This window comes from Oryx dammah, unplaced genomic scaffold (assembly GCF_014754425.2).
Source record: "Oryx dammah isolate SB20612 unplaced genomic scaffold, SCBI_Odam_1.1 HiC_scaffold_20, whole genome shotgun sequence".
In the NCBI taxonomy this organism is placed as follows: domain Eukaryota; kingdom Metazoa; phylum Chordata; class Mammalia; order Artiodactyla; family Bovidae; genus Oryx; species Oryx dammah.
The window spans coordinates 14537967-14826324 of record NW_024070204.1 but is presented as its reverse complement, the minus strand read 5'-3'; the positions used below and the strand labels follow the sequence as shown (position 1 = coordinate 14826324).

The 288358-nt window shown below is 41.2% G+C and overlaps 1 protein-coding gene across 2 annotated transcripts; it reads left to right on the top strand.

Moving 5' to 3' along the window:
* Window positions 1–70590: 70590 nt before the first annotated feature.
* On the top strand, window positions 70591–183853 carry MARCHF11 (membrane associated ring-CH-type finger 11). Of its 2 annotated transcripts, XM_040262475.1 has the most exons (4): window positions 70591–71121; window positions 72305–72460; window positions 157281–157473; window positions 182802–183853. In XM_040262475.1, exons 1-4 carry the CDS (start codon window positions 70591–70593, stop codon window positions 183122–183124), a joined length of 1203 nt encoding a protein of 400 aa, XP_040118409.1. In that variant the 3' UTR covers window positions 183125–183853. The 2 variants fall into 2 exon arrangements, 1 of the variants encoding a protein (XP_040118409.1); XR_005724794.1 differs by lacking the exons at window positions 70591–71121; window positions 157281–157473 and having other exon boundaries at window positions 72388–72460; window positions 182802–182841.
* The last annotated feature ends 104505 nt before the right edge of the window (window positions 183854–288358 follow it).

The window sequence follows — 288358 nt, the reverse complement described above, 5'->3', positions numbered from 1 at the left end:
CAGCACTGCACATGGATTCTTTACCACTGAGCCACCAGGGAAACCGTATGCTGCTGCTGCTGCTGCTAAGTCGCTTCAGTCGTGCCCCACTCTGTGCAACCCCATAGACGGCAGCCCACCAGGCTCCGCTGTCCCTGCATCCCCCAAATTTGGACAGTGATAATTTTATTATCATCCATTTGATGATGTGTTCTAAAGTTTTCCTTGAACCATGGATGAAGACATGGCTTTCTTAATTTCCAAATATTTGGGAATCTTCTGATGTTTATATTTTGATCTTTTGTAATTTAATTTATTTGTTGTTAAGAATGTATCCTGTATGATTTCAATTCTATAAGTTTTCTTATAGTTTGTTTTGTGACTTAGTATATGGTCTTTATTGATGGATTCTCCATGATCACTCTGGAAAAAATATGTGTTCTGTTTGTTGTGTTATTGATCGTGCTATTCAAGTCTTCTATATCCACACAGAGCATTTTGTATACTTATTCTATCATTGAGAAAGGAGTACTGATATCTAAAACTTTAGTTATAGAATTTCCTATTTCTCCTTTCTGTTACATTAGTTTATTTCTTTGTGCATTTTGAATTTCTCTGATTAGGTATATACACATATATGGTTTTAATGTCTTCTTGATGACCATGTTTTTTATTATAGCATGTCCTTCTTTATCTCTAAAAATATTTTTGTCCTGAAGTATAATTTGTTTGACATTAATATAGCCTGCTCAACATTCATTTGATGAAAATTTAAGAGATATACCTTCTTCTGTGCTTTTCTCTCTTATAAACCACATATTGATTTTAAAAAATTCAGTCTGATAATCCTTTACTTTTAATTAGAGTCCAGGGTCAATTCATGGAATTACCAAATAATCAGTTGTGTTTAAATATGTCATCTTGTATTTGCCATGTTTTTGTCCCATTCGATCTTTGCCCTTTTGTCCCTCCTTTCTTGCTTTCTTTTGGATTAAGAATTTTTAAGGACTCCATTTTATGTCTTCTACTGTTTTGTCAGCTCTGCCTCTTTCCTTCTCTTTTCTTTCATATATAAAATTACAAATATTTACATATAAATACTTATAACAGTATACTTCCATTTTTCTCCGAAATTAAGCAAAAAGAGAAAATAATTTATATTTTTTTACATATTTAGCTTTTTTTTGGCACTCTCCCTTCTTTGTGTAGACCAAATTTCCATCTGGAATCATTTTTCATTTAGTCTGAAGAACTTCTCTTAATATATCTTGTAGTGTTTGCCTGCTGGTGACAGATTCTTTCAGTATTTGTTTGCCTAAAAATGTCTTTATTTTTCCTTCGTGTTTGGGGGATATTTTTACAAGATTTTAGGTTTAGCTTTTCCTTTCAGTACTTTAAAGATGTCAATCTAATGTGCTCTGACATACATTGCTTCTAATGAGGTTAACAATGGCTCTTTTCTTTTTTTCTGATTTCTTTAATTTTTTCTTTTTATGCCATTATCTATTTTGGAAAAGGCTTTTTCAAACACTCAAAGATTTATGAGATTTATATCATGTTGCTAAAAATAAACAATTTACGTTTCTGGTAACTGACTTTTCTTTTGGTTCTGCATCATATTTTGCTGTTTCTTCACAATATCTAGTAATATTTTGTTATATACTGAATACTGTGGGTGTTATGTTGCTAAAGGGCTGGCTTTTACACTCTTCCTTAGTAAAATATTGAATTTTGTTCCAGCAGACAGATAATTAATTTTCTTAATCCTTACTCATTCAAGGACAATTTTTATGCTTTGTTAAGGACCAGTGAACCAGTGAAGTTGCTCAGTCATGTCCGACTCTTCTCTAATCCATGGACTGTAGCCCACCAGGCTCCTCCATCCATGGAATTTTCCAGGCAAGAGTACTGGAGTGGGGTGCCATTTCCTTCTCCAGGGGATCTTCCTGACCTGGAGATCTAACCCAGGTCTCCCCCATTGCATATAGACTCTTCACCATCTGAGCTTCCAGGGAAGCCCTTGTTGAGGACACCTTACAATAGTTTCTGCTGTGAAATGAGATTAACATGACCTTCTCTGGGTATCCACTGAATGTAAGGGATATGTAATGAGATGTCTCTACTCTGATTGTCAGTACTCAAGTGTATCCCAGACTAGGTGAGGTCTAATAGTTTTTCAACTCAAATTTCCTCAGTAACTTCTCTTTCTTCGATAGCTGTTTTTTACTCTGCCTTAAGGATTCTGCCCTATGCATACGCAGTTTTGTATTGCATCCAAGAGTAAAGGGAACCACACACAGCATTCTGGAGCTTTATTTCTGTATGACTCTCTTCTCTTCTTTCCTGCCCCATAATTTCCAACCACCTCTTAAGCCCAGAGCTATGATATCTTCCTTTTCCACCCAGTGAGACCCTTGCACTCTATTGCGACTCCCTGCTTCCAAATGCCTCCAAGGAGACAGCTGGTATTAATTATGATGCTTAGCTGAAGACTCCCTGACTCCCCTGGGGGACCAGTAGATCTACGTTGCCTATTGTCTAACATCTAAAAATAATCACTTCCTATATTTTGTTCGGTTTTATAGTTTTCTATGATGAGAAGATTCATCTGGTACAAGTTACTTTGTTCTGGCCACAAGCAGGAGACCTCTAACATGTTTTGAAATATCACTTATGAGGTTATAGCTCAGCCAGCTTTGCAAGTTTTAAAAATTCATCTGTCTTATGAATATTCCATGAAGAAAAGTCTTTTTTTTTTTCGATGTTAACAATATAGACTAGACTTTCCCAAGTCCTGAGGAGTAACATTTTCACTGTATAAACCTTAGATAGCCTTCCAAGGCTTGCCATTTCAAAACTGAAATGGCAAAAAAAAAAAAAAAAAAAGAAATGATCAAAAGTATACAAGCAATTTTATACTCTGTACATCCCAGTGCAATCTTTTTTTAATTTATCTTTGACTGTGTTGGGTCCTCATTGCTGCTTGGGCTTTTCTCTAGTTGCAGTGAGTCTGGGGGCTCCTCTTTGTTATGGAACTCAGGGTCTAGGGTTCACGAGCTTCAGCAGTTGTGGTTCCCAGGCTCTAGAGCACAGGCTTAATAGTTGTGGTGCAAGGGCTTAATTGCTCCAAGGAATGTGGGATCTTCCTGACCCAGGAACTAAACCCATGGCTCCTGCATTATCAGGTGGATTCTTTACCACTGAGCCACCAGGAAACCCCCCCCCACCAGTGCAATCTTAATGCTGTTTTATAAAAGGCAGAGGGAGGTTTATTTTTTGAGCTTAAAAAATGGTTGCCAGGTTTCAAAGAGCAGTAGACTACATATCAGAAGATATTGAATCTCCTCCTGGTTTTATCACTTTCTAATCATGTGATCTTGGTAAAGGTGACAGTTTTCTCATCTGTGAAATTATTTCTGGTTTATCTGCCTCATGAGATTAACATGTAGCTTAAATGTAATTAAATAGATCAGAAAGGACATTGCAGATGGTAAAACATCATATAAATAAGGTGCATTCCTCCTCATACCTTGAGAAAGGTGAGATAAATTTATGGGTAAAGATAATTTCAAGTGCAAAACTTTCAAAGCAAGAAGGAGGTCAATAATGGAATGAAAATAAGAACTTAGAGGGGATTACTTATTCATTTTTTATTTGCAGTAATTTCATTGAAAGTTGTGTGTTCTTAGAAGCAGAGCAAATTTCACTCAACTCAGTCAAAATGAGTTTAAATGTGATATTGTAAACAAAAGTGCTGTCCATCTGCTTGCTGCTCAAAAGCCAATGAAGAGGCAAGGATGGGGGAAAGGAAAGTTTGCTCTATCTCTAATGCCAGCAACCTGGGGCAGAGGTTAGGGAACAGACTTCTGTCCAAAGGCTGACTCCTCTTCCCACTGACAATCAGTGGGCAAGAGATTTTATGGACAGAGGAAGGGGGCTACATGCAGAAACATCACAGTCAGCTCTAGCAGTCATCTTGAAATGGGTCATCTTGAAAGTGGATGTTGATTAGACTAAACCAATCCCCCCTTTGCCTGTGGTGATCCATAAGGATGTGAGGCAGTTTGGGGCAGGAAGAAATGAAAGGAGTCCGAGGGCTGCTATTATTTTTCTTTATCCTAAGAAATGGACCTGGTGTATCAGTTGGCCTGGTTTCCGCCTCTCAAGGAAAACCTCTCAGGATGTAGCATCCATCTTGGGATTCTGAAGCAACAGGTGTGAAAGTTAATGCCAGCAACTCAGTAAGGGCCACAGAGGGGAGAGAGCAAGATGCCCAGGTCACAAGCCAGCCTGGAACTGTGAGCCACTGTCTGCTTTTCATGCCACAGATTATGCCTGCCATGGACTGAATTATGTCTCCTCTCCAAATGCATTTGTTGACGCTCTAATTTTCAGTGTGACTATTTTCGGAGATAAGATCTTTGGAGAAAATTAAGGTTACATGAGTTCATAAAGGTGGGACCCTAATCTGATAGACTGTTGGTCTTATAACAGGAGGAGGAGAGAGAGATCTCTTATTTACTCTATCACATGCACAGAGGAATTTCATGTGAAGACATAGTGAGAAGATGGCCATAATCAAGCCAGAAGGAGAAACTTCACCAGGAACTGAGTTAGCTGGCACCTTGATCTGGGACTGCTAGCCTCCAGAAATTTTAGAAAATAAATTTCTAAGTGACTCGATCTAAAATATTTTCTTATGGCAGCCCAAGTTGACTAATACAAGACCCTATATATTGAGCAAGAGAGAGAGGGATGGAGAAAAGACAAACATGAAGGAAGGAAGGAAGGAAGGAAGGAGGGAATGAAGGCAGGGAAGACAAGTCAAAATTAGAAAAGAGTAATGTGGAAAACAGGGAAGCTAGGTGATGTTCAAAGGATGAAATGGCTGAGAATCTCTAAATACTTACAAAGAACAAGTTCTATAAGGCTTGAAATAATTTCAGAAGATCATTGGTGACCCCAACAACTCAAATGATGTGGATAATATTAAGATGGTGCTAGAACAAGGAATGAGTAGGAATTGAGCAAGGGAAATCAAATATTGACAACATTTTCTAGAAGGTTGATTGAAAAGGGAAGGTATCTAAAGGGATAAAAGGGCAAGGAAGAGTTAATCTTTAGAATGGGAAAGCCTTTTTAAAATTTTGTAGGCAGAGGGTCAAGAGTCGGGAAAGAGGAAGAGATGGAAGATATAGAAAAGAGAGAACTATTTCTGGAGAATGTCTCTGAGAAGATGGGGAAGTGGTAGGCTGAAGAAGAAAGATGAGAAGATTTTGATTTGAAGTAGAGAATACACAGTATTCTGAGATCATGGGAGGAGAGAAGATGTGAGGAGCATGCTTATACAAATTAGAGGAAGGAATGGACAGCAGTAGCCAGAGAGGTGATACTATTCTTTGCCCTTAAGTGGGAGAGAATTTTGTTTGCAGAGAATGAAGGGGGTGGATGTTGGCATGGAATCAGGAGTGGCCACATTCTACATCCTCAGACACGCTCAAGCAGCTGCCTCATGGCTGACTGAAGAGTGGAATTAGCCCAGGAATGTGACCCTGTTAAGTCATGCATTTCTTCACATCCAAGTGAAGGATAGGTTGTTGGAATTGCTGCTATAATTAGGTTAAAGTAAGTGCCATGGGGCCTTATCAAGATTTGCCGTGATCCCGGGAGATACGTGACAGCATCAGTTACAAAAGTAAAAAATGAATTAATACATTTGGGATAAAAAGACAATTTTTGCAAAATAAAAAATGCATTACATCTCTAGGGTTTAGTGTTTTGTGATATCTTGTGGCTTGATTCTATCAGCCTAGTACCTGTGGAGTAATGAGCAATGTTTTGTTTGTTTGTTTTTAAATTAAATACATGGATGGTCATTTGAGCATGATGTGTATGTTCCCAGGCTTCTGGCTCACGTAGACCATTTGCCTTGGAGAAAGCAGGATCTTGTCAATCTTGGTAGCACATTTAGGAAAGGCAGGCAACATGGTGGTCATTAAAGAAATTTTGGACCAATTTATTGAAATATTAAAAAGTGAACATAAGAGCTAGGCATGATATTATTAACTATTATTTTCTACTGATTTAAGGGTGGTTTCCCTGATGGCTCAGTTGGTAAAGAATACACCTGCAATGCAGGAGATCCCGGTTCAATTCCTGGGTTGGGAAGATCTGCTGGAGAAGGGATAAGCTCCCCACTCCAGCATTCTAGCCTGGAGAATTCCATGGACTCTATGAGGTCGCAAAGAGTCAGACACAACTGAGTGACTTTCACTCTCATTCTACTGATTTAAGGAGCAACAACACCCCAGCTGGACCTTTCTTTTTGTACATCTCGTACTTAATTGGTCATCTGTTGCCAAGTAAGGAATCACATCAAGAAAATAAAAATCACTTTATTATTTTCTCTCATTGTTTTGGGTGTTGACTGGGCTCAGTTAAGCAGTGTTTGCCTGGGATTGGGGGACTCCTTATGCTGTTGTAGCAGGTGATGTTTGGGGCTAGAGTTACTCTGTGAGACAGCTACTCACATATCAGGAGGTTGATGCTGGCTACTGGCTGGGACCTCAATAGGAGCTTTAGCCAGACAGATATACCTGGCTTCAGTGTGGTCTTGCCGTTTCCTCATAGCAAGGTGGCTAAGTTCCAGAACAAGTGTCCCAGGAGGGCCAAGTGAAATCCATATAGACTTTCATGTCCTAACCTTGGAAGTTTCATAGCATCAATTCAGGTTCAAGGGGAGAAAAATAAACCCATACCTCTCTACTAGGAGAGACAGCATGCCACAGGAAGAAGAATGGGTTGGGAGCTCTTGTTGCAGCCATCTTGGAAAGATTAATCTGCATAGTGCTTGACTGACAGCGCGGCGCTCTGTCCAGACTACAGCTCAAGGTGAACGCCTTACATCTCTTCCAACCCCACTCTCCCTTTTGGAAATGTTGTCTTTGGGGGCTTACTAAGGGTGCCTTCTAGGGCCATAAATGGTACTTACATATGTCATCTGACAAGTTAAATCTGGGATTATTTCTTGTCAGAGACTTTTTAAAGTAGAATTTAAGTTTTAGGGCAGTTTCAGGTTCACAGTAAAATTGAGTAGAGATTTCTCATGTAACCTCTGCCCTGACACAAGTACAGTCTCCCCTTATTATCAAATTCTGCATTAGAGTGATACATTTGTTACAACGGGTGAGTATACATGGATGCACAGTCACCCAAAATCCATAGTTTGCATTGGGATCACTCTAGGTGTTGTATATTCTATGGGTATGACATGTTTCCCACATTATAATACCACACAGAATAGTTTCACTGCTTATTCTTTCTTCCCTTCCTCCAACCCTTGCCAACCACTCAGACTTTTTTATTAAAATGCACTGGTCTTCACTGTACATTGTTAGCAGAATTACATTTTCTTTAAAAGATTCTGAACACATTGTTCTCCTGATAACAATCTCCAGTGGATTTTCCCACTGTGTGTAGACTAAGTTGAAATGATTCATTTTATTTTTGGATCCCATGTTAAATAGTTAAATTAAAAGAAAATAAGTGGTTTGACAAAGAGTGGACACTCAAAAGCAAGATTTGAGGATTACAAAATGTAGTAAAATGATATTTTTCTTCATTTTCCATCTTTCCTCTTCTGGCTGACCTCCTTCTGAGAATATATTGTACATTTAGTTTCATTCTCAGGTCCTAGCTCAAAGGAGCTATATTAGCAGAAAGATGCCTTTGGTAAAACTAAAAATGAGAGACACTTCAAACAATAACACCCTACAGTTGTGCTAAAAGATTTGTCTTCTAGATCCTTCATCTTGAAACTCAGACAAGAAAAGATCATTATTTCTATCATTGCCTCCAAAATTTGGTCCTGCCTCAGATTTACCAAGACTGGAAATCTGATTATTTCAAATACCTAACAGTTTTGACTGAAGACAGAGAGTAGAAAAACTAAGATTCTTTAGGGGAGACAAAGAAATTGAGGGACCTAGAACATGGGTCCATAAACTACAACCAGTGGTCCAAATCTAGCCTGCCATCTGCTTTTAAAATAAAGTTTTATTGGAACACAGTGACACCATTCACCCACTTATTGCTTATGAGTGCTTTCATGTTATAACAGCAATGCTGAGTAGCTGTGATAAAGAATGTTTGACATGTGAAACTTAAAATATTTACCATGTGTCCTTTTTCAGAAAATGTTTGCTGGTCCCTGATCCAGAAAATCATAGTGAAGAGAAAAGGTACCAGTAGCTAAAGAGGAGAGACTGACTTGGGACCCCCTGAGATAGACTCGTTGAAGGATGAAGCATTGTCAAGGGAAATACATGAACTGTTTGGCATTGTTTTCTGGATTCTGGATAGTGTCATGGCAGTATGACACATTCTGGAAAGGGAATATATATTTATGTACTTCCAATAGTGACAAAAGAAATTACAGAAAGATAAGTCATCCCACCTTTTTATAGTTTTATCTCCCACTTCCTCCCATCACATCTTCTGCACATCCCTCATGGTAGCCTTTCTAGAATGAAATCTGAGCCCTCATGTTGCTGGGACTTGGTGCAAGTTCCTTCTTGGGTCTGTAACACTCTCTTACTTTGTTGGAGACCTTGGAGTCTCAGCTGAATGGTCACCATTCAGAAGGCTTTCCCAGGTACCCACATCCCTACTACCCTCAAAGAGTTTGAGCTTCCTTTGCACCACTTCACAGAACTCAGTTTGTACCAGATTATTAGAACATGTCATTGTCTCTTCAACAAGATATCGGCAACTGGAAGGCAGAAATAGGACTTTTAGTTTGCTTTCAGTGTTCAGTTTGATCTTACCAACTCTTCTAATCCCAGTCTTCTCATTAGTACAGTGCTTTATAGATTTTCAGTATTTATTGAGTTGAACATGAGGGCTTTGAAAACAGAAACTTTGTAGTTTCATTACTTTTCTTGTAAAAACCTAAAGTTATTGTACTTTGGCTCAATAATATTTTGTGTAGCTGTTACAGAAATTAGAAAAAATTTACTGTCTTGAACATGAGAGTTTTGAAAACAAAACTTTGTAGAAATCTAAAGAAATTCCCCTTCTTGTAGAAATCTAAAGAAAGAGTAATTTGGCTCAAGATTATTTCATGTTTTCTTGAAAACCAGAACTCCTTCTCTTACAAGTACTCCAGAGACCTAAAGTTTGTCATTTAATGAAGAAAAGGAATCCATGTTCTCAAAGCAGTGGGCTAAATGGAGATTACATCTGGAGGAGGAAGCCACTGGAAAAGTAAATGCAACTGCCCTCCCATCTTCTAAACCAAGAGGAGATCAGACCATCCTCCTCATCTGCTCTGTGAGTCTCTCCTTCAGCCAAGACTAAGCCAGATAGAAGGCTGAGTCCAGGAAACCTGAACGGGATTTTTCTATCCCAGCAAGTACATTTTGTGCTAAGAGGAGAGAGAGGACTAACTTTGTGCATTGAAAAAGAAAAAAGGATGCCATTCAGATATAAACTAATTTCTCTCTTCAGTGGTGGCTGCTGTCTTTCCCAGACTGATGTCATCATTATGGTCCCTCTGGGATTTTAACTGGCGCAGGAGAAAGTGACTAAAGCAACCGTATCAAAATGTTTTTTAAAAACATCATTTTAGACCGGGACAAATGATAGAAAATTTAAATCCAAGAATATTTTTTCTTAATAAGATTACAGAAAAATGAAATAAGGAAATTATGTCACAAAATGTGTTTCTACTGACCTGTAGGGTCTTTGTTGTTCTACATGTCACATATGTATGCCTGTGTGTGCTCAGTTGTGTCTGACTCTGCGACCCCACGGACTGCAGCCCTCCAGGCTCCTCTGTCCATGGGATTCTTTCTCCAGGAAAGAATACTGGAGTGGGTTGCCATTTCCTTCTCTAGGGGATCTTCCCAACTCAGTGATCAAACCCATACCTTTTTTGTCTCCTGCATTGGCAGACAAATTCTTTACCACTGTGCCATTTGGGAAACCCTATATGCCATACAGTTTATTGTTATTTCTAGAGTTTAAGTTAATACTGGATCAGTCAGTGAGGACTAAAATGAGACGAGAACTTAGAAGGTTGGATATTCGAAGGACCTTCTTGACAAAAGTAGTTGTGGTAGCAACACCAAGGTCACTCTGCATTGTTCTTTATTTTTTTGGGAAAAGTGAGCAAATAGATTTTACTTTATAAAGGTTTAATATGTAATTTAAATTTACTTATAATGCTTGGGAGAATGTTTCTTTAATAAAAAATATTTTTTTAAGAGTCTGCTATTTTAATATTGCTTATTCCCATCACAATGAGTCTGATTGAGTCTTAGAATATCCTCTATTATTTCTCCAAAAATTATAATGCTTATTTGGCTTATAAATAAGCCAAAAATTATAATGCTTATTTGATGTATAGAAAAAAGAGAAGAGAGCATGCTGTATGCAAAAATAAGGCCCCAAGTAGTACTCAATTGAAGGACATCATATTGATGTATAAATCAGAGTTCCTGGCTTGGCTCAGTGAAGGTAAAGCTCAGTATCTGGGTCACAGCCAAATACTCTTTGGGAGCCAGGGAGCACAGGCACTAAATTTCCCTTTACTCAAATACAAACCTGCTGCCCAACGTTAAGCAATCTTCACTGAATTGATGTTCTTCCTCTCAACTTATTTTACTTAATCATATTTATTAGGGAAGCTTAGCACATCAAAAGCACATTTGAAAATAAGCCCATGATTAACCTTAGGGCAAAAAGTTAATGCAATGTATATTGCCAAGTTCATTAACTATCTTCTTGATGGGCTAACAGCTGTGTGATGAAGACAGTAGCCATCAATTAAATGAACAGTAATCTTGAGACAAGAGTTTTCAGCAGGGAAGTCAGCTAGGTTATGGGCATTGAGAGGCAACCACTGAATGGGCATATTTCCAAATGTTTTATGCCTTATGAGTTAGTGTTTGTGAAAAGCCTATGCAAACTGGTCCATTGGGAAAGTCAAAAGACATTTACATGGTTTGGGTGGATTTTAATAAAAACTGATTTTAAGAATAGCATGAAGCATATCATATAATTACAGACTCACATTCAAAAGTTGTTATTTATTTAAGGTATAAGCAGATGTACATAATAAAACATAAAACATTGAGTTTGCAATTATCCTGACCCCTTTATATAACAGAAAGATGCCATTAAACAGAAATGCAATTTTAATAGAGACAGATAAAACTCATATAAAATTAGTATGTCTTGATGAAGTAGTTAGACACTATTTTGGGGACAAGAGTTGACAAACACTTCAAAGTAAGAAAGAAATGCTCTTGAGTCATACCTTTAACTAAGTAAGGTGTATTATAGCATTGTTTCTCTAGCATAGGGGTTGTTGTTGTTCAGTCATTAAGTTGTGTCCAACTCTTTGCAACCCCATGGACTGCAGCGCACCAGGCCTTCTTATCCCTCACCATCTCCCGGAGTTTGCCCAAGTTCATGTCCACTGAAATGGTGATGCTATCTAACCATCTCATCTTTTGCCACCCCCTTCCTTTGCCGTCAGTCTTTCCCAGCATCAGGGTCTTTTCCAATGAGTCAGCTGCTCACATCAGTTCAGTTCAGTTGCTCAGTCGTGTCCGGCTCTTTGCCACTCCATGAATCGCAGCACCCCAGGCCTCCCTGTCCATCACCATCTCCCGGAGTTCACTCAGACTCACGTCCATCGAGTCTGTGATGCCATCCAACCATCTCATCCTCTGTCGTCCCCTTCTCCTTCTGCCCCCAATCCCTCCCAGCATCAGAGTCTTTTCCAATGAGTCAACTCTTCGCATGAGGTGGCCAAAGTACTGGAGCTTCAGCTTTAGCATCATTCCTTCCAAAGAAATCCCAGGGTTGATCTCCTTCAGAATGGACTGGGTGGATCTCCTTGCAGTCCAAGGGACTCTCAAGAGTCTTCTCCAACACCACAGTTCAACAGCATCAATTCTTCGGCACTCAGCCTTCTTCACAGTCCAACTCTCACATCCATACATGACCACAGGAAAAACCATAGCCTTGACTAGACGGACCTTAGTTGGCAAGGTAATTTCTCTGCTTTTGAATATACTATCTAGGTTGCTCATAACTTTTCTTCCAAGGAGTAAGCGTCTTTTAATTTCATGGCTGCAATCACTATCTGCAGTGATTTTGGAGCCCAAAAAAATAAAGTCTGACACTGTTTCCACTGTTTCCCCATCTATTTCCCATGAAGTGATGGGACCAGATGCCATGATCTTCATTTTCTGAACATTCAGAAAACTTTTAAGCCAACTTTTTCGCTCTCCTCTTTCACTTTCATCAAGAGGCTTTTTAGCTCCTCTTCACTTTCTGCCATAAGGGTGGTGTCATCTGCATGTCTAAGGTTATTGATATTTCTCCCGGCAATCTTGATTCCAGCTTGTGTTTCTTCCAGTCCAGCGTTTCTCATGATGTACTCTGCATAGAAGTTAAATAAGCAGGGTGACAATATATAGCCTTGACATACTCCTTTTCCTATTTGGAACCAGTATGTCGCTCCATGTCCAGTTCTAACTGTTGCTTCCTGATCTGCATACAGATTTCTCAAGAGGCAGGTTCAGGTGGTCTGGTATTCCCATCTCTTTCAGAATTTTCCACAGTTTATTGTGATCCACACAGTCAAAGGCTTTGGCATAGGCAATAAAGCAGAAATAGATGTTTTTCTGGAACTCTCTTGCTTTTTCCATGATCCAGCGGATGTTGGCAATTTGATCTCTGGTTCCTCTGCCTTTTCTAAAACCAGCTCGAACATCAGGGAGTTCATGGTTCACATATTGCTGAAGCCTGGCTTGGAGAATTTTGAGCATTACTTTACTAGCATGTGAGATGAGTGCAATTGTGCGGTAGTTTGAGCATTATTTTGCATTGCCTTTCTTTGGGGTTGGAATGAAAACGGACCTTTTCCAGTCCTGTGGCCACTGCTGAGTTTTCCAAATTTGCTGGCATATTGAGTGCAGCACTTTCACAGCATCATCTTTCAGGATTTGAAACAGCTCAACTGGAATTCCATTACCTCCACTAGTTTTGTTCGTAGTGATGCTTTCTAAGGCCCACTTGACTTCACATTCCAAGATGTCTGGCCCTAGATTAGTGATCACATCATCATGATTATCTGGGTTGTGAAGATCTTTTTTGTACAGTTCTTCCATGTATTCTTGCCACCTCTTCTTAATATCTTCTGCTTCTGTTAGGTCCAGACCATTTCTGTCCTTTATCGAGTCCATCTTTGCATGAAATGTTCCCTTGATATCTCTAATTTTCTTGAAAAGATCTCTAGTCTTTCCCATTCTCTTGTTTTCCTCTATTTCTTTGCATTGATCACTGAAGAAGGCTTTCTTATCTCTTCTTGCAATTCTTTGGAACTCTGCATTCAGATGCTTATATCTTTCCGTTTCTCCTTTGCTTTTCACTTCTCTTCTTTTCACAGCTATTTGTAAGGCCTCCCCAGACAGCCATTTTGCTTTTTTGCATTTCTTTTCCATGGGGATGGTCTTGATCCCTGTTTCCTCTACAATGTCATGAACCTCATCCCATAGTTCATCAGGCACTCTATCTATCAGATCTAGGCCCTTAAATCTATTTCTCACTTCCACTGTATAATCATAAGGGATTTGATTTAGGTCATACCTGAATGGTCTATCAGTTTTCCCTACTTTCTTCAATTTGAGTCTGAATTTGATAATAAGGATTTCATGATCTGAGCCACAGCCAGCTCCTGGTCTTGTTTTTGTTGACTGTATAGAGCTTCTATCAGTTGGCCCAAATATTAGAGCTTCAGCTTCAGCATCAGTCCTTCCAATGAGTATTGAGGGTTGATTTCCCTTAGAATTGACCGGTTTTATCTTCTTGCTGTGCTAGGGACTCTCATGAGTCTTCTCCAGCACCACAGTTCGAAAGCATCAGTTCTTTGGTGCTCAGCCTTCTTTATGGTCCAGCTCTCACATCTGTACATGGCTACTGGAAAAACCATAGCTTTGACTATAGGGACTTTTGTCCTCAAAGTGATGTCTCTGCTTTTTAACATGTTGTCTAGGTTTGTCATAACCTTCCTTCCAAGAAGTGAGTGTCTTCTAATTTCATGGCCGCAGTCACAATCCACAGTGGTTTTGGAGCCCGAGAAGAGAAAATCTGTCACTGCTTCTACTTTTTCCCCATCTATTTGCCATGAAGTGATGGAACTGAATGCCATCACCTTTGTTTTTTTGAATGAGGAGTTTTAAAACAGCTTTTTCACTCTCTTCCTTCACCCTCATCAAGAGGCTTTTTAGTTCCTCCTTGCTTTCTGCCATTAGAATGGTATCTATCATCTGCATATCTGATGCTGTTGATATTTCTCCTGCCAATCTTTATTCCAGCTTGAGATTCATCCAGCCCAACATTTCACACGATGCACTCTGTGTAGAAGTTAAATGAGCAGGGTGACGATATACAGCCTTGGCGTACACCTTTCCCAATTCGGAACCAGTCCGTTGTTCCATGTCTAGTTCTAACTGTTGCTGCTTGACCTGCATACACATTTCTTGGGAGACAAGTAAGATGGTCTGGTATTTCCATCTCTAAGAGTTTTCCACAATTTTTTGTGATCTACACAGTCAAAGGCTTTGGCATAGTCAATGAAGCAGAAGTAGATGTTTTTCTGGAATTCCCTTTCTTTCTCTATGATCCACCAAAGGTTGGCAGTTTGATTTCTGGTTCCTCTGCCTTTTCTAAACCCAGCTTGTACATATGAAATTTCTTGTTTCACATACTGTTAAGGCCTAGCTTAGAGAATTTTGAGCATTGCTTTGTTAGCGTGAGAAATGAGTGTAAGTGTGCGGCAGTAGTTTGAACATTCTTTGGCATTACCTTTCTTTGGGATTGGAATGAAAACTGACTTTTTCCAGTCCTGTGGCCACTGCTGAGTTTTCCAAATGTGCTGGCATATTGAGTGAAGCACTTTCACAGCATCATTTTTAGGATTTGAAATAGCTCAGCTGGAATTCCATCTCTCCACTGGCATTATTGGTAGTCATACTTCCTAAGGCCCACTTGACTTCATACTCCATATGTCTGGCTCGAGATGAATGAGCACACCATCGTGGTTATCTGGGTTATCTAGTCCTTTTTTTGTACTGTTCTTCTGTATATTCTTGCCACCTCTTCTTAATCTCTTCCACCTCTGTTAAGTCTTTACCATTTCTGTTCTTTATCATGCTCATCCTTGCATGAAATGTTCCTGTGATATCTCCAATTTTCTTGAAGAGAATCTCTAGTCTTTCCTATTCTATTGTTTTCCTCTATGTCTTTTCATCGTTTACTGAAGAAGGCCTTATGTCTCCTTGCTATTCTCTGGGACTCTGCATTTAGTTGGGTATATCTTCAGTTGGGTAGGTGTTGCTACTGCTGCTGCTGCTGCTGCTGCTGCTAAGTCAATTCAGTCATGTCTGACTCTGTGTGACCCCATAGACGGCAGCCCACCAGTCTCCCCAGTCCCTGGGATTCTCCAGGCAAGAACACTGGATTGGGTTTCAATTTTCTCCTCTAATGAATGAAAGTGAAAAGTGAAAGGGAAGTCACTCAGTTGTAGGTGTAACCACTCTTAAAATGTATAAAACCAAAAATAAACAAGGGAGACCTCATAACTTATAACTTTTGCACAGCAAAGGAAACCATTGACAAAATGAAAAGACAACCACTAAATAGGAAAAAATATTTGCAAATGATATGATTAATAAAGGATTAATATCCAGCCTATATAAACTACTCATACAACTTAACATCAAAAGAGAAAACAATGCAATTAAAAAGTGGGCAGAATAACTAAACAAACATTTTTCCAAAGCAGAAATGCAGATGGCCAGGAGGCACATGAAAAGAAGCTCAACATCACTAATCATCAGGGAAATGCAGATCAAAACCACAATTTGATACCATCTTACACCCATCAGAATGACTATCACTGAAAAGAACACAAATATTGGCAAGAATATGCAGAAATAGGAACTCTCATACACAGTTGGTAAGATATAAATTGGCGAAACCTCTGTGGAAAACAATATGGAGGTTTCTCAAAAAACTAAAAGCAGAACTACTTACCTCCCCAGCAATTCCACTCCTGGGTATATATCTGAAAAAAGCAAAAACATGAATTCAAAAAGATACATACACTCCAATGTTATAGCAACATTATTTATAAATGCCAAGATACGGAACCAACCTACGTGTTTATCAGCAGATGAATAGACATGGGAAATACAGCCAATATTTTATAATAACTATAAGTGGGATTATAGCCAATATTTTATAACTATACAGTTATTTTAAAGTTATCTTAAAATAACTTTAAAAACTGAATCACTATATTTTATGCCTGCAACACATAATATTATACAGCAACTATGCTGTAATAAAAAAGTAATATATCAAAGTACCTCTGTCTTATAGAGTTTGCAGAGAATTTATTCAAATGGTGATAGTATTTGTTAACAGCATGTTCCTGAAGCTTATAGACACCTGCCACAAAGACAGCAGAAGACCTTTTCAGTCAGTATGTTAGAAAACCCAAGAGTTGGTTTGTGTGATGCACTCAGCACAGTTCCTGGAAAAAAGCAAGTGCTCAGGATATTTAGCTATTATCCTAATAAAAATAATGGCATAATAACTGTAGGTTTCCACCCTAAGGAATGGCCCCATAATGATGTTGATTTACTACAACATGAAAATATTATGAGAAGGAAAATCAAAGAGGTAACATTAATATTTTCCTTTGACTTTGCCCAGGGAAAATAAAATTCTGTTTAGCCATTTATTGAAATTAAGAAGTTGTATTAAACCTGAGGTCATTTTATCCAGAAGAAATCCAAAGTGTTATTGGAGTCAGAATACTGATTTTATATCAAACTTTGAGAAATTTTCTCTACTGTTCCAGAAATTTAAAAAAAACTGTTCTAAAATGCTACTCCCCCAGGAAATCTTGGATAGATATAAAGATATTTGCATCCATCAACCACTGTTATTGAGAGCTGGCTTTGAACATGGTAGAGCTGAGCTAGGTGTTAATTTATTCACAAAGAGTTAGTGAGTCCTTTCTCTTTTTCAGATGATGAAAAGACTGTGAGAATAAGGAAGCCAAGCTCTTCTCTTTCTGGGAGCTTTTATTTTGATGGGGAGTGGGAGGTTAAGAAGAGACAATATATTAATACAAATAAATAAACAATATCTAGTAAACAATGGCAATATACAATAAACAAAAACAACGAAATGAAATGAAGGTAAATGCAGAGTGACTGTAGGTTTATGTGAAATGAATAGAGTTGGTAATGATCTTGATGATGAAAATCAGTGATGACATTTGCATGCGTGCATGCTCAGTAGTGGGCTTCCCCGGTAGTGCTAGTGCTAAAGAACCCCGCGTCAATGCAGGAAACACTCAAGAGACATAAGAGACTTGGGTTTGATTCCTAGGTGGGAAGATCCCCTGGAGGAGGGCATGGAAATTCACTCCAGGATTCTTGCTTGGAGGATCCTATGGACAGAGGAGCCTGGTGGGCTATAGTCCATGGGGTCACAAAGAGTCCAACAAGACTGAAACAACGTAGCATGTACACACATGATCAGTTGTGTCTGACTCTTTGAGACCCCATGGCCTTTAGCCAGCTAGGCTCCCCCATCCATGGAATTTTCCAGGCAAGAATACTGAGGTGAGATGCCATTTCTTACTCCAGGGGATCCTTGCAACCCAGGGATCAAACCTATGGCCCTCTGTCTCTTGCATTGGCAAGTGGATTCTTTTACTGCTGAGCCACCTGGGCAGCCTGAACATTTGAGCTGAGACCTGAATGCTGAGAAGGAAGCCAGTGACCATGTTAAGATCTTTGGAAATAATATTCCAGGAGAGAGGTCAGTATGAGGAACAGTCTCCAGAGATGGCTTATGTCAATTCCTTCACTTCCTATGGGCAAGCCCCTAGTACTATCCAGAGGCAATCTTCGTTTCCTTCACTGGTGGATGCAAAGACGTGCCCATTCCAGGTGGCACTAGTAGTAAAGAGTCCACCTGCCAATGCAAGAGATGCGAGTTTGCTCCCTGGGTCAGGAAGATCCTCTGGAGAAGGAAATGGCAACCCTCTCCAGTATTCTTGCCTGGAGAATCCCATGGACAGAGGAGCCTGGTGGGCTACCGCCCTTTGGGTCTCCCATTCCAAGCCTATTTTTCAATAAGCTTTGTAGCTTTGGCTTTCCCTCTTTGAAGCCAGCTACTTTTTACAAAGTTCAACTACTCTGAACCTGCCATGGTGTCTGGAGGTAGCCTACAAAGAAGGGCTACCCTGAGCACCATCTGGATGAAGACTTCATCAGCTTTCCAGCCCAACCCAGTTGAATGCAACCAAGTGAATATGGACACAATTGACACAGAAGAGAAGAACCACCTAGCTGAGGTCAGTTAGCCCATAGAATTGCAAAAATGAATAACATGCTGCTATAAGTTACCACTTTGGGGGAAAGTTTGTTATCAACAAATGGATAACAAAAGCAATCAGAACAGAATAGCCTCGGGTTTTCTTTATAGCGTGACTAAATTCTCAAAGCTCAGAGTAGTGGGTGATAACATCTCCTTGGGTTCTAAAGTCAGATACTAGAAAATCCCCCACTATATTTGCTAGGAGGTGCATGAGTCACTCATACAAGCAGCTTGTATGAGAAATTGCTCAAGTCGTTGAGTGCAGCAGGCTCTGAAGTGCTATTTGCAGGGAAGAAAAAGCAGTGGCACTTCCTTTCTCTTTCTCTGTGGTTAAAAGGGAATCATCTGGTCCTTCCTCTAAGTCACATGCAAGAGGCAGCAACTGAAGATTTTTTGTGAGGGTAGAGTGGGGACAGGGGTGTTTGCAAGCAAGGAAAACTGAAATTGTATTCCCTCTTTCAGAACTTGCTTATGGAAGTGCAGAGACCAGCTTCCCATCAAAGAAAAGTAACGGAAGTTCCTGGAGAATCTGGGATTCGGGTGGTGAAGAATGGATTGCCCAAGTTTTGGCTGGAAAAGTTTGAAGATAGGAAGCTGGCTAGGGAAGAAACTGACCTTGGCAGAGTCAAAGGAGAGGGAGCAGGGCGACCCGGGGCAGCTGAGTGTGGTACCAGGGTGGGACAGGTCTGGGAGGACCTCCACCCAGAGGCTGCCTGCATGCCTGCCTGTGACAGGAAGGATCCCAAGGGGGTGCCTGGGATCAGGGAGCGGGGGACACAGGTCTGAATAGCCACTCCAAGAATGCATGGCTTGTGGACACAGCGAGGGAAGGAGAGGGTAGGAAAGTTGGAAAGCAGCATTGACATACACACGCTGTCATGAGTAAAATAGATAACTGGCAGGAGCTGCTGCACATCACAGGGAGCCCAACCTGGTGCTCTGTGATGACCTAGAGGGGTAGGGTTGAGGAGAGGGTAGATTCAAGAGGGAAGGGCTACATATATATATATATATATACGCACACATATATATATAATTATGACTGATCTGCTTTGTGGTACTGCAGAGACTGCACAGCATTGTAAAGCAATTATCCTCCAATTTAAAAAAGAGAGAAAGAATAAAAAAAGACAACAACCAAAAAGGAATGCATGGCTCACATCAGGGAGCAGTGCTGTAAGGAGGTCCCTGTGGTGGGCAGGGATGGGGGTGTCTCTGAAGAATGTATGTTGAGCTTGCAAGGAAGAGTGAACACTTGAGTGTCAGCCTTGACGGAGGGTATTTGAAAGCCAGAGACAAATCAAGCTAGGACAACACAGGTCTGTAAACCAGTCATCGCATCCTTCCCGCAAATTCCTCCCCACTGTCCCCAACCAGAGAGGCCAGATGCCGCTGCAGGGGAGGAGATGAAATGAAGTTGGGATGGCGGAGTGGTGAATGAAGGGGAAGGGCTGATTTCTGCAGAGGAACAGAGGACTAAGCAGTGTGAACACTGCCAGTGAGAACACATTCTTTATTTGGAAAATGGCTTTCCTGGTGGCTCAATGGTAAAGCATCCGCCCACCAGTGCAGGAGACACGTTCCCATTGGTTTGATCCCTGGGCTGGGAAGAGCCTCTGGAGGAGGAAATGGCAACCCACTCCAGTATCTTGCCTGGGAAATCTTGTGGACAGAGGAGTCTGGCGTGCTGCAGTCCATGGGATCACAAAGAGTCGGACACAACTCAGTGACTGAACAACAGAAAGCTAAGAGCTCTGTCTGGCATTGTTTTAACGTGAAGGGAAGAGCAGATTTCAGCGCAGTATCTGGAGAAGAGTACAGCTCTTTTTTGACTGTACTCTCCCTCTCAAGTTTAGAGCACTCAGTGACAGGCTCAAAAGTCCCTGGGGAGAAATAGGTTTCCTGGGGTTGTGAAAGAAGGCATCTGTGGTGGGAAAATGATGAGCAAAAATTAAGGGGAGAATGGTGTGAAATGAGGCTGGAGCGGGGAGGTGGGCAGAGGTTTTGTCCTGTGTTCTTTGGAGACGTATCTGGATCTTGTTCTCAGTGTTTCAGGAAGCTACCGGAGGGGTCTAAGTAGGGAAGTAAGAGGATCTCATTTTTATTTTTCAAAAAAACTTCTGGGTGTTCTTTGGGGAATTGGGAGGGAAGAGGCTGTCCGAGGCATGGAAGGGAGGCATGAAGGATGCTGAGTTCTCTCTCATGTTTTATGACAGAGTTTTGCCCTTCACAGCACTGGGAGAGGTAAGGGAGAGAGATATTAGGTTGCGTTATTTGTGGAACTAAAGGCCATCCAGACAGGCGGGGGTTGGCCTGGTGTTACTTTTCAGCGCTCTAGACTGAACATATAAGCAGCTCTCAGGCCCCATCGTGTATATGAATCGCGTGGGAAGTGACGGATATGCAAATTTCTGAGTCTCTGAGCTTTTCTGAGTCAGCAGGCCAGCTGGGGCCCTGGACCCTGTAGGTTCTCAGGCAGGTGGTTTAGGGACCCTGAAAATCCCCGCATCCTTGCCCTGAAAGGGTCTCCACTTCCCTGCAATTTTGTTTTCCTCAAATGTCCATTTCACTCCGCGTGTCAACATGCATTAAACATTTTATTTCACTGAGCTCTATTTTGCCACCTTTTTTTAATTTTTTCCTCACCCTTGGAGCTTTAAACACTTCTCAGACTAGCTTTTTTCCTTTCCTCTTTCTTTGTCTCTCTTTTTAATTTTCCTCCTCAAAGAACAGAATTCCAGGTGCCTAAATCCTTTTCAACCGTCTGTGAAGCAATGCCGTAATTATCATGCAAACCATGAAAAGGACAATGCATCTATTACAAGCAGAACAATTTAGAGATGGAAGTGGGTCAGTGATATAAATAAAGGACTCGTTTGCTTTAGGAAACAACAGAGACAGAGCAGCCAACGTTCCCCTCCCATAACCAAAGACATTTTAGGAGAAGAGAGTTCTGAGTCATCGGCAATAAATGGTAAATGAAAACATACAAGTGTCTTTATCAGGCATTTTCATTTAAAAAGTGAGAAACACCCCTAAAGCAACAGATATTTAATGCTGTGCTGTAGAACCTGATTGTAGGATAGCTTGCTTTTTTACTTACAATGAAGTGGAATTTTCTCCAGGTGTCTGGATAACCTTGATGTAGCATGAAACGTACGATTCAGTCATACCGGTAATAATAGCTCAGATGGTAAAGAATTCGCCTGCAATGTGGGAGAGCTGGCTTCAATCCCTGGGTCAGGAAGATCCCCTGGAGAAGGGAATGGCAAGCCACTCCAGTATTCTTGCCTGGAGAAAGCCACGGACAGAGGAGCCCGGGGCTACCGTCCATGGGGTCGCTAAGAATTGGACACAACTGAAGTGACTGCATGAATGCAAACAGCTTTTTGTTTTTGTTTTTCCACAAAACCAAGTCCAAAAGACACGGGAAGAACAAAATATTTTTCTAACCAAATGAACGTAAAAAAATAAAAATAAAAAAAATTAGTTCTATCTGCTCAAAGCACTTGATTAAAAAAGAAACATGAACCTCAGAAAAGTACCATGTATGAGTAAAAAACAAAGTTTTCTTCTCTGGATGATTGCTTTCCTAGACCCAAAGACACTGCTAGTCAGTGCAGACAAGTTCCCAAAGGAAACGTGTTCATTCATACTGAGACGAGATTGACTTTAAACCGCTCACCAAAAATACGGTGCTTGCCACACTTGGAGAGCTGGTGGGGTACGTTGTAAAACCATCTGAGGTACCCAGTCTTTTGTTCCACACCGCTGTGCCTCAGACAGGGAGACGTGTGAACTGCATGTCTTAAGCTGAAAAGAATTCAATATGCCTTGTGTAACTGCTTCTTTGATTGCTACACATAGCATACAAGTGGAAAGCAAGTGGGCATTCTGTCATTTCTGTTTCAATAAGCTGGAATAATACCCATCTCAAACAGAACTAAAACAAGTCGCCTCTCAGTTGTGGGCCAAAAGCTGGAGGGTTCACGGATACACATCTGGAATACATTAGCAAGTTTAGCGCACGTGCTCAGGCTTAGACGCTCCGTGGCATGTGGGATCTTAGCTCCCTCATCAGGGATGGAACCCACACCTCCTGCATTGCAAGGCAGATTCTTAATCATTGGACCACCAGGGAAGTCCTTATATTAGCAAATTTTATATGGGGAAAAATACTTCCCCAAGTAAGAAATCCCTCTTAATGTGACTGAATTCCAAAGTAGAATATGGAATGTTTTAATGTTTATATCTTCAGAAAAGGGGATTACTACTGCCCTTTCTTGAGGAAGGCATTTCTTTAAGGCAAAAAAATGGATGTCTGATAAAAAGTTTTATTACTGTGAAAACATTGTTGTCTCAGATGTTACATGGAGATACAGTGTTAAGGGAAGAAGGAAGACATTTGATGAGCTAATCAAGTGAGAAAAAATTCCAAATTTCTTAATTTGTTGTTATTTAGTCACTAAGTCATATCTGACTCTTTTGTGACCCTGTGAACCGTAGTCTGCCAGGATCCTCTGACCATTGTATTTCCCCAGCAAGAATACTGGGGTGGGTTGCCATTTCCCTCTCCAGGGAATCTTCCCTACCTGGGGATCAAACCTGAGTCTCTGGCATTGGTGGATAGATTCTTTACCACTGAGCCACCAGGAAAGCGCAAACTTCTTAATAATTATTTATAAAAGATAGTTTGGTGACTCAGTGGAAATAGCCTAAAGGCCTACATTATTTCAATGGCATTAAAATCCAAGGTGACTCAAAAAAGACTAAGATGATTGATCTATTATCTCAAAGTAATGTCTCTGCTACAATTTGCTTGATAGTTTTTACAAAATCCTAGAAAAGTGTGCAATTTGGAAAAAAAGAAAGTGACATGTCTGGATGTGGTGTAGAAACATTATGTCATTCATTTCTTTCTCAGAAGAAAATCTTTGGGACCATAATGGTTTTTAGTTTAGTGGTATCAGATTGATCGAGTCATTGGAGGACAAATTTTCAATTGAAAAAGGAATCTCTTGAGTCTGGTTAATTAATACACTAGGCTCTAGATTACAAAGGGGCAAAACAGGCTCTAACATCAGAAAAGGGCCTCTCTGGGAACACACTTCATTACCTTCATGTCTATGGAATGCTTGCGAAACGGCACAGAAACTTCAGCAAGGAGGAAATTCTTTGACTTGATCATTTATATCATTTTCTTTGGGGGAGGGAGGTAATCACACTTTGTCCATCTCTGTTTCCTTTAGTGTACATGAAATTCCCTTCAAATATTCACCTTTTTAAAGATATCTGTTTGCCCTTCAGCTTAAAAATCACATAAAAGACAGGCAATAGAAAGCAACCATACAACGACTGAGACTTTAAAATGACACACCCAAAATACACTCTTTCTTTCATATCCCATGGTTTAAAATGATATGTGGTATCTGATGAGTGGATAGAAATTTTGTGTCATCTAAAAAAGTTCAAGGACTTATCTTGCCAGGGAAGCCAGTGGATAAAAGAGAGAAACGACTGTTTAATTTTGTTTGTTTTTGTAGCTAAATAAAGTGGTTGTCCTAGATATGTTCAAATTTACCATCTGGCTCTCACTCCAAATTCTCTTGGTTTAAAAAATCGCTGGATCCAGGACTGCCTATTAGGCTATTCTGATTAAGAAGATACGGGAGGACAGATGGTAGAATTATGTAGTGGAGGAAGTGATGGGGGACAGTGAACTACTTAAAATATCCTCTGCGGGCATAGGGCCTGTCACATTGTTGGTGGAGACTCACGTCTAGAAAAATTCCAGTGCAAAAATCATCACTAACAGAAGGTAAAAATGTTTGACAAAGATGTAAGTAATTAAAAAATTAAAAAACCTAATTATGTATGGATCATCATTATTATTATCATTTGTTATGGTTAGTACTTTATGAGAATGTATGCATTGAAAGTGAAGTCGCTCAATTGCGCCTGACTCTTTGTGACTGTTGCCTGCCAGGCTCCTCCATCCATGGGATTTTCCAGGCAAGAATACTGGAGTGGGTAGCCATTTCCTTCTCCAGGAGATCTTCCTGACCCAGGTATGGAACCTGGGTCTCCTGCACTGTAGGCAGACTTTACCGTCTGAGCCACCAAGAAAGTCCAAAGTGAAAGTCACTCAGTTGTGTTCAACTCTTTGTGACCCCATGGACTATATAGTTCATGAAATTCTTCAGGCCAGAATACTGGAGTGGGTAGCCATTCCTTTCTCTAGGGGATCTTCCCAACCCAGGGATCGAACCTAGGTCTCTTGCATTATAGGCGGATTCATTACCAGCTGAGCCACCAGGGAAACCCAATGTCTGCATTGGGATTGCACTAATTCCTTTTTAAATTTTTTTATCTATTTTTATTGGGGTATGGTTGCTTTATAATGTTGTGTTAGTTTCCACTGTGTACATATGTCCCCTCCCTCTTGACCCTTCCACTGCCACTCCCAGCATCCCACCCAACTAGGTCCTCACAGAGTCCAGGATTGCACTAATTTCTGACATGCACTTCTTTATTCATCTTTCAAAAAACCCTAAGAATCGAGTGTACCTGCTACTTCGTTTTCAGACCAAAAAATGGAGACTCTAGAGTTCTGCATCTTGTCCAAGGTCAAACAACTTATAAGAGGCTGAATGGAAGACATGAAACCATTCTGATTTTGAAGCTGTTATGGTCTAAGCAGACTGCTTTCTGTAACTTTGAATAATTGGGAATGCAGCCAGTTTGTATTTATCTGTTTTGCTCCTCCATTCAATTTGCTTTCCCAATGTCAGTCCTCTCCTTCCATTCTTCCTTTGATCCATGCCTTCAGCTTATCTGTGTTAGAGGGAGTTCCAAGTGATAAAACATCCAATACAATATCAAATGTTAACTTCAAACTGGCACTTGCCATCTACTCTATAAAGATTAAATCACGTGCTGCTGCGGCTGCTGATTTTCAATACCACTTGAAAGGGGTTCAGGCTGGAGAGCAGAATCAAGGCAATCTGTGCTGGGTAGGGGGCCAACTGGCAGAACAGGTTTTCAGAAATTAGTAGTTAGATATTTTCAGGAAACAATTTTATGAGCCCAATTCCTTTATCTCCTCCTATCTAGTTCAGTTCAGTCACTCATTCATGTCCGACTCTTTGCGACCCCATGGACTGCATCACACCAGGCCTCCCTGTCCATCACCAACTTCCAGAGCTTGCTCAAACTCATGTCCATCGAGTCAGTGATGCCATCCAAGCATCTCATCCTCTGTCGTCCCCTTCTCCTCCCGCCTTCAATCTTTCCCAGTATCAGGGTCTTTTCTAGTGAGTCGGCTCTTCGCATCAGGTGGCCAAAGTATTGGAGCTTCAGTTTCATCATCAGTTCTTCCAATGAATATTCAGGATTGATTTCCTTTAGGGTTGATGGGTAGAAAAGCACTACAATCATCCATGGTGACTACTGCCCTATGTGAGTATCAGAAACCTTCTGCAAAAGATATGTGCCTGACTGCATGCCCTCCTCATCCACCAAAAGCACCTATACACTGATCTCCCCTCTGCCTCTTTGGAGCACTTTCTCAGAGCTATCTGAAATGCTGTTTCCTGATCTACAGTCCTCATTTTGCCCCTAATAAAACTTAACTTACAACTCTCAGGTTGGGCATTTCTTTTCAGTTGACAAAATTCCAGATGCTGTCTCACCAGTCCTCTACACGTCCCTTCCCTACGCCATCTCCTTACTTGCTGTAAACAGCATTGATCATTTTCTAGCCCATCTCAGTTCTAACACGCATGATTAACTTTGCCATTACCCGTAGGTCTTTTAGGACGTTAATATTTGACTGACTTCACTCATCCTTTGACAGTTCACGTTTTGAATTATTTTTCAGTTCTCAGTTATATTAGATGGTAGTTTGCTAAGTTGAATTTCAGGTACTCTGTGGTTTTTCTCCTCAATTTACTCCTCTGTCATTGCTTCAACTCCCAATTTAAAATCACATTTCATTACTGTGGTATTTTTGCATTCTTCTAGGTTGTCAACAAAGATGTTAAACCAGCAGACCTTCAAAGTGACCGCTTGGTTCCTGTTTATATACTCATTCAGGGAACCCACCCAGGAGGAGCTTAGAGTGAATACAAACTGTGAAATCTTATTGCAAGCAGCTTCTTAACTTGCTATCAAGGGTCAAAATAATTCTGTATGTAGTTATCAAATGGAAAACGGCTTGGACTGGAACAAGGAATAAGAAGTAGAAAACTTAAAGAGGATGAAATAATTTTAGTTCTAGTTGCTAGAGATGACATAGGAGAAATCTATAGTGTCTAGAATAATACAGTCACACCAGAGGTTAAGTCCTCAACATATGAGTTTTGGGGACATAATTCAAGCCATAATACCTCCAAAGCTGAGATCTGATCTGCTATAAATGTGCTGCTGTTTACCTCTCTCTAATGCAGGGGATCACGAGAGTCAGACACGACTTAGTGACTAAACCATCATCATCACCAATGCTGTAGTCACAATATCATCCCATTTTAAAGGGCTAAGAGGTAGAGATTCCATGTGCGGAACACTCTCTACCACCTCTTTGCAAAAACACCGGATTTCAGAAGACAATGAGGTAGTTCTTAGCCTCAGGAGCCTAGCGAGACACCTCTATCTGAGCCTGTGCTGCCTGACTGTTTACTCAAGAGAGCACAGTCTGAAGTTCAGTTCAGTTCAGTCGCTCAGTCGTGTCCGACTCTTTGCGACCCCATGAATCGCAGCATGCCAGGCCTCCCTGTCCGTCACCAACGCCCGGAGCTCACTCAGACTCACGTCCATCGAGTCAGTGATGCCATCCAGCCATCTCATCCTCGGTCGTCCTCTTCTCCTCCTGCCCCCAATCCCTCCCAGCATCAGAGTCTTTTCCAATGAGTCAACTCTTCGCATGAGGTGGCCAAAGTACTGGAGTTTCAGCTTTAGCATCATTCCTTCCAAAGAAATCCCAGGGTTGATCTCCTTCAGAATGGACTGGGTGGATCTCCTTGCAGTCCAAGGGACTCTCAAGAGTCTTCTCCAACACCACAGTTCAAAAGCATCAATTCTTCGGTGCTCAGCCTTCTTCACAGTCCAACTCTCACATCCATACATGACCATAGGAAAAACCATAGCCTTGACTAGATGGACCTTAGTCGGCAAAGTAATGTCTCTGCTTTTGAATATACTATCTAGGTTGCTCATAACCTTTCTTCCAAGGAGTAAGTGTCTTAATTTCATGGCTGCAATCACCATCTGCAGTGATTTTGGAGCCCCCCAAAATAAAGTCTGACACTGTTTCCACTGTTTCCCCATCTATTTCCCATGAAGTGATGGGACTGGATGCCATGATCTTTGTTTTCTGAATGTTGAGCTTTAAGCCAACTTTTTCACTCTTTTTTTACTTTCATCAAGAGGCTTTTTAGTTCTTCTTCACCTTCTGCCCTAAGGGTGGTGTCATCTGCATATCGAGGTTATTGATATTTCTCCCGGCAATCTTGATTCCAGCTTGTGTTTCTTCCAGTCCAGTGTTTCTCATGATGTACTCTGCATATAAGTTAAATAAGCAGGGTGACAATATATAGCCTTGACATATTCCTTTTCCTATTTGGAACCAGTCTGTTGTTCCATGTCCAGTTCCAACTGTTGCTTCCTGGCCTGCATACAGATTTCTCAAGAGGCAGGTCAGGTGGTCTGGTTTTCCCATCTCTCTCAGAATTTTCCACAGTTTATTGTGATCCACACAGTCAAAGGCTTTGGCATAGTCAATAAAGCAGAAATAGATGTTTTTCTGGAACTCTCTTGCTTTTTCCATGATCCAGCAGATGTTGGCAATTTGATCTCTGGTTCCTCTGCCTTTTCTAAAACCAGCTTGAACATCTGGAAGTTCATGGTTCACGTATTGCTGAAGTCTGGCTTGGAGAATTTTGAGCATGACTTTACTAGCGTGTGAGATGAGTGCAATTGTGCAGTAGTTTGAGCATTCTTTGGCATTGCCTTTCTTAGGGATTAGAATGAAAACGGACCTTTTCCAGTCCTGTGTGACTGCTGCGTTTTCCAAACTTGCTGGCGTATTGAGGGCAGCACTTTCACAGCATCATCGTTCAGAGCCAAGCAGATCCCTTAGCCACAGTGCCGGGTTGTGTAGTGTTCCTTAAATTCTTGTCCATCCATAGGAACCTGTTCTTGAAGGTACAGCCAAGTTAAGGTGAGGCATTCCTGGATTAGGGTGGGCCCTTAGTCCCATAACTGATGCCATCATAAGGAGAGGGAGACGCAGACATACAGAGAGTGAAGACAAGCTTGTGAAAGTGCTTGTAGAGAAAGTAGAAGGGAGAAAGTAGAGCGATGCTGCTGCAAGCCAAGGAATGCCAAGGAGTGCTCGCAGCCCTCTGCAGAAAAAGTGATGACTTCTTTTTGCCCTCCTCATGTTCCTATCCAATTTGCAAGCAACTCTCATCAAGGGTCCTCCTAAGATATGACCTAGACCCACCCAGCCATTTCTTGCTGTTTCTATTCCTGTTGACCTCATCTAAGCCATTATCAGCTTTCATTGAAGCTGTTGTGATGGTTTCTTAATTTATATCTCTGTTTTCACTCGATAACTTGTGATTCATCCTCTGCACAGTGACCTGTGGGATTTTTAAAAATTTAAAGCTGATCTCGTTTCCCTTCTTAAGATCCTACATAGGGTTCCTATTGTAATAGGACAAAACCCAGTCTCTTTTCCTGCTCAGGAAGCCCACTTTCTACGAGCTGTTCTCAGCTCACACTTCCACTGTCACTTCATGCCCTACCTGCTCACCCCCCACATTCCAGTCATATCTGCCTCCTTCCACACTAAGGGCTTCCCTGGTGGTGCAGAGGTTAAAGCGTCTGCCTGGGAGACCTGGGTTTGATCCCTGGGTCAGGAAGATCCCCTGGAGAAGGAAATGGCAACCCACTCCAGTATTCTTGCCTGGAGAATCCCACGGATGGAGGAGCTTGGTGGGCTACAGTCCATGGGCCGCAAAGAGTCGGACACGACTGAGCGACTTCATTTTCACTTTCACTTTCCTCACTAAAATACCTGTTTCCTCTGCTGGGAGTGTTCTTTCTCCCAGGTCTTCACTTGCCTGCTTTCTATTGTCATGCATACTTGCTTAATTTAAATATCACATTCTTGGAGAAATCTCCTCTGATCACACAATTTTAGAAGTAATGTATATGTATACACACTTATATACACAAATATCACAGTGGAATATTACTCAACCATAAAAAAGAATGAAATGCTGCCATTTGCAGCAACATTGTTAGACCTTGAGATTATCATACTAAGTGAAGTAAATCAGACAGAGAAAGACAAACATCATATGATATCACTTATATGTGGAATCTCAAAAAAATACAAATAAACATCTTCAAAACAGAAATACTCATAGACAGAAAACAAACTCATGGTTACCAAAGGGAAAGAGGGGCAGGGATAAATTAGGCATATGGGATTAAGGGACACTCTAGTATATATAAAGTATGTAAATAATAAGGCACTTCTCTGATAGCTCAGTTGGTAAAGAATCCACCTGCAATGCAGGAGACCCTGGTTTGATTCCTGGGTTGGGAAGATCTGCTGGAGAAGGGATAGGCTACCCACTCCAGTATTCTGAGAATTCCATGGACTGTATAGTCCATGGGATTGCAAAGAGTCAGACATGACTGAGCGACTTTCACTTTCAAACAATAAGGATTTACTGCATAGCACAGGGAACCATATTCAATATCTTGTGCTAAACGATAATGGAAAAGAATCTGAAAAAGATTTATATATATATATATATATATATATATATATAACTGAATCACCTTGATGTACATCTGAAACTATCACAATACTGTAAATCAATTATAATTCAATTGAAAAAAGTAGTCACCATCTTGACCCATCACATAAGGTATTTCAAGAGTACTTTGTCACTGTCTGACATCTTTTTTTATGTATTTGTTTTCTTGTTTTCCTGCTTTACCTGTAATGTAAGATCCATGTGAACCGGTAAGATTTCTGTTCATACAAACAATATGAACGTGATGTGACACAGAGTAGCTGTTAAGTAAATATTTCTTGCATGAGTGAATGAATGTAGGGTGAAGAAATTGTCATGATTGTATTCATGGAAGTTGCCAAGATCATTCAAACTTCCATTCACATCTGCTTGATTACAAAAAGCATGGGGCATGTAAACTAGTAACACATAAGAAAACTGTGGTAAGATGGTAATGACTACCTTCTTTCTTTGGTTGAGAAGATCTCCTATAGCCAGCTCTCAGCTTTGCCAGCGACCATTAAATTATCCAGTTTTGCAGCCTGCTTATTCTTTCACCACCCTGAATGGTTCATGTATTCAGCCCTAATAAGCTATCAGCCTTGCCAAGTTATACAGTTTTGCCTGCCTCAAGGGCTAAAAGATAATTAAAAATATGTAAAATACACAACTGATAGTATGTGATAGATTCCACAGGGCTCGGCAAAACACTTTCCTTGACTGCTCAATGATGCTTGAATTTCCTTTACCCAAGAAAAGCTTTGCATTTGAAATCAGAGATAAACTTTCCAGATAAAAGACTCAGGAGGAGGCTCTGTGGGCAAGCACTTCTGTGGTATCTAAAGTGGGGGGTGGGGGAAACCACTTTTCAGGGCAGAAGTTGAAGGAGATCAGTTTCTGCCTCTGGCTTTCTTTGCAGTTCTGGTAAAGAGGTGTAAATGTGGGTCACCAGAGCTCTATAATTCTGAATTGTTGGCAAATAAACATAAAATACTCCGTTAAGTATCCTAACTCTCTGTGTGTCCCTTCCTCTCCTGGTTTTAGTCAAATTTCCTTCTTCCTTTGCCTCGATAGAATCTGTTTATCATTTTCTCTAGATCTTGATATTCCCTGTAGCTATATAAACTTTATTAGGCTGTTTCTTATGTATGAAAAATATATTTCTCTTAAGCTTTTTCTTAGCAAAATCCTTTTGCAAATTTGTTTTCAGGATAATGTTTCACCAAATCTGTTGAATCTGATCCCCTAGTAAAATTCTCCTGCTTGGAGAAGAAGAGATGGGAGACGGCTCAGGAAAGAAGAGAAATGAGACCCAATGTCAGTAATAGCTCATCTGCGAAGCCTGCCTTCCTCCCTAGACATGTTTCTGACTTGCTTATTTGGTGGATTTTCTGTTTTGTCCTTCAACCAAAATCCCAGTGGACAAAGGCTGTCCCTTCTTTTGTGTTCTCAAAAGCACCCTATAAATAACAACTACACCTGTTTTGTAGCCGTTTTCTAATGTTATCTGAATTGCTTACCTTACACAAATATTTTTGTAATGATAAATATCCACAATGTCCTGTTCGACATCTATTTTCAGTGAGGGACACGGAGTTGATATTAATTCAAGTGTTCAGAACACAGAGCACAAAACCCAAGATATGGATCTAAATGTTGGAGTTGTGTGTCCTTATTCTGCCTCGAAATTGAAGTTCAGACCATATTTTATCTGAGAAGCTCTGTTTTATAATAAGCAAAGGAAAAAGGCAAGGTGAGAGTTGTGTTGGGACTCAAAAATAAAAATAGATGTTCATAGAATTGAATAAGATAAAGGATATAGATTCACTTTGTAAAATATATTCGTATATAAATATACAGTAATAATATATTACTGACAGCTGATTTTTTTCACTTTCAGTCTAAATGATTGTTATAATCTTTTAGAGAAAAATTCTTTTAAATTCCCACCAAGTAAAAGATGGGGAAAGGAAGTAAAAGTAAAAATAAGCAAACTTACGATTCTCCTTCTATGATTGCTATTGGGGGTTGTTGTAATTTGCTAAACAAAACAAGTGGAGAATTCACTCACTTATTTTCATAATACGTTTGAGTATTATTTTATTATGTTTATTTCCTCAAGTTATAAATAAATTAGTCAAGATTGAATATGTCCAGCCTATGTCCTATTCTCAGAAAGTATTTATTCCTTAACATGTCATTAATAAGCAAAGTTATTAATTAAAATGTATTATTCAATTTAAATTATTTATTATCAAAATTTACTGAATATTGGAACAGTTTAAAATTTGTTTTCTTTTTTTTCTTTACCTTGTTGAATCTTAATGACATCTCCAAGAAGAAAGAAAAGTAGAAGTGTTATTTGTATCTATTTTGTTATTGTTCAGTCACTAAGTCACATCTGCCTCTTTGCAACCCCATGGACTGTAGCATGCCAGGCTTCGCTGTCCTTCACTATCTCTCGGAACTTGCTCAAGCTCATGTCCATCGAGTCAGTGATGCCATCCGACCATCTCATCCTCTGTCACCCCCTTCTCCTGCCCTCAGTCTTTCCCAGCATCAAGGTCTTTTCCAGTGAGTCAGCTCTTTGCTTCAGGTGGCCCAGGTATTGGAGCTTCAGCTTCAGCATCAGTCCTTCCAATGAATATTCAAGGTTGATTTCGTTTGGGATTGACGGGTTTGATCTCCTGGCAGTCCTATATTTACTTTAGAGATGGGCAAACTGAGGGCCAGGGAAATTTACAAGTAGGATTACCATCAGTGGTGTACTCTTAGATGTTTAAACAGCAGCTTTCCTGGGGAGAGGGGAGGGAACCCCAAGTCCCTGAACTGTAGCATTTGTCAGTTCTTGTGGTGTAAACACTCCCACCATGGCTGACCCAAGCTACCCAAAGGAAGTCACTGACATGAAGTTGGGAAGAAATAGACATGGCTGCTTCTTGCAACAGCAGCTCCATACCCTACTGCTTCATAGCACCTGACTACAGCATCTTTAGTAAGGGTGCTTTTCACTCTTTTAGGTTATTTTGAGTGAAATTAAAATAACCGAGAGCCAGTAGAAGCCAAAAGACCAAAAAGCAACAAAAAAAGGAAGAACTCACAGGATGCATGTGGTGTATGGGGTGGGGATGTCTCAAGGAACACAAACAAGAGCTGACCACTGGACCTCTCAATGTGTGAGGACGATGGTGGCTCTAAGTGCCTCTGCAGTGAACTGTGAGGGTCTTCAATGCTGCCATTTGTTTGCTTTGGTTACTGATAACTCCTAATTCTCTCATCTGAGATCAAAGTCCAAACTTCAAGCGGAGATGATCTGATTGGTCCAGCTTGAGCCTATTGTCCAGAGCCAGGGGAATCCATGGCCAGGATGTGGCTGTTGGGGCCTCACTGTCATGACAGATGCAGCTTCTAGAGAAGCAGGAATAAGTGTGGCCTTGAAGCTCCTCTTCAGTGGGGAATTAGGTATCTGATGTGTTATTGCCGGATCCTCCAGCAGCCACGCAACTGTCTTTTTTCAGACAACGCTGTGTCAATGTGTCCTCCGTATTTGAAGTCACGCTTCTCGGGAAACTGCTTTGTTAGCCTCAATTGTGAATATAATCATTGCGAGCAACCCCTGTGTACAATCATCGGGGAAGAGGAGAAAAAAGAAAGAGAACTTCTATTTAAAAAGAGGGAAGGAAATAAAACAGACAGACATTCAGTTAAACATGTAGATTTGATTACCTATTGTACAAACAGTTCTGCCCTTGCAAAACCTCACTAACAGGATGATGAGAGAGGCAAAAGCTCATAGGAGGAAAGAATAGAAGTAAAGAGCATAGCAACATAATTTTGAAAGCTAGAAAGGAAAACAAGCAAGTGGTAACTGAATTAGCACTGTAGAGGAAATTGAAATATAAGTTGGAGAGGGAAAGCCAGGTCAAGTTTTATGTCAGAAGTCCAGAAATGGACATTTTTGGAAATAGAAAATACTTCTGAAAATGGGGTTTTCAGGATGGGGCTGAAGACAGATTGTCTACAAATGTTTATAAGCAGTTACCCCCTCCCCCACCTCCAGATCCCCTTCTTTCTTCCTTTTCAATTCTGATTCCAGCTCTTTTTACCTGGCAGAAGACTTGGGAATTATTCTATGAAAAATCTGAAACAAAAAATCCAAATTCCTGGCTGAGGATGCAGACACTGAAAACAAGGGCATTAAATGAAACCCTAGACACTCTGCATGGACGATTAGACCTCCCGACTCTCTTTCAATACTGGGCTCTAGAATTTTTGCAGCTAGATGGGTCAGTCTGAGGAAGAAAGAAACATCCCTTTGCAACTGAGAATCAGCTAACTGAAGGGATGGTGAGAAGCCAGGGCAGGTTGCACAGTGTGTGGTCAGAGCGGTCACACCAGACCCAACACACAGACAGACCTCTTGCTTGGGGTGTTTCCTGCTCTGCCATTGCTGTATTGAAATTCTTGCTCTGCCATTGCTGTATTGAAATTCTTAATTAATTTGAATTCATGCTCTGTAAGTGAAGTCTATAGTACAAGGACGCATGAGCCATGGGCTTGGAAGCAGGTGTGGACTTGATCTCGGATGACCTCAGCTTGCAGCAACTTGGAGTGAGGCCCGGGTTCTCAACCAGAGGCAGGGCTGGGTCACAGCGGTGAAAGCACCAGATCCTTGCCACTAGACCAGTGATCAGTGACAAGGGCTCTGGCCCTTCAGCTTTGCAGAAGAGAATGCCCCAAAACACCAGCAAGTATTTATTAGGAGGAAAAAGAGTACTGTACCTGTGGACAGACACATGGGCAGACGGAAAGCTCCTGAGCTGCGCCCACATGGCAGTTTAAATCACTTACATGGGGCATTTCTTCTGAGTTTCCTTTGGCCAATCATTGTGATTTGCCTGGTTCACAGTCCCTATTTGGTGTATCTCAGGATCCTCCTATGTGTGCACATGCATCTCTTAGCCAAGATGAATCCTACCAAAAAGGTGTCTGGGTAGCACATCCCTTGACATGACTCCCCTTTGGCCTTCAAGGACCCTTTTCTGCATATGTGGGGTCAGGGAGGTCTCCTGACTTTGGGAACAAGAAACATGTGGTCTGTGCAGGGTCCAGCCTCCTCCCTTAATTGCCTTGCTTTCTTGTCTTGGAATTTCGGTCAATAGAGAATGACTCTCCAATTGCTTTACCCTGGGGGTACTCATCTGCCTCCTGCCTGAGACCCACCTTCTGACAGGTTTCCCACCTGCCTCCCCAAAACAAGTTGTTCTGAGTCTCCATGTCTGACTCAGCCTGCCTTTCCATGTCTCTACCCTGTGTGTACTGCTGACCTCTGCCTGGGACTGAATTCCATGGATGAGCTCGGGGAGGCTGCCCTCCAGGCCAACAGAGGCCTGGGCACAGGGAGGTGAGGGTCACCTTCAGGCAAGTTCCCCTGGTAGGCAGTGCCAAGGAGAGTTTGATGGGTGGCTTTGAAGAATCCCTTATTCCCTATTCAGGTGCAACCAGCATAGATGTGCAATCATTTGGAGGGACTGGAAGAGCAAAGAGTGAGGGCATGACTCTGGAGGCCATGCCTTATTTTCTTATTTAGAGATTTAAGAAAATGCATAAACTTTCCTCTATGTGCATTAAAATATGGAAGAAATAGACAAAGCCAACTTGTTTTTATGTCGGTGACCACAGTAAAAGTTCAGAACTGCAGAGCAGAAATCAGACTTGCAAGATCAGATATGGAAAACTATGGGGACAGATGGTATGGGGACAGACACGCTCTTAGTTTCAGTTGAGTTTGTAATAAGCTATTGAGAACAATTAAGAAAGCATTTAAAATAGACACTGAATATGTGCAGTGAACTTCTATAAATTAACTTAGAGAGAGAGAGAGGGAGAGACACAGACGACAGCAGATTTGCCCTATATTTCACCAAAGAGCACGGACTCTAAGTGAAAATGAAATGGGAGGTGACTCTGATCTTGATTCCAGGAGCTTCTGGTAGCGTGATCATGTCACACTACTGAAGATAATTCTTGTTTAGATATATGCTGCTGCTGCTGCTGCTGCTAAGTCGCTTCAGTCGTGTCCAACTCTGTGCGACCCCATAGATGGCAGCCCATTAGGTTCCCCCATCCCTGGGATTCTCCAGGCAAGAACACTGGAGTGGGTTGCTATTTCCTTCTCCAATGCATGAAAGTGAAAAGTGAAAGTGAAATCACTCAGTCATGTCCGACTCTTAGTGACCCCAAGGACTGCAGCCTACCAGGCTCCTCCATCCATGGGACTTTCCAGGATTCTAGGCACACTAAATGACCCTTAAATGCAAGCCAGCAATTTCATTTGGTGAGGAAGTAATGAAGCACCTCTCCATGGTGATATGAGATTGAACAGCATTGGACATGGGAGAGAAAGAAGGTCTGCCTTTGTGTGGCAGGTGGGTCATTTTTTTACACATGATTTTTGACAAACAGGCTGATTTTAGATCTAATTTGATGCAACTCTACTGTGATTAAAATTTGTATTCTCAAAATAACTGATGTTAGCACTTGTATTCATAAAGGCAAACATGTTTTCACGTACAGTGGAAACTAAAAGATTAAACTTAATTTGGATAAAATTAACCAATATCTGAAGCAATCTATCCTCAGAATCATGAACACCCTCTTTTCCTCCCAAATCTTGATCTAGCTGTAAGGGTATTTATCAAATACTAGGGAAATTAAGTTACAGCTACTATAAAATAAATGTGGATACATCTCATTGCAGCAGGTCAGGAGAAATGTTTTTAAAAATTTCACAAGAAGAGATTTAGAATGAGGATTTTTCGGAGCTCAGTAAACACTGTCCAGGAGGTAGACCAGGAAAATTTCTACTTCTTATCACCCAACAGATAAATAATGCTTGGGCTTGGTGAGCTCACAATGGGGACAAAGGGAGTTGAACTGCTCTGCAGGCTATATCATCCAGGCTGTGGTAGATTGGACACTCTGGCTATAGAAATTATCCACCTAGGAGGTCCTAATTGAAGATAGCGGGAAACTCAGTACAAAATCCTAACAGAAAGCGTGCAAACTATTAAGCAGAGACTAGATGCCAAAGGTTCTACAGCAAATTGTTGTTTGAAAGGATGTATTCCACATAATTATGAGTCACAACTAACCATCTGTTTCCATATTCTGGCATCATGTTGGTCAGCATTGGAAAAATGGACGTCTCGTTGTTTTTGATGAGCTCCGTTTAGGTTTATCTGAACATATGAAACACTAATGGTAATTTAATTCAGCATTTATTGTATGTCTAGGATGTGAACAGCATGGTAATAGACAGTGGGAGAATTTCTAGAAAAAAAAAAAAAAAGCTCCAATTCTCAAAAGTGTTTGTGGGCCAGAGAGATTGAAGGCAGAAGGAGAAGGAGACAACAGAGGATGAGATGGTTGGATGGCATCACCAACTCAGTGGACATGAGTTTGAGCAAGCTCCGGGAGATGGTGAAGGACAGTGAAGCCTGGCGTGCTGCAGTCCGTGGGGTTGCTAAGAGTCGCACACAACTGAGCCCTGAACGGTACCAACAACAACAGCAAAGGAGATGAAGAATGGATGCAGAGTGTAGTCATAGAAAGTGCAGCGGGTTAGTTACTTCAGACATTTATTGAATGTGAACTGAATGCCGGTACTGTGCTTGAAGCTTCAGGTACAGCATCTGCCTGCCAAGTAGGAGACGCGCATTCCGTCCCAGTGTTGGGAAGATTCCCTAGAGGAGGAAATGGTAAACCACTCGAGTATTCTTGCCTGGAAAATCCCATGGACAGAGGAGCCTGGCGGGCTACAGTCCATAGGGTTGCGAAGAGTGGGACGTGACTGAAGTGGTTAAACTACAACACAGGCACAAGAGACAGAGTTCCTGCTGTGGGACTGTGGGAAGAGACGGCATACTGACCGTTACATATACGGTTCTAAGCGCACACGGGGAAAGTCCCGTGGCACCACCCGAAAGGTGATCTATCCTCCCTTGAGAGGATCAGGAAAGTCTACCCAAAGAGTTGACAACTGAGTGGGGCCTTTGAAGACTGAGCACTTATTCACTTTCTCATTGGACACCTATGGCTTGAGGTCTGCTCTCTTCTGGGCCTATGGGACCTACTGCAACAACACAGCTGAGAGCCCTGGCTTCAGCGAGTGTATTTTCCAGGGCAGGGTGGGAGAGGTGTAGAGAGAATAAGGGAGTAGATAAAACTACTTTGAAATTGAAGTTCTATGGGGACAAAACTGAGAAATGTATTTTAATACTGAGTCATCTTAAAAGCTGAAAAACTGCTGCTGCTGCTAAGTCGTGTCAGTCGTGTCCGACTCTGTGCAACCCCATAAATCCTGATAGTTTCATTGCTTGCTGAGTTATAAACACATCTTCTCCATATAGTAAAGATCTGTTAATTGTTGGCTTATCTAATTCATCGAATTAGATTAACCAATGAAGAAAGGGGTGAGATGGGGGAAGGATATACCAGAAACATGAAGAAAAAAATAATAGAGCAAAAAGTCACATTAGCAAGTCTTAGACATGCTGGAGTATGATGTAATCTGGGGAAATGCAGACACCCTTAGTGTGACCAGCATATGGGGAATGATGCAGCAAGTGGTGGAGTTGGAAAGGTGAAGAGGGACCAGATCACGAAGGCCCACCTGCCAGACTGAGGACCTGGACTACTTTCTCCAGAAAGATTTTCTAATCATGTCACCAAGATCACCAAATGTTTATTTTAGAAAGATAAACATTGCAGGGGAGTGGAGAACACTTGGGGGTAGGACAAAAGTGGAGATGGGGGTTCATTAAAAGGCTGCTGCAATAATCCAGGGGAGAGATGATGAAGGTCTGAGCTAAGGCTGAGTCAGTGTGGATGGACCTGAACTAAATGAAGGGAGGCAGAATCCTTAAGATCTGGTAATTGTTAGATATGGAGGCTCTGTCAGATACTTTCAGGAGAACAGTGCTAGTCCCCAGGGTGGAGATCTTTTGTTGTTATTGTTGTTTAGTTGCTCAGTCTTGTCCAACTCTTTGTGACCCCATGGGCTGTAGCCTGCTAGGCAACTCTAACCAGGCAAGATTGCTGGAGTGGGTTGCCATTTCCTTCTCCAGGGGATCTTCCAAACCCAGGGATAGAATCCAAGACTCCTGCATTGCAGATGGATTCTTTTCACTAAGGCTTCCCTTGTGGCTCAGCTGGTAAAGAATATGCCTGTAATGTGGCAGACCTGGGTTCAATCCCTGGGTTGGGAAGATCCCCTGGAGAAAGGAAAGGCTACCCACTCCAGTATTCTGACCTGGAGAATTCCATGGACTATCTAAAGTCCACGGGGTTGCAAAGAGTCGGACATGACTGAATGACTTTCACTTCTTTATCACTAAGCTTCCTGGGAAGCCTGGAGATCTTAGCAGGGACATATTTAAACAGGCAGATCATGAGTTTGATCTTGAACTTGGAGCCTTTGAGATATCTCAGGGACAAGTAAGTGAGTTTCTTTAACAGACTACTGAACCTATGAGTTTAGAGTGCAGAAGCATGATTGGGACTGGGAAGCATTGAATTGGTAGCTGTTTGGGTGATTGAAGCTAAGAGAATGAGAATACTGAGGTGACCCCGTGAGAAGGACTGAAGCAAGAATATTCTCTTGTCTTGTGAGAAAAGGCTTACACATGTGCAGAGAGAGAAAAGAGACCACCTTCTCCCCACTCAGAAATAAAACAACTGAAGACTGAGAAGGATTTGCAAAGGTGAAGAGAGAATGGTGTCCTCCTGTCAGCAGGAGGAGATGGGCAACTGTCAATGATAACAAAACACTGTGATATGGAGACTGAAAGTTGTCTGCTGTTTAGTGACAATGAAGTGAGTGGCCACCTTCCCCAAAAGTTTTAATAGAATGAGTGTGGGATGGGAGATGGGGCTAAGGGCTATGTATCAGGATGTGTGTGTGTGCTAAGTGGCTTCAGTCCTGTCCAAACATTTGCAACCCTAAGGACTATAGCCTGTCAGGCTCCTCTGTCCATGGGATTCTCCAGGCAAGAATACTGGAGTGGGTTGCCATGCCCTGCTCCAGGGGATCATTCCCTACCCAGTGATCCAACCCAGGTCTCCTGCATTGGCAGGTGGGTACTTTACCACTAGCGCCACCTGGGAAGAAGTAGGAAATTTATACATAAGATTAAAGAGTAAATGAGGGATTCAAAGTGGAGAGAGTAATTGGAAAGAACTCTTGTGATAGGATTGAAGCCGGTCCCCCTGCATTGGGAGTGCAGAGTCTTAGCCATTGGACCATCAGGGAAGTCCCAGGTTATTTTAAGCTGAAGTTGATGAGAGAGAAAGAGTGGGAATGGAAATTTTGGAGGAAAAGGGACTCTGGCTTCCAAAGATCAGGGATTGTGGATCCATAGCAGAGATGGTGTGACTTTCAATTGAAGACAGCAAGTTGTTTTACAAAAATGGAATTAAAGAGATATGATGGTTAATTTCTTGTATCAACCTGATGGGGCTCAGGGATGCCCAGAGAGCTAGTAAAGTGGATGTGGCTGTGAGAGTATCTCAGGAAGAGCTGGATGTTTATCATAGACTGAGGACCGAAGATGGTCTTCAGCAAGGCAGGTTGGCATCGCCTAATTGTTGAGGCTCCTACTAGAACAAAAAGGCCAAAGAAAGAATCCCCTCTCTTTGAACTGAAACATCCATCTTCTTCTGCCCTCAGACATTGATTCTGCTTGTTCTCAGGCCTTCTGAATAGATCTAAGGCTTAAACCTACCCTGTTCTCAGAGCTTCAGATGGGGATTGAATTATATCATTGGTTTTCCTGATTCTCCAGGACAGGTCAGGGGCTATCTCACCCTCCATTACTGTGTGAATCAATTCCAACAATAAATCCCTATCTATCTATCCATCACGTCTCTTCAGCTGGTTCTGTTTCTCTGGAGAACCCTTAGTCAAGGTTGCTTGTATCACAGATGAGAATGTGTGGATTGGGAAGCTGCAAGCCAACAGAACTCAATGCTCGTGGGTTCCATTTCTCTATGAAGTAGATGGAAAGGCCAGATGCTGAGTAAGGATGATAATACGCAATGTTAAGCTTAAGAGAGGAGGAGAAAAAAGTGAAAGTCAAAAGAAGGGCTGAAAGTAATTGTCTAATGGATAGGATAAAGTTTTGTGAAGAAGGTAGTATTGGATTTGGCCCTAATGTGGACAAGATTTAGTAAGATGGAGAAGGAGAAGTAAGTTCCAGGGAGAAGACTGGCATGAATGGATGCCAAAAAAAAAAGAAAAAAAAAACCCTAGAAGATTGAAGGTCGTGTCAAGGTCACCAACTCACAAAAGTGAGAATGTTGGTGTGATAAGAGGTTACACAAAAGGAATTACACACACACACACAATGACTGAATAGTATCATATTTGTCTAGCATCTCTGAGATCCAGCATGACTCCTGGCAGCAACGTGGGCCTTCAATGGATTTGTGTAACATCCATTGTAACACAAGCGAGACCAACTTCATTTGCTCCACAGAAAATTATGAAAATGAAAATAAACATCCAAAGACAAGCTTGAATACTAATTTCATTAAAAAAAACAGCAAAACATCATTACTTCTCATTTTCATCTACGTAGGTGCTTCATAACATACTCTTAAGTGTTAATTGCTCAGTCATGTTCGACTCTTTGCAACCCCAAAGACTGTAGCCTGCCAGGTTCCTCTTGACTGGGATTTTCCAGGCAAGAATACTGGAGAGGGTTTCCATTTTCTTCTCCAGGGGGTGTTCCCTTACCCGGGGATCAAATTCTGGTTTCCTGCATTGCAGGCAGATTATTTACTGTCTGAGCCACCAGGGAAGCCCGTCGGTGCTCCATAACATACTAGCGCTACATAACAAACTATCCTGAAACTTAATGGATTAAAAAAAAAGCAGTCTTTTTAAAAATTTAATGTCACAGACTGTGTAGGCAAGGAATTCAGGCAGAGCTCGGCTGGGTCCTTCTTCTGCTGCTAGTGACGTTGACTGAGATGGCTCAGTGGTACTCAGCCGGCAGCTGGACCACTCTGAGGGTCTAGAATGACTCCGCTCACAAACCTAGCACCTTGGTGAGGGTGGCTGGCAAGCTGGGCTCCCGCCAGGACTGTGCACTGGAGGGCCTACACTTGATGTCTCCAGCACGGTGGTCTTGAGTAGTCAAGCTTCTTCAGTGTCGGCTAGCTTCCCATAGAACAGAGTTTCTCAGCAGGAGGTGAGCTTGCCTTCCCAGGGGACAGTTGACAGTGTTCTGGAGCTGGTAGTGGTTGTCACAACTGGGGAGAAGGTACTGCTGTCATCTAATGGGTAAGACCAGGGAAGGTGCTAAACGTCCTCAGTGAGCAGGACAACTCTTACCCACTCCTCCCAACAAATAACTATTCAGCCCAGGATGCCAATAGTGCTGATGTTGAGAAATTTTCCAGTAGACCCAGGGAAGCGAGAGATATAGACAGCAGCTGCAAAGCTTTCCTTAAGTCCTGAACAGTCACTTCTCTCCATTGCATTTGTGACAAGAGATTGAAAAAACCCAGTCTGGATGCAAAGCGGAAGGGAGCAGACTCCCTTGGCTGGCAAAATCACATAGTGTTAGAGCATGTGGATGGCACAGCTTTGAAAAAATATAATTTATTGCAACAGAGATGGAAGCATAAACAGATATCTGGGGTTGAGTGTACAGCAGAGGGGGTGGTTTAGCAGTTCATGCTTTTAAAGGTCAGAGTCCTGAATATACATCAGATCAGATGGGAAAAAGGAATGGACCCAGTGAACATGCTTCAGGGGAAAAGCTTCCTCCCAACAGGAAGGCTGAGAAGGTCACTCTTCCATCTCTGTTCCAACTGACAAGCAACAAATCAGTGAAAAGTGGACCTGTCAGAAAGAGTTAGATTCTGCTCCTGCTGATTCCTTGGAACACCAAGGCCAAGCGTCCTTATTGATGCTGAGAGCACTGAGCTGGGGCCACCAATGTCTTCATGAGAGATACTCACTCCCTGACTCTTGGTGCCCGTGGAGGTTATGGAGAACAGTTTGTTTGCTTGTATTCAATCTTGTATTGTCCTTCCCTTAGGGGGACTCCTGTGAGGCCTTTGGTGCTGGGCTGAGAATAATCTGAGTGAAAGACTCAGTGCTGTGCTCAGAATCAGCCTTTCTACCTGGGCCTTTTGTCCTTTCACCAAATCTCTGAGCCTTCACTCTGCCCTCCATCAGTACGAGTTCTTTTCCAAGAGTCTCCTTGATCCCTTAAGGTCACCAACTACCCATGTTGGATTTTTAGTTGTATTTCACTTTATTTTTTAAAATTTATTTATAGAGTATTAAAAAAAATAATTGAACAAGTTGTCAGCATCCAAAAACTAGGAAATTTCACATTAAAAAAAAAAACCCTTCTGCTTGTTTTGAATCCCTAGAAGATCTGGAAATATTGAAGCTACAGTCTTGATGCAACAACTCTCTAGAGGTGGGTAGCATCTACTTTGTGGTCCAAAAAAAGCCTGTGAAATATTTCAAGATAATTTTCCCATTTGGGGGATTCTCAGTGCATGGTAGCATGTCTAACTCCCTGAGAAGCCCTGAATAATACTGATATTAAAATAATGATAATAATAACTGCTTAAAGTTATTTAAGGCAGGATTTTCCAATGGGCAATATATATATATATATATATATATATATATATATATATATATATATATACACACATACTTTGAAGCAAAATGTAAGGAGGACCTCATGGTAGCCAGTGTTCCAGACCTGCATGCAAATGCCTGAATCTGAGATCCTTGGTACATGACATACAAGCGATATATATAGATATATATATATATCTATATGGGCAAAAATGGTTGCAATAATTTCCCTTTCTTAGTCTATGCCCTTGTTTAGTCACTCTCCATGATAACTATGGCCTTGGCCTAGTCATCTGTTTGGCTAATAGAGCAAGAACAAATATGACACACAAAAATTCCTTGTGTATTAGGTCTTGCCTTCCCTTGCTGGGCTTAGAATTCTGAAAGCATTAAAGGAATAAGCCAGAGTTAGTCTTCTGGAGGGACCATGTAGTGGAGAAGTGATGTGTCCCGGCAACCCAAGCCCACTGTGAGCATACAGGCAATTTCCATCTAACTACAAATATATACGTGAACCAGCTGATAATTTCTGGTGCGGATAAATCTTCCCAGCTGAGCTCTGCCCTCACAGCCAATGCACAGAATCATGAACAAATAAGTGGGTGTCATTTAAGTTACTAAATTTGGGAATTGTACACTAATGGGAGACAGACACCCATCACTATCTAAAATTAGTACACTTGTGTATTTGTTGCTCTTCCTTCTAGCATCTAAGCCTTGTAAAGCCAACAAATTAGTTTTGTTTACCCTGTGGTCATTGAGCCTAGAGTCTGAGAGCCACCCACGGAAGTGTGAAAGTCAGTCAGTCATGTCTGACACTTTGCGACCCCGTGGACTTACAGTCCGTGGAATTCTCCAGGCCAGAATACTGGGGTGGATAGTCTTTCTCTTCTCCAGAGGATCTTCCCAACCCAGGGATCGAACCAGGATCTCCTGCATTGCAGGTGGATTGTTTACCAGCTAAGTCACATGGGAAGCCCAAGAATACTGGAGTGGGTAGCCTATCCCTTTCTCCAGAAGCTCTTCCCAACCTAAGAATCAAACTGGGATCTCCTGCATTGCAGGCAGATTCTTTACCAACTGAGCTATCAGGGAAGCCCACTCACAGAAACCTGCAGGAAATACTTGTTGAATGAATGAACCATCTCTTATGGAGATGCTCCTCCTTTTTAGGGAAGATCAGGGAGGACAGAGAAGAGAAGGAGGCGAAGTTAAGAGAAGTGAGCGGATTATAAACCTAGGTGACTGGAGTCAACAATGCTAGAAATTTTAAGACTGGAACAAAACCTATACAAAAATTAGAGAAACTGATTTAATAAACTCCTTTTGAATTCCCACTTCAGTAATTATTGTTCATTTATTTTGAGCAAAAATATTTCTGAACTATGTGATCAAGCCAGCACCATTAGATACAAAGTGTTGTGTCTTTTCAACTCAACTGATTCTTAGTCTCTTAGAAAAATTAATTGAAGTCCTTTAATACAATATTACAAATGAAGCAGCCAATCTTACTCATAAAACTCCAATCTTTTAAAAATCTTGGCATATTATCTTAAAGACTGCTATAGATTAACTGCACATTATGAACTCAGTCCAGCAGTCTTAATAAAGAGAAATGTCCACTTGATGAAAAAATGCAATAAATTCAACTGGTAAAAAGGAAGAAATGAAAGAAAATGAGAGATTAAGACCAAGTTTTTTAAAATATATGAAATCAACATAAGTGAAATTATTTCAGAGCAAAGGTCAAAGACCTGATAGTTTGCAAAGAAGCTAAAGAATGTACCATGTTTGTACTGGGCATCTACACATATGTAGGTGTGTGGACCTACACACTGGATTGGGCAGGTATTTTAAATGTCATTTTCTCAAGTTCTAAATTAATGTTAGTGCCAAAAGACCAACATTTGAGTATTGGCTCTTAGTCTTAAAAGCTATTTTACTTTCTAATGAATTTATTGCCAAGATACCTCTGGAAATAATTTTGGCTTTGTTATTTTTTTTAACCTTTATATGGTTTATAAAATTACCTAAGAATCATAGGATCAAATATAAAAGTCATGATTATTCCTGCCTCAAATTTTTTAATAAAAAAAATTGGAGGATAGTTGCTTTGTGATGTTGTCTTAGTCTCCACTGTACAACAGAGTAAATTAGCTATAAGTGTACCTGTATCTCTTCCCTCTTGAGCCTCACACCCACCCCGTACCCCACCACTGTAGATCATCACAGAGCACCAAGCTGAACTCCCTGTGCTACACAACAGCTTCCCACTGTCTATTTTACACATGGTAGAATCCCAGGGATGGGGGAGCCTGGTGGGCTGCCATCTATGGGGTTGCACAGAGTCGGACACGACTGAAGCGACTTAGCAGCAGCAGCAGCAGCAGTGTGTATATGTCCGGAGAAGGCAAGGGCAACCCACTCCAGTACTCTTGCCTTGAAAATCCCATTGGACGGAGGAGCCTGGTGGGCTGGAGTCCATGGGGTTGCACAGAGTCGGACACAACCGAAGTGACTTAGCAGCAGCAGCAGTGTGTATATGTCAGTGTGTATATGTATACCCTCTGCCTCTTATTTTTACCAGTAAAATACACAAGCAAAACAGCTGAAACACTTGTATATAAAAAACAACCTGGACAACTATATTATGCACTTTCATTAAGACTTTGATTGCTGTATTTTTGAAATCATGTTTATGGTCAAATATCAAATGTTATAGAGGGTGCAGAGTAAAAAGTAATTCTATCTACCATCCTTGCCCACCTGCCTCACAATGCTTTTGCTAAGGGTTAACAATATGACTTGTTTTGTGTATCCTTTTATAATTAATCCACACACCAGCATGCAGGTGGGTGCTTCCTTTCTATTTCTCTGAGGTGATAACAGATATAAAAACTCTCCAGGACACTGTTTTCTTTTCTACTATCTCCAATACATCTTAACAATTATTCTATGTTTGAATGACCAGAGTTATGTCAGTGTTTTCAGTGTTGATATTCCATCATATAATGTACGATTTATTTTATTTTATTATGCTCCTATTGGTGCAAATTTAAGTTGTTTTAATCTCTTGATGTACACACTGGGTATCAAAGAGGCAGAGGAACCAGAGATCAAATTGCCAACATTCCTTGGATCATGGAGAAAACAAAGGAGTTCCAGAAAAATATCTATTTCTGCCTGACTACATGAAAGCCCTTGACCGTGTGAATCACAACAAACTGTGGAAAGTCCTTAAAGAGATGGGAGGAACAGACCACCTTACCTGCCTTCTGAGAAAGCTGTATGCAAGTCAAGAAGTAACAGTTAGAACTGAAACAACAGACTGGTTCAAAATTGGGAAAGGAGTACGACAAGGCTGTATATGATCACCTTGCTGATTTAACTTCTATGCAGAGTAAGCCAGGCTGGGTGAATCACAAGCTGGAATCAAGACTGTGTGGAGAAATATCAACAATCTCATATATGTAGATGATACCACTCTAATGGCAGAAAGTGAAGAGGAACTAAAGAGTCTCTTGATGAGGGTGAAGGGGGAGAGTGAAAAAGCTGGCTTAAAACTCAACATTCAAAAAACGAAGATCATTGCATCTGGTCCCATCACTCCATAGCAAATAAAATGGAAAAAAGTGGAAATGGTTACAGGTTTTATTTTCTTGGACCGCAAAATCACTGTGGACAGTGACTATAGCCAAGATATTAAAAGATGATTGCTCTTTGGAAGGAAGCTATGACAAACCTAGACAGCATATTAAAAAGCAGGAACATCATTTTGCTGACAAAGGTCCATATAGTCAAAGCTACATTTTTTTCCAGTAACCATGAACAGATGTGAGAGTGGACCATAAAGAAGGCTTATCATCAAAGAATTGATACTTTTGAATTGTGGTGCTGGAGAAGACTCTTAAGAGCCCTTTGGACTGCAAGGAGATCAAATGAGTCAATCTTAAAGGAAATCAATGCTGAATATTCATTGAAAGGACTACTGCTGAAGCTGAAGCTCCACCTGATGTGAAGAGCGAACTCACTGGAAGAGACCTTGATGCTGGGAAAGACTGAAGGCAAAAAAGAAGAGGAGGGAACAGAGGATGAGATGGTTAGGTAGCATCACTGACTCAGTGACATGAATTTGAGGAAACTCTGGGAGATATTAGAGGAATGAGGAGTCTGGTGTTTCGCAGTCCGTGGGGTTGCAGAGTTGGAACAAGCAGCAGTGATTGAACAACAATAACAGCAACAATAGGTAAGAAATGCAACCACATTGTATTTCATTTGAAATTCTCTTATTTTGAGGTAAATATATTTCTCATAAATGTAATATATTTACATTTCCCTTTCTGTGAATTATCTATTCATGACATTTGCCATGTCTATAAGATTATTAATTTTTCTTATCAATATAATAAATCCATAATATTTATAGTAGTCATTGCATATATGTTTCTGGCATTAAAGACATTAATCTCTACATGAATATTGCTATATGTCTTGCAGTTTGCTATTTGTCAGTTTACTTTGATCATTTTGTGGTGTAATTTTTTTAATATGTTAACCTATTTTATAAGCAACATATCCTATGTTTGAAGTTTTCTGTCTGGGAATCAACACTATAAAAAATATACTGAATTTGTTCTGTGCACTAGGATTTAATCTAATTTTTTTTTAAAAGAGTTTGCTAGGGCCATGCAGATCATCATGCTTTCTAGGTGAAGTCTGAGAAGATTCTAGCAGCAACCAGGTGGACCGTTAGTTCCCTGAAGTAGAATTTATTCTTACAAGAAGAGATCTATGAAAAAATTCTGCACTTTAGATGTCAGGAACATAGCACTTAAGATATACAGGAAAAGAGTCTGCATTTTAAAATTTACTATGAAAAACTAGGGCTTCCCTGGTGGCTCAGATGGCAAAGAATCTGCCTGCAGTGCATGAGACCTGGGTTCAATCCCTGGGCCAGAAAGATCCCTTGGAGAAGGAAATGGCTACCCACTCCACTATTTTTGCTTGCAGAATTTCATGGACAGAGGAGACTGGCAGACTATAGACTATAGGGTTGCAAAGAGCCAGACATGGCTGGGCAACTAACACTTTCAATTTCATGGAAAACGAAGATTAATTTGGGGAAGCATTTGCTTCATGCTCCATAAAATTTAAGTGTAGATAAATTATGGAAATAGGATATTGCTGAGATGAAAATCCTAGTCTACCATGAATAGGATTACACCTGAGAGGCAGTTGGAAACAAGAAGTAACTGATTGTGAAGGGGAGGGATGAAAACAAGAGAAGGATAAAATTATAGAAGATAAGTTGTCATTTAAAGACCAATGGATACTGCTAAAAGACAAATCATCAGGTGAAAGACACACACACATATATCTTAGAATACACTGGGAAAGGACAAAAATACAGGATGAGCCCCAGAAACAAAGGAAAAAGGAGTGAAAATGGAGGATGAAAAGCAGAAATGGAGAGCTGCTGATCTTGACAAAGATGCTAGAAGGAATGGAATACCATGATGACGAGGGCATTTGAGCACTCAGCTCTCTATGCTGGACGCTAAAGAAAATCATTCTTGATAATTTAACAAAAAAAAATTTACTTAAAAATATTGCTTAGCTTACAGTATCTCCAAGGTGGTTCCAGAATCAGACTTGAAGTCTAGGTAACCAGGCAATAGGCAGATAATCAGGCAAAGACAGTACAGCTTGGACAGCAGAGGTATTGAGTGCTGGATCTGAAACACTTCCACCTCACTGCTGTGCTGGGCACTTGAATGCAGCTGCCCCTCCGATGCCACCCTGTTTCTTCTTGTAAGATGCTTTAATTTCAGTGTCTGCAAGGTTACCTCGCAGTGAACAAGCGTAGATCATGTACCTGTAGGAGCTTCCCAGGTGGTGCAATAGTAAAGAATCTACCTGCCAATGCACAAGATGCAAGAGACTCAGGTTTGATGCCTGATCTGGGCAGATGCCCTGGAAGAGGGAATGGCATGCACTCCAGTATTCTTGTCTGGGAAATCCCATGGACAGAGGAGCCTGGTGGACTACAGTCCATGGGATTGCAAAGAGCTGGACACGACTGAGCAAGCACTCACTCATGTACCTGTATGCCATCCACCAGGAAGGCAGTGAATACGTGGCGTCTGACATTTTCACTTTCTGTAGAGGTTTTTTGTGTGTGTGAGAGTGGTCAGTTGCTTCAGTCAGTTTGCAGTCTTTTCCAAATACAATGAGAGATTCTTCAAACATAGAAAAAGCCTTTATTAAGAGGTACAAACCTCTATGTGTAAAGTAAATAAGTTACAAGGATATACTGTAAGGCACAGGGAACAGAGTCAATATTTTATAACTTTAAATGGCATATAATCCATAAAAATATCAAATCACTGTTGTACACCCAAAACTAATATAGTAGAGTAAATCAATCATACTTCAATAAAAAGACAGAAAGAAAAAAACCCAGAGTGTGGGCTGGACCCAGGGATTTGCTTGTAACAAACAGAAGACAATAACATGGATTGGATATTACTTTCCAGAGTAGGCTACAAAAGACTGATTTCCCTCTTGCTGAATTCTCTCTCTCTGGCTCTTCTCACTGGCTCGGTTGATGCAGCAAGGTGCCCTGTTGAGCTGCCACCCAGCAAGGAACTGAAGACCCCTCAGAGCAGCAGCAGGAAGAACTGAGGCCCTCATTTCAATATCCTTTGGAAAAATGGAATTCTGCCAACACTGCCATGAGTGAGCTTGCCGGCAAGTCCTTCTCCCATGGAACCTAGAGGTAAATTAGTCTTGGATGACACCTTGCTTGCAGTGTGGGGCAGTCCTTAGCCAGAAGCACTCTGCTGAGTCCTACCTAGGATCCTGAACCACAGAAATGCTGAGATAATTTATGTTGTAGGTTGAACCCCTAAGTTTCAGAGCACCAGCAATGAAAACTAACAAAAACAAAATCCAACATACTTTCTAAAGATTCTTAGCTCAAGAGTTAATTAAAATTAAAACTCTTCATTATTTATGGGAAATAGCAATGAAAAACCTTCACAAATCAAAACAAACAGGTATATTTTCACATCTGACCTCAATGGTATGGTTTGCAGTAGACCCATGCCTCTGTGCAGGCTTCCCTGGTGGTTCAGATGGTAAAGAATCTACCTGCAATGCTGGAGACCCAGGTTCTATCCCTGGTCAGGAAGATCCCCTGGAGAAGGGAATGGCCACCTACTCCAGTATTCTTGCCTGGAGACTCCCAAGGACAGAGGAGCCTGGAGGGCTACAGTCCATGGGGTTGCAAAGAGTCAGACACAACTGAGAGACTAAAATAAAACATCATCTGTGCCACACGCTTCTTTGAGAACCAGAAAAGATGAATAAATTGAAAAAGAGATTCTGTTTGAAGGCCTCCAAGACAGCTGAAGCAGCTTGGACTTGAGGGACCAAGTTTCCACACAGACAGGAGCTTATTGGGTTGGATTTCTGCCAAGGCTGGGAACTGAGGAGCTAATATCACAGAGAGAAAAAGAAGTTATATCTGGAATCTAAAAAGAAATGATACAAATGAACTTAAACAGAAAGAGACTCACACACTTAGAAAAGGAACTTATGGTGCTAGGGGTTGGGGAGGGAAGGGATACTTCAGGACTTTGGGAGGGTCGTGTACACACTGCTATATTTAAAGTGGATAATCAAGAAAAATCTATTGTATAGCGTATGGAACTCTGCTCAATGTTACATGGCAGCCTGGATGGGAGGGGGGTTTGGGGGAATGGATCCATGTATATGTATGGCTGAGTCTCTTCGCTGTTCACCTGAAATTATCACAACATAGTTTATCAGCTATACCCCAATGCAAAATGTTTTTGATGTTAAAAAAAATAAAAATTAAATAAATTTAAAAAAAGATGGAAACTGGTATCTTCCCTTCTTCACCAAACAATGTGCTATTCTCCTCTCCTCCCACTGCTCCCCCTGCCAAAGAGTGTCCATAGGAGCTGCAGTCGACACAGCTCCTTAGGGTGAGCCCTGGGCTTGGAGTGAACACACCTACAGGCATCCATCTACAAACACATGCTCACAAGGACGTTCCCATCTCTCCCGTTCACTCCCCCTGAGCCTCATTCCTGCTCCTGGGAATGGTAATTCCTAATAAAGTAATAGCTCATAAACCCTCTGCCTGAGGCTTTGTTCAGCATATTGAAACTAAATTCAAAAGAAATGAACAGAAACTAAAACATTTTTAAGATGCCAGTGATGGCTAATGAGGAAACATAACAGCATAAGCACCCCATAAGTTTTATTAGGTTCTGTTTTCATTATCAGTTTAAAATATTTTCTAATTTCCAGTGTGGTTTCTTTTTCTGAAACATAGATTAATATATGTGAAGTGACTAAAAGGTATATAGTAAGCATATATAAGTGCTAATTTTTATTATGGAAACTCATAAAGATATGTACATGCTCCTATATCTATGTACAAACAAACATACAGTATTACAAGTAAAAGACAACTTTTACAATATATATGACAGACATAATAACAGCTAGCTTTTATGGAGTGTCCTGAACAAGCTGTCTATATGGCAACTCCTTGCCCTACTATCCACATGCTCACAAGGAAACAGGCACGGTGACTTGTCTAGGTCGTACAGCAGGTAAGCGATGGAGCCTCATTTTGAACATAGGAGAAGGAAATGGCAACCCACTCCAGAATTCTTGCCTGGAGAATTCCATAGACAGAGGAGCCTGGTGGGCTACAGTCCATGGGGTCTCAAAGAGTCGGATACGACTGAGTGCCTAACTTTCACTTTCTTTCAATCTTATTCCATAAAGAACTTCTGAATTCTGGTCCAGTTTACATAATGAGAGGCAGAGTTATTACTTGCCTTTCTCAAATTCTATTAAAATAAGAAATATCTAAGTAAATCCATGAGATATTGAAAAGCCAGTGGGGGTGCCAGTGGCTTCATAAAACCAAAAATTCTGTAACATACAAAGCAGTTGGTGATCAATTAATAGTAAATGCTAACAGCACTGAGAAACTACAACCTTACCACACTGTAACTTGAGTTTGCTGCTGCTGCTGCTAAGTCGCTTCAGTCATGTCCGACTCTGTGCAACCACATAGACGGCAGACCACCAGGCTCCCCCGTCCCTGGGATTCTCCAGGCAAGAACACTGGAGTGGTACAGAGCCACAAAAAAAAAAAAAAGAGCAGAACTGGGAGAAAATATGGGTACAGCTGGTATGCCAGATATCGAAAAGTCCACAGCTGAGAAAGAATTGTTGTTCCCCCACCCCTCTCCAATTCTATCCCTAGAGAGAGGCTGCTTCTGAAATAAATTCTCAGGTCACTGACTCTGCAACTGTGAAGGAGGGGCTCTGACATGGGAGGTCTTGGGAATGGGCCCTGGGCTGGAGGATTCCAAGATGCAATGTTCCTAATATGCCAGGTCCCTGAGGGCATGACAAGGGATGTGGAATCTCACGCCCACAAACATGGAATATAGACCATATTTTTATAATAACTTTAAATGGAGTATAATCTGAAAAATATTGAACCACTATGATGTGCACCTGAAATTAGTATTGTAAATCAATTCTACTTCAACAAAAAGAAAGAAAAAGCCTAAAGGGGAGGCTGGATTCACACTTGCTTTTAACAAACAGAATACAACCAAAGTGATGGGATATCACTTCAAAGAGTAGGTTTCAAAAGATTGATTTCCTCCTTGGCTGGATTATCTCTCTCTGGTTCTTTTAATTTTCACTGTTGATGAAGCAAGCTGCCATATTGAGCTGTTCCACATGGATCCGACTTTCGATACCTACAAAGCTTGGGAGAAAGCCAAGGTGAAGGACCTATATCAACAAGCACAGCCAGCAACTGTTGAGAATCTCAAAGTTCACAGCAGAACCATCTGGGACATTCAAGAAAAATTCAGTCTCTTCTTGCACAGGAGGAGAGAAAAGAGGAGGAAGTTAATGAAACAGATGTGAACTTGAAGGACATGATGGACCTGGTCAGGTCACAAGCAAATGCTTTAAGAGCCAAGGCAGTCTGCTGTCTTCCAGGATAGCAATAATGACATCATAAATGCTACTATGAATTAACAAGGTAACCATCTGGAAGCGAGGACTCAGTTATTTTGGTGTTTCTAAAAAGTAATTGTAGCTTGGTTTTACATTTGTACTATTTCCATTGGTAATACCATTGTGGCCTCAATTTTATACTGCTTGGCTCATGGATTCTACTTTAGTGATTTTTTTTCAGGATATAATCAGAAAATACAAAAAAAAAATTCTTCACTGATGCCAATACAAACATTATTGATAATAACTCTTGCCTCCCCTTCTTCCATAAAAAACAAAAGACAAAACCCAAAAACAAACAAACAAAAACAGAAAAAAGAGAAAAGAATACCCTAGGAGAAAACAAATAAATGAGATATCCATGAAATATATGGTATCACCTCTCCAATAAAAAGTATATTTTAGAAGGATATGAAATAAAGGATCAAAATACTCTCTGTAGAGTAGACCCTTAGCCGAGCCATAATATTTGGAAGGACTAGAGAAGGCAATGACAGCCCACTCCAGTACTCTTGCCTGGAAAATCCCATGGACGGAGGAGACTGGTGGGCTCTAGTCCATGGGGTTGCTAAGAGTCGGACACAACTGAGCGACTTCAATTTCCGTTTTCACTTTCATGCATTGGAGAAGGAAATGGCAACCCACTCTAGTGTTCTTGCCTGGAGAATCCTGGGGACGGCAGAGCCTGATGGGCTGCCGTCTATGGGGTCGCACAGAGTCGGACACGACTGAAGTGACTTAGCAGCAGCAGAGGGCTTCCTAGGTTATTCTAGTGGTAAAGATTCTGCCTGCCAGTGCAAGAGACTTAAGACAGTCATGTTTGATCCCTGGGTCTGGAAGATCCCCTGGAGGAGTAAATGACAGCCCACTCCAGTACTCTTGCCTGGAAAATCCCATGGATAGAGGAGCCTGGCAGGCTACAGTCCATAGCGTCACAAAGAGCTGGACAGGACTGAAAGACTAAACAATAACAAAAAAATACCTCTTGTGTACATTTAAGATATCCAAGAAAACTGAGTAACTTCTTGAAATGGCCCCAACCCCCCACCTTAAATACCGTCTTCAACTAAAGACAAAAGATAGATGTATGTGGGTGGGGCAAGGTACAGTTATGGGAAAAGCATAGTGAACAGGGTAAATTTGTTTTACAGATTTTGGTCATCACCTTCTTCACTGACAAGAGTTTCTAGAGATTTAGAATCCTTCTTCTCTTCTTACTACAGGGAAGGAAAAGTGAAAATATTAGTTGCTCAGTTGTGGCTGATTCTTCGCAACCCCATGAATTGTAGCCCGTCAGGCTCCTCTGTCCATGGAATTCTCTAGGCAAGAATACTGGAGAGGGTTGCCCTTCTTCCCAACCTAGGAATCGAACCTGGGTCTCCTGCACTGTAGGCAGATTCTTTACCAGGGCAGCCCCTAGGGAAGAGGAGCCACTAGGAAGCCCACAGAGAGGGAAACACATTTAAATATGATTTCCCTTATGAATGTAAATGTACCTTACAAAGAACAACTTGGTTTTCGGAGTTTTTCCTGAGTCTGCTGTTTCTTAAAAATAACCAGCTCAAGATCATCCGTATGCCAAAAAAAAAACAACACATATTTTGGGGTGGCATATTTTGATCCTCTTCATGCACAAATGATAGAATTTGAAAAAAACCAACTTATATCATATTAAATATTTTCTTTTTGTCTAAAAACTACTAATATGACCTTTTTAATGACTGAGGGCTTTTTTTTTTTTTTGTCTGTGTGTTCCTGGTTTTAAACTAATTTTATTAGGATAACACTTTCCTATCCTAGTCAGATTTTTTTTTTAAATCATCACAAACACCTCTGCTAAAAATATGGGAATAGGTATCATTCCCATGAAGTGAAGTGAAAGTTGCTCTGCCGCGTCTGACTCTTTGTGACCCCCTGCACGGTGAGAGTGGAGTCTTACCCACTGCGCCACCAGGGAAGTCTCCCTATCAATAACTTTTAACAAATAAATGGTCGTTTTGAGCTAAAGTTTCTGTTAATCTTGACTTATTTGTTGTTGTTTAGTTGCTAAGCTGTGTCCGACTCTTTTGAACCCCATGGACTGTAGCCTGCTAGGCTCCTCTGACCATGGAATTTCCGAGGCAAGAATACTGGAGTGGGTAGCCATTTCCTTGACCAGGGATCAAACTCGGGTCTCCTGCATTGCAGGCAGATTCTTTACTGAGTAACCACGGAAGCCCCATCATTCCCGTAACTATCACCAAAATGTTTACTGTTGTCTACCAGCGGTTGGCTCAGCGGTAAGGAATCCACCTGCCAATGTAGGAGATGTGGGTTCGATCACTGGGTCGGGAAGATCCCCTGGAGGAGAAAATGGTAACCTGCTCCAGTATTCTTGCCTGGAGAATCCCGTGGGCTGAGGAGTCTGGCAGGCTAAAATCCATGGGGGTCACAAAGAGTCAGACACAACTTAGTGAATGAGCACTGCACTGCACGTGTTGTTTAGTAGCATGTTCTTTTATTTAAAGAATTTCAAAATCTACAGGACCAGGAGTTAATGATTTTTAAAGACTAATTTTTAGCTTCCATAAAGCTAATTTTTAGCTTCCATAAAGCAAAACCAAAATATTCTTTGAAATCAGTGGGAAGTCTGTTCACTGAGCATTGGAAAAGATGAAAATAAGTTGAAAGGAAGTAATTCTCACCAGTTTCTTCTGAGTTACCTCATGCACACACATTACTTTAATCTATTTTAAATTAGCATTTTATTTTAAGCATATGCTCTTGTATTATGCATGGCCTGTTCAATTAGTCTTTGGACATTGTCCTTTTCCCCTAATTGTCTCTACTTCTTTCAATATTTAAAAAACTCTAATTTTAACCTTTTTTTAATTCTAAAATTTTTTTAGAGTATCCTCTTTTGTATAATTTATCATTTCCTTTTTAGAGTTACTTTAAAATTTTTAATTGTTTTTAACTCAGGTCTTGGAGGAAATTCTGCTATTTTTAGGGTGGGGATTCTCTGTCTTGGTACTATTAAAATTTGAGGCTAGATAATTATTTGTCACAGGGGCTGTTCTGTGTTCATTTCAGTACAGTCACTCGGTCATGTCTGACTCTCTGCGACCCCATGGACTGCAGCACACCAGGCTTCCCTGTCCATCACCAACTCCCAGGGCTTACTCAAACTCGTGTCCATCGAGTTGGTGATGCCATCTAACCATCTCATCCTCTGTCTTCCCCTTCTCCCTCTATCTTCGATCTTTCCCAGCATCAGAGTCTTTTCTAAGGAGTCAGTTCTTCGCATCAGGTGGCCAAAGTATGGAGTTTCAGCTTCAGCATCAGTGAGTATCAATGAGTATTCAAGACTGGTTTCCTTTAGGATGGACTGGTTGGATCTCCTTGCAGTCCAAGGAACTCTCAAGAGTCTTCTCCAACACCACAGTGTACTGTAGGATATTCAGCTGCATCTCTGGCCCTTGCCAAGAGCAGTACCCACGAGTTGTGACAACCAAAAATACCTTCAGTCATGAACAAGTATCTTACTTGGAGGTGGGGGCAAAGTTGCTCCCTGTTGAGGAAACACAGAGATGGGGTTAAGTTTTAGGCTTCTGTCTCTGTTTTAAATCATGCCTTATGAATGAATTATTCTCTGAAACATGACAATGAATAGATCTTTTACAGCAGAATTTTTATTTTTTCCAGAAAGTACACAGAGAAAGATTGTGGAAATCAATAAAAGGAAACCTCCTTAAAATGAAGTCAGGAGACCAGAAGGGAGAATCCTGCAGGTAAGCTGTAGGTACCTGCTAGTGCGGTAAGTCACTTCAGTCGTGTCTGACTGTTTTGAGGACTTAAGGACTGTAACCTGACAAGCTCCTCTCTCCACGGGATTCTCCAGGCGAGAATACTGGAGTGGGTTGCCACTTACTACTCCAGAGGATCTTTCCAACCCAGCATCTCTTATGTCTCCTGCCTTGACAAGCGGGTTTTTCTTTCTTTCTTTCTTTTTTTTTTTTTTTAACCACTGGCGCCACCTGGGAAGCCCATCATGCAGGTACCACTGGACATCATTATAGATGCCAATAGGAAAAGAGACATCTTGCATCTCTGGCAAGAAGTGACACTACTTTACAACTGCCATCAAGAGGAAGAAAGATTTTCTCCTTGCCTGGCAACAGCTTAGCCAATCAGAGACTATCTCAGCTCAGCCAATGAAAACCCACCATATTTCAAAATCCCAGTTTCCTCCAATGCACTTTTCGTTTATAACAGCCCCGCCCAAATTCCTTTTCTCCTGTATAAAAATCTTCCTTTTCCTTTGCTTTACCAGTCTTGCAAGTGGTTGGCCATTGTTGCACCTTCTGAATGGCATTTCTTTGCTGCCCCTGGAGTAAAGGCTGGTGAGATAACTATCTGTTTGGTGAGATAACTGTCTGTTTTTATTGTTTAAGGTCAGGGTTACAGCAGGAAATGCCATACTTACTCAACTCAATGCCCCTCCACTGCTGTTATTTTCTCTCTGCCAATAGGATCAAGAAACAGTTTAAAGAGTATAGTTATGATACTTCATGCTATCAATCTCAAAAGGTCTGGCATATAACACCCCCCAGGCCCTAACTTTCCTTGCTACTCAGGAGCAAAAATGTGGAAATGTAGATGACAGTCAAGTGTACCTCTGTTCAAAAAACAAGACAGCAGGAACAAGATGAAGTTACTTATGCTGAAGTCCAGCATCACCAATGGAGATTTAACTCAGTGTCACCAAGCTGAGACTTCATTACAGTTTCAGCTCTTCCAAAAATGAAAATTTAAACCAGGCAATCAAAAGTAATCAGGTTAGTAATAGTTGGGTAATCTGCCTGATAGCCTCCTGCTATTCCCTACAGAAAAGTAATCTTGCAATAACCCTCCTCCCCGCTTTTAACCTGACATAACTTCCTAGTTCTTATTTCCTTCTGCTTATAAAAAGTCTTTCATTTTGTACAGATCCTTCCTTTTTATATGCCAGACTGGATGTTAAATCAATTTTCACTCCAACTCTTAAAATTTTTTATATGCCTCAGTTTATCTTATAACTCTACTCTCACGTCCATTGCAACATTATTCACAATAGCCCAAATATGGAAGCTACTGAAGTGCCCATCAATGGAAAAATGGATAAAGAAAATGTTGTCTAAATATACAGTGGTATATAAGAAATCTTGCCAATTGTAAAAACATGGATGTACCTTGAGAGCATTTGTTAAATAAAAAAAGAAAGAGAAAGATGGATTAGGTGTGATCTCACATATATATAAAATCTAAAAAAAGTGAACTTACAAAAACAGAGGTAGAAAAGTAACTTAAAAACAGAGTTGTATTTTTTGTTGTTGTTGTTCAAACTGATGAATCTACATCAATGATGTTATCCACCTCTAGCAGCCACAAGTTTTTTTTTTTGGGGGGGGTCTGCAATAAATTAGATAACACAGAAGGCAAATACCTGAGCTGTGAAGGGCATAGGTGTAGAAGCCAGACTGCCAGGGTGTGAAGGCAACTTCTGTTTCTCACTAACTGCCTAAATGATCACAGGTGGATTTCCCTGGTCTCCCTGTCCTCATCAGTGTAACTCGGGTAATAGTACCTGCTTCACAGACTGTGCTGAGGATTAAACAAATGAACACATGTGAAGTGCTTGGACCAATGCCTGACCTGGTAAATGATCAATCAGTTCTACTTATCACTGGTAAGTGCAAAAGTATTGTTCATGTAATTGGAAGCTCATTCATTTTAAACATAAATCTTCTTTAAACGTGTTGCTGCTGCTGCTAAGTCGCTTCAGTCGTGTCCGACTCTGTGTGACCCCAGAAACAGCAGCCCACCAGGCTTCCCCGTCCCTGGGATTCTCCAGGCAAGAACACTGGAGTGGGTTGCCATTTCCTTCTCCAATGCATGAAAATGAAAAGTGAAAGTGAAGTCGCTCAGTCGTGTCTGACTCAGCGACCCCATGGACTGCAGCCCACCAGGCTCCTCCATCCATGGGATTTTCCAGGCAACAGTACTGGAGTGGGGTGCCATTGCCTTCTCCGTGTTACAGAAGCCTCATTTTTCTCTTATTCCTCATATAAAACTTTTTGGAATAACCATTATGTATGAATGCATTTGTACGAAGCCCTGGGAACAATCTATAAACTTTATATGTATATTGTATATATGTGATCTGGTCTCAAGTAACTTGTGATCTTCCAGTAGGGAGAGTAAGTGGGCGCGGGTGATACTGGTTCACAAGGGCACAGTGCGACGGGGGGGACACAGTACAGCCTGGCTTTGAAGGTGGAAGGAGGCACAGGGGGCTGCCCAGAGGAGGATAAGGAAACTTTTTAATCTGGTTATTTCAAGTGGTGGTTCATAGTTCACCGTATTGAAAGGGAGTCTTAAGAACACGTCTCATCATGCTTTACAGATTAATCAACATACATGGCCCAGGCTGTAAACTGTTCTCAGATAGTCACAACCTTCATTAATATTACCAGTGATTGTGCAAGTCAATCCCCGTGGACAAAGGAGCATGACGGGCTATATCGAAAAGAGTTGGACATGACTGAGCAACTGAGCACACACACAAAAAGTAGAAAGACCTCCAGGGGGTTACTACATTGCCTATACAGCTGTGTGCTTTTATTTTTTAAAATTATTTTTTGATTACACTGGGTCTTCACGGCTGCACGCTGGCTTTCTCTAGTTGCAGAGAATGGGCTTCTCATTGCACTGGCTTCTCTTGTGGGGGAGCACAGGCTCAAAAGTTGTGGCACAGGGCTTAGCTGCTCTGCAGCATGGGTGACCTTCCCTGGCCAGGGATCGAACCTGTGTCCCCTGAATTGCCAGGCAGATTCTAATCCACTGTACCACCAGGGAAGTCCCAAGCTGTTTGCTTTGAAATAAACTCTTACTTCAGAGATTTAAAAATTAAATTAATTTAAAAATTACTGGGTCTGCTTCTTCATGAGGATGATTAGCTGTTATTTCCTGAAAGTACTCTTCTGCTGACGCTTCTGAGATTGTTATCTGTGATTTGCTGTGGACAGAGAAGTAGGTAAGTTTGTTTTTTAGGACTATATTCAAAATCAGATATAACAGATCTAGTAGTCTCACCTGACAGGAAAGTGGAAGCATTTGTAAATGGATTTTTATGCACTGGTTTTTGGAGGCTGATTTGCTAATTTCCCAGTTCTTGGGTGATTCTGGTTGCATTTGATGGAACAGTGACTTCCTGGTAATTAAATGATTTAAGGGGCTTCCCTGGTGGCTCTGTCGGTAAAGAATCCACCTGCACTGAAGGAGACCTGGGTTCAACCCCTGGGTCAGGAAGCTACCCTGGAGGAGGAAATGGCAACCCACTCCAGTATTCTTGTCTGGGAAATCCCATGGATGAGGAGCCTGGTGGGCTGCAGTCCATGGGGTCTCAAGAGTCAGACATGACTTAGTGACTAAAGTACCAAGTGATCTAAAGTCTAGATATAGTGACATTTTTCCTAGAAGATGTGCTTCTCTTCTAGTATTTCAGTATCTAGAGGTCTGCTTTTATCCTTCTCATCACCATCTTCATTTTTATGAACTTGAATCATATCCTATCTTACCTTTCTTTGTTTCTATAGTCCTCACACTTGAGTCCAAGATTCACATCAGTTTCTCTAACCTCTTAAGTTAGCTGCTGATATGGAGCACATCTCGCACACTCCTATCTAGCCTTCAAAGCCCAGCTCAAATGACCCACTCAGAGAAACTTTTTCTTAGGATGAATAATCTTTTGCACGCAGACTTGTCTATATCTGTACTTCCATAACACTTTTAATCCTCCTATATGACTTTTAATCCATGTAACATCTTTATACATACATGCCTATCTTCTTAGTTGGATTAGGGCTTTTTTGAGGTCAGGTCCATCCACCTCTCAAAGTTCATTACCAAAAATTATCACTTGCTGGCTATTGATTGCACAAAAAGATGGTGTTTTATGGTTTGCACTCACTTTCTTTCTGATGATACCCATCACTTGTGAGATCCCCTTCCCAGTCATCCACTTATCCCCTCACCACACAGACATGTGGGCACGTACACAACACACACACACACACACACACACACACCAGCATGCTGAACTCATGCTCATGATATCAAGTTATTTTCTTTAACTGTATTGAGTTTCCACTTATTTAAAACTTCCTGCATTTAAGAACCCTTGCTTATAGCTGCAGTTTATCACTCAGTTGTGCATTTCTGTATCATTTGGCTTGTAGTCTGGTGTTGCTGGTTTAGCTGTGGAGGGTCTAAGTTCAGGAGCTCAGCTGGACAGGAGGAAGGAACTCACAAGTACTGTAACTATATGGGCTAGGCATCAAATTCCAATGTGGGGGGAGTTGGCATCTGGTAGTGTCTGCCAAGCAGCCATTCCCCTGAGAGCAACATTGCTCTTCTTTTGAGGAGTTGCTGTTTACCCATAACCACCTAATTCTGTTGAAGGTGCTTCAGTGACTAGTCAAAAGCTCCTTGTCAAGACAGTCGGTCATGGTCCTTTCCTGAAAACCTTAGTGTCTGGAAAAGGGGTGGACTGAAGTTGAATTGGGGATGAAATTGGTGACCTGGTATAAACATGGAGCTGCCTGCCCTTCTTTTCAGAACACGGACTTGTCTAAGACACAGGGAAACAGACCAGTGATCCCATTCTAGGCAGAGGCACTGTGGAAAAAATAGAGACCCTAGGATTCCATGAGCAGAGAAACCAGGATTCAGGTCAGCAATGCTTCAGCAGGAAGGACTGAAGCCAGGCTGCGGTGCAGCATCCTTGCATGTTTCCTCTTGCTGCATGTGGGATACAGTTCCCAGACCACACATTGAACCTGGGCCCCCTGCATGGGGAGGGTGGAGTCTTACCCACTGCGCCACCAGGGAAGTCTCCCTATCAATAACTTTTAACAAGTAAATGGTCCTTTTTTTGACCCAAAGTTTCTGTTAATATTTACTAATTTGTTGTTTAGTCGCTAAGTTGTATCTGACTCTTTTGCAACCCCATGGACTGTAGCCTGCCAGGCTCCTTTGTCCATGGGATTTCCCAGGCAAGAATACTGGAGTGGGTTGCCATTTCCTTCTCCAGGGGATCTTCCTGACCCAGGGATCAAATATTTGTCTTCTGCATTGAAGGTGGATTCTTTACAGCTGAGCCACCAGGGAAGCCCGTTTACTTATTGAGTACACATTTATTGAACTACTGTGGCTCAGCTGGTAAAGAATCCGCCTGCAATGTGGGAGACCTGGGTTCGATCCCTAGATTGGGAAGATTCCCCTAGAGAAGGGAAAGGCTACCCACTCCAGTATTCTGGCCTGGAGAATTCCAGACTGAGTGACTTTCACTTTCACGTCAGTGTCAGGGGTCATAGTATATGCAGATGAAAGATTCGTTTAAAGAGGCTCAAACTATAAGTAGGTTACAATCTAGCATAAGAAAAAATAGATGCAGATAAGTTGCATGCCTAATCTCAAGGCAAGGTATAATATAATAGAAGTCATAAAAATCATATTTAATATGTGAGTTTGGTTGAAAACCAGATGATTTTCAGCAGAGGGGAATCAGAGCTGATTTTATTCAAGGTCCTTGTAAAGCTTGGGTAGCTCTGTCAGGTCATGCTGATTCAATTGCGTTCCAGATGTCAGTCAGGTTTAGAATTTCCAGTGTGCACAGTGATGGAACATATTTCTATGTCTCCAACCTGTCAGGTAAAAAGCCCTTCTGTATTTCCAAGTTTCAAGGTAAGGAGTCCAAGGGAGAAAATAATGCTTGGTTATTTTTGAAACTGTAAAAAATTCAATATGATCCTTTACAAATCAAACATGCCTTTAAGATGTTATTTTATTGTTTTGAAGTTCTCAAAGCTATGCTTTTTCAAAGCTAAGTTCTCTAGTCAAAGCTATGGTTTTTTTAGTAGTCATGTATGGATGTGAGAGTTGGACCATAAAGAAAGCTGAGTGTCGAAGAATTGGTGCTTTTGAACTGTGGTGTTGGAGAAGACTCCTGAGAGTCCCTTTGACTGCAAGGAGATCCAACCAGTCCATCCTAAAGGAAACCAGTCCTGAATATTCATTGGAAGGACTGATGCTGAAAATGAAACTCCAATCCTTTGGCCACCTGATGTGACTCCTTAGAAAAGACCCTGATGCTGAGAAAGACTGAAGGCAGGAGAAGGGGATGACAGAGGATGAGATATTTGGATGGCATCACTGACTTGATGGACATGAGTTTGGGTAAGCTCTGGGAGTTGGTGATGGACAGGTAAACCTGGTGTGCTGCAGTCCATGGGGTTGCAAAGAGTCGGACATGACTAAATGACCAAGCAAAGCACAGGAAGCTAATATAGCTTTGAGAGCTCTTGTATACAGAGTTTAAATATTGGTGAGCTTTCAGAGAAGATGCCAACTTCTTGGAGAAATGCCTGGTCAAAGGAAGCTGGTGAGGATCAAGGCATCTAGTAAGGGTAGAGAGGGGACTGGCCGGTCAGCTTGGATATGGAAGCCTTTATGAGTAGAAGAGCCAGCAGGGACAGAGAACAGGGGAGAGATGCAAGAGGCAAAGACAGAAGGATTGAAAGAAAGTATGGTATGAAAGCTACAGGCTGAATCAACATATGTTAGAATGCAGTGTAGTATAAAATCAAAAGAGGAGCATGATGGATGATCAATGAAATTGCTCAGACATGGATACCATCCATCCATATGCTTTCACTTTCCCTTAAGACCAACGGTGTGTGTTTTTAAATTTCTGATATCTTCGTATCAGGTCAACCAAGAGTTTGACTTAATATGCCTAGTAGCAAATGACAAATTAGGCAGCAAATAAAAAATTTCTAAGGAAAAGAATAATTTTAGGTAATTTGGCTAAGAAATGAGAAAAAAATGGTATCACATTGAATGCACCAAAATTCTGTGACTGCGTCCTTCCTTGACCTACAGATTTCATTCCCACCTGGAAACTGTGGTTTAGCCAGCTGCACAGTGCCTTAAACAAGAAAGCTGATTAATAGTCACCTGCTCAGTTGCCTGTGAGTGAAACTGCGAGTGAGTGAAAGTCGCTCAGTCTTGTCTGACTCTTTGTGACCCCATGGACTGTAGCCTCCCAGGTTCCTCTGTCCATGGAATTTTCCCAACAAGAATACTGGAGTGGGTTGCCATGCCCTCCTCCAGGGGATCTTCCCGACCCAGGGATCAAACCTGAATCTCCTGCACTGCAGGCAGATTCTCTACTGTCTGAGCCACCACAGAAGCCCCAAATTCTCCATATACTTGTTCTGTAAGATTGACTGAACACTCCTCTGACCAGGCACTGTTCTAGGCACTGAGGATAGAGCAGCAAACAAAATAGTCTTCAACAGAGCAAGTGTTCCAGTGGGACAGTGACACAGAAGTCTGGAATTCAATAGTGGGAAACTGTTCCAGTGATTGGAGAAGGAAATGGCAACCCACTCCAATGTTCTTGCCTGGAGAATCCCAGGGACGGGGGAGCCTGGTGGGCTGCCGTCTATGGGGTCGCACAGAGTCGGACACCACTGAAGCGACTTAGCAGCAGCAGCAGCAGCATTCCAGTGATCCAGATATTAGATAAGAAAAAAAAAAGCAAGCGAAATACGCGCACATTATGTAAATATATACATAGCAGTAAGTCAACTTAGGAAAGTATAAAATTGGGCAAAGGTTAGAGTTAAAATGGGAGTGGAGGGTTCTATTTCAGTTCAGAAGGTTGAGGAAGGTCTTTCTGTTGAGGTGAGCACAGATCTGAGTGAGGGAGTGAGCCATTATAACTGGATGAAGTGTGAAAAGGGAATCAACTTGGGGCGTAGCAAGGAGGCCAGCATGGCAGGAATGAATAACAAGGACCAGGAGAGGGTGGTGGAGAAAATATAGAGATAGATGTCTTTAGAGATGTAGCCAGGAGCTACACTGAGTATTTGTGGGGCATGCTAAGATTTTTGACATTTGCACCAAGAGGGATGGGAAGCCATTCGTGGGTACCGAGCAGGGGGATAACGTGATTGGACTTTCATTTGAATTGGATCATCCAGGCTGCTGTAGGTGACAGACTCCAGAATAAGAAGCAGGTGAGAGGAGACTGTTTTGATAAACCTGGCTTATCATGGTGGTTTGAACTGGGTTGGTGGGAATGGAGGTGAAAAGCAGTGAACTTTGAACTATAAAAAAAGTACATGTGAGAGAATTTTTTGCCACACTGACTGTATGAGCCAAAGGATGACTCCAAGGATTTTGGCTTAAGTACCCGGATGAGTGAAGAATTGGTTTACTGGTTATGATGAAGATCGGGAGACGGGCAGGTTTAGGGTTGTTTGCTTTTGGACTGGGTTAGTTTGGAATACTCTTAGGTATATATGTAGAGCAGTCATAGTGGCAATTTGACACAGAAGTTTGGAATTCAGTAAAGAGGTTAGAATATGGGATATAAGTTGTGGACTTTTCTGTACATGGCATTGTGTGGTATGGTGCTGACTCTGCTTCGTTTCTAGCATAAAATGAAGCTGTTCTCTGCCCCAAGTACTTGCAACCTACAGGTTGCACTTGACTCTCCTCATTAAAATTACCCTCCCACTCACACAACATAACCTCGTTGCTCTATAATATACTGAGTTCTCAACTACTTTTCTCTCAGATATTTGAAGACAATTGAGAATTCTCTCTACTGTACTCGATGACCACAGAGATAAATAAATATACCCCAAAGATGCCAAGTCAACAATTTTGGAACATCTCTAAAAGTTAAACTTAATTGAAAGGCAACTTTTAAATATTTTTCATTAAAGTATACTTGATTTACAATGTTCCAGGTGTACAGCAAAGTGATTCAGATATATTACGTATGTATATTCAGATATATAGGCATCATCATATATGTATATATGCATATACATACATATATATTTTTTCAGCTTCTTTTCTACTATTATAAGATACTGAATATATTAATAGTTCCCTGTGATATACAGTAAGTATTTGTTGTTTATGCATTTATATACAGTCTTTTGTATCTGTTAACCCTGGATTCTTAATTTGTTCCTTCCCTCCCCCCATCAGCTTCCCCTGTGGTAACCATAAGTTTGTTTTCTATGTCTGTGAGCCTATATTCTGTTTTGTAAATAAGTTCATTTGTATCTTTTTTAGATTCCACATATAAGTGATGTCATATATTTATCTCTGTCTAGTATGATAATCTCCAGGTCCATCAGAAAGGCAGTTTTAAAGAGCTCTTCAGGCTAACTCTATTGGAGGACAGATCAAGGTCATTACACCTAGTGTAGCTTCAAAGTCATTCCTGAAACAACTCTGACCTAGTGTAGCTTGAACTGTTTTCTGCCTAATATCCTGAGGTGACTTCAGGGGACACCTTCAAGATGTGGTCACAGGGAAGTTCAAGGAGAAAATTGTACAGATATCCATTAATATCACCAAAGAAATTTTTGGGACATACTTGGCCTGGGGCCCTTCCATCTCTCTTCCATCCTCGGATTCAACTCAAGAGACTCCTGATGTCTAAAGAGTTTGCATGTTCATAATGAAAGACCTCCTTTGGTAAAGATAAGTGTAACTCTGCACGTATGGGTGGGTAGGGTAGGCAAAAACATGAGGATGGAGACTTTTCAAGCATTACCTGTATTACTTAGATCTTTCTCTTCATTTGTATAGGTTGGATGTGCCTTTCTCTGTTTGCTCAGGTTGGCAGAATTGCCTCTCCCTTCATCCATTTCTTAGTTGGTGGATGCACATCAGCCATTGGATGGCTGTTGGTGGCTGTGGGTGCCCTGTGGTTCTTTATGTGATGTCTGTGTCTCTCCGTCAGCTCTCCTACTTGGGTGCCAGCAGCTGAGAGTGGTTTATCCTTTCAGTACACTCCACTGTTTTTATATATTTATGGCAGAGGATGCAGTCAAGGTTACAAAGGTGTTTTTTTTCCTTGATCCATTGAAGACTCACTGAGTTAACTGAAGATTACAAACAAGTTTCCCTTTGTTCAGGTTAGCTTTGGAGATTGCTGCTGCTGCTGCTGCTAAGTCACTTCAGTCATGTCCGACTCTGTGCGACCCCATAGACAGCAGCCCACCAGGCAGATGCTAGCAAATAATATTTTTACATGGCTACTCATCATCATAAGGAAAGTTAATTTTCTCTTATTAAGTTATTTTTCAACAATCAACTGAAAGAACACATCTAGCATTGTGGCCAGTTTACTCTTTTATCCATGTTACTTTGTTGCCTGAGTCATTGCACACTGTTTATCCAGAACTCACAGCTTTTATATCCTGTTCTTCAAACAATGATGGACTGTATCATATTTGGGAGAAATGTATTAGTTGTAAACTGAATTACTTAGGGGGATTAAAAAACAATTTAGACACCTTTTAATTCAAGAATTTAGGATTAGGGCTTATGATCATATTATGACTTGTGGCAGTCTACAGTCTTGTGCAATGTCATTTTGACAGGTGAAGACAGAAAATGAAAGCATTATCTACAACCATATTTCTTCAGTGTGATAAGTTCCTAGGGCATTCAAGGATTATTACTATTATTTAAATGTGCTTGCTGCTTGCCATTCTGCTACCGAAAACAAGCTAGTTGGAGGAGGCTAAGTGTTAGAGGACATCTCTGGGAACTCTCATCTGGAATCACTTGCGACAAAGCATTCTTGACTTCTTTTTCACTACTTTCTTCTCTGCTTTCCAACCAAACCAATTTCTGTTGAAAGAGCTGGATTATTTTTTTTAAACCAAATATACTTCTTACTGCCAAATGTATAGTGGAAAAATTAAATTAGGCTGTTAGTTTATCTTAATCATTCAAGAACATCTAGCTATTAATAGAAGTCAGTGCCACCAAACATGCCATGTATTATTAATACAATATTGTTTTAGGAGGCAGGAAACAGAATTGGGGGAAAAATCATTCGGTGTTTGAGTCAGAAAATCTGTGGAGTCAGGGAGCTCAAAAGTTCTTTGTTAATAGTTCTGTGACCTTGAACAAGTAACTTTGCCTGTCTGATCCTGGCTCTACAGCTATGAAATGCAGCCAAAAACGACTGCCTGGAGAGCAAGTCAGTTGTGTCAAAGACATCAAAGTGTTACACTAGTGAAAAGAACCGATGCTTTGAATAGACACATTGCAGTATATAAATCTATTGCTTTGTGATTTTACACTGTACGAATTTGGAAACTAGGCATGTGCACCGTTCCCCGCCCCCCGCCCCCGAGTCTAGTTCCCTGCAGGTAAGGTAGTTTATTTTCAGAAAAGAACTGAGCTTGTTGCCCTGCAGGAAGAGGAGGCTTTTTGGAGGGGAGTTCCAGAGAAACTGGCTGGCTTCCGGGTGCATAAAATCGAGATCCACGGGTGCAGCAACTTCTGCAGGAGAGGTGTCATTTGAGTCCTTTCTATGGCAAGGGTGAAAGAGACCACCCGCCACAGAAACGTGGCATCAGGGTTCACTAGGAGGAACCACTCTAGGACATGATATTTACAGTGTCACCAGGATATTTTCAAATAAACCAGGATACTCACTGCAGGAGGGAGAGGGCGAGGAGGGGCTGAGAAGGAAGATGCAGGTTTTAGTGACTTTTGTTTTGGAGGCTCCGAAGGGTCAGTGAGTGTGCCCTTCCCTTGAGGGAGAGGGCTCAGGGAGCTGGAAGCGGTCTAGGGGAAGCATCCGTTAGTCCCCAGGGCCCCGTGCGCCCTTTCCTTGGCCCCCTGCTTAGGGGGCGGCTGGGGCGCGCTAGGGGCAGCAGTGTCGCGAGCCCTCCGCTCCCCCTCCATTCCCACGCGGGTCTCGGGTTCGATCGCCCCGTCCCGCCCCGCGGGCATCCCCCCGGCCCGGCCGGTAACGGTTTCTGGACCCGGTGGCCTCCGACCCCCCCCCCCAACCCCCACTCCCGCAACCCACCGGAGCCGCAGTGCTGCGCGGTTCCAAGACGGGTAATCCGCCCCAGAACAGACGTGAGCGGCCCCGGGGCGGGGTCGCGGGAGGCGGCCCAGGGATTCCCCCACCCGCCTCCCCCTAATTCCATCCCGCCCGCCGTCTCCGCACCTTACCGGAGGTTTGCGCTCGCCCCCTACGCCCGCCCCTTCCCCATCCCCCGGAACGACCCCCGGCACGACCCCCGGCTCCTCCCCACCTACCGCCGGGCGCCGGCTCCCGCCGAATACCTCCTCCTGGGCCCATCCCCTCCGCGGCGCGGCTCCTCCCCCTCCCCTGGTTGCCGGGTCCCCCGCCCTCGCTCCCCCCGACCCCCCTCCCCCCGGGGCCCCGCCGCTCTCTCGAGCTGCCGAATCGGGCACCGCCTCCATCAGAGCCGAGCCCGCGGCTCCGCGGAGCAGCAGCCGCCGCCGCCGCCGCCGCCGGACCCTCCGCGTCCCCTCCCTGTCCCGCCCCTCAGTCCCAGGCGCCCGGGCCCCCTGTCACCACCCTCCTCCCGCCCCCTCATCCTTCCCTCCCTCCTCCCTTCTCCGTTAGCCCGCAGCCCGAGCCGGGCCCGCTCGCCAGGCTGGCAGGAGGGCGGCGGCGGCTCCACCATGAGCTTTGAGGGCGGCCACAGCGGCGGCCGGCGCCGCGAGGCGGAGAGCGGGGACGCCGAGCCACCCCCGTCGCCTGCCCCGCCGCCTCCCCCGCCGCCGCTGCCGGGAGAGCCGGCTTCGGGCCCCGCGACCCCTCGCTACCCGCCGGCGCCGCCCGCGTCCCCTGAGCGCCGCGCGGGGCCCGACGAGCCGCCAGCGGAGGTGGTCTCGCGGCACCGGGGCGCCGAGGAGCTGCCGCCGCCGCCGGCAGGGCAGGAGGTGTCGGCGGCCGGCGACTCCGGCGAAGGTCCGAGGCGCCTTCCGGAGGCGACGGTCCCCGAGGCGGCGGCAGGGAAGGGCGGCCCCGGGGAGCCCGAGGCCGGCGCGGGTGGGGAGGGCGAGCGGCGGGGCGCAGGCGACCAGCCCGAGACGCGCTCGGTGTGTAGCAGCCGCAGCAGCAGCAGCGGCGGCGGCGGCGACCAGCGCGCCGGGCACCAGCATCAGCACCACCAGCCCATCTGCAAGATCTGCTTCCAGGGCGCCGAGCAGGTGAGCCCCGGCGGTACGCTGGGGCAGAGGGAGGTGGGCTCGGGCAGGGCTGGGCTGGCTCCGGATGGCCGACTTTCAGCACCACGGACAGCGCCCGCTTCTGGGTTCCTGGGTTGAGCGGTTGCGTGGCGGCTACCCAGGGTCCCTTTCTTGCAAAGGCAAATAACCTTGTCCCGGTGGCGAATAGTGCTTGATCTGGTCTACACTTTTTTTTTTTTTTCCCTACCTGGTTTTGCAGTTACACACTCCTCAGGTGTTTTAGTGGTAATGCTATAAGTATCTCTTTTGTGAATTACTAAATGGATTTGGTTTATACATAGAAACCAACCTATATTCCTTTATCTACAAGTGTATCGTGAGGCAGATAGCCTTAGAGCACAAACAGGGAGTGAGTCATTTCAAAACCAAAAAGGGCAGAGTCTTTCCTTATTGCAAATTTTGGTGACTCAGTCTCACTGATGTGAAAAGCATGTTAGAGTTTTTAATAGGACAAATAAAAATGGAGTTTGATCTTGTGAAAGAAAGCCTATTTAGCCAACAATGTACTTGATTAGAAACACAATTCTAAAATTATTAACTCCGTTAGAGGTGCTTGCAAACTTATAAGCAAGTAATCTCGGGGTAAACAGGATATACATCTCTCTTATGAAATGTGTGGTCTCAGAAAACATTAGGTTTAATATTTTTATAAGTAAGGAAATTGCATAAGAACATGTAAGCTTTCAGGAATATAGTGCCCTAAGTCAATATTTATGATGCTACATTTAGAAAAAAATAAAAGCATAATGCTATTGCAAGCTACTTTCTGGGATGGCATGCATTTCTTCTTTAGCAATGATTAAGAATAACTGCAGAGGAAATGCATCTGACCATCCACTTAAAAGTTATTAAAGAGATTTAATAGTACAGCTTTCCCCCAAGGGTATTGAGAGCTATATCTTGCAGACATTTTGTATGTTGGTAGAACATTTATGTCATGACTCTAAGTAATATCTTTGAAATAGTTTTAAGACTTTAGTTTCATTCCCACCAGAGATATAAAATTTTAATTTCATTTTCTAGGATGGAGTTCGATGCTTGTATCCTTCTGAGTAAATTGCTTTGCAAGAAAAGAAAGCAAGTGTTGGGTTTTTAAAACAAAAACACAAACATAAAGATTCATGCTGAGTTGTTTTCTTTTCAGGGGGAGCTGTTGAACCCCTGCCGATGTGATGGGTCCGTTCGGTATACACATCAGCTGTGCTTGCTAAAATGGATCAGTGAGAGGGGTTCCTGGACCTGCGAACTCTGCTGTTACAGATACCACGTCACAGCCATTAAAATGAAGCAACCCTGCCAGGTAAACTGTTGTGAAATTTCCTTCCCTTGAAGTCATTTTGCTACTAAGCATGAGGATATCTGCATATGCTACTTAAGATATTCTGTACAAATCACTCTAAAACCAAGATTTAGAATTTGTAGAGATGTGCTTTGAGAAGTCTGTAACATTTTTATCTGAGAAACTCCAAAGCCATTTTTATTCAAATGGCTTCCTTTATTAATTGGTTGTTTATGGATGAAATTATACTCATCCTAGTTTGTAAATGGGCAAGTAGGTAAAAAAATGTCTTATACTTCAGTTAATTCAATTTTATTAATTAGAAATGTTACACAAATTATTTTAGTAGTATTTTGTTAATTTAAGCATTGAAACTCTAAATGGGCTCCATTTACAGGAGATAGATGCAAGTAAAGCAAAAGTTTACTAATCTGGAAACTTTGGTGGGATCCATTATTTCTAATCTGAGCCATTTTTACACTTAACCAGACTTTCTTTTTCATATGAGTATTTTTTCACAGTTTTATTTTGGCTACTTTCATTCATTGCTCTGTTCAACTACACAGTGGATGCAGAAGTATTCCCAACATTTACTCTCAATAATATTACTGAAATTTTATATATTCTTAGAACTTTTAGTGCATAATCACACGATCACATAATGCTGATAACCAGACAAAAATTCTTGGAGAGATAAGCTTTTTCTTTTTTTTTTTTTAAATGATGGAACAGATTCAGGTTCTTGGAATAGACTGGTGGGATGTAAAATAATACTAAGAAAGACATCTTAGACTAAAGCAGAATAGTGTGTAATTGACAAGGTCTTACAGTGACATGGGATTGAAGTTTAGCTGATATGAAAGAGTAGGTTCAAAACAGAAATGAAGGAGGTAATGGAAGGAAAAGGAAGAGGAACTGAAAGTTAGGAGGGTGAGAAAGTAATAAAGTCCCATGTTCCCTGTTTCACTTTAAATTACCAAATTTAGTTTGCATTGAGCAATATAAAATAGATGGAATTGTTAGCGATGGCAGTAGGAATATGGAAGCTGAATTCAGTTCAGTTCTGTTCAGTCGCTCAGTCGTGTCCAACTGACTCTTTGCGACCCCATGAACTGCAGCACACCAGGCCTCCCTGTCCATCACCAACTCCCGGAGTTTAACCAAACTCATATGCATCGAGTTGGTGATGCCATCCAGCCATCTCATCCTCTATCATCCCCTTCCCCTTTTGCCCCCAATCCCTCCCAGCATCAGGGTCTTTTCCAATGAGTCAACTCTTCGCATGAGGTGGCCAAAGTATTGGAGTTTCAGCTTCAGCATCAGTCTTTACAATGAACACTCAGGACTGATCTCCTTTAGGATGGACTGGGTGGATCTTCTTGCAGTCCAAGGGACTCTCAGGAGTCTTCTCCAACACCACAGTTCAAAAGCATCAATTCTTCGGCACTCAGCTTTCTTCACAGTCCAACTCTCACATCCATACATGTCCACTGGAAAAACCATAGCCTTGACTAGATGGACCTTTGTTGGCAAAGTAATGTCTCTGCTTAATATGTTGTCTAGGTTGGTCATAACTTTCCTTCCAAAGAGTGTCTTTTAATTTGCAATTAATTTGTATTTCTGATACTCATTTAAGGCATGATTAGCTGGCATGAAATAAAAGTATGGATTTTCTCAAGCTGACCTAAGGCTGGTAAATAATTTGGAAAGAAGATGAATAACTAATGTGAATGAATGATGATGATGGTAAAGATAGGCACAAACCTGACATTTTTTCTCAGAACCACTAACTGATTGACCTACTTGGGTATCGATTTATAGATCTGTCATAATTGTCTTGAAAAGCAGAGGGAACCATGCCCAAATAACAGGATATGAGTAGTATAATTGAATCTATAATAATTTTATGAATAGAATGTGTGGAGATGAGAAATGGAGAGCCTTGAGGCTCCAGTGAAAAGTCCCATGAGAAGTGCTATGGTCAGATGTTCCAGAGCTGATATAGATTGCTAAGTATTTAAAAAACTTCAACTTATGCCACAATGTATTAATTCGCTTGGTGTGGTTAATTCTAAAGTAAATATAAATAGGCACTTGATGTAATTTTAAAATAGAAGAGACAGAGAGTTGGGGCAAAATGATATTTACTAATTCTAAACCTATAGCAGTATAGATTATTACTGTATTTTGTTTCATTTAAAAAATCAGTAGTTTTGCTTCATTTTAAAAATCAGTAGTTATTTTAATAAAAACAAGTCCACAAAGTGTGTATGTAATATGACTGAAAAATCAAGAGGAAACAAAAGCAACCAAAAACCAAAAGCTAACCTAGTATTACTAATACATTTAAGATTAATTTTATTATGACGTGTGCAAATATTTTCATAATCTGTGGCCTGACCTGTTTGTTCCAGTGAACTACAAAATAATATTTAGAAACAAAATTGATATGAGCTCATGACGATGACAGTTCAGATCATGCCTGGAAACACAACTTTCCAGGACTGCCTTACGTGCTTAGAAAGCTCAGTACTCTTAATGAACAGAACTCAGTTATAAGGTTCCCATAGCATAGATTGCCATACGTAGGAGCAGATTATCCTCGGATAAAATTTGAATGATTGACTGACATATCTGTTATTGATGACCCACACACCGAGCATTTACTCTGAGTTTTGGTTTCCTCTGGTGTGAAGTTAATCAAATTTAGCATTTGTCACACTCATATTTTTATGACATGGCAGAGATCCACCTCCTCATGGTATAGGATCAAACGGGAACCATGTCGTGTCCTTCCCTTGCACTTTCTGAACCCCTTCATTTTAAGTAGAGAACCCTCCCATAGCTGGGAGTGGGTAGTTCCTTGGATGTAGAAGGGAAAAAGATTAAGTAATACTAGTAAGAGAAAGCATTACTGAACACTTACTTTGTGCCAGGCACTGTTCTAAGTGCTTTACATATTCTATTATTGATGTTTAATCTTCAAAATAAACCTATGAGGTAGAGAATATTATCTCTATTTTATACAAAAGGAAACTGAGGTACAGCATAGTTGAGTACCTTTTACTATGCTCATATCTAGTAAAAGACAAAGCCAAGATTCAAACAGTCTGAGGCTCTGAGGTCCATACCCTTAGCCACTGTGCCCTGGTTGGAAAGTGTTCTTCTCAACTTCATCATAGCCATCCTGATGTTTCTGGGTTCATCACGACTTATCCTGTGTTATGCTGAGTCAAGCAGGCACTGGTTTCATCCTGAGTCTCGATGATGGTCTGGAAAGGCTTTATCTATTGCTGTTTAACAAACTACCTCACACACTTAGTGGTTTAAACAACATCCATCATTTATTATCTCTTAAGAGTCTGTGGGTTGACTGAGATCAGTTGGGAGGTTCCTCTCCATATATGGCATCATTCTAGAGCTGTGAGGTTTGACTGGATGGGAACATCCAAGAGGGGTAACTTTATTTGACTTGACTGACCCAATGGACACGAGTTTGAGTAAACTCCGGGAGCTAGTGATGGACAAGGAGGCCTGGCGTGCTGCAGTCCATGGGGTCGCAAAGAGTCGGACATGACTGAGCGACTGAACCGAACTGAACTGACTTGTGCTGGTTGTTGGTTGGAAGCTCAGTTGGGGCTGTCAGCTGGTGCTTCACTCCTTTCTGTGTGTGATTTGGGTGTGATGATTGGATTCCAGGAGCATAAAAGTAAAAGTTACAGGTCTGTTATGACCCAGCCTTGGAAGTGACATGGTTTTATGTCTGCTGCATTCCCTTGATTGAAGCAAATCAGAGGACCAACCAGATTCAAGAGAAGAAAAAATAGGCTCCACCTCTGGAGCCTGCCCTTCTTTAAAAAGAGTGGACATCTTTAATCCCCTGTGGAGGTAGCTTCCAAAATGGTGCCATCTACCTACCCTGGTGTTTACATTTGGCCCTCATCAGGTCCAGATTGGTCAACATGTACCACCATAACTCCCCTTTCAGGGATCAGAAATAAAGAAAGTTAAAAGATGGATGGGAGTTGGACTCCATCGGCAGTGCTTGATGTATCCACTAAAGCACTTTCAGAAGTGACTGTTGCCATGATGCTCCTCTTGGTGCCCAGAGAGATGTGGGGACAGAGAAGGAAAGGAACAGCTAACCAAGAAGCACGAGTGTGTGCAGGAAACATGTTGCAATGAGTCTAAAACCTTAGTTCTACTTGTTTTTCTCACTGAGATTAGAATTCTTTGAGAATTTGGGTGTAAACCTCCCCATTTTGTGAGCTTTTAGTGATGCTCATCAACATGACCCAACAGAAATCTGATGTAGCCTGTAGAATATATTTAAATCTTAATTACTGTATCATTAGCAGTAGGAGCTAATTAAGACATTAGAAGTAATTAACATGCATTTACGTTCCTACTACCTCCTTGCAGAATCTTTTATTGATTACCATATTCAAGATGATGCATTAATGATAATTTTAAGAGTAAAAGCTAATTCTGTTTTGAATCTCATACTGTGGTATAAAATTAGTGCAATCTAAGAACATATAAGATCAAATTTGAGATGTTGGTGATATTTTAAATTAATTAAGCAAGTATATTTAGCTTTATGAATGCTTTCAGTACTTTTTCAAGAACTAGAGATGTTTGAAGAGAGAATATTTACTAGATGAAGCATTGTATGGGAAACTTTAAACATGCTATAAGACATGGATTATATGGCAACCCACTCCAGTACTCTTGCCTGGAAAATCCCATGGATGGAGGAGCCTGGTGGGCTGCAGTCCATGGGGTCGTGACTGAGCGACTTCACTTTCACTTTCACTTTCCACTTTCATCTATTCGAGAAGGAAATGGCAACCCACCCCAGTGTTCTTGCCTGGAGAATCCCAGGGACGGCAGAGCCTGGTAAGCTGCCATCTATGGGGTCGCACAGAGTCAGACACGACTGAAGCGACTTAGCAGCAGCAGCAGCAGCAGCATAATGCCTAAACATAGAAGAATAAAATGTTAATGGAAGGCAGTAGCTATGTTACCTTGGCTGAGTTAACTATTTATGCCTCAGTTAACTCATATTTAAAAGATAATAAAGACACCTATTTTATACATTTTTTGAGGATTAAATATGTATATACCTGTAAAATGCTTGGAATAATGCCAGCACATAGTAGGTGCCATTTTAATGTCGACTCCGATGACATTTACTTGTTCAGTCGGCTGAGAGAGGGGGACCCTCACTTGCTCCCAGCAACAGTTCCTGTTGTTTCCTTCAGTCTCTTGTCACTGAAATAAAGTTATTGACTCTTCTTTCCATATCATTCTTTATCCCTGCATGTTTACTCTCTGCTTTTTCTAGGAGAGCCCGCCTAGGTTTCCAACCAGATTGGTTATTATAAATAAAGAAGGAATCAGGGTTTTACAAAATCAGATGTAGTGAGATATAAAATGATCTCAGCCCGTGGGCGCATATTTACTCTCCAGCTGTTCCTCCCCATGAGTCTTTATTGGAGTCTGCTTATAATTGGAGAGATGCTTTTTCATGGCCAAGCACAGGGAAGTACCCTCCAGTATCACTGAGTAGCATTGCGTGTGTATGCTCTGGAGTTTGGGTGTGTGTGATAAGCAGGAGGTCGAAGAAGCTCCAGAGATCCTGGGGGCGGGGGTGTAGTCACAGAGGGCACAGGCAGGTGGCCCAGCATCAGTCACGGTGAATCTGGTATCCATCAGCTTTCCTTCCTCCTCTGTTACTTGGGGCACCAACGATTGGCGAAGGGCTTGTGGGGTAGGGTCGGAGACTGCTACGTGGGCTGCCTGCTTATAGATAACAGGGCCCTGGCCATCTTTACCAGCCAATAACATTTCTGTTCGTCTGCCCTGATGCTTTTCCTTGAAGCTCTTACAATGGGCTATCAGCAACAAGTCTTCTTCCAGCAGTGAGACTGATTGGAGCAACTCCTTGGAATGAGAGTATTTTTCACTTTTATCCTTGTTCTTTTCCTGGTGGGATTCATTGTGATAGTTTTGAATTAGAGATAAAGTTGACACGAGGTAGCTTCACCTTGGCTACCGTTCTATTGTACAGCTTCTGGACTACATGTGTACAAAGCGTTTATAGACCTTTAATGAGCTTCTCGAGGGCCCTGTGATCATTATTTTGCTAAATAGGGCTCTGTCGTAAAAAGGGTATTTCCTCCTTCAGAGGTGATTTAAGTTGTTCTCATGATGTAGCTGATGAAGTAAGAGAAGCTGACAAACTATCATTGAAAATTGACTGTGATTTTGGAAATATATTAGGAAAACATCAGAACATGAACTTTATCAGCGTTGCTGTCTGTTGAAATACTCAAGGAGTTTGCATTTAATGGATTAAGAATGTCTGCATACGTTCAACATGGCTGAAGTGATGAAGCCACCACTTTTACTTTTTCTCTGTTGCTCTTGTTGGCATCTCTGTAGGTTTCACAGCAAATGACACGTAGAGGGGAGGCTTTTTATTACCATGCCTGAATATCTGAGAAACAGTGCTGAAACGTTAATATTTAAATACATGTACTGATGTCTATAATAGGTAATTAAAAATATCAAAATAAACAAAGAACACATCATGAGGCATCTCCCTGGCCTTTGAAGTAATTTTTGTTTCATTTGCTTACTAATTCTCAAAGCACTTAGATCTGCATTTTACTGCAGTTAAACACTGCACAGTTAAATCTGCATGAGAACAGATTAATAATCCTCTAGTGAATAAAACATGTAAATTAGACTGCATCTACTACTATAGCCATCTTACTTACTGTATGGGCTGTGTGTACAGTAATTTTACAATCTGTTTCAAAGCCAGATGGTTCCAAGATGATAGTAAAAAAAAAAGATGGAGACCCTTCAGGGTACCGTGGACTGGTGCTTGCTTTTATCCTTTACGGAGAGAGGACCAGGAATGATGCGGTCCTGATGGATGACACTCTCCAGAACTTTCCTTCCCACATGTGTCTGCTTTTCTAGATTCATTCTAGCTCTTTTCAAGTATATCTTCCTTTTGACACCTTTCTCTTCTTTGCTCTCTTGGCCTCTCCACTCAGCTGCTTGTAGAGGAAGAATCTGTCCCTAAAAATCTGTGGGACAGATTTTAGAAAAAAATGAGGTAACACAGATAAGGTAGCTTGGCAGTCACTTTCTTGGTCAGTTCGTGGGCATTCAGTGAATATTTGTAGCAGGCATGAATGAATGAGCACATGAGCAAGAAAGATAGAGAAGATCATGGGGGTCGTGTTCATATTTCTGTGGTGAGAATATGATTTAAGGAAATTAAGTTGCATTTACTGCTCACCCATTAGCTGTCTACAGTTAATTTTCAACTCCTTCTTAAATTGACCTCATACTCCTATTCTGAATCTGCCTGGGAAAATATGTTCGGTTCTGCAGACCATAGGGAAAAAAAAATCTTAAAAGTAGGGTCTATTTTTAAAAACCTAGAATTAAAAAAAAAAAAAGTTTCCAGTGAGACAGATCTGCTCTTTTCAAAAACTAAAATGTCATGAAAAAGACTCTGTGAATGTGAAATTACCCATGTGTGACACACTTGGTTTCTTGAGGTTGTCACTGGTTGAAGGATTTCATCTAGCATTTGTTCAGAGAAATTGAATAATTTGTTGGAAATTTTACTGTATGATCGCGGGTGTAGATGAACTGCTAAGAATGTCTACTGGGTAGTTTTCTTGGTGTGAAATCTGCCACCTGGCTGAAAACTAGGTGATGGATTTTTTTAATTTTTTAATGAGCAATTTGTACAGTTGTAACATAACTTCCAAAATGATTTTCCACTGGTGAGTACAATACCCCAACGCAGGGCGATGCGGCAAGGGAACAGACCACGTCTCCCTTACTCATTTCCTGCTTTGTCTTGGCGTGTGGCTTTGCCGTGATGTGACTGATGTTTGCTGAAGGGATTGGAACAAAGGAAACTCAGCTTCCTTCTATTTTTGGACCTTCTAAGAGTAGGATGGGATGACTCTGAGGGTGAAGCTACAGCGCTTCCGACCCTTCAGAGCAGCGGGGAACGGACAAGATAACCGCCTACAATTACAAGTAAATGCATAGCGGACACTGAGGACGTGGCCAGGAAAAACTGCACCGTGGCTTGTGCTTTTTGTATCCTTGGATATTTGACAGCATCTTCCCTGTGCCCATAACTTATAATTCAACAACTGTTCTTGTGACTTAGCCAAATGAAGTCCCACATAGGAGAGGTGGTCTGGAAGCAGTCCCGTGGGAAGACGTGACAAAAACGGTGCTGTGTAAAGTCAGTGAGAACTTATTGGGGAGATATTTCAGTCCCTCCTTTTAGGTATATATGCTCTGAAAGCGACTCTAAAAACCTTTTTCCGCCCCCACCCCCCGTTTTCATCTCTTCAACGAAGCTGATTTTGAATAATGACACCTGCGCAATGCATGCGTCCTTTACATGGTAACAGGGTTCCGTTGCCCTAATATGTTTTCCAGTTTTCTTTCTCATTTTGGTATGCTAATTATGTGCAAGTGGCCAAGGCTTAATCTAGGCACAGGGGCCCTCCTGGTATGAATGGAGCATCCAGCTCTTATTTCAGGAACCCTCTGGGCACTCCTTTGTTATATATGGACCTGCAGTTGTGCCCTGACACTTACATGTCATAACTCCAGGGTACAAAATAGTTCAGATAAACAAGGAACTATTTCAAGAAATGTATACAAGCTTGCCTTGGTTTGTTCAGCCTGTTAAAAAAAAAGTCTTTAAGAAGGATAATATCTCTCACAAATATTAGTGGATTTTATTTATATTCCTGTGACAGAATATTCCAGAAGCCACAAGAAATACTTTTTCTCTTTTCTTCCCACCCCAGTGTTAACTTCTTTTCTGTGTTACATTTGCAGATTTTAATATAAGTATGTATGTAAGCATCCTCGCTATCAGTTTTTAAAAGAAAGTAAGAAAATCAAGGGCTTCCCAGGTGGTACTAATGGTAAAGAATCCACCTGCCAATGCAAGAGATGCAAGAGACTCAAGTTCAATCCATGGGTCAGGAAGATCCCCTGGAGTAGGAAGTGGCAACCCACTCCAGTTTTCTTGCTGGAGAATTCCATGAACAGAGGAGCCTGGAGGGCTACAGTCCATGGGGCTGCAAAGAGTCAGACATGACTGAGCAACTGAGCACAAAGAAATTTAAAACTTTACCAAATTTTGGTAAAATTAGTTGTAATCTTAAGAGTAGAATAATAATAAAGAGCACAGGATTTTCCAGGCATATACTGAGCATTCTGTAAATATTTCTCTTATCCTCCTTCCATCTTTTTCTTCCTTTTCTTGACAACATCTTATCCTTCTCTTTGTACTGAAGATAACTAGATGGGAGGTTTCCAGGGGAGCCTCCAGTTCTTCAGAGAGAAAAGACACAGTGAACAGGGTGACAGCCCTTGTCCACGTTGTATTCTCTAGGGTCAACAGGCAAGCCTTAGGGCAAACCTGGAAGTGGAAAGAAAATTTTGAATGCAGAATCCCTTTCAGTCCCCTCTCAAACTGTCTTCCTTTTACCTTTCATATACAAAAGCTTCTATGAAAGACATTTTCAGAACTGGACAAAGCTTTTCAATAATTTGAGAAATAATAGAAAGAAGAAAAATGCTAAGTCAACAAAATTAGAACTAATTGTACCAAAATTTGTCAGGTAGCTTTGAGTGACACGTGGTCCCTAGACTTGGTGGAAAAGACCTCCTTGAGTAGTTTGGTGAAGCATAAGGATGGATGAGGAATGTCCTTACCTCCGGTCTGCCTCTTCTGTCTGACCTACACCCTACTAAGACTGAAGTAGTATACGTTGCATAGAAGGAAATCTGAGATAGAAATGTGTTACTTTCATTTTGGGCATAATTAAGCTCCACTATAGTAAACTTTAGGGGAAAATTCTCAAGCATTCCTTGAAATGCTTTTGGGGAAACTTTCAACTCCTAGTGATGGTGAATGCACAGTGATTATTGATATAACAGGGCATAGAGTTGGATTAATATCTGTTTATTTTTCATTTAGAAGATGATCTTACTCATGTCAAGGGTTAGGCTCAAAATATTTCATCTTTTTTTCTACTATGAATTAGTTGATGACTTTTATTGACTCTTTTTTCACTCATCAGTACATTGACCACTCCCAAGTTGCAGGCGCTCTTCTCCATTCTAGAGCTATGGAATTTGTTGAAACAGGCCTCTGCTTCTAAATTTAAATTCTTGATGATGAAGGACAAACAATAAACAATAAGTAAGCAAACTAGGTAATTTTAGATTAAGTTAATAATTTCAGTAGGAAAAATCTGGATGACTTAAAAAATGATTAAAAAATGATTTAAAAAATGCAATGAACCATATGATACTGGGTTAGAGTTGGAAACATCAGTGTAAACTCATGTTTTGCTTAATATGGATACAAATGGTTACATATGGAAATATTTATAGATATGTGCTTGTGTATGAGTTAGTATACACACACCCATTTCTTCTCTCTGTCTCTTGAGAAGGCCTAATAGTAAAACCCCAGTTACAGTTTACCTAGCACCAGATCTTAGTTTCCAATATCATCCTCCAGTAAAAGGAACCAGTCTTATACAAGACGTTATTCTCTGAGGTTGGAGTATGTTGTTCCAGAAAAGAAAATGCTCAAAAAAACAATGATGGGACTCAGGAAAAGGATACATGAGCCAGCCCGGAAGAGTCCCCAATGGCTAAATTTGGAACAATTTGAGCAATAAAATAAATAATGTAGTATTGGATTATAATGTAAACTGTAATATGAACTTCCATGTATGCATATTATTATAAATAAATGACTGCATGAATAAGCAAATGGAGGAAAAGAGACAAATCTCCCACAGAGGAATTCTAAATTATATATTTATATACTGTCCTCTCCAGGAAGTGGAGCCCGGCTCCCCTTGGCTCTTGAGTGTGGGCTGTACTTAGTGGCTTGTTTCCGAAGAATAGACTGGTTACAGGATAGAATGTGGGGAGAGGGATTAACTTAACAGTAGAGAAGTCTGGCAAATGCTGCCCAAGCCTTGTGGCCATGTTTAACATTACCAGTGCTAAGCCATGTTGCTAATATGTGCCCTTGATACGATGTGATGAGACTACCTCCCTTACCTTTGTAGTCTTCCTCCTAAAAACCCATAACTCTCACTGAACCATGAGAAAAACAGCAGACCAAACCAAATTGGGGTACAGGCTACAAAATACCTGGCCAGTACTCTTCAACACTGTGAAGAAAAAACAAGAAAAGTCCAAGAAGCTGTCACAAGCCAGAGAAAGCTAAGGCTATGTGGCGTGCATGCCCCTCTGTCCATGGGGTTCTCCAGGCAAGAATACTGGAGTGGGGTTGCCAGGCCCTCCTCCAGGGCACCTTCCCAACCCAAGGATCAAACCGAGGTCTTCTGTATTGCAGGCGGATTCTTTACCGCCTGAGCTACCAGGGAAGCCACCAGGAGATGCGATAACAAACGTAATGTGGTGTCCTGGATGGCATTCTGGAAATAGAAAAAGGTCATTAGAGGAGAACTAGTAAAATCCTAGTGAAGTGTGCTGGTGGTTTCATTTCTAAGTCGTGTCCGACTCTTGCGACCCCATGGACTGTAGCCCGCCAGGCTCCTCTGTCCATGGAATTCTCCAGGCAAAAATACTGGAGTGGGTCACCATTTCCTTTTTCAGGGGATCTTTCCAACCCAGGGATCAAACCCAGGTCTCCTGCACTGCAGGCAGATTCTTCACCAACTAAGCTACCAGAGAAGCTTAGTAAAGCTTAGTAAAATGTGGAGCTTAGTCAATAGTAACGTGCCAGTGTTGATCTACTAAGTTGTGACAAACGTACCTTAGTAATGTTAGATGCTGATGGTAGGAGAAACTGTGTGTGTCATATATGGGAACTCTTTGTACTTGTCTTTGCAACTTTTATGTACATCTAAAGCCACTCTTGGAGAAGGCAATGGCAACCCACTGCAGTACTCCTGCCTGGAAAATCCCGTGGACGGAGGAGCCTGAGAGTCTACCATCCATGGGGTCACAAAGAGTCAGACACGACTGAGCGACTAAAAAACAAAAAAAAAAAGCCACTCTAAAAGTCAATTTTTTTTTAAAGGTATGGGAAATACTAAGTGTATCTAGATAGAAGGGGTAAGGAAAGTCTTTCTGAGGCGATGGTAGTCAAGTTTAAACCTGAAGATTGATGATAATCACCCTGAAAGGAGGAGCAGCTAGATCAAAGACTCGAAATAATGAAGAGCTTGTTGTATTGGGCGGAATAAAAGGGGATCCATGCGTGAGGAAGAGTAGGAGGTGTTGGGGAAGTAGGGATGCACCTTACCACACAGGCCACTTGTGATAGATTTGTGTTTCATTCTAAGAGCCACGGGGCATCATTGTAGAGTTTCAGGCAGAGGAGTAAAATAGTAAAAGTAACACATACCTTTGGCTGGTTTGTAAAGCCTGGATTGGAAGGAACCTGGGCTGAGAACAGGAATGCTGCTAGAATGCTCCCTGATGGATAGGAAGGAGGTAACAGGGGTTCCTATTTGGATGATGGCAGCAGAGATGAAGAGAAGTGTATCCAAAATGCTTTGAAAGTAGAAGCAATAGTTAACAATTTTTTGTGTAATTTATTTCATGACAAAACACCTGGACTGAGTTGAAGCTGTTTATAGTCTTTTTCTAAGGTAGGGTCAGTTTTCATATATTTTGCTGTAGAAATATTGTGAGCAATTACAGGATATTGACCTAGACCCTGCTGAGCAGGATATTATATAATACAATAAAAATGCAACATACTTTAAAAATATGGACAATTTGAAATTCTGAAACACATATGGTCTGAAGTGTTTTGGGTAAGGGATTTTGCTCTAACATATGGTCTATTCTGGAGAGTATTCCATGTGCTCTTAAGAAGAGTATATATTCTGCTCTTGTTGAGTGATGTATTCTATAAAGGTCTGTTTGGTGTAGTTAGTTTATTTCCTTGTTGATCTTCCGTCTAGTTGAAAGTGAGGTATTGAAGTTTCCAAATGCTATTTTTAAATTGTCTATTTCTCTCTTCAATTCTCCCAGTTTTTTCTGTATGTATTTTGGGGCTCTGTTATTAAGTGCAGATACATTCATAAGTGTTACATCTTGATGGACTGACTTTTTTTTTTTAATGACAAAATGCTCTTGGTCCCTAGTAACAATTTTTATCTGTAAGATACTAGTATAGCTACTCCAGCTGTCTTTTGGATATGTCTGTGTGATTTATCTTCATTCTTTTTATTTTCAACCTATTTGTTTCTTGAATCTAAATTGTGTCTCTTGCAGACAACACATCATTGGATTATTGGGTAAAAGAGTTTGGACCTGTATGTAGTTATTCCTGTAATAGTGTCTAATGAAAATCAACAAATGTTGTTAATATTGCTTGAAAGGAACTATATCACCAGAGGCTTGATGTGAGTAATTGAGTATTTGTGGAACCCTAGGCTTTTCTATGGAGAAGGCAATGGCAACCCACTCTAGAACTCTTGCCTGGAAAATCCCATGGACGGAGCAGCCTGGTAGGCTGCAGTCCATGGGATTGCTGAGGGTCAGACATGACTGAGCGACTTCACTTTCACTTTTCACTTTCATGCATTGGAGAAGGAAATGGCAACCCACTCCAGTGTTCTTGCCTGGAGAATCCCAGGGATGGGGGAGCCTGGTGGGCTGCTGTCTCTGGGGTTGCACAGAGTTGGACATGACTGAAGCGACTTAGCAGCAGCAGCAGCAGGCTTTTCTAATAAATAGGATATTCTTATAGCCATTCATAAATACCCAACTGTTCCTTCTAAGTCTCCAAAGCCCCCTGAGTATGAGTATTTTGACACAATTAACCTTTGTAATTTTAGATCACCCTTTTATACACTTGTTACACATCTTCTAAAGGAGCTGAGATTATATGTAGGTCAGTGGGATATAATGGACAAAACATAGACTTTAGCAACATGCAGACCAGGGTCTAAATTTTAGCTCAGCTACTTGCTAAGTTGTGTGACCCACAGTGATACCGTAAGTATTCATTCCTTAGTGTTGTTGGAAAGTTAAATCAGGTAACATTTTCAAAGTTCTTGGCGTGTAACTGTTTTATTAGTTCTGTTAGAACAAGAGTTGGAACACATCAAATTCTGCTAGGTTTTGGATTTGTTGCTTATTCATTTACATTCATCCATTTAATCCAACAAATATTTATTAATTACTTACTAGGCCAGGCACTGTTCTAAGGGTTGGAGATAAACAGAAGAGTAAGCAAAAGAAATAAAATTCCTGCCCTCAGAGGGCATATACTCCAGAGAGGGAGATTGATAATAAACAAATAAAAATTCCAAATAAAAAAATTAGTAAATTAATTCATTGTAAGTGCTAAGGAAAAAACTTTGGCCAAAAAGAGGGGTATGAAAAGCTGAGAGAGGTGGCTAAAATTTTAGATAAAATAGTTAGGAAAGTCTACCCATGCATGAGATTTGACATTGACAGAAATTTTCCATATGTGGCTTTCTAGAGATAGGAAATAGGATATACTCATGAATATTTAGGGGCTTCTCCAATAGCTCAGTGGGTAAAAAATCCACGTGCAATGCAGGAGACACAGGCTAGGAAGATCCCTGGTTTGAGAAGATCCTCTGGAGCAGGAAGTGGCGATCCACTCCAGTATCTTGCCAGGAGAATCCCAGGGACAGAGGAACCTGGCAGGCTACAGTCCAAAGGGTCACAAAGAGTCAGACATGACTAAGCATGACAGGGATGTTTCCCATGGTTAGTTTTCCTACTAAAGTACATTCCATTCTCAGTTTTAGTTTTCCATGAGTAGACTGTTGGGGTCCATGTTTTACCACCTATAGTTTTCAAGTTTACATACGTATATTAAAAACCTTGGTGAAAGTTGAAAGTGAAGTCGCTGTTATGTCCAACTCTTTGCGACCCCATGGACTGTAGCCTGCCAGGCTCTTCCATCCCTGGGATTCTCCAGGCAAGAGTACTGGAGTGGGTTGCCATTTCCCTCTCCAGGGGATATTCTCAACCCAGGGATCGAACCCAGGTCTCCCGCATTGTAGGCAGACGCTTTACCATCTGAGCCACCAGGGAAATCCTTGGTAGTGGCCCTATTTCCTTGACCTGTTGTATATCTTGGATATTATGGTGAATGTTCAGACATTGGTTTTAAAAGCAAGGAAAAAGACTATACTGTCATATATATATTAAGAGAAAAAGAAGTTAAAAGTGTATTTTGGATTCAAAGAATCACAGATGCTCAATTTGTACTTCCTGAATTATTTAAAACATTTGTGTTGCCACATTCACTGTTCAATCTATAGAATTATCAAGGGGTTAGGAGAATCCCAGGGACGGGAGAGCCTGGTGGGCTGTCGTCTGTGGGATCTCACAGAGTCGGACACGACTGAAGTGACTTAGCAGCAGTAGCAGCAGGATCTTAAATAACAAACTATCATATATGAGAAACGTGAGAAATTCAGCCTGTTTGGATTATAATTCTTTTTAACACTGATTATTATAAGTACAATATATTTTATAAATATAGTGATAATAAAACACTTTTCTAGGACAAACACATTTTTTTTTTCTGTTGAGAAACACACATTTTCTGAGATGGATTGTTGTGAAGGGATGCTCCATCATCTCCTGGAATGCCATCCAAGAAATTTGATTATCTGGAGAATGAATGTGTGAGGCTGTAATTTTCAACGTACTGTAATTAGGAGCTTTTGACATGGCATGTACATGACTTGGCCACTCTGAAAGTCTTGCAGGGGCTGAAAGTGGAGAAGTGGCTTTCTATGTTGCTCCTGGAGCTACAGAAATTGATACTTGGGTTTCCAAAATCCACGTGACATAAACGGCTTCCATTTATCAGTGCAGTGGAATGCAGGGTACCCATCTTTTTTGAGTCTCAGCCATTGACAGAGAATGACCACAAAGGAGCTCTGAAGGTTGAGCACTTCTTCTTCCTCCTCAGAAAACTTTTAATAATATGGAGACATTTTGTCTCAGCTTATGGTACTTAGCTCACCAAAATGGGATAATCAGTTCCTCAGATTTGACAGGAAATGTCATCTGTAACTTAAAATCCCTGGGTTTCAAAGGCATGAGCATAAGTGGGTTATTAACAATCTTTTATTCAGGAGAAAAGTGATGGTTCCTTCATGGGGAGTGACGTGTTATAAACATGTGCAGGAAGGGAGATAGATGTTCTTACAGCAAATATTCTCCATAGAACTCCAGTCTGGGTGTCCCGTGTTTGACTGTAGTGAACTAGTTTAGATCTTCTGTTAAAAATCTAAAGCCTTTCAAGATAACTCAGTATCTTGAGAGTTTGTAATAAGGGCAAGCATCTGATGACTGATATCCCCTTCCCCAGTGAGATGGCAGAAAAACTTCACCGTGCAACTCCGCCCTCTAGTGTTTCCTGGTAACTACAGTCAGGGTCTCAAAATCGGACCCATGGTGCCCAGAATTTCACTAGGTTAGAGATATTTCTATATATTTCACATCTTGTTTGAAAATAAATTTGGCCCAGGTTCCATTTGTGTAAAAGGCTTTGACGTCTGTTTTTGTTTACCTAATTTGTTTTAGAAAAGGTGTTCCCCCCATTTGATTAGATTTTGATTAAATCAAACTTGTTTTCTTTATTCCACTTTGCAAATATGGAGGATTAAATTTTAGTCTGTTGAGAGACTTTGGAATAACTATGTCTTAAATAGTTTAAGAATATAAATCATGTGAGCTCAAGAAGAATGTTAAATCCATTTAAAGTTATTTTAGGGAGCACATTCACATGTTGATTCCCCACTGACTATCTAGGTGCAACAAGTTTACATAGAAGATGATTATGACATCTAGCATGCCTGTCGGGAGAAGGCAACGGCACCCCACTCCAGTATTCTTGCCTGGAGAATCCCATGGAGGAGCCTGGTAGGCTACAGTCCATGGGGTCACTAAGAGTTGGACACGACTGAGCAACTTCACTTTCACTTTTCACTTTCATGCATTGGAGAAGGAAATGGTAACCCACTCCAGTGTTCTTGCCTGGAGACTCCCAGGGACAGAGGAGCCTGTTGGGCTGCCATCTATGGGGTCGCACAGAGTCAGACACAACTGACATGACTTAGCAGCATCCCTGTCAAAGCTGTGGTTTTTCTAGAAGTCATATATGGATGTGAGAGCTGGACCATAAAGAAAGCTAAGTGCTGAAGAATTGATGCCTTTGAACTGTGGTGCTGGAGAAGACTCTTGAGTCCCTTGGACAGCAAGGAGGTCAAACTAGTCTATCCTAAAGGTAATCAGTCCTGAATATTCATTGGAAGGGCTGATGCTGAAGCTGAAGTTCCAATATTTGGCCACCTGATGTGAAGAACTGACTCACTGGAAAAGACCCTGATGCTGGGAAAGATTGAAGGCAGGAGAAGGGGATGCCTGAGGATGAGATTGTTGGATGGCATCACCGACTTGATGGACATGAGTTAGAGCAAGCTCTGGGAGTTGGTGATGGACAGGGAAGCCTGGTGTGCTGCAGTCCATGGGGTCGCAAAGAGTCAGACATGACTGAGCAATTGAACTACACTGAACTGAACACTTTTGTCAAAATATTTGCAATACGTTGATGATCAAGTATTTTAGATATTTTGCAAATTAGACAAAAATATCCTTAGTATTAGGATTAATGTATTTAAGAGAAACTGCTGCTGCTGTCATTCAGTCACTAAGTCATGTCCAGCTCTCTGCAACCTCATGAACTGCAGCAAGTCAATTCTCCTTGTCCTTGACCATCTCCCGGAGTTTATTCAAACTCATGTCCATTGAGTCAGTGATGCTGCCTCGTCTCTGCCTCATCACATCCTCTGCCTCCCGCTTCTCCTCTTGTCCTCAATTTTTCCCAGCATCAGGGTCTTTTCCATGAGTCAGTTCTTTGCATCGGGTGGCCAAACAATTGAAGCTTCAGCTTCAGCATCAGTCCTTCCAATGAATATTTAGGGTTGATTTCCTTTAGGATTGACTGATTTCCTTTCAGTCCAACGGACTCTCAAGAGTCTTTTCCAGCATCACAAATTTTAAGCATCAATTCTTAAGAGAAACTATTGATTGAATATTGGGGTGGTTTTGTTATTTGAAAGAGAGACTGATCACATTTCAGCTTCTTTTGTTCAGCTTCAGATTTTTCAAAGAGGCCCTTTTATCTTGCTGCAGGCAACATTTTTAAAAGGAGAATTAGATGAGAAGCAATTTTCATGATGTAAAACTTATGAACTATATGTGAAAATGAGGTTTTTAATTACTGCTGATTGTTTTACTAATGGTGAGCCACCTTGCTTGAGGGAGAAAATTTTTCCAGGAGGCTTAAGCTCTTAGTTAACAACCAGAGGAACCTTAATTAAGCAGTTACTATTGAGGTCCCAGCCACCTCCTGAGGTTTATCACTGTGGGGAGGGATGGTGGAGAGAGTGTTTCTGTCTGGTTTGAGTACCCTCAAAATACCTAGAGTAAATGAAAAGAAATAATAGCAGAAGGAAAAGGAATGAAAAGTAGAGTTTTATTTTTATAAGTGGGGAATATAATTTTATTTTAGAGACACAAAGGTTTCTAAGAATATTAATAGGGGTATTAGACAAACTTAGTTGTCTTGAACAGTGTTAATATCCTTCCAAGTCAATGAGGCCATAGGTACTCTTGGTTCCATACTCAGAAACTAAGGCCTATTAGTTATTATGTGTGTGTGTTTGTGTGTGTGTGTGTTAAACTTGTGGTTTATTTTGCAAGTAGTCTTGGTAATGTGGTTATATAAAATTGCCCGTGGTTAGAAAACTCCGATGTTTTTAAACTTTATATTTTATATTGGAGTATAGCCGTTAACAACATTGTGATAGTTTCAGGTTTTCGGCAGAGTGACTCTAGCCATACATACGCAAATATTCATTTTATCCCACACTCCCTCCCAGCCAGGCTGCCACACTAGCATGGAGCAGAGTTCCCTGTACTGTATAGTAGGACCTGTTAGTTATTGAAAATGAATAATACGTAACTATCAATAGGTCAAAGAGCTCAGTTTGTGATACTGTCCCTGCCCTCTTGGCTGAGTAACTCAATTATCAAGAAGTACAAGAAAGCATGGTAAAGGTGGAAGGAACGTTACACTCTGTTGGGGAAAACGATTTCAGCACTGTCGTGTCTAGCCTCATAGGTGGGGCAGGGGGCTTGTACAAAGCTTCTGATAGACACTTATGTGGGCATAACATTCATTAAATATATTTTAAATAGGGATAATGTGAGGGGGATTTTAAGTGGACAGATAAACATTTAAAAGAAATACACTGTCTCTTCCGTAAGGATGCACGGGTAGTTCTTTCGCCTTATCAAAAATTAAAAAGTATTTTGAGGCCCACGTGGATTTCAGAGAAGATTTTAAAAAGTTGAACATGATCATAATTGCATAAATTAGCATGATAAATTTACAGTTGACTATCTTGGTTGTGTATAAGTTTTAGTTTCGACAGCTGGAAAAATGTTCTTCATCACATTTTCATACGGTGAGAAAAAAGGCTTACATTACTAAGTAAATGCCTTTTTTCTCTCTGAGTAGCAAACCATAGGTGCTAAATGAAATAAACACAGAATAAATTAAAATTATTTTGCAAGGGTGATAACATGCTTTCAGTGGTTAAATCTTACAGCAAAATGAAAACATACTCATTTTTACGATGTTATTGCAATGGAGAGTTAATAGCAAATTGGGACAATTTTCAATGAAATAGCATAATGTTTCATTAAGAGTAAGGAGAGAAATTCTTATATTAATCATGTATATGCATTACACGTTCTGTGTGAAAACATATTCGTTTAACCATTTCCCAGCAGCTTCACATCAATATAAGACTAGTATTTCCATAAAGAACTACGAGAATAATGGCCATCATTGAAGGCAGTTTTAGTTTATAGTTTGAAGACAAGGCCCTAACTTTAAATAAGGTGCTAATTATATATAGATGACAGTTCTGTGATATGAAAAGAAAACACAGAACTCCTTATCAACTGTGAGTCAGAATTTGGCCAGCACATTAGAAGTAAAGAGAAGCTCATTTCTCATATGGTATCAGAATCCAGTGATGGAATTTCTTTTAGATATCTGGTCAAAACCAGACAGTGTCAGCAAAGTGACTTTACAATGATTAAATTATACAATTACTATCTTTTAAGTATCTAATAAATCCACTCAGAACTCAGTACAAAATTATATTGCTTTATCTACTTAGAGATATTTATGGATTAAAATGAACTTGATTGCACAGTGAGCAGCAGTGCAAAGTGACGAAGATTAGACAAGCGTTTAAGCAAATCCCAATATGTCATTTCCAGGACTGAAAATATTTCTGAAGTATGGTTGAGAGCTATCTGCTATAGGAGGATTAGAGTATGTTTGAGCATCTCCCCTTGGACACGCTTTCTCTGCAGCAGAGCCTTTGAAGAGCTCGGAAAATGAGCGTGTTTATTGTAAAGTTTGTGTCGCACTACAAGACACTTGTGGAGATTCTTACTGATAATAATACCAGCTGTTGTTTATTGAGCTCGTAGGTGCTTAAGAGGCATTGCGTCATTTAATTCTCAAAAATACTGTAAGAATGAACATTTGGAAAAATGTATCTTACTTGGAGGTGCTTCAGTTTAAGTTTGTGTCTACATTTACAGAAGCAACCAAACTCTCTGGAATTCAGTGACGTTTAAATCAGTTTGGGAAAATGGAAAAACCCTTTCCAATCAGTTAAGGAGACTGAATGCTAGTTTATGAGTCACCACATATAGTGACTCAATGGTGAAGAATCTGCCTGTAATGTGGGAGACACAGGGTTGAGCCCTGATCCAGGAAGACCCCCTGGAGAAGGAAATGGCAACCCACTCCAGTATTCTTGCTTGGAGAACCCCATGGACAGAGGAGCCTGGCGGGCTACAGTCCACAGCGTCACAGAGTTTCAGAGACAATTTAGTGACTGAACAAGTACAACAACAACAACAACATGTCACTCTGAGATTTGGGATAAATTTAATAATTTACTGAACTGTTTTTACACAGATAACTCAGGAAAACATAGTATTGTCAAAGAGTATGTTAAAATTGTAATAATTAAGATAATATAGAGACCAGTAAAAAATGAATAATCTCTCTCTTTATTGACTCTCAAGGCCCCACCCCACTCTGGGTAATCACTGTTAAAACATTGGTCTGTATACCTCAAGTTCTTTTTGAAGAATGCATTTACATATATATAAATATATGTTTGTGCAATTATAGTATTTTTTCCTCACTTCATGCCTTATTCTTTAGTTTCTTTTACTTGATAGTATGTATTACATGACTGTTATTTTTTTAATTAATGCATTAATTATATTGTTCAGACTGAATCTAACAGTTTATTGAAGAGTTTTTCTGTTGAAGGACACTCAGGTTATAATTTTTCACTGTTATAAAAGTGCTGCAGATAACCCTAGACACATGTTGGGAACATAACGGTAGGGTGGAGCCAGACATGGAAATGTTGGGGTATAGGGTATGTGCCATAAACTTTTGAAAGACAAAGTCACTTCCCAATTGACCACCATCTCCACCGTCTTAATATGACGCTCCATCAGCAGTATAGGTGAGCATTTTCTGTATCTTCACCAATACTGGCAATCATCAATTATTAATAGTTAGTAAACTAAATTATTAATGTTTTATAAAAATGATACTTTGTTATTTTAAATTTTATTTCTTTAATTGTCAGTGAGCTGGAACACTCGTTTTTTTGTTTACTGACCACTGGCATTTCTCTGTGTGTGCAGATTACATGCTCATACCCTTGGTTTGTTTTTGATTGAGACCAAGTTTATCAGTTTTAAAAATTTATGTTCATGTCTTTACAAATTTCCCCCTTTTCTTGACCAGCTTGATCTGTCAGTTTCTCTTATATAACTTAGAATCTATTGGGATATAGACATTGACAAGTTATCATGCAGTTAATTTTTAAATGTATAAGGATTATCTTTGTGTTACTGATTTTTAATTGAATAGCCTTGTGATTAGAAAACATACTTGATAAGAATTCAGTGTTTCAACATTTGCTGAAACTTGAATTTTGGCCAACTGTATGGGTAATTTCTGCAGATATGTAATGTGTGCTTGAAAAGAATGTGTTTTCTTCAGTTATTGGGTGCAGTTTCTCAAGTCTGATTGTATCGTCCAGTATGGCTTGTCTCACCCCTTACAGCATTCTTGAGTTCCTAAGGTGAAGTTAACAGATTTGCTGGATGTGTGACTGCAAAAACCCTCTTGCATCACTTTCTCAACCGTGTCAGATAGGATTTGGTTTAGATGCCAGTGGTGAATATCCAAAATACCCAAAGCTCAGAAAAGATAAGAATTTCTTTCTCTCTTTCATAAAAATGTCAGGTAAGATGCTCCGGTCCTGTGCCGGTGCTCCATGTGTCAGAGCCCAAGTTCTTCCTCTTATTGTCCTGATACATGAGACCCTCATCTCACGGTCACCTTATTGCCAATGTTGGCTGCTTCAGCTCCAGACATTACACCTACATTCCAGCATGAAGGGGAAAAGAAGGGAAAGATCCCTCCTCAAGAGATGTGTGGAAATGTCTAGAGGCTACTTCCCAGAAGTGTGCACAGCACTTCAGACTATGTCCCATGGTCCGCAATTTAGTCTTATGACCTTATCCAGCTACAGGGCAAGTTAAGAAGGGTTTGGTCTTTATTCTGTGACCAGCCTAATCTGGGGAATTCTTTAACAAAAGCGATGAATAGGTATTGAGCAGCAATTAACCATCTCTGCCATAACCAGTTTCCATCAATATGTACATATATCAATTAATACTCAATTTATTGAATGCAAATGTCTTGAAATGTAAAGAATACTGCTTTAATTTTGTGTGCCATCTTTGTTAAAATACTTAGAACTCCACCTTTTCTACATCTTAAACATAACTCTGAGCATCTGTATCCCTTCTTAAGAGCTTTTTCAGCAACTACCAGTTGCCTACTGAGTCACATTCTTGCTCTCTAGCATGGTGGTCAAGTTCTTAATTGACCTTGTCATAGCTTAAGTTACCGATATATGTCTGCTTCCTGGGCTTCTTCTTGCAAACCTGGTAAAGAGTTATTTTTATTTTCCCAACACAAACCAAGAATCCTGCCTTAGTTCCTATGCTCCTTTGTCATCTAGGAAGTGCGCTTTCTCTATTTTCTACATGGAGAAATCTCTTGCTTTCCAAGTCTAATCCGAAAGCTGCTTGTCCATTGAGCCGTCTCTGATCACTCCAGAATGTGCGTTATCTTCCTGTTGGGACCACTATGACGCTTTATCTTTTCTGTAATTGTGTACACATTTTGTCTCTCTGTTACACTGGGAGGCTTGTGAGGGCCAGTCTAGTGCCTGAGTTACTTTCCATCCTCTGCCTAGCCATGTGTATAATATTGGGCAATAATACATCAATAAAGGGGTAAATAAAGTGAATGATTGATTGCTTATAAAATGTGTGTATTTAGTGCCATAATATTTATTTTATACAAATCTATAGTATTAAATTACATTCATATAATTCTTTTTCTGTGTGGTCCAGATGATATAGTTGGTTCTTGATCACAGTAATAAGCAGAGATGCTTTCAGTTCAAAGATAACATGACCAGCTGCAGGTGGTGAGAGAAACAAGATCCTACTTACTGGCATATCTTAATATTTTAACAGATTTACTCTTAGCCAAACAGAGGAAGCAGAATTTAGAAACAATGCCGGTTCCTGAAATTGGATTCATCAGGGGGCACTTTATTTCATAAACTTTGGGAAAGAGTGATGAAACATCTCGGGTTCCATTTGTGTCTCTGATGGAGGGTAAGAAATGGATGTCTGGTTTTGCTGTGAAAGCTGTTTGTAGGTAATCTTATCCTGTGGTTTTATATCTATCTGGTCTCAAGCAGGATTTCTTTACATCAGACTAGATCTTGCCAAAATTTGGTTTAGTGTCTCTAAGATGAATTAATAAAAAAGGCTTGATTTGGTTTGTGACACAGATCTTGATTATACTGTTATTACTCTTACATTGTACATATACTCAGAACATGTGCTTTAACTCTATTTTTGCAAGTTGGTACAGAAACTTGGAACAAATCTCATGTTTGGACAGAAACTGAAAAAAAGGTCTTTGTTAGACAGATGGGTAGGCAGGTAGAAACTGTCTGGTTCATATCACACTCACCATGAGTATCTCAGTCAGTGTGTATTCATCTTGATAGATACACAAAAGCTTCATTTGGAAAAAGTCATTTAATCATAATGGAACTGTGAGAGAAATATAAATAAAAATATAAAACTCAACTAAAAAGTGTCTTGTGCTTGATAACTGAGATACTGGAAATATAACTGCTAATGTCAGGTCAGAACACAAGTACCGCTGTCATCTCAGCTGTTTGAAAAATTTCTGGAAGTGCAAGTTAACGCAATTTGGAAAGAGATCCAAAAAAATGGACATATGTTTCTTTCCCTGACACTTGCCTCAAGAGAGAATATTACTCTTTGCCTTCGCCTCCAAATGACAGCAACAAGAAAACAAAACCCAAATAGTCATTATTATTTTATTTGCATTCTTTTGGTTAGTGGGAGTTTGGATATCTTTTCATATGTTTATTGGCGAAGTTAAGAGTGAGTGTTGAAATGTTTACTTGTGGCAATAACTAGAGACATGGAAGGGAGAATTCTGATTGACATCACTTTTCGATAGCTCCAATCTCTCTCTCTCATACGCGCACGCGCGCGCACACACACACACACACACACACAAGCACGTGTGCTCTTAAGGCAAAGTAAATAACTAAGCTGCCAGGTTTTTGTCTTTCTAAGAGAAGGCAATGGCACCCCACTCTAGTACTCTTGCCTGGAAAAATCCCATGAATGGAAGAGCCTGGTAGGCTGCAGTCCATGGGGTCGCTAACACTTTCACTTTGCACTTTCGTGCATTGGAGAAGGAAAGGGCAACCCACTCCAGTGTTCTTGCCTGGAGAATCCCAGGGACGGGGGAGCCTGGTGGGCTGCCGTTTATGGGATCACACAGAGTCGGACACAACTGAAGCGACTTAGCAGCAGCAGCAGCAGGAGACAAAGTAATTAATCAGTCTCCAAGAGTGGGATGTGTTGGGGAGTGGTTCTGGGAAATGGATTTGGGTCCTATAAACTGATACTCTGTTTTACGAAAGTAATCTGGGAATGTTTATACAGATATAAAATCTTCGACTCTTTGACTTGGCAATCACACCTTGAGATTTACTCTAAGAATATAATTATACAAGTCTGAAATGGTGTATGTATTAGGATATTGACTTCTGTCTTGTTTGTGATAGAAAAATATTGGAAAAGATTTAAATGCTCATCCATCAAGGCATTGTACACCATGCAGTAGTACGAAACCAGTGAAATGTATGGACTTGGGAGAATTTCTGCATCCTTATTTTGAAAACAAAGTGGAGGTTCCTGAGTACATGTATGTTCTAATTCTACTTTGTAGTTGAATAGACAGGTAGATTCATATCTATATATCTAAACATATCTATGAATGTAAAGAGATAGAAAAAACATTTGCTAAAATATTGACATTGATAATTAAAAATCTAACTGGGAAGATGAGCTGGTAAAGATTCCACCTGCAGTGCAGGAGACCTGGATTCAATCCCTGGGTTGGGAGGAGAAGGGAATGGCTACCCTCTCCAGTTTACTGGCCTGGAGAATTCCTTGGACTGTATATATTCCATGGGGTCGCAAACAGTCAGAAACGACTGAGCAACTTTCACTTTCAACTGGGCAGATACATGCAGATTCAAAGCTGATGGGGAGTAATGAGAGATACAGTGAATTCTTAGGGTCTCAGGGTTTCAGAAGAGGAGAAACTTTGTGTAGCAAGAAAGGTCAGAGGGTCTCACATAGTAGGAAGCACTTGGATTGATTCATTTATCCAGGGTAGGGTTTGAGCGGCTAGAGAGGCGGGAACAGCATCTTAGGTGGGAGTAAAGCATTCATCTGCCTCATTGGTATGAAGCAGTGAGGGCAGGCACCAAGAATCACATACAAGTTATGGCCTGCAGACTGAAGGAGCTTATAGTCTAGTGGAGAATAAAAGCACCTAAGTTACAATCCAGTGTGGAACATGCTTCTATAAAACTGTGCCCAGGGCACTGTGAGAATACTGAAGATGGGTACTTACCTAAGTCTAGAAGGTGGTGAATGAGGAGGAGGAGAGACGGAGAGGGGCTCTATGGGGGAAGTTTCCAGGAGTGGTGAGTGTGAGCTGAAACTCAGAGGGTGAGTTAGCTATGTGGGGAGTGAGTAATGCTAGAAATAAATGTGAATGTTTACCTCAGTTTTGATGGTTACATGGATAGAAGAGGCTGCCTCCAACCTACCATCAGGGGATGAATGCACTGATGAAAATGAAAGAGGAGAGTGAAAAAGTCGGCTTAAAACTCAACATTCAGAAAACTAAGATCATGGCATCCAGTCCCGTCACTTCATGGCAAATAGATGGGGAAACAATGGAAACAGTGACAGACTGTATTTTGGGGGGCTCCAAAAGAACTGCAGATGGTGACTGCAGCCATGAAATTCAAAGACACTTTCTCCTTGGAAGAAAAGTTATGACCAACCTAGACAGCATATTAAAAAGCAGAGGCATTACTTTGCCAACAAAGGTTCATCTAGTCAAAGCTATGATTTTTCCAGTAGTCTGTATGGATGTGAGAGTTGGGCTATAAAGAAAGCTGAGCACCAAAGAATTGATTTTGAACTGTGGTGTTGAAGAAGACTCTTGGGAGTCCCTTGGACTGCAAGGAGATCCAACCAGTCCATCCTAAAGGAGATCAGTCCTGAATATTCTTTGGAAGGAATGATGCTGAAGCTGAAACTCCAATCCTTTGGCCACCTGATGCAAAGAACTGACTCATTTGAAAAGATCCTGAGGCTGGAAAAATTGAAGGCGGGAGGAGAAGGGGATGACAGAGGATGAGATGGTTGGATGGCATCGCCAACTCAATTGACATGAGTTTGAGTAAACTCTGGGAGTTGGTGATGGACAGGGAGGCCTGGTGTGCTGCAGTCCATGGGGTTGCAAAGAGTTGGACACGACTGAGCGACTGAACTGAACTGATCTTATGTGGGTGTGATACCCTCCTTCTCTTCTCTGTCCCCTGCTAGGAGTACAGGTCCCTACAGGACTGTGTCTTCTCCTTTCCTACCAGACTCTTTGTGGATCTTTCTTTACTGCTTTGCCTGTAGAAAAGTCCTTTCACCAGCCTCCTGATCGTCTTCAGTAAGAGGTGCTCCTCATGTGGTTGTATTTTTGACGTGTTCCTGGCGGGAGATGAGCTCAGCATCTGCTTACCTGACCATCTCCAGCTCTACCACCTCGTAGGGAGCATACTGGTATACACACACCCAGTCTTCCTCATGATTAACATCTTACATTAGTTACTATGGTGCACTTGTCAGAGCTAAGGAGGAAATACTGGCACATTATGATTGACCAAGCTTCATTAAAATTTCACTATTCTCCCTACCCCCAATAAATTTTGTCTGGCTCAGAATCCTCTCCAGGGCAGCTCATGGTGTTCAGTTATTGTGTCTCCTTAGGCTCCTCCGGGCTGTGACATCTTCGAAACTTTCTTTGTTTTTGATGACCTTGACAGATTTGAGGAGAATTGGTCAGGTGTCTTCTAGAATGTTCCTCAGTGTGGGTTTGGTGATGTTTTTCTCTCTTAGGCAGACTGGGATTATGATTATGGTTTTCAGGGAGAGGTGAAGTGTCATTCTTAACACATTGTATTAAGGATACCTGCTACCACTAGGAATTGTAACCACTGATGTTAACCTAGATCACCCAGCTTGAGATAATATTTAGCAGGTTTCTCTACTGTAATGTTCCTCTTCCTACTTACTCCCATAATTTCATAATTTACTCTTTTGAAAACAAGTTAGTAAATGCAGGTTTCCTTGGTGTTTCAGATGGTAAAGAATCTGCCTGCAATGCAGGAGACTCATGTTTGATCCCTGGGTCAGGAAGATCCCCTGGAGAAGGGGATGGCCACCCACTCCAATATTCTTGTCTGAAGAGTTCCATGCACAGAGGAGCCTGGCGGGCTACAGTCCACGAGATCACAAAAGAGTCAGATAAGACTGAGAGACTAACATGTCCAGTATTCAAAGGGTTGAAGATCTTTGACTTTATTAAACAAGTGTGTTGAACTCTTTTCTATTACCCTAAACTGTTAAAGTGAGTCCCAATTCTCATCCTTATCTAATGGGAAGTTTTTTACAAAAACATTACTGAAATACAGTTGATTTACAATGTTAGTTTCAGGTGTACAGCAAAGAGATTTAGTTATACATATATATACCTGGAGAAAGAAATGGCAACCCACTCCAGTATTCTTGCCTGGAGAATCCCACGGACAGAGGAGCCTGGTGGGCTACAGTCCATGGGGCCACAAAGAGTCAGACACAGCTGAGGGTTTAATGTTATTTTTGTTTAGCTTCTTTTCCATTATAGGTTATTAAAAGACACTGAGTTTAGTTGCCTGTGCTACACAGCAAGTCGCTGTTGATACTACTTTATATGTAATAATGTATATATTTTAATTCCAAACACCTAATTCATCCCTCTCCTCTTTCTCTCTCTGGTAACCATATGCTTGTTTTCTATGTCTGTGAGTCTATTTCTGTTTTTTAAATAAGTTCATTCATATCATTTTTAAAAAGATTCCACAGATAAGCAATATTTGTCTTTCTCTGTCTGACTTCATTTGGAATAATAACCTCTAGGTCCATTCATGTAGCTGCAAATGACATTTCATTCTTCTTTATGGCCAAGTACTCCGTTGTGTTTATTTGTACCACATCGTCTTTATCCATTCCTCTGTTGATGGACACTTAGGTTGCTTCCATGCCCTGGCTATTGTAAATAGCGCCGCTGTGAACACTGGGGTGCATGTAATGGGAAGAATTTTCTCTTGTGATTTTCCTGCAAGCTCCATATATTCTCTTCTTGTCATTTCTGTCAGCTGTCATTCTTAACTTTGCCCCTTTTTTTTTTCTGTTGTGTGCACATGGCATTTAAAATCCAGATTAAGACTGAAAATTTTAGTCAGCTATCCTCCTGTTTCCACTTAATTTAAATGTTTGCCTAATAGCCTAAAAATTCAGATAATAAACTGAAAATTGTTTTTCAATTACAGATTTTGGCACTGTGGGGTGATATACTTACTTTGGCACCGTGAATTTCTCACTTTGTTATTAAATTATATATAATTTCAAGGGATGTGAAGCCACATGACTCATATTTGAGCATTCCTCTGTGGGCTTGATAAACAGATTGCAATATGTTGCTTTGATTAAGAATCAGCGGGCTGCATGCTTTAACTAAAAGTGAAAACCCCTAAATCAATCATGTGGGCTGGTGGAAAAACAAGTAAGGTTAGGGGATAGAGAGGAGAAGGTCAGTGAGCACACGTTTAATAGTTAGTGCTGGAGAACAAAGAGAGAGAATAGGACTGTAAGCGATGCTGTTAGGAAGTGTTCCATTATGGAGAGGGCTGAGAAGATCTGCTGATGGTGGCAGATGATGGAGATGATAACACACTGGGAGAGCATGTATGGTCTAGGCAACTCGGAGCAATTGGATAAGTTTTATTTTAAAGGGCACAAGTCATCTCAGTGAGTATTTAAAGAGTATTCAAGAATGCAGCTATGGGCTTCCCTTGTAGTCGGTAAAGCATCTGCCTGCAATGCGGGAGAGACCTGGGTTCAATTCCTGAGTGGGAAAGTTCCTCTGGAGAAAGAGATGACAACCCATTCCAGTAGTCTTGCCTGGAGAATCCCATGGACAGAAGAGCCTGGCAGGCTACAGTTCATGGGATCCTAAGAGTCAGACACGACTTAGTGCTATCTTTCTTTCAAGAACGCATTCTTGACTTTTTTCTTTACTAAACTCGTTTTACAGTGTTAATTCTGAGTTTCTCTGAGAAACAGTAAATTAACATTTTATTCTTGTTTTTCCATGCATAAGGTGCTTTCACATTCATTCACTGAATTATCCCATATGAATATATATGATGTTAATTTTTTTCTTAGTCCCATTTTACAGATGGGTCTTTCGAGGCTCGGGGAGGTTAAGCAACTTATTCTGGCTCACCTGCTCAGAGATAAGCAGGAATTTCTATTAGTTTCAGTTGACTGGCTTCAGCGAACATAAGTGAGTAACCTTCAATGAATGAGAGTGAGTGATACACCTGGGTCTCCATACAGCTGCTCTCTACGCTGGAGTCCACTGCAGTCTATTTAAATCAGAATTCTAAAGTCCTGCCAGTGTTTGGAGGAGATTTTACTATCAGAATGTCTAAGCCAAGTTTCTGTTTTGGGAGGTGTCACCCTGAGGAACCTGGCAGGCTACAGTCCACGGGGTCACAAAGAGTTGGATATGACTAAGCCACTAACACACACATACACACACACACGCACACAAACACCCAGACTCAGGCTTATGACCACCCCTCCTACTCCGTGCCCACACTCCACTAGACTCAGGCAAGATTCTCTCCAATGCCTGCCTCCCTCTCTCTGACCTTGCCCTAGTCACCCTGGTTTAGGTATAAAGTGTAGATTAGTGTTAGAGGAAAAATCCCCTTTTTCTTGCAACATTTCTTAGGGCTTGGCTCTTGCTTAGGACAGTTCTCTTTCTTGAACATATTCTTGTTGAGTGACATTCAGGTTAGCTCCCTGAGAGATCACAGGGAGTCTAAAGACAGGGTCACCTCAGAAGGGCAGAGGGTCCACATTCAGTGGCACAGTGAACTCGCTTTGGGGAGTCAGCGAGGAGGAGCAGACTGGCCAGGGGGGCCCAGGAGACCTGGCATTAAGGTGTTAGAGTGGCAGGGAATGACTGCACAAGAGGAGCAGTGTGTCCCATCAACTGTCCTCGCCAGCCCCCTGTCTGCCTCCCCAGCCCCCTGTCTGCCTCCCCAGCTGCAGCACGTTCACAGCGCTCTCTTACTTCCCACCTCCCTGTGCTGCTTTAGAAAGAGGACGCTGCTGCTGTTTAGTTGCTATGTCTTGTCTGACTCTTTTGTGACCCAGGCTCCTCCGTCCATGGAATTTCCCAGGCAAGAATACTAGAGTGGGTCACCATTTCCTTCTCCAGGGGCTCTTTCTGACCCAGGAATCGAACCCGGGTCTCCTGCTTGGCAGGCAGATTCTTCCCCAGTCTGAGCCACCTGGGAAGCCCCAGAAATAGGGACGGAACAAAGCTATCAGCTAGAAGAACTTCAAATAGAGTGGAGAGCCAAGGACAGGTGAAACTGAGAAACAGAAAGCAGAGGGAGGAGATATGGGCACAGGGGTTTTGTCTCTTTTAAGGTCTGATACGATTTGCATTTATACATTAGAAGGTGATATGCCTGCGTCCCTATGCCTGTCCTGCAAATAGGTTCATCTGTACCATTTTTCTAGATTCCATCATGTATGTGTTACTATATATGATATTTGGTGTTCTGTTAGGATGGACATGCAGATACTGGAGGGGAATGGGAGAGGGGGACGAATTGGGAAGGTAGCACTGATATATATGCTACCGTGTGTAAAGTAGCTAGCTAGTGGCAAGCTGCTGCATAGCACAGGGAGCGGTGGAATGGTGGAGCAGGAGGGAGGCGACTCATGTTGTACAGCAGAAACTAACACAACATTGTGAAGTAATGATGCTCCAATATAAAAATTAAAAAAAAAATTTAATGAACATTTTTTAAGTATTTTTGAAAGAAGCTAAAATACACAAAGTACAAACAGGGCTTTCCCTCTGAGCGGACTAACAGAGGAGAGGAAGGCAGGGGTAATGGAAGCTGTGGTGTGATGACCTCGGCCTGGTCCACCAGGTGGCACAGCACCCTGTGCTCCACCAAAATGGCGGCTTCCGGAACTTGTCGGCAGTTTGAATCCTCAGGGCAAAGCCAGGCTGCGTTTTACGGTACTTCCTCTAGGGTATATATATTTTTAATCTGATTGCCTTAAGAGCCATCCACTTGGCGGGAGACACTGTTGGACTCAGAAGAGGAATATTTGAAGTCTGTCCCAGTGGTCCTGGAGCGGAATTACTCTTCCTGGTGTTATTTTAACAAGGAAAGTGAGTGTGAGCGGAGGAGATGATGAAGGTACCAGGTCCGCCCGGAAGACTGTGTTCTGGTTGTCGTTCTTGGATGCTGTTGCCTCTTAAACATCTCACCTCAGAAACGACTTGCCTTTGTCAAACAGAGCACCGTTTAATAGCTTCCCCCTTCATTTTAACTACTTGTTGGGAACTGTTTTGGTTTTGGAAACCACAGTGCCAGCTCTTCAGTGGGGTTTTTAGTCATGTTGGCCTGAGTTGATACTCTGTGAATAAGATAGAATCTGCTATTTTTCCTTTGAAAAAATGGTCACAAGACTGGGCTCCTAAATTTCTGGCAGTGACTCATGTGGAAACCACGGGGAGGCTCTGACTTGCCTTTTAAAAATCTCTGTGTTAAAAGTAATTTGCCAGGAAAAAGGGAAAGAAGTCTCTTAATAATCCAGCAACATCCTGGTCGCGGAGGGCCTTGAGGGGGTTCCTGTACTGTGAGGTAATGACCATGAAGTGCCCAGATCCTGGAAAGTACCCTTGACAGGGCAGAGGGTTTGTAGGCAACACCACGCTTACCTCCTCAGGGTCACAGTATATTGTTCTCATGTGCTTCTTGGCTCTTGAGCGTCAATCTACATTTTCAAGGTGAATGGAAGGAAAATTTTATTGGTTTTTTAAAATGTCCTTTTCCTTCAAAATGTTAAAGTGAACCTGCTGTGCAGATGAGGGTGTCCTAAGCCACTGTTTAACTTCTGATGGGTGTGTTTCTTTCCTATTTCTGTTTCTGAGTTTCCAAAGACACCGCTTTCTTTTATTTTGCTGATAGGATATGACAGGGTAGTCATGGTTCCTGGTGACACTTGGCCTGCACATCCCATGGGCGCCTTGAGAAGGACCACGGTTTTGATTTCATTTAATCTAGTGCCTGAGGTTTGGGGAGTGTTTGCTAATAATAAATAGGATTCGCACTACTAAGTGCTTCCTGTGTTTAGATTTAGGACCAGAATGCAAGACAGATGAGGACAGTTTATTCTCCTGGTAAATCTCCAGCACCTAGAACCGTATCCAGCACCCTGCAGGCATTCAATAAATATTTGCATGTTCCACGAGCGTGTCTGCTATCTGATGAGGTATGCATTGGCTGTTGGGTAAAGCAGAGCACTTGCTACACGGTCCCTGTCTAGAGGGTCCAACGGACTCTGGGAGGTAGGTTTATAGATGTATCTTCTTCTGCTTTAGCAACCAGATGATTCCTGCAACTTTCAGAATAAATCAAGGGTCCTACCAGGTGGGCCCTGCTTCCTTGCTTCCTCTGTTCCCATTGCCCTTGTGTTACTTTCAGAAAAGAAATAAAGAGAGTCTGAATAAGTACACATCCAACTAAAACACCACGTAGTAAACTCTTTATGAATATTAGTTGTTATTATGATGTTACTGAAGTCATCATGTTCTTCTGTTTTATTGAGTTTTTAAAAAATCAAGTGAATAAATTTTAAATTTTATCAAATTTTGTCCAATTAATTTTTAATGAAAAACATTTCTTTTTATTTATTATTACAACAAAAAGTTATGTCAACATTATTCTCTAATGTTGAACAGTCCAAAATTTTATTGGATTATGGTTGATTTATGGGTTTCCCAGATGGCTTAGTGATAAAGAATCTGCCTGGGTTTGGACGAGCCCCTTGAGTAGGAAATGGCAACCCACTCCAGTATGTCTTGCCTGAAAAATCCCAGGGACAGAGGAGCGTGGCAGGCTATAGGGGTTGCAAAGAGTTGGACATGACTGAGAGGCTGCCCATGCATGTATAGTTGACTTACAATGTTGTATTAGTTTCCGGTATACAACCAAATGAGTCAGTTATACATATAAACACTCTTTATTTTTAGATTCTTTTCCCTTATAGGTCACCGTGGAGTATGGAGTAGAGTTGCCTGTGCTATACTGCAGGTCCTCAGTTCAGTTCAGTCGCTCAGTCGTGTCCAACTCTTTGTGACCCCATGAGTCGCAGCGTGCCAGGCCTCCCTGTCCATCACCAGCTCCCGGAGTTCACTCAGACTCACGTCCATCGAGTCCATGATGCCATCCAGCCATCTCATCCTCGGTCGTCCCCTTCTCTTCCTGCCCCTAATCCCTCCCAGCATCAGAGTCTTTTCCAATGAGTCAACTCTTTGCATGAGGTGGCCAAAGTACTGGAGCTTCAGCTTTAGCATCATTCCTTCCAAAGAAATCCCAGGGTTGATCTCCCTCAGAATGGACTGGTTGGATCTTCTTGCAGTGCAAGGGACTCTCAAGAGTCTTCTCCAACACCACAGTTCAAAAGCATCAATTCTTCGGTGCTCAGCCTTCTTCACAGTCCAACTGTCACATCCATACATGACCACAGGAAAAACCATAGCCTTGACTAGACGGACCTTAGTCGGCAAAGTAATGTCTCTACTTTTGAATATACTATCTAGGTTGGTCATAAATTTTCTTCCAAGGAGTAAGCATCTTTTAATTTCATGGCTGCAGTCACCATCTGCAGTGATTTTGGAGCCCCCCAAAATAAAGTCTGACACTGTTTCTACTGTTTCCCCATCTATTTGCCATGAAGTGATGGGACCAGATGCCATGATCTTCGTTTTCTGAATGTTGAGCTTTAAGCCAACTTTTTCGCTCTCCTCTTTCACTTTCATCAAGAGGCTTTTTAGCTCCTCTTCACTTTCTGCCTAGTTTTTATTTATTTACTATTTTTTGGCCATACCATGTGGCCTGCAGGATCTTAGTTCCCCAGCCAGGGATCAAACCCATTCCCCCTGCAGAGGAAGTGCAGAGTCCTAACCCTGGACTGCCAGGGAAGCCCTTAACATTGAACAGTCATTGAATGCCTCTTGTGAGCCCCAGTGAGCTGCATAATTTGGCTTACGTTAATTTAGGACTTTTGCATTGAGAACATAAGTGAAATTTGTCTGTAGTTTTGTATCCTGTGGGTGTGCCGTCTGCAGATGTTGGTGTTGATTTTATGCTGGTTTTGTCGAAAGAGTTGAAAGCTTCTCTTCGTTTTCCATGTGCATTGTAAGTAGCGGTGAAATCTGATCCTTTAAGGATTTGTAGAATCCACAAGTGTGAAATTGATTAAGTCTGGTGCCTTTGGGGAGGGGTTATTCTTTTAAAAATGTGCTACAGTTTCATTTATGGTAATTGGTAATGTACAAAAATCATTCATTCATTTAGGATTTTACATTTATTATAACATTTTTCAGCCAAGTAGTTTTTATGATGCTCATATTCTATGAACAATTTGTAGTTATTTCTATAGTCTCACTTCTGTTTCTTTTTCTTTATTTTGGTTTATCAAAGGTTTATCTTATTTATTGGCCTTAGAGTTCTTAAAAAGAAGACTCTTTTATTTATATATATATATATATATATATATATATATATATATATAAAAAGTAGTTTAGACTGTGAATTTTCCTTTGAGCACATCATAGCTGTATCCCAGAGATTTTATTATATTCTGCATATTCTGTATTCTTGGTTTTGATTTCATTTTTGACACAAAGTTTATCTTGGAGAATTAAAAATTTTTCAGATGGTAGGATCTTTTGATTTTTTGCTTTTGTTATAGATTATTATTTTACTGTGAACATAAATTATTTTTATCTCATTTTAACTTTTGTAAGTGATTGAGGCTTTATTTTTGACCTAATAAATACTCAAAATGGAGTATTTGTAAAGAAGCTGTATTCTCTGTTCTAAGATATGGAATTCCATTTATATATAAATTAGAACAGTTTTGTGTCTTATTATTTCTTATTCATGTGATCATTTTTCAGCAGGAATAAATTGTCATCTGTATTTCTTATAGTTCTGTGCTTCAGATAATTTTTGTTATATAAATGATGATGGCATATCTATAAATGCTTATTGTGGATTGTACTCTCTGCAGGTTTAAAGTACCCTCTTCCCTTGTAGCTAAGTTGGTAAAGAATTTGCCTCCAATGCAGGAGACGTGGGTTTGATCCCTGGGTCAGGAAGATCCTCTGGAGAAGCAAATGGCAACCCACTCCAGTATTCCTGCCTGGAGAATCCCATGGACAGAGGAGCCTGGCAGGCTATAGTCCATGGGGTCACAAGAGTTGGACACAACTTAGCATCTAAACCAAAACTTCTTATTGGATACTCTTTGCTTTGAATTCAATGTGCCTGATACTAAGATTAAGATTTCTGGTTTTTTGTTGGTACTTGCCTGGCATGCCTTTACCCAAACTTTTGTTTTCAATTTTTCTGAGTCATTTTATCTTAGATGTTTCTGACATAGAGCATACAATTTTTTTTTTTTTAACTTTGAGAACCAGTTTGGGGTCTTTTTGTTTTGATTTTTGAATATAATGCACGTATGTTTCTTTATAATAGATATGTTCAGCCTTAATTCTATAATTATGCTATTCTTTGCTTTATTACTTCACTTTTTATTATATGGTCTCAGTTTAATTGTTTGTTTTTCTCCTGTTATTTGGAAAGTTCTTGCCCACCATGCCATAACTGTTTTAGTGATAACCTTTACAACAATAGCTTCAGTTAATTATAATCTGTTAACCAGTGTCTATCTATGCCTCCTAAGACTCATGAAGAAATGAGTATAATTCTACTTATTTCTACATTTCATTCCTTCCTTCTACCATCTAGTTTTAGTTGATTATACTATATATTTTTAGTTATTCTATTTCCTTTTATATTTTTACTTCACTTAAATTTCCTTTCCTTTACCAGATTTGAATTTTATGTTTTTACCCTGGCAATAAAAGATGAGTCAACCAGTGCATTCCACACGTCTTGACTTCACTTTCTCTGTGCCCCATTTTTGTTCTGTTCTATAACCACAGTTCCCATGGTGGCTTTAATCCCCATTCCTTCATTAAATGCAGTCAGTGCTCAGTACTAGGCATTTTGCTGAAGGTTTTTTTTTTTTTTTTTTAATCATCTCTTGGTTTACCTTGCCTGAGGACTTCTTGCCTGAGGTCTTCTACCATGTCTTAATATTGAATGTTTCTGGGGGAGAAGCCAAAGTTAGCTCATGTCTTTTCCTTCAAGATAAAGTCATCTCTTTATCTTATCTGGATGCCCAAGGAATTTTCTTTATTATTTGAAGTCCACTAGCTTCCTGTTGGTTGTTACTTAGCAGTTTTTCCCCTTGGTATCCAAGACTGCACTTTCAGTCTGCTTTGAATCTTTACTTTCTTATATTTTCTTGTATTACTTACCTGTTGTATGTACATATGTATGTATATATATATTTATCTATCTTGTTTTTCCTTTTTTTTCTGCAGCATTTATACAAATATAGCGTCTCTTTGTTTAATTGCTATCACTTTCTCCCTTTCATTCCTTCCTATTGTCTTTGATATCTTTCCCCACATCTTTTCACTGAGGAACACGTTCTAAATAAAAATGTGGCTGTAACAATGTGTGTCATTGGAAGCAGTGGTGGAAGAGAAGGAGCTGGCATGAAGGTCATATTGCTTACTCATACTGTTTTGGAGCCATTTCCTTCAGTAGACATGGAGACCTCAGTTACTTTTCATGTACCCTAAGACTTCTAAACTTTTCAATAGTGTCCTCTTTGGGCTATGTGATCTTGTTTCTGAAAAGGTACTGTGATATATGATGTTTTCCTTTAAGCCTTTCTTTCTAAACGTTGGATCAAAAACTATAGGTGATATTCATTAAAGACTGAACATGGTCAGTGGGATGGGAAGGAATTCAGCTCACGTTTTTGTTAGTCAGTGTAGATTTCCATAAGGCACTTGATTTTATACACAGCTTTTTAATTCATGTTCATTCAGTTCCTGGTCCACTAACTCCTAGATCCATTCTAGACATGCCTGCACTCCCTCTCTGTATTGCCTAGTGTAATTAATGCATGTATTTACAGAGGATGAGATACAATATGCATGTTCTGTAAATGACCCAGCAGACATCTCTTTTGGATCTCATCCTATTTATTTCTGATTACTTCAGTGTTTAACAATGTCATTCTGAATTCATAAAGTCTTCTGGTTTGGTAAAAGATCCAAAGCTATTACGTTTATATACTGCGCCACTGTGTAGTGACCAATGAAAAGATTATAAAAGGTACTGAGCCAGGAATTGACTTCAAAAATTCATCCAAAGGTATACTAATTACTTTTTTCTTCCAGTTTTACTGAAATATATTTGACATACAGCATTGTAGGAGTTTAAGGTGTAGAGCATAATGATTTGACTTACATGCATCGTGAACAGATGACTACAGTGAGGCTGGTGAACATCTGTCATCTCACATCGATACAAAGCTTGAAAAATAGAAAAAATATTTTCACCTTGTGATAAGAACCCTTAGGCTTAACAACTTTCCTACATAACATGCAGCCATGTTAATTATATTTATCATGTTGTATTAATACATCATATCTCTAGTACTTATGATTGGAAGTTTGTATTTTTTGACTGTCTTCTTCTAATTCTCCCTCCTCTCACCCTGTCTCCTTACCCATTAATTTATTGATTGACACTCAGGTTGCTATATAACTTATTCCTTAAAAAGTGAATTTACTGGTTGTATTTATAACATTAATGTATGCTTCCTGTACGGCATTTGAAAACTGTGTGTGTGTGTAATGTTACATAAGCGTACTCCTGCAGGCACAATGATTACTTAGCATGCTTTGTGTTTCCTTCTGGTCTTTATATACACACACGCTTTTATTAAATTTTAGTCATGCTTAAATATATAAAATTTAGTATTGTTTTTCTCTTTGTATTGCTATGTTATCTCATTTTGGTAAATAGTCTTTATTTATGGTTTCTGTAATGGCTACATAATTTTAAATAAGGCTACACCAAATTTTAGTCACTCCCTTATTATTAAGCCTCTTGTATATCAGATTTTGTCCATATTTGTATCTGTTTTATTAAGACAATGTCTGAGTGTAGAATTAATAAGCGAAATATCATGATTTTTTTCAGTGCCATTTATTTGTTTTCTGTTTCATTGTGAAGTACTACATGTATAGAAATGTAACATAAGCATGAGCCTTTTCCAGACTCAAAATATGAGACTTGTCATAAGAATGGCTTGTCATTTTTACCTTCTCACCAAGAATGTGTGTGAGTGGTTGCCGTCCCATGCCACACTCAACATTTAGCCTTGTGAGTTTTAAATTTTATTGTCAATTTAGCATGGAAAAATGGCACTTTTTTTGATTAATTTTTGTATCTTTCATCTATGGAGTTGTGTGGACTGACTGTGATATTTATTATCCATTTGTATTTTTTTCTGTAAATTGTCTAAAGAAGTTCTTTACCCAATTGTCTGTTGGTGTGTAGAGTTTTGCTTATTTCCTTCAAAAGCATTTCAAATATTTCAACATTTTTCATATACTTATATGTATGCATATGTGGGTGCGAGTGTATGCATGTTACAATATTTTTGTTCCTATTTAGGTAAATTAGTTAGCTGGTGCTGTGTAACAAAAAAATTATGAAACTCAGTGTCTTACAATTACCCTTTATCATTGTTCGTTAGTCTTTGGGCAGTCTTTCTATGGGTTTTTGATCCTGACTGCAGTGTCTAATGTCTCTGCTGTCAGCTATGGGGTAGGGAGATGTTTCTGCTGATCTTAGTCAAGGCATTTTAGGCAATGAGAGGCTGGCTGAATCCTGATGACCTAAGCTAGGGCAACTGAGTTCTTTCTTCTTCAGGAGGCTAGAATGGCTTGTTCAAATGGTAGGATTTCAAAAAAGCTTGGAACTGGTACACAGCTATTTTTCGTACATTTATTGGCAAAAACCAGAACCAAAGTCACAGAACCAACCCAGGTTCAAGAAATGGAGAAACAGACTCCATCTCTCAGTGGGAGGAACTGCAAAATGCATTGCAAAGACACAGATAAAGGGAGGAGGGGATAGTTGTGAACACTCTTATTTTCCACAGTAGCTAACTAGTTTGGTTTTTGTTTTTCATTGAATCCTTTTAGAATATTTCCTCACCCTTTGTTTCAAAGATTTGTCTAGGACATATCTAAAAGACATTTTAAAATTTAATTTTACTTTTCTTTAAGTGCAAGATTTTCTCAAGTATGTCTTTGATTATTGCATCTATTCCTGCTTATGTGCATGCTAAGTCGCTTCAGTTGTGTCTGACTCTGCGATGCTATGGATTGTAGCCCACCAGGCTCCTCTGTCCATGGAATGCTCCAGGCAAGAATACTAGGTGGGTTGCCGTGCTCTCCTCCAGGGGATCTTCCTGACTCAGGGTTCAAACCTACGTCTCTCTTACCTCTTCTACATTGGCAGATGGGTTCTTCACCACTAACACCACCTGGAAAGCCTCCATGTATTCCAATTGCCTGTGTTAATGTCAGTTGCTTACTCCAATGTGAATTTTGTCTTACCTGTTATGTTTTATTATTTCCTTGCAATTATTTGTCTCTGTTGTGACAAGTTGTGTTTCTATCTGTTCCTGTTAACTTTTCATCTGAGGGTTTTCTGTCCTTGTAATTTTCTGCTTTTAGCTCTTATAAGGCATTGCTTCTTTTATTCTTGAGGCTTCCAAGAAGTCTTTAAGATGTTCTTTGGGTTTCTTTAATAAAACATCAGCTGTCTTATTTTTGGCCTCCAGACGAACACTCCACACTGTCTTTTTCTCTGACACTTTAAATATAAATCAGCCATATCCAAATGCAACCCTTGATTTGCCTGTTTCTGAACCTTTTTCCATATTTTAGTACCTTGCTTATAAAGAGCTCTCCTTATACAGCTAAATTTCCATGTCCTGTTGAACCTTGAACAACATGGATTTGAACTGCATACATCCACTTACACATGGATTTTTTCATAAATGTTACAGTACTACACATCTGTTGGTTGAGTGAACAGATACAGAACCTCAGATACAAAGGGCTGCCTATGGGACTCAACAGTTCACAGATTTTGGTCCTGGAACCTATCCCTTGCAGGTACCAGGGACAGCTGTACACACTTTTCACCATTAAGCATCCTTGGTTCTTGCAGTCCAGACACTCTAGGGAGTTTATGAGGGTCATGTTAGGGAGGAAGAAGCCAAAGATGGATGCAAAGTGTAAGCTCCTATACTAGCAAGGAATGGAGCCCTGAGATGGGTACTAAGTTAGACTGGTACGATACACATGACTGGCCTGAGGCTGATAAGATCAGACCAAAAGGAACATATTCAAAACAGGGCCCATTATTCTCTTTATCATCACCTTTTCAGACGTATTAGTTCCTTTCTGCTTTTAAGCCATTCATACAACTTGAGAATAAGCCACATTATGCTTGGTTCTGACCATAGCAACAGCTCCTGCCTCACTCTCCTGCATCACTTGGGCAGCCTCTCCAGCCACAGCTGGGGATGCTTTGAGCTCTTGTCCTGAGGGCATGGATCAGGAATGAAAGGAATCCTTTGTAGCAGACTCTGGGCTACACTCTGGGGCCTAAGTCCTTGACCTTGTCTCTGCTTTTCCTTTCTGTTTTTTTATGTGGGTGAACCTTACCCTACCTCAGAGCATCTGTGACTTTATCGTTGCGTCTCCCTTTTAAATGCTGCCATATCACTACTATTTAATATTTTGCTTCAGAAGTTGGCAGAAGATAGAACTGAGTAGGTATTTAGATACAAAAGGACATATATTCCAGTTCCAAGCACAAAGTAAAATGATCTTTCTATTTAAGTTGTTCTTTGTGAAATGGCAACGTTCCCAGGTTATTTGAGCTGAAAAGGATCTAAGAGATCATCAGCTGTACCTGGAAGAAGATGAGCCCCAGAGGGGTAAGGATGATTCATTCATGATTCCAAAATTGGAATTCAGATCCAGGTCCCATCAATCCATTGCTTTTTTATTTTTAACTTTCCCTCTGGTTCTTCACACTACTTTGCTGATAACATATTTTATTTTAGATTGTGATTTTTTTCTTTTCTCTCTACTGTACTTAGTCGTATCTGACACTTTGCGACCCCCATGGACTGCAGCCCACCAGGCTCCTCTGTCCGTGGGAATTCTCCAGGCAAGTATACTGGAGTGGGTTGCCATCCCCTCCTCCAGGGGATCTTCCCAACCCAGGGATCGAACCCAGGTCTCCTGCATTACAGGTGGATTCTTTACTGCCTGAGCCATCAGGGAAACCCAAGAATATGGAGTGGGTAGCCTGTCCCATCTCCAGGGGATCTTCCTGATCCAGGAATCAAACCGGCAAATCCTGCATTGCAGGCGGATTCTTTACCAGCTGAGCTACCAGGGTTGAAATCTTTTTCACCTTTGTTCTATTTTGTATACTTTCTGTATTTCACAATTGAAAATATATTCAGAATCTAATAGAAAGTCCTAAGTAAGAAATTGTAACTTACTATTTTCTGCTTTCCTTTCTCCATAGTAGGTAATTCTAACGGCATTATGTTGCTGCTTATGAACTAGAGTACATTACTGCCCGCTATTTCTTTCATAATGATTGTTTGGTTTCTTCCTTACAAATTAATGAGGAGTTACTGCAATTAGGATTAGAGTGTTGAACTTAAAAAAAAAAAAAGCATTATGTTGAACTGTTTTATTAACAAGCGCTGCCTTAAGTTGCATGTGCATCCTGGTGAGCTGAGCCTGGCCGAATTCCCCAGGCTGTCCCCTATTAAATGGAATAGTCAAGCTACTGCTGGCTTTAAAGTGTGTGTCTAAATGCATTTGTAAGTATTCACCATTATTTCATCTATTTAAAATGAAATATCAATCCCATCAGATCTCATTTGCCTGGTAAATTAACATGAGCCTTCAGACGTGTTGTTTAGTCACTAAGTCATGTCCAACTCTTTGAGACCCCATGAACTGCAGCACATCAGGCTTCCCTGTCCTTCACTGTCTCCTGGAATTTGCTGAAACTCATGTCCATTGAGTCAGTGATGCCATCCAACCATCTCATCCCCTGCTGCTCCCTTCTCCTCCTGCCTTCAATTCTTTCCCAGCATCAGGGTCTTTTCTGATAAGTTGGCTCTTCCCATCAGGAGACTAAAGGATTGGAGCTTCAGCTTCAGCATCAGTCCTTCCAATGAATAGTCAGGGTCTATTTCCTTTAGGATTGACTGGTTTAATCTCTTTCTAGTCAAAGGAACTCTCGAGAGTCTTCTCTAGCTCCACAGTTCAAAAACATCAGTTCTTCAGTGCTCAGCCTTCTTTATGGTCCAACTCTCACATCTGTACATGACTACTGGAAAAACCATAGGCTTGACTATTCAGACATTTGTGGGCAAAGTAATGTCTCTCCTTTTTAATATGCTGTCTAGATTTGTCATAGCTTTCCTTCCAGGGAGCAAGTGTCTTTTAATTTGTGGCTGCAGTCACTGTCTGCAATGATTTTGGAGCCCAAGAAAACAAAATCTGTTACTGTTTCCACATCTATTTACCATGAAGTGATGGTACTGGAAGCCACGATCTATAGGCCACAATAAATTTTGTCAGGTGGAAAAAGATTTAGGAAGTGAACTAATTTCACTAAGAATGGAAAGTGTTGTCTACTATAGAAACATATCTGGAGTTAGACTGTCAGCTTACAGTTGGATCTCTGGCAGTGTTACTGGGTTGATTTGTTGGTGACACGATTGTCTTCTGCCTCAATAATGACAAATTAGGGTATATTTTGAGCACTCTGACTTTGTTTAATAATGCTGTCTCAGTTGTCTTCACCTATAAAATTATTACTGCCTTTTGCCCTTTTGCGTCTATCCCTTTATGTATATCACCATCAGACTTTTTTTTTTTTTAATCAGAATCGAGGATGTTTTATTTTCCTTCGTTGAGTAGCACCCTGCACAGATTTTGTTCTGTAGTATCCTACAACTCTACAGAAGTCTGAAAGACAGTAAAACTATCTTTATAATGCCCAAATGTCATGGGCACAGCATTTTGTATCACAATTTCCTAATTTTGAGTGTGTTTAGCATAACAGAGGTCTTCAAGTTCAAGGTTTGTAAACAGTTTATCTTATCAAATAGCTCACGATCTTCATTGATTGGAAACATTAACCAATGTTTAACAAATAGTTAGTAGAAATATGAATACACCTATTGTATATGTGTGTTTATCACCTAGAATTGATGGTACTTCCATCAGCACAGCAATTAATATGAACTGTTAGCTGAGAGGTGGACCAAATTTCCAAAATTAAATCTGGATTTAATTATTGAGTTTATTAAAGTGAGATTTTACTTATATTTACATAATTCAGTTAGAATCTTAAGGGCAACAAATAACTATCTCATTTTCTCTGTAACTGATGTAATATTTTGTCTTTATTAATTTACTAGGAAATTTTCACATCTTGAAATGCTAAGAAAAGGAAAATATGGAAATTTCATCATCCTTGCATTTACTAGCACACATTTTTAATTTCATAGCACAAATGCATAGCATTGCATTCTCTTTTTAAAATTTTGATTTAGTTTTCTTTTGGTCCTTGATCACTGATAGGAATTCCTCACTCTGATAACAGTCCCAGTGCCATGTAAGGACAAAAATAAGTTGGGACAAGTGGCATACAATGACCTCAAATGAAAGAATTGTGTAACTTATTGGGATGAATGTCAACTGGAAATTACTCTTTCTCTATTGAAACACCTGAAAACAAACTCAAAAATGATATTAGTGGTATCTTACTCAATCCTACAGCTAATTTTTATAAAGTCTTTTTTGGAGCTCTGAAACTCAGTATAGAAATAAAGTATTGCTCAGCCAGCAAGTTGCTTGAAAAATAATTTACTTAAGGTATAACGGGAATGTAAAATAACCCTAAAATAAGTATTATAAATATCTTTATTTGGACATCTTTATGAAGGGCTTTCCAGGTGGCTAGTGGTAAAGAATCCATCTGCCAACGCAGGAGTCACAGGAAATGCAGGTTCAATCCCTGGGTAGAGAAGATACCCTGGAGGAGGAGAGGACAACCCACTCCAGTATTTTTGCTGGAAAATCCCACGGACAGAGGAGCCTGGTGGGCTACAGTCCATAGGATTGCCAAGAGTTGGACACAACTAACATAACTAATAGTTGCCTTAAAGATAAGGCATTTTTTCCATCTTAAACTGTGATTTTAAAAATTATTATAGTGTATTGCTTCATAGAAGAAAATGAAGGGCACCAACTGGATGCTAGAAAAATGTTTCTTGAGCAATGCCAAGAAAATATACTCAATAAACACTGATAAATAGTATGAAGATGATAGAAAACATTTCCAGGCATTCCACAACTTTAAATACCTATAAATGTCTTTGGATGGTTTGACATAATACTGTTTTATTTGTACAGCATCTGGCTTTTCAGAAATGAGAGAAAGGATTGTGCCAGGGTAAGCAGCAGCATAGCAGCTCATGTCAGTTGTATGTCAGTTGCCCCAATTGCATGAACTATGATGAACAGTTGAGAGATTCAGGGTTGCCACGTGAAGGGCTGAATGATGTATGGCAAAACCAATACAGTATTGTAAAGTAAAAAAGTAAAAAAAAAAAAAAAAAGAAATAGAGACATTCATCTGTAAGATGAGCTTTTAATCAGCCCTTACTAATCAAGGGTTCATAGGACTTGTTTGCATAAGCATAATGTTGGAAGGGAGTGGTTTTGTATACAAAATAATAGAGACACTTTGGAAAATGAAACCAGCTTAGCACCGAAGGGCAGAGTAAGTGAAAGTCTAAGGTTTAAATATCCATCTGGAATTGGTGTTTTATAAGTTACTTGCATGAACAGATGGTCAAGCTTGCTTACATTTCTTCCCCTGAATTTTGGAATATTGGATCAGTTTTCCTATGAACTTTGAAAGACTCATTTGAAGTGGTGTTTTTACACACACACACACACACACACACACACACACACACACACACACACACACCAAAGTTTAGTATATGACTTGTAAATTCATTCCAAGGAAGTCATTTCTTTTGTTAGGGCACGTGCTATTACTCAGAGACTTTTCTGACACCTCAGTCTGGAATTACACAGGGACTGACAGCAAGAGCATTAAATTTCTGGTTCTCTCGTTCTTGCCTCTCCTTTCTAGGGAGGAACCCTGTACAGCTTCAGACCATTTCCAGATACTCCTGGGCTTACCCAGTGGCCATTGCAGTGGGCTTGAATACACCTTGGCAGTTAGTAGTTGTTCCGCAGTGGTCAAAGCCGCATGGAAAGAGCCAGCCACGGCCTCTTGAGCCCGTACTCGAGCTGTCTGCAGACTGTCACAGTCCTTGCAGGTCCCTCTACCCAACAGGTGTGAGGGTGTGACTCACTTACTAGGGCCCTGAGGTGCCCGTGGGTCTCCGGGAGTCTGCATATAGCCCAGCTGCGCCTGGCCTCGAGTCAGGACAGGAACACCTCACTTTCTCTGTTCAGCTGTATTTCACCTGATGAGGCCACTTTGTGTCTTGGTGTCTTACCATTATTTCAGGAAACATAGTTTTTAGCCTTTTAAATTACACGTAGCCTGAATACAGCCCTGATAGGAAACACAAAGATCTCTAGATGTGTCTTGTGGATGCTGTGAGCAGGGTGTATGCATGCTCAGTCACTTCCATTGTGTCTAACTCTTTGCGACTCCCTGGACTGCAGCCCTCCAGGCTCCTCTGTCCATGGGGATTCTCCAGGCAAGAATCCTGGAGTGGGTTGCCATGCCCTCCTCCAGGGGATCTTCCCGACCCAGGGATCGAACCTGTGTCTCTTACATCTCCTGCACTGGCAAGCAGGTTCTTGACCACTTTTACCACTAGGACCACTTGTGAGAGGGGTAAAGAGAACCAACAAGACAGCTAGGATGTGAAGGGATGGGGGAGGGTTCTTGGAGATTGTTCAGAGCTGTGCTGTGGGAGAGGAGGTGAGCTGAGGTTAGAAGAATGTAGCCACTGCTGTGTTCGTGTCAGGTAAGGAGGAAGCAGGGGGAGCAGACACCCCACCTTCACTCTGCTCCTTCCCCTTGACCTTCTGCAGGCTCTTCCCATCCAACCAGAATCCCGAGGGTTGGGGAGCTGATGTGACGGTTTCATAAAGAAGAGAGCAGACAGAATGGAGATGCTTGGCACTAACAGTGCCAAACTAACAGTGCTTGGCACACCGACTTCCCCTCCCCCCACCATTGCCTCTCCTGTCCTGCAGTAGATGGGGTTCTGGGAGCTGGGTCTGAGTAGAACTCTGCAAAGCAGGTGGCTTATCACTCTCAGAAGAGTCCCTCTTTGCAGAGCAGTGACAGATCGTAACTGTGGTGCTTGAGTTCACGTGCAGAAGGCTGGCTACTCAGGCAAATGCACTCCTGTGTTGACCCAGGTGCTTCTCCAGACTTGCCCAGACATGCCTCATATTGGTCAGAGGAGTTAGGCTGCAGTGTGGATCAGACTGCAAAATCCCGGAGAGTTTACCCACTTAACCCAAAGAGAACTGCTCACTCATGTTCTAGTCCAGGACAGGTCAAGTGCTTTCTGTCTTGGAGATAAACCATCTACACATGGGGTCTCCAGAATTCACAGAAGGAAGAGAAAGGGAAGATTACAAAAGATAATTTTATGGCCAGGCCTGGTGGGGCTGACATCTGGCCACTCGCAATCTCTTGACCTCTTAGTTACATGGTTCCACACTGCATGCAAAGAAAGGCAGGACTTGGAAGAGTTTTGACAGTCTCTATTGTGTGCCTGAAGCCCAGCAATGAATGTAACGTAGAGTGAGTGGAGCTTCTTGTTCATTGAATGCTCAGCCCCCACCGTGTGGGTTCTCAGTCACTCAGTCGTATCCAGTTCCTCATGATCTGGTGGACTGTAGCCCACCAGGCTCTGGGAGAAAGCCCATGGAATTTTTTTCAGGCAAGAGTACCGGTATTGTCCTCCTCCAGGGGATCTTCCCAAACCCAGGGATCCAACCTGAGTTCTCCCAAGTCTCCTGCATCACCGGGGACCCTTTACCACTGAGTCACAGGGGAAGCCTCCACAATTGTACATATCCATTAATTCTTGTTATCCTGGGGATTTCCAGCATAGCCTGTGAAACCTGAATGTTTTACTAGTTACTCTAAATCTTTAATTATCCAATTAATTAATTTTATGTAACTTTAATTATTTCCACAATTCATGTTTGGAAGAACCATTGTGGGGGGTGCTTTTTACTTATTGATTTTTTGATTGAGTTGAGATGATTGCAAGTAGGTAGATTTATGTTGTTATTAGAGATTTTACGACCCTTCAAATATATTTCCCCAATTTTTAGTACCTTAATCAAGTTATTAATTTGTCTCTTTATAAAGCATCCATGCCCATTAAAAGTAGATGCTTATCAAAGCAAGACTTTTAGAGATATCATATCTTAAGGTTAGAACAAACAGTATTATGGTGGGCAGTTACTATGGTGAATTGATTTAATGTCAGTACTTATTAGAATTTTAACTCCACAACTGAATCTTAATTCAATATGTCCCATTACATGAGCACCTTAAAATATTTGAAACCAAATATTTAGGACTAAAGAGAGGTCCAAAGGGAGAATATGTCATTGAGCTTTTCTTGCCTTAAGAAATACAACACCATCATATAATGCTAATATTTTTCATTCTTATAAGCACTTTAAAAATATCTCTGCAGGGCATTAAAAAAGTAGCTGTTGTAAAAATAAGAACAATATAGAAAGCCTTTGCAATTAAAGACTTAAGCTGAATTCCAGCTGCAAAGTGTTATAATTTGAAATAGGGTACAAAATAATTCATGTGTTAAAAATTGGTCTATCTGCCAACGTTTTTTTGTAAAAGATTTAGTTGTTAATTCGAGGCATTTATATGGCACATTCTTAGCATGTGACTTCATGGAAGCACTGTGCAGATGAGAAACGGATTCATCTTAATTCTTGATTCTCCTTTATTTAGATGTCAAGTGATCCATATGAACCCCTTACACCCACCACCCCAACTTTAAACCATCCATGGTTTATGTTAAAACGATGGCTCCTTTTTTCCTTCGTTAACAATTTCTCCTTGACTGCACCAGGTTGCAGTGCTTAATTTGCACAATAACTGTTAGCTGGAGTGATGTTATTTAAGAAACACAAACTCAACTGAAGCAGTTAAGGGATTCATCTGAATTCTTTATGGTGAACACTTTCTAAAGACTTGCCAGCAAGAAGTTATGTTCACAAATCAGAATGAGGACATTCTCATCACACTGACTTGGTATTAATATATAAGGGTTTTAGGGCCCACGTGTCTTTGTTCTCACACATTCTGGATTTATTGACATGGATCCCTTTGATAGTATAATGAAGCAGAAGTCAACAAGAACTTACAGACTGCCAGGGTTCCCCTGCCGAGAGAAGTCCATGGATGAAGCAGTCCTAAGGTCCTGGGTACTTTTACAAGCTCCAAATCCATCCTGAGATGCCCGCCTTGGGGCTAGATTCTTCGCAGCAGGCCAGGTATTTCTGGGAAGTTATTCCATACTTTAAAAGCCACATGGCAAGTGGCCATTTTGGAGACCAAACAGTACTGAGAGCTCAAAGATAATAGGATTTATTGCACTTGAACCACATGCCATCCAAGTCATAGGACAGTTACATGTATTTTCCTCAGTCTGGGTTTCCAGGTGACTCAGTAGTAAAGAATCCACTTGCCAATGCAAGAGACACAGTTTGAATCCCTGGGTCAGAAGGAACCCCTGGAGGAGGAAATGGCAACCCACTCCAGTATTCTTGCCTGAGAAATCCCATTGACAGAGGAGCCTGGCAGGCTGTAGTCCCTGGGGTTGCAGAGTTGGACACAACTTAGCAACTAAACAGCAACAGCAGCATCCTTAGTCGACACAGCAGCAGCCTTACTGATATTTAATATACGAGTTGGCTTTTGTGCCAGTATTCAGTTCAAACGTCAGATGGTCATGAATATGCTATCAGCAATGTTCCAAAGAAGGAACCTTGGCAGTGTCATCCTCATTGGGATTGCATTTCAGCTTAATGTGACATATCCCGTTATCAGGACCCCATGGGATAGATATTGCAGATTACAGTACTTGGTTTAAACTCCACTTTACCATCACACAACTGACAAGAGGTTAAAAAACATTCTGGTAAAGAAAGCTTGGCTGAAAGGCAGTTATAACAATGCACACCTAATCAAACAATAAGAACACAGTTCAGCTGCCTCGTAGCAGTGCAAATCTAGACATCTGACAAAACAGTTGGCCCACAACTTAGAAAAGATTAACAGATTAGTAGAAATTGAAAGATGTAGATTTGCATCTTCTATTCTTAATTATGAGTCTTGCCCATAAGTGTAATGTTGTGTTTGAGATATAAACTAATGATTTTATAAGTCTCTGGCTTGGAAATTTATGCCTGGAAACTTCCAGGGGCACCACTGGATACTGTCACTTTTCAAAGAAAATATGGCACCATCTGTCTGGAAATGGGTGAATTGCTAGCTCAGGGTAGTTCGTTGTTTCAGGTTTCCGCTTCCTTTTGATAGTCTAAGTTTGTAAAGTCAGATTTTCAGGATTGCTGGGATATGATGAAAGTGCCCCATGAAGATAGAGCTGAAGCAGGGAATGGAGGAGGCAGTCTCCTCTCAGCTGAAAACTTGAGAAGCCGATCGGGGTCCAGCAGGGACACATGTTATGTTACAAGTAATTGTGGTCATTGAATAATGACAATTATTATTATTCTTTCAAGTGGCTACTAAGTTGTTTAGAAAGGTACTTATTTAATTGTCTGGATCTGACTACTTCATAAACAAACAGGACTTTAAGCTATTTTGTTTGGCTTAGGGGCAATGTGAGAAAATTTATTGTGATGGTAGGGGCCCTGTGAAACATTTAGGATTCTTGCCTGTAAATCCGTCATTACCAAGACCTTTTCAAAAATTAATAGGCAAAAAGGAACAAATCTATTACATCATTTCTCTAAAGATAGTTTCAAATCACATTTTAACAAAGCAGATCATTTTTACTCGTGTGCCTAGAATCTTTATGAATGTCTTATGAAACCTGCTAGTTCTCACCGTGTCTGCAAATTTTTATTAGGCTGACCTCAGCTCTTATCTTGAGGCATTGTTCACCCTGAATTGGTGACTGAATTTCCAAGAACCATGGCTTTTCATTTCATTATGCAGCTGAGATGATGCGGGCTGAGGATGCAACCCAAACACCTATAGCTGTCACTGACATGAACAGATATGAGGTTCCTTAGCAGGGGAGCATGTTCCAGCCTTCCCTATGGACAGTAGTGATCGGTATTAATAGAACATATAGGGAAGGAGGCCATGCCCTCGTTTTGTCTTCGTTTCTAGGGAACATGCTTTTGTATTCCCTGCACATCTCTTTTCAATCCATTTTGCTGACCTCCAGCCCTAGCTATCCGTCTTGTGTAGAAGTATGGTCCCCAACTCATGGTTCTGTCCTCGCATGGATTAATGAATAAGAGAGGTCATAATTTCTGAATTACTGAGTCTCACTTTTGAATTCCAGGTTGAATTAGTCCTTGTTATCCCTGCCACATTCTAACAATACCAGGCAACCAACTCAGCCTCAAAATAAAACCCTCAGTGTTCAGTGACAAGGCAGCACAGGACATATCCTAAGGCCTTTTACTGTGTATGAGTTGCTACGGCTGCAGTAATAGAGTGCTGCTGCACATTGGCCGTCATGGACCACAGAAATTTCTAGTCTTACAGTTCTCAGGCTGAAAGTCCGGATCAAGGTGTCAGCAGAGTGGTTCCTTCTCCGAGCCGTGAGGGAAAGGTCTGTTCCTGGCTTCTGTCCATGTCTTGGAGATGGCTGTTTTCTCCTGTGTGTTCATGTGGTCTTCCCTGTATATGTGTCTTTGTGTTTAAGTTCCTGCTTCTTACAAACACACCTATTTTACTGGATCAGGGACCAACTTAATGACCTTATTTTATCTCAGGTACCTGGTGTTATGAATGGAATGTAAGTTATACCTCTCAAATTCATATATTGAAATCCAGTCTCCAGTGTGATTATATTAGGAGATGGGACCTTTGGGAGCGATTAGGTCATGAGGGTGGAGCCCAGTGATGGGATTAGTCCCCTTACAAGAAGAAGGCCAGAGAGATGCCGAGCTGTCTTTCTTCCATGTAAGGATATAAGAAGGCAGTCTTATGGTATCCCTGGGCAGACTCAAGGAGGCATCTTCACTGGAACCAATTAAGCTGGCAGCTCTGTGGGCTTCCCCAGTGGCTCAGCGGTAAAGATTCTGCATGAACTGCAGGAGACATAAGGGACATGGGTTCAATCTCTGGATCAGGAAGCTCCCCGGAGAAGGGAATGGCAACCCATGCTAGTATTTTTGGGTTGCAAAGAGTCAGACACGACTGACTGACTAGTGCACACACACATATCATTTTATAGATTCCACATATAAGTGTTATCATATGATACTTATCTTTCTCTGACTTCACTTAGTATGAAGTCTCTAGGTCCATCCTGTTGCTGCAGTATAGCAGCAAAAGTCTTTTATGTTACATTGGAACATGGTTGATTAACAATGTTGTGTTAGTTTCAGGTGTACAGCAAAGTGATTCAGTTATATCCCTGTATCTATTCTTTTCAAATTCTTTTTGCAGAATATTGAGCAGAGTTCCTGTACTACACAGTAGGGTCTTGTTTGTTATCTATTTTAAACATATCCATGTGTACATGTTCATCCAAAATTCCAATTTTTTCCCTACACTAACCAATTATGTTGGTACCCTTATCTCTTGATCACCATAAATTTGTTTTCTACGTCTGTGAGTTAGTTTCTCTTTGTAAATAAGTTCCTTTGCATCATTTTTTTTTAGATTCTATATATAAGTGATATTATATGATACTTATCTTTGTCTGACTTACTACACTCAGAATGATCATCACCAGGTACATCCATTTTGCTGCAAAAGGCATTATTTTATTATTTTTGTGACTGAGTAATATTCCTTTTTATATGTGTACCACTTCTTATTTATCCATTCATCTGCTGATGGACATTTAGGTTGCTTCCGTGTCCAGGCTATTGTAAACAGTACTGTAATGAACACTGGAGTACATATATCCTTCCAAACCATGATTTTCTCTGGATATATACCCAGGAGTAGGATTGCCCCAATTGCTTGTGTTTAAATCCAGTACTACTGATTCAGTTCAGTTCAGTCACTCAGTGGTGTCTGACTCTTTGCGACCCCATGGACTGCAGCAGTATGCCAGGCTTTGTTGTCCATCACCAACTCCCGAAGCTTACTCAGACTCATGTCCATTGAGTCAGTGATGCCATCGAGCTACTGCTTAGCACATACCTAAATTCTCTGTCTCCTAGTTTCTGTCTGTACAATGAAGATAATAATTTTCAGTTCAGTTCAGCCGCTCAGTTGTGTCCCACTCTTTGCAACCCCATGAATCGCAGCACGCCAGGCCTCCCTGTCCATCACCAACTCCCGGAGTTCACTCAGACTCACGTCCATCGAGTCAGTGATGCCATCCAGCCATCTCATCCTCTGTTGTCCCCTTCTCCTCCTGCCCCCAATCCCTCCCAGCATCAGAGTCTTTTCCAATGAGTCAACTCTTCACATGAGGTGGCCAAAGGACTGGAGTTTCAGCTTTAGCATCATTCCTTCCAAAGAACACCCAGGACTGGTCACCTTCAGGATGGACTGGTTGGATCTCCTTGCAGTCCAAGGGACTCTCAAGAGTCTTCTCCAACACCACAGTTCAAAAGCATCAATTCTTCGGCACTCAGCCTTCTTCACAGTCCAACTCTCACATCCATACATGACCACAGGAAAAACCACAACCTTGACTAGACGGACCTTAGTTGGCAAAGTAATGTCTCTGCTTTTGAATATGCTATCTAGGTTGGTCATAACTTTTCTTCCAAGGAATAAGCGTCTTTTAATTTCATGGCTACAATCACCAATGAGTTAAAATGCATAGTGTACCATAGACAGTACCTGGAGCAGTACAGTCACTTGAAAAGATTCATATTGCGATTATTGTTACCTATGACAGGGGAGCTATAATGATATTGATGGCATAATTGATAGGAGAGGTCATGAAAGACTACCTACTTCAGGACGGGTACAAAGCTCTAGCCTTCCTTTTTGGATCTGTCGGTGGACACTGACCCTCGGCAGTTATAGTGTATTCAGCCATGATCAGAAACAATGGCATTATTGGTGTGACACTTACATGCAAACTGGAGTTTATTCAGGTGTTCACGCAAATGTCACTACCTCAGCAATTCCTTCTGTCACCACCAAATCTGAAGGAGACACCAGTACACCTCCTATCTCATCATCCTATTTTAAATTTTTTTATACTAGTTATTACTATCTTGTGCTTCCTGGTTTGTTTCATTCACTCATTTGCTTACTCATTTCCTACCGTGTGCTAGGCATTGTATCAGTTACAGGAAACATAAGGATGATGAAACAAGAAAAAGTCCTGGTCCTTGTGGGACTTATATTCTAATGGACAAGGTAGATTAAAAATAAATAAATACATAAAAGTATGGTAAATATCATATATTAGATGATGAGAAACCTCATGCAGAGACACAAAAAAAGTGCTGGGCTGCAGTAGGTAGGTAAGTTTGCACTACTATATACTGTGTGCATTTCAGACTCTTGTTGACTGTGAGGGCTACTCCATTTCTTCTAAGGGATTCTTGCCCATAGAAGTAAATATCATGGTCATCTGAATTAAATTCGCCCATTCTGGTCCATTTTAGTTCACTGTTTCCTGAAATGTCGATGTTCACTCTTGCCATCTCCTGTTTGACCACTTCCAATTCACCTTGATTCATGGACCTAACATTCCAGATTCCTATGCAGTATTGTTCTTTACAGCATCAGACTTTACTTTCACCACCAGACTCATTCACAACTGGGTGCTGTTTACTACGTTTGCTCAGCCTCTTCATTCCTTCCAGAGCTATTTCTCTGTTCTTCTCTAGTAGTATATTGGGCACCTACAGACCTGGGCAGTTCATCTTTCAGTGTCAAAATTTTTTGCCTTTTCATACTGTTCATGGGGTTCTCAAGGCAAGAATGCTGAAAGAAGAACCAATTCCAAAGAAGGGCAATGCCAAGAATGTTCAAACTACTGCACAATTTCACTCACCACCAACTCAATGGACATGAGTTTGAGCAAGCTCTGGGAGATGGTGAAGGACAGGGAAGCCTGGTGTTCTGCAGTCCATGGGGTCATGAAGAGTCAGACACATGACTGAACAATACTGTGTGCAAGGAATGTCTCATTAAAGGCTCACAGTTGGGCAGAGATCTGAAGAGTCTGATATATGTGGATATCTGGTTGAGGAGTGCTGTAAAGTATTGGGAATAGCAACTGAAAAGGGTGGGAGGTACACAGTTTAGCTGTATTCATGTGACAGGAAGTGGGTGTGGCGAGGATGAAATGAGTGAGGGGAGATGCATCAGTTAGCTTTTGTTGTGTAATAAGCCACCTCAAAGCCTAGTGGTTTAAAACAGTGACCATTCATTTAGCTTAGTAACCCATTTGTGGGCAGTTTAGCTGGACAGTCTTCTGTTGAACTTGATGGAGCTCAGTCACATATCTCTGGCAGCTATCAGAAGCTGAGCACTGATTGGCCTTGGGGACCACAGACAGGATGGCTTATCTCTGGTCCGCATCCTCTAACAAGTTATTGGAGGCTTGTTCATATGGCAGGTCACTTCTCCCACATTCTATCGGTCAAAGCAAGTCTCATGGCCAATCCCAGGTTCAAGGCCTGGAGAATTTGACTGTTGTTGGGACAAATGGCCAAACACTGTGTCCATTTTTTGCAGTGTGCCCTAAGGAGAATGGCAGGGCATGAGGTCAGAGAGGATTTCAGCCTTGCAAGTTGTAAATGTGAGTTGATATTTTATTCATAATGTAAGTTGTAAATGTAAGCTGGAAAGCCATCCAAAGGTTTGGAGCAGAGCTTTGACATGGTCTGAATTAATAATTGAAAAGTGTTTCTTTGGCTGCTCCGTGGAGAAGGGACCATAAAGGGACAAAGTGGAAGTTGAATATCCGGTTAGGAGGCTGTTGCAGTAATCTTAAGTGAGGTTTGATGGCAACCTGAACTGGGGTGGAAGCAGTGAAAGAGGTGAGAATTGACCACATTCTCCATATGTTGAAAGTCATCCCTGGCTTATTCTCACTCTCTGTCATTTTGAATGAAAACTCCTTGTGGGCAAGGAATAGTTTATTTCCCACAATTTTCTCAGCTCCTAGGACCGTGGCTGCCACATAGTAGATGTTCAAAGCATATATGTTGAATGAGCAAATGAGTAAATGAATCTGCTGGACTTTAGATTTCCAAGGTGAACTTGTGGAAAGAGATAGAGCCCCATTCTCAGAAACTCCTCCCAGGATCCAGTGGCTCTGGGCTGCTCATGGACGCTGCAGAACAGCAGGTGCAGGCCCTGCTTGCTGTCCTTGGACCATCTGCTGGGAGAGGAGTGTCCTTGAGTTAAACACTTAGCAGTGTAAGTAAGTATGGGCATAAAGCCTAGGGGAAATCCATTTGTGAAGGGTTATTTAGTACACAGTGCATTTTAAGCTAGTTCATTTTACTTCATTTCATTCTGCATGTTTATTTGAATCTGTGGGTTGAGTTTTTATTACCATAAATAGAAGTAATAAAACACTGAGCCTTGGGTTTTTTTTTTTTTGCCTTAGAGGAATAATTGGTGGAATAAACTCAAAATTGGAGGATTCTTAAAAGGTATTGTCAGCAAGTCAGTAAACATAATTGTTCTGTTGGCTGATTGGACTTGAGCATCACCAAACAGAGTCTTCATGGGCAGGCAGCTTTTAACATTTTAAAATCCCAAAGCTTCCAATCTTCATGGCTCTGGGAATTTGGATTAAAATCAAGTTTTCCTCAAGCCGTGTGTATAATGTCAGTGATGCTTCTGGCGTGATCTCTACCCAGCTTGGACCAGAGAGGGAAGAGCAGCCTCTTCAGAGCTCATAACTCTTCTCTTGCTCCAGACCTCAGCCCTCCCTCCGTACCACCAACAGCTCAAGTCTTTTGTTCCTTGGTTGTTTCTTCTCTTTCTTGACTCTTCAATTGGATTATTTCCAAGAGTCGTGGTACAGAGTTCTATAGTCTCCCCTCATTCTAAGAAACAGAACTGAAAAAGCAAAAAGCTAACAAATAAACCTACCTTTGACCTACTCAGCTACTATTGCCTTTTTCTTTCCCAGCCACACTCCTTAAAAGTATTCCCCATGATTAACTGTTTCTACCTCTTTGCTTCCCAGCCATTCTTCAACAGAAGAATCTAAGCAGGATTCTTCTGTTATGTTCCTGAAACTGTTCTGGTAAAACCAGTCATGGCCTGGAAGAGGGGTCTTCAGACATTCCAGAATACGATATAGTGGGTGATGCCCTCCTTTTCTGCTATTGCTCTTGATTTCCCTGACCTGGGCTCTTATCTTCTCTCTGACTGCTCTGGCTTTTTTGTTTGTCTGTTTGAATTTTTATCCTGGTTCTTCCTTCTCTATATAGTGTGGTAATTCTTTCATGCTCAGAAATCCAACAACTACCATCCTAAAATGAATTTTCTACTTCTACTCAGATCCATTCTCTATCTATACATCACCTCTTGTGTTAAAATCCTTCAGTGGTTTGTTTCCCTGTGAGCTTGGAAAAAAATTTCGGTCCTTAAAAATGACTCACAAGTTCTGCCTGACCCGGGCCATGCCTACATCTTCAAGCTCCTTTCGTGTTGCTTGCATTCTCAACCTGCCACTTTGCATCTCTGGTTCTATATGTTCCTCAGAGTCCCCCTAGGTGTTCAGTGCTCTTCCCCTTGCTGTGCACACCTATCCCCAAGCTCTTCTCCTGATGAACTCTTGCCTATCCCTCAGGTCTCGGGATAAAAGAATCTTTTGGTTGAAGGGGCTTTCCTGAACCCTTAAACCCATATCCTTCCTTCCTCCTTCAGGGCAGCCTGTGCTGTCTCATAGCAGTTGTCACAGTTTATAGTTACGTGCCAGCTTCCTTTGTGCCATTTTGGGTCTAATTTCTGCATCTTCTGCTGGCCGGTAAGCATCATGTGGGCAGGAACTTGCCTGTCTTTTCACCAACACAGGTCCTACATCAGGCACGTGGTAAGCACTAAGTTATAGGATGAATGAGTGACTTTTATGTCTGAGTTTATTGGGGAAGAAAGCCGTCATCAATTTCCTTGGGCCTGTGGCCTTCCTGAGGGACCAAGTCCACCAGTGGGTGTGGCTTGGCTCTGTTGCTTTGTGTAGAGTACTTCCTACATGCATGTTATTTTTTTCCCGGATGTATAAATGGATGTGAGTTCAGGACTGTGAAGAAAGAAGCTGGCCCTGAAATGTGTTTATGCAAATGAATCAATTTAAGCAAAGAAAATCTGATAAAGTCAATTTTTATCAGATGGCTTTAAAAGGTTAGTAAGTCAACATGTTGAATGGGTCCACAGTCAGGAATAAATAATTCACAGCATCCAAAATGAGTCCTATTACAGCACAGCTGATTCAGTCATGTTTTATTTATCTCTGGATTGAAGAAAATCAGTTTGAGGAGATTTTCAGGGCGATCCCGGTATCCTGGTACTTACCTGGTGTGGATAAGCAGGCAAGCACCAGAATACCAGGTAGTTTAAGTTAGAGGGTTCTTTTCAAGTGAAACAGCTGCACAACTTTCTCCTGCTCTTTCTGCCTCTCTGATAAGATCTCCACTGCAGGTATTCAACACCACTGCAGTTTTTGCACATTTGTCCTTCTCAGTACACTTCTGACTTGTAATTTAAATGATGGCTCTGGGGTTCTAATAGTCAGAATGACATTTACGTCAGAGTTTAGTTCTTCTCCTTTATCCATGTCTTCCCTAAACGTCCTAGCTGGACAATGTCAGATCTTCTCCTTGAGCTTTCATTCCTGTGCCCGAGAAAGTCTTAGCACTTCCTAGTGCCTGACCCTTCATGAGGTGATAGGACTCTGAGAAAGCAACTTCTGTTATAAGGGTGCTTTGGGGGAATTTTACCCAAATTTGATTGCTTAAACATTTGTCCCTCGATTTAGATAGCTCTTTATTTAGATGCATGAGTGTGTCTGTGTGATCAGTCATGTCCGACTCTTTGCCACCCCTGGACTGCGGCCCGCCAGGCTCCTCTGTCCATGGGACTCTTCAGGCAAGAATATTGGAGTGGATTGCCATTCCCTTCTCCTTCACGAGCTTGGAGAAGCAGGCAATCCCAGCTCCCTGCTAGGCAGGCACACATCATGAAGGTAGCGTAGTGGGTGAAGTATATTTTCTGGTGAGAAGGATTCAGTTCCTGGCTCCAGGCATTGAAGTGTGGTCAGTTTGATTTCTTAGTGTGAGATTCAATTTTGTGGTTGTTGACAGACAGAAAAGACTGAGGACAGTAACGTCAAGAATGCTGTTCATTGACTTTGAAATACTCAAGCATAAAGAGAGTGGTTTTCTTTGTTGTCTGCAGGGTCTCTCTTGATGGTCATTAAGAAGTACACGCCTATTTCAAAGGCGAGAATCAAGTCACTAAACTTTGCCATCTCTCTCTCAGTGATGCTCAGCCTCACAAAAGGCATGGCAATGTGGGTTTCCAAGAGTATCTAGTTCCCACAGAGAAACTCGCAAAGCCAATCTCAACACAAGTGTTCATACTGAAATGTTCCTGGAAAAAAAGATGAGTTTTAGAAAAGTAAGCAAGCTCCAAGTTTTCAGTTTAACTGATAAAATTTTCACATCAGTCTTTTTATTCTATCCTGCTTACCCAATTTTTTAAAAATTGTAGGTGACTCCTAACTTACATGCTTCCTCTAAATGCTTTTTAAAAAATTTATTTGTAAATGCTTTTTTTAAGAAAAAAAATTCTCTTCGCATGTCATTGCTTCTGTCTTCTCTTCTACCTTCCAGGGGTCTTGATTCAAATTTAGTGATATGATCCTGTAATTCTACTCCTGGGCATATATTTGGAGAAAAACATGGTCCAAAAGGATGCATGCACCCCAGTGTTCATTGCAGCACTGTTTGCAATAACCAAGACATGGAAGCAACCTAAATGCCCATAGACAAATGAATAAAGAAGATGTGGTTCATATATACTGGGAAATATTACTCAGCCATTAAAAAGAATGAAATAATGCCTTTTGCAGGAACATGGATGGACCTAGAGATTATCATACTGAGTGAAGTAAGTCAGGCAGAAAAAGTCAAGTATCATCACTTACATGCAGAATCTTAAAAAAAAGTGATACAAATGAATTTATTTATAAAATAGAAACAGACTCACATACTTAGAGAACAAACTCATCCTTACCAAAGGGGCAGGGTGGTGGAGGGAGGGAGAGTTAAGGAGTTTGGGACTGACATGTACACACTGCTATCTTTAAAATGGATAACCAACAAGGACCTACTCTATAGCACAGGGAGCCCTGCTCAATATTATATAACAAGCTAAATGGGAAAAGATTTGAAAAAGGTTACATGTATATGAATAATTGAATCACTTTGCTGTACATCTGAAACTAACATAACATTGTTAATGAACTATACTCCAGTATAAAAATTAAAAATTAAAAATGGATTTTGTGATGAGTTCATTCTTCTCTCCTAAACTCTTGAGGCTGTGGCATCAAGCTGCACCTGATGGTTTTCCTCAGCCGAGGAGAAAGCCAGAAACTCACAACATGCACTGCAGGGAAGCACAGGAAGCGGACCTGAGTGCGTATCGAATGCAAGTGATACGAAGGAAATGGATGAATTAAGGAATGAGAGGGCACTCAGTACAAAATAATGGCTTAAATTAGATTTGCAGATTTTATCTTAAGAAGCCGACTGACGAAATATTTCAAGTTATGCTCACTGCAAGATGCCCTTTACAAAGTCCCACCTTAGCCTCCATTAGAAAGGTTACTGCAGAGTCAAGACTCAAAATCTTATTTATGACCTTCACCGATGACAGGAATTTATTCACTGCAGAAGGATAAAGTAATCGCAAGAGGGTGAGCCATGTTGTGCAGCTGCTGCTGCTGCTGCTGCTAAGTCGCTTCAGTCGTGTCTGATTCTGTGCGACCCCATAGATGGCAGCCCACCAGGCTCCCCGGTCTCTGGGATTCTCCAGGCAAAAACACTGGAGTGGGTTGCCATTTCTTTCTCCAATGCATGAAAGTGAAAAGTGAAAGTGAAGTCGCTCAGTCGTGTCTGACTCTTAGCGACCCCATGGACTGCAGCCTACCAGGCTCCTCTGTCCATGGGATTTTCCAGGCAAGAGTACTGGAGTGGGGAGCCATTGCCTTCTCGGAAGGTGTGCAGCTAAATTCTGTAAATACTGTCAACTAGAAGAGCTTAGACTAATGGCTTTTGATTCCACAACACAGTTTTGTTCTTCTTTTAATTCTTAAAAGACCAAGCCCAGTAATAAAAGTAGATTTAATTAAGGGAAAATATGAGAGCACATCACATTTCTTTTTCATATCATTAATTAAGGCAGCCATGTCTTCCAGATAACAAAAGACTTCCAATAATGTCTGCCCTGTATATGTGCCACAAGCTCCTCCTCACCTACTGGTCCCACAGTGTGACACTTCTGGACCAAAAGGGAGATTGCCGCTCAAGAATAATGATGCTTCTTGGGAAACAGACAAGCTGGAAATAGGAAAAAAGGGCATGTTGACAACTGACCTGCAAGCCTAATCAGTTCACAAATGAAACACCAGAAATCTTTTTTTGGATTTTGGCTTCCTTCTGTATTTTTTCTTGAGGTGCATAAATCTCAGTTTGTATATTATAACCAAAGTTTGTGTTAATTTTTAAAATTCTTATACTATAAACCAGCTCTGTGAAAAACTAAGATAATAACCTTTCTTTGAAAAAAAAATATGCTCTTGATATAAAGTATTGGTATTAGGAGGGAGGATTGTATTGTGAAAATTTTTTCAAACACACTGTGGTGTTGAGATTTGTTTAAATTGAAGTATAGTTGATGTGCAATATTGTATAAGTTTCAGGTGTATGATGTAGTATTTTAAAGGTTATGCTCCATTTATAGTTACTATAAAATATTGCATATATTCCTTGTGCTATACATTACATCCTGTATCTTATTTATTTTATACATGATCATTTTTGCATCTTAATTTCCTACCCCGTCACTGCTCCTAATCACCTTCTGTATCCCCATTGGCTGCTACTTGTTTGTTATCTATATCTGGGAGTCTGGTTCTGTTTTGTTATATTCACTATTTTATTGTGTGTTTTATAGTTCACATATAACTGTTATCATATGGTATTTATCTTTCTCTGTCTGACTGATTTCACTTAGCATAATACTCTTTAAGTCCACCCATGTTGTTTCAAATGGCACAATTTCATTCTCTTTTTATGGCTGAGTTAAGATAGGCACAATAAAGGACAGAAATGGTATGGACATAACAGCAGCAGAAGATATTAAGAAGAGGTGGCAAGAATACACAGAACTGTACAAAAAAGATCTTCACAACCAGACAATCACCATGGTGTGATAACTCACCTAGAGCCAGACATCCTGGAATACAAAGTCAAGTGGGCCTTAGGAAGCATCAGTACCAACAAAGCTAGTGGAGGTGATGGCATTCCAGTTGAGCTATTCCAAGTCCTAAAAGATGATGCTGTGAAAGTGCTGCACTCAATATGCCAGCAAATTTGGAAAACCCAGCAGTGGCCACAGGACTAGAAAAGGTCACTTTTCATTCCAATCCCAAAGAAAGGAAATGCCAAAAAATGTTCAAACTACTGCACAATTGCATTCATCTCACATGCTAGTAAAGTAATGCTTAAAGTTCTCTTAGCCAGGCTTCAACAGTACATGAACCGTGAATGTCCAGATGTTCAAGCTGGATTTAGACAAAGCAGAGGAACCAGAGATGAAATTGCCAAAATCCATTGGCTCATTGAAAAAGCAAGAGAGTTCCAGAAAAACATCTGCTTATTCTTTATTGACTACACCAAAGCCTTGTTGGGTGGATCACAACAACTGTGGAAAATTCTTAAAGAGATGGGAATACCAGATCACCTGACCTGCCTCCTGAGAAATCTGTATGCAGGTCAAGAAGGAACAGTTAGAACTGAACATGGAACAACAGACTGGTTCCAAATAGGAAAAGGAGTACATCGAGGCTTTATATTGTCATCCTGCTTATTTAACTTATATACAAAGTACATCATGTAAAATGCTGGGCTGGATGAAGCACAAGCTGGAATCAAGATTGCTGGGAGAAATATCAATAACCTCAGATATGCAGATGACATTACCCTTATGGCAGAAAGTGAAGAAGAAACTAAAGAGCCTCTTCACGAAAGTGAAAGAGGGCAGTGAAAAAGTTGGCTTAAAACTCAACTTTCAGAAAACTAAGATCATGGCATCTGGTCCCATCACTGCATGGCAAATAGATGGGGAAACAGTGGAAATGGTGAGAAACTATTTTTCAGGGCTCCAAAATCACTGCAGATGGTGAATGCAGCCAGACATGGAATTAAAAGATGCTTGCTCCTTGGAAGAAAAGCTGTGACCAACCTAGACAGCATATTAAAAAGCAGGGACATTACTTTGCCAACAAAGGTCTGAATAGTCAAACCTGTGGTTTTTCCTATAGTCATGTATGGATGTGAGAATTGGATTACAAAGAAAGCTGAGTGCCAAAGAATTGATGCTTTTGAACTGTGGTGTTGGATAAGACTTTTGAGAGTTCCTTGGACTGCAAGGAGATCCAACCAGTCTATCCTAGAGAAAATAAGTCCTGAATATTCATTGGAAGGACTGTAGTTTAAGCTTTTCCAATACTCTGGCCACCTGATGCAAAGAACTGACTCATTTGAAAAGACCCTGATGCTGGGAAAGATTGAGGGCGGGAGGAAAAGGGGATGACAGAGGAGGAGGTGGTTGCATGTCATCACTGTCTCAATGGACATGAGTTTGAGTGAGTTAGTGATGGACAGGAAAGCCTGGTGTGCTGCAGTCCATGGGTCACAAAGAGTTGGAGATGACTGAACAATTGAACTCTACTAATATTCCATTTTATGTGTATATGTATATGTATATAGTGCTTCCCTGGTGACTTAGATAGTAAAAAAATCTGCTTTGTATGTATATATATTCACATCTTTGTCCATGCATCTGTGAATAGACACTTAGGTTGCAGTCATATATTGGCAATTGTAAATAATGCTTCTATAAACACTGGGGGACATGTATCTTTTTGAAATAGTGTTTTCATTCTTTTAAGATATCTACCCAGGAGTGGAATTGCTGGATCCTATGGTCGTTCTGTTGTTAGTTTTTTTGAGGAAGCTTCATATGATTTTCGACAGTGGCTGCACAAATTTTCATCACCACCAACTGTGTACCAGGCTTCTCTTTTTTCCACATCCTCACCAATATTTGTCATCTGTGTTCTTTTTGATCATAGCCATTCTGATATGTATGAGATGCTTTCTCATTGTGGTTTTAATTTGTATCTCCCTGATGATTAGTGATGTTGAGCATTTTTTCATGTGCCTACTGGCCATTTGTCTGTCCTTTTGGGAAAATGTCTATTCAGGTCTTCTGCTCATTTTTTAATCAAATTATTTTTTTGATGTTTTGTTGTATGATCTGTTTATACATATTAGATATGAACTCCTTATTGGTCATATTATTTGCAAATATTTTCTCCCATTCAATAGGTTGTGTGTGTTTTTAAAAATTTTTTTTTTTGTATTCTCAGTGATTTCCTTTGCTGTGCAAAACTTTTAAATTTAATTAGGTACCCCTTGCTTATTTTTGCTTTTATTTCTTTTGCTTTAGGAGTGGGATCCAAAAAAATATTGCTGAGATTTGTGTCAAAGAGGGTTCTGCCTATATTTTCCTCTAAGAGTTTTATGGTCTCTGGTCTTACATTTAGGTCTTTAATCCATTTTGATTTTATCTTTTTAGGTGGTGTGAGAAAATGTTCTAATTCCATTCTTTTTCTGGTAGCTGTCCAGTTTTCCTAGCACCACTTACTAAAGAAACTCTATTTTCTCCATTGCATATTCTTGCTTCATTTGTTGTAGATTAATTGACCATAAGTATGTGAGTGTATTTTCAAGCTCTCTATTTGCTTCATTGACCTGGGCCAATCCATGCTGTTTCGATTACTGTAGCTTTGTAGTATAGTGTGAAGTCAGGGAGCATGATACCTACAGCTTTGTTCTTTTTTCTCAAGATTGCTTTGGGAATTCAGGGTCTTTTTGTGGTTCAATATAAATTTTAGGATTATTTGTTCTGTTTCTGTGAAAAATATCATGGGTATTTTGATAAGGATTGTGTTAAATCTGTAGATTTCTTTGAGTAGTATCAACATTTAACAATATTAATCCTCCAATCCAAAACACATTATATCTTTCATTTTCTTTGTTTCATATTCAGATTCTTTCATCAGTGTTTCATAGTTGCCCTAGTATAGGTCTTTTACTTCCTTGATTAAGTTTATCCTAGATACTTTATTCTTTTTGGTGAGATTTTAAACATAATTATTTTTTTTGCTTTCTCTTTCTGATAGTTCATTATTAGTGTATAGAAAAAGAATCAATTTCTATATATCAATCTTGTATCCTGTAAGTTTACTAAATTCATTTATTAGTTCTAATGGATAGAGACTTTAGGGCTTTCTATATTAAATATTATGTCATCTGAAAATAGTGGTAGTTTTAATCTTCTTTTCCAATTTGGATGCTATTTATTCTTTATCTAGTCTGATTGTTGAGGCTAGGACTCCAATAATCTATTATGTAGAAATGAAGAGAGTTTAAATTCTTGTCTTATTCTTGATTTTAGAGGAAAGGCTTTCAGTTTTTCACTGTTGAGTGTGTTAACTATGAGGTTGTCTCATGACAACATGGTCCCTCTGTACTAACTTTGATGAAAATTTTTATCATGAATGAATGAATGAATGATGAAGTCTACCAAATGTTTTTCTGTGTCTGCTGAGATCATGTGCTTTTTTCCTTCTTTTCATTAATATGATATATCACATTAATTGATTTGTAAATATCAAAGTGTCCTTGCATCCCTGTAGTAAATCACTTAATCATGGTGTGTGATCCTTTTTATATATTGTTAGATTTGGTTTGCTGTTGTTATTTCTCCATTTTCATTTCTTATTTTGTTAATATCTGTCTTCTCTCCTTTCTTCTTGATGAGCCTGACTCATAGATTATCACTTTCATAAAACCAGCTCTTGGTTTTATTGATCTTCTCTATTGTACTGGAGGGGATCTCTATTTTATTTATTTCCTCTATGATCTTTATTTTTTCCTTCAACTGACTTTGGGCTTTGTTCTTCTTTTTTCTAATTCTTTTATACACCAAGTTAGGTTGTATATTTGAGATTTTTCTTGTTTCTTGAGGTAGGCCTTCTAAATGCTTTTTTTAAACCTCTAATGTTTAGTTCAAATAAATGCATGCATGCTAAGTCACTTCAGCTGTGTCCAAATCTGTGTGATCCCATAGACTGTAGCCTGCTAGGCTCCTCTGTCCATGGGATTCTCCAGGTAAGAATACTGGCATCGGTTACCATGCCTTCCTCCAGGGGATCTCCCCAATCCAGGGCTCAAACCCATATCTGTTACATCTCCTTCATTGATTGGCAGGTTCTTTACCACTAGCGCCACCTGGGAAGCCCAGAAAAGTGAGCACTAACCCCAAGATGATTTGAACACACAATCTTTTGATCTGGAGTCAGATGTGCTACAGTTGTACTACAAGGTTGGGCTCAAATAAATACATACTTAATATTACGTGATTGTATTCTAATTGGGCATTCAGATACAAAAATGGGGCTCTTCACCCACAGCTAGTAACCGACATATAAGCAGTGAAAAATGCAATGAATTTTTTCTTTGGGTTGTGTGATTTTCTTCTTTATATCTGGTCTCCTTTGAGTCCAGTGACACAATTTAATGATTCATTTGTGCAAAACAGTCTTACAGGTACAGAAACTGAATTATGTGGTCTTGATCTCAGTTAGTGTCCTAAACAATAGTCTTTGTCTTGTTCTTGTTTTCTAAAGGAGGCCTTTAAAATTACACGTATTAGAAATTTTCTAAATTAATAAAAACATATGAATATAATTGGTCTAGAGATCTAGGGAGAAAATATATTCCCTATGTTACCAATACATTGCACCAATGGTCCTGGGGGGAAAAAAGTGACAGTTGCTGTTTTTGCCTATTGGATTAAACATGCCTGGGCGTGCCTTCTCTCAGGGCTCAGCTGGTGAATTTCTGGGAACTTGACCTCTTTACAGTTAATAGCTAGATGCAGTCCTTTGAACCCTTCTGTTCCAAGGATGCCACTAAGTGCTTAATAAAATCATCTCCTGTGATGCTCAAAGTAATCCTATAAGGTAGATATGATTATCCTGTTCTGAAAATGAGGAAACTGAGGCTCTGAAAGGTCAGGCAGATTTCCAAGCTTATGTAGGAAATAGCAGAATTAGGACTCTCATTGAGACTGGACCACACTGAGGCTTGTTCAGTTCAGTTCAGTTCAGTCACTCAGTCATATCCGACTCTTTGTGACCCCATGGACTGCAGCACACCAGGACTCCCTGTCCATCCCAACTCCCATAGCTTACTCAAACTCATGTCCATTGAGTCGGTGATGCAATCCAACCATTTCATCCTCTGTCGTCCCATTCTCCTCCTGCCTTCAATCTTTCCGAGCATCAGGGTCTTTTTAAGAGTCAGTTCTTTGCATCAGGTGGCCAAAGTATTGGAGTTTCAGTTTCAGCAGCAGTCCTTCCAATGAATATTCAGGACTGATTTCCTTTAGGATTGACTGGTTGGATCTCCTTGCTGTCCAAGGGACTCTTGAGAGCCTTCTCCAACACCACAGTTCAAAGGCATCAATTCTTTGGTGCTCAGCTTTCTTTATAGTCCAACTGTCAGATCCATACATGACTACTGGAAAAACCATAGCCTTCACTAGCTGGACCTTTGTTGGCAAAGTAATATCTCTGCTTTTTAATAAGCTGTCTAGGTTGGTCATAACTTTTCTTCCAGGGAGCAAGCGTCTTTTAATTTCATGGCTGCAGGCACCATCTGTAGTGATAAAGTCTGTCACTGTTTCCATCGTTGATGTGATGGGACTGGATGCCATGATCTTTGTTTTTTGAATGTTGAGTTTTAAGTCAACTTTTTCACTCTCCTCTTTCACTTTAATCAAGAGGCTCTTTAGTTCTTCTTCACTTTCTGCCATAAAGGTGATGTCCTCTGCATATCTGAGGTTATTGATATTTCTCCCGGCAATCTTGATTCCAGCTCGTGTTTCTTCCAGTCCAGCGTTTCTCATGATGTACTCTGCATAGAAGTTAAATAAGCATGGTGACAATATACAGCCTTGACATACTCCTTTCCTAATTTGGAACCAGTCTGTTGTTCCATGTCCAGTTCTAACTGTTGCTTCCTGACCTGCATACAGATTTCTCGGGAGGCAGGTCAGGTGGTCTGGTATTCCCATGTCTTTCAGAATTTTCCAGTTTGTTGTGATCCACACAGTCAAAGGCTTTAGCATAGTCAATAATGCAGAAGTAGATGTTTTTCTAGAACTCTTTTTGGTTTTTCTATAATCCAACAGATGTTGGCAACTTGATCTTTGGTTCCTCTGCCTTTTCTAAATCCACCTTGAACATCTGGAAGTTCAAGCTTCACACTGAGGCTTATGATATTAACTATCATCAATGCCAGGCAGGGGACACAGGTATGTGGTCATAAACACACATACTCGTGTATACATGTGTGTGTTGACTGGAGAATAAAAATACAACATACAAGTTGTAAATTTTTATTTGGAAACCTTCAGTTCAGTTCAGTCACTCAGTTGTGTCCGACTCTACAACCCCACATACTACAGCACATCAGGCTTCCTTACTGAGGATTATAGCCTGGGAGCCAGCCACTCAACTCTGAGGAACAGTTCCAAAAAGGTAAGAGAGGAGCCAGGATATATAGGAATTTTTGCTGAAAAAAGAAACACGTAGTTAAACACCAAAAGATTACTGCTAATCACACAAAAAAATGATTATAGTGCTTTTCCATGTATAGGAAAGTGCAAGGGTCTGGGCTCATTGAAATGATTTCTTAGATATGCATCTTAACTATCTAGGGCCAGTATCCAGAGTACAGAACATTTCCTGCTTTTCTTCATTCTGAATTCCCCTCAGGGCACACCACTGGGTACCGCTGCCAGGGCTGGTGGCTTGCTGGTGGGCAACACTCATAGTTTACTGGAATGGCTGGCAATGTTCCTTTTTCATAGGCATGCCCGCACACAGAAACACACACACAGACACCGCACACACTGCACAAATGCTGTCTGCACAGAGCTCTTTACACAGAGCTCTGCTCCTGTATCTGCAGGAGAAACTCAGACCAGAGCATGCCTTTCTCATGCCCATCAGCTACCTGGAAAGACACTGGCCCTGTTTTCCGTTGCCTGCTCTCTTGGGCCACTTCAGCTCGGAATCTATCATTTTGCAGACCCCCTCTTCACCGCTCCCTCCTCTGCCCCAGGTCGCTAAGCCTTCTGGAAATGAATGGAACTGATCCTCTCCGCTCTCCCTTTTCTCCAGAGCTTGTCCTTCCTGGGGATGGTTCTGCCACCAGCAGGCCCCCTTTCTCTTCCCTGACAGATGTTAAGACAGGACCTTCCAAGTTCCATGCCCATCCCTGCAGCCCTGTACCTGCCCTCCTCTCCCATCTCTTAGCCAGAGATTTAGGCTTTATTTCTTTAGCAGGAGCACGTTTAATATTGTAGCTATTTAATAATTTATTAGTTACTTGGGAGCACAGGAGGCCTTATTTTACTGACTGCAAAGCATGCTTAGTTTCAGGCATTCATTCTTCCTGCTTCCAACTATAAAACTTTTGTCAGAGAAGGTTTTTGAAGAATAGATTTCTATTTAATAAGGATATAATCTCCTAAAAGGACTTCCCTGGTGGCTCAGCTGGTAAAGAACCCTCCTGCCAATGCAGGAGATGCAAGAGATGCAGGTTCAATCCCTGGGTCGGGAAGATCCCCTGGAGAAGGAAATGACAACCCACTCCAGTATCCTTGCCTAGAAAATCCCATGGACAGAGGAGCCTGGTGGGCTGTAGTCCATGGGGTTGCAAAGAGTCAGACATGATGCATGCACACTAAACAGCCTTCTAAAAAGCAGTAATATGGTGATCTAATTTCCAAAAAAAAAAATCAATAGTGCTTCCCTCAAGCCCTTCTCTTTTCTCTAAACTACTTATTTTTTTCACTCTAAGCACTTCTTGGGGAAGGGAAAGCTCTGGAAAAGTTGCCTTCACTTCTCCTCTTAGATAAATCCTGTTCATAAATGAAGTGGCTTAAAAGCTAGGTCAACTGTCATGTGAATAATTTAATATTCATCTCTTCTGCAATGTGTATTATTTTGGAACATTTCTCAGGATAGACAGAGATTTCCTAAGAAGTAGAGGAGCAGCTTAGTGAGCACCTGACCTGTAGGCAGGTCCCTGGCCAGTGTTGAGGATCCTCCTTGAGTTGCCCCTGACATTGTGGGTCATGGGGCAGGGGGTTTCTACCACTATCATGAGTTATGGGCTGGATCCGTGGGCTTGACGAGGAAGAGTTAAGAGTGACTAGTACATTAGCTCATAGGAGTGAGATGGCCCAAGTTGAGAGAGGAGAGGTTTCAGGGTAAGTTCAGAGGCGTCACGGCAGAGTGGCTGGACCAACGTCAATGGTCACGTTGATGTCCCAGCAGCCAGCTTGGTGGCCTTGACTAGCAGTTTGCTTCTCTGCTGGGACCTCTCTTTTCTCTTCCTTAAAACGAAGGGCGTCGAGCAGCTTTTTGGCTCCTTCCACATGTGTTTCTACGAGGACAGGTTCTTGGTTGTGCATGTTCAAATCTGAAACAGGATGATCTCTGTCCTCAGTAGACATGGCTTTCATCTGCACCCATCATTTCTCTATAAACCAGATTATCTTTGCTTTTCTCTCTTATCTGAAGAGCTCTCCTCTCTCCAGGACCACAGGATTATTTAGTTTCTAGGGTAGGTTCCCTCTCTGATGTGCCTAATCCAAAAGCTGTTTGGTATCAGAATGTTAGAATGACCCTAAAGCTGTTGAGTAACTTTCTTCCCATTCCTAATAAAAAACCATAAAAGGCTAATTTGGGTTTCTTCAGTGTATGGAGACTCTGTGCAGGATGATAATACAGCATTATGGATGCTTTAGTGACCTTGGCTGTGGCCTCGGATGGGGGTAAGTCAGTCTGTCTTTCCATCTATCCATTCATTTGTTTACCTATCATCCATCCATCCACTCATCTATCCTTCCCCTCTCTCTCCCTCCCTCTGTCCCTCCCTCCCTTTCTCCCTCTGTCCTTTCCTCCCTCCCCGCTTCCTTGTTTCCATCACTCCCACCCATCCTTCCTTCTTTCCGTACCTCCGTCTGTATCTGGAGTTATAAGGAAATCTTTCCTTAAGCAACATGCTTGTCCTTCCTTTATCAATGCTTCACTGAATCATCTGTCATTCATTTCAAAAATTACCATGCTGGGTTAATAGATGCCTGTAGGTTATTTCATGCAGAATCACAAGGAATTGGAATTTTTTTTTTTTAATTGGCACATTAGTCACCATCTGACATTGTCCTCCCCACACCGTTTCTCACGAATTTTCCAGCTGAGTCACCATGTAATGCTGTTGGCTGGCTGATGAGATGACCCCTGACACACTTTGGATGTCACTGCTGTTAGGTTTCTCAGGAAACTACATTGAATTATCTTGAAAAGAATCAGGCTTTTTCCCTCTCATTTTCTTTCTTTCTTTCTTTTTTTTTTTTAAGATAAGCATGCTTTAAGTTCAGAAGAGAGTACAGCTAAAATACCCACAATCCAAACACAGTGTTTATTTTCAGTCTTAAGTGTGATAGACTAGTTTCTCGACCTTGGCACTATCGACATTTGGGGAATGATAATTTTGTGGGACTGACAATTTTGTGGGACTGACTTGTACCCTGTAGGATGTAAGCAGCTCCCCTGGCTTTTACTTCCTAAATGCCAGGGCCACCATTTCCAGTGATGATAACTGAAAATGTCTCCAAATTCTGTCAAACGTCCCCAGGGGAGAAGGTGGGCAAAAATCATCCTTGGTTGAGAACTAGACCAGAAAGTTACCATGACTTTGGGATCCTTTCATGCTGTCAAAACAAATCACTCACATAAAGAGATAAAGCAGAACTAAGTCTCCTTCCCTGATTCAGTGTGAGTTCTGATGATGTGCTGGGCACAGTGCCAAGTGACAAGGACTCAGTCAGACACTGATGAGGTTTTGTCCCTGCCTGCACAGGGCTCCCAGCGAAGCCAGGGAGGCAGACGTGGAAACCCATCATCATGCATTGATGGGACTTAATAGGGAGAAAGTTAGGCATATTGCTGGATGTTCTGTGTCTCAGATTGTAGACCAACATCACTTCTCAAACAGTTCTTCTGGGGTCCTGCGAATACAGCCTGCCTTTAAATCGGGAACCCCAGAAGCATCCCTTGTTCTTTCCTTCACCTTGGAGTCTTGCTCAGGTTGCTCCTCCTGAAACATCTTATGTCAGACTTTTACATTTCCAAATTTCCCCTGTCACTCACAGGCAGGCCAGGGAGCCATTCTGGATCGCTTTAATTTGCGTTGATGTCTGCCCACCTAATTCCCATTATGAAACTCACAGTCTCTTCTGCACAGTCGATGGCTAAATTGCATGCTGTATTGCTTGATTCCCCTGTTTCTCATGCATTGGTCTCAACCCTCAAGTAGATTATGGGCTATTTGAGGTGGAAGCCAGGTATTATACTCAAATGTTTACATTAATGGCCTAAGAAGTCACTATTTGACTGCTGTTGGCTTGCAAAACTAAGTGTGAGAATTGAACTAAAATCTATTATAAAAGACAGGTAAAAGAATGATAAAGTGAAATTAAAGCAAAACCTGTAGCCAAAGAGAGAGAGGTGCTTGGTCTTCTGTCTGGCACGTTCTTTTCTGCCTAATGAACCTCTACTGATGCGTCAAAACCCCCAAGCACATTACCTTCCTCTTTATGCTTTTGTGGCTTCAGATTGTGAAGCGCGTCTCTGCTCTGCACTTTGAGAGTGATGTGTGCACAGATGTGGTTGCTGGGGAATCCCCTGGGGTGAGCCGCTGCCTCAGTCTCTAGAACCCAACTAAGGAAGGAGTGCTAGGTGTGAAGATGTCCGTACACAGTTACTCTGAGACAGCTATGTCAGATGTCATTTTACAGTGAAGAACACTGAGGTCCTTAGGAGAAGAGTAACTCACGTGGTAGAACAGCCAATTCCAGTTCTCTTTTTGAACCAGTCCCCCCATAGCCAAGGAAAACCACTGTGTAAAGACTGCATCAGTTATACAGAAGAGGTGATCTTGATTCATGCTCTGGTCCTTAACGATCAGGGGGTACTGTTCTGACCCCCAGGAGAGTATACGGTGTTCAGTCTTCTCAATGAAAATAACCAATAAACCATCTATGGTAAGAATAGAAAAGAGCTTTATCTGAGATAAATTGAGGACTGTATCTCAGGAGAGACCCTCTCATCTAACTCCAAGGAACTGCTCCAGAGAAGCACGGTTTTCCTGCTTGTCAGAACAAAGAGAATGAAACAAGTCAGGGATACATTCCTGGAAGGTTTCAAGAAAAACAGATCAGGATGTCCACAGCCAGTCAGTATGGCCTTGGCACCTGGAAGACAGTCTTATCATCAAAGGAGGATCAGCACTGGCACCTCAGGGAGGGAGGCACTTAATCTTTATTTTTAGCATGGACATTCTCTTCTGCTCCTCAGTGCACCCTTTTCTTTAATAATTAAAGCAGGTGTGCAACGTGTGTTTGATGGGCCACAAACAGGATGTTTTAGGTAGCATAAAATTCACGTCAACTCAAGTATAAGCTGAAAGACTTCCCTGTGCCTCAGGATGTGAACATTTCTTTCATCAGTCTGCATGAACTGAGTATTTCAAATGAGAAGGTAGTTGCTTTCCATGCAAATCCTGTTCCAAAAGCAAGGCTGAAAACAGTAACAGCCCATTGAGAGTTTTAGTAAGTTCCATTAACAAAGGTAGCTTTCAATTCGTGGAGAGAACAAGTAAATACTATTGTGACCACCTACTAATTACTTAGAGACGCCCTGGGGAGTGTGTGTTCAAACATTGTGCTAATACATGCATGCTCAGTCGCTCAGTCATGACCTTCATGAATTGCAACCCGCAACCAAGCTAGTTCCTCTGTCCATGGGATTTTCCAGGCAAGGATACTGGAGTGGGTTGCCATTGCCTATTCCAGGGGATCTTCCCGACCCAGGTATCAAATGTGCGTCTCTTGGGTCTCCTGCATTGGCAGGTGGGTTCTCTACTGCTGCACCACCTGGGAAACCCGTTCAAACATCATTAGTACCAAATATTGAGAAGAGTAGTGAGACAAAAGTGCTTTATATGCAGGCATACCCTTTTAATTCATATGGGATAAAAATCTAGTTATTGAGATTAACTATATTAGACAGTTGACACTTGAGGCAAATTTCCCTGATTTGAAATAATGGATAGCACCTGCTTTTGTTGCAAGAAAGAATTAACACAGAGAGGGAAGGGGCAGTATAATGTCTTGAACACTGAAGAGCTGAAGTGTCTTTTTATTTGAACACTTGCAACGTTAAATCTGGATCAGCATGCCTTTGACAAGTATGGACATCTACAACAATCAAAACAGTTGAACAAGAGATTACCTTGAGGGATGAGATATGGATGGTTCAGAAAGAATTAGACGACTAAGATGCAGGAGTAAATATGCATTTTCTTAAGTGAGATCCAGAATCTTTGGTATCTTCAAGTAGACTCCATACCCTCCATTTGCTAAAAAAAAATACTAGCTTGTGGCCCTAGTAGTAAAGAACCTGGCTGCCAGTGCAGGAGATAGAAAGTGATGTGGGTTCAATCCCTGGGTCAGGAAGATGCCCTGGAGGAGGGCATGGCAACTCACTCCAGTATTCTTGCCTGGAGAATCCCATGGACAAAGGAGCCTGGAGGGCCACTACAGTCCATAGGGTCACAGAGTCAGACACGACTGAAGTGACCTAGCACAAATTAGTTTAAAAAGCTGTTGCTCCTGTTAATACCAAGTCACTTGAGAGATTATTTTCAGTGAGGCAAAACCTTACATCTAACGATACTCATCTCTCATAAAAAACTTCACACTTTCTGCCCCTTTGATCTTCCATCTTCCTGTGACTCTGGAGACAGCTAGATAGGATGGTCTTCAGCTTCCATTTACAAAGACTTGGGATCTGAATAGAGGACAGCTTTGGTTAGAAGGGTTTCTCTGGACAGATATTGTGGAAAGGCTCATCTGACAGATGGAGTTAGTGTCCATCTCTCTGGCCATTCGCAGGCACTTCTCCTGTTCAGCTTCCTTCCCTACCCCATGTCTGTAGGCTCTGCTGGTCCTGATTCTTACTTAGTGATGAAGCTTTCTCTTTGTTTCTCTTCATCCTGGAGTTGAATTTTCAAACTTGCCATGCTTATCTGATCACTCTGGCCCAGCCCTGAATTTTTGGTCCCTTTGCTGTTCCACGTGGCCTCAGGCCAGTTTAACATTTTTTTTTTTCCTGATTCATCCAAGACTATTCTCCTGGAGTTAAAGTCAAAGGGCAGCCTTGCCTCAGTTCAGTTCAGTTCAGTTCAGTCGCTCAATCATGTCCGATTCTTTATGAACCCATGGACTGCAGCACGCCAGGCCTCCCTGTCCATCACCAACTCCTGGAGTTCACCCACACTCATGTCCATTGCGACAGTGATGCCATCCAACCAGCTCATCCTTTGTCATCCCCTTTTCCTCTCTCCTTCAATCTTTCCCAGCATCAGGGTCTTTTCAAATGAGTCAGTTCTTCACATCAGGTGGCAAAAGTATTGGGGTTTCAGCTTCAGCATCAGTCCTTCCAATGAATGTTCAGGACTGATTTCTTTTAGGATAGACTGGTTGGATCTCCTTGCAGTCCAAGGGACTCTCAAGAGTCTTCTCCAACACCACAGTTCAAAAGCGTGAATTCTTTGGCACTCAGCTTTCTTTATAGTCCAACTCACATCCATACATGACTACTGGAAAAACCATAGCTTTGACCATTCATATGTAAACTCCATGTGACACCAGTTGTCATGCGGAAAACTGGGATGACTCTCAACACTGGAGGGAAATCTTCTTAGGGTCCGCCTTCTCTCAGAGGTTTCCTTCCTGGGGGAAGAATATTTCTCTCCTACTTCATAATCCAAGGACCCAGGCAGATAGTTCTGGACACTCATCCCAGGAAGTGTGCACATTTTGAGGTACAGGGAATGCTAAGACATCTTGTTTGTGGTCCATCAAGCACGCCTTGTGCTGGCTTCCCTGGAGGCTCAGTGGTAAAGAATCCACCTCCAGTGCAGGGGACTTGGGTTCAATCCCTGATCCTGGAAGACCCCCTGGAGAAGGAAGCAGCAACCACTCCAATATTTCCTGCCTGGAAAAATGCCATGGACAGAGGAGCATGGCGGGCTAGTCCATGAAGTCTCAATGTGTCCGACAGAACTTAGCAACTGAACAAAAACAAAACATACATTTTACAACTGCTTTAATTATTAAAGAAAAGGGTACAAAGACCAGAAGTAGTGAATGTCACTCGTGCTGCATTGTTATATTTATATATTGGTGGATTTGATTTGCTAATATTTTATAGAGATTTTTTTTCATCTATGCTCATAAGGAGTATGGTCTGAAAGTTGTTTTTTTTTTTTTTTCCTTGTAATGTTTTTGTCAGGTTTTGGTACCTGGTTGATGCTGACCTCATAAAATGAGTTGGGAAATATTCTGTCCTTCTTTATTTTCTGAAAGAATATGTGTAAAATTCACATTTTATTTTCTAAATGTTTGATAAAATTCTCCAGTCAAACTATCTGGTCCTGGAGATGTTTGTTCATTTGTTCGTGGAAGGCTTTGGATTAAAAATTCAATTTATTTTATATAGTAGTATTCTATTTCTATACATTCTATCTCATCTTGAGTCGGTTTTGGTTAAGTCTGTTTTCTTCAGAGAATTTGTCGATTTCATATTTGTAATTGAATCCATTGGCATAAAATTGTCTACAATATCCTCTTAGTGTTCTTTTCCTCTGTGACATCAGTCATCACATCTCCTCTTTCATTTCTTGGTTAGTTTTTCTAGAGTTTTATCGATTTTATTAACATTTAAAAGAACCAGTTTTGTGTTTCCCTAATTATTTTTCCTAGGTTGTTTAGATTTCACCTTTCTCACACAAAGCAAATTTCTCTTGCATGACTTTTATCTCAGGTCTGACAAATTTATGAAAATGCTTTTCTCACAGAGAAGACCCATATTAAGCCATGAAATCATTTTTAATATGCGACCTATAAATGAGAGTCTTCAAAGAATAGGCATATAATTAACTGAATGTTTTACCCGCCCGTCAAATTGATTACACATTGAGATGTTTTCTGCCAGCATTTCAGATTCCAACTTTAGTGGTTCAATTTAAACACCATCTAAAGATGATTGAAAATGGGTTTTCGCTGAATTCACTTTTCTGTAGAGGACCCTTCTTAAGAACAGGTGTTTTCTCCTGTGACATTGGTAAGTAATACCACCTGTCACACTGCATGTTATAAATCACTGTTCTGCAAATCTATTAGCTGTGATTCATATATGACCTGCCTTGTAAAAACAAAGATGAAGCAGTGCTTTCAGACTGAATGATTTAATGCACACTGAAACAATCTACTTTCTCTGAGTTTAGCCTCATTCCCTCTGAGCACGTGCTATTTTCAGGGAGGAAATTGGTTCTAAATTGAGAGGCTGCATTAACTCTTTCAGACAACAGAATGACAGGAACACATCATTCTAAACAGTTTCCTGGAGGCCTGATAGAGTGCACGCCTTTCTCTGGTTCTCGTTTTACTGGCTAGAAGTGATTTATACAAGGCGGGGACTCGATCTCGTCATGGCTTCGGCTCCCATCATTTCTTTAAAGAAAATTCCTGGCTTTTTCTTCCATCCTTTTTTGTCTGAAGACAGTAATACACCTGTGATTGTACTGTTGTTCAGTCGCCCAGTCGTGTCCGACTCTTTGCGACCCCATGGACTGCAGCACGCCAGGCTCCCCTGACTTTCACCATCTCCCAGAGCTTGTTCAAACTCATGTCCATTGAGTCAGTGATGCCATCCAACCATCTCATCCTCTGTCAACCTGGTCTCTTTCTGCCTTCAGTCTTTCCCAGCATCAGGGTCTTTTCCAATGAGTCAGCTCTTCCAATCAGGTGGCCAAAGTATTGGAGCTTCAGCATCAGTCCTTCCAATGAATATTCAGAATTGATTTCCTTTAAGATTAACTGATTTGATATCCTCGTAGTCCAAGGGACTCTCAAGAGTCTTCTCCAACACCACAGTTCAAAAGTGTCAATTCTTTGGCACTGAACTTTCTTTATGGTCCAACTCTCACATCTGTACGTGACTACTGGAAAAACCATAGCTTTGACCAATAAGGACTTTTGTCAGCAAAGTAATGTCCCTCCTCTTTAATATGCTTTCTAGGTTGGTCAGAGCTTTTCTTCCAAGGAGCAAGTGTCTTTTAATTTCATGGCTGCAGTATGATTTCATTGGTAACGGCAACAGTTAGTGCCATGGTTTCAGAGCAGTCTATAGAAATTATTATCAAGTTTCCCATGAAGGGGATGCCAGACCAATATGGATCCTCACACAACATCATACCCCATTTGGGGCAACACACACTTGTCTGTGTCCTTCTAGCACTGATGGAGCTTACTTGGTACATCTCTGTGCAGTTATATATAAAGAGAATATTAAAACATTTCCAGTATGAGTTTATTTAATTCCTTCCAAACTTTGTTAAAATTAAAGAAGTATAATTCCATTAGCATGTCATCATTATGTTAATATTCATTTACGTGTATGTATATGTGCTTAGTCCCTCAGTCGTGTAGCCCACCAGGCAAGAATACTGGTGTGGGTTGTCATTTCCTTCTCCAGGGGAATCTTCCTGACCCAGGGGTTGAACTCGGGTTTCATATTGCAGGTGGATTCTTGGCCATCTGAACTACAAGGAAAGCCCAATATTCATTTAACGAACTGCAACTTTCATACTGAAGAAGTATGTGAGGATCCCATTTGAAAAGCTATTGGTCAGGTTTAGTTGGTGTTCTGCTGATCTGCTTTTTACATTTGTTGACTTTCTTCATCCCTAAAGTTACCTTTAGGTAGGTATAGCTATGTCCTCTTTGGTTTTGCTTTTAGATGTAGGATGTGTCAGTTTAAATAGACAGAAGATGTGAAAAGCAGACAGTATGCAGAGGAAGACACTTAAGAAAGAAGTCAGGCTTTGGAAACAAATCTGAGTTTAAATTCTCACTTCTTTACTCCCTGGTGGCTTCGCCAGAGCTGAACTTTATCCTGTCGGCAATGATAGAATAGATGTGGAGAGAATGTTAATCTGGCAATCAGATAGGTGATGGAAACTAAAGTCAGGTATGGTGTATTTAAAGCATTGACAAGGTGTGTTCTGCTCTTTGGTGAACACAACGGGAGGTGAGACTCAGCTTCTGCTATCATGTCATGCAATGTGTGGACAATAGGATTCCAAGACAACATGGGAGTCCAATGAAAGAAATCCATGCTAACCAGAAGTATACAGAGTAGCTCGTGGGGTCCATAAGGAGGAATTCTGCTTAGAAGAGAAGGGGCAGGAGGGGGCTGCCTTTTTAGAAGAGCTGGCATCACAGCAAGTTATGGATGGATGAGAGATTTCATCAAGTGAGAACGTGCTCAAAAGCAGAGAAGGGACCTAAGTAAAAGGTACACAGCCTTTGGGAGAATACAGAGAATCAGATGAAGCTGAATTGAGGAGTATACCTCTCTCTCCTCTCTCCCTCCTTTCCTCCTTTCATCCCTTCTTCCCTACCTTGCTGCTTTCCTTTCTCCCTCTTTCTTCCTTTCTTCCCTGTCTTCCTTGTGATATTCTTCCATCCCTTTCTTCCATCCTTCCTGCAACAGTTATGTGCCAGGCCCTGGGAATATGTGCTGAACCAAATATTTAGCCTCCTTAATGGAGCTTAGAGTCCAGGGGGCAGGTTTTCTTTCGTTAGGAGTATAGATTTGGGAGTTAAATAGAGGATCAGCGAGTGAATCACAGCTGGCTATGCGGCTAGAAAGCTGTCTCAGTAGATCAGAAAAGACAGTCTTGAAGCTTTTATCAAAAAACTGCCATGGCACTGAAATGATGGGGTATAGGAGAAGAACATGGCAACCCACTCCAGTGTTCTTGCCTAGAGAATCCTGTGGACAGAGAAGCCTGGTGGGCTGCTGTCCATGGGGTCGCACAGAGTCGGACACAGACTGAAGCGACTTAGCATGCATGCATGCGTGCATGCAATTAACTGTTTTCAGAGCTCAATGAAATTATTACACAGAATAGTAACAGGGTTGAGAGCATGACCTAGAGGCCAGACTATCTGGGTTTATATCTCAAATCCAGTCCTTACTAGGTGTTTTAATTTGGAGCAATTGTTAAGCCTCTCTCTACCTGTTTCCTTATCTGTAAAATGGGGATTGTAATAGTACCTCTCTCCTAAGGTAGCCAGGGGAATTAGATGAGTTAATATGTATAACTTCTTATAAAAGTGCTTGACACATATTAGTCCTGGATAAATGCAGGGCATGAATATTAAATTACCTCTTCTAGTACACTAAATTATAAGAACTTCCCAAAGAGGAACCAATTGGTCCCATTTTTTCTAGAAACAATAGGCTGAATAGTTGTGTAGAGGTGAACAGCTTTTTGGGAATATAAAAGAGTCATACATATTCACATATTATAGACTGAAAGAAAATAACAGCAATTATTAGCTTTAAACCAATCTGATTATTGTTACTTTCCTTTCCAAAGTTGGGAAGACATTTAAATGAAAAAATATATATATACATACTTATGTATGAAGTTTTAGAGGAGAAAAAAGTGTGCTCAGCAGTTGACAAATTTTGTTCAAGATTCCGAAGTGCCTTACAAACTGCAGTCCAGGCCTTCAGTGTCCTTGTGGTAGAGAAGCCCCAAGACACTTGTCTACTGTTTTTATTGTCCAAGCTAATGGTCCATTAACACAGTTCCTTTAGGCTAAGCCTGGTAGATAATGAGTGTCTTCCAGGGCAAGGAGTATTTCCTTGTGGTGGGAAGTAGTAGTATTTTTCCTAGGGGAAGAATGTGAAAAATCCCACTTTTTGTACATAATAGTAAAAATAAGAGAGCGGTATACAGTGGGTGAAGAAATTATCAAGATGGTGTCAGTGTTCAAAGGGCAATCTCTAAGTTCATAATTGGTTTCATAAATTTTATTTCAGTAATGGTTTGTCCTCATTAGCTATTCAGTGAAATAGTACCAATTTTAAGGTTCATCACCACGTGAAGAATATACATGCACTTTCAGACACACTTGCACACACATTTGCACTATTAGCGAAGTAACAGGAAACCAAAATTGCAGGGAGCTCATTACAGATTTTGAACAGTTTGTCCTTCTTTAAAAATAAACTTCAAAAATCTCAAATTACTTTTTATATCCACCACTAAAAAATCATTTCTATGATAGTAAAAATTGAGCCTCCAGGTGTATTGTAATCAAGAGTTGTTCTTTTTTATCCTAGCTTCCTGATATAATTTTAAATGCATTGATTGCAAACAGCCAGGCATTTGAATTTTAAACCATTTTAAATTTGGTAACACCAAACAAGTGTGAAGCATCAATATTTCCTTTTTTTCTCATTGGGGTATAGTTGACTTGCAATGTTGTGTTAGTTTCATTTGTACAGTGAAGTGATTCAGTTATACATATGCATATCTGTTCTTTTCAGACTCATTTTCCTTATAGTTCACTGCAAAATATTGAGTACACTTCTCTGTGTTATATAGTAGGTCCTTGCTGGTTATCTATTTTAAGTATAATAGTGTGTATATTTTAATCCCAACCTCCTAATTTATCCCTCCCCCCACCTTCCCCTTTGGTAACCATAAATTTGTTTTCTATGACTGTGGGCCTATTTCTATTTTGTATATAAGTTCATTTTTGTACCATATGCTTCTTTTTCTAGTAAGTCTGTCTTGTTGTTCATTCACCTTTCTTGTCAAGGCACGGCTGAGCCTCATGTTTGGGAAGCCTGCCGCCTGAGCATGGCCTCCCTGTCCTGGCGGTCAGCTGACTCTGAGACCCAGAGTCACCGGCTTCCTTGTCCCAGGATGCACCACAGCACCATAAAACCAACCCCATCAGTTCTCCCAAATCCAAGTGCCTACGAGGGTGTCTGTGGCCACCATGCTGTCACTCAATTGTCATGCAGGCAGCCTGGGTCAACTAATTAATTAATAGGCTTAACTGGAGCAAAATATAATTAATTATACAATATTGAGCTGTCCAAATTTAACGCCACTGAAATTACATAATAAATCTGGAACATAAAGGATTCCTGGCAAAAGGAAAAGAGATATCAGTATGTAGAGTGCATTCCTGGTGAACCCTCTTCACACACTTTTGACTTTCTGACTCCTGTGATGCAGGCGTATGTATTTTGAAACCTGTAGCCCATCCTGTGAAAATAAAACACACATACATACGCATGCAAATTGGACACCTTTGCCTCATGGGTTTAAAATGATGCTTTGTTTTCATCTGTGTGATGTGATTAATAAATTGATAAAGACTAACATAGTGTATACAGACCTGTTAGCATCCAAGTTGGAGATTAGTTGGAAGCAGTTTTCTGTGTTGTTTACCATGTTGTTGTATTTCATGCAGACTTTAATGGACATCAAAACTAAACAAGACCACAGACATTGACACTTCACACTTGGCTGGCAACACCAAATTTAAAATGGTTTAAAATTCAAATGCCTAGTCATTTGAAATTAATGTGCTTAATGTTATGTCAGGAAGACAGTGAAAAAAAAATAAAGCTTCAGAAATGTGCTCAAAATATAATACTGATTTATTTGTAATGATATAATAATATGATAAAATGACATTGACTAGTTCAGTTATTATTCATGCAAATTTATAGATAACCACTTTTCAATAAATTAATCTTCATATTAAAATGATTAAAAATGTCTTCATTATAGAATCCACAAACTTTTTCATTTGGTTCTGGTTTGTGTGTGTGTGTGTGTTTTTTTAAGAGAAGCCAGTAAGTGACTTGAGAGAATGAAGTATTTTGAATTCATTTTGATATTTAATCTTTAACAAATGTAGACTTATGTGTCTTAAGAATACGAAAGGTTCAAATCATGCTTAAAATCATTATATGTAACTTATTTGTGGTGAGAGAGGCAATGAGGAAGAGAGGGAAGTTATGAGTAGTGATAGACTTCTTTCTGGGGATTCACGTATTCACACTCCAGGTAAGTTAAGAGTTTAAGGAGGTTGTCAGATTCATCCAGTGGATTCTGACTGTTGAAGCTCATTTGTTTTTTAAAGGTTATTTGAACTGTTTAGCAATTCTTCTGACAAGCCATATGTTGTAACAGCCACAACTCTCACACATGAGGAGACTGTGCGGGTTGTTTTGAGTTTCATTGCTTGATTTACTGGCAGACCATAATAGCAATTCTAGTTGTGTTTCTGTCTCAGTAATGCAAAAGTGAGAACATGATTAATTAATTCTCTCAAGTTGTTAACACCCTTGAAAGATTTTTCATCATTTGTACAATAAATCCTCTCAAATTTTGATGCTTTGGACACCAAATTATTGTCTCCACTGAATGGTGGTTGCTTATACAGTTTGTGAGTTTCAAAGATATTCCTTAAAGTACAAATTCTAAATCTTGACAAGAATGGCTTCATGGATTGCTCATTAGATAATAAATAGCCAATAATATCTGAGCATATAAAATGTAGCAATAACAGATAATATACAGTTTTATAGTTTCCTTATAATTATTTCAGTGTGTTAAATGACTTTTTCACAGATGTTCTTATATAGAGTCTTTATTTACTTTTTACATTTTTTCACAAAAGGAGATACTTCCCTTTTTTGCAGTAGCCAGATGTATTAAGAGCAAAATAAATTTCCAGGCAGAGGAGCCCTTACCGTGTTTCTTCAGAGTGCATTTAATTTCATGCATGTGTGAAAGATGACAATGTGATTCCTTGGTACTAAATATTCCTCAGCCATTCACACTCAGTGTGGTTATCTGGAATAAAACTAGATTAAATTTGCAGAGTGGTGAATTACTGAAAATAATGAAGTTGAGGCAATTCATTAATCTTTATCTACTGGTCTATTTTTTATACACTGAATGAAATGGGGAAAAAAATTCATTTGGGGACTGATCGGATTGAAAAGGGTCTAATATGAAGAGAAACATGGGGCTAAAAATGTTTTTTTTTTTTCTTTTTAAATTATCCACAGCACTTTTTCTTACATGCCTCTGTTTTTCTTTTAGTGGCAAAGCATTTCTATAACACTGGTTGAGAAAGTTCAGATGATCGCTGTAATTCTAGGATCCCTGTTCTTAATAGCGAGTGTGACCTGGCTCCTCTGGTCCGCCTTCAGCCCCTATGCAGTGTGGCAGAGGAAGGACATCCTTTTTCAGATCTGCTATGGAATGTATGGTTTTATGGATCTAGTGTGCATAGGTAAGACCATGACATTCAACGCTAACAAACTGTCAGTAATCCGTTTTTTCCAGCTCTTTCGTTTCCATCAGTCGGATCTCACCTAGAATGTGGTGGTTCACATGATTTTGGTTCTCTAGCTCATTAACTACCTGGGGCGCCACCATCCACCACTTTTCTCAAAAAGCATAGCGTCTCTGTTCCCAAGTAATCTGAAAAAAAATAAAATGAACAGGATAATGCCCCTTTAAAGTGGTTTATTTTGCACCATAAAGAAGGAGGAGTTGAAGAAATTATTTGGGGGTGGGTGATGGAAGGATGGTCATTTAATTTCTAAGGAAGAACAGCAACTAAATCCCCCTTACGAAGCTGGGAAGGTATTGCCTAATGTCAACGGCCATAGTGTGCGTCCGGGGAGAACACGGATACCTGGAGGTCTTACTTCGTGGCCTGGCAACCTCAGACTCCCTGCCCAGGACATAAAGGGCTCCTTGGAAGGGTAAGGACTTGGGGACAGTTTTCCTTGCCATTTTGTGCCGCTTAGTTTCACTTTTTACATTTAGTGGTTCAGACGAGGAAAAGGATGGGACACTTCAGCCAAAATAGACGCTACAAAAAAGGTTCTTTACATGTTTCACTGGCCCAATCTAATTTCCCTTGTACCATGGGAAAACGGAAGCTGATTCAGGCAGCACCTACTTGATGTGTATGAGGTGCCACAGGCATTGCGATGGTGACCAGTTGGCACCAGTGGACGGGCATGGAGAGCAGCCGTACCTTACCCAGGTGAGCCCCTGCCCCAATGGGGCTCACAACTTACGGGATGTAAAGTGAGCCCAGGGAGGAAAGTGTGGTCCGAGGACCACTCTTGGCTGCAGCAGCATCTGCAGCGCCTTATAAAGAAATGCACGTTCTCAAGAGCCATCCCAGACCTGCCAAATCCAACATTTCAGGGTACCCCCTCTCCAGCCACCATCTGTGTTCACAAGCTCACCAACAGGCAGATGATGTGCGAGCCACTGACTTCAGGGAATGGACTCGACCTACCATCGAGTGCCTTGGTTTCTAACCCTGGCCTCTGCTTGGACAGGTCAACCTTGTCTCTCTTTATTCCTTTTTTTTCCCCTCACCTATAAAAATGGGGATAAGCCTGCATAGCACACAGACTTAAATAAAGGAAAAGACTATTATAAAATAATTATGTTAGTAACTGGGAGTTGTAGATTAAGTGTATTTGAATAAGACACAAACACTGAAAGACTTGAAATCACATAAAGTAATACCTCTACTCACAAAAGCCTTTCAATTAGCAGCAATTTCAATATTCTCAGTCAGTTTTTCTAAGAGAATTTTGTACATTTAAAAACTATGATCAGCTGGAATTTCACCTCTTTTTCTTCTTTTCACCATTGTTACTAACATAAGACTAGTAAGAAGGAAAAGTATAAAATTTCAAATCAAGAAGGAAAAATTAATGGAGGGGAGATGTCATGAAAAATATGTAAACTGAGCAGATGTGGCCTGAATAATTGGGCTAATCATGTATATGAACAATTTGCATTCAATGTGATAATACATATCTAAGCATTTGAAAATTCCAAATCTCTATTCAAATAAATCTCTGAGGTATGGCTCTAAATTGAAAAGGATTACAGGATTGTTCTACAAATCCTTCAACAAATTCAGAAATAGTGTTTTCTATCTTTCAATATAAAAGTTATAAAATGTGGTATTCCATTGATATTTAAAGGAGAGATGAAAAATGAAAGACCCATTAGGCTCCCAATCTGACCTGAAGGGAAAAACAATTCCAGTTGACTTTATTACAGCACTGAAAGGGCCAGGCCTTTCTTGCTTAGGAAATCATCTTGAATTTCATAGCTTGCATTTAATACTGAGTTCTTATATCTTAAGTTCTGATTGCTGATGCCAGTCTTTTAATCAAGATTATAAGGATTCTGGTTTTAAGAGCACATACATAAGCACTAATGATCTTTTTGACAACATAAGACGTATTTGGGCCTCCGTTTTGAAATGTGGGTGTTTGCCCATTTTATAAAGTTAAGTTTCTTAGGAAGAAAAACCAGTGGACATTTTCCTGGAGAAGCTTTGGAGAGTGAGTTTTTATCTAGGTTTTAAATATTGACAATGCTTTTCATTGTCTTTTGGCTCATCAAATCAAAATCCCATCATTCAATGATTTATTTGTATATTTTGAAAAATATTAAAGAATTCAGATGGAACAACAGTATTTATTTCACTTTGCAATGTCATTAGTTAGCCTTTTTGGACCCAGAGGTGAAGTGAGAGTCGCTTAGTCATGTCTGACTCTTTGCCACCCCATGGACTGTAGCCTGTCAGGCCCCTCTGTCCATGGAATTCTCCAGGCCAAAATACTGGAATGGGTTGCCATTTCCTTCTCCATTTTGGACCCAGAGAAAAGCTTATTTTTCCCCCAAGAAATTGGAAACCTATTAGATTTAGAAAGCAAATACATGTAGGCTACCAACAGCCAGCTGGATCATGGCAGGTAATTATTCCTGCTAACATTTCAAATTAATTAAAATGTCAGCTAACTAAATGTAGACAGTAACAAAGTAGCTTACATTGATTATACCTCAAATACCCATGACTGCAAGAGCAGAGTCAGAGTGAAAAGTGTACATCTTTGTGTCCAGTTGGTTCAGTTCAATCAGCTTCCTATGTATCAGACACAGTGCTAAGTACTGGGAATGCAAATGAGAGCCAATCACTTTCCTGCCCTCTAGGAGCTCCCAGCCACACAGGGAGGACAGATGTAAGAACTAGAATTCAGCAGGATGTGCAGTGATGGACTTAAGCACAGGAGATGGTAGTTGAGCAAAGCCGGGGGAGATTGACACTGGTTGTTTCATGTGGGAAGGGAACTGTTTCAGGCAGATTTCATGGGGAAGCAATAGCTGAGCAGGCTGATGGATGAAGAGATGCTTGGCACATGGGGAGATAGCCCCCTTATCACCACTGGAGGCTGTAAGATTGGCTCTCCATTTGGAAGGCTTTAAGGCGGCTGGAAACATTCCCATATTCCTGTTCGTCTAAGCTTTTCGAACTTATTTATACCTAAACGGAAAAGGAGCAGATTGACAGCTTCATAAATGTTCTTCTTAAAAAATATTTCTGTCAATTCACAGAAGATTATTCCAGAATCAAAACAATGTTATAGTCCAGTCAGGGTAAGTAATGTGTTGTACTGTCAGTCACTCAGTCATGTCTGACTCTTTGTGACCCCATGAACTATAGCCCTCCAGGCCCCTCTGTCCAAGGGATTCTCCAGGCAAGAATACTGGAATGGGTTGGCATTTCCTCCTCCAGAGGATCTTCCAGACCAAGGGATGGAACCCACATCTCTGGCGTCTCCTGCATTGGCACCATCCAGGAAGCCAACATAATGTATAGGAAGATAACTTGGGGAAATTTACTTATTCCCAAAGTTAATTTGTTGTTTTCATTTATTATCAACTAATATATCTGCTTTCTCAAGATCCAGTTTCTTCTTGCTGTTAAAGTTTTGAATTCTCCCAAGGGTCTGGGTACCATGATAGTTTAAATACTTAGATCAGGGCTGTCCAAAGTTCTCTAGAACTTTCTGCAATGAGTAAAATGTTGTGTATCTTTGTTGCCCAGTACCGGAGACACTAGCTCCATTTGTCTGTTGAGCACTTGAAACGTACTTAGTGTGAATGAGAAACTGAATCTTAAATTTAATTTTACTGAAACTTCACATAAATAACCACCTGTGGCTCACAGCTACCATATTGGACAGATTTCTAGATGATGGGATGGTAAATGTGTAAGGGTTTGACTGACAAGTTTCACCCTGTCTTTATAACAGGTTACAGTTCCTAAATGATGAAGTAACTCTGTTTCATGAGATAAATAAAGTGAAAATGAGTGCAGGAGGATTGGGAGAAGAGTATTAACAGTGAAAGGGAGGTGGTCCAGAGCTAGACAGAGAGCTGTCAGAGGGAGCCATCTTAAAGAAATGGGAGTACAGAGGGATGTAACTTTAGATTATATTTGGGGAGCTCTTTTAAATATTTAAGTAGATGGCATTCAGACTATGACTGTGTACTAGGAAAACTAATATAAAGTATCTCAATCACTGAGATGCTATAGCCCAGGGGCAGCAATTTAGGGAGAAGTAATAGTCACAGCAGGCTCACAGTGGCTCCTTCCTAAGAAGCTTTGCACAGTGGACACAGAAAGATCAGCCAACTCAGAAATTAAAAGCTAGTGCCTGGCAGAAGGCTCGGGGCACAGGACCTGGTTCTCAGCTCCATACATGGCACATGGAAAAAACAAGACTCCTGCTTATATCAGCCGTGTCCCTCTAAGGATGCTTGGACCACAAGAGGAAGATGTTTCTGAATGACTCAAAGAAATGAGGGATTGAGTCGTGCCCATAGGATGGGGAGTCATCTGATAAACTTGCATCTGGAAAGTGAGGGCCCTTACCAGGTCCCCTCAGTGTCTGGTGACCCTGAGGAGGTGAGTTCAGTCTCTCACAGAAGCAGTAAACTAGAACAAAAGTCTCATCATGTTCCCTGTTGTGTGGGATTCCTGGAACAGAGGCAGCAGTGCTTATACCTACCTCGTCTCCTGCACACGCCAGGTTAGTGCCAAAACCACATCTGGAAGATCCGTAGCTTCCTTGGAATGATAAGGGAAGGGTGATAAGGGTTATGGCTACGAAATTTAGAAATCTGGATCACTGTTGTTCTTTTGAAAGGTTTTGTTAGTCATCCACATAATATAAACACGTGTATTCAGACTAAAACACCTTTCATATTTACAACTGCGAAATTATATAAAGTTAAAAAAAAAAGACCCTTTCCCTCCCACTGCCCTTTTTCATGTCACTTCCTGTCCAGAAATGTCCCCTCTCCAATGGTGATGTATATCTTTGAGATCTTTTTCACACTTTCCTTTTTCGACATGGCGATCGGTAGTTTGGATTGTATTTAATGCCATTAGAGTGGTTTTCTTAAAATCCATTCTATGACCATCTCCCCGGAGAAGGAAATGGCAGCCCACTCCAATATTCTTGCCTGGTGAATCCCATGGCCTGTAGCCCACCAGGCTCTTCCGTCATAGCTCAATTGGTAAAGAATACACCGGCAATGCAGGAGATCCCGGTTTGATTCCTGGGTCAGGAAGATCTGCTGGAGAAGAGAAAGGCTACCCACTCCAGTATTCTTGGACTTTCCCTGTGGCTCAGCTGGTAAAGAATCTGCCTGCAACGCGGGAGATCTGGATTCAGTCCCTGGATTGGGAAGATCCCTGGAGAAGGGAAAGGCTACCCACTCCAGTATAGTGGCCTGGAGAATTGCACGGACTGTATAAGTCCACGGGGTCACAAAGACTCAGACACAACTGAGCAACTGAGCACATGACTATCTAGGTTTGTGGGACAAGTTTATCTAAGAAAGTGGGAGTGGCCACTCCAGACTTTGCTCCTATGCGGCTTGTCCTGTCTGGCATCTCTCAGGGATATCAGGATTGCCATGTGCAGCTTTCAAGAGCAGGACAGTGTAAATTCCATCTTATAATTTATCTCATTATTTCAAAAGCATCCTGCGAGGTAGTTCTGGTTCCTGCTCGTTACATCTGTGTGTGTGTGTGTGTGTGTGTGTGTGTGTGAGTGTGAGTACATCCTCTGTTGTGCATGCTTGTACTTGAGTTTGAGAAATAGAATAATCAGGAGAGTCAGCAATAACAGAATTGGGACGTTAGCCACAGAGCCGTGCGACAAAGGGAAGCAATTTCTGGGAGTGTTCACTACATGAGAAAAAGAGATTGAGAAGTGAAAGCCTTTCAGTGTTAACAGTGTAATAGGTATAGAAGAAAGTGACCCCAGAGCTCCTGAATGTGCTGGAGAAGGTTGAGGGTCTTGGAAGGCAGTGATCTGGATCACCCCTGCTGGATTTTGTTTTCCAAGATCTTCAGAGCAGATCCAGTATTTCAGTATTGTATTCAAAAATAACCCCAGACATACTAGAATAAGGATCAGATCAAGGTACCTTCTTCTTTCTGCATCAATTATAGTCAATACTGAACAGTGCTTCTTCTGCAGAAATTTCATGCTCTCCAATATAAGGTTTTTCTAAGTTTCAAGTCCATTTTTTAAAATCTATATAAATTTTTGTATCTATCATGGCCCTTTTGAAAATCTGTTTTTCGTAGTTGATAATATATCTAGCTAAAGCTACTCAGGCAAATGCAAGAAAACTATTTAGAGTTACCAGTTGATAACTTTTATTCACATTTCATTTTAGAACTTTGGAAGAACAAATAAATACAACAGATTCCTGTGGTCTTGGATTGATGATATTAGACCTACATTTACTGTTTAAAAGGCACAGTAATTCTCTTTAAAAGGCACAAATTCTCTTGCTTTTGACATTGCTTCACTTCTCTATTTTTTTTCCTTCAGTCAGAATAGCTAAAAGTAACACAGAATTTAACATTTGATTGATGGGAAGTGTAAAATGCAAATTTTCTATTTTTTTAATATTATATGAGGAAAGATGAAGAGGTTTGACAGAAAGTTTCGGGATATTCAGAGTGTTGGTTACAAGGAATGAATCCTTTGCCATGAAGGATGACCAGTGTGCATTTCATGGCGGGGTTGGTTTCCCCTAAAATGATGCTTCTAGGTCATCTTCCTTCCTGTGGCTGGGTTTCAACACATACAACCTAATTACATAAGCGAAGCATAATTGAGACAGTGAATCAACTAAAGGAAGAAAATCCTAATGCATATTTATATTTCTGAACAAAATATCAGTGACGTTGAAACCATCCCCTGTTTAAAATTTTCCATGCTTTCTGGCACTTCCCAGCATGATTCAGAAGTTGACAATATTTCTTAGAGTATTTTAGGTGAAAAACACATTAACTGAAGGAAATTAGTATTGGAATTGAAACATGCCACAATAATTTCAAGCAGAAAAAAAAAAATGGGTTTACTGAAGAGCACCCCCTTCCCCGTTCTTACCTTGTCACATGGGATTGTCACGAAACAGAGGTGCAACTGTTGGTGAGGTTTGCAAAATGTGCAACCCCTGGCTTGTGATAGAGAAACAGAACTTTCTTCTTTTTTAAAAAAAAATGTATTGGAATACAGTTAATTTACAATGTTGTGTTAGTTTCAGGTGTACAACAAAGTGAGTCAGTTATACAATACATATATCCCCTCTTTCTTTAGCTTTTTTTCCCATATAGGTCATTACAGAGTGAGTCCCCGTGCTACACAGTAGGTCCTTATTGCTGATCTATTTTATATATAGTAGTGTGTACATGCTGAGAGACAGCATTTTCTTAAGCTGTAGAGTATGTATGGATAAATATAGAATTTGTCAAACACTCAATTTCACCACACTCCTAGTGCTGGTGAGGTCCTGCACAGAGCAGGTGTGGATGTCCGCCAGGGTCACCTCTTGCCCTGTGCTCCCAGTGGAGAGCCTGGGCCACAGAGCCCAGTTTGACCTGAAGTGGGGCATCTCCACTTGAAGAGGCTTTCTCTGTGGGACATGGGGACCCCTTTTCTCTTCTTCTCTTCTGCCCAAACGACACAGCCTTGACTCATTCAAACTTGCCAGCAACTTTTATCATGAGATTTCAGATGCACGTGAACTAGATTTTTTTGGTGGGAGACAGTCCACCCCAGTCACCACCACTACCATCACCACCAAATCTGGGACCTGGAATCACTTGGGAAAACAGAGCTTAGACTGCCAGTAGGTCCACATGGAACCTTGGGGAGAGGACGGGGATGTGAAAGCTACTTGCATGTCCTGGTTGGCGCTCTGGGTTGCAGTGGATGGTGGGGGTTGTGGCTGCCTTTGTGTCGTGCCTATTTTCATAGGAAGCACGGATGTGGGTGCATCTGTGTGAATCATAAGATGTGAGAAGGAAAGAAGCTCAACTTAAAGTGTTTGGCAAAATAACTAGAAAAGTCAATTAGCCCAGTGCTTCCTTTTTCAATCTTCCTATTACAGTTTTCCCTCTAGACAGGAGAGGACCAGTCAGCCACCTCGGCTCCATTGCCTTCTTCTGTTTCCTGGTCTATAATTTGATCAGGGACCAGCATCCCTCCAGCATCTCAGTTTGGCTTCCTGGGAGACCTTGGCCCAGCTGCTGACTTAGGACAGACAGAAGCCTTCTTCGCCAGCCCGGAGCTCCCCTGGGTTTCTCTTCAAACATCTCCCCAGGGAAAGACTGGGATGGGAGGTTGGCCACGCTGGCTGGTGTTACCCTTGCAGCCAGGGCTGTTAACCAGATTTGAATGCTCTCCTGGTTCGTTTAGAATTATTTCTTAGAGCAGAATTCCTTTACAAGCCCAGATCATTTTTCCTGATTTCAGAATATCTTGGTGTGCTTCATGCCCCCAGAAAATGCTCCAACTTCACTTAGAATCTAGCCAGACCCCTTGGAAGGAGAGGCAGAGTGGCCCCTTGTAATTCAACATCATTAGGGAAAGAACAGCTCTTTACCCTTTATATGCTGAGAGAAGTAAGCTGTTATTATATCTTTACTCTAGAGGTACAAATTATAGGCTTGTCTATGCCTTAATCATACTGATGTTTACCAGTTTTTCCAAAGATTACTATCATAGTTGGTTATTAGTGGTACTGCTGCCTTTAAAACCCCAGGGAAGAAAGTAGAAGGGATCTTGCTTCTGCTCCTTACCCTCAGGGCTGTGCTGAAACAGTCTCTCAAAGTGAATTCACTCTTCAGCCCTCCTCCTGGCAGAGAAAACCCAACCCCAGACCTTCCCCTCCTGTGACTGGGTACAGTTCAAGTTTATTTTTTGGCGAAACATGGACATGATTAGCTGAGCATCAGACCAAATATATTGTTGGTGGTGACTTTTGTTTCCTCCTTAGGAAAAAGTGTGAATCTTTCAACTTCTCTCAATTGGTGGCTCAGATAGTAAAGAATCTGCCCACAATGCAGGAGACGCTGTTTTGATCCCTGGGTCAGGAGGATCCCCTGGAGAAGGGAATGGCAACCCCCTTCAATATTCTTGCCTGAGGAATCCCATGGACGGAGGAGCCTGGAAGGCTGCAGTCGGACACAAAGTCGCAAAGAGTCGGGACACAACTGTGCCACTAAGCACTCGTGAAATTGGGGGCGGTTTAGCCAAACAAGTATTAGTCATCTATTGGGCCAACATTAATTGGGTATTTATCATGTCCCAAGCCTGGAGCACAGGCTAGAGATACAATTAGTTCAGAATGTGCTGCCTGTTTTTACCATCCAAGATCTAAGGATGATTTTTACTTTTTGAAATGGTTGAATAAACATTAAAAGAATATTATTTCATGACATATGGAAATTATGTCAAATATAAATTTCCATGGCCATAAAAAATGTTTTGTTGAAACCCAGTCATATCCATTCATTGATGTATTATCAATGAGTGGTTGCAGCCTCAACAAAGAGGGACTATGATATCTGTGTAACCTATAGTACTTACTGACTGGCCTTTGCAGAAGAGCTTTTGGACTATAGCATCCTCTCTGCTCTCCAGCTGCTGGCGAGAGACTGTCAGGGAAATGAGCAATTAAGATACAACACGGAAAGTGCCAGGAGAGAAATATATGTGAGAGCAGATGGGGGAAAGGTAATCATCCTTAGGGTTGGAAATTTGAGCTGGGGGTTTATATCTGGTAGCTGAAACCAGCATCTGCAAGGGAAGTGATTCAGGAGAGATGAGCAGCATTTTGAAGAAGACAGACACAGAGCAAGCAGAGAGATGATCATGGCCAGAGAAGGAGAGAGTGGGGTCGGGTGAGGTGAGGAAGGGACTTGGGGGCGGAGGAGCAAGCGGCTGACAGTGCCAGATGCTTTATCAAGAGTAGGTGAAATCAAGCCAAAATGCATCACTGGATTTGGCAGTGTGGGTGTTGGCTGGATAGACACAGATTTCAGCGAATGGCTGGGATAGGCAGAAGGGCTCAGGATGTAAGTTTATAAATCATGTTTGAAAAAGAGCACAGTCAAATGAGGGTAGAATCTAGAGGTGGGGGTGTAGAATTGAGAAAAGTTGCTATTCGCTTGTTTTCATGGTGGAGTGAGGTTTGAGCAAATGTTGAGAAGACAGACTTAGAAGGAATCAGAAGGCAGATTGAAGATCCAGGGGGCTGGGACAGCTTGATGCCCTTGAGGTGCAGAGATGGAACTCAGCACTCAGGAGAGGGGTCTGTCTTGCACAGGAAGGGTCCTCCCGACCCTGAGATGGGCAGGCGGGGCAGGAGAGGGTAGGCATGGCAGTAGATGCCTCATGCACTGCTCTGGGAGAGTAAACAGAAGGACCTCCTTGCAAAAGATCTGTTGCTCAGGCAGTAGGTGGGTGTGTCCTCAGTCTCTTAGTCATGTCCAGCTCTTTGTGATCCCATAGACTGCAGCCCTCCGGGCTCCTCTATCCATGGGATTCTCCAGGCAAGAATACTGGAGCGGGTTGCCGTTTCCTCCTCCAGGGGATCTTCCTGACCCAGAGATTGAACCTGCCTCTTCTGCATCCCCTGCTTGGTGGTAGGTTGTGTGGTCCTCTGCTGAGATGGAGAAAGCACTGTGTGGGGAAAAGAGTCTGTCGAGAGCATTATAAGTGATGGTCAGCTACAGAGAGCTTTGGGGAGAGGAGGCTGAGCCAGGAGATAAGAAGAACCACAGGACATGGCTGAGTGCCCTCCTGAGGCTGGGCAGGGGTGCCCCAGTCTACAGGGCCAGGAGGCTCTATGTTTTTACCCATTAGGGCTGAGGAGTGAGTGCAGAGGGGTGAAATAGTAAGACCAGGTTAGGATGAGGCTTTGTATCCAGAGCTGCTGGAACACCAGCAAGGACAAAGATCAACCTTGTCCTTCACCTTGAGAGGTGGAGAGTAATTACAGGGTGGGATTGCTTTCTCAGAGACTGGGGAAGGAACCAAAGCCAGAAAGACGCTGACCAATTGGAGGAAGATTGCCCAATAGAGGGGCTTGAAGTCATAAGGAAGCAGAATAGGGTGCATTCATTGAAATGAAGTAGCTTAGTTGGTAAAGAATCTGCCTGCAATGCAGAAGACTTGGGTTTGATTCCTGGGTCAGGAAGATCCCCTGGAGAAGGAAATGACAACCCACTCCAGTATTCTTGCCTGGAGAATCCCATGGACAGAGAAACTTGGCAGGCTGCAGTCCATGGGGTCGCAAGAGTCAGACATGACTTGGCGACTAAACCACCACCACCTTTAAAGCGAAGAAAGTGGATGAGTGAGAAGCCCTGGAGGCGGTGGTTGCCAGCAATGCTGGGAGAGGGTCAGGGCTTGTGGTTGGACCAGTTTCTGGAAGGGAGAGGCCTGAGCTGAAGTGAAGGAGGGACAGCAGAGGGTGAGAGTTACACAAGTCAGGGCACGGTCAAGTTATCCACATGGACGTGAAGGGGGTGGGTGTGTGGGGCTGCAGAGATCCAGGAGCCAGGGAACCAGTCATCTGAGATTATTGGGAGCAGCTGATGGGTCAGCAGGGGACATCCCTTGTGGTTTCATTCTGTATGTGAGCATGCACACGTGTGTGTGTGTGTGTGTGTGTGTTTTATGCGACTTCACTCTCTCTCCAACTTGACTGTTTTCCGCAAGAGCGGTTGTGTGATTTCTAAACACATGAGGCTTGGAACGATTGCAGCATCTTTGGAGAGAGCTGAATATATCCCTAGGCTACTCTAAAATGAGGTTATTAAAGAGGCCAACTCAACTTGGACACGGCAAGTTTTCCTTGGAAGAGAAAGCAGAGGCACCCGTGGTAATGGGAACGATGATGAGAAGCAGCTCCCTTCACTTCAGAACCTAGAGATGGTTCATCAGAACTGGCACCCAGTCTTTGGGGACCTCCTGACGTCAGATGATTTTGCAACAAGGAACTTTCTCACCAAGGAGAGTGTGAATGCGGTGATTTTTCGAAACGATGTTCCTACTTGGAACACAAGTAGGTGTCCTGACAGGGTTCCTCTGGGGTCAGGAAGAACCACAGAGATGAGCGCATTTCCAAACATGTTGAAAGGAGGTTTTCAAACCAAATCTCCAGTGATGGCTAAGATTATGTTTACTGTGATCCAAGCAGCATTCTAAGCACTTTACCTCAGTTTTCACACTCAATCTTCATAACAGCCCTATGGGGTGTAGGTACTCTTCTCATCTCAGAGGTGAGAAAACTAAGGCACCATTAACTAGTTTCCAGAAGCCATACAGATTAGAGGAGGGATGCAAGATTGTGGCTCCAGAGCCTGTTACAGGCTGAGCTTGAGTTGGTAATTTATAAAATGTTCCTGTCTATTCAATCAACTGAAACTACTTCTTTAGTTACTGTCTCAAACACCTAAGGTATGATACCAGAAATAAATATTTGTTTTAACACTTCAGTTTTAGATCAAAAATGGAGAAAAAAAAATTTCCCTAAAAACCCAAAGTAATTAGCTATTTGTGAATCTTTTATTTATTGTTAACTAATAGAACAAAAAATAGACAGAAACATATTAAAGATAAAATATTTAATATTACCATACCAAAATCCATTTCTCTCTCCACTGTTTTAAGTGAAGCAGTTTCTTGATAAGAATTATTTATGTAAAGGATCACATCTCAACCTTGAATTTTCTTGCTAGATCACAGAATAATAGTATATTAAGGAAGCCTAAGGTCTGAGCCAGAGAAGGCAATGGCACCCCACTCCAGTACTCTTGCCTGGAAAATCCCATGGACGGAGGAGCCTGGTGGGCTGCAGTCCATGGGCTCGCTAGGAGTCGGACACGACAGAGCGACTTCACTTTCACTTTTCACTTTCATGAATTGGAGAAGGAAATGGCAACCCACTCCAGAATTCTTGCCTGGAGAATCCCAGGGACGGAGGAGCCTGGTAGGCTGCCATCTATGGGGTCGCACAGAGTCGGACATGACTGAAACGACTTAGCTGCAGCAGCTGCAAGGTCTGAGCATTTTTATATTCAGGTTAAAAATTATGATTAACATCAATTCAAATATATCAAATTTAATTGATATTCTCAACTACAAAATATTACTGATGTTATGAGGATGAAGTCAAAGAGTTATACATTTTACTTATGCTGAGATGACAGCTTCTGTTTGGAATATTTACCCACACTCTGTGTGATTTAAGAGAAATGAAAAGCAAAGTCAACAAAAGTGAACTAGCCTATGTCAGGTCCAAAGATAAACAGGTTTTAATTAGATATTTCAATTAAAACTTCTAAAATATTGTTCTCACCCCATGACATGGAACAATCAATGCATGTATTGTTTACCCTTAAGGTTAATAAAATCATAATCTGCAAGTTTGCAGTAGACAGTTTGTCCATTGGAGATGGAAAATAAATTTGCATATACATATTTTGGCTTGCCACTAAGAAAAGTCCACTAATAGCCTCCTTCTCAGAACTGGCTTTGGTCCAGAGTGTGGGAAACAAATGGAAATCTACCAAGGTAGATCCTGAATCCTTAAAGAATTAATTCACAGAAGATAGACATCTATCTTTAAACCAGATGCTGTAGCATTGAGGTTTGCAGAGTTATTTATTAATATTTTATATATTGTGAAGGTCACTATAGTCCTCCCATCTCCTACCCAGATGCAGCCATGCACACTTTAGGATAAAGGTCAGAGGAGAGCTGACCATTGCAGCCTCTTGTGTTACTGAGGAAAGATTTTGACTGTCTAGTCATAGGTAATATCTCTCAGGTCAGAGACACACTTGTGAGGACAAGCTTTGGCCAGGGATGGCTCCTGAAATCTGAGTTCTTGCAGAGAAGTATACTGGATCAGGCTTCAAGGGTCTAACTCTGATTCTGGCTTTGAACGTAACTGTGGCCCATTGGTCAAGCTATGTCACTTCTCTGGGCTTCAGAGACTTCATCTCTGCATATGAACAGGTTGGGTTAAATCATACCCAGTATTTCCTAATTTTGAAATTTAGTTACTGCGTTTGTCCACTTCATATCTCTGTGATGCCAGGTCTTCCATCTGTCCGTAATTTGAAGGACAGAATTGGAGTTGCATTCAACAAATTAAACCAATTCTAATCCATGCTTCCAGTTACAAGGAAACTCTGTGTGTCTGTGTGCTCACTCACTCAGTTGTGTTCGACTCTTTGTGACCCCATGGACTGTAGCCTCTCTGTCCATGGGATTATCCCAGCAAGAATACTGGAGTGGGTTGCCATTTCCTTCTCCAGGAGATCTTCCCAACCCAGGGATCGAACCCCAAGTCTCCTGGGTCTCCTGCATTAGCAGGTGGATTCTTTATCATCTGGGAAACCCAGGGGAACTCTAGGATACCTGTATTATGTATTTTAAAAAAGTATTGGACTCATTCCTTTATGTCTTTTATTGAAATAGTAATATCCACAGATCTTTTTTTCCCTCGAGCCCTGTTGGGTGGAAACTTAGATAATATAACAATTCTCTCCAGTGAATTCTTGTAATCCTTTTTAAAAAAAAATTTGCATACTGTGTATTTTATAATATATAACAAGTTTGCAGCTTTTGAGGAATAGTCTGTGAATATGCCTATGGTAGATTTGTGCTCCAGGGCTGGTGATTGAAAGAGCAGAAGAATCTCCTTTCTACAAAGGAAGAAAAGAAATCATTAAAATAATTAATTGATTGATTTCTGAACAGAGCAAGTGGTCAGAAAAATGGCCAGCATCTTTTTTAATTCTCCTGTTTTGTCTGGAAATAGAAGAGAATATCCACTTCTGAATCTTAGGCTTTTTGGTCTGGCACAGGCATTTGTAAGTATATCATTCATGATTGTTTAACTCAAGTAAACATTTGATGACCAGGCCAACAAGATAGAGGGGGAGGCTGCTACAATTTACTGAGGCTAAAACAAGCCCTTGTAAAGAATTTTCGCTCTTCTACTTCTGGCAGGCTGTGTGTGTGTGTGTGTGTGTGTGTGTGTGTGTTTATTTTGAAACGTGAACATGAACATGAAGTTGCTCAGTCGTGTCTGACTCTTTGCGACCCCATGGATTATAGCCTACCAGGCTCCTCTGTCCATGGGATTTTCCAGGCAATAGTACTGGAGTGGATTGCCATTTCCTTCTCCAAGGGATCTTCCCAACCCAGGGCTCAAACCCGGGTTTCTTGCATCATAGACAGATGCTTTACCGTCTGAGCCACCGGGGCAAAACCCACTGTTATGGAATAAAGGCCCAAATTTTTAAACCCTTTTCATTTCTAGTCTTGGAATACATGTTTCAGTTTGTCTTTGGTATCTCCAGGTATTATTCTAACTTTTGAAAGAACAGTACTGGAGACATTTTGTGTTTTAACAAGACTGTTGCACCCAGATGGAGTCAGTCTTATCATCTTTTAGATTCCAGTGACAGTAACTCTTCTCTTTCTCACTCCCTCTCATTTAGCAAAGATTTGTTGAGTTCCTACTGTGTATCAGCAATTGGATGAGGATTCCTGTCCTCAGAGAGTACATGGCTGATTGGGGTCACAGACAGAAGGTTCTCTGTTCTATGATTTTATCTCAGATTTGTTAAGAAGACAGAATTAGCAGAATTCAGTGCAAGAGGATAGGCTACCTAGGTGATCATCGGGTTTTAGCCTAACTGATTTGAAGGGATGGTCATTAGCTGAAATAAGGATGGTAGGTTGAGAAGCAAATCCAAATTATGTCAGGACCTTCTAGAAAAGGGAGGGCTTCCCTCACTACCAACTAAGGGAAGTGACACTTCATGTTAAAGTTTGCCTTTGCATCTTGTTCTGTTCCCGGGCAGTGTAGTCATCAGCACTGAAGGGGCAGCAAGAATGTGCTCTTAGCATCCAGGCTAGTGACACAGATTTCGTTGAGTGGAGAGGAAGGTGTAGAGGGTGACAATGTTGTAAAAAAATGCTGCAAACTTCCTTTTGTGTGCTCTCAGAGGTGCAGTCATTTAGGGTCTTCACTATGATCATTTCTTCATGGGTGCCATTCTCTACTTTGAGGATGCAGAGAATTAGATCATCCATATTTAGATATTAACCAGTCTCTAGTGTCAGGGGTTTCCATATTGTGAGAAGTTACTGAATAAACTGTTGTCTTTATCTCATTTCTTGTGCAGAAGGTTTTATTGCCAGTCTCATGATGAATCTGTTTTTGAACTGCTGAGCTTTAAACTCTCATAACCAGCCTACCATTCTCAACTTGGTTCTGGGAGTGAAGTGAAGTGAAGTCGCTCCTTCATGTCCAGCTCTTTGCGACCCGTGGACTGTAGCCTACCAGGCTTCTCCGTCCCTGGGATTCTCCAGGCAAGAGTACAGGAGTGGGTTGCCATTTCCTTCTCCAGGGGATCTTCCTGACCCAGGGATTGAACCCAGGTCTCCCACATTGCAGGCAGACGCTTTACCCTCTGAGCCACCAGGGTGCTGGGGGTAGGGGTATATCAAAATATAATAACCAACAATAGAAAAATCAACTCATCTCTAATAGATAAAAATGCATTTATGTAGGATATCTCTTTTTATTATTTGTTCTGATGGGCAACATTGCAAATTTGTATTCTCAAAAATCCTCATATGTAATCAGGACACTGTATTGATAGCTCCTAGAGGCCTAGATTTAGGGTATCAGAATGATCACTTTCTTTTGTAAACTTAGTGATTTCTGTAATTGAATATGTATTGTCTTTCAGTCTAATTGAGCCCATAAAGCTCAATTAGTAAAGAATACACCTGCAATGCAGGAGATCCCAGTTCGATTCCTGGGTCGGGAAGATCCACTGGAGAAGGGAAAGGCTACCCATTCCAGTATAGTGGCCTGGAGAATTCCATGGACTATACAGTCCATGGGTCGCAAAGAGTCAGACACAACTGAGTGACTTTCACTTCAATCTTTATATCTCTATTTAAGTTTTGTATTTTTGCACTTCTTTTTGTTTTTCTGATTTTTGTTTTATTTTAAGCTTCATATATATTTGAGTCCAACAAAACCCATTCAGCATACATAGAAATAACTTGTGGTTATTTCTTCAAGATTGATATTAACAAGATTCAACAATGGAAGAGTGACTTTTAAAGTGATTACCTCTACTCTTACATCTAAGTTTCCATAACTGTTGGGCATTTAACTGTAGAGTATCTTAGGAAAATGTGAAAGAAGAATTAATGCATTTTATTACATTCTAGCAAAGATGACCTTAACAGAAAATATCCTGGGCCACTGTCTTATTTGGTTAACCCTTGTTGTTGTAACCACACTCTGGTCTTCCCCAAGTTCCTCCAGGGGAATTAAATAGTAAAACTTGGGCTACTTTATGCTGTTACTGCTGCTAAGTCACTTCAGTCATGTCCGACTCTGTGCAACCCCATAGGCAGCAGCCCACCAGGTTCCCGAGTCCCTGGGATTCTCTAGGCAAGAACACTGGAATGGGTTGCCATTTCCTTCTCCAATGCATAAAAGTGAAAGTGAAGTCTCTCAGTTGTGTCCAGCCCTCAGCAACCCCATGGACTGCAGCCTACCAGGCTCCTCTGTCCATGGGATTTTCCAGGCAAGAGTACTGGAGTGGGATGCCATTGCCTTCTCTGGCTACTTTATGAGGTTTACTCTAATCTACTCTAATCTGTTCTTCTTAAATGGAGTTAAAGGGGACCAAAAGTCACCATTCTACTGATGGTACACACTGACTTTTCAGAATGACACAGGTTATGTTTACAGAGTTCAGTTATGTGGAAACTCACTGAGAAAGAGAGGGGGAGAGAAAAAGAATCTTGGCCAGGGAGAATAGTTAAATTTAATTGAGAAATCTTGGACATTTTCACAATCAAGAGAGCCTTTTCAGGGAGAGTGGTTAAATTTAATTGAGAAATCTTGGACATTTTCACAATCAAGAGAGCCTTTTCTGGCCAATTATCTGCTGAGAGTTCTTTAGCTTTCCCAAGGGTCTCACACAGGCCTTTAGGTTGTGTTATAATTAGGATTTTGCATGCCTTGGGACAGCTCAGGATGGGTACAGCTTACCAGATAGAGAGCGTACCACTCACAGTGTTGCCTGCATATAAGGTTCCTCAACACTTCTCTCTCCTAAAGATGGGGGCAAATGGAAAGGGCTGTTTTACTGGCACTCCTAGAGATGAAATAGTGTTGGTGACACACAAGGATATTAAAAATGGCAACTAATTATATCACTTTGCCCAAATCATAGTTTCTGGGTCTTAATTTACTTATATTTTAAATGAGGGTATTATAGTTTATATACCAGGTCTGTCTTGGTTTGTTTGAACTACTATAAAAAAATACCACAGCCTGAGTGGCTTAAACAATAAACGTTTATTTCTTATAGTTTTGAAGGTTGTGGGAAGTCCAAAGTCAAGGTGCTGGCTTACTCAGTCTGGTGAGGGCTCTCTTCGCCCTGTTATTATCCCACAAGGCCTTTCTTTGGTGTACACACACACACACACATTTGCACACAGAAAACTCACATCTCTTTCCCTTTGTATAAGGGCATTAGTCACTCTCAGGAATTATAACTCTAATTACCTCCCAAAGATCCCACCTCCATATATCATCATGTTACAGATTAATGCTTTAACATATGAACTAGGGGAGATACATTCAGTCAATAGAGTGATCTCTTTCAGTTGGTCGTTATGTAACTAGAAGATACAACCATCCATTGGAAATTTACCACGAATAGGCTTGGAGCATTCAAGGTTTACAATTAGACAAATCTGTGCTTCAGTGTCAGAGCTGATATCATCATAACATTGGACAACTGGCTAAATCTCTCTAGGTCTCAATTTTCTTAACAGGGAAACTAACTATTCAATAATATATCTACTTGTAGAGTTGCAGTCAAGATTACACAAGAAATGAAATGATTGGACTGGTGGTTTGGTAGTTAATATCAACATTTGTTTATATTTGACCATAAATTTTGCAAGTCTCTGTTAATTGTAACTTACCATTTGTCTATGGCCTTCCCTGGTACCTCATCTGGTAAAGAATCCACCTGCAATGCAGGAGACCCTGGTTCAATTCCTGGGGCAGGAAGATCCCCTGGAGAAGGGATAGGCTACCCACTCCAGTATTGTTGGGCTTCCCTGGTGGCTCAGACAGTAAAGAATCCGCCTGCAATGCGGGAGACCTGGGTTTGATCCCTGGGTTGGGAAGATCCCTGGAGGAAGGCATGGCAACCCACTTCAGTATTCTTGCCTGGAGAATCCCCATGGACAGAGGAGCCTGATGGGCTACAGTCCGTGAGATCACAGAGAGTCAGACATGACTGAGTGACTAAGAACAGCACAGTATAACATGTTTGTCTGTATTGAAATAACATAGACAAATAATGTATATGTCTATGTGTGTACACAGATGCACACATTAGTCTGTGTACCTTGAGAGTCTTCCCATCATTTCTTGGTTAGTTAGCTCATTTTCTACTACCATATAAGAACTTCAACTAGCACATCACTTCCAAATTTGGGATATATTTTACTTTCATAACCACTGTCCCCTTATTTCAATGAACCCAGAAACTATTTAAACCTTTTCTGTTGATAAAGATTATTTCATAATAAAAATGTTCCTTTGTACATCAATAAAGGGATGCTCTAATTAAATGCTACTGGCAAGGAAATGATTAAAAAAAAAAACAACCAACCACACACACACAGGGACACCCCTACACACATATTCTCCTCAAGTCTCAAAACTCCCAAGTTCCCATGAATCACACCTTGTTGACATCTTTGCCATTAATAATGTAGCAAGGACAATAAAAATATTTAATATTTACATTTTCTAGAAATTATCATTGCTTTTCACTTCAGAGTTAGTGACTCAGATGAAGTAAATCTAAGCTTGTTTTCCCTATGACCCAAAATGTGAAGATGACAAATTCCTTTTAAGGCTTATCTTGAGATGTGAGTCAGAGAGTGGCTGTGGATGATGTAAAGTGATCAGTTATGAAACAAGAGGGGACCAATCATCAGGAGGATTCTCAACACATGAACTAGAATAAAATGAATCCTTACCTCTGGATTTCAATGACCATAGTAGTCAAATTTTCTCATGAACATTCATAAACACAAATGGTATTTGCCACAGCTTCAAACGATCTAAGGGAGAAAGCGGGAAAGTGCACATTACAAAGGACAGTCTAGGGGTGAGATGGGGTACCTCATATTTTGGGAAAATGAAAGCCTCCAGGGGGCGAGGAGCAATTCCAGACATTATGGAGAATATGGGCTTCCCTGATAGCTCAGTTGGTAAAGAATCCACCTGCAAAGCAGGAGACCCCAGTTTGATTTCTGGGTTGGGAAGATCTGCTGGAGAAGGGATAGGCTACCCACTCCAGTGTTCTTGGGCTTCCTTTGTGGCTCAGCTGGTAAAGAATCTACTACTTGCAATGCAGGAGACCTGAGTTTGAGCCCTGAATTGGGAAGATCCTCCGGAGAAGGGAAAGTCTACCCACTCCAGTATTCCTGGAGAATTCCATGGACTGTATAGACCCTGGGGTCACAAAGAGTCGAACACAACTGAGCGACTTTCACTTTTCACTATGGAGAATAAAGCCAAGTCGAAACATCTCTCATAACTTAAATGCAATTAAGAAGTAGCACATGCAGGGGAAAACTTAAGAGGACTTGTCTTCATGAGAACTTAAGTAGTTCTCCTTCTTTAAATTCAGTTCAGAATGTACTATAAAGACCTGTGGGATTTATTTCTGCTTGTTGGGTAGATTTATGTATTTAGGAAAAGGCTACCAGGAATATATTCCCAGAAAACGATTTAAGCTCAAGTAAACGATCTGATTTCTGGTCTTTCAAAGGAAATCAACAAAAAAGACTAGGATCCTATGAAATGAGTGGATTTCCCTGGTGAAACCGTGCCCCGTGCCCCATTGCTGCTGTTATCCAGAATGTTGCAGACTGTAATGGTCTTGTGATTATTGTGAATGAATGCCCCTCACCACCCTTGTGACTTAGCTGGTAAAGAATCCACCTGCAATGTGGGAGACCTAGGTTCCATCCCCGGGTTGGGAAGATTCCCTGGAGAAGGAAAAGGCTATCCATTCCAGTATTCTGGCCTAGAGAATTTCATGGACTATAGAGTCCATGCGACTATAGAGTCGCAAAGAGTCGGACGCCGCTGAACGACTTTCACTGCACCACAAAGATTCACTATTGATTTTTAATTAATAATAATGTTTTGTATTTAGATAGTTACCACCCCCAAGGAAATCTGAGTGCTTTATAGTTGATTAATTTCAATCTTTCTTCATAGCATCTGGTGGAATATACAGATTAGGTATTCCAATCACATTTTAAGGAGGAAAAACAGAATCAGAAAAGTTAAATTATTACCTGTGGAGATTTCAGAAATCTAATATTAGAGTTATCAGTTAAAACCTGGTAGTCTTGACTTATAACTCTGACTGCTTCCCCAAAACATCTGGTCATTTGGGTCAACTCTGATTATTCCTTAGGAAAAAAAGAATCAAACAACTGAATTGCTATGATTGACAAAAGTTTACCTTTCTTCTTATTATTTTAGTGGTATATAATAATTGAGTTCAAGATATTTTTGTTTATTAGACCACATGCATTTTTTAGTGGTCTATGTTAATGTCTTTGGAATGCTTTAAGTCATGTGTGTTAGAAGTTTATCTTCTGGTAAGGGAGAGATGTTGTCATTCATAACACAGCAACTGAACAACAACAGAATGGGATAGATATAAAACTTAAATTCTGATATTAGAGAGGTATGATTTTTCAAAGATGAGGTATCTCCACCACCTACCAGCAGTGTCTTCAGTTCAATTCAGTTCAGTTCAGTCGCTCAGTTGTGTCTGACTCTTTGCAACCCCATGAATTGCAGCACACCAGGCCTCCCTGTCCATCACCAACTCCTGGAGTTCACTAAAACTCACGTCCATCAAGTCAGTGATGCCATCCAGCCATCTCATCCTCTGTCGTCCCCTTCTCCTCCTCCCCCAATCCCTCCCAGCATCAGAGTCTTTTCCAATGAGTCAACTCTTCGCATGAGGTGGTCAAAGTACTGGAGTTTCAGCTTCAGCGTCATTCCTTCCAAAGAAATACCAGGGCTGATCTCCTTTAGAATGGACTGGTTGGATCCCCTTGCAGTCCAAGGTTCTCTCAAGAGTCTTCTCCAACACCACAGTTCAAAAGCATCAAATCTTTGGCACTCAGCTTACTTCACAGTCCAACTCTCACATCCATACATGACCACTGGAAAAACCATAGCCTTAACTAGACGGACCTTTGTTGGCAAAGTAATGTCTCTGCTTTTGAATATGCTGTCTAGGTTGGTCATAACTTTTCTTCCAAGGAGTAAGCGTCTTTTAATTTCATGGCTGCAGTCACCATCTGCAGTGATTTTGGAGCCCATAAAAGTAAAGTCTGACACTGTTTCCACTGTTTCTCCATCTATTTCCCATGAAGTGATGGGACCGGATGCCATGATCTTCGTTTTCTGAATTTTGAGCTTTAAGCCAACTTTTTCACTTTCCTCTTTCACTTTCATCAAGAGGCTTTTTAGCTCCTCTTCACTTTCTGCCATAAGGGTGGTGTCATCTACATGTCTGAGATTATTGATATTTCTCCCTGCAATCTTGACTCCAACTTGTGTTTCTTCCAGTCCAGCATTTCTCATGATGTACTCTGCATATAAGTTAAATAAGCAGGGTGACAATATACAGCCTTGACGTACTCCTTTTCCTGTCTGGAACCAGTCAGTTGTTTCATGTCCAGTTCTAACTGTTGCTTCCTGACCTGCATATAGGTTTCTCAAGAGGCAGGTCAGGTGGTCTGGTATTCCCATCTCTTTCAGAATTTTCCACAGTTTATTGTGATCCACACAGTCAAAGGCTTTGGCATAATCAATAAAGTAGAAATAGATGTCTTAGTTGACCAAAAAAAACAAAAATCTCCTCAACAAAAACTTGTCCCAAACACTAACTCATTGTCTGTATGGGAGGTTATTATCATTCTTTTAATCACCCATTCTTCTAGCCTTAAAAATGGGAGATTGATTTTTCCCCTTCTTGCATTTACAATTTCTGTCAGATTTTCCTCTAACAAGTTTCTTTCTTTGTTTCTCTGTGTTTTCCTACTGCTGACACTCTGCTCCTCACATAAATGTGGTAAACTCCTTATTTGTCCCCCTTCTTCTGTTGTCTATTCCTCAACCCATCTTAGATCAATTTTGCTAATAAATTTCCCAGTATTTTTGAAATTATCAATTATTTGGGTACACAAAAGCATATAGAATAATACATTGAACATTCACATCCCCACCACCGAGCTTAAAAAAACACGATACTAAAGATACAATAGAAAGCCCTCTTTGAAGCCTCTCTCCAATGTAATCCCCCTCTATCATGAATTTAATGGTCATTATTCCCATGCACATTTTAACATTTTTACCACATATATATCTATATCCATAAAAAACGTTTAGTATTTCTTCAATCAATGATACTTCTAAAACTTTCATTTGGTATATAGCTTTGAGATTTCCACTATTGCTTCAGATTTGTAGTGCATGTGACTTTGTTCCCTTCTCTTTCATTGCTATGATTCTTTGGATCCACACACTACAGTTTATCCATTCTTCTCAGGATGGATATTGAGATTGTTTGTGATTTTTTTCATAAATAAACACAAATGTATAAAACATTTTTTACATGCTTCCTTTTTGTTATTTATGACATGAGTTTTCTAGGACATGCACCCAAGATTCTAAATGCTGGGAAGTGGTAGGATCTTCTCATTTTCAAATTTTGGTTAGATGTCATTGTGTCAACTGACATATCCTCCTTACGTGCCATATTCCATTTTAAGAAAGACTTCATCGGCCTCACCTCCAACTTTCAATGGAATTTCAGATTCCTCTAAGAGACACTCCTCACTTTTCTATCTGAAGGGACCTCTCTACCAGAGACTTCTTTTTGTGATGGGTCACAGATTCAAAAGCTTTTAGACTATGCGGTGAATGTAAATGTGTGAAAAATGCAGGGTGTGCTGGGATCTCGGGTGGATGCTGGAGATGGAGCCGTGTATTGGGGCACCACATTTAGAGATGGCCAGTTTGCAGTCCCCGAGGTCTCTGTGTTATCTTGTTTACTTTCCTGAGAGTCTGTATCAGAAACGTGTGCTCACCCATTCACCGTGTAGCACCGGAGAGCCTTCTGGAGCTGGCCTGCCTGGGTCTGAATCCCTGCTTCACTGCTGCCACCAGTGTGTTCTTGTACAGTGGAGAACATGCTGGTACTTGCTTCATAAGGGTGTGGTGAGAACTGAATGAAATGATATAAGTAAAGCTCTCAAAAGAAAGAAAGTGAAAATAAAAGTCACTCAGTTGTGTCCTACTCTTTGTGACCCCATGGACTATGAAGTCCATGGAATTCTCCAGGCCAGAATACTGGAGTAGGTAATCTTTCCCTTCTCCAGGGGATCTTCCCAATCCAGGGATCAAACCCAGGTCTCCTGCTTTGCAGGCAGATTCTTTACCAGCTGAGCCACAGAGGAAGCCCAAAAGCTCTCAAGGAGACGCTTAATAAATATTTGTTGAATTGGTGAGGGGAAGAAAAATAGCAGAAGGTTTGCTCATACCTCCTTCGTATCATCGTTTTAGAAGCTGCGGAGATGGCAGTGAGCTTGACATCTGTTTCACAAATCAAGTTGGCAACACAGACCAAGCCCCTAACACATTGTTTGGCTCACAGTGGGCACTCGGGAAATATATGCTGGTTGAATAAACGAACCTGATAGTTTCCTAGTGTTAGTGTTGGTCTGTCAGTGGTGTCTGACTCTTTGCAACTCAATGGACTCCATGTAGCCCACAAAGCTCCTCTGTCCATGGAATTCTCCAGGCAAGAATACTGGAGTTGGGTTGCCATTCCCTTGTCCAGAGGATCTTCCTGACCCAGGGATCAAACCCAGGTCTCCTGCATTGCACGCAGATTCTTTATTGTCTGAGCCAACAGGGAAGCCCTGATCGTTCTCCTAAGGCAGCATAATACCTAAGCATACTCTGTGCCAAAATGAAGCAAGTAGTTTATACCCAAGATGACCTTACTGTCTGCATGGCAGTAGATTCTTATTTTTGAATATTGACTACACCTGTGTAATACAGATAGTAGCTTGCCATTAGACATAATATTTGAGTAGTCAGAATACCAATTTGTTTGATGATGCTGAATAACAGATAATTGACTATTTCCTTAATGGCTTACTTGGATACAAAATAACATTCTCACCTTTTGGATGATGACCAGTCTTTCCCCCCGCCCCCCTCAAATTTCAGGTCTCATTGGCCATGAAGGAGCTGCAGTTTACAGAGTGTTTAAGCGCTGGAGAGCTGTCAACTTACACTGGGATGTATTAAATTATGACAAAGCCACAGACATCGAAGAAAGTAGCCGGGGAGAGTCTTCCACAAGCAGGACTTTATGGTTGCCGTTGACGGCTCTGCGGAATAGGAACTTGGTCCACCCAACCCAGTTGACCTCCCCAAGGTTTCAGTGTGGCTACGTGTTATTACATTTGTTCAATCGAATGAGGGCCCATGAAGATTTATCAGAAGATAACAGCTCGGGGGAGGTTGTGATGAGAGTGACTTCAGTGTGACAAAGCTGAGAAGGTGCGGTGTGGACCACCCTGCACATTTTGGAATGTAATTGCAATGAATGGCAAAACCATAGCACTTCTAAAAACACACATCTATGAACTTTTTAAAATTTATGCTTTTTATATGAACATTTGAATTGCAAATACATTTTTCTGAAAAAAGAGTCCTCCTGTTCTTTGCTTTCTAATTTATCACATCTTTTATAAGTTGGTACTTGAAATCATTATATGTATTATTTAACTCTACTTGGTTAAAAGAATGATAAAAGTTATACTTAAGGTCAAAACTATTTTTTCTTGCTTGTTTTAAATATATTTTTATCAAACGTTTTGCTCCATGTGTAATTTTTCAGGCATGCTACGAGTGGGGAAGCCTTTAGAATGCTGTGGGAAATTTCCAAAGTGCCCATCAAGGACAAAGTAAAACATCCTCTGTGATGCTCACAATGATGCTCCTCATGCCTCTGGCTGGTTGTCAATCTAAGCGTGACTTTTTTGTGTGGGATCAATTAAACTGTCACCAGGAATGCAAGTCCTAGGAATTATGGCTTGTTTTCTAACTTCTGAAATAGTTCAGATAGCTTATAAAAAGATACAGATGATTGGAATAAAAATAGTCTTACAGACATACTTCAAAGATACTACAGGTTCCCTTCCAGACCTGCAATAAAGCTGATATCACAACAAAGCAAATCACTCGAATTTTTTGGTTTCCCGAGCATATAAAAGATGTTTACACTGTACTGCAGTGTCTTAAGTGTCCAGTAGCATTATTTCTTAAAAAAAAAAAAACCAATGTACTTACTTTAAAAATCTAAATAGTGCTAGCCATCATCTGAGCCTTCAAGCTATAATAATAACATCAAAGATCACTGATCCCAGATCACCATAACAAGTATAATAATGGGAAATTTAAAATATTTCAAGAATCACCAAAATATGACACAGATATAAGAAAATGTTATTGGAAAAATGGTGCCAATGGACTTGCTCCACACAGAGTTGCCCTAAACTTTTGATTTGTAAAAAATGCAATGTCGGTAAGGCACAATTGAAAAAAAAATGAAGTGCAATAAAATGAGATATGCCTGTCCTATAGTGCAGGTTACATAGACAGGGCAACCCACCTACTTATAACTCTAAAAGCTCACCAACATGTTGCATCTTGACCATGTAATAATAACACTGCCTCATATTTTCTAACCCTCTCATAGACCAGCTGCAATTATTTATGTTAATTATTAGTATCTTGATTTCTATTGAGTACCATCTTAATTAGATTTTGTTTTTGTGAGAGCTTATATACCTACTTAATCATTTAAACACTGATTCTGTTCCTTGGTTTAATGAAGTCCTGGGGAATATATTCTCCAGCAGCGAGAAGTGGTTCTCTTTTACTAGATAAGTATTTTTTAAGAGAAAAGAGGAAAATAAAAATTAATCTTTTGACTCCCCAGGAACAGGTGGCTAAGTAGAGATACCTGGAAATTTTCCACCCTTTTCTCCTCCTCATGGAAGTAAATGGCACATTTTAACAGGTAATGACAGAATAGATGAGGAGGCAGGTGGTCCTGCTTTCACTGGAAACGAGATGAACAGGTAAGTCTGAAGTAACTGATGGTGAGATTTTTAAAGCACATGAAATCAAATGCATTGCATTCTATTTTCTAAAAATAACCTTTGAATGATTCACAATAGAACAGTTAACATTTACAGGTAGCCTTGTGATTCATACAGAGCCACTTCTACTAAAAGTTGAAATAATTTCCCAGTTAATAAAAAGCTGCATCACGAATGAGTTAAAGGTGTGACCATTTGCAGAAACATGAAGAAGGAATCAGGAAATCATGAAAGAAGGAAAATTAGACTACTCTTTCGGGACGGATCTAGAAAGTGAGAGGATCTAGGAAGTGGTGATTGTTTGAACCCGATGTTACAGGAACACCATCCCGGGTGAGGCTCAGTCCTGTCCACCTGTTCTCTGCCCTCAGTCTTGCCACTCGGGGCAGAAAAGAAGACTATTTATTTAATAGACAACAAAACCAGGAATGCAAATGTCCTGGCAAAGCAGCAATCCATGACTTGTGCCCATGAGCGTGGACACTTGCCCTGGACACTTTAATCACCAAGGGAGTCTTCAATGACCACATTTAATGCAGTGTGCTCTTGTTTAATTAAACACACATTTAATTTTGGGTGCTCTTGTTTACAGCATGGTGGTAAAAATACTGGATCAAGAGACTGCAAACACAAGTGAGACTATCACTTCTCCATCCCTTGTATTCATACCAACCTTTGTATTCATATCAACTTCCCCAAAAAACGAGGAGGAGGAGAGGATGGGAGACTCTTTCTGTAGCCCTGCATGGAGTGCCCAAGGCTGAGGCATCTGGAGACGATAAGGCACAACGGGTCTGTCAACCTGAAAGGAAGATTCACCCCAGTCTCCCCTTCCCATGGCCTTGCCCAATGGACACCCATTTTGTCCATATCTTTATCTTACCTCACCATCTTCACAGGCCCCAACTCCTGACACACTCCCATACCCATACGTGACCCAAATCAATGCTGGAAAAGAATCTGGCAGAATTTCCATTCAACAAAATGTTTGGTCCCTGAAATGATTACACAGAAACTCAAATTACTCTGGGTGGAAGGTAGGGTGCGTGAATTGAGAGAACTGAATTTTCTGTTTCAAAATGAATATTCTACAGATTTCCCTGGTGGTCCAAGCTTACACTGCAAGGGAACTAAGAGCCCACAGGCCATGTGGGGTGGCCAATATATAAATAAATAAAAATTCTAATATGCTGTATCAGTTGTGAACTTCCATGATGACTCAAATGGTAAAGAATCTGCCTGCATTGCAGGAGACCTGGGTTCAATCCCTGCGTCAGGAAGATCCCCTGGAGAAGGGAATGGTAACCCACTGCAGATATAAACAATTTTCAATTGTGAATGCTATAGTTCTAGCTAAGGCTATCTTAAATTTCAAAACCATTCATGGTAGAAAAAAAAAAGTTGGAAATATTTAAAGAGTATTTTTCAATATATATAAATCTAGACCTGTATCCATTCTGTCTCTTTTCAACCAGTAATCCGCAATACAAACAATGATGGGGCACCTTCAGTGTGCCAGACACTGGGAGCCGTGGCTGTGGAATGACCCAGGTTCGCAGGGAGACACACCGCACGATATGGGTCAGGTTCCAGGTGAGTGAAAGGCAGTGGCAGTCCACAGGAGCAGTCAGGTTTCTCTGGGGCAACTGAAGAAAGCATCACTGAGAAACTGGCAGGACCTGGGCATTGAGGCATGAGTAGACGTTCGCAAATCAGGTAAGTGGAGAAGAACATTCCAGGAACAGCTTGGGGATAAAACAGAGGTATGTCCCAGTAATGGTGAGAGAGCTCACATGGGGGAGTGTAGGGTACATCTGAAAAAGTGATACAACCTGTTGACTTAAAAAAAAAAAAAAAAAGCACAACCTGAGACTTTCGAGTTAAGCTTTTGGGGGGCAAAATGAGGACTGCAGCCCAGGAGATAGCACCTAGATAGCTCTGAGAGACTCCTCTAAAGAGATATGGGGCAAGGACAGTATATACGTGATTTTGCTGAAGGAGGAATACATGCAATCAGGACTTCCCAGGTGGTGGCTCAGTGGTAAAGAATCCATCTGAAATGTGGGATATTCACAGATGATGTGGGTTCAGTCCCTGAAGTGGGAAGATCCTCTTGAGGAGGAAATGGCAACCCACACCAGTATTCTTGCCTGGAAAATCCAACGGACCGAGGAGCCTGGTGGGCTACAGTCCATGGGGTTGCAAAGAGTCAGACATGACTGAGTATGCACTGCTGCTGCTGCTAAGTGTGCATGCAATCACGCACTTTTGTGTGTGTGTGTGTGTGTGTGTACATTTGTGCTGGTCTTGTGAGGCTTCTGCTAGTCATGAGAAAACAGTCACCACTGTGAAGGGTGTCAGTGCTTTTCTCTATAAGAGGAGATACAAGAACTGGGCTCATAGAATTCATAAAATCAGCTCTTGAGATTATCTGAAGACCCACGCTGCTGGTTTTCCTGGAGCACAGAGTGCCTCATTTCTGCTCTCCACCCTGAACTCCTTCAGGGGGTGTTGGAGGTCGGCAGCTGCAGCAGCACATGATTCAATCCTTGTGGAGGCAGATGACAAGCACCCAGGGCAAGTGCCAATTTGTGGTTGGCAAACCCTATGGGATTTGACTAGGTAGCTGGGACTGAATCCCACAGGGACCAGTGAGAACATGGTGCTCAAGCATTAGGTGCTAAAAGCCAGCAAGGTCAACTTTGGGGGGAATAAACTATCCTCTCTTGACCCTGTAACTATGGGTCACACTCCCAGTTCTCAAGATCAGGGGCAAATGTAATGAATTATGACCCTGTCCTCAAGAGGGTTTGGAGACATCCTACAGCAGGCAGCAGTCAGCCACTTTTGCTATACACTAGCTACCATAGAAACACTGGAGCATCAAACGGATTTTCCTCCTCTCTCCCAGAAGACAGAAAAACCCTTAATTCTGAAGCGAAGAGCATGCCGAAGCTCTTGTGAAATAGAATATAGTTTCTTTATTATTGACGATTTAGTTCAGTTCCTTCGCTCAGTTGTGTTTGACTCTTTGCAACCCCATGGACTGCAGCACACCAGGCTTCCAACTCCCAGAGCTTGTTCAAACTCATGTCCATAGAGTTGGTGATGCCACCCAACCATTTCCTTCTCTGTCATCCCCTTCTTCTGCTGCCTTCAATCTTTCCCAGCATCAGGGTCTTTTCTAAGGAGTCAGTTCCTTGCATCAGATGGCCAAAGCATTGGAGCTTCAGCTTCAACATCAGTCCTTTCAATGAATATTCAGGACTGATTTCCCTTAGGATGGACTGGTTGGATCTCCTTGCAGTCCAAGGGACTCTCAAGAGTCTTCTCCAACACCACAGTAGAAAAGCATCAATTCTTTGGGACTCAGGTTTCTTTATGGTCCAACTCTCACATCCATACAAGGCTACTGGAAAAACCATAGCTTTGACTAGATGGACCTTTGTAAGCAAAATAATGTCTCTGCTTTTTAATATGCTGTCTAGGTTGGTCATAGCTTTTCTTCCAAGGAGCAAGCATCTTTTAATTTCATGGCTGCAATCACCATCTGCAGTGATTTTGGAGCCCAAGAAAATAAAGTCTGTCACTGTTTCCATTGTTTCCCCATCTATTTACCATAAAGTGATGGGACTGGATTTTCATTTTTTGAATGTTGAATTTTAATCCAGCTTTTTCACTCTCCTCTTTCACTTTGATCAATAGGCTTTTTAGCTCCTCTTCTCTTTCTGCCATATGGGTGATGTCATCTGCTATCTGACTTATTGATGTTTCTCCCGGCAATCTTGATTCCAGCTTGCACTTCATCCAGCCCAGCATTTCACGTGATATTTGCTGCATAAAAGTTAAATAAGCAGGGTGACAATATACAGCCTTGACGTACTCCTTTCCCAAGTTGGATCCAGTCCGTTGTTCCATGTCCAGTTCTAACTGTTTCTTATTGACCTGCATACATATTTCTCAGGAGGTAGGTCAGGTGATCTGGTATTCCCACCTCTTGAAGAAACTTCCACAGTTTGCTATGATCCACACAGTCAAAGGCTTTTAGCATAGTCATTGAAGAAGAAGTAGATGTTTTTCTGGAATTCTGTTGCTTTTTCTATGACCCAGCATAATGTTGGCCATTTGATCTCTGGTTCCTCTGCCTTTTCTAAATCCAACTTGAACATCTGGAAGTTCTTGGTTTACATACTGTTGAAGCCTAGCTTGGAGAATTTTGAGCAGTACTTGTTGACGGTACTTCTAAACATTTCCTAGAGTAAATAAATTTTATCATCTGTCTTTTCTTAAATATCATTAAAAATGTTTTAATTCTATATGTTAAAAATATACCAAAATAAAGCAAGCTCTCACTGTTGGCTTCTGTTTCAGTCTAGGACTGCTATTCTTCTCTTTTTGATTTTTCCCTCATAAATAAGCAACACTTACATACTGTATTATTATTTTTGATTCTCAGTCCTTCTTTATCTGTGGAGTTAAATCACAAAATTAATTTCCCTTTGCTTATCCAGAGTTTGATTCCTTATCATCTAGCAGTTTATCTTCAATTTAAGCACTGGACATGTCTTATCCATATTTTCCTTTAAAGCTTACTTTTTTTAGTTAAAATTTTTAATGATAGTATATTGCAAATACCATATATTCTAAAAATTTCTTTCCAAGATCATCCTTTATCAGACTTCAGTGGTGAAAATTTGGTTTTTACTTTTAATATATATGTTCATATAATGATGTAACACATACAGTATAAATTTATGTTCAGTATATTTAGAAATAATTGGTTAAAGATCTTAGGAAGATACTTTAGGCTGTTAGTTTAGTTACAGTTTATCAGTTCAGAAAAAAAATGTTCCCATCATGTTTGTGTGATACAGAATCGCAACAGGTGCCATGTTTTATAACAAAGCTCAAAGCTCAGGCCTCTGTGGAATCTACACAATAATTCACTATCTTCATAAAGATGCTATTTTATACACAGTGAATTTGTTTAGCCAATTAGTCAAGACTAATATACAAAGTTATTTTAAGAAATATTCCCTTAGGATCCAGTGGGGGAATGAAAACAATGTATGATTTCCTGTAAAAAATTTTTAATTTTCTGTTTTGGGTCACATCATGCAACATAACAGGATCCCAGTTTCATGACCAGGTATCAAATCCATCCCCCCTGTAGCAGGAAGGCAGAGCTTTGTCCACTGGACTGCCAGGGGTGTCCCACATCTGTAAAATTTGATGATGTATTAAAATAAAAAACCTTACCCCAAAGCATTTCACAGTGATTTTCCAAAACAGGTTAGCAGTCTCTTAATTTTCGTGAAGATTTATTGTATTTTTGAAAAGTTTTTCAGGGCTTTAAGGGGAAATCATCATAGTGTCCCAAGAAGAAAAAAGAGATTTGCTCTCAGATGCACAGACAATGGAATCTAATGTATATAAGCGAATAATGGTAACCTGGGCATTTTAAATTCTGCTATATGGAGCCAGAAAGCAGGAACATTCATCCTAGCTGCTGGACCAAGGAAGGACATCACCCACGGGTGAGAGGAGCCGGGAAAGAAACATCTTCTGACAATGCCATCTTTAGCTCCTTGTCTCAGCTCTAAGGGGAATACTTACTGCCTAGAGGCTACTATGGCAACAAGGACAGTGTGGAAGGATGCTGGAGATTCTCTGTGGGACATTCTTCCCATAACAGTCTTGGTAATGTCAGGAATTAAAAAGGAACCAAGGCATTGATTCAGAGACCAGGAGAAGAAGAAACAGTGCCACCCAACTTATGCTGCTCACAGTGTGATTGGCTGGGTTAGCTGCAGCTCTCAGGATGCTTCTTCTGTAAATTCCCTTTCTTATTCATCAATCCTGCCTTAGGCAGATGAGGTGGATCCATCCTTTGATGTGACATGCATGAGCTCAGTCATGTCAAACTCTTTGTGACTCATGGACTGTGGCCCAGCGGGCTCCTCTGTCCATGGGATTTTCCAGGCAAGAACCCTGGAGTGAGCTGCCATTTCCTTCTCCAGGAGATCTTCCTGACCCAGGGATGGAACCGGAGCCTCCCGCGTCTCCTTCATTGGCAAGTGGATTCTTTACCACTGAGCCACATGGGAAGCCCCTGTAGCCTGTTAGGCCATGGTTAAAAGCACTGTGGCTAGGCACACAGCAGGCTGCTCCTGGTGGCGACTATGAAGAACCAGCTTCTCAGATGAGTTGGACACCCCCCCTTCCTTAGAGAAATCGAGAAGAGATCAGGTGAAGCAGCAAAAACGAAAGGACAGGAAAACGTGGGGCACGGTGGTAACAAGCCCAAGGACTGCCCATGAGGTGACACCTGGGGATGGACATGAGACAGCCTGATTGCAAGAAGTTTGTGGTCTTGGAGAGGATGAAGTCAAATATATTGGCAAATCAATTACAGTAAGTTCCCTACACATGAACGAGTTCCATTCCAGAGCATGTTTGTAAGTCCAAGTTTGTTTGTAAGTCCAACAAAGTTAGCCTAGTTACCCAGCTAACACAATCAGCTATATAGCACTGTGCTGTAGTATGTTTGTAATGCTTTTCACACAAATAACACATAAAGAGCAAACAAATACACAAATTAACATTTTTACTCTTACAGTATAGTACCTTGACAAATGAAATAGTACAGTACAACAGCTGGCACACAGGGGCTGGCATGAAGTGAACAGGCAAGAAGAGCTACTGGCTGAAGGAGGTAAAGGAAATGGGAGATGGTAGCACTGAAGGATCGTCAGCAATAGGAGATAAAGGCAAACTGCAGTTCCACTCATGCTTGACATTGACAGAATGCATGTTCCCATCTTTGAAAGTTTGCAACTTGAAGGTTCCTATGTAGGAGACTTACTGTAGGTGGCTTAAGTGTTGTGATGTCAGAAACAAAAATTTAAGAAAGGAGTGCATAAGAAGGACTGAGTCAGATGGAAGGCTCAGGGAAGGTTTCCTAAAGAAGGTAACCTCGAAACTGAGAACCTGAAGAATCAGGAGGCAGAGAGAGAGTTCAGGAGAAGCCTGTATCTGGAGAGGAGGAGGTGGCAGAATGAGCCTAAGCTGAGTTTGCGTGTCTGTAAGACTGCAGTGTGGAGACATCTAAGAGGCATTCGGATGTGTGAGTCCAGAGCTCAAGAGCAAGGTCTCTGCTGGATGTACTTGTGTGTGTGTGTGTGTGAGAGAGAGAGAGAGAGAGTGATCAGCACACAGTGGAGCAGCACCTGGGGGACAAGAGGAAGGGGCAGACAGAGTGGGGAGAATAACAAGGAAGATGAATGTTTAGAAGCCAAAAGGAAAGCCTGCTTCAAAAGGGGAAAAGAGGTCAAGAGTTCAGACACGCCAAGTTGCTTCAGTCCTGTCCAACTCTTTGCTGACCTCATGGACTGTAGTCTGCCATGCTCCTCTGTCTATAGCATTTCCCAGGGAAGAACACTGGAGTGGGTTGTCATGCCCTTCTCCAGGGAATCTTCCCAACCCAGGGATCAAAACTACGTCTCTTATGTCTCCTGCATCTGCAGGCATGTTCTTTACCACTAGCGCTACCTGGGAAGCCCCCAAGGGTATTAATTGTAACTAAAAAGTTAGGTGGAGGCTTCAAAGCATTAGTGATATTTAGCAAGGGGGCCTTGATAATCTCGACAGAAGTGGTTTCTGTAAAGCTGGTGGTGGGGAAGAATTTGTGATCCAATTATGAATGGCAGTGAAAAGTACACGACAGCTGTGTTCTCAGAGCAGAGTTTTCTTTCTCCCTTAAAACAGGTTTTCTTTCTCTCTTTCATTCCAGGAAGCAAGCAAAAATGGAAATAAGCTGACATGGGATAGGGAACAACTGAGAGGCTGAAGTTGTAAATATATGAGGGAAAGGACCTCTCTGGTGGTCCTGTGTTTCAGACTCTGCTCTTGCGATTCAGAAGATGCCTGTTGGATCCCTGGTAGGGGAACTAAGATCCCACATGCATTTCAGTGCACCCAAATAATGATAAATTAATTAATTAAGTGAGGGAAGGAGATGATCCTTACAAGCTCCCTGAGGAGGGTGTGGGGCGGGCAAGGATCTGGAGCTCAGATGTGTGTGTGTGTGTGTGTGTGTGTGTGTGTGTGTGTGTGTGTGCGTGCATGCGTGCTAAGTCACTTCAGTTGTGTCAGACTCTGCAACACTGTGAACTGTAGCCAGACTTCTCTGGAGCTCATAAACAGTATTCAAAGTATTCAAACTTTAACCTCAACGTAAGGGGAAGGAGAAAAGAGAAGCAAGAGGTGAGGATGAGTCTGTAGCTTTGGGGGAAGAAAATTAAGGTGCCTCTGTCTAGAGGAGCCTGTCTTCTTGAAACAGGAGCTGAGGCATCTCCAGCTCTATCCAAACCAGAGTGGTTGATCTCACCTCGAACACCTGCTCCCCTGCCATCATCACACATGAAAATTGCACTCTTTCAGTTAACTGCTGAGGCCAAAAGTCTGGGTGTCATCTCTGAATCCTCTTGTGTCCCACAGTAAGGCCACTAGTGAATTCTGTCATTTCACCTTGTAACATTTTCCCTGAGTCTGATGGCTGGTCATTCCCTCTCTTTCTGGTCTAAACCACCGTCATCACTCATGGGGACCATTGTCACAGCTCCCTTAGTCAGAGATACTGGGGTGAATGCTTTTTTCCACCAAATGCATGTCCATATGGACCCTAAGAATGTGACCTTATTTGGAAATAGGTATTTTACATTTATAACTAGTTAAGATAAGGTGATAACAGATCTCTAAATCCAACAGTTGCATCCTCATATGAAGGCCACGTGAAAACACACAGAGACACACACAGCTGGGGAGGAAGCCGTGTGATAATGATGGAGGCAGAGACGATGGTGCAACTGTGAACCAGGGACTGTTGGCAGCCACTGGGAGCCGGGAGGAGGTGGAGGAGAGTGCATGTCTAGAGCCTTCAGAGATTGGTGCCCCCACCACCTTGATTTTGGACTTCTGACCACTAGAACTGTGAGAGAATAAATTTTTGGTTTTTGGCATCCAACCCCATCACTTCATGGCAGATAGATGGGGAAAAAAATGGAAACACAGATAGACTTTATTTTCTTGGGTTCCAAAATCACTGCGGACTATAACTGCAGCCGTGAAATTAAAAGATGCTCACTCCTTGGAAGAAAAGTTTTACAAACCTAGGCCTCATTTTAGAAAGCAGCCAACAAAGGTCTCTATAGTCAAAGCTATTGTTTTTCCAGTGGTCATGTACAGATGTGACAGTTGGACCATAAATAATGCTGAACACTGAAGAACTGATGCTTTTCAAACCGTGGTGCTGGAGAAGACTCTTGAGAGTCCCTTGGACAGCAAGGAGATCAAACCAGTCAATCCTAAAGAAAATAAGTCCTGAATATTCATCGGAAGGGCTGATTTCATTAAATATTCAGTGGACTGATGCTGAAGTTGAAGCTCCAATACTTTGGCCACCTGATGCAAAGAGCTGACTCATTAGAAAAGACCCTGATGCTGGGAAAGATTGAAGGCAGGAGAAGGGGATGACAGAGGATGAGATGAGACAACAGAGGATTGGAGGGTTAGATGGCATCACCGACTTAATAGACATGAGTTTGAGCAAATTCCAGGAGTTGATGAAGGACAGGGGAGCCTGGTGTGATACAGTCCATTGGGTCGCAAAGAGCTGGACATGCACAGGACTGAGTGACTGAACAATAGCAGTTTTGGTTGCTTTGCCCCAAGAAACTAATCCTCTCTTTTTGTCCCCCCACTGTCCCAGCTCAGTGGAGCAGCAGAGTCCTCGTTTCCAAATGTAAATCAGGTTGTGTCTCCCTCTACTCAAAGGCCCTCTTAGGAGGTCCCTTCCCTCTGAACATGAAATCAATGTCCTCACTCTCACAGGTGCCATGTGGTCTGACTCTAGTTGCCCCCTGATGTCACCTCTTACCCTTCTCACAGCTCAGGTTGGCTCGAGCTGATCTCCAAGCACATAAGGCACATTCCTGCTTCAGAACTTTAGCACCTGCTTTTCCTTCTGCCCAGAATACTTTTGCCCTCCAGTCTTCACAGCACCACTTCAGTTTCTTCTTGTCAGGAGGTCCTTCTGGATCTCTTAAAAATGACACTCTCCTCCCGATTCCCTTACTCCACTTTGTTTCCCTAGCAAAACACTTCCTCACCCAACACAGTGTATGCCTACTTATTAAGTACTCTCTGCATCCACACAGTATAAGCTCCATGCAATCTGGGGCCGTGTCTGCTCATTGCTGCTTTCCCATGCCTAGGAGACTGGCTGGCCCAGAGTGGGTCCTCAACAATTATATTTTGAGAAAAATCACTAAATGAATCTGATAAGAATAAAAAGGGAGAGGCTGGAATCAGAGGAGATTGTTGAAAGTACTTAAAATGGGTGAAAAATGGAGAAGAAAGGGGCCTGAGAAAAAGACGGACTGCTGGAATATTGAGGGGACCGCTGACAGTAGACACTGTGAGTTCAGTCAACCCGGTGAGAGCCACACCTGGGTTTAAGCACAAAGAGGGTTCAGTCATGCCAAAGAGGCTCTGCTCACCACTAAGTCTCTTATTAACTGGCTAGCCTTTGCATTAAGAAATCATGTGGCAATTTTTAAAGCAAAATAAAGCATGGTCATTGACCTGCTAAGAGATTGCACTGCATGGTCTAGTCAGATTAGATAACCTCTAAGATCTCATTAACCATAACACTTGCCAATTTTCTTCTTTTCTTTCTTCCTCTCCTTCTCCTCCTTCTGTTCCTTCTCCACCTCTTCCTTCTTCATCATTCTGCAGCAACACCACCATTATCAAAATCCATAATTTATTTCCTTTTTTGAGAAAAGAGAGCTCTTCCTGACTGTCACCATTTCAAAAAAGAAAAAAAAAAAAAAGGAGTATGCTTTATATTAAGCCTAGAAGAAAAAGAAAAAAAAATGTACTCTTTCCTGAATAGATCTTCTTTCCAACAGTTACTCTGCCAGCTAGGATCTCTGGAAAAGTCCCACAAATATCTTAAGGGCCTTTGTGCTTGAAGCAAAATCTCCTGAAAGGAAGACGTCATTAGTGTTTTGGGAACACATAAGCTAGGTTGTTTACAAGTCCCTGATTGGATGGATTGGGCTAGGATTAATCTTATCACTGTCTATAGAGTTGGCCTAATGGCTATTGAAATGAAAAAATCAATTTTTCATTATATCAGCTTCCTAGAGACTGTTCTGTGAGCTTCAAAAATTATCTATGCAATTGATGTTTAAACACCCTCTGTAGAATATTGGTGATGAATTGTTTAGTCACTGAGTCGTGTCCATCTCATCCTCTTTTGTCCCCTTCTCCTCCTGCCCTCAGTCTTTACCAGCATCAGGATCTCAGCCTGGGCACTTCTCAGAAGATGAGAAGGAGGTCGTTGAGATATCTGACAGTGAAACAGACGAGTGATAAGCTCTGGTGTTAATTTCCTGTTGCTGCTGTAACAAATTACCACTTACCACTAATGGCTTAAAGCAATACATCTTTATTATCATATATTTCTGGAGGTCACAAGTCCAAAGTGGATCTTCAGGAGCTGAAATCAACAGGGTTCCTTCTGGAAGCTTGAGGGAAGAATTGCTTCCTTCTCTTTTCCGGCTTCCAGAAGCCACCCACACTCCTTGACTTGTGGTCCCTTCCTCCATTGGCAAAGTGCATCACTGCCATATCTCTTCTCTTACTTTAGCTGTCCTGTGTCCCTTATAAGGGCTTCTTATAAGGGCTCTTGTGATTACACTTGGTCCCCCCAGATAATCTAGAATGAGTATTATTATAATTATATATTTTTAATAATTAGCCCCATCTCAAGATCCTTAATTTAATTAAGGATTAAATTAAATTATCTGCCAAGTTGTTTTAGGACAAATTTGTCTGGTGTGCCTACAGCAAGAGTGATCTTCAGTTTGTGCTCACCTGCAAGTTCATTATTCTCAGTGTCTAAAGTTTTGCTAAGTAAGGCTGCCTCTTCTAAGTTTGGGTCCCAGTTGGGCACAGGTACTGCTGGAAGCAGATGTTTCCAGAGATGCCTTCATCATATTCACTTCATCAAATTATTTGCAGTAAAACCTTTAAAGCATGCAGAGTCTAGGTCACCAGGCAGCCCAACAAGAGAGGGGGTAAAAAGGGAGAGCACTGTTCTGCTCCTACCTCCAGGACCCAGAGCAACTGCTCTACCAAGAAGGCAAAGTCTTAAAAGTGCAGGTTTTGGCCGTCCTACTCAAGTTGCAAATTGCATACGTGCTCAGGCTCCAGGAAGAGCCATCACAGAACAATCTGCTTCAGTTTCTTCATAATCCCTTTATGGCTTAGATCCCCCTTCACCCAGGGACTGCCTCTTGAATTAAGAAACCTATTGGAATTCATGCATAATGCAATGCAATCAGATAGACCTGCAAGCAGAATCATGTCACTCTCCAAATTTCCCTTGTGTTATTTTTGTTTATTTGTTACCCTTATTTAATTTTAGAATTTTAAAAAACAATTTTACTTGGCAAATCATGGATGAGGATGGTTATTATAAGGCATGGCATTAGAAAAAAAATCAATTGATTACTTCTTTGAATGTAATTTTCCACTATGATAATTGAATATTATGACCTGTTCAAAGAGAGTGTATGATTTAATAAAAGCAACTGACATTAATGAGCCTTCACTCTGTGCTAGGCAGTGTTTTGTTGTTGTTCAGTTGCTCAGTTTTGTCTGATTCTTTGTGACCCCATGGACTGCAGCACCCCAGGCTTCCCTGTCCCTCACTATCCCCTGGAGTTTGCTCAAACTCATGTCCTTCGAGACGATGGTGTCATCCAACAATGTCATCCTTGGACACCATGTCTCCCCCTTCTGCTCCTGTCCTCAATCTTTCCCAGCATCAGGGTCTTTTCCAATGAGTCAGCTCTTTGATCAGATGGCCAAAGTATTGGAGCTTCAGCTTCAGCATCAGTCCAATGAATAGTCAATGAACTCAGCCCTTCCAAAAAATATTCATGGTTGATTTCCTTTCAGATTAACTGATCTGATCCTCTTGCTGTCCAGTGTTTGGAAAGTTTATAATTTCTATTTTATGGATGAAGGAAGTCTGGCCTAAGAGGTGAATGAAACATGGATGACTACTGGGTGGTGAGTGGTGAAACTGAGTACAGACTCAGGGAGCCTGACTCAAGTTTCTTTCTCTTCAACTCAACGATATTCCACATACCACCTAGTTATTTTAGTATCCCATAAAGGTAAAGCTCTCAGGACTTCCCTGGTGGTCTAGGGTTTAAGACTCCACCTTCCAGTGCAGGGGGTACATGTTTGATCCTTGGTCAGAGAACTAAGATCCCACATGCAGCCAAAAATTAAAAATGAATAAATAAAAGAAAGCTGTCCAAATCAGATGTTTTAAAATTTTCCAAAATATCCAGATAAGGGATTTTAAATTTTCTATTAAGTGAAGGTATTAAGATTCTGCTTAATACCCTTTATAGACTTCCCCAACTTTCCTTATCACTGACACTTGTCTATTGCTTTGGCCTCTGCAAATGCCATTTCTTAGTCAACCCAACACCCACTCCCTACTCTCTTGCAGCTGCCTCTTACAACCGTATGTGTATGTGTGTGCTAAGTCTCTTCAATTGTGTCTGATTCTTTGCAACCCAACGGATCATAGCCTGCTAGGCTCTTCTGTCCATGGGATTCTCCAGAAAAGAATACTGGAGTGGGCTGCCATGTCTCCCTCCAGGGGATCTTCCTGATGCAGGGATCTTCCTGACCTAAGCCTCTTATGTCTCCTACACTGGCAGGCCAGTTCTTTACCACTAGTGCCATGTGGGAAGCCCTTGCAACTATATACATCTCCACACATATAACTTCATCATTAGTTTCAGCTTCTTGGCCAAGGATGGCAATGTGCCACCATTTGGGAAAAGATACATAGCCACAAGCCAGGTAGGGTAACTGGGAAGAAGTTCCTGGTTTCTTGATTAGAAGGGTCAGACTGGTGACCCTCCCCCTCCCTGCTTTGAATGTAAATGGAGGCTAGAGCTGAAACAGCCATCTGGAAATTTTAGGATAACAGAACTTCAGACACATTGGTGCTAACATCATTGAACATTTGAACCAATGACAGCAACCACTTACCTCTTAGCTTTTTGCTATGTGAGATGAATGAAACTCTGTCATTCATTTTCTGATTTGGTTTTGTTTTTGAAAAAAATAAAAGCAACCCTTTTGCAAACTGAACACCCAATCTTTCAATTTTTCTTACCACTCCATTGTAGAATTTTCAGCCAGGAGTTTACTTAGTTCTTCCTAATCTCTTTATTTTCTTTACCATCAAGCCAAAATTCTTTGTTGCATTTTAAGACCTAAAATGCAAGAGGACCTTGGAGGTATCCTCTTGAATCTTCCATGGACATTGAACAGTAACAGGTTAAAAGCTCATCATTTCTCCCTTCTGTTCCTCAAATCCACCCCTGCACCATATTCCTTTCTTATTAAATGACATCATGATCCACCCAGTTGGCCAAGCCAAGATGTAAGCATCATTCTGACATTCTGCCTTCCTATGGATTTACTTCCTTGATCTCATCCAGTCCCATTTTATCCACACCCACTGCCACTCTCTTTTAAAAAAATACCCTCACGACTTCTTGCCTAGCTTTCTTCAATAGTCTCTTATCTGTTCTCTCAGTTTCTAATTTTGCTCACACTAAACCCCATACTTCTGTCAGAGTGATTTTTCCAAGTCACAAATCTAATTGTGTCACTCACTGACTTAAAACATTTCAAAGCCTCCTCCTTTTTGCCTTTAGGATAAGATCCAGACTCCTAAAATGGTACCCAAAAGTTGATTCCTTTCTGTCTATCCAGCCTCATTACTTGCCACGATCCCACCTGCTCCAGCCAGAACAGAATGAAGACTAAAAACCAGAATGAATCAGGATTGAAATGTATATGTGTGTTCAGTCACTCAGTCGTGTCTGATTCTTTGTGGCTTCATGGATTGTAGCCTGCCAAGGCTCTTCCATCTATGGAATTTCCCAGGCGACAGTGGAATGGACTGCCATTTCCTCCTCCAGGGCATCTTCCTGACCCAGGGACTGAACCCACATCTCTTTCTTCTCCTGCAGTGGTAGGCGGATTCTTTACCACTGCCTCACCTGGGAAGCCAATTGAAATGTATATACTGTAGCCCAGATTGTCAAAAACAAAACAAAAGGGTTTTTAGTTTTTACGAGTGTGACTCTAGAGTTTTGGGGTCCCTACTCGCATTGAAAGTGCAGTTGGGGTAGGGGTGAGATGTTTAAATTTGCTGGTTAAGATAATTCAATCTCTTCTGGTTTAGAGTACAAGTTTCTTAATAAAAGCTGTATCTTGTGAACAAATAAGAACAAATTTAATTTTTAAATCTTTTTTAAAAAATAATTTTTAGCTCTCCTCCATTTTCTTCTCTATTATTTAGGAGGCAGAAGGGAAAGTGGAAAGATTTGTATTATATACCAGTGGTGGGAGGAGGATGTCTGGTCTGCATGTGATCTTACTCTGTAGACTGACCTCAGTCTCAGGAGTAGCTGGTTGACCAAAGGGGCATTAGCCTCGGTGCCCACTTCCTACTGGCTGCTCCAGTAGCCCACGTGTCTCCTCTCTCAGTGTGGCTTCTACGGTGATCACTCCAAGGGAGTTTGGCGATCACTCCTGGCTGAGTGTCCCGCCAACCTGGGATCTCATGAGGTTGCTGACTGTCTGAGCCTTACCCAGGTCCTTCAATCAATTCCTAGCAGTGGATTACCTGTCCTATGGTGTTTGATTGTCCGAGGGGTTGACAACTCACTGCTAATAACATTATTGATTATAACAAGTTATAGTTAATTACTAATTGTAATAAATAGACATGTTAGTTATAAATGTTAGTTAGTTCTCATAAATTAATTCTATTGTTTTAATGTGCTGTGTGTTCTAGTTAGTCGCTCAGTCATGTCCTACTGTTTGCAACCTCATGAACTGTAGCCCACCGGCCTCCTCTGTCCATGGGGATTCTCCAGGCAAGAATACTGGAGTGGGTTGCCATCTCCTCCTGCAGGGGATCATCCCAACCCAAAGACAGAACCCAGGTCTCCTGCATTGCAGACGGATTCTTTACTGACAGTGCCACCAGGAAAGCCCAACAGCAAAATGAACACACATTAAGCAGACAGTTGATCAGTTCAGTTCAGTTCAGTTGCTCAGTCATGTCCCACTCTTTGTAACCCCATGAACTGCAGCATGCTAGGCCTCCCTGTCCATCGCCAACTCCCAGAGTTTACTCAAACTCATGTCCATTGAATCGGTGATGCCATCCAACCATCTTATCCTCTGTCGTCCCTTCTTCTCCTGCCATCAATCTCCCAGTATCAGGGCCTTTTCTAATGAGTCAGTTCTTCACATCAGGTGGCCAAAGCACTGAAGTTTCAGCTTCAGCATCAGTCCTTCCAATGAATATTCAGGACTGATTTCCTTTAGGATGGACTGGTTGGCTATCCTTGCAGCCCAAGGGACTCTCAAGAGTCTTCTCCAACATCACAGTTCAAAAGCATCAATTCTTCAGCACTCAGCTTTCTTTATGGTCCAATTCTCACATCCACACATGACTACTGGAAAAACCAGTTCGTCTTTGACTAGACGAACTTTTGTTGGTGAAGTAATGTTTCTGATTTTTAATATGCTGTCTAGGTTGGTCATAACTTTTCTTCCAAGGGGCAGGCGTCTTTTAATTTCATGGCTGCAGTCACCATCTGCAGTGATTTTGGAGCCCCCCAAAATAAAATCAGTCACTGTTTCCCCTCTATTTGCCATGAAGTGATGGGACTAGATGCGATGATCTTAGTTTTCTCAAAGTTGTTTTAAGCCAACTTTTTCACTCTCCCCTTTTACTTTCATCAAGAGGCTCTTTAGTTCTTCACTTTCTGATATAAGGGTGGTGTCATCTGCATATCTGAGGTTATTGATATTTCTCCTGGCAATCTTGAGTCCAGCTTGTGCTTCAACCCGCCCAGCATTTTGCATAATGTACTCTGCATATAAGTTCAATAAGCAGGGTGACAATATACAGCTTTGACGCACTCCTTTCCCGATTTGGAAACCAATCTGTTGTTCCACGTCCAGTTCTAACTGTTGCTTCCTGACCTGCATACAGATTTCTCAAGGGGCATGTCAGGTGGTCTGGTATTCCCATCTCTCTCAGAATTTTCCACAGTTTCTTGTGATCCACACAGTCAAAGGCTTTGGCATAGTCAATAAAGCAGAAATAGATGTTTTTCTGAGACTATCTCACTTTTTCAATGATCCAGAGGATGTTGGCAATTTAATATCTAGTTCCTCTGCCGTTTCTAAATCCGGCTTGAACATCTGGAAGTTCATGGTTCATGTCCTGTTGGAGCCTGGCTTGGAGAATTTTGAGCATTACTTTATTAGCATGTGAGATGAGTGGAGTTGTGTGGTAGTTTGAGCATTCTTTGGCATTGCCTTTCTTTGGAATTGGAATGAAAACTGACCTTTTCCAGTCTTGTGGCCACTGTTGAGTTTTCCAAATTTGTTGGCATATCAAGTACAACACTTTTACAGCATCATCTTTTAGGATTTGGAATAGCTCAACTGGAATTCCATCACCTCCACTAGCTTTGTTCGTAGTGATGCTTTCTAAGGCCCACTTGACTTCGCATTCCAGTATGTCCGGCTCTAGGTTGGTGATCACACCATCATGATTATCTAAGTCATGAAGATCTTTTTTGTTTAGTTCTTCTTTGTATTCTTGCCACCTCTTCTTAATATCTTCTGCTTCTGTTATGTCCATACCATTTCTGTCCTTTATTGTGCCCATCTTTGCATGAAATATTCCCTTGGTATCTCTAATTTTCTTGAAGAGATCTCTAGATTTTCCCATTCTATTGTTTTCCTCTATTTCTTTGCATTGATCACTGAGGAAGGCTTTCTTATGTCTCCTTGCTATTCGTTGGAACTCCATTCAAATAGGTATATCTTTCCTGTTCTCCTTTACCTTTCACTTCTCTTCTATTCACAGCTATTTGTAAGGCCTCCTCAGACAATCATTTTTCCGTTTTGCATTTCTTTTCCTTGGGGATGTTCTTGATCACTGCCTCCTGTACAATGTCGTGAACCTCTGTCCATAGTTCATCAGGCACTCTGTCTATCAGATCTAATCTTTTGAATCTGTTTGTCACTTCTACTGTATAATAATAAAAGATTTGATTTAAGTCATACCTGAATGGTCTAGTGGTTTTCCCTACTTTCTTCAATTTCAGTCTGAATTGGCAATAAGGAGTTCATGATCTGAGCCACAGTCAGCTCCTGGTCTTGTTTTTGTTGCCTGTATAGAGCTTCTTCATCTTTGGCTGAAAAGAATATAATCAATCTGATTTTGATATTGACCATCTGGTGATGTCCATGTGTAGAGTCTTCTCTTGTGTTGTTGGAAGAGGCTGCTTGCTATGACCAGTGTGTTCTCTTGGCAAAATTCTATTAGTCTTTGCCCTGCTTCATTCTGTACTCCAAGGCCAAATTTGCCTGTTACTCCAGGTATTTCTTGACTCCCTATTTTTGCATTCTAGTCCCCTATAATGAAAAGGACATCTTTTTGGGGTTTTAGTTCTAGAAGGTCTTGTAGGTCTTCATAGAACCATTCAACTTCAGCTTCTTCAGCATTACTGGTAGGGGCATAGACTTGGATTACTGTAATATTGAATGGTTTGCCTGGGAAACGAACAGAGATCATTCTGTTATTTTTGAGACTGCATCCAAGTACTGCATTTCAGACTCTAGTTGACTTTGATGGCTACTCCATTTCTTCTAGGGATTCTTTTCCACAGTAGTAGATATAATGGTCATCTGAATTAAATTCACCCAAACCAGTCCATTTTAGTTCACTGATTGCTAAAATGTCGATATTCACTCTTGCCATCTCCTGTTTGACCACTCCAATTTGCCTTGATTCATGGACCTGACATTCCAGGTTCCTATGCAATATTGCTCTTTACAGCATCGGATCTTGCTTCTATCACCAGTCACATCCACAGCTGGGTGTTGTTTTTGCTTTGGCTCCATCTCTTCATTCTTTCTGGAGTTATTTCTCCATTGATCTCCAGTAGCATATTGGGCACCTACTGACCTGGGGAGTTCATCTTTCAGTGTTCTATCTTTTTGCTTTTTCATACTGTTCATGGCGTTCTCAAGGCAAGAATACTGATAAGTATTGACAAATGTATATACCTATGCAACAAATGTCCCAATGAAAATGGAGAACATATCACTGCGGAAAGTTCCTTTATGTCCCTTTCCAGTTGGTTTCTCTGCCCTCCGGAAGCAGCTGCTGTCATATTTTCTATTGAGATGGATGAGCATTGGCTGTTCTGAACTTCATGTAAATTAAATACATACATTCTCTATATTATGGTATGTACAATTTATGCCAGACAACTTTTGCTCTTCAAAATGTTTTTGAGATTAATCCACAGTATGTGTGTATCAGCTATTTGCTCTTTTTTTTTTTTTTGTATTTTTGAGTAGTATTCCACTACATGAACAGACTCTTTATCTACTCTTCTTTGATGGATGTTTAGGCTATTTCCACTTTGGAATTGTTACAAAGAAAATGGCTGTGATCTTTCTCACATAAGTCTTCTGTGGAGAAATATTTTAAGATATTTCTCTTGGATAAAAATACCTAGGAGTAGAATTTATGCTTATAGTTTAGTTATGAGAACTTTTAGAGTAAGTAAATCCTCCAGCTTTGTCAGTTTTTCATTACATTTCCATATACACTTTGAAATCATCTCATCAACTTTACAAAAGGGAACAAAGTCTGCTAGGATTTTGTTTTGCTTTACATCGAAGTCATAGACAAACTTGGGAGCAAATAGACATTGTAAGAATATTGAGTCTTTCAACACATAAACACTCATTTAAGGTTTCATTAATTTATCTCATTCACATTTTATAGTTTTAAGCGTGGAGGTCCTTTGCATATTTTCTTAAAGTCATTTCTTTTGTGTGTGTGTATGTTTTATTATTATTTTTTTAACTTTACTTTGCTTTACAATACTGTATTGGTTTTACCATACACTGACATGAATCAGCCATGGGTGTACATGAGTTCCCAATCATTTCTAAGTCGTTTATATTTTTATGGTTTTGTAGATGGTATTATATTTTATCTTTTTATTTGTTGCTAGCATGTAGAAATATATTTATGTGAACTGATATTCTTTGAAAAGAATTGATGCCTTCAAACTCTGGTGCTAGAGAAGACTCTTGAGAATCCCTTGGACAGCAAGGAGATCAAACCAGTCAATCTTAAAGGAAATCAATCCTGAATACTCATTGGAAGGACTGATTCTGAAGCTGAAGCTCCAGTATTTTGGTCACCTGCTGTGAACAGCCGCCTCATTAGAAAATATCCTGATGCTGGGAAAGACTGAGGGCAGAAGGAGAAGAGGGCAGCAGAGGCTGAGTCACCAATGCAATGGACATGAACTTGGGCAAACTTTGGGAGATGGTGAGGGGCAGGAAGGCAAGGTGTGCTGCAATCCATGGGATCGCGGAGAGTAAACACAACTGGTGACTGAACAAGCATGTAGAAAAAATGTGTTTTTCTATGTAGCCCTTGTGTCTTGAGATGTAGCTAAATCCCCTCATTATTCTCAAATGTCTTGTTGTTACTGACCTAATGTTCTCTACATGCACAATCAGGTTCGTACCAATAAATAATGACCATATTCTTTCTTTCATTCGACTAAATTTGAGCTTAACTTTTATCTTCTTTGTCTGCTTCTTATGGAAGAAACTCAGACCATGAGTTAATCTAAACCTTTAATCCTTTCAAATATAAGGCCTTGACTCTTAAGTAGTATAACATCATTTCTGCCTTGCGCTATTGGTCAAAGCTGGTCTCAAGACCAGATCAAATTAAAGAGGTGAGAAAATAGATTCTACCACTTCACAGGAGGAGAGACAATTAACTGGTGGCCAAGTTTAATGTACTACACTTCATGAAGTTTTCATGATTCTTGAAAAACGTGTGCTCTTGTAATGGTTGGGTGTAGTGTTCCATAAATCCCAATTATGATGAACTGGTCAATGTTTTTCAAATCTATATCCTTACAGATTTTAAAAATTTAACTGTGGTTGTACTGGATTCCACTATCATTGTAGATTTGTCTGTTTTTTCACTTGTAACTTTTTATTTCACGTATTGCAAAGCTTTACTCTAACAGATATCATTTGTTTTCCTGATAAATTGACCTTTTTCATCATGAAATGTTCTTCTTTATCTCTGATATGGAAATTTTACCTGCTCAATATTAGCTGGGCTGTAACAGCTTTCTCATATTTGTAATGATATACATTTTATCATCCTTTTAATGTTTTGTATTTTTATACTTAAAAGTTCTGAATTTCCAGGTAGCTCAATGGTAAATAACCCACCTGCCAATACAGGAGACCCAGATTTGATCCCTAGGTCAGGAAGATCCTGTGGAAGAGGAAATGGCAACCCATTCCAGTATTCTTGCCTGGGAAATACCATGAACATTAAATTCTTTGATCTAGATACTTTAAACTCTCAAAATATCTAAAAATAAAAGTATAGTTTGGACTTCCCAGGTGGCTCATTGGTAAAGAATCTGCCTGCGAATCCCTGGATCAGGAGGAGGAAATGGCAACCCACTCCTGGTGGGCTACAGTCCATGGGGTCACAAAGAGCTGGACACCGCTGAGCAACCGAGCACACATGCATAATTAAAGTCTGCTTCTTGTAAACAAGATATGATCGGGTCCTGCTTTTTTATTCACTCTGAACATTTTTGCCTTTTAACTCCCCTCTGTCACGTAAGATACCATAGTCACGAGTTTCTGGGATTAGAATTTGGGTGTATTTGGGAGGCCATTCTTAGATCAAGAATACATCAGCCCCGCATCTCTACGTCCCATCCCTTCAGGACCCAGTGAAATTCTCCTCAAGAAAGTAATGATAATAGTAAACAAAAAAACTGTTGGTAACCAAAAAAAGAGGCCAACACAGCCTTGGCGATGGGGGAAGAAGTATTATTCTCTTCTATTTTCATTTCCCAAGGACATAGAGGAGAAAAAACAATTAATGGTTAGCAATTAATGTTACCTTTCCATAATTTCCTTTCTTTTCCTTCCAAATTCACGAAACCCTCAAAATCTCTAAAGATAAAAGTACCATTTAAAACATTAATTTATACAATTCTTTGTCAACATCTATAGCTGGGGTATGTTGCAATGTCAGAAGAATGTTCAGAGAGAGGGTATAACACTCATCTCTCATGGTTTTAATCCTTATTGCTTGCTTCAGTTCTGATAGCTTTACAGGAAACAGAATTCCATGTGCATTTTTGAATTATACCCTAGGAGAATTATTTCTCGACAATCTCTGTTCCATTAGAAATCTTCATGGAGCCATGTTTATGAAGAATTTGCATTAACCTCCTACAAAATAAAAGCAAATTAAATTTAGGATGAAATTTTTCCTTTCCTTTTCACTTTTACTTAAAATACACCGGGATATTACTTATGTTGATTTTTTTTCTGAGGCTGGTAAGACTAGGCTTAATCAAAATAACAGGAAAACTTTTTATATAGACCTTTCTGGCTCAAGTCTTTTATGTTTGGACTAAAATTGCATTAAGATGTCTAGCTGTGATTAACTAAAATAAAAAACTACTTCCACAGGTAATGATTTTTCTGGACATAGGAGAGAATGTGCTTTGAAACTAAGTAAGTGAGTCTTCATCCAGGACATACACAAGCTTGGAAGGTCTGTGACTTATAGGTTGGGTGAATAATAGCATGCTATGATCATTACTGGTGTTGGACTTGGGAGATTCTGTGGTTCTTCAGAACTTGCTTTGAAAATATGATCAGGATGAGTAGTTCTTTTAAAAATAAATCTCATAAATGTGCAGTTGCAACATCCTACAGAACAACCAAGTAACTATTAGCTCCAAATCCTTTATTTGGTTGTCATTACCAGAAGAATGTATACTTGAGTAAGGAGGTGAGCATCTCAGCTGGGCACAGGTGTTGGACAAAGATTATAGCAGTTTATCAGTGTCAGTGGAAAACGTCATTATCAAGACAAAATGTTGGGACCGTCAGTGCTCAAGGATTCAAACGTCTGGAGCTTGCTTGGTGCTCCTAGTCATTGAGCCAAATCTAATTCTCATTTATCATGCTAGCTCTTCAGACTCACTTAGAATCAATTCTAGCTGTGCTCAGAGATGTGGGGAAGTCTGGCTCCTATTCTAGCCTTATGACCTCACCCAGGGCTGACAGTCTTTAATGCCAGCAGCACCCAGGATGGGACATGTAAAACTTGCCTTTGGAAATAAGGCTACTCTGTTTGATAAATATTCAGTCTTCCTCATCATGTGCCAGGCAGTGTGAATGAGGGTGGGGGAGAGATGGCTTGGACATAGAGGGGAAAAACAAATAATAATTAACACTTGACCTCTCCACAGTTTACTTTCTTTTCCCCTGCAACTCATGAAACTCTCAAAATATCTAAAAATAAAAGTAGTGTTTGGGCTTCCCAGGTGGCTCAGCAGTAAAGAATCTGAGAATACAGGAGATGAGGGTTTGATCCCTGGATCAGGATGATCCCTGGGAGGAGGAAATGGCAACCCACTCCAACATTCTTGCCTGGAGGATCCCATGGACAGAGAAGCCTGGTGGGCTACAGTCCATGGGGTAGCAGAGTTGGACACAATTGAATGACTGTACATGCCTGAAACACCAATTTATATAATGCTTTGTCAACATCTATGCCCACAGCACCAGTCATGAGTTCAGGTAAAGATGGACCCCACCAAGTGGGAAGTGGAATCAGTACTGTCCTAGGACCTGAGAATAGGGGTCCCTGTCGTGTGTCCCTCATTGTACTCACGCTGCTTTAGTCTGCTCCCTCTGCACTCCTCCAAGGCATGAAGGGATGATAGATCAAAGGTACCAGCCCACCAGAGTCTATCCAGAGCTCACTTCTACTGGATGATTTGGACTGTGCTCCAGGTATTAAGATCCCAGAATTTCCCACCCAAATGATCAAGTCTACTTTTGAGTCTTCATGAGCCTCTTTCCTGGGTTATTCTCCTGCAACTGACCATCATCATGACCATCCCTAGGACTTAGAACTGACCAAGAGGCAGCTAATGGGGCAGAGGATACAGCAATGAAGCTTGAATGTATGGGCTGGAGGTTGCACACATGTGACCACAACTATTACAGCAAGGAAGGAATCCAGTCAAGGCTGTATATTGTCACTCTGCTTATTTAACTTATACGCAGAGTACATCATGAAAAATGCCAGGCTGGATGAAGCTGGAATTAACGATTGTGGAAAGAAATATTAACAACCTGAGATATGCAGATAATACCACTCTAATGGCAGAAAGTGAAAAGGAACTAAAGAGCCCCTTGATGAAGGTAAAAGAGGGGAGTGAAAAAGCTGGTTTAAAATCCAGCATTCAAAAAACTAAGATCAGAGCATCCCATCCCATCACTTCATGGCAAGTAGAAGGGGAAAAAGTGGAAACAGTGAAAGATTTGTTTCCTTGGCCACCCAAATCACTGCATACAGTAATTGCAGCCATGAAATTAAAAGACACTTGCTCCTTGGAATGAAAGCTAAGACAAGCCTAGGTAACATATTAAAAAGCAGAGACATCACTTTGCTGACAAAGGTCCATCTAGTCAAAGCTATGGTTTTTCCAGTAGTCATGTCTGGATGTGAGAGCTGGATCATAAAGAAGGCTGACCATTAAAGAACTGATGCTTTCAAATTGGGATGCTGGGGAAGACTCTTGAGGGTCCCTTGGACAGCAAGATCAAACCAGTCAATCCTAAAGGAAATCAACCCTGAATATTCACTGGAAGGAACAGATGCTGAAGCTCCAATCTTTTGGCCATGTGCCGAGAAGAGCTGACTCATTGGAAAAGATCCTGATGCTGGGTAAAGACTGAGGGCAGGAGAAGGGGGTGCCAGGATGATGAGATGGTTGGATGGCGTCATTGACTCAGTGGACATGAGTTTGAGCAAACTTCAGGAGATGGTGAAGGACAGGGATGCCTGGTGTGCTATAGTCCATAGGGTCACAAATAACAACTGAACAATTGTGAATCATTGACTGTTATGTTTGGTTTAGCAGGGACCTCTAAAAACGTTTTCAGGGATATAGTAATATAGTTCTGAAGTCAGACTTCTGGGTTCAAAATGAAGCTTTACTTAAAAAAAACTGTATTTATTTTTGGGAGGAGTGGATCTTTGTTGCTACACACAGGCTGCTCTCTAGTTGTGTGTGGGTTTCTCACTGTGATGGCGTCTCTTGTTGCAGGGCACAGACTCTAGGAGCATGGACTCAGTAATTTTGGTGGACAGTCTTAGTTGCTCTATGGCATGTGGTATCTTCCCAAACCAGGGATCGAACCTGTGTCCCCTGCGCTGGCAGGCAAATTTTCAACCACTGGACCACCAGTGAAGTCCAAGGGTCTATCTTTTAATCTTTGTGTTATCTTGCTGAAGCTACAATACTTTGGCCACCTGCTACAAATAACTATTTCATTGGAAAAGACCCTGATGGCTGGGAAAGGTCAAAGGCAAAAGGAGAAGTGGGCTGCAGAGGATGAGATGCTAATATAGCATCACCGACTCAATGGACATAAATTTTAGCAAACTCTTCACAAGTAAGGAGGACAGAGGAGCCTGGCATGCTGCAGTCCATGGAGCCACAAAGAGTCAGACAGGACTAAGCACATATGTAGTTACAACCATCTCAGTATATAGAACCTTTTCTAATAGTCCCATACATTTCTGCTCTTACCAGGTGAGTTATCTAATATTAATAGATGTTAGATGTTTTAATATCAGTTGTTATAACATAATTTAATTAAATATGATAACTAATAATAGAATCAGAGTGTGAAAAACTGTGCCTTTTTACTCCCCTGTGAAAAATAGGTGAATGCCTTGGAAGGACTGGATAAGAAAAACCATGCAGGTTGGGCCTTGAAAAACTAACTGCAAAAAGTTAGAAAAAATGAAGTGTTATCTAGAGGGATTCTACATCATATTGCCTCACATGTGTCTCCAGATTGATTTTGCATCAAAGAAACTGAAACTAGAAAATGTTGAGCATATGTAATGTATGTGGTTTCTGCCAGAAAAACAGGGCTGCCTTCCAATGTGTATTTTCTACCTAAAGAGACCGTCTTGTCCAATTGCTGTTTTAAAGAAAATAGAACATTGAAGGTTTGCGTGAATCCATTTTTAATATTTTCTTATTTCAGTTGGCATTTTGAATTCACTGACTAATTACTGGTACTTATCACAATCAATATGAAGCCTTCCACATACTTGGCCCCTTTTGGCCTCCGTTCATTTATCTGTAATATGGCTATTATAATTATGATACGTACTTCATAGTATGTATATAATAATTAACTACAGCTATCAACTTGAACCTTTAGCATATAGGAAGCATTTGATCGTTAGAGTTGTTATTATTACAACTACTTGGGGTCACAAGAAGGAGAGAGGCTTGAGATAACCTCAGGGGGTGGGGGTGTGGAAAGGGGCTCCTGGGGAAGCCTAGAGGGGTGTCAAGAAGCCATGCCCACTCTCCCACAGGAGGTGTCACAGGAATTGAAGCATTATTTTTGATCCTCAGGAGTCTGGTCCTTGTCCTCTCTGCCAACAACATCTATTAGAGTGAGTTTGTCCTGCTCAATCCTTATCCACTTTTCTAGCTGCTCCTCTCTTTACTCTTGATGTCTCTCTATGGCTGCCCTGCTCATATTTCTTCTTTCTACTTCTTGTTTCTCTCTTTCAACTCCTCCAGAGAAAGGCTCTCCCTGTGGAAGCTGGTCTTCATCCAGAAAGAAGCATGCTTACCCAGCACTTGGCCACCTTATAAGTCACTGGGCTAGCACATATGTCACGTGGCTTTCAGCTGAGGAGCCAATCTCTGGTTCAAGCCATCATGGCCAAGATATGTGTCTAGTGACCCAGAACAAGAGAACCCATGTGCTTTCACTCTGGCTGTAGGAGTAGCAGGGATGAGAGGTCCTTGGAATATCAATTCACGTCTGGACATTCGTTGAATGCATAGTTACAGCCATGCTAGAAGTTTACAACTGATGCTAATTCTGTTTGAGCAGAGCAGGAGCTGTGCCAGTATCTTGACTTTCATCTTTGTATGGTGATTATATGATAATAACCATTAGGAGATTAAAGCAATGTGCAGTGGATCACGGGTGAAAATCCATGCCTGGTTTTTTATTTTGGCATCTCCACTAGAATCAGTTTCTCTCTTTCTTTTTCTGTGTGTCTCTGTCTTTTTTTCCTCTCTTTATCTCTCTCTCTCAAACACACACACACACACACACACAAATATATTTGTCATTACAATTATTCTTAAAATTGATTTCAAATAAAAGTCATTTATTATTGGAAAATATTTTCAAAGTATGCACCTACGCAGAGATATGGGCGATTCATCCTGCAAATTCATCCCGTGGTCCCTCCTTTGCCAGGATTTGTCTCAGATACATGGTAGAAACACTAAGAAATAAAGAATTGAAGCCATTTACCCAATCCCTAAAAATTACCCAATCACCCAAATACAGTAAGATTTGCCATTCCTAGTTGCTTAATATTTCAGCATCCTTCAATCTTTAATGATTATGTACAGTCTATCTTTAGAACTCATTTAGAGAAAACCGTTTGAAAAATGATACAAAAGAAATCCATCTGGTATCAATTGTTTAAAATGTTCAGCAAAACTCTGTTTCTCTTTGGAGCACTCCAATCTCCTAAATAGAATTAAGATTAAAATAGCTCTCCTATCTCTCTCCTGGCCAGAAAGTTGGGGGAAAGGGATGGTCCAACATTACAGAGCAAGAATTCTCACAAAAGATCCCTTTGTATTTTTAACCAGTACTATGTCTAGCTGGTTTCTCCTGGCCCTAAACCTCCCTACAATCACTCCTAGCATGCATGAGCCTAGCAGTTCATTACTTTTCTACATATAGTAAACGAAAAGTGAGCTCACTCTCAGAAAGAGAAGTTAGCACCAGGAGGTACAAAAGAATGATCAATAATCAAGAGGCCTATCTGGCCATCACGTCAACCTCAACTGACAGTATCCAGAGCCTTGCTCAATGGTGTGCATTTTATCACTTGAGTCAGAAAGAAAAATATGCTTTCAAACAAGCCAGGAACAGAAGATCCCTTCTTTACAGGGAGTCAAACCCAATCACTCTTTCCAGCTTGGGCCCGTAAATCCCCTTCAAATTGGGTTTCCTGGAGTGTCGTTTTATCAGCATTATCCTCGATTCTTACTATGTGCAAATATCAGGACATAAATAACGGACCAGACACTATGTAAAATGGTATTCCAAGACACCAGGAGAAATTGGTTTCCTCCCACCGAGTGGCTTTCACTACTCATAATTCCAAGCATCACTTCTCCCAGTGTCTCTTCTTATTCATCCTAATTATCAATAAGTGAATCCAGTCGTGGTTCCGTGGTCAGCCAACTTACAATTGGATTTTACATGCACTTCAGACTCAGCAACCTGTCGTTATTTAGCTCCAGGCACTGCCTGATCTAGGGTCAAGGAAAGTGTCTGCGCTTGATTTATTCCTACCCCACAATGAAAAGGTGGATTCTGTGTGCATACCCGACGCTCTGTTCTTTCATGCTCCTTTCATGTATTCTTCACTTTTGAGAGGTTTAAAATTTGACCATGCAATGGCTGCTTCGCTGGATTTATTGGGTGGGCATTGGGATTCATTTTGTAAATAAAAGCCATCTAAGGTCACAAGTGATGGTGCAAAGACAAGTGGAATGTCAGGTAGCAGAGAAGGACAAGGATATTATGGACTCAAAATGCGTGTTCTGAGCAAGGATTTGGGCACAGTCCTCTTTGATATAAGCCCACCTTAGTGGGACGCTACTTGGGGATGTTCTCTGTGTCTCTTCCTCTGTCTGTTCCCTCCCCTAACCCACCTTGGTGATTAGCACTTTGTAGTTAGGACACCAAAGCTTTTATGGAGATAATGATCTCTTCATGTATCGTCCAATTCAGGACCAAAAAACACTCTCAGTATCAATGATTTCCTTTCCAATTCTCATGGATCATTTTTTATGATATAGTACACACTTTGTTCCCTTTGAGGAACTCTTGTTTGTCCCATTCAGGGCTCAGGCTGGGCCCTCTAGGATTTCTTAGCTGCTTCTTGGAGCAGACCCAAAAGCTGTGAACAGAAAGCTCCACCAGTCTCTCAGAGCACCAAGGCCCCACCAGGCTCCCATTAGCCAGTATGATACCCATAATGCCAAACTTCAAAATTTTCAGGGTCTCTTTTTATTCATCCTAATTAACAATGAGTGGATCCAACCTCGGGTCTTACCTTTGGAAAAAGCCTGAGGGCTGGGGGAGTTTTCCTGTTGGTTGTCTAGAACTTGACCTGAAGTTGCAAACCTCTGCTACACAGCAGTGTTAGCAGCCCAGGTGGCTTGACCACAACTCGAGTCTTTCTGTTTCATCCTCTGGCAGCCAGGGTGGTCCTTACTCTGTCCTAGGTTCCACATGGAAGTTATGACCTGCAACAGCCTCAGACCAGGTCTGGACAATGACCCTGCCATCTCCTCTGACAGTGTCAGCTAACACTCACCCTTCACCTCCCACTGATAGTGAAGTCTGTTAGTTATTTCAGTTGCTCAGTCATGTCCAACTCTTTGCGACCCCATGAACTGCAGCACGCCAGGCCTCCCTGTCCATCACCAACTCCCGGAGTTCATTCAAACTCATGTCCATCGAATCGGTGATGCCATCCAGCCATCTCATCCTCTGTTGTCCCCTTCTCCTCCTGCCCCCAATCCTTCCCAGCATCAGAGTCTTTTCCAATGAGTCAACTCTTCACATGAGGTGGCCAAAGTATGGAGTTTCAGCTTCAGCATCAGTCCTTCCAAAGAACACCCAGGACTGATCTCTTTTAGAATGCACTGGTTGGATCTCCTTGCAGTCCAAGGGATTCTCAAGAGTCTTCTCCAACACCACAATGACACCATCCCCAGATAGCTGCTTCATCAGAGGTCCTGGAGAAGGGCTCCTGGAGCCAACCTTGTGCCATACTGGTCACTCTAATGAAAGTGAAAATATGAGATGCTCAGTCGTGTCTGACTCTTTGCAACCCCGTCATGTAGCCCATCAGGCTCCTCCATCCATGGGGTTCTCCAGGCAAGAATACTGAAATGGGTTGCCATTTCCTTCTTCAGGGGATCTTCCTGACCCAGGGATTGAATCCAGGTGTCCTGCATTGCAGGTGGATTCTTTACCATCTGAGTTACCAGAGAAGCCCTTGTCCCTCTAGGGGGAGCACTTTTACAGTCCCCCTTCCCTGAAATTGGATTCCTACATGGCTCAGGCAGTGAAGAATCTGACTGCCAATTTGAGAGGTACAGGAGATGTGGGTTTGATCTTTGAAATTTCCCCTCTCAAAGGACCGGAATTAACATCAATTACACAGATTCAGCTAGTTTTTTCCAAATAATCTATACTTGCTAATCCCCTCAGGGAGAAGTTAAGTGTGAATCGTAATAGTCCTCTGGCCCATGATGATGCCTTTGCCTGAGACTCTTCCCTGTCAAGGTGTATAAGACGTGTGTGATTATTCAGAACATCTCATCTCCATGGATTCTGCCCTCTCTTGATCTTTCTTCCAAAAACCTAGCCTTATAGACTAGCCCCACTCACTAGGTATGTACTACCCCTTAGCTTTCCTGGGTTCTCCATAAAAAGTCATTTTAGTTACCTTCTAGCTACAGAGTAAAAGCTGAGGTCATTAGTGTATTTGGCAGGGGAGAAGATGTATGGGGGTGAGGGGAGGAGGCATTTATTGAAGTCATGATGGAGTTAAGAGGGTTGAAAATGTACACTTAGGATGAGGAAAATATATGCTCTTTACTCTCTGATTTTTATTTGAGCCTGTTTTTAGTATCTGGGTAGGTTTAAATTTATTCTTTCTTTATCTATGACCTCCATTTTTCTGTGATGTCTCATTACTCAATAACAAGAAAAAAGTATAAATAACCAGGACCTGCAGTGAAACCTCCGAAGTCCAAATGTCATTTGCAATCACTTAGCCTTTGAATTCAGAGCTAATTAAATAGTGACATTTCATGGGGATATGGGTGAGTCAAAAACATTACTGAAATTCTCTATTTCTCTGTCTTCCCAGCCCTTTTCTCTCTCTGTCTCCCTCTCCATTAGTGTATCTATGTAAGTATGCATGTGTGTATATTTCTCTCTCCATGTTTCTCTACTCATCTATCCACTTAGTTATTTCTCTATCTATCTATCATCTGCAGACTGAAGAAATGATTACAAGAGTGTTTCCAAGAGATCTGGACTTTGGGGATCAAACAGTTTTTGGAAATGTGTATGTTTGGTCTAAGTGATGTAAACACCTGAAAACCCACCTGGACAACAAACTACGAAGCAACAGCCACTCTCAGGCATTGTCCTGGCTGCCTTACTTAGATCATCTCATGGTATCCTCACAGTAATGCTCTGTGGCTGGCCCAAGTCTATTTCACAAAAGTAGAAATATGAGGTTCAGAGAAATTAAAAACTTTTTTCATATGTCCCGTAGCTGCTGCTGCTAAGTCTCTTCAGTCGTGTCTGACTCTGTGCAACCCCATAGATGGCAGCCCACCAGGCTCCCCCGTGCCTGGGATTCTCCAGGCAAGAACACTGGAGTGGGTTGCCATTTCCGGCTAACAAGTAGTAAATTTGTTGGTTTAACTTCCTGACACCCTGGAAAATGGTTTCAGAAGAAAATAATTTTAAAACAATGAAAAATAAACTAAATAAAAAAACAATGCCTAAATGCATGTTCTGGGGACCCAAGTGTTTCTTACACATGCACATAGCAAATTGGTACCCTACTGAACTCAACCATTGGACATCCATTAGTCTAAATCTCTACTTCACCTGTCCTCTTTCTCCTAATAAACATCCTTTTACCCCACCACTTCTTTCTGGATAAACTTCCTCATCTCGTAAAACAAATTGCCTTGGCCATCAACCACTTCCCTGGTCTGGGGACTCCAGCCTGACTGTACAATTGCTCTTAGGCTGCTTTCATCAATGAACTCTTCCTTGAGGCAGAAGATCCTTCAAAGCTCCTACAATACTCACTTCTTATGCTACCTCCATCCCCCCAAATCTTCACAAATGAATGAATGGGGAGTGTTCATTTTTGATGAGATCAGAGAGGTGGGATTTTTAAAAATATTCAATATTTCAGATAATTTTGGTTCACAACAGAAATATGCTTCCACAAGTACTTTACAGTTACTGAGCTGAAAAAAAAAAAAAAAACTACCAGAGTGCACTTTTAGAAGGTATAGTCAAGCTATCAGCATCCATTGCATTTTTGGTGGTAAGCATCTGTCCTGAGGGCAGAAACAAGGTCAGCCAGCAATTGAAGAAGAGATTGGTTATCCAGTAAAATGGGTATTGGGACAGGCATCTAAGCTACATGCCACTAAGTAGCTTAACTAGCTATGAGACAGTTACTTTGTTAAATACCTTTATTTTCCTATAAGACTCATGAGATGCATCTTGCTGGCTCCAGAAGGTGTCAATGGAATGAGATAAAGGCTGTGGGAGAGTTGTCTTAAATGTATTTTATATAAAGATTATGTATTATGTGTATACATATCTTCCATTTATACATACCTTGTATATATATACATATCACATATATACATACACACACATATATAGTATTATATACACTATAAACATCACTTACATTAAGTCAGGTGCTGAGTCACTCAGCCTGGCAATGAGCAGATAATGAAGAAGCGAGTTCAGGAAGAGAGGCAGACGTAATACTGAGCTGAGTCATCCTCCTTGGGCCCTCATCACGCCGTGGCAATTCAATCAGTGGAAGATGACACAGTAGAGGGCCCGTCCAGGGAGGAGTCGGAGAGGGAAGGGAAGTGGGTCAGGTGCTAAGAAGGTGACTGAAAAGAGAGGAAAGTTTGGGCAGCTGAGGACACCGCATCAGGGAACTATCATCTGCCCACTGATTCATTGAATCAGTTGGTCATTCTGCTTACAACAATTGAGCACCTTCCCCGGTGGCTCAGAGAGTAAAGAATCTGCCTGCAATGCAGGAGACCTGGGTTTGATCCCTGGGTGTAGAAGATTCCCTGGAGAAGGAAATGGCAACCTACTCCTGTATTGTTGCCTGGAGAATCCCATGCACCGAGGAGCCTGGAGGGCCCCAGTCCATGGGGTAGCAAAGAGTTGGACATGACTCAGTGACTAATACTATGTACAAGGCAGGGGGCTGGATGCCCTGGGGGGGTTCAGATTGCATGACACAGTTCTTACCTCAAGTCATATAACTAACAAAGCCTAGTGAAGGGCAAGATGAAGTAAATAAGGTAAATAAGGTCGAGTCATCCCTTCCCAGTTGTGTCCTAGTCTCTGTGAATTTTTTAGGAATTCCAAGAGCTTATGTAAGGCTAGCCCTTCCTATGTGCTGAAGAGTTAGATACTCCCATTCAGGGGCTGGGCGTGTGATAGGAGGAGTAGACCAGATGGCTGCTGTAGCAGAGGTTGGCCTACTTTGAAAGAAACCTTCAAAGGAATTAGGATGCTGAGGGATGTGGCTTGGTCACCAAATATGGCATGGGACAGCTTTCAGTTTGGCCAAGTGGGAAGGAGTCAAGGGGCCTAGTGGGAAAGAATCAAGTTCTATCAAGCTTCCAGGACACCAAACTGCCTCAATCCACTTAACCTACCCCTTTGGAGGGTTGTGACAATTAATCTGGTAATCAGGTGTAAATCACCAGGCATGGTGCAGAACAGAGAGGTGCTCATTAGAACTCACGGCTCCTCCTGCTGACTTTTCCTCAAGAGTAAATACTGCCTCAGTTCTTGCCTTCTGGAGGTTAATGAGGATGAAGTAAAAATTCATACTTTAAGGCAAGACAGGAAATTTTGTTTATTTCTTTGTTTTCTTTTTTAAAGAAATTTTTATTGGAGCATAGTTGCTTTACAATGTTATGTTAGTTTCTACTGTACAGCAAAATGAATCGGACATACATATACACATATGCCCTCTCTTTTGGGCTTCCTTCCCATTCAGTTCACCACAGGGCATTAAGTAGAGTTCCCTGTGCTGCACTGTATGTGAGACAAGAAAAATTAAAACATAAACTATTTTCTCTTCTCATTTGAGTCTCCTCTCTCTCCTCTAGTGTACATTGTGCGTCTGTATTATGCATTAACCAGACCCCCAGTGGCAGAAGTACCTGCTCAACCAGAAAGATAAATTTTTCTTCTTCTGATGCTGGCCTGTAACTCCTTAGAAGATAACATCCCTTTCTCAATACAGTAGGGGTTGCCAAGACCCACCGCTTGCCTTGTCCTTGCAGACATTTTTGATAAACTTCACTTTGGTAATTTAGTCACCAAGTCATGTCCGACTCTTCATGAAGCCATGGTTTGCAGCATGCCAGGCTTGCCTGTCCCTCACCATCTCCCAGAGTTTGCCCAGGTTCATGTCCTTTGAATTGGTGATGCCATCCAACTATCTCATCTTCTGTCACCCTTTTCTCCTTCTGCCTTAAATTCCAGAATCAAGGTCTTTTCCAATGAATCAGCCATTGATATCATGTGCCCATGCCAATATATCATTTCCCTTAAAGATGACTACTGATATGGAACAGACTGGATCAGACAACCTGAGGATATACTGGGCTGCACTTAATTAGAGTTCTTAGCTTAAATGCTTCTGATCTTATTAATATTACTGCTATATTACTTATATTATGTTTATTTTACAAGAATTTTATTTCTGGCTTTACCAAATGTGTGACTGAGCTTCATATAAAGTAAAATTAATGATGATTAGGATACTTGAAATGATTTATGAAATATAGTTCTATAAAATCAGTGACTGTAATAGTGTAACTCTAGATATAGGAAGAAGCAACAGGAGGAAAACATTTCCTGAGCCATCATAGGCTATTAGGACAGACACTTTGGCCACTGTGAACAGGGCCTAGTTCAATAAAAGCACATTGGGTGGCTTAGCAATGGAATCCTCCCCTGACCTGGGAATGAGCATTCTTAACGTGGTGAGACAAACTGGTCATGAAATGCCTCCCAAACTTTGGTCAAAATTAAGATCCAAAGAGAAGGAATGTAAAGTAAAGAATGTTGCCCACCATCCAGTTTACAAGAATCAACTCATTAGCCATTGCAGTTGCTGACCGACCGTATACCCGGAAAAGAACTGGGGGCAAAGGTCAGGATGAGATACTCTGGGCTCTGAGAAAGCCGGCAGAACAGACCTTCATAGGTAGTTTCAGAACTTTTTTAAAAACCTCAATTCTTATATCTCTCCAGACTTACAAAAGCACTAAAACCAGTAGCTGTCTGTTCTTCATGATTAGCAGCAACCTTCTACCAAGATGGTGCTTGAGTACATGTTCCCTCTTCACCAAATCCTATATATACCGACCTAAGGAAATGGCAATCCACTCCAGTATTCTTGCCTGGAGAATCCCATTGACAGAGGAGCCTGGTAGGTTACAGTCCATGGGGTCGCAAAGAGTCGGACACGACTGACCAACTTCACTTTCACTTTCCCTGCTCCTACCTCTTTGCAGCAGTTCTCAGAGCTCTCAGAGAAACTCTATCCCAGGTTATAAGCCTAAATTTGGCTTGAATAAAAATTTTCATTTCTTTCTTAGATTGACCATTGATATTTTCATCCACAAAGTGACTGGACATGAATCTTAATAGTACTTTTCTACTAACTATAGAACTTCACTTAAAATATCCTATAAGCATCAAACTCCACCTCCCCCAGCCTTTTTTAAAAAAAAATTCTCCATATGTGAAAGGCAAATAGAAAGGGGAAAAGTGGAAGCAGTGACAGATTTTCTTTTATTAGGTTTCAAAATCACTGCAGACGATGACTGCAGCCATGAAATTAAAAACGCTTGCTCCTTGGGTTTCCCAGGTGGCCCCGTGGTAGAAGAATTTGCCTGCCAATAAAGGAGATGCAAGAGACATGGGTCAATCCCTGGAGTAGGAAATGGCAGTGCACTCCAGTATTCTTGCCTGGAGAATTCTATGGACAGAGGAGCCTGGTGGGCTACACTCCATGCGGTTGCAAAGAGCTGGACATGACTGAGCATCTGAGCACGATGCTGTGCTCCTTGGAAGAAAAGCTAGGACAACCCTATACAATGTATTTAAAAAGCAGAGACATCACTTTGCCAACAAAGGTCCATCTAGTCAAAGCTATGGTTTTTCCAGTAGTCATGTACGGATGTGAGAGTTGGACTATGAAGAAGGCTGAGCACTGAAGAATTGATGCTTTCAGATTGTGGTGCTGGATAAGACTCTTGAAAGCCCCTTGGACTGCAAGGAGATCAAACCAGTCAATCCTGCAGGAAATCAACCCTGAATATTCATCAGAGGATTGATGCTGAAGCTGAAGCTCCAGTACCTTGGGCACCTGATGGGAAGAGTCAGCTCATTGGAAAAGACCCTGCTGCTGGGAAAGATTGCGGGCAAGAGGAGAAGGGGGCAGCACAGGATGAGATAGTTAGATAGCATCACCAACTCAGTGGATATGGATTTCAGCAAACTACAGGAGGTAGTGAAGGGCAGAGGAGCCTGGTGTGCTGCAGTCCTTGGGGTCACAAAGAGTTGGACATGACTTATAGATGGAATAACAACAACAATATATGAAAGGACTCCTTCCTACATGATCAAATGTCATTCTTTATCCACAAGATGCATAGTAGGTTGGGTTAATGAAGAGATGACTTGGGCCTTGCTGACTTTGAATTTGCCCAGTGGACTCATTCTCTGGAAATATAATTTTCAAGGGTATTTTGTGACTCCTCCCTAAATCTGCTCTAGGCTGCAATGGATGGAAATAATTTCACCTGCAATATTTAGAGCTGGAACTAATGAATCTTCATATCTTTTCAAACTCATCTATACTTGTTTAAGAGCGATGAATAGTGGCAGTTTGGAAAGATGTACTTGTTCATTGGCGCAATAAAAAATAGATGGCATTGCAGCACAAAAGTTCTTAATGTCCTTTCCCAAGGGGAAATAGATAATTGCTACAAGGAATTAGAATTTAACTCATTGCTCTTATTCTTCTGAAAATGTTCTCTATCATTTTTACCTTTCCTCAAAATATTTTCCCCCATAGTTTGCCCAGTTCAAGTACATAACATCTTATGTATACTTTAAGATTTTCTTATTTTTAGTTAATATATTGATAACAAATGGAATTTAAATTATTGGATTGCTTTGATAAAGAACTTGAATTCCACGTGCAGAGTTCAGACTTCGGGTCTCACTGTCTCCAACTGATAGATGACTAAATAGTACCGTGAAAAGAATCTCAGGAGGAAAGACTAAGAAAAAGCAAACTCAACATGTCCTTGAGGGAAAAAACGGATATATGTGTGTTAGGGAGTGAAAGTCTTTAGCACTGCTTTCTGGATTAGTTTCACTAGCAAATGAAGACCAGTATTACCATCTGGTTATTAAGTTATAGTCATGCTACCAGGATTTTTTCCAGTGTGGTAGTGGAAAAGGAGCCAGGATGTATTGATTCTGACTTTGGCAAAAGTGGCGCTAGTGGTAAAGAATCTGCCTGCCAATGCAGGAGACCCAAGAGATGTGGTTTGTTCCATGGTGAGGGAAGATCCCCTGATGGCAACCCACTCCAGTATACTTGCCTGGACAGAGGAGTCTGTCAGTGGACAGGGTCACAAAAAGTTGGACACAACTGAGCAACTTAAAATGCAGGCACTGGCATTTTTGCTAACTAATTATGGCATCTTGAGACTATCATTTAATGTTTTTGGAACTTGGTTTTCTCATCTATAAGAAGAAAGGGTTAGATTTAGAGGCAGAAAATACCCAGCATGTCTCTCTACCTGTCTCCAATCTTGTGCCCACAACAGACATCAATGTCAATCTTGGTATTATTTCCTGTTGAGCCCACACTTGACCTGAGACATTTGCAATGTCATACTCTAGGTCGCCACAATTAACTGATAAGGGTTAACCGAAGTAAAATCTATTTGCCACTCCTGAACCAGAAGATTTCAAGGGTGTGCTCTAAAATCCCAGGCTTCTCTTCCTTATACAGCCTGTCTAAATTTAATAACAATGATTTAAAACAACTGAACATTTGGAAAGCACCCATAATGCTTTGTTAGATGAAAACTCCAGGGAACATGGCCCCAGACTAATAAAGTACTTAAAACGTCACACACATAGCCCTGGGCAGTCAAGTGCTAACTGATGGGCTTTGGGAGTCTGACTCGGGATCTACAGATATAATCTGATTTCTTCTAAACATAAGCACTACATGTCTTTAAAACTATGCAATAGTAAAGGAGAAACAGAACATTTAGCAGTAAAAAGATCCAGATATTGGCAGCAATGCAATCTTCGATCTCTGTGGAATTTTTGTTGTTGTGTTTGAGATGACATTGAGAAGGCAGAAAGCTCTGAGCCTGCTTCCCTTGCCTTCTGGACATAACTGGAGAATGACGTATCTCAGCAGGCTAGATCTGCAGTAAGGAACGACTATTTGCGTACATTACGCAATGTAAGTGACTTACCGAGTGAGAACACACAGTTTAATGATTGCACTGATGGGGTCCTTATGAACTGATGCTGATACACATTGTCCAGGCTTGTTTTATTTCACTCTGGACTTTAAGTTTCTTTGGCTTGGAGAAATCAAGACATTTGTAAAAGAAGCAAGGCATGTTGACATGCACTCTTGATTTATATACTTGCAAATGGACAACAGCCTAGAGGAGAAGGCGGCCTCCTTTTGTTTCCTTTGCTTTTTTTTGGTATGATTTGAAGCTGTGTCCTTCCACAATGAGTCTATAAATTGATACAGATGAGGAGGCTCTGCTTTCCTCTGTCTGCAAGTAGCTATGATTCTTCCCAGAATTTCCTCACTGATTTAAGAAGAAAATCTAATGATACAGCTCTGGTGCCAGAAAGATGGAGCTGCCTGAAGTGGTCCAGGGAGGTCAGCTCAAGGTGGAAGCGGTAACCACATCCATTCTTCTGTAGTATCCTGGGTACCTATTCATTTTCCCCTCCCTGTCAATCTCATCTCTATAGAAAACGTATATTGAGAGCTTGCATTAGTTGGCTTGGGCTGCCATAACGGTACAGTACAGACTGGGCAGCTTCAACACCAGACATTTATCTTCTCATAGTTCTTGGAGGCTAGAAGTTTAAGATCAAGGAGCCAGTAAGGTTGGTTTCTCCTGATGGTCATAAGGAAAGGATCTGTTCCAGGTCTCTCTCTGTGGCTTACAATAGCCATCCCTTGTCCACATTCTCCCCTGGTGTCTCCTAATCTTTTCTCATAAGGACACCAGTCAGATTGGATTAAAGTCCATCCTAATGGCCCTGTTTTAACTTGATTACCTCTCTAAAGGCCCTGTTTCCAAATATAGTCACATTCTGGGGTATTGGGGCCTCAATGTGGCACTTATCTCCATAGACTAAGCAGCCATCTAGTGAGTCCAGTCCACTCACTGAGTCTAAGATTCCACAGTACAGTCCCATTTATAGCTGCACTCATTATGGTTCAGGCTCTCCATCTAAATTCTTCATGTGTGTTATCTTACCCAATCCTCACAACAACCTTAGGAATTAGGTGTGATTATTGCCCCATCTTTCTAGTAGTCATGTACAGATGTGAGAACCGGACCATAAGGAAGGCTGAGCACCAAAGAATTGATGCTTTCGAATTGTGGTGCTGGAGAAGGCTCTTAAGAGTCCCTTGGACTACAAAGAAATCAAACCAGTCAATCCTGAAGCTGAAGCTCTAAGACTCTGGCCACCTGATGCAAAGGGTCTACTCACTGAAAGAGATCTGGATGCTAGGAAAAATTGAAGGTAGAAGGAGAAGAGGGCAGCAGAGGATGAGATGGTTGGATAGCATCACTGACTCAATGGACATTAATCTGAGCAAACTCCAGGAGGTAGTGAAGGCAGGGAAGCCCAGAGTGCTGCAATCTATGGGGCTGCAAAGAGTCGGACACAATTTAGTGACTTAACAACAGCAACATTGTCCTATTTTACAGGCAAGAAAACTGAGGTCCAAGATCCCAAATATACACATATGCAGTTATTTTATTTGATAAAAATTCATTTCTTAATTCTTTGAAAAATGCTATGAATAAGCTTTATTATATTTGCTACTATGATAACAATATCTCCTGCTCATGTGTATAATTTAAGCATTATCCTTTCTCAACATATGTCTGCATCAGGATTCCTTATTGCTTACAGTGCCTTGCATTCACAAGAGCTCAATATTTCATAATTTGATCTGGAAGTTTCTGAAGGCAGAAAAAGAATACAGAAACTCTAGAAGAGATTTGAGAGACTGGGCTAACTAGATGGCAGTCTAGTCTATGGTGATAAGTACCATATACATATCAGGACATGGAAACTGTGATCAATGGACATCTTTGAATGTCTATTGATGAATATAAGGAGATGTTATATTTTCCTTATTATTATAGAAAGTATGGATTGGGAGTATCAATGACTCTCAAAGAGCTTGAAGATATAGTCATAATTGTATAACTTTTCTAGCCATTACCCTTATGTAATTGGCAGAAAAGCATAATAGGTAGATATACATTAAACACTTTTCATCCTAGGATATTTAAGCTCCAATATCTCAGTTTCTCATGCAGTACCTTTCCTCCAATTAAAAGATCTGTCTGAGCAGACAACGTTTCCTGCCACTTGTCCATACATCATTTATGTGGAAAGGCATATGATAAATCCAAATACAGAATATTTATATAATCAATAAGTAATTATTTGTTAGTTCGAATCTGAAGCCTCCATCAACTGCACTATCCATTCACATGTGATTCCACAGCATAATGTTTTTCTCTCTTCATTATCACAGCCAGACAAAAACCCCGAAGTCTACTTTAAAGATAGAATGTGCTTAATTATAACTGACCATTTCCCTTTGTTCCAAGCCCATGACTCCTGGACAGGAGCTCATAGTGTCACTCCCTGGATTTTCTTTGTTTTGATCTTGTTGTTGTTCAGTCACTAAGTCATGTCTGACTCTTTGTAACCCCATGAATTGCAACATACCAGGCTTCCCTGTCCCTCACCATCTCCTGGAGTTTGCCCAAGTTCATGTTCATTGAATCATTAATGCTATCCAACCATCTCATCCTCCATTACCCTGTTTTCCCTCTTAATTCCCACCAAGGTGCCATGATGAAGACCACATTATTTTTCATGCAGATTTCTCACCCTCCAGGTTCTCTCTCGTTAGCAGTGCAATTCCTTAAAAAATAAAGGCTTAGAAAGTATGGGGGCCCACCCCTTGATTTAGAGCTTACTGCAAGGGATAAGAATACAAAACCAAAGTGGAGTCTAAGTGACTGATGATCCAGTAACCCAGTATGAGCAACCAGATGAGAGGAGGTCCTTGGCATCATGCGGAGTGTTCTGTGGCTGGGAGACTTGGCGTAACCTTGACATTCCCCAAACTTCGGTGGATATAAGCCAGGCTCTAATTCTATTTTTATGTGGTTTTTGAGCCTGAGACTCACACTTACATATTGTATACAGCTGTGGCTGCTTGCAAAAGCAAATCTCTGTGATAATGATTTTGTTTTGTTTTGGAAAGAAATACTACACTTGTATTCCTCAGTAAACCTCTAGCCTTTCCTCTCTATGTAGCCAGAGATGTATGTCTCTAATTTGGCTTTGATGTGAGATAGATGACTTTTTCAAATGTTATTTTCCTTGAAGTCATCATTTGTTTGATCCCACTGTAAAGAAATAGCTCTATCTGTGCCTATATTAGGCTCCAAAATCTATTTGTGGGTCAGAAGCCTGAGTCTATCCATTCTTAAGAACACAGGGAATTATGGGATAGCTATTACCAAAATATCCCCTATGGCTATGAATACCCTGAGTTAAATGAGTATATTTCTCAGGGTAAGGGGTAGAAAACCATGGTTTGTCTATCCATCTATGTCACTTTAAGAAACCTAACTGAGAGGCAGGGCTGAGTCACAGTTTTCTCTCAAATACAAAACTTATCAGTCATAGGTTGTAGCTCTGCTTCTGTTATGTTCCAAGAATTCAGGAGAAGCCAACACACATAACTGTTATATTGAAAACTGTGAGTTCCAATGAGTAATGTTTTATAATATCCTTCTATTTTCTCCTGTGGGTAATGCAGCTTTTTTCCCTTTAAGTCTATGCCAGCAAACTGAGTCTTATTGCTCAGGAGAAGAGAATGACTATCCCTTAAAATAATCATGATAGCAATAATAATAGGAGTTAATGTTTATAAAGTGCATGTTATTTGCCTTGTATTGATCTATGTAGTCTGCAGCAGCTCTTTGAATCTATTCTTTTCCCTTACACTAAGGAGGAAAAAATTTTATTCTATTTATTGTCTGTCTTCTTCATAGAGTGAAGAGCTGACTGTAAATGTAGGAGAAAGGTCATATTTTCTGTTCACATCAGGCCATAGGAAAAGCAACAGGTATTTCATTCCAGGACTATATCCCTAATCTGTACCTTTGCAGCTTCCCGGTGGGCAAATTATGTGACTGGTATGACTCAGAGGGACTTCTCTGGTGGCTCAGTTGTACAGAATCTGCCTGCCAGTGCAGGAGATGCAGAAGATGCAGGTTTGATCCCTGGGTCAGGAAGATTTCCTGGAGAAAGAAATGGCAACCCACTCCAGTATTCTTGCCTGGGAAATCCCATGGACAGAGGAGTCTGGCGGGCTAGAGTCAGTGGGGTCCCAAAGAGTTGACTATGACTGAGCACACACCATTGCACATGATTCAAAGGCTTGTTTTCCTCTCTACTTGCATTTGGCATAGGTTCTAAGGTCTTCTTTTGTTATAGGTAGAAAATATATAAGGTACAAAAAGCTAATTTTATGATATATGTATAGCTCAAATTTATATGTAAATCTGCATAATTAATATTATTAAAATTACATTCTGTATGACCCCCTCCCAATAAAGCAGGAAAAGTAAAGATATACTTACTAAAATTTGGAAGAAGACTCCTAAGAGCTTCTAATATGAAGTGGGGACATATTATAGAAATAAAACCAATACAGAATTGTAAAGTAAAATAAAAAATAAATAAATTTTAAAAAATAAATTAAAAATAAAAATAAATAAATAAATAAATATTATCTCAAGGGATTGCACAGTGCCAAAACATCTCAGAACTCAATGAAAAGTTTCAACCTTTCTTCCTCCACGGAAATTTCCCCAAAACCCCTGTGGATAACACTCTAGAGAGAGGTGGAACCTGCCCCTGTATGAGGGTGACCTATGTGCCTTAAAGGTGGGGATGAGGGCACTTGTGCAGGTATGGGATGGGCTGAGTATTAGCCACATCTCAAAGGAGCTCTCTCTTCTCTTAACTGCTCCTGGACTGGAAGTGAGCACTTAACCTCCTCTCCCATCCCTGAGGAAATGGGAGAAAACAGCCATATTGAGATGAGTAGGTGGGACCTAGAGACTGCATCTCCTTGAAGTCCCTATTTCCAGACAGTTTTGATTGATGATCAAACTCTCATCATTGAGTTGATGAGATGTTTTGGCACTGTGCAATCCCCTGAGATAATATTTATTTTTTGAATAAAGAAATATATTTCTATAATATGTCCCACCCTCATATTAGAAGCTCTCAGGAGTCTCCTTCCCATTTTTAGTAAGTATATCTTCATTTTTCCATTTTATTGGGGCAGCAGTCAAACAGAATATAATGTTAATAATATTAATATACAGATTTATATATGAATTTGACCTATACATATCATAAATTTATCTTTTTGTACCTTATATATTTTCTACCTGTAACAAAAGAAGATCTTAGAACATAGACCAAACGCAAGTAGCAAGGAAAACAAGCCTTTGAATCATGTGCATGTGTGTGTGCTCAGTCATATTGAGCACTAACTGCTACTAGAAACACTGGAATCCACATTTCCAGGTGTTAAAAGCTTTGCAGCTCGAAAGCAGTCTTGAGAAGGAACAAAGCTCGAGACATCACACTTACTGATTTCAAACTATATCACAAAGCTATAGTAATCAAAACAATATGATACAGGCATAAAAATGGACACATGGACTAATGAGACAGAATCAAGTGCCCAGAAAGAAACCCTTGCGTACACACTCAGCAAATATTTGACAAGGGAGCCAAGAATACTCATAGTCTCTTCAATAAATGGTAGCAGGGAAACTGAAAATTCGCATGCAAAAGGAGGAAATTGGAACTCTTGTCTTACACCACTCATGAAAATTAACTCAAAATGGATTAAAGAATTAAATGTAAGACCAGAAACCATAAAAATTCTAGGAGTAAATATAAGGGAAAACTCTTTTTAAAAATTTAAATCTATTTATTTTAATTGGAGGCTAATTACTTTAAAAATATTGCATTGGTTTTGCCATACATCAAGATGAATCTGCTACGGGTATACACGTGTTCCCCATCCTGAACCTCCCTTCCTCCTCCCTCCCCATACCATCCCTCTGGGTCATCTCAGTGCATCAGCCCCAAGCATCCTGTATCCTGCATCGAACCTGGGCTGGCGATTCATTTCTTAATAATATGATATTATACATGTTTCAATGCCATTCTCCCAAATCATCCCACCCTCTCCGTCTCCCACAGAGTTCAAAAGACTGTTCTATACATCTGTTTTTGCTGTCTCACATACAGGGTTATCGTTACCATCTTTCTAAATTCCATATATATGTGTTAGTATACTGTATTGGTGTTTTTCTTTCTGGCTTACTTCACTCTGTATACTAGGCTCCAATTTCATCCACCTCATTAGAACTGATTCAAATGTATTCTTTTTAATGGCTGAGTAATACTCCATTGTGTAAATGTACCACAGCTTTCTTATCCATTCATCTGCTGATGGACATCTAGGTTGCTTCCATGTCCTGGCTATTATAAACAGTGCTGCGATGAACATTAGGGTACATGTGTCTCTTTCAATTCTGGTTTCCTCAGTGTGTATGCCCAGCAGTGGGATTGCTGGGTCATAAGGCAGTTCTATTTCCAGTTTTTTAAGGAATCTCCACACTGTTCTCCATAGTGGCTGTACTAGTTTGCATTCCCACCAACAGTGTAAGAGGGTTCCCTTTCCTCCACACCCTCTCCAGCATGTATTGCTTGTAGACCTTTGGATCGCAGCCATTCTGACTGGTGTGAAATGGTACCTCATTGTGGTTTTGATTTGCATTTCTCTGATAATGAGTGATGTTGAGCATCTTTTCATGTGTTTGTTAGCCATCTGTATGTCTTCTTTGGAGAAATGTTTATTTAGTTCTTTGGCCCATTTTTTGATTGGGTCATTTATTTTTCTGGAATTGAGCTGCAGGAGTTGCTTGTATATTTGAGATTAGTTGTTTGTCAGTTGCTTCATTTGCTATTATTTTCTCCTATTCTGAAGGCTGTCTTTTCACCTTGCTTATAGTTTCCTTTGTTGTGCAGAAGCTTTCAATTTTAATTACATCCCATTTGTTTATTTTTGCTTTTATTTCCAATATTCTGGGAGGTGAGTCATAGAGGATCCTGCTATAATTTATGTCGGAGAGTATTTTGCCTATGTTCTCCCCTAGGAGTTTTATAGTTTCTGGTCTTACCTTTAGATCTTTAATACATTTTGAGTTTAAAAAAGCCTCAAATAGCCAAAGCAATCTTGAGAAAGAAGAATGGAACTGGAGGAATCAACCTGCCTGACTTCAGGCTCTACTACAAAGCCACAGTCATCAAGACAGGATGGTCCTGGCACAAAGACAGAAATATAGATCAGTGGAACAAAATAGAAAGCCCAGAGATAAATCCACGCACCTAGGGACACCTTATCTTTGACAAAAGAGGCAAGAATATACAATGGAGAAAAGACAATCTCTTTAACAAGTGGTGCTGGGAAAACTGGTCAACCACTTGTAAAAGATTGAAAATAGGGACAACTCTTTGTCATTGGTCTTGGCAATGACACCAAAAACACATGCAGGAAAAGCAAAAAAAAAAAAAAAAAGAATGGAGCTACATCAAGCTAAAGAGTTCCTCACATCAAGAGAAACCATCTGCAAAATAGACAGCAATCTATATAAGGAGAGAAAATATTTGCAAACCACATGTTTAATAAGGAGTTAATACCCACAATAGGTATTGATGTTGATACAACTCAGTAGGAAGAAAAGCCAAATAATCAATCCAACTGAAGAATAGACAACGATTCTAATCTAGGGACAGAGAAGTTTTCTTTATTTGTTGCTCTATTTTAAGGAAAAGGATACAGAGTATGAAGTAGCTTAAAAAGCTACACTTCGTCTACACTTAAATAAAATTCCTAATAATATAAACTAACTCAAATTAGCTTATTATTATTAGATCCTTATTACTGCCCATTCTCTGTTTTAAGCACTTTACAGATACTAGCTCACTTAGCTCTCATAACAGCACTATGAAGTGGTTTCCGTAGATGAGGAAAGTGACGTACCAAGAGTTGAAGTCCAAGGTCACAGACTAGCAAATGATAGGACCAGGATTTGAACCAAGGAGTTATGGGACCAAAGTCTATGCTTCTAATTTCTGTGCTGCCTGTCATAACTTAATAGATATACATCATAATTTCATACATATGTGTCATCATCAAGTAAAATTTGGAAAACACTTTAAATTTAACTAATATTAATAATAATGACTTTTCTAATGTATGAAATCCATGTCTTATATAGGAGATAGTTGTAAGAAATACGCAGATAGTAGAACATATTCAAACATTACAAACAGAGTGCCATAATCAAGGGAGAAAAACATTCTTCCAAATTAAAAAGCTATAATTTGGGGGATTCTATGAGAAAATACAGACCCCCAACTTCCCTTATAGGAACCGCCCACCTTTGGATGTACCTGCAGGGTAGGGCCCCTTGGGCAGCCAGATCAAGCAAATTAGGTGTAGAGAGAAATGACCAATGCATGGTAAATTTCACATCCTTCTAAATTGTGACTCTCCACATTTGCTGTATTTAAAAAGATTCCTGGATGAAGAAGAAAGAAGGATAGTAAAGGTCAGAGAGGTGATATTCAGCTAAGAATTTTGTCTCAACTGTAGAGAAACTTTCAATCCAAAGTAAGGTGAACTGGTCTAGCCTGACCCACAGACAGGTTCCAGCTTGGGGATTTTTCCAAGTTTTTTGTTTTGGGTGGGGATTCAATATCTGTATGTTTAAATGTCTGGGGCTTCCTTGGGGCTCTGACAGTAAAGAATCTGCCTGCAATGCAGGAGATCCAGGTTCGATCCCTGAGTCAGTAAGATTCCTCTGGAGAAGCAAATGGCTACCCACTCCAACATTCTTGCCTGGAAAATCCCATGGACAGAGGAGCCTGGTGGGCTAGAGTCCATGGGGTCACAAAGGGTCAGACACAACTGAGAGAGTAACACTTAAAAGACTTTCCCATTGATTTTTCTGACAAAAATACCTAAATTCATTCAAAAAGCTTAGGTTTCCCATTTGTTGTATATATCCAGGCTTAGACTTATATATAGAACATATATACAGGAAGTTCAGTGCTTATGTTCAGCACATTAAAAATTCTAACACAGTAACAAGGGCAACACTTCCTTCCAGTGAGCATTTTGCCTAATCTTAACACAGAGATACACTATAGTGAAGTGAAAGTTGCTCAGTCATGTCTGACTTTTTGCGACCCCATGGACTGTAGCCTTCCAGGCTCCTCTGTCTATGAAATTCTCCAGAATACTGGAGTGATTTGCCATTCCCTTCTCTAGGAGATCTTCCTGACCCAGGGATCGAATCCAGGTCTCCTGCATTACAGGCAGATTCTTTACCCTCTGAGCCACGAGGGAAGCCCAGAGAGCTGATCATTTCCATAAACATACTTGGAAACCACGCAGTTACTCTTGTCCCACCTCTGGCCTTGAGCTCTCTTCACCGCCCCTGATTTCTGGCTTTGCTTGTTGAATGAAGGACCACTTAGATCCCACCCAGGGTAAAGGACTCTGGAGACAAAACCAGAGGAGCAGAGGAGTGTTAACATTTCACTGGTCAATGGTGACATCATGCTTTAAATATCTGACTCTGGGATTAGACTAATTGAAAACAGCCTCCTTTCTGCAAACACCACATAGCAAGATTATCTGTTATATCTGTAAAATTTTTCTCCAAGCACAATTGTGAGTGCATCAGTATTTTCCCCAGTATAAGTATGCTATCCTGTTCATGCGCCAGGGCAGTGTTCAGTAACTAATTGATGTATTCCTATTTTATGCTTCCCTAATGATCTTAATCTCTAGTTGCTAGATATTTCAGAAATGTGTGCACAAGTATGAGCACGAATGTGTTACATGTCTGTGTGTGCACATGTGTTGATGAGTCTATTAGCATACGTGTTTCAACTTAGTTACAGAATCAAGAGTGGAATGTTGGTGGAACACTTTACTGCTGTTTAAAGCGATGTGTTATATCACTGCATAGCCATTTTGGATTTCACAGAAAATCTTAGACCTGGAAGAAGTATGAAAGATCTTCTAGTTCAAATCTTACACTATGTTTCATGTTACAAAAAGAAAAGCAATTTTAAAACGCCCAAATCATAAGTTCATGGTATCTTCTTTTGAAACAAGCCTGTATTCTTGCTAGTTCTTTGTTTCTGTTCTTTCAATTTTATTAAGCATTTTAAACCCTTATCTGCATATATTATATTTTGCATGTCCTTATTTCCTCTGCTTTAACTGTTACTGTATCTGATTACTATTTCTATTTTAAAGACATCATTCTTCTTGTAAGCTTTTATTTTCTTCTACATTGTCTATGTTCTCTTTCCCTTTAAAAAACACTGTACACCCCCATGGATCTCAATCAGAAGAAAAAAGAGCTATGGAGTCTGATCCCTCTATTACCAACAGCTCCTTGGTAGAACATCGAGAACATCCATGACTATTGGAGGGTATCATGAGATAATTCAGGAATCATTTCTCTAGTGGATCCGATAATGGCCACATCAGGCCCCAAAAGGCTTCACTATCACAGGACAGCATTTTACAAATGGAAGGTAAAATAACACTGCAGCTGTTTAGAACTTTGTTCCCAAACCCCAAAGAGAAATGCTTTTAATCCATGTGAGCCATATGGAGAACTCCTAAGTGGCCTCTTTAACTCCAAAGCCCAAACCCAAGTCTGTGGTTTCATCAGGTTGTAAGAAAAAGACTGGGCTGAGATGAAAAAACTAGGGCTGAGATGCATGGACCCTAAATGCAATCACAAGTGTCCTTATGAGCAAGAGGTTTGACAGAAAAGAAGAAAGCAATGTGACCACTGAAGCAAGATGCTACTGCTGGCTTTGAAGATGGAGGGAAGCTAGGAGCCAAGCAATGCAGGGAGTGCAGCTCTTGTACGCTGGTAAAGGTTTCCCCAGGGGAGACTTCAGAGGAGTGTGGCCCTCCTAACACCTTAACTTCAGTGAGGGAAACTGATTTCAGACTTCTGACCTCCAGACCTTGAAGAGAATAAATGTATATTCTTTTAACTTTTCAAGTTTGTTACAGCAGCAATAGGAAACTGATACTCCATGTGACCAAGTTCTAGCCAAAGTGATAAAAATAGATTGGGTATAATATCTGCCAAACGTGTTCTCCTCTAAGTTCCTTATAAATGGATGGAGAACAGCAAGGCGACCATAAGCTCCATGTTGATGGTGTCAGAGCTTCCTGCACCTTTGAAAAAACACATATAGAAGAACAAACCCTGCTGATCTGGGACTGCTCAGCAAGAAATAAGCTTCCATTGTGTGTAAGCTGTGACTCCTTTTGGGGGTTGCTTTTGAGAAATCAGATATATCCTGCCATATCAGTGAACGATAAGGATGTCACAGACACCAGCAATCACAGCCACCATGAATGATGGTGAGCCTGGGGGGAAGTCAGGAAGGAAAGAATACCTACCATCTAGCAGCCATCAGACTGCAGCCACTCCCAATGGTGAGCCCTGGGGAAACTCAGGATGTGAAAACACAGGATATTGGCCCCAGACAGCTGAGGTGCATATCAAAAGAATGATTTCAGTGAGCCCAGACTTTTGCATCTTCCCATACACAGAAAGGTGGCTCAGAGGATAAAGCATCTGCCCGCAATGCAGGAGAGTCAGGTTCGATCCCTGGGTCTGGAAGTTCCCCTGGCGAAGGAAATGGCAACCCACTTCAGTACTCTTGCCTAGAAAATTCCATGGATGGAGGAGCCTGGTGGGCTATAGTCCATGGGGTCATAAAGAGTCAGACACAACTGAATAGCTTCACTTGTTGTATACACAGAAAAGCAGTGAATTTCTTGAGGTATCTGGTTTCTTTAATTAACAGTAATCTTTTGTTCCCACCTGCCCTTTGTTGCAAAACTCCCATATATTCTAGCTCCTCCACTCACCTTCTCATGGCAGTTTCTCAGAGCTATCAGAAATCCTGTCTTCCAGGCTGCAGTCTCATTTTGCCCCCAATAAAACTTAACTTTCAAGTTGTGCAAACTTTTTAAATATTTCATTACAGTGGCTGGTGTCATCCTAATTAGGGCAGTTGGCACATGGTTGCTCTTACCCTCAACATTCAACAGTAGATTTATTCTCTTCTTTCCTGAGTAAAGCCAGTCATGGTCCTTGCAGGATGAAACTTGTAATGTCTGATCATATCAGGTGTGCATACAAAATTACGCTATGTGTTCTTCTTACCTCTGCTGGCACCACTTCTGAGAAAATATACACAGAGGGGACTGATAGTCTGAAACAGCAGTAGGACACCCTGTAACTGTCAGCTGTGTGTTTACCATCTGGTATTTCATATTTCTCTCAGAGGGAAACAGCAAAAAGGGTAGACTTTTCATCTATCTATCTATTTATCTATCTATCGCTACTAAACAGATACTCATTCAATTCTTGCAGTGGATGAATGAGAGATAGCTAGACAAATGGATAGATTAAAAGCTGCCACCTTTTTATAAGTGTGTATATATATATGTGTGTGTGTGTGTATACATATACACATATGTGTATATACATACATACATATATATACATTTATTTATTTATGGAGGGTGGGAGGCTTCCCTGGTGGCTCAACTGGTAAAGAACCCACCTGCCAATGCACACAAGAGACCCGAGTTCAATCCCTGGGTCAAGAAGATCCCTTCGAGAAGGAAATGGCAACTCACTCCAGTATTCTTCCCTGGAAAATTCCACAAACAGAGGAGCATGGAGAGCTATAGTACATGGTATCACAAAGAGTCAGACACCGAGTATGCGTGCGCCCACGCACACACACACACGTGTGTGTGTATATGGGTATTCTGAGCACAGCACCTAGAGTCTTGTATAGGTAATTGCCATTATTATGATAAAGACAAAGGAAATGCAAGATGCTATGAAATTGCACAACTGGAGGATCTAATTTTATCTATGGGATGAAAAATGTCTCACATAGCAAATTATGCTTCAAGCTGATATCTGAAAACTGGATTGACAGCAATCAAAAGTGAAGGGAAACAGAACATGCAAAATCTCTGACACAGGAAGGCGAGCACAGTGTTTTAGAACAATAAGAAGTTCCTTGCAGCTACAGCAACCTGAAAAGAGAAGGAGAGGCAAGAGTTATAAATAACTTTTACTATAGATAATAAGAGTTGTAAAATAACAGTCATGGGTAAACCAGTATTTTTTAAATCGTTACATGGAACAATGTGTGTATTATTTTAGAAACAATTTGATGGGTTCAGATGAACTCAATTTGCTTTTCTGGTTTGTTTCCAACATTTATGAATTAAACATAATAAATTATAAGTTACTGGGAAAAAAAAAGGAACAAAACCACCAGCCTTAGGATTTCACTTCACCACCACTGCTTGGGGTGAGTGTGAGACAACAGCCCTCCTTGTTAAGCAGGTGAGCTCAGCTGCTAAGGGACAATCTTGGGTCAGGACACAGCTACATGTGATGTTAACCATGCGAAGAAGGAAGGGTCAGCTCACGCCAACTTACTGGTCCTCAGTCTCCCATCTCTTCAGGGAGTCAAGAAGTGTCAGTGGATAACCTCTATTCTCATAGACATGAACTGATGCAAGCTTAGGAACCCAGTGCTGCAATGGGCAGACATTATTTCATGACACTTCACCGGTTCTAAAACCAACATGCTCTGTGATGTCATGCAGAGCAGCACCTGAGAAGAGGTCTTGAGCATGATGCGTATTGCTATTGACACTGTATCCTGGATCTCGATGGCTTCCACACCAGCTTCATGTTTCACAGTCAGAGACCCTCAGCATCACATGTTCACTCAGTGTTGGGAAGTGTGCACTGCCTGAAAAAATGTATCAATGCTTCTGATTTTCATAACAACCCTGTCGTGTCTTGTTGTGTGTTCAGTCCCTCATTCTGGGTAGTCTGAGTTCTATAAAGCTTAGCTAAAATTATTTTCTCCTTTTTCTCTTTGAAAAGAATTGCTTAAATTTTACTGTGATCAATGTAGGGTATTTTTTGCTGTAAAAGAAAAACAATGCAGTAAATATCATCTGCTTGTGGTTGGCATTTTGGGTTCACTAAGCAACACAAAGGCGGGTTGGAAGATTTAGGTTATTTTTAATAATTGATGTAAAAACATTTGATAATTGTCAAAGCAAAGAGTTGTTATTTCTGTTGTTTTCATTATGGCTGTTCATCACTCCATCCATGGACTGAGGACGATGTAATTCCTGACATAGGAAATGATTTTAGATCTTAGGAGCCAACCTTGACTGACCCATATTGAAGGAAAAAAAATACCCTTCATGTGTTTAAAGAGAGAGGAGGTTTGGCCCTTAAAATGACAGATGTCAATGGAGATCCATAGCATAAAGGAATTGTTTTTAGAATCTGAAGGAAGACAAGATAGTTAATAGTTGAGCTACAACTTTCAGGTTATAGGATAACATCAGCAATAAGCCTATTCACGGAGGGCTTTTTGTAATAACCTTGTATGTACATCAGAGTGAGAGAGAGAAAACCATTCCATTACGAAATACTAGTTGTCACTAATCTGGCCATCACTGATCACCTTTGCTGATTTGAATTGGTGATAAACAGGCAAGTGACAGAAGAGTTGAAGATGATCGATGAAGCGGCCAGCGGATGACATCCTGGCTTTCAGAAATGTTAAATAATCTCCTCCTTAGTACATGGGATCTTTTCTCTTGGGAGTTTTTGTGATATTGATTACAGAATAATTTTTGATGATTTTCAGGAGGAATGAAGGGCAAGAGTCAGAATTCACTGTGTCCTTAAAATTTGCAATGCAATTATTTTGTGTAATCAGATATTAAATTCGTCTGGAAACGTTCAAGATAAAAGCCTCCATTTCCTGGCACTATAGCATCTGGACCCAGTGTTTGCCATCTAGACCCAGAGACATAGATTTTTTTCTTCTCCTTATCTCTATTTATATTAAATAATAATAGTAGAGACAAAGATATAGCACTATAAACCATCAAAATTAAACCTTATACCAGCATTGAATTATGAAATTGTGACATTGAGGCAAAACACTTCAGATGTTTTGGACATCCAGACACCACTCAGAGAGAGGACTTTTGCTTTTGCCTTGGCTTTATAACTTGGCTGAGAGCTGACCCAGCATCTCCAAAGTCATTCACCCGCTGTTGGTGTTAGGCAGGTCAACATTGCACAGTCTGTGCTACTTGAGCTCAGAGATCTCTGCTTTGCATCCCTGATCCCATGTTCCATGACATTTGTCTCCTATAAGATCCTCATCAAGAATGGTCTCTCCTCAAAGTTTTGGCAGTAGAGTGGTTCTATGGATTGAATGTTTCTCTTCTCTCCAAATTCGTATGTTGAAGTCCTAACTCCCAAAGTGTCGGTTTTAGGAGATGGGGCCTTTGGGAGGTCATGAGGGTGGAGTCCCCATAATAAGTTGCATGCGTGCTCTATTGTGTCTGGCCCTTTGTGACCACATGGGCTGTAGCCTGCCAGGCTCCTCTGTCCATGAGATTTCCCAGCAAGAATACTAGCTCAGTTCAGTTCAGTCACAGTCGTGTCCGACTCTTTGCGACCCCGTGAATCGCAGCACTCCAGGCCTTCCTGTCCATCACCAACTCCCGGAGTTCATTCAAACTCATGTCCACTGAGTCGGTGATGCCATCCAGCCATCTCATCCTCTGTCGTCCCCTTCTCCTCCTGCCCCCAATCCCTCCCAGCATCAGAGTCTTTTCCAATGAGTCAACTCTTCTCATGAGGTGGCCAAAGTATTGGAGTTTCAGCTTTAGCATCAGTCTTTCCAATGAACACCCAGGACTGATCTCCTTCAGAATGGACTGGTTGGATCTCCTTGCAGTCCAAGGCACTCTCAAGAGTCTTCTCCAACACCACAGTTCAAAAGCATCAGTTCTTCAGTGCTCAGCCTTCTTCACAGTCCAACTCTCACATGTATTCATGACCACAGGAAAAACCATAGCCTTGACTAGATGGACCTTTGTTGTCAAAGTAATGTCTCTGCTTTTGAATATGCTATCTAGGTTGGTCATAACTTTCCTTCCAAGGAGTAAGCGTCTTTTAATTTCATGGCTGCAGTCACCATCTGCAGTGATTTTGGAGCCCCCAAAAATAAAGTCTGACACTGTTTCCACTGTTTCCTCATCTATTTGCCATGAATTGATGGGACCAGATGCCATGATCTTCGTTTTCTGAATGTTGAGCTTTAAGCCAACTTTTTCACTCTCCTCTTTCACTTTCATCAAGAGGCTTTTTAGCTCCTCTTCACTTTCTGCCATAAGGGTGGTGTCATCTGCATGTCTGAGGTTATTGATATTTCTCCTGGCAATCTTGATTCCAGCTTGTGCTTCTTCCAGCCCAGCGTTTCTCATGATGTACTCTGCATAGAAGTTAAATAAGCAGGGTGACTAAAGTGGGCTCCATTCCCTTCTCCAGGTGTTCTTTTGGACCCAGGGGTCGAACTCAGGTCTCCTGTATCTCCTCCATTGGCGGGCAGATTCTTTACCACTGCACCACCTGGGAAGCCCCAATAATGAGATGAGTGTCCTCATAAGAAGAAGTAGAAACTATGTGAGATTAGTGGGGTCTCTCTCTCCTTCTTTGTTTCTGCCATGTGAGGACCCAGAAGGAAGATCCCATCTGCAAACCAGGAACCAGGCTTGCATCAGATACCAAATTGGCCACTGCCTCATCTTAGACCTCCCAGCCTCCAGAACTATGAGAAAGAAGTTTGCTGTTTAAGTTCCCCAGAAAGGTATTGGTGATAACTATCTGAACTGACTAAGATGAGGAAGAACTTTAGCAAACTTCTGCCTGAATACCTCTTTGAAAAAAAAAATGGGGGTTGGTTAGTAAGCATGTTGGTCTCTGTCTACAACAAGATAATGACTACAGACCCACCAGCAGGTGGATCTGTAGTGCTAGGGGTGGAGAAGAAATGAGAGGGAGTGAGCCTGGATCTCTAACTGCCTGGAGCTTCATACCTTCCCCTCTGTGCCAGCCTACTTTATGTGAGAAAGAAGTATGTGTTAAAAAATATACTTCTAGCTTATTTAAGCTGCCAATATTATGAGTTCTAGGTTGCCTGTTGCCTTATCTATTTCTCACTAATACAGGCACCTAAACTGTTACACTATTTTGAGTAAAACTGATCTTATATGCTTTGTTGTTTAGTTGCTCAGTCATGTCCAACTCTTTTGTGAACCCATGGACTGTAGCCCACCAGGCTCCTCTGTCCATGGGATTTTTCAGGCAAGAATACTGGAGTGGGTTGCCATTCCTCCTCCAGAGTATCTTCCCAATCCAGGGATCGAACCCATGTGTCCTGCATTGTAGGCGGATTCTTTACCACTGAACCACCAGGGTATCTTACTCTATTTTTCCTTTCACTCAGGATGGAGAAATGTAGAGTCCGAATGGTGCTGCTAGGAGAAGGTGGGGAATACAACTGGAAGTGACTTAGTACAATAAGAGCAAGATTGGTGCCCAGGTCAGTCACAAAGGGCTAGAAGTGGCAGGGCACCAATCAAAGCTCTGCTAAAAGACTGTGATGATTGTCTGTCCCCAGTGGGTTACAAATCAGATCAGTCAGGGCTCTCGGGTGCAAGAAACTAAAAAGCAAAACAAAGACAACATAAGGAACAAAACCTTTCATTGAGAAGACAATGGGTAGCTCTCGGAACAACCAGGAAGGCCATAAAAACACACTTGGTTAGGATTATGGGATGCTGGAAGGAGCTAGGACCACACTCAAACCAGGCAAAAAAAACCACCCAGAAGAGGACACCATTGCTGCCTCCAGAACCGAACAAGCATGCTGTTCTTGCAATATCCTGCCTGGAGCTTCTCAAAACCTTGAATGGAATCCTCCTGCTTCTTTATATCTCAAGCTCCCAATTCAGAATTTGGGGCAAGGACATCTGATGGCTCTAACCTTGGTCACATGCTCATGCTGTAGCTACAGAGAAGATGGAAAGTAAAACCTGGAGTTTTCAGCATCTATACCGAGAGTCAAACTTTGCCTCCCCTTGAGACACTTGAACTGATAAATCATCCATTTGTAAAGGGTTCCAGATGCCCAGTAGCCAGAGACAGAGAGACTAGACCATCCAAAACAGCCCTCTAGCTGCTCTTCTGCAAACACAGCAGGTTGAAATAAATAATCTCCAATGTTGTTTTAGCTTTTCTCAGGTGTTCTGATTCTAGGGAAATAATATCTAGATGCTTATGCCTATTATAAGTATGTTTATTGCCATTTAAAAAATATGGGAGGAAGCAGCACATAAAACATCTGCTTTCTGAGCTGCTTGGACGTGGCTGAGACTCTTGATGACAAAGAGGCTTCATTTTGTATGCTAATTTCTATTGTTTGTGGTTTCCCAAGCTGTTATGGAAATAGAAATTCACAGAATGACCCTGCAGTCATCAGGAAAGCAAGTTGGGATCAAGTACCAGAGACTCACACACAGGGACGCAAGAAGGGAGGGTAGCATCTGTGTGACCTGTTTATCAGCATATGTGTGTGTGTCTGTGTGCATATGTGTCTGTATGTGTGTGTGTGCTAAGTCGCTTAAGTCCTGTACAACTCTTTGTGACCCTATGGACTGTAGCTTGCCAGGCTCCTCTGTCCATGGGACTCTTCAAGCAAGAATACTGGAGTGGGTTGCCATGCCTTCCTCCAAGGGATCTTCCCAACCCAGGGACTGAACTTGAATCTCTTAGGTCTCCTGCACTGGCAGGTGGGTTCTTTACCACTAGTCCCACCTGGGAAGTCCCTCCTGTCTACCAGTTCTAATCTTAATTCAGAGCCTCTCCTTTGCTTGCACAATGTCCTTTCTCTTCCAACAGGGAGCTGCAAATGAGGACCAGCTCCTTAGGAGAGCTTCAGGTCACTGCTGAAAACAGCCAGGATGTAATGATTAATTTCATGTGTCAACTTGACTAGGCTGCAATGGACCCAGACATTTTGCCCAACAGCATTCTGGGCTTGTCTGTGTTTTTTGGATTCGGTAGCGTTTGAACTGGTAGACTTTGAGTGAAGCAAATTGCCCTCCTTAATGTGTATGGCCCTCATGAAATCAACTGAAGACCTGAATAGAATAAAATGCTTGGGTAAGAGGGAACTTAGGGCTTCCCTGGTGGCTCAGCTGATAAAGAATGTGCCTGCCAATGTGAGACACAGGTCCAATCCTTGGATCAGCAAGATCCCCTATAGTAGGAAATGGAAATACATTCCACTATTCTTGCCTGGAGAATTTCCAAGGACAGAGGATCCTGGCAGGCTACAGTCCATGGTGTCACAAAGAGTCAGACACGACTGAGTGCCTGGGAGCGTGCTGCGCGTGCGCGCGCACGCGCGCGCACACACACACACACACACACACACACAAAGAGGGAACTTGGCCTACCTGACTGTTGAGCTGGGACATTCATTTTCTCCTGCCTTTGAACTGAAGTTTACAAGCTTGGTTGTTCTGGATCTCAGGCGTTTCCTCTCAGACAAGACCTACACCACCAGCTCTTCTGGGTATCCAGCTTGCCAATTGCAGAACTTGGGGCATCTCAGCACCCACAGTCATGCGAATCAACTTCTTCTAATAAGTATTATTTATATACACGTATGTGCTAAGTCACTTCAGTCATATCTGACACTGTGCAACCCCATGGACTGTAGCCCACCAGGCTTCTCTGTCCATGGAATTTTCCAGGCAAGAATACTGGAATGGGTTGCTAGTCCTTCCTCCAGGGGATCTTTTTGACCCAGAGATCGAACCCATGTCTCTTATGTCTCCTGCACTGGCAGGCAACTTCTTTACCACTAGCACCACCTAGGATGCCTTTAGATATGTGCTATCTCCTATTGATTTTCTTTCTGTGGAGAATCTTAAGACACCGGACAAAGTGAGGACAGAAGGACATTGCTCGGACACTGATTATCCCGGCCCCAGTTCTGCAGCCAGTCTGATGACCAAGGGTCTCAAGATCATTAGTCACTAGTGTACATACTTGCCCAGACCCTGGTTCAGTGGCCTCACCATAAACATTTTGAAAGAACTGGGCGTAATGGTTTAGACCAGCTCTTCCTTCCCTGGAGCACATGCCCCTAGGGCCTCTCCATGATGGGTTTAGAACATAAATGACTATGCTAGGGTGAAGGAGTGCTAGAAAAGAAGAAAAAGAAAAGGGATGAAATTTTTGGCTCAGAAATTTTGGAGATGTTTCCTGCACATTCTTTTCTGTTGGTGGATTCTGTATTTTCTCCCACTTCATCTGCCTCATTCGTTCCTGTGTTTGCCCCCTCTTGACTATGCTAACTTGGTTCACCAGGATGGTAGGCACACTAGAGTTATAGAGGACAATTTATTCATACTTATCAAAATACTCAGTAAGAATGTGAGTTTGTCCCTTAGAATTTGCTTGCCGGTGAAAAGTCAGACTCTAGCCATGGAAGAAGTGGAAGCTTCAGTCATTTGCACTTCTCACTTTATGTTGTTGCTCAGTGGCTAAGACACATCCAGCTCTTTGTGATCCCATGAACTGCAGCATGCCAGGCTTCTCTCTCCTTCACTATCTCCCAGAGTGTGCTCAACTCACGTCCATTGAGTTGTGATGCCATCTAACCATCTCATCACTTTATGGGTCTGCATGCTAATGAAGTGTGAGTCTTTAAAAAATGTTTTTATTTATTTGGCAGCACCAAATCTTCCTTGCAGTATGTGGGATCTTTAGTTGAGGCATGCAAATGAACTCTTAGCTGCAGCATGTGATATCTAGTTCCTTGACCAGGGATGGAAATGCAGTTCCTTCCATTGGGAGTGCAGTCTTAGCCATGGGACCACCAGAAGGTCCTGAAGGGTGAGTGTTAAATAGACAGAATCCACCTATAAGGTAGATTAGGAATATTACTATTTAGGAAGTGAAATGGACTCTGTTCCTCTCCATCTTTCTCCTACTGGTATTTCTATTATGCATACATTGCACCTTTTATAGTGGTCTCATGGTCCTTGGCTATTCTGTCTTGTTTTTTCCAGTCTTTGTTCTCTTTGCTTTTAGTTTTTTAAGGATTCTATTGATAACATAGCTCAGAGTTTTTCCTCAGCCATGTCCAGTCTACTAATAAGCCTATCAAAGATATTCTTCTCAGTTGTTGTATATTTTACCTCTGGCATCTCTTTTCAGTTCTTTCCTGGGGCTTCCATATTTCTGTTTACATTGTCTATCTGGTCTTGTATGTTGTTGACTTCACCCTCTAGAGTCCTTTAGCATCTTAATCATGGTTGATTCAAATTCTCAGTCTGATAACCCCAACATCCCTGCTATGTCTAGTTCTGGTGCTTTCTCTGTGTCTTCAAATTATGGTGGACTATTTTGTTTGTTTTTTTGGCCTTTTGCTGTGTCTTTTAATTTTTTTCTTACAGAATTTTTTAAAATTTTCTGATATTTGGATATGTTGTATTGGATAAAAGGAATATCTGTGGTTCATAACTAGGTCTCGGGCTCAGCTGTAAAGAATCTGCCCGCAATGCAGGAGATGAAGGTTCAGTTCCTGGATCAGAAAGATCCTCTGGAAGAGGAAATGGAAACCCACTCCAGTATTCTTGCCTGGGAAATCCCATAGCCAGAAGAGCCTGATGGTCTACAATCCATGGGGCTGCAAAAGAGTTAGATACGACTGAGTGACTGAGCATGCATCAGTTCAGTTCAGTCGCTCAGGTGTGTCCGACTCTTTGCGACCCATGAATCACAGCACGCCAGGCCTCCCTGTCCATCACCAACTCCCGGAGTTCACTCAGAATCGCGTCCATCAAGTCAGTGACGCCATTCAGCCATCTCATCCTCTGTCATCCCCTTCTCCTCCTGCCCCCAATCCCTCCCAGCATCAGAGTCTTTTCCAATGAGTCAACTCTTCCCACCAGGTGGCCAAAATACTGGAGCTTCAGCTTTAGCATCCTTCCTTCCAAAGAAATCCCAGGGTTGATCTCCTTCAGAATGGACTGGTTGGATCTCCTTGCAGTCCAAGGGACTCTCAAGAGTCTTCTCCAACACCACAGTTCAAAAGCATCAATTCTTCGGTGCTCAGCCTTCTTCACAGTCCAACTCTCACATCCATACATGACTACTGGAAAAACCATAGCCTTGACTAGATGGACCTTTGTTGGCAAAGTAATGTCTCTGCTTTTGAATATGGTATCTAGGTTGGTCATAACTTTCCTTCCAAGGAGCAAGCGTCTTTTAATTTCATGGCTACAATCACCATCTGCAGTGATTTTGGAGCCCCCCAAAATAAAGTCTGACACTGTTTCCACTGTTTCTCCATCTATTTCCCATGAAGTGATGGGACCAGATGCCATGATCTTTGTTTTCTGAATGTTGAGTTTTAAGCCAACTTTTTCACTCTCCTCTTTTACTTTCATCAAGAGGCTTTTTAGTTCCTCTTCACTTTCTGCCATAAGGGTGGTGTCATCTGCATATCTGAGGTTATTGATATTTCTCCCGGCAATCTTGATTCCAGCTTGTGTTTCTTCCAGTCCAGCGTTTCTCATGATGTACTCTGCATATAAGTTAAATAACGTAATTTGGTCTACATCCTTTATTGACCTATGCCTTTGCCTGGACTCTGACCTTCACAAGTGTTTTTCAGTTTTTTCTCCCCCTTTAGCTGGGACAGGATGATTAGAGCCAACAACAAGAGTTGGAAATTCCCTTCCTCACACCACTTAAGTTCTGATAACAGCCCAGCAGGTCAGCTCTAGTTAACTGGCTTCCCCTGAGGGCAGGCCTTGTGAAGAACGGAGTGCTTGGGGCTGTTTCTAAATGGTTCTCTATCACCTTCCCCTGCTGGAAACCCATGCGGGGGTTATTTAGTATGACAATCTGATTTAGCTTCTGAAGTTAAATCTCACAATATTATGAGGATCTCCTTATGATTTGGGCCCCTTGGAGTTTTTAATCAGAGTTCTTCTGCTCTGAGCCTCCAGCTCTTTAATTATGGTCTAAGTTTTCCTTTCCTGGCACTGGTTCCCATGGAGGTTTGTACTCCTGAGTCTCTGCTCCAGTAAGGCTCAGCTCTTTATATTCACCTGTCTGTCCCTCCAATCTCAGGGCAGGAGTTTGCCCTGTGTCCTCCTCCCTCTTATGGATCCAAGAAAAGTTGAACAAGTCTGTTCAGCTTGTCACTCATTGTTAGGACACAACAGCAGCTTCCAAGCTCCTTATGGTATCAAACTCAGATCCAGTTGCTGTCTGCTTGAAAGCCAATACTTGAGAGGCAAGTGTTGGTTGAAAAGAAAGGTTGCTTTATCAGGAGCCTGGCAACTAGGAGAGAAAGTAAACTCATCTCCAAGAACCAACTCCCAACTATTGACCAAGGGGCAAGAGCTTTTAAAGGGGAATTTCAGAGATGTAGACAGGTGGAATGTGGAATGAAGCAGGGCAAAGACTAATAGAGTTTTGCCAAGAAAATGCACTGGTCATAGCAAACACCCTCTTCCAACAACACAAGAGAAGACTCTACACATGGACATAACCAGATGGTCAACACTGAAATCAGATTGATTATATTCTTTGCAGCCAAACATGAGAAGCTCTATACAAACAAAAACAAGACCAGGAGCTGACTGTGGCTCAGATCATGAACTCCTTATTACCAAATTCAGAGTCAAATTGAAGAAAGTAGGGAAAACCGCTAAACCATTCAGGTATGACCTAAATCAAATCCCTTATGATTATACAGTGGAAGTGAGAAATAGATTTAAGGGACTAGATCTGATAGATAGAGTACCTGATGAACTATGGACTGAGGTTCATGACATTGTACAGGAGACAGGGATCAAGATCATCCCCATGGAAAAGAAATGCAAAAAAGCAAAATGGCTGTCTGGGGAGGCCTTACAAATAGCTGTGAAAAGAAGAGAGGCGAAAAGCAAAGGAGAAAAGGAAAGATATAAGCATCTGAATGCAGAGTTCCAAAGAATAGCAAGAAGAGATAAGAAAGCCTTCTTCAGAGATCAATGCAAAGAAATAGAGGAAAACAACAGAATGGGAAAGACTAAGGATCTCTTCAAGAAAATTAGAGATACCAAGGGAACATTTCATGCAAAGATGGGCTCGATAAAGGACAGAAATGGTCTGGACCTAACAGAAGCAGAAGATATTAAGAAGAGGTGGCAAGAATACATGGAAGAACTGTACAAAAAAAGATCTTCACGACCCAGATAATCATGATGATGTGATCACTAATCTAGAGCCGGACATCTTGGAATATGAAGTCAAGTGGGCCTTAGAAAGCATCACTACGAACAAATCTAGAGGAGATGATGGAATTCCAGTTGAGTTATTTCAAATCCTGAAAGATGATGCTGTGGAAGTGCTGCACTCAATATGCCAGCACATTTGGAAAACTCAGCAGTGGCCACAGGACTGGAAAAGGTCAGTTTTCATTCCAATTCCAAAGAAAGGCCATGCCAAAGAATGTTTAAACTACTGCACAATTGCACTCATCTCACATGCTAGTAAAGTAATGCTCAAAATTCTCCAAGCCAGGCTTCAGCAATACGTGAACTGTGAACTCCCTGATGTTCAAGCTGGTTTTAGAAAAGGCAGGGGAACCAGAGATCAAATTCCAACATCCGCTGGATCATGGAAAAAGCAAGAGAGTTCCAGAAAAACATCTACTTCTGCTTTATTGACTATGCCAAAGCCTTTGACTGTGTGGATCACAATAAACTGTGGAAAATTCTGAAAGAGATGGGAATACCAGACCACCTGACCTGCCTCTTGAGAAATGTGTATGCAGGTCAGGAAGCAACAGTTAGAACTGGACATGGAACAACAGACTGGTTCCAAATAGGAAAAGGAGTCCGTCAAGGCTGTATATTGTCACCCTGCTTATTTAACTTCTCTGCAGAGTACATCATGAGAAACGCTGGACTGGAAGAAACATAAGCTGGAATCAAGATTGCCAGGAGAAATCTCAATAACCGCAGATATGCAAATGACACCACCCTTATGGCAGAAAGTGAAGAGGAGCTAAAAAGCCTCTTGATGAAAGTGAAAGAGGAGAGTGAAAAAGTTGGCTTTAAGTTCAACATTCAGAAAACAAAGATCATGGCATCCGGTCCCATCACTTCATGGGAAATAGATGGAGAAACAGTGGAAACAGTGTCAGACTTTATTTTGGGGGGCTCCAAATCACTGCAGATGGTGACTGCAGCCATGAAATTAAAAGACGCTTACTCCTTGGAAGGAAAGTTATGACCAACCTAGATAGTATATTCAAAAGCAGAGACATTACTTTGCCGACTAAGGTCCGTCTAGTCAAGGCTATGGTTTTTCCAGTGGTCATGTATGGATGTGAGAGTTGGACCGTGAAGAAGGCTGAGCACCGAAGAATTGATGCTTTTGAACTGTGGTGTTGGAGAAGACTCTTGAGAGTCCCTTGGACTGCAAGGAGATCCAACCAGTCCATTCTGAAGGAGATCAACCCTGGGATTTCTTTGGAAGGAAGGATGCTAAAGCTGAAGCTCCAGTATTTTGGCCACCTGGTGGGAAGAGTTGACTCATTGGAAAAGACTCTGATGCTGGGAGGGATTGGGGGCAGGAGGAGAAGGGGATGACAGAGGATGAGATGGCTGGATGGCATCATGGACTCGATGGATGTGAGTCTGAGTGAACTCTGGGAGATGGTGATGGACAGGGAGGCCTGGCGTGCTGTGATTCATGGGGTCGCAAAGAGTCGGACACCACTGAGCAACTGAACTGAACTGAGACAGGTGGAGAAAACTACGTGAAGAACAGCACAGTCAACTCTGCCAATCATCTTGAAATTAGTCATGTGGTGGGCTGATCGGCATTGTGTTGATTGTTTTAAGTAGTTAGTCTTCAGTTCCAGGATTGGTTGGTTCCCATTTTCTTGAGGCCAGTTCTTGGAAATGTGCAAGACAGAGCAGCTTGCCATGGCTACAGTCTGGTCATCCTGTAATTAACTTCTTCCACCTGGTAGAAGTTTCAGTCTCTATGAAGCAGCCCAAAGGATATGACTCAGAACATTATCTATAGCCCTTGAGGAGGAACTAAATGTCCCTGACTTTGCTTAATCACTAAATTTTTATTATTTTGTCCTATTTGACTGTTTTTCTTTGCTTCTTTATTTTTTCCATTTCTCTGATTACATTTATTCTTTGGCCGAACTTTTTCTACAGACAGGAGGTAGGTGGAGGACATGTGGGTGGATCTGTCCTGGAAAGGCCCCATAGAGTCCTTCTCCATTTCACTTACATGGGGAACTAGAAACTAGAAGCCTTACAGGGATGTCTTTACTCACTGCCTGTGACTAAATCATGAAATGATGAGGGAGTTAGAAAAATATATTCTGATGTTCCAAGAAGAATTGAGAAGAGGTGGTTTTGGTGGGAGCTAGATTCCTCTATTTTTTAAATTCTGAAATTAGTCTTTTTATTTTTTTAATTTTTATTTATTAAAAAAATTTTTTGGCTATTGTGAGTCTATGCTATTGCACATGGGCTTTCTCTAGTTGCAGCGAGCGGGGGATATTCTTTGTTGCAGCGCACGGGCTTCTCATTGTGGTGACTTCTCTTGTGAAATGTGGGCTCTAGGGCTAGGGCTCAGTAGTTGTGGCACACGAGCTTAGTTGCTCCACAGCATGTATAGTCTTCCTAGACCAGAGATAAATCACTGGATGACCAGGGAAGCCCTAAAATTAGTCTTTTTAAAAATACTTTTTATTATGAAATATTTCAGATTCACCACAAAAGACAAAGACCATGGTAAACAATTGTGTTTCAGCCATCTGAGAATGAAAGGCAAGTTCCAATGTGTTTGTAACTAAAGCCTCTGTAACAATGCATCTGCAATCATGTATTAGGTCACTAGAAGTTATCTTCATTTCCAATCTGTTCACATGATCTAGAACCCATGTATGCAAATGTCAGCCTTTGAGCCCTATAAGATTCTCTTTCATTGTATAGCCACCTCTCTTCACTGGCTCTGAATGACTTTTGGTTGTTTCTAAGCCACATCAGCCCTCTAAAGATGACAACTGTCCCTGATAAAAGGTTGTCAGGGGAGTGCATTACATTCTCTGAAGGCTATTTTAGTGATGAGGTATCAAAGAGAGTTTTCCCAAAAGCAATATCATTGGGATCAGTGTATAAATTCCCAAGGTGGTAACTGTGAGCTGATGACAGTCACTTGACTATATAAATTCTTGAATGGCCAGAAACATCTGTCACATAATTTTATAGTCAGGATTATTTTCAAAGGTCTTCATGGAAGGAGTTTTCATAAATTTTCACTGTAAGATTTGTAACTATTTCTTCTCAGAAGCTCCTTTTTATATCAACCTTAAACCTCTTCTGTGATTCAGGAAATTGCATTCTGTTTGACTCTGAGTCATGGTAAGAACAGTTACAATTTGATCTCTGCCTGTGGGATGGGTACTATTATAGCCCCTGTTCGCAGATTAATAACATCAGGTTTAGCAAAATGAAGAACTTTATCCAAAGTCATAAAGTTAGGATGGAGGAGAGCTGGGATTCACATAAACCCAGAATCTGACACCCTTATCCATTGCTCTTCAGATCCCACCATGAGAGAATACGGCTTCTCAGATACAGGAGCTAAATTTACTTAGAGGTAGAAATGGACACGGATTTATCCAACACATAAAGAGAACTCATCCTGAGATAGATGGCTTTACTTTGGATTCCCCTAGGTCTTGCAAACCCAATAAAAGTAAGTGGCCTAGCACAGAGTGCCATGTAGGATGTCTGCCACATACCCAGTGCAAACTGTTGTCTCTAGATGAGATTTCCCTGGAGAAGCATTACTAACTCCATCTCCTTGGAAGATGCCAGACCTGTATCCTTGGCATTGGTTTCTAGGTGACTCACTGTCCTGGCTAGTCAGGATGATAGATGCTAGGCAGAACATAGGAAAAGGCCAAAAATATCCCTCTCCTTAAAATCCCTGGGCTCTTGGGAGAGACTATCACAATAATTTATGCCACAACGATCCAAGAGAAAGAGAAGGTTCTCTTTTGCAAATCTCAGGATTATAACCATGTACTACATACAGTCCTGTGGTTTTCTGCATTAGTATTGAAAACTCACCCAGTGAAATACAAACATACATTAATAAATTGCTTGGAAAATCTCAAGGGACAATGTATACACAAAGATCAGAGAAAGCAATGGCAACCCACTCCTATACTCTTGCCTGGAAAATCCCATGGATGGAGGAGCCTGGTAGGCTGCAGTCCATGGGGTCACTAAGAGTTGGACACTGAGCGACTTCACTTTCACTTTTCACTTTCATGCATTGGAGAAGGAAATGGCAACCCACTCCAGTGTTCTTGCCTGGAGAATCCCAGGGATGGGGGAGCCTGGTGGGCTGCTATCTATGGGGTCACACAGAGTCGGACAGGACTGAAGCTACTTAGCAGCAGCAGCAGCAGCATACACAAAGATGAATAACTGATGGAGACTTAGTTGTGAATTCCACCCAGCATATTAATCGCACAGTGTTAATTTCTATTCCCCACCACACTCTAAACAGTCCTTTGCTTCTTGAAAGTGAAAAGTGAAAGTTGCTCAGTCATGTCCAACTCTTTGCAACCCCATGTACTATACAGTTCATGGAATTTTCCAGGCCAGAATACTGGAGTAGGTAGCCTTTCCTTTCTCCAGGGGATCTTCCCAACCCAGGGATCGAACCCAGGTCTCCCTCATCGCAGGAAGATTCTTTACCAGCTGAGTCACAAGGGAAGCCCAAGAACACTGGAGTGGGTAGCCTATTCCTTCTCCAGTGGATCTTCCCTACCCAGGAATTGAACTGGTCTCCTGCATTGCAGGTGGATTCTTTACTAACTGATCTATTAGGGAAGCCCTTTGTTTCTTGAGAAAATATAAAAGCCATCCCACCCCCAGTTTCAGGTCAATGACTCAAAATCACTCAACAACTTTTCTAGTTTAACAACTTAATTAAATACCTCTTTGTTCTGGACTGTTGTATCTTGGGAAATGTTTTTCTAATAGCCTCCCCATGTCCCAGTAATTTTAACTAAACTTCCTCTAGACAACCGATGCTCTGCTTCCTCCTGAGTTCCATTGGAGAAGTTTAAAATATGGGTTCCAATTTTTCGCTGTCCTGTAGTATTACATTTAAGACTGGCCAGAGCCAAATGATAGACAGAGTGGCCTTCCTTGAACTTTGACTTTGGACTTAGCAACATGACTTTCATTAGCGATAACGTCTTCATTGCTGTCAGAACAAATTGTGACAAAGATATTGGCGCAAAAACATTTCCATTTATTATCTCACCATTTCTAAAAGCCAAAGTCCAGTGAGTCCTCTACTTAGGGTCTCCAAAGGCTTAAATCAAGGTCGTGGCAGGATTTGACTCTTCTATGTTGGTTCTAGGAATGGGTTTACTGCCAACCTCACTCAAATGTGTGTAAGTCACTTCCGTTGTGTCCGACTCTTTTGGCTCCATGGCCTGTAGCCCGCCAGGCTCCTCTGCCCATGGAACTGTCCAGGCAAGAGCACTGGAGCATAGTATCATCTCCTGTTCCAGGGATCTTTCTGACTCAGGGACTGAACCCAGGTCTCTTGCGTTTCCTGCACTGTCAGGTAAATTTCTACCACCGGAGCCACCTGGGAAGCCCTCCGACCTCACCCAAACTGTCGGTCAAATTCAGTTCTTAGCAAATATAAGGATGGAACCTTCATGTCTTTGCTGGCTGTCAGCTGAGGGCCTGTCTTTCCTCCTATGGGCTGCCTGCCTTGCTTCCCATGTATTGCATGAGATCATCTCCAGCAGCGGTGGGTTGAACTCCTCTTGTGCTTTAGATCTCTCCACCTTCTCTCTGTTGAAATCCCTCACTCCAGCTGGAGGAAGCGCACTGCTTTTAAGGACCCATGTGGTTAGCTTGCATCTAGATAATCTTGGACAATATCTTTGTTTTGAGGTTCATAATCTTAATTACAATGTAAAGTCCCCTTTGCTATGTAATATAACATATTTCACGGGTTTCCCTGGTAGCTCAGATGGTAAAGAATTTGCCTGCAATGCAGAACACGCAGGTTTGATCCCTGGGTTGGGAAGATGCCCTGGAGGAGGAAATGGCAACCCACTCCAGTATTCTTGCCTGGAGAGTCTCATGAACAGAGGAGCCTAGCGGGCTACAGTCCATGGGGTTTCAAAGAGTCAGACATGACTGAGCAACTAACACTAACTGACTTACCTGTCCATAATATATTCACAGGTTTCTGTTTAAAAAAAAAAAAAAAGAATCTGGCCAAAGACAGAAAACTTCATCTAAAATTTTGGTTCTACTTCTGTCTTGTGTCATTTTGGACAAGTCATTTGCTTCCTGTATGTCTTGATTTCTTCGTATATAAATCCAGAATATAAATCAAAGCTCAAAGGACTGTAGCAAAAATTAAATACAATAGTGAATTATTTCATTCAACTATCCTTTAGTATGTTCATAAATACTTATTGAATTCTTATGGTCAGCTAGACATTATGCTAAAAACTGAGAAATCAAAGATTAATTAAGACAAGTTTCTTATTTTTAAGAAGTCTACATCCCAGTGAGAAAAGCATCTCGTAAATGCTAAAACAGTCTATAAATCCAAGGTGTTATTGTTCTGTTTCTTCTTCCAATTTTTTTTAAGTCCCTCCTCATTGGGCATAAACTACCTTTTCATACTTCCTGTCTTATTTTCTTCTAAACTTCAATCAATCATGAGATTTATTATAAAAATTAACATCTTTCAAATTTCACCTTCCCATTCTTTATCCAAAAAAAAGGTGGTTACACTTACTCATTTGAAAAAAAAAAAAAAATTCACTTCAGGGAGACCCAAATGCTAAGTCTTTACCAGGCTCCTCGTCCATGGGATTTTCCAGGCAAGAGTACTGGAGTGGGTTGCCATTGCCTTCTCCGTCGGAAAGCATAGAAACTTTCAGTTGAGAAAGATTAACCTTTCTTAGATCTATTGAAAATCTTCCTATTTTCTTCACTAATAAAATGCACCTCAGGGTATGTATTATATGTCTCAGTACCAAAACCCAACAACAACACAAATGGGTTACATGAAATTCCAAGTAAAAGATTATAATGGAAATTGACTGCATTTGTTGCTCTAATCCTCCAAAGTCCCATCTAACTATTCGTCTATTCATCAGGATGGGAGCATTTCTATAAATGCTTATGGCCCTTAATTTTTCTCTTTTCCAGACATAATCATTTTTCAAAGTGTAACCCGATAGAATATTTTTGGAATGCTGCATTATGGTCATTCACTGAGCTATTTTAGTTGTTGGTCTCCTTCCCTGCTTATGTCCATCTCCTCTTTCCCTTGTACTATGTCCCTGGACCAGAGCAAATGTTCCTTTTGTTGGGCTGCCCTGAACAGTCAAAAATGATGCTAAGTGTGCATAGCTTGACCTGTTCTGGAACAATTCACCAACAGTCTAAATGACAGATTATTGGCATAGAAACTGGCCTCAGGGAACATCAACACCCCACCAAGAACTGCCAGGAGGGCTGCTGCACTGTGATAACTTCCTCTTTCCTCCAAGGCTGAAATGAACATGTCTCCACGGAGCCATCTTAAGAAGGATCTCTGGTGCAGCCACAAAGTTCACTCAAAAGATACTGGGATGGTCACGCATTAGGTTTTCTCACTGATCTCAAAAACTGTCTTACATTGAAGATATTTTCACATAGAATGAAGAGTAAATGTTAACAGGCACTCAGTACCATCCTGTTTTCAAAGGAGATGGCCAACAGAGTCGAGTTTGCAGCCACGCCCAGCTAACGGATCATTACTCACAGTTAATACAGTGTGTTTTTGTCATTATGGCCATCATTTGTAACAGAACATGATATCCAACATTTGAGCCTAAGATCCAGGGAAGATATGACACATTCTGGGAACGAGAGGGACTGTCTACTGGTGTTGTCATTGGAGAAGTGGTGAGAAAAGTTGGAGAGTTATTTGGAGGAAATTAGTGCCAAGGACCAACCAAGTCAAGAAAAAGAGGCACACCCCTGTGCTGGGGTCTGTAGCTGGTGTATTGAATTAAGTATATGCATAGTATGATCTGCTGAATGACTGGCACAAGACACCAGATGAAGTTGGCAGGTAGCTCCCTCAGCATCTGTGCTCTCACTTTGAGGAGGTGAAAACCCTGGGGCCATTTTGACTGAAGGCAGAGTTTCAGTTCTTTCACACAAAAGAAGTCAAGTCATAAGACTTATTACTTAGATGTATTACTTATAGATTCCGGGAATGGGACAATGAGCTGGGGGCAGTCCACAGGTGACAGAGAGCAGGGTAGCAAGCACCCACTACTTATAAAGTGACCGGGGCAGAGTTCACTCACTTTTCATGAGTTCAGATATACGTGGTTATTTTAAAAAGTATCCCAGGGATTCCCTGGTGATTCAGTGGTAAAAAATCTACCTGTCAATGCAGGAGACATAGGTTCAATGATCCCTGGTCTGGGAACATCCCACATGCCTCAGAGCAACTAAGGCTGTGCACTACAACTATTGAGCCTATGCTCTGGAGCTTGGGAGCCACAACAGCTGAACCCACGTGCCACAGCTACTGAAGCGCGTGCCTAGAGCCACTGCTCCACAAGGGAAGCCACCACCACAGTGAGAAGCCTGCTCACTGCAGCTAGAGAGTAGCCCCCACTCCCCAGAATGAGAACAAAGCTCACACAGCAACAAAGACCCATCAGAGACAGAAATAAACATCAGAGACACAACTAAAGCTAAAAAAAGTCTCGGGAAAATCAAAGTGGGAACTTGGGGCGGAGATCCTACACTCAGGTCCTTATCTAAATGTCAGTACTCTGGGTGTTAGAAGGATTGTCGTACTATAAAATGCTCAGAGAGCAACTCAAAAAAGCTGTTTTTCTCATCATAATCCTTTGTGCAAGGTGAGATGACAAAACAGCACAGAAGGTCAGACTCTGGAGGGACAGGCAAACAAACAAAAGACTAGAAGACCATGGAAGGCAAATCGGAGGCTAGGGGCCACACAAGGGAAGCAGAAATGGAATGAGATGTGAATATCAAATAAGGTGCTTTAGGAAGGCACTGTTCTCCTCCTGTTCCACTGCCCTGAAGCTTAGTTCAGGGTCCTTATTCGGTCAGAAGCAGACGTCTTGAATTGGCAGGCTGTCAACATAACCCATATCTTAATTCTATAACTTAAATAAGTAGATTCAATAAAAGTAAGTTTCCTTCAGCTTCTTCCTCCACAGAATGCATGATAAAACTGCAGAAGATTGACTTGGCTGTCAATGCTATTATGGTTGAAAGAGACCTCAGAGGCCATTTGGATTCTTCTCTTGCCCATATGCAGATTTCTCTAAACCATCCAGGTTACTCTTCATGTTAATATAGAGCTATTGTTACACAAGTCAAACCAGAGGTGTTAAAGTCCCAACATGTATGTGGTCCAGGGCTTATCGCTTCTTGAGAAGGGTTTACCAGCAAGCCCCTGGGTCTTTTCTATCTAGTGTAATCATGTTGACCATATGATAGCTTTTCCATGATGGACATTATCAGGTATTCTTACCTCTATCCTCCACTGAGTTTTCCAATGCTTGATACATAGTAGGTGTTTCAGAAACATTTGTGACATAAATGAAAGACTCAGATCAGATCCTTGGCACTCTCATAGCTGATGAAATCTATTGAGAACTGTATTAACACCATTCTAGATATGAAAATCTTCACCAGGCAGGTCCCACTGCTGGAAAATGGAATCCAGTCTGACTCATTAGAAGGAAATTACATTACAAAACTGCATTACAAAAATATTGCTTGGATAAGTTGTGATGAATAAGCGGGTGGGAAAGAAAAGTCTAAAGGCTTCGGGCCAAAGCAAACACATTATAAAGAATGACTGTTAGCAAATTGTGTCTATGATGATAAATTCATAAAAAGAATATTATATGACCATCTTGACACTGCTCTAGTGCAGATTGGAGACTGGATACAAGGAAGTTGGCTTTAGGGACTGAGCAACGTTTCAGATGCCAACTGGCCTAAAGTCTCAGATTGGGAGGGAGGAAGCTATAAGCAAGCTGAACAGAGGCTTTTAAAGTTTTTAATTTAAAAATCTTCCAGTTTCAGAATAGTGATGCAGACATAGACAATGGACATGTGGGCACGAGGGGAAACGGAGGGTGGGATGAACTGGGAGAGTAGGATTGACATGTACACATTACCATGTGTAAAACAGATAGCAAGTTGAAAAGCTGCTGTATAACACAGGGAGCTCAGCTTGGTGCTCTGTGCTGACCTAGAGGGGTGGGAGGTGAGGGGCTTGTGGTGGGAGGGAGGTTTAAGAGGGAGAGGATATATGTAAATTTATATCTCATCATCCTTATTGTACAGCAGGAACTAACATATTGTAAAGCAATTGTACTCCAATAAAATGTTCACATTTAACTGAGTTATAATGGAAATACAGCATTGTAAATGTTTAAGGTCTACTATATAATAATTTGGTATCTGCATATATTGGGAACTGGTTTTTCCAGTAGTCATGTATGGATGTGAGAGTTGGACCATAAAGAAAGCTGAGTGCCTAAGAATTGATGCTTTTGAACTGTGGTGTTGGAGAAGACTCTTAAGAGTATCTTGGACTACAAGAAGATCAAACCAGTCAATTCTAAAGGAAATCAATCCTGAATATTCATTGGAAGGACTGATGTTGAAGCTGAAACTCCAATACTTTGGCCACCTGATACGAAGAACTGACTCATCGGAAAAGACCCTGATTGAAGATAGGAGGAGAAGGGGACGACAGAGGATGAGATGGTTGGATGGCATCACTGACTCAATGGACGTGAGTTTGAGCAAGCTCTGGGAGTTGGTGATGGATAGGAAGCCTGGCATGCTGCAGTCCATGGAGTCACAAAGAGTTGGACACAACTGAGTGACTGAACTGAACTGATTACCACAAGTTTATGTAACATCCATCACCTCACTACAGCTTCTTCTCATGATGAGAACATTTGAGATCTGCTGTCTTGGCAATTTTCAAATATACAAGGCAGAACTGATAACAATAGTCACCATGCTGTACATTACAGTTCGCAGAACTTACTTATTACTGGAACTTTGCATATTTTGACCACCTTCAACACATACATCTTTGTGTATACATATCTTTCTGTGTGTATATATTTTTATATATGTATATATACATATATGTATATCTTTATACATATACCTCTATGTATACATTTCTTTATATGCATATTTTCTTCATCAAGTTCATTCCCACGTCTTGGCTATTCTGAATAGTGCTGTAATGAACATGGGGTAGGACAAATGGGGCTATCTATTCAAGATAAGGATTTTACTTCCTTCAGATATATACCCAGATGTAAAATTTCTGGTTTTCATGGTAGTTCAATTATACAGTAGAAGTGACAAATAGATTCAAAGGATTAGATCTGATAGCCAGAGTGCCTGAAGAACTATGGACAGAGGTTCATAGCAGTGTACAGGAGGCAGTGATCAATACCATCCCCAAGAAGAAGAAATGCAAAAAGGCAACATGCTTGTCTGAGGAGGCTTTACAAATAGCTGAGAAAAGAAGAGAAGTGAAAGGCAAAGGAGAAAAAGAAAGATATGCCTGTCTGAATACAGAGTTCCAAAGAATAGCAAGGAGAGAAAAGAAAGCCTTCCTAAGTGAACAATGCAAAGGAATAGAAGGAAACAATAGAATGGGAAAGAATAGAGATCTCTTCAAGAAAATTAAAGATACCGAGGGAACATTTCATGCAAAGTTGGGCACAATAAAGGACAGAAATGGTATGGACCTAACGGAAGCAGAAAATATTAAGAAAAGGTGGCAAGAATACACAGAAGAACTATACAAAAAAGATCTTCATGACCCATATAATCACGATGGTGTGATACCAACCTAGAGCCAGACATCCTGGAATGTGAAGTCAAGTGGGCCTTGGGAAGCATCACTATGAACAAAGCTATTGGAGATGATGGAATTTCAGCTAAGCTATTTCAAATCCTAAAAGATAATGCTGTGAAAGTGCTGCACTCAATATGCCAGCAAATTTGGAAAACTCAGCAGTGGCCACAGGACTGGAAAAGGTCAGTTTTCATTCCAATCCCAAAGAAGGGCATTACCTGATAGTTGGCTGTCATCACTGACTCAATGGACATGAGTTTGGGCAAGCTCCAGGAGATGATGAAGGACACGGAAGCCTGGCATGCTGAAGTCCATGGGGTCGTAAAGTGTTGGACACCACTGAGTCACTGATCAACAACAAATGGTAGTTCTATTTTTAAATCTGAGGAAACTCCATACGATTTTCCATAATGGCTGTACCACATTTCATTCCCACCAAAAGTATACAAGTGTTTTCTTTTCTCCATATCCTTACTAGGACTTCTCTCTCGTCTTTTTGATGGTAGCTATTCTAATAGGTTGAGGTGATAGCTCATTATGGCTTGCATTTCCCTCATGATTAATGATGTTGAGCAGTTTTCCATGCAACTATTGGCTATTTGTGCGTTTCATTTGGAAAATTACCTATTCAGGTTCATTACTCATTTTTAATTAGATTATTTCCTTGGTTTTACTATTGAGTTGTATATGTTCCTTATATATTTGGGGTATTAGCCTTCATTAAATACATGGTTTGAAATGTTTTTATTATTCTATAGATTGCTTTTTCATTTTGCTGATTGTTTCCTTTGCTGTGTAGGAGCTTTTTAGTTTGATGTAGTTCCACTTGTTTATTTTTGCTTTTGTTCATGCTTTAGGTGTCATAACTATAAACTTATTGCCAAGAACAATGTCAAAGAGATTTTTCCTGTGTTTTCTTCCAGGATTTTTATGGTTTCAGGTTTTGTATTTAAGCCTTTAATCCATTTTGAGTTAACTTTTGTGTGTTTAAAAATTTTTAATTGAAGTATAGTTGATTTACAATGCTGTGTTAGTTTCAGGTACAGCAAAGTGATTCAGGAGCTTCCCAGGTGTCTCAGTGGGAAAAAAAATCCACCTGCAATGCAGGAGACACAGGAGGTGTGGATTCAGTTCCTGGATCAGGAAAATTCCCTGGAGGAGGGCATAGCAACCCGCTCCAATATTCTTGCCTGCAGAATCCCATGGACAGAGGAGCCTGGCAGGCTACAGTCCAAGGGGTCGAATAGAGTCAGAAACGACTGAAGCAACTGATCACACACACACTCAAAGTGATTCAGTTTTGTTTGTGAGGAGCTTTTTGACTTTACAATTGGGGGACCTTTCTCCAGAGTCAGGGCGTTTCTGGTTGCCTCAGAGTCCAGGGTGTAGATGGTCAGGTAGGACAGTGGCTGGCCATATGCAGACAACTCTGTGCAAACCAAGAAAGGTGCTTACTCTTGGTGGATGCAATCCAGTGCTAGGGTTCATGGTTGGCAAGGAAGACACAAACGGAAATGCAGTTTCCGTTTGCTTCCTTGGCCACCCACCCTTGCCCAGGGCCCAGCTTGTGTGCCTCAGCGTGGTGGCCCTGAGGATGAGCTGGGGCTTCTTGAGTTTCATCCTGAAAAGCTCAGGAGGTGGAGAGAGAAGAGGATGCTTTCTGGGTCTCTCGTTTCTGGTATTTCCTTGGATACAGGAGAGAAATTTGGGCTTATTTGATCAAATTAGAGGTATTTAAAGTGGGTCCCTTGGACTCTCAAGACTCCACAGACAGGCTCTTTTAGGGCTTCCATAAAACTTCTGAGATTTAGATAGCTTTTGTAAGCACGTGAATATAAGAGTTTTTATATAAAAATATTTCATATCTTTTATACATCTCAAAGGAATCCATCAACCTAAAATATTAAAATTACTGATTTAAGTATGTGTTATAATTCAAAGATTAAACCAATAAACAAAAAAGTGTAGAAAAAAGAGTCTGACAGGAAATTTTTCTTTATTTCATTTTAATTGTCATGGTTCAATGAACATAACACAAACATATAACAAACTTTGTGAACAGCTACCCATTCAAGGAAACTTGCTCTTCTTGTCTTCTTCACACAGCCTGGAAAATAACTTTTGGCCACTTTAATGAACAAGCTATTAGATCAATAGAATTGAAAATCTTCCAAACACAGAACAAAGCCCTTTAATGCAGTTCTTTACAAAGGTTGGTAAACGAGCATACGCCCTGGGCAGACTAGAAGGAAGTCCAACTCAGTGGTTAAGTGCTCCTGTGTTGGGAGTCAAGTTCAATTCTTGTCCCTGCCATTAACTAACTGGGAGTTTGAAAGTGTTTAGGAAAGTTATTTGACTTCTCAGAAGCAAAATGGAGCTAAGTGAAAGATCGACCCACCTCACAGAATTGTTTCAAGGGGAAAATGCAAAAATACATGGGAAATACTTACTAAGATCCTCAACATACAATAAGAGCTTTATAAATGAGTTGTTTAATGGTTTTATTATTATTGAAAAAATTAACCTATCAGAAGCAGATTGGGGGCTTTAAAGTTTTGGGTGGCATTTTCTTTTTCTTTTATTTTCCTCAGAACCAGTCTCATTCAATATAATTTCAGAAGCAAATCCCCAGATTTCTAAGATAAGACACACTTCCCCCTTTATACCTTTGAGATCAGCTAAAATAAATTTAGCTTTTAAATAATGTAACAGATATTAACAAGGTACAGTACGTGGGATTTAGAAGAGCATACTTTGACAAATGGGTAGAAAGAATAAGGATGAGTTAGCAGAGTACATCCATTGGGTGAAATGATGCACAAAGATTAAACTTTATTTCCCCTGCATTTATGATTAGGGCCAGTCTTGATCTCTTTGGGCCTTGGGGATCCTTTTGAATTTAGACAGGAACAATCAGCATATCAGGGGCTTCCCAGGCGACTCAGTGATTAAGAGTCCACCTGCCAATGCAGGAGATGTGCGTTCAATCCCTGGGTCGGGAAGGTCCCCTAGAGAAGGGAATGGCGACTCACTCCACTACTCTTGCCTGAGAAATCCCACAGACAGAGGAGCCTGATGGCCTATAGTCCGTGGGTCTCAAGAGTCAGACATGACATAGTAACAAAACAACAACAACCACAATCAGCATTAGTTCAGTTCAGCATTAGTTCAGTTCAGTTCAGTCCCTCAGTTGTGTCCGACTCTTTGCAACCCCATGAATTGCAGCACGCCAGGCCTCCCTGTCCATCACCAACTCCTGGAGTTCACTCAAACTCATGTCCATTGAGTCGGTGATGTCATCCAGCCATCTCATCCTCTGTCATCCCCTTCTCCTCCTGCCCCCAATCTCTCCCAGCATCAAAGTCTTTTCCAATGAGTCAACTCTTCACATGAGGTGGCCAAAGTACTGGAGTTTCAGCTTTAGCATCATTCCTTCCAAAGAAATCCCAGGGTTGACCTCCTTCAGAATGGACTGGTTGGATCTCCTTGCAGTCCAAGGGACTCTCAAGAGTCTTCTCCAACACCACAGTTCAAAAGCATCAATTCTTCGGCGCTCAGCCTTCTTCACAGTCCAACTCTCACATCCATACATGACCATTGGAAAAACCATAGCCTTGACTAGATGGACCTTAGTCGGCAAAGTAATGTCTCTGCTTTTCAATATGCTATCTAGTTTGGTCATAACATTTTTTCCAAGGAGTAAGCGTCTTTTAATTTCATGGCTGCAGTCACCATCTGCAGTGATTTTGGATTCCCCCAAAATAAAGTCTGACACTGTTTCCACTGTTTCCCCATCTATTTCCCATGAAGTGATGGGACCAGAGGCCGTGATCTTTGTTTTCTGAATGTTGAGTTTTAAGCCAACCTTTTCACTCTCCTCTTTCACTTTCATCAAGAAGCTTTTTAGCTCCTCTTCACTTTCTGCCATAAGGGTGGTGTCATCTGCATATCTGCGGTTATTGATATTTCTCCCGGCAATCTTGATTCCAGCTTGTGTTTCTTCCAGTCCAGCATTTCTCATGATGTACTCTGCATAGAAGTTAAATAAGCAGGGTGACAATATACAGCCTTGACGGACTCCTTTTCCTATTTGGAACCAGTCTGTTGTTCCATGTCCAGTTCTAACTGTTGCTTCCTAACCTGCATACAGATTTCTCAAGAGGCAGGTCAAGTGGTCTGGTATTCCCATCTCCTGAATTTTCCACAGTTTATTGTGATCCACAAAGGCTTTGGCATAGTCAATAAGGCAGAAGTAGATGTTTTTCTGAACTCTCTTGCTTTTTCCATGATCCAGCGGATGTTGACAATTTGATCTCTGGTTCCTCTGCCTTTTCTAAAACCAGCTTGAACATCAGGGAGTTCACGGTTCATGTATTGTTGAAGCCTGGCTTGGAGAATTTTGAGCATTACTTTACTAGCATGTGAGATGAGTGCAATTGTGCAGTAGTTTGAACATTCTTTGGCATTGCCTTTCTTTGGGATTGGAATGAAAACGGACCTTTTCCAGTCCTGTGGCCACTGCTGAGTTTTCCAAATGTGCTGGCATATTGAGTGCAGCACTTTCACAGCAGCGTCTTTCAGGATTTTGAATAGCTCAACTGGAATTCCATCATCTCCACTAGATTTGTTCATAGTGATGCTTTCCAAGGCCCACTTGACTTCACATTCCAGGATGTCTGGCTCTAGATGAATGATCACACCATCGTGATTATCCAGGTCGTGAAGATCTTTTTTGTACAGTTCTTCCATGTATTCTTGCCACCTCTTCTTAATATCTTCTGCTTCTGTTAGGTCCATACCATTTCTGTCCTTTATTGAGCCCAACTTTGCATGAAATGTTCCCTTGGTATCTCTAATTTTCTTGAAGAGATCTCTAGTCTTTCCCATTCTGTTGTTTTCCTCTATTTCTTTGCATTGATCACTGAAAAAGGCTTTCTTAACTCTTCTTGCTATTCTTTGGAACTCTGCATTCAAGAACTCAGCATATCAAGGTCTAAATGTTCAGAGAATGTGATGCCTGGCTCAGTCCTGAAACTGCCTTCAGCCTTCAGCTGACTCCTTTGTGTGGACAGCACCCTTTCAGTATTCAGGATACTCTCAAGCCCACTTTCCTAGTCATGGCCCTGGTGATAGTCAAGGGATTGTGCCTAGGACCTGGACACATTTATTTGGAAATTTTTTGAGATATGATTCAGTCAAACATTGGGTGGCTGGTCAGAATTCACAATAATAATTACCCAGATAGGATGAACAGGCAGTAAGACAGTCCTTCCTAATGCTGGCTACACATCATAACCAATGGGCATATATTTACAAATAAACATGGACCTGACCTAACATGAGTCTGTGTAGTAAGTCTGGGTTAGCATAAACTTTTGGAGAACATTGCCAAAAGGAAGATTAAAAATATATATATTGCTTTACTAGGGCAAAATAAAGGTGGAATTTGCATACCTTCTGAAGAATAACAAAATAAACAAGTACTGACATATTTCATTGGCAATATATGACTCAGTAACAAAGAGCATGAACTTGAGAATACAGGGACGTGATCACCAATGCTCTGTTGGGACTCAAGATTGGAGTCAGGTGATGGAAGAGACCATCTGTTCAATGGAAACAGAGGCATGCAAAGAGAGGCAGAAGAGTATCAGGCTCCCATGGTTCTTGCAAGTGCAATTTCTGTGCTACTCTCTTCATTTATGAAACCAGATCCTCTACTCCAACTCTTGAGATCCAAAAGGCAGGTGCCTAATTTTATCTCACTGCCCAGAGACCTTGGTGTAAGGGTGGACACCTGCCTCAGGCTGGACCAATCACGTCTCAGATGCCAGGCCACAGTGGTCCAGAGCTGTGCTGTCCAGTATGGTAGCCTGGGGCAAAGAGGGCAGTCCAGGCCACACAAATGAACAACATTAAAGGTCAACGAGAGTCTTTTTCAAGATTTGTTACAACAGAGTTAGCAAATAGAAGTCCTTCTCCTCAAAGATGTCAAAGATGGAAAGATGGAAAGCTATTGAAGGGTAGATACTGAGAGAGAGATTCGCTAGCTGTAGTTTTTTTTAGGAAGTACTCTTGGGGTCAATAGTGGGGGAAAAAAGAAAAGAAGCAGAATTGAGCAGTGGGAAATGTTGAGCTGAAATATACCCTCAGTGAAGGACTTGGCGGGCCACATGGTGAGCTCTGAAAGGAGGCTTGATCTTCAAAGTTATCCTGAAGTAGTTTAAGAGATCAAGCCTTTACACTACTGCACAGATCAGTCGTTGGATGTGGGCTTCCCTGGAAAGTGGGCATGAACTTGTGTTAGGTACAAGGCAATTCCTGAAGATTGGGGAATAAGGCAACTGGGGAATAAGGATTTTAGTCCCAGAAGCAGCAAGTCAAAGAATTCACTACAGAATGCCAGCACTGCTGAAAGAGGAAGAGGTGAGACCCAAAGAGTTCTGTGGACATCTGAACTCTTAATTCCATGCACTCTTGTACTTCCTATGGTTTGCTTACAAAAACCCATTAAGCTCTTTTTCGTATCTGTGCATGCTAAGTTGTTTCTGTCATATCTGACTCTTTGCCAGTCCATAGACTGTAGCTCTCCAGGCTCCCCTGCCCATGGGATTCTCCTGGCAAGAATGCTGGAGTGGGTTGCCATGATCTCCTCCAGGGGATCTTCCCAGCCCAGGGATTGAACCCCCTTCTCTTATGTCTCCTGAAGTGGCAGGCGGGTTCTTTACCATTAGTATTGTTGTTGTTATTCAGTTGCCGAATTATGTGTGACGCTTTGTGACTCTATGGACTGCAGCATGCCAAGCCTCCCTGTCCCTCACCATTTCCTGAAGTTTGCTCAAGTTAATGTCCATTGCATCAGTGATGCCATCCAGCCGTTTCATCCTCTGATGTCCTCTTCTCCTTTGGATCTCAATCTTTCCCAGCATCAGGGACTTTTCCAGTGAGCTGGCTGTTCACATCAGGTGACCAAAATACTGGAGCTTCAGCATCAGTCCTTCCAATGAGTATTCAGGGTTTATTTCCCTTAAGATTGACTGGTTTGATCTCCTTGCTGTCCTAGGGACTTTTAGGAGTCTTCTCCAGCACACAGTTCAAAAGCATCAGCTCTTTGGCACTCTGCTTTCTTTACAACCATACATGACCAGTGGGAAGACCATAGCCTTGACTATACAGACCTTTGTTGACAGAGTAATGTCTCTGCTTTTCAATAGACTGTCTAGGTCTGTCATCACTTTCCTGCTAAGAAGCAATCATGTTCTGATTTCATGGCTGCAGTCACCATCCACAGCGAACTGAGAGCCTAAGAGGAAGAAATCTGTCACTACTTCCACTTTTCTTCTTCTATTTTCCATGAAGTAATGGGGCTGGAAGAAGCACAAGCTGGAATCAAGATTGCTGGTGGAAATATCAATAATCCCAGATATGCAGATGATACCACCCTTATGGCAGAAAGTGAAGAGGAACTAAAAAGCCTCTTGATGAAAGTAAAAGAGGAGAGTGAAAAAGTTGGCCTAAAGCTCAACATTCAGAAAATGAAGATCATGGCATCTGGTCCCATCACTTCATGGGAAATAGATGGGAAACAGTGGAAACAGTGTCAGACTTTATTTTAGGGGGCTCCAAAATCACTGCAGATGGTGATTGCAACCATGAAATTAAAAGACACTTAATCCTTGGAAGGAAAGTTATGACTAACCTAGATAGCATATTAAAAAGCAGAGACATTACTTTGCCAACAAAGGTCCATCTAGTCAAGGCTATGGTTTTTCCAATGGTCATGTATGGATGTGAGAGTTGGACTGTGAAGAAGGCTGAGCGCCGAAGAATTGATGCTTTTGAACTGTGGTGTTGGAGAAGACTCTTGAGAGTCCCTTGGACTGCAAGGAGATCCAACCAGTCCATTCTAAAGAAGATCAGTCCTGGGTATTCACTGGAAAGACTGATGCTAAAGCTGAAACTCCGTACTTTGGCCACCTCATGTGAAGAGTTGACTCATTGGAAAAGACTCTGATGCTGGGAGGGATTGGGGGCAGGAGGAGAAGGGGACAACAGAGGATGAGATGGCTGGATGGCATCACGGACTTGATGGACGTGAGTCTGAGTGAACTCCGGGAGATGGTGATGGACAGGGAGGCCTGGCGTGCTGCAATTCATGGGGTCGCAAAGAGTCAGACACAACTGAGAAACTGAACTGAACTGAACTGAATGGGGCTGTATGCCATGATCTTAGTTTTTTTTTTGTTGTTGTTAATATTTAGTTTTAAACCGGCTCTTTCACTCTTATCAAGAGGCTCTTTAGTTCCTCTTAGCTTCCTGCCATTAGAGTGGTATCATCTGCACATCTGAGGTTGTTAATGTTTCTCCCATCTATCTTGATTCCAGCTTGTAACTCATCAGCCTGGCATTTCTCATGATGTGTTCAGCGTATAGGTTAAGCAAACAGGGTGACAGCAGACAGCCCCATTGAACTCCTTTCTCAATCTTGAACCAATCAGTTGTTCCACACAGGGTTCTAACTGTTATTTCTTGATCTGCCTACAGGTTTCTCAGCAGACAGGTAAGATAGTCTGGTATTCTCATTTCTTTAAGAGATTTCCACAGTTTGTTATGATCCACACAAAGGCTTCAGCGTAGTCGATGAAACAGAGGTAGACTTTTTTTTTTTTGGAATTCCCTATCTTTATAAAAAGTGAAAGTGAAGTCGCTCAGTCGTGCCTGACTCTTTGCGACCCCATGGATAGTAGCCTGCACCAAGCTCCTCCGTCCATGGGATTTTCAAGGCAAGAGTACTGGAGTGGGTTGCCATTTCTTTCTCCAGGGAATCTTCCCAACCCAGGGATCGAACCCAGGTCTCTCACATTGTAGACAGATGCTTTACCGTCTGAGCCACCAGGGAAGTCTTTATGATCCACCATGTAATTTGATCTCTGGTCCCTCTGCCCTTTCTAAACCCATCTTGGACATCTGGAAGCTCTTGGTTCACATAATGCTGAAGCCTAGCATGCAAGATTTTAAGCATGACCTTACTAGCAAGGGAGATGAATGCAATTGTCCAATGGTTAGCACATTCTTTGGTATTACTCTTCTTGGGAAGTGAGATGAGGATTAACTTTTTCCAGTCCTGTGGCTGTTTCTGGGTCTTCCAGATTTGCTGACATATTGAATGTAGCACCTTGGTACCATCATCCTTCAGGGATTTAATAGCTCTACTGGAGTTCCATTGCATCCTCTCGCTTTATTAACAGCAGTGCTTCCTAAGGCCCAGTTGACTTCACACTTCAGAATGTCTGCCTCCGGGTGACTGACAACACCATCACAGTAATCCTGTTCATTTAGATCTCTTTTGTACAGTTCTTCTGTGTATTCTTTCTAGCTCTTCTTGATCTCTTCAGTGTTTACTAGGTCTCTGCTGTTTCTGTCCTTTATTTTACCCATCTTTAGGCAAAGATGGGCCCAAAAACCTAGTTCAAACTCTACTAAAACAATCATGTCTAAGACAATTAAGAATATATAACTCCTCAGAGATCTATAAGACCAAAAATGGAAGCATGTCAGAAAATGCATGGGAGTGGGTAAAGGGAGAGAGTAATACAATTATTATTATTGCAGCAAACCATGGGTAGCTTGACTAGATGGAAGGAGGATGTTTCTTCATAAAAACAGGCCACTAAACTGGGGCCAAAGAAAGATTCTTTGTTGGGATTCAGTCCTATGATCATCTGCTGAGTACAACTGGGCTGCAAGTAAAATATCTTGATACATTCTTGACTATTTTTTTTTACAAAATTTTTTTTTATTTTTCCAAAGAGGAGAAGTAAGTTGGAGAATTGCTGCTATCACCTCAATTCTGAAGAACAAGGAGGATTTAGTTGCAGGGGAGAAAGTCAGGGGAATCATTGAAGAACATGTCTATATTGTTTTGGAAGATTTTTAAAAGATTGGGGGGGAAAGGCTGGCATGTGTGGGATGTAGAATTAAAGAAATGGATACATTCATGTTACAAGAATTGGATGTGAAAGGGCTCAAGAGGGTTGAGTGAGTGAGTGAGTGAAAGTCACTCAGTCCTGTCTAACTCTTTTTGACCCCATGGACTGCAACCTGCCAGGCTCCTGTCCATGAAATTCTCCAGGCAAGAATACAGGAGTGGGTTGCCATTTCCTTCTCCAGAAGAGGGTTGGGTAACTCCTAAAACTCAAATTTTGAGCATGTAGCCCCAAAATGGAAGGAAATACAAAGTAAGGTATATTCCTAAGAATTAGGAGTTGTGCCAATAGGACTAAAATTGTTACTATAGACTGAACATGTCACTTACCCTAAATTCTTAAAGTGTTAACATCTAATCCTAAACATGATGGTATTTGGAGGTTGGATCTTTTGGGAGATGATTAAGTCATGAAGGCAGAGCCCTCATGAATGAGATTAATGCCCTTATAAAAGGGGCTCCAGAGAGATCCCTTGCCCCTCTGCCGTGTGTGAACAGAGAGAAGATGGCTTCTATGAATCAGGACGTGGGTCCAGACCAGACACCAGATCTGCTGGTGTCTTGATCTTGGACTTCCCCACTTCCAGAACTGTGAGAAATAGATTTCTGTTGTTTGTAATCCACTCTCTATGACACTTTTGTTATGGCAGCCTGAATGCACTAAGGAACAGTGGCTGTCTTAATTCTCTTAGAGGAGAATAATCATAGAAGGGGTGAATTTCTGGTTTGAGCATTGTTGGTATAATAACATTATATTACTGGGTGACATCATATGGACTTCCCCAGTGGTTCAGGGGTAAAAGAACCCACCTGCAATTCAGGAGATGTGGGAGACACAGGTTCAGTCCCTTGGGCAGGAAGATCCCCTGGAGTAGGAAACGGCAACCCACTCTAGTATTCTCGTCTGGAGAATCCCATGGGCAGAGGACCCTGGTGGGCTACAGTCCATGAGGTTGCAAAGAGTCGGACATGACTGAGCACAGATGACAAATGTGTCACAATCCTCAGTGGCTATTTTCTTTCCAGTTTATTTGTATTTTAAACATGGAAAACCCTTGTCAGTAGGTTGGGAGCGAAATATAAGATGTTCGAATAAATGAAAGTGAAACTTTGGCTGTTCTGCTTTCTTGGCTCAGACGGTTGCCTTCCAGGGACCAGAAGTAATAACAGCTATGATTTATTGGATTCTTACAAAGTTCCAGGCATTGTGCTAAGTGCTTTATATGAATGATCTCATGTAATCTTTACAGACATTCTTTTGGAGTAAGTATTCATTAATATCCCCATTATACATACACTAGAAGTCAGATTCGAAATGATCAGATGACCTGTTCCAAGGGGTAAAAATTAAACTTAAGACAAAGCCAGTGTTCCAGAATGCTATACAGAAAGAGCTTACAAATGAAAATGGTAAATCATTTTCTGTGATCTTTGTGGTATAGGGAGGAAAATGAACCACGCTTCTCAGGGTGAGAGCCAAGCATAAGGGCAGCAGAAGGAGGGGGTTTAGCAAAGGCTGAACTATAACCAACTCTCTGCTGGTGGGCAGGCCGTCATTCCTGCAGTGGGACTGTGACAGCCCTGAGGAGGGGTTGCTCTTTTCTACCTGGTCCACCAGACCTTTGCAGCCCTTTAGTCTGGAAGTGGAAACACCCTAACTTACAGAAAAGTTGCCTCGATCTCGAGTTCCAAGAACAAAAGTGAAATAAACCAATGAAGGAATGAGTGTGAGGAGATTAAGAGGAGAGAAATATTAATGTGATTTGCAACAAGATGAGTAAGGGAGATTTTGACAACTAGCAGCCAGTGAGCTCGACTTCCTTCCTGGGCAAGATTCCTGGAAAGGCTTATTAAGGGAATAATTTATCTTCTACTGCCCTGCTTCTCTGAAGAACTTTTTGAAAAGTCAAGAACAGGAATTACATTAGCCTATATGCCCATCCAGACAGAGGGAGTCTCATATGAGTTTAGCATGTATTTAAAACATGTATCTTTGTATATTTGTATTTATTTACTGTAAGGTGATGGTGCTCAATAAATATTTTTTGAAGAATAAGTAAATGGGTGACATTTACTATGTCACCCATAAGTGACATACGAGTATATAAGGTCAAAATGAGTCCACATGTTGATATAGCTGCTTTCAAAATTAATCTGCCTGTATGATCTATTAACTGACATAAGGCGATGGCACCCCACTCCAATACTCTTGCCTGGAAAATCCCACGGATGGAGAAGCCTGGTAGCCTACAGTCCATGGGGTCGAGAAGAGTTGGACAGGACTCAGCGACTTCACTTTCACTTTTTACTTTCATGCTTTGGAGAAAGAAATGGCAACCCACTCCAGTGTTCTTGCCTGGAGAATCCCAGGGACGGGGGAGCCTGGTGGGCTGCCGTCTGTGGGATCGCACAGAATTGGACACGACTGAAGTGACTTAGCAGCAGCAGCAGCATGATCTATTAACTGACATAATGGCAACAATGATCTTATTCATTTTTCTTGTCTCAGATTCAATGTCCTTTCTTTAGAGAAAACTTTCCTGACTTCAAAAATCTAAATCAGATCCCTCCTTATTATTCTTATTTAAAGCACCTAATTTTTTTTTGTTTGTTTCTCTTTCACTTACCACAAGTAGTAATTGATGTCTATTGGTGCATTTTCATCTAACATTGTCTCACCACAGCAGAGGCTATATGTCGTGGTTCATTATTGTACCTTCAACACAGTGCACAGTGTCCAGAACATAGAAGTTGTCCAAGAAAATTTTGTTTAATTAAAAATATGATTAAAAAGGAGGTCTCCACTTAATAGATCAGAAACCACTGGGTTATTATTGTTATCCTGAATGTCAAGCTTTGAATGCATCTGAACAAAATGAAGTTATGTTGAGAACAGAGGAACCAACCTGTTATTAAAGTTAACCACAAACTAGAGAGGAGATTTGATTCTAAGTGATGGAAAAAATGCAGTCATTTAGCCCATAGAGAAAAGCTGCAAGGTAAAGAGTGGCAACATGTGCAATGACAGTTCCCTACTGCCTACAGCTATTGCAAGGGTTGCCTCTGAAGAAGCGAGTATTGCCACACACACCCACATGCATATTTTAAAATCTGGCCTTACAGTGTAGTTTAGGATCAATGTTGACATTTATAATGACTGGAATAGAAATATTTGAGATCAATGTGGGAAAAAACCTGTTTTTTTCTTTTTAAATAGTTAAATCCGTCCCCAAAGAGAATGGACAGTTGTAGTGCTGGAGGATTCTTGATAGTCCCTTGGAGAGCAAGAAGATCAAACCAATCAATCCTAAAGGAAATCAACCCTGAATATTCATTGGGAAGACTGATGCTGAAGCTGAAGCTCTAATACTTTGGCCATCTGATGTGAAGAGCCAACTCATTGGAAAAGACCCTGATGCTGGAAAAGATAGAGGGCAGGAGAAGGGGGTAACAGAGGATGAGATGGTTGGATGGCATCACCAACTCAATGGACATGAGTTTGAGTAAACTCCAGGAGATGGTGGAGGAAAGGGAGGACTTGGCATGCTGCAGTCCAGGGGATCAAAAAGAGCTGGACAAGATTTAGTGACTGAAGAGCAAAAGCAAGTCTTCAAATCTTCAGAAAACTCTTAGTGGGTGCATTAGAGTAAACATAATTAAGAAAAGACATAGTGCTTAGACCTGCAGGAAATGGATAGCTCTAGAGAGTCTGACTCCTTGTGGCTGCCTTGATCTTGTGAGGGCTGATCAGATGATCTTTGCCTTCCTCTAACCTCAAAATAATTGTAAAACCTGCAGAAATATTGTCCACAGTTTCTTAGATCCTTGACCATACACATAACTCTTGAAAGAGCCTGAGTAGAAAATTTGGCCTTTTGTGTTTGAAGTACACACGGTATGTCACTGAAACTGTAGTACTTTATAAATTCATAACAAATTGGTGATGATTTAATAACTTTGCTTTCAAATGGAACATGAGAAATCTAAGCAATTGCCCCAAACTGCCTATTAACCTTGATTTATTGGTAACAAAAGCAATTACATATTCTTAGTAATATAAGCCTTCTGCAGATATAGTATTAATAATGTTAGAACACATTTTTTTTCCTGCACAGCAAAAAGAAGCAAACTATTGTTCAAGCACATCAAAACGTAGGAGCATTTTAAGTAGCAAATAACATTGTTACACACAACTATTGCTGAGTATATAGCTTAGATGTTGCATCTTTTCAAAACCCTACAATCCTAGGTTGAACTACTGCTGTTATTTAGTCGCTAAACTGTGTCCGACTCATTTGAGACCCCATGGACTGTAGCCCCAGTCTCCTCAGTCCATGGCATTTCCCAGGCAAGAATATCAGACTGGGCTACCATTTCCTTCTGCAGGAGATCTTGCCGACCCAGGGATCAAACTCAAGTCTCCTGCATTGGCAAGTGGATTTTTACGACTAAGTCACCAGGGAAGCCGAGGTTGAACTACTGTAAATTGATCTTTTAGGAGTAGAGTTCTGGTCAGCTGTCTTCTTCACTATATTTATTTATTTTTGTCCCTGGAATATGGGATCTTAGTTTCCCCACCAGGGATCAAACCCATGTCCCCGGCATTGGAAGTGCTGAGTCATAACCTCTACACCATCAGCAGAGTCTCTGTTCTCTGTATTTAGATCCTATAATAAGTGTTCAATACTCTGGAAAGTCTTTGTCTTTGGAATTAAGATGATGAAACGTTTCAGGATTTTACTTTATTTATGCATCACTTATATTCACTTCCCCGCATCACCCCGCACTCCTCCAACCATCTCACCAAGTCCTGCTTGAGAAGAGAACAACCAGGCCCCTTTCTCAGTTTACGTTGTTTATAGGTATAGCACTGTGATTTTCTGTATCTTATTTTCTTATAATTACTGAGAATATCATTTTAACATTCACTACTCATCGGATCCATTTGACTAAAGACAATGATCAGACATCAGATACTTGGGACACACTAGTGTTATTAGGGCACAGAGTATATAAAGGTACCCTAGATCCAGCAGGGATGTTCTTTGCTCAATTATGATTAATATTGCACGAGCCCTGTTGCCAGTTTTTCTTAACTCATTTTTTCCCTTCAAAAAAATTTTTTAATCTTGTTTCTTTCCCACAAATTATGAGGCAAACTGGCTGCGCCAAGGCAATCTTCAGTACCAATAAATCAAGGTTTCCCATAAAACTGTACAATTTCTTACTGATGGCACTTGAAGAAGAAAGTTATTAAATCATTACTCATTTAACAGAAATTTTTAGGATGCGCTACTATTTCTTACTGCATACTGTTTGGTGCGGTCATAGTGTAGAAATCTAGGTATTGAGTGGAAAACCCAGGCAAGATCTTGGTGATTTCCCAGCATTAATACTTAGTCTGCTGTTGCTAATGAGGCTTCCCAGGGGGCTCAGTGGTAAAGAAGTTGCCTGCCAATGAGTTCAGTCCCTGGGTGGGGAAGATCCCCTGGAAAAGGAAATGGCTGTCCATTCCAGCATTCTTGACCAAAAAATCCCATGGACACAGGAGCCTGGTGGGCTACAGTCCCTGGGGTCGCAAAGAGTTGGACGCGACGGAACAGCGAAGCATGCACGCACAGGTTGCTAAAGACCAAACAGATGGGCAGGTAACTTTCAAAGAAGCCTGTTTACCTTGAACTGCAACAACCAGGGCCACATGCCATAAAGGAAGAATGTTCTGGAGGCAGGCAATGCAGGAACAATGCACTTGCTTGGACATCTCTTTGAGAGGGACTCTCATATTCATCTCTGCATTCCCATACTGTCTACTGCAGGTACACATTGGTTGGTGAATTTAATGCTGGGTTATTGGAGAAGGGAGAATAGAGACAAACCCACGCTGATGAAGAGAGGCACTCGTCTTTTTAGGCTAGTGGGCTTATCCTTTCTTTTTTTGTGTGCTAATATAGCTAGAGTAGGGTATCCTTGGAGTGGGATAGCAGAAGGATCTGTAGGTGGTACAAAGAATCCTCCCGATGGTGCAGGGGTGTCTCAAAGCACTTGAGGTTATGACAGTCCTGAAGCATGAGGCTGCAAAGTTTTGTTCATAGTCCACAATGCAGAGTCCTCAAAGGACAGGAAAGTCTGATCCAAGGCTGTATTTTTATAAAAAATCTGCTCTATCTTAACCTCTAGGGGAATATGCTCTTTTCTGAGGACAAAAGGAAAATCTCTCTGAAGCTGACCCTAAGTCTCTAGTTCTGCAAAGCTCCACTTAGTAAACAGAACGGTGACCTACCTAATTGCATGCGTTGAGGGAAGAAGCCAAGAAAGCCGAAATCTTTCTCAGCATTGTGTTCATACCATGAGGACGTTTACAATGATAACGTCATTACAATGGTTAGAACACAAAGTGATAAAGTTTTATTTACTTAATCAGCCACAAAGGTAAGTTGAACCCAAAGTATTAGTCCCTGTATTCTTGCCTGGAGAATTCCATGGACAGAGGAGCCTGGAGGGCCACAGTCCACGGGGTCCCAAAGAGTGGGCCTTAAAATTTTACTGTTAGAAATTCATTTCTTTGTCTGGAATATTGTCCTCTCTCTCTAGTTCCCTTTCTAAAATAGCCTAAATGTAAATTAATATATTAAGTCATTAACACCTTAGTGTGAAAGAGTTTGAAAATTCATGGCTCATAGCAAAGTGGGGAGAAGTAAAACTTAAAGCAGTGGTGGGGAATATGAAAAGATTTAAATCAAAGACTATTTTTTTTTTTTTGCCTGGGGAACCCATCTGTAACGATAAGTTTCACATATTCTCTTGTTCTCAAGCAGAATTTCTCCACTTTGTCCTTAGGGGAAAAGGTGGGAAAAATTTTGTTATGGAGGTGGATTTCCTGTGAATTGCAGAAAGTTTAGCAGTATCCCTGCCCTCTAACCATTACATGCCAGTTGCAATCCCAGTTATGACAACAAAAAATGTCTCCAGTCCTTGCCAAAAATGTTCCCAGGGGATCAAAACCACCCCAACATGAAGATCACTGTCTGGTGTAAATTATAATCTTGGCGATGTTAAGGGTAGAATCAGTACAACTGTTTTCTCCCATAGATGGCGTACTTGCTCAACAAAGTGTTTCCTTAAAAGTGCTGTAGGGAATCTGAAAAGTGGAAAGTGTTGTTTGCTCAAGACGGGTCCCACTCTTTGCGACCCCATGGGCTGTGGCCTGCCAGGCTCCACTGTCCGTGGACTTCTCCAGGCAAGTATACAGGAGTTGGTAGCCATTCCCTTCTCCAGGAAGGAGATCTTCCCAACCCAGGGATCAAACCCGGGTCTCCCACATTGCAGGCAGGTTCCTTACCATCTGAGCCACCAGGGAAGCCACAACAGGGAAACTAACCAGAAGGAAAAATACAGATCACAGGCCACTTAATCAGCTGCAAATTGTCTTTGCTTTTGCCCCTCTTCTGAATCAGTGGGAAATGGACCACATTGGAAAGTTCTGGTTCCTGATGGCTGCCTTGGCCCTCTATGGGCTAGCCAGGAAGGCTGATTTTGACAATGGAAGGTGCTAGCTGTCTGGGCCTTATCCAGAAGGGCTCCCAAGCCAGGCTGGGCAAACGCCAAGGTTTATAGAGAGTCACCCAAAGCAGCAGTCACTCATATGCTTTTGATATTGCAAAATTGTTCCTAGTTACTCTGCACATTTTGTCTTTAAATTGCTTTCATTGTTTTATGTGGTCTGTGGTACGCACCTCATTTCTTTCAGCTTGCAGCCATAATATTTCCAGCAGTTAGCTCTTTCAACAGAAGTTCCTTGTATTTTTATCCAAGGAGTCAACATTATGTTAGGGAGAGGAGGCAGAAGGTTGGAATACATTTCCCTGAGGTGAGAGGCAACTAGCCTTATAAAATGTTTTATTACCCAAAGAGAGAATATTCTTTAATCACCAAAGTGATGCAAAGTGGCGCAGTGGTAAAGAATTTGCCAGCCAGTTCAGGAAAGACAGAGGATGTGGGTTTGATCCCTGGATAGGGAAGGTTCCCTGGAGTAGGAAAAAGCAACCCACTCCAGTATTCTTGCCTGAAAATTTCCATGCACAGAGGATCCTGGAACACTAGAGTCCATAGGGTTGCAAAGAGTTGGACATGATTAATCATGCACCCATGATACTAACAAAGCCTCAAAACTCCCTTTGACATTTTGCTGAGATTACTCGAGTGTGCTAAATCACTTCTGTCATGTCCGACTCTTTGCGACCCTATGGATTGTAGCCCACCAGTCTCCTCTGTCCAGGCAAGAATACTGGAGTGGGTTACTGTGCCCTCCTCCAGGGGCTCTTCCCTACCCAGGGATTGAACCCATGTCTCTTACATCTTCGCTATTGGCAGGCAGATTCTTTACCACTAGAGCCACCTTGGCAGCCCCCACAGGAACTAGTGATGCATCAGACAAATTGCAGTTCTCATTGACCAGCGCAGGGCAAGGTCAGGCTACTGAAAAGGAACAGTGATGCTTCTTCCAAGCAGATATATGTTGCAGGTTTAATGCTTTTCTTTTCCACCTGTGACATGAGTGGGTTTACAGTTTCAGGCTACAATAGACACTGAGAGCTGATATCCTCTTCATTTGTCACTAGCAACAGACGGTGTCCAAAGTCGGGATTAAGATCCATCATAGCCAGGAGCTGTGGATTGGATCTGTTCATTACCAGTAAACTCTTTTGAACAAATTCCATAAGGACTCCTGTTGCTAGATGAACATCCAAGAAGCAGAGATTCAGGCTCACAGGGAACTTTCGTTGGTTTTATTAGTCCAACAAGTGCTTTTGAGGATCGACTATGTGCAGATATAAACTTGGGTCCGCTGAAGGCAGTGACGTCACTCCCAGACCCCAGCACTAAGCATAGCCCTGACGGGAAGCACAGAAGCTCATCTAGTGTGCAATCTTGGCCACATCTGCTTGTCAACACTCCACAGTCTCCTTTTCAAGAGCTTCTCTGGGGACCTTTTTCCTTTGTCTGCTGTAGTAGCAACTCTGTGTGGTGAGATGCTCCACCTTTAATTGGGCGTGAGGAATTCAAGCAAGCAAGTCACACGTGGTCTGGTCCCATTCAGTCGGTTCTCTGTCACGAGTGGTGACAAGTGATTAGCTCTGCAAACCAAAAAACCTGATTTAGGCTGAGGGTGCTATTTGGATCTGCATTCTTAAAAATTGCTTTGCATGTTTCTTCTACGTGTTACTGGCCTAGAACTACTGTTTTGATGCAGAGATTCTTAACCCTGGCTGCACGTTATGATCACAGGGGAAAGTTTAAAAAATGCTGCTGCCTGGGCCCCATCCCTGTGACCCTTTCATTGGTTGGAGGGTGTATTTCTTCTTGGAAAATTAATAAAATTTATATCAGTGGTTCTTCATCTTGGCTGTACATTAAAATCATCTGGAGTGGGGGAAATTTTTTGTTTCTTGATGTCTGAACCCCATTGCAGACCAATTAAAAATGACTCTCTAAGCTAGAGTTCTGGCATCTAGTTTTTAGCTCCTCAATGTATTCTAGTGTGTAGGTCTATATGGGGCCACTGATGCAAATTCTTGGCTTCCCCAGGTGGTGCAGAGGTAAAGAACCCGCCTGCCATTGCATGAGATGTAGGAGACTCGGGTTCCATCCCTAGGTTGGGACGGTCCCTTGGAAGAGGAAACGGCAATCCACTACAGTGTTCTTGCCTGGAGAATCCCATGGACAGATGGACCATGGTTGGCTACATGGACCTGGTGGGCTACAGGGTTGCAGACAGTCAGACTGAGAGTCTTCCAGACAGAGAGTAAGACTGAAGCAATTTAGCACGCACTCACACACATGATGCAAATTCTGTTACTTTCATGTAGAGATAGTCTACGCCAGCAATCAAAAAGGCAGAAAGGGTCACTAAAAAGAAGGTCAAACTGGGTTGGTTCTTTGTGCATAAGGAATCAAAAGTCAAACATTTCTTCTGGATTCCGAGAGAGAGAGTGTATGAACATAGGCAGGACAGGTTTTGTAGAGTTGCATAAACAGGAGTAGAATGTGATTAAGAAAAAACAAATTCTGCACCACAAACATCTATAACACCTCCTACATGCCACAGGCTGTCAAGGATGATAAGGTAAGACTGAATCCTTTCTCATAATTCGGAAGCTTACAATCTTAGAAAGAAATACTGTTTTGACAAACCTCATATAATCAGAGGGAAGCAAGAGAGAGAGAAAAGACCTAATTTGAAATCATAGCCCAAAATTTGTCACAGTGGGACCTTGGAGGAATTCAGTACCTTTCTAAGCTTCTATTGCTCAGCTGTCGAAGGTCCCATTCAGATACTGCTTCCTGTATCCTCCTCTCCAACTGCTTCTCTCCTAAAGAAGCCTGCTGTGTCTGCCCCCTACAATCCTACATTCATGCATGTCCTGGGGGTCTGATCTATTCCTGAGCCCACCTCTCTCCTCCTCCACAAGACTCGCTCTATTCTATGTCCTGATGCCTAAGCCTCCGGTTCCTTGAAGTCTGCAGTGACAGCTGAGGAGCCGTGAAATGCTCTACAGGTGACACAGCAATGGCGTATTTTCCCCGGTGGTGGCTCAGACGGTAAAGCGTCTGCCTGCAATGCGGGAGACCGGGTTCAATCCCTGGGTCAGGAAGATCCCCTGGAAGAGGAAATGGCAACCCACTCCAGTACTCTTTCCTGGAAAATTCCATGGATGAAGGAGCCTGGTAGGCTACAGTCCACGGGGTCGCAAAGAGTTGGACACAACTGAGGGACTTCACTTTCACTTTTCAGGGAGGAGTGATTGGGAGCAAAATATCCAAAGTATATTTCCTGAGGGGAGATGGGTGAAAGGTTTTGGAAAAACGTGTTCTCTTGGAAGCCCCTCAGCTAACTTCCAAGAGTGAGTTACTTGTTCTTCCTAGGATGGGCCTATGTGAGTGGCCGTTCCACCCACGTTCCCTCACTCCAAGAGGCTAGATCCTACCGCCAGAAAACAGTGAGTCCTCTCTACTTTGCAGGGACTGGTTAATCTAAGAAACTGAATAAGGTTAAACCAGCAGAACTTTTTTTTTTTTTCCTTTGAGAACACTAACTAATTTCCAAAGAAGTCTTTTCTGGACTGAACTGATCCGAGGTGCTCTGTGAGGGAACTACAATTTTAGAAACAGAAAGGGACATCCTGGTTTTTCTACTTGGGTGATGCAAAAATGCTACTTAGGTTACTTTGCCCATCAAACCAAGGATCATGTACCACCCTGTTGAGAAAAACTTCCTGTGGTTATTCCAGCAAGAAATAATGACTCCTTTCTCTGATATGTGTATCTACAATTGTTTCTGAAATTATGGAAATTTATTTCCATTTGCAGTGACACATCACTTTTTCCTCATATGGTAGTTATTTGGGTACAAATGCTAATTTTTCCGACTAGACTGTAAACTCCTTAAAGGCAAGATCCCACTGTCCAAACAGTGCTAAGCTCAATGTTGGGACTCTAATATTGACAGATCCATATGGAGGCATGGGTTTATGTTTGTATTTTAAAATAACATAAGAAAATAAAAATCCATCATGTATATAATGAAAGAAAAATTATACAAAAATTAGTTGATTTGTTCTCATTCATGTGTCATAACATTTTTAATTAAATTAAATTAAATTTTTTCATTGAAGTATAGTTGATTTGCAATGTTGTGTTAGTTTCAAGTGTACAGGGGAACAATTTAGTTTTATATATATGTGTGTATATATACACATATGCATAGTTATATATATGCATATTCTTATTCAGATTCTTTTCCAGATTCTTTTCCCTTATAGGCTATCACAGATTATTGAGCATAGTTTCCTGTGCCATACAGTAGGTCCTTGTTAGTTATTTATTTTATATATAGTAGAGTATATATGTTAATCCCATAGTTCAAATGTCATAAAAGTTTAAATGACTTGCTCTTGGGGAATCTATAACAAGACCTTGTACAGTATTAAGGAAGCTTCCATGCTCACTGGGGCAAAAATCAAGGTGTTTTCCAGGATGAATTGTTGTCTGGAGGCTGCAGTTTTGGTCTGGAGGTCACTTCCAACTTTATTCCTATTGATGGCCGAATTCAGTTTCCAGGATCACAGGACTGAAGCCCCTGTTTCCTTGCTGGCTGTTGACTGAAGACCTGAATATTTATTGGAAGTACTGATGCTGAAGCTGAAACTCCCACACTTTGGCCACCAGATGCAAAGAACTGACTCACTGGAAAAGACCCTGATGGTGGAAAAGATTGAGGGCAGGAAGAGAAGGGGATGACAGAGGATGAGATGGTTGGATGGCATCACCGACTGGATGGACATGAGTTTTAAGCAAGCTCCAGGAGTTGGTGATGGACAGGGAAGCCTGGTGTGCTGCAGTCCATGGGGACACAAAGAATTAGACACAACTGAGCAACTGAATTGAACTGAACAGACTGAAGACCATGATGAGCTCCTAAAGGCCACCACATTCCTTTTCAAGTGGTTCTTCCATTTTTGAGCTAATAATAGTATATCAAATCCTTCTTCTGCTTCAAATCACTGACTTCATTTTCTCTGGCCTCTAGACTCAGATTTAAAGAGCTCCCGTGATTAGGAAGGGTCCACCTGGATACTTCCTATTCGTAAATTCAATTGTGCCATGTAAGATGACCTAACCCTGGAAATGAGATTTGTCACACTCACAAATCCTGCTGATCATACAGGGTGTGCACACCAGCAGTTGGGAAATTTAGGAGCCATCTTAGTGTTCAGCCTACCACAGTACTCTCAAGAAGCTTGGCTGAGAACAGAAAACTACTGGGAAGAATAATCTAGAAGGAAGTGGGATTAAATGATTCTTTCTAAAACCATGGTCAAGAGCAAGCCTTGAGCCTATTTGCATGCTGAGAAGACAGAAAGGATGCAGAAATGGGATTAAATGCCCAAGAAGGTGAGAATAACTGCAAAGGGACTTGAGGAGATGGGTTTCTGAATGTAAGATTAGAGGGAGAATGCCCTTCTACTCAGAGGATGTAAAGAGACTGTGAAGGTGGATGCAGATATATGTGCAAGGGCAGCAGTTTGATGGCATGTTTTCAGATCGCCTCAATACATTCCCTAAGAAGTAGGAAGACAAGGGAGGCAGAGGGAGTACAGGGTAGATAGAACTGGGGGATGCTGAGAGAGTGGATATTAGAAGTGGACTTGAGATGGTTGACCCAGGGCATCCACAAGTGGTAGAAGGGTTAATAATAAATCCTTCCACTAAGCACAGAGCAGGCTTCCCTGGTGGTCAGACAGGAAAGAATCTGTCTGCAGTGCAGGAGACCCCAGTTCAACTCCTGGGTCAGGAAGATCCCCTGGAGAATTTGCCAACAAACATTCATATAGTCAAAGCTATGGTTTTCCAATAGTCATATACGATGTGAAATTTGAACCATAAAGAAGGCTGGGCACCAAACAATTGTTGCTTTTGAACTGTGGTGTTGGAGAAGACTCTTGAGAGTCCCTTGAACTGTGAGGAGATCCAACCAGTCAATCCTCAAGGAAATCAATCCTGAATATTCATTGGAAGGACTGATGCTGAAGCTGAAACTCCAATCCTTTGGCCACCTGATTTGAAGAGCCGACTTGTTGGAAAAGACCCTGATGCTGAGAAAGATTAAGGGCAGGAGGAGAAGGAGGATATAGAGAATGAGATGGTTGGACAGCATCACCAATTCAATGGACATGAGTTTGAGCAAACTCCGGGAGATGATGGATGGGGGATCTGGGCATGCTGCAGTCCATGGGGTCACAAAGAGTTGGACACAAGTCGGACATGACTGAGTGACTGAACAGCAGCTAAGCAGGAAGAATGCCAGAGCTGCCTCTTACCTGCTCACAAGACCCGCCATGTGCATTTGTCCCCAGCACTGAGTTCAGTGACATTATGTTAGCATCTTGAAGTTGGCCATAGTGGGGACACTTATACCTTGGAAATTGGCAAACATTGAGATTAGGGCTTTTTAAACAGACAGCTAGCTGTTAAATATATACCAGCTCACCAGTCCTACAGGAACCACCCTTTGAGTTTCAAAGACATCAGCTTACATCAAATTGCTTCTGTTCATAAGCGCCTTATTCCACAAAGAAGTCATAGGAGCATCTGGATAAATGACAAGATGAGCATAGTTTACAAAATGGTGCCTGAGGTGGCTATAATATTTAGCTTTCATACCAATTTAATGTACATCAATAATGAGGAGGAGGTACTGCTAAAGGAGGCTTAAAATAGCAATGTATAAATCTCTTCTCTCCACAGAGTGGGTTTCCACTTTGCATATCGAAATATGAGGATCAATTGAGATTCGTGATACTAGGAATATTTTAGACATTGAAGTGAATATGAGCAGATAATAGAAAAAATTCCTTCCTCTTTTCCTTCTTTCTTTTATCCTACCTTTCCTTTCCTTTCTTCTTCCTTTTTATAAAACAACATTTGAGTTTTTAAGAGAAACATATTATTGGAACTTGTCTAAGAAAGTCAGGAAAAGAAGAAGATTGAACTAGAGAAGGATGAACAGAAAGAGAAAAAAAGATAAGCAAAAAGGTACAAAAGAACTATCAGACATACAACAGCCAAAGAAATACTTTCAGTGAGGAAGCTAATTAAACTCTATACTTTTAAAAATAATTTTTTTTTAATTTTTATTTTTACTTTATTTTACTTTACAATACTGTATTGGTTTTGCCATACATTGACATGAATCCACCATGGGTGTACATGCGTTCCCAAACATGAACCCCCCTCCCACCTCTAAGTAATCAATGGTCTTCTTAAAATCAGTAAGGTGAATACAGTTCTTTAGTTGAGACGTTACCTTCTCTCAGAGCCCACAAATATGCATGAGGCAATCTGCAGTTTGAGCTACTTGTATTTCAGGAAAGGCCACTGAAGAGTTCTCTCAATGAGCAGCAAGACATTATTGCCACCCTACCAGCTCTTCTGTAATTCACAATATTATCTACTTTTAAGCAGCCCTCGAAGGGAAGAACGTTGAGTCCAGGGGGAGCCAAAGCAGGCAAAGTGTTGCAGAATTTTGACTTCTGTACATTATTTTTGCCCAAAATTATTTGTGATGAAATAAGGCACTGGAAAACTATGACAATAAGAAAAATTTGGAATTATCATTAACACCTAAATGATTCAAAAGATTCAGGGTCTTTCTTTTCCTTTTACCTAAGATCCTTTAGTGGTTCTCAGAGTCTTGCTGGAGAGGTCAACATGAAAAAACTTTTGTAATGCTAGAAGGATGGATTTTATGTTTTTATAAGTCTTCTTTATAGGACCACCCTAAGTGTTTGTCTTAGGTCCATGTCACCCAGGAAAGCAAGAGATGAAAGGAAAAGGCTAAACAGCAAAGAGGAAGCTAAGTCTTGATCTTCCCGTATGTCAAGGTAATTGGCCTTGGCCATTCTTGCTCATGGGACTTTGGGACAGTAACTCAGAAGCAACATGAAGAATAAATTTGGATTCTGGACAGTTTCTTAATACTATCTTGTTGATGAACTATCTTCCTTGAGCTGCTTCATCAAAGGCTGCACCAGTGTTCTCAAAGGTCGCCATGATTTATCACAGCTCAACAAACGTATCCACTGGTATGTTCCAGTCCTTTACAAATTAAAGTTCAGGATTCCAGATAAATTAAAATAAAAGAAGATTGACTTTTCTGTAAGGCTGTGGCTCTAACAAGTTGATCTCCATGAGCAACTTATCATGCCAGTCTTATAACATATTGAAGAAATTCACACATCCCCAAGAAGGAATTCTACGATTCACTGATTTCCTCAATTTGCTTTTCAAAAAAATCTAAGTGACTCTCTGAGCCAGAAGATTATTTAACTTCTGACATTTTAAGATATGGAACATACTGAATTTAAAATTAAGTCTGAATAAACATTGATTAATATATGATATCAAAAGTTCCAAATCAAAACAATTTTAAGACAAGTATGTATGTAAATACAAATATGTAACATAAATGTAAAACATTTGCTTTATCTAAAGAAATGTTTAAAAATGGGAATAAAGTAAAGCACACTAGTTTAAAAGTCATTCAACAACTATAAAGAAGAGAACAAAGGCAGGCTGCCATGTAATACTGAGCAGAGTTCTCTGTGCTATACAGTAGGAACTTGATTGTTGTCCATTTTAAACATAGTGATAAGTACATGTAGATCCCTGAATGGGAGGGAATTTGGGGGGAGAATCGCTGTTGTTGTTCAGTTGCTAAGTTGTGTTTGACTTTTTGTGACCCCATATATTGCAGCATGCCATGCTTCCCTGTCCTTTACCATCTCCAGGAGTTTGCTCAAACTCAAGTCCATTGAGCAGGTGATGCCATCCAACCATCTCATCCTCTGTCTTCTGCTTCTCCTCCTGCCTTCAACCTTTCCCCACATCGTGGTTTTTTCCAATGACTCAGCTCTTCACATCAGGTGGCCAAAGTACTAGCATTGTCACGCAGGTTCTTTACCACGAATGCCAGCTGGGAAGCGCTTAGGGGAGAATAGATACATGTATTAATATATGTAAAACTGAGTCCCTTTGCTGTCCACTGAAAATTGTTACAACATTGTTAATCAGGTATATTCCAATATAAAATAAAAAAGTCAAAAAAGAAGATAATAAAAATCATTCGTAATTCTGCTACATAGAGGTTATTATCATTGAAGTATTTTTAAAGCATGTTGTACAAGTCAGTTGTTACAGTAATAATACTCCTTAACAAAACAGACTACAACAACAGACATTTATTTTCTCTTCATCATGAAGGTATAGATTAATAATTTGGCTGGAATTTCTCTTTCTAGGCTCAGCTGGTTTCACCTGGCCTGGCTCTAGAAAGGAGGTAAGTTCAGGTCTCATTCTGGGTTGGGTGAATGCCCAGTGTCTCTTCCTCTCTCTGTAATAGCAGAAGCAGAGAGGTCAGTTCAACCATGCAAGCTTATTTAAATTGTCTGCTCACACCACACCTTGCAGGAGTTCATTAAACTAAACCTACTTATACGACCAGTCAGAGTCAGTGGGGCAGGGAACACACTCCCAGATAGGGGAAACTAGAGTAAGGCAATGGAGGAAGAAACAGTAAGCAAATCATATAATCATATGCAGATATATACACATAGTTATATATGTATATGCACATATGTTTATATGTATAACATATGTTTATATATGTAAACGTATATATATAGGTGAAGCTTCCAGGTGGTGCTAATGGTAAAGAATCCACCTGCCAATGATTTCCCTTACACATTTTTCCTATTGTAATCTTTGTCATTTGCTTATTGATTGCAGAAACTTAATGCATTTTATCATCATATTGCCAATATTTTTCTTAATGTCTTTTTGACATTGATATTATAAATTTTCATATAGAAAAATGAATCAAGAAAAAGACCATTTTTTTAGATGAATGATCTTTGCTTTGCAATTTCTTCTTTTGCTTTAAGTTTAGAAAGTATTTACTTTTCTAATCACATTGATTATATTCTTTGCAGCCAAAGATGGAGAAGCTCTATACAGTCAGCAAAAACAACACCAGGAGCTGACTGTGGCTCAGATTATGAACTCCTTATTGCCAAATTCAGACTTAAATTGGAGAAAATGGGGAAAACCACTAGACCATTCAGGTATGACCTAAATCAAATCCCTTATGATTATACAGCAGAAGTGAGAAATAGATTTAAGGGACTAGATCTGATAGATAGAGTGCCTGATGGAGGTTAGTGACATTTTACAAGAGACAAGGATCAAGACTGTCCCCAAGGAAAAGAAATGCAAAAAAGAAAAATGGCTGTCTGAGGAGGCCTTACAAATATCTGGAAAAGAAGAGAAGTGAAAAGCAAAGGAGAAAAGAAAAGATATAAGCATTTGAATGCAGAGTTCCAAGGAAGAGTAAGGAGAGATAAGAAAGCCTTCCTCAGTGATCAATGCAAAGAAATAGAGGGAAACAACAAAATGGGAAAGACTACAGATCACTTCAAGGAAATTAGAGACACCAAGGGAACATTTCATGCAAAGATGAGCTCAATAAAAGACAGAAATGGTATGGACCTAACAGAAGCAAAAGATATTAAGAAGAGGTGGCAAGAATACACAGAAGAACTGTACAAAAAAGATCTTCATGACCCAGGTAATCACGATGGTGTGATCACTCACCTAGAGCCAGACATCCTGGAATGTGAAGTCAAGTGGGCCTTAGAAAGCATCACTATGAGCAAAGCTAGTGGAGGTGATGGAATTCCAGTTGAGCTATTTCAAATCCTGAAAGATGATGCTGTGAAAGTGCTGCACTCAATATGCCAGCAAATTTGGAAAACTCAGCAGTGGCCACAGGTTTGGAAAAGGTCAGTTTTCATTCCAATCCCAAAGAAAGGCAATGCCAAATAATGCTCAAACTATCGCACAATTGCACTCATCTCACATGCTAGTAAAGTAATGCTCAAAATTCTCCAAGCCAGGCTTCAGCAATACGTGAGCCATGAACTTTCCAGATGTTCAAGCTGGTTTTAGAAAAGGCAGAGGAACCAGAGATCAAATTGCCAACATCTGCTGAATGATTGAAAAAGCAAGAGAGTTCCAGAAAAGCATCTATTTTTGCTTTGTTGACTACACCGAAGCCTTTGGCTGTGTGGATCACAATAAACTGTGGAAAATTCTTCAAGAGATGGGACTACCAGACCACCTGACCTGCCTCTTGAGAAACCTGTATGTAAGTCAGGAAGCAACAGTTAGAAATGGACATGGAACAACAGACTGGTTCTAAATAGGAAAAGGAGTATGTCAAGGGTGTATACTGTTACCCTGCTTATTTAACTT

Excerpts from the sequence above, each read along its gene's own strand:
- MARCHF11 (XM_040262475.1), top strand. The coding sequence starts at position 70,591 with ATGAGCTTTGAGGGCGGCCACAGCGGCGGCCGGCGCCGCGAGGCGGAG. Across the intron at positions 71,122-72,304 it reads GCTTCCAGGGCGCCGAGCAG|GGGGAGCTGTTGAACCCCTG; the intron begins GTGAGCCCCGGC and ends TTTTCTTTTCAG. Across the intron at positions 157,474-182,801 it reads TATGGATCTAGTGTGCATAG|GTCTCATTGGCCATGAAGGA; the intron begins GTAAGACCATGA and ends CTCAAATTTCAG.